The 239,248-nt window shown below is 50.8% G+C and overlaps 6 protein-coding genes across 12 annotated transcripts; 2 read left to right on the forward strand and 4 right to left on the reverse strand.

Moving 5' to 3' along the window:
- Window positions 1-2,457: 2,457 nt before the first annotated feature.
- SLC25A51 (solute carrier family 25 member 51) lies at window positions 2,458-8,773 on the reverse strand. 4 transcript variants are annotated; one of them, XM_074856289.1, is made up of 2 exons: window positions 8,674-8,773; window positions 2,458-5,115 (listed from the first exon to the last, which is right to left on the reverse strand). In XM_074856289.1, the coding sequence occupies exon 2, from the start codon at window positions 5,074-5,076 to the stop codon at window positions 4,201-4,203; it is 876 nt and encodes a 291-aa protein (XP_074712390.1). In that variant the 5' UTR covers window positions 5,077-5,115; window positions 8,674-8,773; the 3' UTR covers window positions 2,458-4,200. The 4 variants fall into 4 exon arrangements, with proteins under 4 accessions (XP_074712390.1, XP_074712389.1, XP_074712391.1 ...); XM_074856288.1 differs by lacking the exon at window positions 8,674-8,773 and adding an exon at window positions 7,270-8,118; XM_074856290.1 differs by lacking the exon at window positions 8,674-8,773 and adding an exon at window positions 5,211-7,384.
- A 211-nt stretch (window positions 8,774-8,984) lies between these two features.
- FBXO10 (F-box protein 10) lies at window positions 8,985-31,566 on the forward strand. The gene is made up of 11 exons (XM_074856286.1): window positions 8,985-9,051; window positions 10,646-11,236; window positions 15,147-15,995; window positions 18,249-18,398; window positions 19,548-19,684; window positions 23,192-23,262; window positions 23,819-23,971; window positions 26,346-26,627; window positions 26,921-27,231; window positions 29,695-29,876; window positions 31,194-31,566. Exons 2-11 carry the CDS (start codon window positions 10,652-10,654, stop codon window positions 31,357-31,359), a joined length of 2,886 nt encoding a protein of 961 aa, XP_074712387.1. The 5' UTR covers window positions 8,985-9,051; window positions 10,646-10,651; the 3' UTR covers window positions 31,360-31,566.
- A 5,569-nt stretch (window positions 31,567-37,135) lies between these two features.
- Window positions 37,136-56,725, reverse strand: POLR1E (RNA polymerase I subunit E). 2 transcript variants are annotated; one of them, XM_074855901.1, is made up of 12 exons: window positions 56,573-56,725; window positions 56,332-56,435; window positions 52,770-52,846; window positions 50,376-50,461; window positions 48,716-48,771; window positions 48,211-48,355; window positions 45,810-45,917; window positions 45,256-45,352; window positions 44,419-44,552; window positions 43,191-43,272; window positions 40,907-41,038; window positions 37,136-37,782 (listed from the first exon to the last, which is right to left on the reverse strand). In XM_074855901.1, exons 1-12 carry the CDS (start codon window positions 56,634-56,636, stop codon window positions 37,623-37,625), a joined length of 1,245 nt encoding a protein of 414 aa, XP_074712002.1. In that variant the 5' UTR covers window positions 56,637-56,725; the 3' UTR covers window positions 37,136-37,622. The 2 variants fall into 2 exon arrangements, with proteins under 2 accessions (XP_074712002.1, XP_074712003.1); XM_074855902.1 differs by having other exon boundaries at window positions 56,568-56,583.
- A 269-nt stretch (window positions 56,726-56,994) lies between these two features.
- ZBTB5 (zinc finger and BTB domain containing 5) lies at window positions 56,995-73,922 on the forward strand. Its single transcript, XM_074855972.1, has 2 exons — window positions 56,995-57,137; window positions 69,020-73,922. The coding sequence occupies exon 2, from the start codon at window positions 69,024-69,026 to the stop codon at window positions 71,046-71,048; it is 2,025 nt and encodes a 674-aa protein (XP_074712073.1). The 5' UTR covers window positions 56,995-57,137; window positions 69,020-69,023; the 3' UTR covers window positions 71,049-73,922.
- An 8,492-nt stretch (window positions 73,923-82,414) lies between these two features.
- On the reverse strand, window positions 82,415-89,846 carry GRHPR (glyoxylate and hydroxypyruvate reductase). The gene is made up of 9 exons (XM_074856450.1): window positions 89,737-89,846; window positions 89,530-89,660; window positions 89,267-89,339; window positions 88,791-88,907; window positions 88,221-88,309; window positions 86,933-87,037; window positions 85,974-86,109; window positions 85,568-85,698; window positions 82,415-82,674 (listed from the first exon to the last, which is right to left on the reverse strand). The coding sequence occupies exons 1-9, from the start codon at window positions 89,799-89,801 to the stop codon at window positions 82,553-82,555; spliced, it is 969 nt and encodes a 322-aa protein (XP_074712551.1). The 5' UTR covers window positions 89,802-89,846; the 3' UTR covers window positions 82,415-82,552.
- Window positions 89,847-116,529: 26,683 nt separating this feature from the next.
- On the reverse strand, window positions 116,530-234,018 carry ZCCHC7 (zinc finger CCHC-type containing 7). 3 transcript variants are annotated; one of them, XM_074856411.1, is made up of 11 exons: window positions 233,996-234,018; window positions 233,138-233,177; window positions 230,549-230,670; window positions 226,184-226,897; window positions 156,991-157,031; window positions 155,890-156,015; window positions 154,170-154,340; window positions 140,445-140,480; window positions 122,856-122,951; window positions 118,247-118,364; window positions 116,530-117,804 (listed from the first exon to the last, which is right to left on the reverse strand). In XM_074856411.1, the coding sequence occupies exons 4-11, from the start codon at window positions 226,872-226,874 to the stop codon at window positions 117,356-117,358; spliced, it is 1,728 nt and encodes a 575-aa protein (XP_074712512.1). In that variant the 5' UTR covers window positions 226,875-226,897; window positions 230,549-230,670; window positions 233,138-233,177; window positions 233,996-234,018; the 3' UTR covers window positions 116,530-117,355. The 3 variants fall into 3 exon arrangements, with proteins under 3 accessions (XP_074712512.1, XP_074712513.1, XP_074712514.1); XM_074856412.1 differs by having other exon boundaries at window positions 233,992-234,018; XM_074856413.1 differs by lacking the exon at window positions 233,138-233,177 and having other exon boundaries at window positions 233,996-234,013.
- Window positions 234,019-239,248: the final 5,230 nt, after the last annotated feature.

Consider the following 239,248-nt stretch of genomic DNA (forward strand, 5'->3'; position numbering starts at 1 on the left):
CCTGAGATTTCATAGTAAAGATTGTAGCCTTTTAATACCGCATAGGTAGTGTCAGAACTGCTCTGAAAATATTGTACTTACAGCCGTACAGTAACTTACTATTTGTGGACAGTTTCTCTTGCTTGCATAATAAATTAAACATTTAATAATTCAATTAATTAAAATCTATTTTAATGTATTTATCTTACACTGAGCTGTGTTCTGTAATGCTCACTGGTTCCTGTCTACTCCCTCTCAACTAACAGAAAAAAAAAAAAGCAGTTCTCGGAGCAGAACGACCGCTGTACAGGGTCTCTCCCTCCACCGTTCCCCCGCTCTCGCTCTGTCCTGTGGCCCAGCCTGCCTGGGCCAGGGAACAGCTCACCCCGGAGGCCTAGAGAGCAGGACCTTGGTTGGGGCCAGTCTGATAATTACAAACTAAGTGTAATTAACCATTCCACTGCCTGAGATGGTATCTGTGGGGTAGGAACTCCTTTTTTTCAAACGGCAAACCCTTGGAGGCAGCGCTGCTGTTCCCGCAGTGGTGTGCAGGGACCTGCCTGCCCCCAGGCCATGGCCTGAAACGGGGAAGGATCCCGCGGGCTCTGCTGGGGGCTCTGCCGTGGGCACTGGTGTCCAGGGCTGCGGGTGGATGGTGGCCAGTGCCAGGAATGACGCCACCCCCTCGGCGCTTCCCCCTGCAGAGGTTTGGGCTCCTGTGAAGCCACTGATGTCACGGTGACAACAGCATCTGTGCAAACCCCAAGTTCTGCATCTGCATCGCCCGAGGGACAGGGGGGTGTCAGGCTGGACGGGTCGGGGCGCTGCATGTGCTGTGCCTGTCCTGGGGTTGTCAGCTGTTGTTTCCTGTAAGCGAGGAACACCACACGCAGGAACAACAGACAGTGGGGCTTAAAGAGCGAGCAGAGGAATACAAGCGAAGCAGCTGAGGTAATGAGCACACTTTGTTGCCCAGGCTTTGCTGTAAGCTGCTGCTGCAGTTCCCGAGCTTGTGCGTCACAGACCCAGCTGTAATGCTTTTCTATCAAGTTTTCCTGAAAATGAGATGATGAGTCAAAATTTGATTCTGAACCTTTTACCCATACAACAGCCCTGTTAGATACAGACCACCAGTTAAACTGTGCCCTGCCCAAAAATAACGTGCTGTATATCCAGTTTACCTACCTTAACACTGCAAAAACGCTGCTTGGGCTTGTCAGCGCTCATGGCTTTCTCTTTCCCCCTCATTACACACTGTAATAAATGAGGGGAAGGCTGTCCTGCATTGTTAGAGCTGTGATGGCATTAGTTTCTATGGGAAAAGCCTGACCAGCCTGTCACAGCCCGACTGACCTGACATTTGTTTCTCACAGCTGTTGCTGGAGCCTCTTCCACCCCCACCATCTTCTCAGAGCTGCCCAGAGCTGTTGCCTTTGTGTTTGTTTTCTTACCCATGCAAAGGCCTGCGTTCTCTCCACCCCACCCCCAGCTGCAAACAGCCAAGAACTGGCCAAGCTTGATTACCTGATTAGCATAAAACAGGTATACAAGGTCTCTGCAATAGAAATACGCCTCAAACCCCACAGAGCAGTATTTCACAGCGCTGCCCTCCTTTGAGCAGTCACGACTCAAAGTCTAGCTCTATCGGTCTTTCTCTTGGCGGTACCCAGTTACTGTTGGGGGAACTCCCTGTCCCTTCAGGTTGAAATGATCCCTGCAGCCCACCAGGAAGAGCCGTCGAGGCACCAGCAAATCATTTTTAACATTCTGCCGCAGAGGTTGGTCCAACCTCACTGTCAGTCCCAGCTGCCCGTTTCTGAACACAGCAACTGCAGCGTGGCCCCTCTGGCGCTCGGGGCAAGGTCCTGGTCTGGTGGCAAAGCGGCTGTGAGACGCAGCAGCAGAGCGGGGATCCTGCTCCAGCCTGGCCCAGGGGCGGCCCAGGTCTTCTCTGAGCCCTCTCCCTGTGCGCTGCCCACAGCAGCCCTGCCTGCAGGAGATGAGACGCTGTGATGAGCTGGGGCTGGGCTGGTGGCTCAGCTCACCCGGGGATGGTGGCTGAGGTGGCGCCATGGGGCTCAGCAAGGCTGAGAACGGCCTGCGCAGAGGCGAGTCCATCGCAATGCCTGGGCTCTGTGCCGCATCACACAGTAACCTCCCCGGACAACCCCCCCCCCCCCCTCCGCGCCGCACTGGTTATCTGCCCTCTTACACACAGAAGACCCATAATTTGTACAGTTCCTCTGATGGAGCAGTAAAACTGTTGGTTAAAGGCAAAGACAATACCTGAGCATGGCTCTGCTGTGACAGAGCTGCAGCCACGAGCCCTCGAGCCGCCCCATGTAAGCAGAGACAGCACCAGGCCACCATTACAACTTTTTGCTACAGTAACACCAATCCCCGATTAGTGCCAGGCTCATGTTGCACTCTTACCCTCAACACTTCAGGTTTCCCAACATTAGAGACAGCGAGAACATCTTCCATGCGGAAACAGGATGCAAATTTTTTTATTCCATCAAGGAGTGATTACAAAAAACAGTACACTGGTAAAAATCAGATTCTGCCAGTAACAAACATTCAGTAAACATTTTATTTAAATGCAGATAATCACAACATTTGGATACAAGAATGCTCAGTTGTGCCTGGCCATTTTGACTGTGAGGCTGGGGACTATACTATGGTTGTACACACTGATCAGAATCAGTATTTGAGGACAGCTTAGCAAATGGAAGACTCAAATCAAAAAGAAAGTAATAGCCACTCCAAAACTTCTGAAAAAACCAATTCAGACCAGTTTCTGAAAGCCTCCCTGCCCCCAATCATCCAAAAGGTTTTGTTTTATATATATAGTTTCACAAAATAAAGTCCCCCAGGAGAATCAAATGCTTTTTGATAAGACCCTCACCTGCTTTATGGGCAGGCTTGCTCTGTTCTTTCTCTAAGGCCTGAAGTCTTGCACCTCTCAACTCCCAAGCCTGTAAGACACACAATACTTCATGTTTCTGTAAGTCTTTTTCAATATTCACCTACAGAAGTCCTTCAACGTGTCTCCAAATGCTGCATCTGTCCTGCCTATAGCGGCTGCTAAGGTTGTCTTTGGCTGTCGTCTCCGCTGCACTTAGGGACCGATGGCCAGAACCCCCCTGTCAGTGCAACTCACGATTCTGTCTGGCTGAACTGCTGAGAGTACACATCAAGCAGGCAAAACGCCAGGTTTCAGGCAAAAGTATCTTGTTGTGAACCGTTATTCCACAGCCCAAACGAAACAGGAGTAACTAACTTGCAAAAGACAGGACAGCTCAGCACAAAAGAGCTGTTTGTGAGCTGCTCTCAGAGCTGCAGGAAGCTGAACTATTTCATGAGCGCTACAGAAAGGGCGTCGTCTGTCTGGCCCCACAGCTGTAAGCAACAGAAAAAGCAGCAATGCAAAAAGCCAAAAAAAAAAGCAGAATCAACTCCATGTTTACAAGTAGAAGGATTTTTAACAAGGAAGGACACTTTAAAGCTTTAGTAAATTCGCTGTTTCATTCCTCCCACTTTTCCCTTTTCAGGTGAAGGCACACGCACACACACAGATCCCACCTGGAACAGCAGCAGCCAGCAGGGAAGGTGAACGCTCAGTAACCGCCCTTACGCCGCTGAACGAATGTTCATCTTAAAGCCAAGCATGGAAATGGCTGGCAGAAGAGTTTGCGTAGGCTTAGCTTAAGCTTGAAGTTCTAAACTTCATCCTCATGTGGATCTGTCCTTTTAGCTTTAAACAGTAAGGAGTACTTAGGACTCTAAAACATTGGAAAATGCAGTTCTTAAATTGAGATTTTGAAGTTCATTGGGCAAAGGAATTAATTTTCATCAGCCCCTCCTTGATTTTCATGCTCAACAATGTGGACAGTGGAGCACATTCCATCACAGAGCATTAAGAAATTTGGGGAGTGATACAGACTAAGCTGCTGGACTAATAGAAGTCGTCTTTTATTTTTTTTAACCCTTGTATTTGTCTAGTAGCTCCATTATGGGTAAACTCACCTGCCAGCAAATAAATACTTTAAAAAGTTCATTTTAATTGCACCAAGGTTTAGATGCATCACCATTCATCCCATAAATATTGAAGCCCAGGACTAATTACCTTTCAGGCTACGCAGGCACTGCTCCCTGGGACTAAGTGACATCATATGCGCCAACACCCAAACGGGCAGCAGAGCTGAAGGAAGATGGTGGTTTTCACAACAGCTTGAGCAAGAATTCATAGGTTGCATTGATTATGCCCCAGGACAGGACAGAACGGTGGTAATTCAGATGGGCTCCTCTGAAAAGGTGGATCAATTTCCTATCACGTTCCAGCCAGATCTTCACAAAAACTTTTGAGAAGGACTGGAATTCACCACCAATTTGAGCCTGCATGCGAGTTTTTACAACGTTCACTGGGAAAAACAAGAAGCCCAGCATGGCACCCAGCAGCCCTCCGCAGATGAAGTCATTGACCAGGTGAGTGCTGTAGGACGTGGCCTCAGGCAGACACTGTTTGATGGGTCCCCGCAGGCCGAAGAAGAGCGCGTTACTGGGTCCGTTCCGGAGCAGAATAGGCACCAATCCCCGATAATACTCTCTCATCCCATAGACTTTCAGTACCTTGAAAGCCTGGTAAGTGTTTGTAAATCTATCGTGGTGTTTGTAGTCCTGAAGCAGAGTCTGAACTCGCTCGAAAGGCGTAAGAACAGCCTCCGTGGTCCCCGCCAACACCGCAGCCATGCTGCGGGTGAGGAGCTCGGGAGCACTCGTGTGGCTGTGGAGCAGCGAGGAGAAATCCTCGTACAAGCCAAACATAAGAGCCAGTGTTGTCGTTTTCTGCATCAGCGGAGGAAGGATGCCGCGGTAGAGGTTTCTAATTCCGTCCTTCTGCAGCTGCAGCACCGCATCCTTTGTCTTCAGACCGTACAGCTGCTGTCGAAAGAGGACCTTCTGGATGGGAAAAGTGACTGCTATATTTGTGAAAGCTGCACAGTAGCCACAAAGATAATGTTTGCCAGAGGTAGCCGTTAGGTCATTGCTTAGATATTCCTTTGAATTCGTTGGGGCAGAACCTTCTGAATCCATCATACTGTTTGTCTTACTACAGCATGCCTCAGTTCTCCTTCCCTACATCAAAAAAGAAAAGAACGAATGTGAGCAGAGCTGCAGGTGACCCTGCAGCTTTTTTCACACTAGTGGATCACTCAAGCAGCACCTGGTACCTTACATCCGAGGGGAGACCACAAAACTTGAAAGAGAAAAGCAACAAATGCCAGGTCTGATGGAGGCTGTGCTGTGCTCTATTCAAGTCTCAGAGAGCTGAAAAAGCGGCAGTTGTTCCCTTCTGTACACATTCAAGTTAAAACAGAAATAAATCGGGAAGGAAATTGAGATATGAACTCCTCAGGTGCTACATGGCCGCTGACAAGAAGCTTACATGTTAGATTTCCCTGTTCACTGTGCCAAGGAATTCAAACAGTGAAAGGTCTGCTCTCACACTAATAAAATACACATCCCCAGGATGGTGGTGGTGGGGACAGGAGAGAATCTAAGAACAAAATAAATTAAAAAAGGAAATAAAATACATGCAGTAGCCTTACAAATTCTGATCACTCCACTCTGCTTTTCCTTGAGGCAGAAAACAACAGATAATTTAAATAACAATTTGTTGTGGTTTAACCTACCCAGGTTAAGCACCACACAGCCACTTGATCAATCTTCCCCCTGCCCCCGTGGGGAGAATCGGAAGGGTAACTGAGGCAGAAACTTGTGGACTGGCATAAAAACACTTTAATAGTTAAAAAGAATTTAGAAAAAAAAATTGTAAGGGGTAAAAAACAACAAAGAAAGGAAAACAAAAATGAAAACCACAAAAAAAAAGGAAGTGATGCAAATGAGAACAATCACTCACCACCGACTGAGCAATGCCCAGCCAGTCCGAGCAGCGGCCCCCCCACCACCGCCCTGCCACCTGCCCAGTTCCACTGTGGAGCAGAATGTCACACGGGCTGGGACACCCCTGGGTCAGCTGTGCCCCCCCAGCTCCTTGTGCCCGCCAGCCCCCTCGCTGTCAGGGCACGGCGAGGGGCAGAACTGCCCGGGGTGCAGCAGCGACCAAGGCAGCCCTGCGGTATCGACACCGTTTTCAGCATAAACCCAAAATGCCGCCCCATACCCACTACCGTGAGGAAGAGTAACTCTAGCCCAGCCAAAACCAGCACACAGTTGTAATCACAGGCTTAAGCTACAAGAACACTTCCAACACAGTTTTGGAAAGCTCTGAAAGTTCCAGCTGATGAACCTGCAGCCTCATCTGCAGAAGGAAGTGTCTGGAACCCACCTGGGATTTTCACCTTCTGTCGAGAAGTTTAAGACCTGAGCTTGGCTAGACCCGAGGTCCTGAAGGACACGTAAACAGAGGCAGCTCTACCTACCAAAGCAGAGAGTCCTGCAGTAATCTCTACCAGGCAACACCTTGTCATTTACTCAACAGTTACAAAACGGCATTTTTGCAGCTGACCCCAATCCTAACGTCCGTTACAGCACAGCTTAAGTCAGTGACCAGAAATCAAGTGAGGCTGGTGGTGGTCTGTGAACTGCAGATACGCCCCGCCAGCAACACGCATTGAGGCTCCTGTGATCTCCCCGGGGTGTCTGGGGGCATTGCCCCTGCTCGGCACAAGGAATAGCTGCTCAGGGTGCAGTCACCGCAGATTGCTGTGTGAAGGACGGATGGCAGAGGCTGCACAGAAACAAGCTGGATGGCTCAAAGCAACCTGAGAGATTGTTTTGATCAAGTACACCATTTAGTTTTAAAACAAAACACATATATAGCTGGGTTGGCTTTTGCCCTGCAGTTACATGCTATTTAATCCTTTAAGGTCTGGCAAGTGAAAATGCCACCAAAATAACTTACAAGGATTAAGTGTTTCTGTCAATACGAGAAGCAACATCAGAGCTAGGGATTCACACTAGACAGCTTATACACACCAGTTCAGAGAGTTACTCAGATTACTGTAGTTGTACTTGCATATACTAAAAAAGCCACATCTGCAGATATGCTGATCCTGGACAGGAGACAGTGGGTCACGTTAACGCAACGAACACAGTGTGGAAGATCTCACCAGAGACAGCACCATTAAGGAGATGACTCAGAAGGCCTTTGACAATTAGTCAATTTGTAAGCGTGACAGCTGCCTGCTGCCAAAACATATTTTTCCCTCAGAAGAAAATTATAATAAATAAAAATTAAAAAAAAAAGAAAAAAGAAAAAAGAGACACCTGTAGTTTAGTGCCAGAAGCCACACGCTCCTTTTGGTGTGACTGCTGGGCCTGGCCTGGAGGGAAGCGCTGATGACTGAAGCGACCCTCACCTGCGGAAGCCGTCACACTCTGAGCTGGGAACTCGCCAGAGCCCGGCACAGCAAGTCCTCCAGAAGTGTTTGTGGCAGAATCCTTGCTTTCAGACATAATTTGTAAAGCCCATGCCACCTACAAGAGCACAGCAGCCACTCTGTTACAACTGAACATGAAAGAAACAGCTCTCAAAAGAAGAGTGAAAGTTCTGGATCAGCGGCATTGCCTGAAGACGCAAACCCTGAGGCACCGCATCCCTGTCACACACAGACGTTCCTTCCTCTGCCCAGGGCCGGTCCAGGGAGCTCCGAGCGACGGGCACATGCAGCCCTTTCTGACACCCTGATCTGCACGTCAGGCGCCCGCCGCGGTCACGGAGCTGCTGTAGGCATGTCCAGCGCCTCTACAGAAGGGTTTAGCCCCCTAAACCACCACGGCCTGTGCCAGCCTGTGACCCACCGGGTCTGGAAAACACAAGGGAGGGAATAAGAAAAGGCCGTTTGCTGTCTGATGCTGCACCGCATCCCCGTAACAGCGGTGAGCGATCGCCGTGCTCGCTGTCACCCTGAGCGCTGCGGATAAAGCGCGCTCCCTAGGAGGCTCTGGCCCAACCACCGCTGGAGAACTGAGCGCTCGCCCAGCCGGTGAATCCGCCGGTAAATCCGCCGGCACCTCACGCTCACGCTCCGCCGCAGGAACGTTCCCCTGCACGGTCGGCCGGACCCCGGCAGTGCTGCCAGTTAACGCGGAGTGTCCGGGATTCCTCCGTTTGCTCCTCCCGCCCGCCCGCCTCTGTCCCGCACACCGGGTGACCGACGCGGGCCCCCGGCCCCGCCAGCCCCGCGCACCCCCCGCCGCACGCAGCCTCCGGACTCGCGGCGCCCTGGGCGCGGGGCCTCCCGCCGCCCCGCTGCCGCTGAGGAGGCCGCGGAGCTCCCCGCGACGCCGGCAGGGCCGCCCGGCCGCGGCGCTGGGCACGCTCGGCAGCGATCGCGGCCCCGCCGGGGCGCGGCGCCGGGCGACTGGGGAGCGGGGGGCCGGGCAGGAGGCGCCGGGGCGCGGCGAAGGCGCCAGCGGGGAGGCGGCGGCCGCGGCGGCGCGGCAGGAGGCGGCACCGGCCCCCCGCCGGTCCGGGGCCTGCAACGCTGCCCGGCCGCGCTGGGCCCCGCGGGCCGGGACCGCGCTCAAGGTCAGGGCGGCGGCGCGGCGGAGCGCGGGACGGCGGCTGCGGCGCGCTCCCAGGGGAACCGCCATCGCCTGCTCGCGCCGGGCCGCGCCGGGCCCCGCCGAACCGAACCGGGCCGCGCCGGGCCCCGGCTGGGGACGCACCTGCGGCCGTCGCCATGGCGACGATGATGGAGGGGGCGGGAGGGGACGGGAGCCTCCGGCGGCGGGCCGGCCCCGCGGCTCCGCCGTGCGCGCGCCGGGAGATGACGCGACCGCGCCGGGTGACGCCAGGGTGACGCGGCGAGGGACGGGGAAAGGGCGGGGACCCGCGTGCCCCTCCCCCTCACGTCACCGGGTCTCCTCCTCGGCCAATCAGACAGCGGCGCAGGCAGGGGCGCGGGCCGGGGGCGGGGCGGGGCTAGGCGTTCGCTCCGCCCCCAGACCCGCCCCCGCCCCCCCGCGAAGCTCCGCCCCCCGCGTGCGGCGCGGGTCCGGTTCGGAGCGCGGCGGGTCCCGGCAGCGGCGGAGCGGAGCGGAGCGGTGAGCGCCGGCGTCCCGGGCGGCGGCGGCGCGGGGGCTCGGCCGCGGGGCTGGAGAGGCGTCCGCACCAGGAGAAGCGGCGGCGTCTCGTTCGGCTCCGCGCCCCGTCTCGGGAGCGCAGCGCCGGTCGAGCCCCGGCGGGGCGGGGGGCGGCGGGGCCGGGGAAGCCCCGGCGGCTGCGGCGGGGTCGCCTCCGCTGCCCTGGGCAGGGCTGCCCCGCCGCTGCGGGCACCCCGGAGCTCCCGGGGAGAGACCCGGGGAGAAGCCGCCGTGCGGCGGCGGGAGCCCCGGCAGAACTTCTGCCCCAGTTTCTCCGTCCGTCTCCGTCTCCCCGGCTGCCAGCGCTGCCCCGGGTTTGCGCCGGCCTCTCGGCGCCGCTTGCAGGGACGCGAGAAGCTGCTTTAGATCTCAGTCTCGAGCAGAGCACCGCGGGCGGCTTTTCCCGGCAGAACGCCCGTGGGGGGACACCGGGCCGGCCCCGGGCTGCCCGCGGGCGGGGGCGGACCCGGGGCTCTCGGGGTCTCGGGCGCTCGGTCCTGGGGCCAGCGAGGGAAGCGGGGCTGAAGCCCCGCGGTCAGGAGGGCATCGTGCCGCCGGCGGCCGCCGTTTCTCGGGGCGGGACACGGGGGACGCCGCCGGGCAGCCGGTGGCGGAGGGGACGGTCCCGTCCGCTGGCAGCAGCAGCGGCCTCGTGCCGGGCTGGGGGGGGTCCGGGGCCCGCTCCGAGCCGGGCCCGCTTTGCCGGCGGTCACAAACACTTCTCGATCCTCCTGGGCTGGGAGGGTCCCGCCGGTGCCGCTGCCTCGTGCACCGCAGGCTCCGGCCACCCGTTCGGCTCCCCTGAGCGGTGTCACCCCGCGCCCCTGGCTCTGTGCCTCCGGCCGGGCTGGGACCCTCGGAGGAGGCCGCGTGCTGCGGAGCTCTGCCGAGGGTCACGCTCTCCTGGGAGGCTTTGGCCTCCGCTCGCCCTCCCCACCGGCCAGCCACCCTGTGTCCAGAGCTGTGCCGCAGCCCCCGTGGCACGTTCCCATCGCTGTGCGCGGACACCTGGTCCTTCTGCATGTGGAGGGGGGTCCTGCTGGGGCCGGGGGCATGGCCGTTGGCTTCCCTCCGCTGTCCCTGCCTTGCTGAGGGGTCTCAATGTGGTGCTGGAGGCCCGCTGGGGTGGCTGGTGGAGCTGGCTGAGGGCCGACGGCGTGCCAAGGAGTGGGTGCGGTGGGGGACGCAGCGATGCCACAGCTTGTTCACGCGCAGTCTTTGAACCTTAGGGTTAAGTAACAAAGTTTTAACTGTCCCGAAAGAGCAGAGACCTCAGAGCAGCTTGTTTGGGCATTTCTGGCCCATGAGTAGGCTAGCAGGAGAGGGAGGGAGGCCCCGGGGTGATGGTGGAGGGAGCACACGGTAGGGTGAGTGCTGAACCCCCCCTTGGCCAGGTCCTGCACCAGGCGTGCTTCTGTCCCCGGAGGGGTACGGCCGGCAGGGACTTACGTGTCTCCCTCGGCACCGGGTCCCTGTCCTGGCTGAGCCTCGCCCTCCCCTCTGTGCCCCGAGGCAATCCGGACTCACTGCTGACCCCGTATCCTGTCCTTTGCAGGTGCCAATGGAGGTTGGCGTTTTGCCAGTGGAGCTGTGGCAGCTCATCTTGTCCTACCTGCACCTCCCTGACCTGGGCCGCTGCAGCGCGGTCTGCAGGGCCTGGCACGACCTCGTCCTCAGCCTCGACAAAACACGCTGGCGGCAGCTGTGCCTGGGCTGCCTTGAGCACAGACACCCCAACTGGCCCAACCAGCCCGGCGTGGAGCCACGGTCCTGGAGGGAGACCTTCAAGCAGCACTACCTGGCCTCCAAAACCTGGACCAAGAACACGCAGGACCTGGAGTCCTCCAACTGCCTCTCCCTTTTCCGGAGGAGGAAGGGCCGGCGCCAGCTCAGCGTGGGTGCGGGGGGCGAGTTCAGCAGCCTCCGCGCTGCCCTGGCCGCTGCCAGCCCCTACGACCGCCTGGTGCTGCTGCCCGGCCTGCACGAGGAGCAGAGCGAGGTGTTGCTGAAGGTGCCTGTGGAGGTTGTGGGGCAGGGCAAGCTGGGGGACGTGGCACTGCTGGTGAGCATCGACCAGCACTGCCCCACCGCCCGCCTCTGCAACATCGTCTTCGTGCCATCCTGGTTCACCTCGGTGCTCTACAAGGTGAGGCTCGGCTGAGCGGGGCTGGGGCGTGGCGAGGCCGCCCAGGTGTTGTGACCGAGGTGGTTTCCCTGTCTGTGGGCATCTGGGGAGCACAACTGAGGGTCTGTGGGATTCCCTAATGTCTGGGGGGTCAGGAGCTTTCATAGAATCACAGGGGGGGTTTGCGTTGGAAAGGATCTTAAAGACCATCTAGTTCCAACCCCCTGCCATGGGCAGGGAGACCTTCCACTAGCCCAGGTTGCCCAAAGCCCCGTCCAACCTGGCCTTGAACCCTTCCAGGGAGGGGGCAGCCACAGCTTCTCTGGGCAACCTGTGCCAGGGCCTCACCACCCTCACAGGGAATGATTTCTGCCTCAGATCTCATCTAAATCTCCCTTCTCTGTTTAAAACCATTCTCCCTCGTCCTATCCTTACACCCCTGATCAAGGGTCCCCCCCACTTTCCTGTAGCCCCTTTCAGTCCTGGGAGGCTGCTCTAAGGTCTCCCCGGAGCCTTCTGTTCTCCAGCTGAACCCCCCCAACTCTCTCAGCACCTCTCCATTACAACAGCAGATATGCTTATGGTAGGTTACTTATAGGGATATATAATGTAGGTGCCAAGAGAATTAGGTTTCAGAAGGGTCCAAACCATCTGTGCAGGCAAATTATTAAGAGATGTCATCATTGTGCGGTAAACTAAACAGGCTTTATTAATGGTTAAACAATGATCAAATGATAATTGATGACTGAATAATAATTAAATGTTAATCAAATGGTGATTAAGCAATAATTGAATGGTAATGAAACACAGATATGACACTGATTTGATACTGATTTAAATGATAATTTAAATGACGATTTAGACAGTGGTCAAACACTCTACTACTTACCACACTTCTAATAATTAAGCTATAGCTGGATATGTAGGTGTCACTAGCGTGCAGTATAATTTTAAGCCTAATGTGAAATGTGACTGGGCTCGTTGTAGGTACCAGATGCCAGGTTGGGGGTGTCTCAGCATCAAGCAGTAGCCTCGAGGGGCGTCCTTGCCCAGGGGAGGTCATGGCCGTGCAGGAGAGCTCGATGGGCTCCGCAGATGTTCGCGGCATGAAGCGATGGCCTCAGGGCCTGCCCGCCCTTCGGTGTGTGTGTGAGAGCAGCTGCAGCAGTTTTAGTTTTGTCTAGTCCCAGATCAGGCTGGCGCCATTACCCCCTGATAAGATGTGGTCCAGGCTCCGAAGTCCCTGAGAAGATCTGTCCTGGCATCGCTCCGACGCTCTGCACCGCGGGGCTGCCGTCAGCCAAGGCTGCTTGTGGCAGTGCCTGAGCCAGAGCATCCTTCACTCGGTCAGAGGGGTGCGTCCATTACCCCATCCCAGAGGGGCTCCAGCCGCCCCGGGGGGGAGGGCAATCTGAACTGACTCCAGAAGTGGGGCCAAAGGGGACCAGCGGCGTAATGGCGTCTTGTGGGAGAAGCTCAGTGTCACAGTCTGGCACCAGCTGGGCATCCCCGGCCGGGGTCCAAGGTCTCGTAGCAGGTTTGTGCAGGAGTTCAGCCAGTTTAGGAAGGGAAAAGTATGTGCAGGATGGGATGGCCTCAGAGAGAGAGGCTCATTTTGGATAAAAATTTAGTCTGTTTTAAGAGGGTGTAGCACAACACCACCTTGAGCAACCAGTAGATGCTGTTAATTTCCATTTTCACCTGGAACAGCCAATAGATGATGATGTTTTTGTTATTTCAGAGCAATTTTATTTTTCTAGACTGTTTCCACTTTTCCAGATGATAAGTTGCCGTTGCAATGCCCTGATTTTTGCACTTGCCAGTGATATCTCAGGATGTCTCTGGTTTCTCAGTACCCAGCTACACCTCAGAGGTGCAGCTGTGCTTCTCAAGGATGTTTCTGGCTCCCAGTTCCCCAGCTGGCAGGCATTTTCCTCTGTTCAGTGATTGTCCCCTTCTCACCAGCCACCTTTCCGATGGCTCACGTGGCCAGACATGAGCAACCTGAGAGTCTGGGCCCACAGGAGGCACCTCTGGGGCCAGCAGTCCCGGTGCTGTGCTCCACACCAGCCCCGCCACCCCAAAAACCAGCTGCTGCTGGCATGTGCTCTGCCCTCAGCCCAGGCTGGGACCCCCCGGCCGGGGTGCCTGGGGTCTTCTCTGGGCCGAAGCCAGGACGCGGGGTCACGGGCCCAGTCCCGCCACCGCTGGATGGTCCAGGGCGGGATGTGCCCCGTGCGGGCGCTGGGCCCTGGGCCATGCCTCCAAAAATGAGACCTTCCTCGGGATGAGTCAGCCTGTCCCTAGTGATAATTTACAGTTTAATTTCCTTTTCACCATTTTATTATGTGGCAGATTTAACTTAACCAGTCTAAAAGTCCCCAGGAGAAAGACAAAGCACTGGCACGCAGTGGGAGAACCGAGTTGCAAATCTGCTGAGAAAGTCCCTGTCTGTCTGTGGCCGCTGGCAGAGTCTCTGGCTCAGCGGCGTCCTTGGCAGCATTTGGCTTCTCCAGCCGTTGCTCTGGTGTCTGTGCGCAGCCCTTCAGCTGCTGTCGGTGGGATGAGAGCGTTTCCTCCCAACTCCGTCAAACATGTTAAAAAAGCCAATTATGCCAATCCTATGGGCAGTCATTAAGACCCCATGAGTTGCAATTTTGGAAGGACTTTCACAAGCAGCCTCTCAGAAGCTGATTTGATTGTGTCCCTCTTAATTATCTTTTTTTATTTAAAAGAGGGAAGGTACGATTCAGTACGGAGCAGGCTGAATGGATTTCTCTGTGATTGACTTTGATTATGGAGAAATGCATTTCTAAACCTGCTTGCAGTACGACCACTTCTGAGAGTGCTCAAGGATGAAAACAAGTGATAGGATGGTGTGTTGGCCGCAGACTCTGGAAATCTCAGTAAAATTGCCCCAATTCACCTGTCACAAGCTATTGATCTGTCTGCTTTTAATGTGGTGCACTGGGCAATCGAGGGATAACCTGGGAAGATAAAAATAACAGTTTAGGATATTCCTAGTCACATTAGGAGCACAGTGAATTCCAAGCACGCTAGTCAGCTTTTCTGACCTGGCTCCTCTGTACCTCGTCTCATTTCTGTTGGCCTTTTCTGTAGATAAGCAGCAACTCGCTCTGCCTGTGCAGGAGAGGGATGTTTGGCCACAATCATCCTGGGGGTTTGCCAGCACCCATAAATTGCTGTGTGCATTCCCTGGCAAAGCAGCAAGGCCATGGTAGGAATGGCTTGCTCACTGTTCTGCGAGTACCCTTGAGTCAGATGGGGAGCCACAGCCAGGGAACAAGGAATTGCTGGTGTCTCTCCTGCTGAGTGTCACCACATAAGGCCTGTGCAGCACTATGGCACAAATTTTTACCTGTTTTGCTTTGCAATTGACATATCATAGGTGCAGCGTCCTTCCACCAAGTACAGCAATGGCTCCAGGGAGAGAGTTGTAGCTCTTCAGGCCAGCCAGGTGATGTTTGATGTCGTCTCGCCTGGTGCTTCACCCAGTAAACCCCCGAGTACATTAACGATGCCAGCTGGTAGACACACCTCCCTGAAGGCTGCAGACTGTTCTGTGTGGGGAGCGTTGCTAAGGTTTAGTGATCTTGGCACATCTAGGTCCTGCCTGCTCCCGCAGGTGACTGCTGGGCCTTGCTGAGGATCCCAGGCTGCGCCTTGGCAAGGAAGTTAAGGACACGTTGCCATCAGGGAAGGAGTCGTTGGGTGTCATTCGCTGGAGGATGCTGGCTGACTCAGCTGGCAGCGCTGCCACTGGGCTGTGCGGGCGTGTTGCGTTTGTGACACCTGAACGTGTGTTGTGTTTGTGAGCATGAGCCTGTGTGCTGTGGAAGGACTTCAAGGTACGCCCAGGGCTGCTTTCTGCTGCTCTGTGCAATGCTCTCACCCGGTGCTTACTCTCCAGACAACCGCAGGCTACGTCCAGTTCGACAACTGCACCTTCGAGAGCGGGCAGCTGCAGATCCATGCACCGGGGACGTGCCAGGTGAAATTCTGCACCTTCAGCCAGTCCAGCATCCACCTCCGCAGCGTGGCCCTCTGCATCCTGGAGAACTGCGAGTTCACCAGCAGCGAGAACGCCGCCGTAACCGTCGAGGGCTGCCCGAGCTTGGACCATAACTGGGCCTGCAAGCACCTGGCCACGCTGGCCAAGTCCTGTGCAGTGTCCATGGAGCCCGACGCAGCCGGCTGCCCTGTGGCCGAGCAGGATGGCTGGGGGGAGTCGCTGCTGGAGCCGGTGCGAACGTGCGAGATTGTTGTTGGGGAAGGCCAAAGCAGCTTTCTCTCTGATGCGGGTGCCCAAGCCCTGCTTGGCTCAGTCCAGGAGGACGCTGAATTTGAAGAGAACCTGCGGGCAGCAAAGGAGGAGGAGGAGTACCTGGCCCTCAACTCAAACTCCAGTGACAGTGACTTATGCAGCGATGATGAAGAGGACGCCCAGGCTGTGTTCAGGCTGCCCTGCCAAGCCCACAGCCTGAGTCAGACGCTTGCTGACCTGGTGGACAGCAGGCTGCAAAGCAACAGACTGCATGCCCTTCAGAGGGACCTTAAGCTCAAGTCTCTGCAGCAGGAGCTGCAGCAGGACAAGGAAGCCCAGTCTTTGGCCAACTCTCTGCAAGGCTGCATCATCCGACAGTGCCTTTTCAGGGATGGGAAGGGAGGAGTGTTCATTTATTCACGAGGGCAAGCAAAACTGGAAGGAAACATCTTCAGGAATCTGACCTACGCAGTGCGCTGCATACAGAACAGTAAGGTGCTGTGAAGATTGCTGTGAGCCCTCTTCCCGCTCCCTCCTGCTCCAGCAGCTCCTCTCCTGTGCATGGCTTGGGTTAACCAGTCCTAACACAAGGCAGGTCACTCGCAGCCCCCCGCTTTCTGCATGCAGTAATGGAATCACAGTTGGAGACATTAATTCAATGGCACGTTGGGGTGGTGTAGTCAGCCCCGCTCTACCCGTGAATTAAACTCTCAGCCTGTAAAAGAGCTGCTGGTTATTGTCCCCTTTGCTGCTCCCAGCACAGCCCGCACCACAGATGCAGGGACCTGGGGACAGCGGTGCCAACCCCTGGTCATGGCCCTTGCCACGGCCCATCCTGGCTGCGTTGGGAGCATCTGCAGGGGCGGGCACCCGCCATGGGCAGAGACAGGGTGTAAGGAGGGATCTTGGCCGGGGACGTGTGCTGGAGGTTGGACTGAGGTTTCCCCTTGGTGCAGCATCGTCTAGCCCCGCGCTTGCCCAGAGCTCTCCGCCTTGGTGCCCCTGCTCCTCTCCAGACACACTCCTCTCTCACACTGCCCAAATCCCCGGCGCTGGCAGCCAGGGGGCTCGGGAGGCTCCTCCAGCCACCTGCCCAGAGCAAGACCATCCCCAGGGGTTGTCGGGGCAGCCCAGGATTTGGGCCCGTTTTCAGTGTATCGCTGTAAAAGACTGAAATAGAAGTTTTGTGCAGGGGGAGGAAGGGGAATGTTTTTCTGCCCTGTTCTGGGAAAGCACGTTGCTGTGGTGGCAGCGGTGCTCTGCCTCCCCACAGGAGCGCAGAGCACCGCTGCCTGTGCAGAAACGCTTCGCTGCATGGCGATGGGGGACGGCTCCTTTCTCCCAAGGGACACCTGTACTGGGGTGCCTTCCCGACACGGGGATGCAGAGTGGTGGCAGGAGGGAGCAGAGGCCCCTCGCATGGCTCCTCTGTGCTGCTCAGCCCCTCTGAGCTGCTCGGGGGCTGTTTTCATGTGAGTTAGGCTTGTGACAAACGCAGGTCCAGCACTTGGGGCCGCCTTCTGGTTTTATTCCCTTTGTTTGCTTCCAGCTTGGTTAGAAGACTGGTTTTAACTAGTAGCAAATGAGGGGGAGATGAGGCCAGCCCAGCTGCTGCTCTTGGTAAGAATTTGCTCAGCTGGGAATTAGTCCAGAGGCTCCTGTGAGGTGGGGACAAGGGCTTGGTGCCAAGCACGGCACAAGTGCCAAGGGCTCGGTGTCCTCGCACAGGCAGGACCCTCCGGTGCACACCTGGGCCGGGGCCCGGCGGGTGGGACCCTGCGGGAGCAGGTCCCCGCACTTTTGCCTCTGGTAGCTCCCTCCATGCGCAGCCAGGCATGACGGATGAAGACAGGCACCTGTTGAGCCCTGCTGAGCTCCGTGTTTAGCGGAGAGGTTGAACTAAGCACCTTCTGGAATGAGCAAATAAAAGGAGGTGTAATTTAACTGCCTTCTGATCTGTGCTGCTCATCGAAGTGGGATATGCAAAGGCGATTTCTTAGCACTTGTAGGACATGGATTGAAGACGTGGTTTTGTTTGACTGGAAAATATTAAAGATTGATGCTGCGTGAAAGTTTAACTCCTTAGATGCCCTGAGGAAACTGGGTTGTTATGAGTGGTGTCAGTGACTTCAGTTTGCTGGCTGGGCCATTTCTGGCCCCAGGTGGCAGGATCTTTGTTCTGAAGGCGCAAGGTGATGCACAAGATGCCCGCTGAGCTGTGAGCTGTAGTGCTGGCCCAGCCAGCGTCCTGGGAGACCCCCAGGAGGCTCTGTGGCGTTTGGCCCCCGAGCAGCTCTGGGAGCAGGGCCGGGAGGCAGCGCACGGGGGCTGCCTGCGCGGGGCTGGGGCAGGTCTGCCGTAGGTGAGCGGTGTGGAGGTGGGACGGGGATGGGGCTCGCTGGCAGTGTGCCAGCGCAGTGTGGTGGAGGAAGCCGCAGGCACGCCTGGGCGCGGGCGTTGTCATGCAGAGGGATGTGTCAGGCTGAGAGGTATCTGCTGTGGCTGAGCGGCACCGAGCACGGCGGGTCCCGTCCCCAGGCAGACCCGTGCCAGAGGGTAGTGCCCAACGGGCTTAACTGTAGCCCTTGTCCACAGGCACTGATCTTCCTTTAGCACACCCGGGCTGCCGCAAGGGCGGGGGGGTTGTAGATGCATGGAGGCTGCAAACGGGAGAGCTCTACCCTTTGCTCGTGCCCTCTTCCTTGTCCTCCTGGCTACAACTGCATATGCTTCTCCCCTTCCCTGCAGGTTGTCATGCTGAGGAACGACATCCACCACTGCAAGGCATCGGGGATCTTCCTGCGCCTATCAGCCGGCGGCCTGGTCGCAGACAACAACATCCACTCCAACTGTGAGGCCGGCGTGGACATCCGTAAGGGAGCTAACCCCCTTGTTCTGGTACGTACCCCTCCAAGCCGTGGTGCAGGGTAGCACGCACTTTCTCCTGCATGCTGTTTCTCTCCAAGGGGCAGCAGGGACCCATCTCCCAGTATAGAAAACTTTTCTGGTAGCTTTGCCCTTCAGCCTGTTTCTTAGGTTTTTGTTGGTGAATTATAGCTGACCCCAAGGGCAAGGCGCAGCCAAGGGCTGCCTGATGGTACATGCATGGTCTCCTCCTCCATTTGATGGTATGTGTTTTAAAACCTCTGTGCACTGAGGGAAAGGGGATGTAAAATAAACCCCCCTGTGTAAGGAGAGAACTCATGCAAGCAAGGTAGTAAATCGTCATGGTACTTCAAATTGTTTCTCCCACTGGGAATTGTGTTTCCTACCCTGGGAGTTGATGGAGGGTCTCAGCTCTCTGCTCAGCCTCGGGCAGGAGGGAGCAGCAGCCTGCCCTCCAGCAGTGTGGCTTTTCCTCCAAATCATGAGTGTCTCCAGCTTTACAGTGGGTGATCTTGTCCCTGTTTACCGAGTGCTGTATCTGCGGTCATCCTTGAAGGAACCGGGGCCTCGCTGTGTGAGGGGAGGCCAAGAGGCAAACTTCTGCCGAGTGACCCTGTGGCTGCATCAAGCTCTCACGTGGGCTCCGCACAGAAGGTGCAGCGGGCAGAGCTGCAGCCCCACAGAGGAGGAGGAGGAGGAGGTGGCAGCTCAGCCATGGAGCTGCAGGCCATGTCTGGCCTTGGCTGCAGCTTTGAGCTGCTGTTTGCTGCTTCGCCTGCTCTGGTGGTTCATACCCCACCGCTCTGCTGGGGCTGCTGTCCTGCTGGGAGGGTTGTGGGAAACGAAGCATCCCCAGGTCCTGGGCAGCCCTGGGAGGTGGCAGCAGGAGCTGCTGGAGGAAGAAGAGGCTCCAGGCATGATGGGAAGGGAAATTTGGCATTGTGTGCTAGAATCCCAAAGAAAGGTAGAAGTTAAGTATGCCTTGACCATTTGAGAGAGATTTCTCGGCAGCTGGATTAATTACCCTCCTGCCCTTTTCCCCAGCAGGGTTGGTAGCTGTGGCTTTTCTCTGTGGTTGCTGCCTCCTCTTGCTCATTTTTATGAGTGACTTTCCTTCCTTTTGCTTTTATTCTCTCTACATATGCAAAAATAAAACCATAGTGCAATAAGATACACAGTGGCCTTCGCTCAGGCATTGTCGTCGCTGGCAACGGAAAAGGCATCATCCGTAGCAATCAGATCTATGGGAATAAAGAAGCTGGCATTTATATTCTGTATAATGGAAACCCTGCTGTGAGGTATGTTAGCTAGCGCTGACCTCTCTCTCTCCTTAAGAATTTTTCCTCCCACTGTGCACACTTTTCTTCTCCTTTTTCCTGTCCCCACCACAGAGCAGAAATAGGACTGTGGTGCACTAGTGCCTTTCTGTGACTCCCCTCTACCTGCTTGCTGCACCCAGGCCTTTGCCAACTGCCAGTCCTGGATTTTCCCCCTGTGTCTGAGGAGGACACAGGCTGTGTTCAAGATGAACAACTCGCTCATGTCATGGTGCTTTTTGCAGGGAAAGGGGAAACGGACTTGGCACTCTAATCATTGCTACTCCACCTTTCGGCTTTAAACACCTGGAGCTGTTGACTGGTGTGTGTAATACCATGCGGGTTAGGTGTTTTTGTCAGTGTCTGGGGGGCTTCCCCCAGGTTGATGCCATCAGCTTCTCCTGGTGGTATCAGCTGGTAGCGATGGGCCCAGAATCATGGCAGCAGCTGGAGCACGGTACCGGCTGCAGATGTGAGGGCATCTCATCCACACTGCCACCCCATCCCACCTCTTGCTGTGCCCGTGGGCGATAAGGAACAGCCGTGTGACAACTTTCCGCCAGCAGTGGGGCACGGAGGGCACAGCGTGTTGGCCCTGGAGCAGTCCTGTAGCTGGGATGCAAGTGTTCGTGCTGGAGGTGCTGATAACTCACGGTGCTTCAGCCTCCAGCCCTGCAGACCTAATGAGAGCGGCTGCTTGGGGGCGGGTGGTCTGTGTGCAGCGCTGGTGAGGTCAAGACTGACCCTGACAAACCTGCTGCTGCGGCACTGGGGCCTGGAGGGGTTCAGTCTGACAGCGCAGGGTCAGGGCTGGGCTTTCCGACAAGGGGCTGTGAATGTGCCCTCGGAGACGTCTTGATTTCTGAGAAAAGCGGTATTGGCAGGGCTGGGCCATGCTGAGGAAACACGCTGCAGGAGGAGGGTTCGCTGGGTGTCCTTACCACCTACTTTCTCACAAACTCGTTTGCAACCATCTTGCGCCTCGTGATGGACGTGCCACCATCCGAGATGATGAGGAGGAGGCAGGGAGAAAGCTTGCTGGGAAGACAACTTTCTCCTCCTGAGTAGCCTTGTTTTGGAGGAGCCCCTGTTCCACTCCTGCGTGCTCTCTGTGCTGCCCTTCCTCCGTGCCGGCCCGTGGCGGGCTCCAGTGCTGGCCGAGCGCCCCGGTGCCATGCCGGGATGTGCCCACGCTAAGCGTGGGGCCGGGGGCTGTTGGCACGGCGGGGCCTCGCCGACCCGGTGGCTGGTGCAGCAGCAGGCAGGCAGGGCGGGCGGCGGGGGGATGTTTGTGGTGGGAGGAATGTCCTTTGCCAGGTGCCTTTTCCACAGCTGGAAATGGAATCAGGTTGTGCCGGTTCCCAAGAGCCTCGAGCCCAGCCCTGTCCTCTGTCCCTGCCTGGCTGGGGACTGGGTTTGGTGGGGTGTCGCGAGGGGCTTCCTGCAGGAAGCAGGGAGGTGTCCTGAGAAGTCAGCCAGCGAGGTGGGTGTCGAGTACCATCTTTAAGCGTGACGCAGACCCTTGGGCACGTACATCTTCCAGCCGGAGGTGCCCTCTGCAGCCCCTCACGAGCTGTCTGAGCGTGGCTGTGTCCCCGCTGCGCCGAGGCCGAGGCTGGGAGGTACCAAGTGTGATGGAGTCTGGTGGTGCCAGGCCACTGCTTGCTCCCCTGCGCTGCCAGAGCCACGCTGGCAGGCCCTGCCCGGCGGCTGTGGGCCCTGGGCAGCCGAGACCCCCCTGCCTTCTGTTCCTGGGGGGTGGTTTCACGGCTTCCATTCCTCCTTACCCTTGCAGCTGATGGTGCAAGCGTGGATTTCAAGTACAGGCATGTGTCACACCAGGCCCTGCAGCCTGTGCCCTGGGCACCGCCGACAGCCCACTGTGCTCTGGCAGGGCCGTGGGGCTTCCCTCTGCACACGGCCAGGCAGGCAGCTGCGAGGCTGTCCCAGCCGCCCCGGCACAGCCACGCTCGCCTCGCACCCTCGTTCCTCCTGACCGGGTGTAGATGGGACCCCGGGGGACAGCAGGTGACATCTGCTCAGGTGCAGCAGGGTCTGCATGTGCTCTCCAGCCCGTTGTTCCCAGCACAGCGCTGCCTCTGACCCCGCAACCGCGTTTAATGCTTCCCAACATCAACCACCATTGCCGTCTGCCCACTGGCTTTGGGGCTCCTCTGGAAGCAGCGGTCCCTGGGCTGATAAAGCCTCTTCCCTGGGGTGGGGGGGACGGGGGAAACAGGCTAAACCCCTCACAGACTCCTCTGCAGCATCCACCGAGGAGGGTATTGTGGTTTGAACCCGGCCGGCAGCCCAACACCGCGCAGCCGCTCGCTCGCCCTCCCCTGACTGGGGATGGGGAGGGAACGGGGGGGTGAAGGGAGACTCGTAGGTTGAGATAAAAACAGTTTAGTAATTATGATGAAATAAAACAATAACCATAGTAGAAAGTACAAACAGGTAATGCACAACATGACTGCTCAGCACCCAGCCTGTTCCCAGCCAGCGATCCCAAAATACCAAGAGCCTGAAACCACAATCCTGGAAACAAGAGAGAATTTCCCATTCCCGGCCCACGCTCCTCTACGCACTGATAATGACATTGTATGATCTGGAACATTCCCTCGGCCAATCCTGGCCCACTGCTCTGGCCATGCTCCCCCCCAGCTTCGTGTGCACTCGCACACGGGCAGGACACGGGGAGTTGGAAAGTCCTGGATTTCTGAGCAACACCTGAAACCATCAGTGTGTTATCAGCATTCTTCTCATGCCAAGTCCCATGATGAATCCAAAAGACAGTGCTGATGCAGCTGCTAAGAAGAATAGTCTATCCCAGCCAAAACCAGGACAGGGGCTCTGGCTGCTCTGCTTTTCCGCAGGGACACAGGGCTCTGGAGCCCAGGGCTGCTGCTCCATGCTGCCCAGGGGGTGGGGAGGTGGTGGGGGGCTGGCCTGCCTCCCCGGGTGAGGGTCGAGCGTGCAGGGTGGTTTGCAGAGGAGTGAGTTTGATGCTGAGGAGAAGGAACGTTGATCTTGGGGTTGGGGGTAGCTGTGGGTACAGGTGTCGCGGGGGCAGGAGGCAGCACTGGGTTCTCCCTGTCCCCCTGTGCATTCCCTGCGGCTGCCTGGCTGGACGGAGAACGGCCCTGACGCAGTGGCTCTTTGGGTGGTCACAAGCACCTCCCGCTCTTCCCCTGCTCTCATCGATGTGTGACTCTGTGCCCCTTTTTGTGCTCTCTCCTCCTTGAAAGCATTCTGGCTGTCCAGCTCCGCTCTGCTTTGCCTGTACCTGCCCCGCTGTGCTCCCCTCCCGCGGCGTGGCGTGGGGTGGCTGCCCCGTGCCCAGCTCCCGCTGCTGGCGGCGAGTGACGGGCTGTCACCAGTACCTGACTGGGTAGACTGGTGCCTCTGCAGAGACCCGCTGCGCTGGCACCACTCCAAACCATGCACAGGCAACGCTGCTGGTAACTTTCTTTTCTTCTCCTACCTTAGTGGGAACCATATTTTCCAGGGACTGGCTGCTGGAATAGCAGTGAATGAGAACGGGAGAGGCCAAATCACAGGTATGGGAATGAAAATGGCATTGTCATCCCGGTTTGTTTCTGTCTTTCAGCCTCTGTCTGTTTGGTTGCTAAATTTATCACCTTGTGGTTTTTGGGTGACTTGAGGTGCAGTAATCCCCTGGTTTGCATTTTCTAGTGGCAGGAGCATGTCTTCCCTCAGTGTGTCCTCCGGATCATTGTTCCCTTTGTCCCTGGCCCAGCTGAGATGTGGAACTGTGCTCCAGAACAATCTGCCACTTTTTTTCCCTCCTGTGCCATCCAGTTTATAAGCTAAAGCTGTCAATGACCTTTTCCTACTGTCATGGCACTTCTGGTGCCTCACTCTGCCCTACACCTCAGAGGATGGGGAGGTGGTGGTTACTGGAGCTGCTAGGGTCCGGTGTCCCATGTGGGAGAGCATCGCCAGGGAATGGGGGAACGGGGAAACTGCAGGGGCTCGGGCTGTGCCGCAGGTGATGGGAGCGATTCGGTGGGGCCAGGTCTCAGCTTGCCGGTCTCCGTGCTCCCCGCGGGCAGAAGGCCGGGCGGTCACGCTGTCCTCCCCACACGGCCCCAGGGAACATCATCTGCGAGAACCAGTGGGGGGGGGTGGACATCCGCCACGGCGGGGACCCCGTCCTCAGGAACAACCTCATCTCCTGCGGCTACTCGGACGGCGTGGTGGTGGGTGAGCACGGCAGGGGCCTCGTCGAGGGAAACGTCATTTACGGTACGGAAGCAAGCGTGGGGGAGAGCAATGCTATCTCCCCTGTCCTGACGTCCTCTGGGGTTTCCAGGGCGTCCTCGACCTCTGGTGCACTGGGGTGGGTGCTCAGAGGGGCTGTGGAGGGTGCTCAGGATGGGGCTGTGGTGGGTGGTCAGAGGGGCTGTGGAGGGTGCTCATGTGGGGGCTGTGGTGGGTGCTCAGGATGGGGCTGTGGAGGGTGCTCAGGATGGGGCTGTGGTGGGTGCCCAGGGGGGGCTGTGGTGGGTGCTCAGAGGGGCTGTGGAGGGTGCTCAGGGGGGCTGTGGTGGGTGCTCAGCGAGGGGCTGTGGAGGGTGCTCAGAGGGGCTGTGGTGGGTGCTCGGGGGGGGGGCTGTTGTGGGTGCTCAGGATGGGGCTGTGGTGGGTGCTCAGGGGGGGCTGTGGTGAGTGCTCAGGATGGGGCTGTGGTGGGTGCCCAGGGGGGGCTGTGGTGGGTGCTCAGAGGGGCTGTGGTGGGTGCTCAGGGGGGCTGTGGTGGGTGCTCAGAGGGGCTGTGGTGAGTGCTCATGGGGGCTGTGGTGGGTGCTCAGGATGGGGCTGTGGTGGGTGCTCAGGGGGGCTGTGGAGGGTGCTCAGGATGGGGCTGTGGTGAGTGCTCATGGGGGCTGTGGTGGGTGCTCAGGATGGGGCTGTGGTGGGTGCCCAGGGGGGGCTGTGGTGGGTGCTCAGAGGGGCTGTGGTGGGTGCTCAGGGGGGGCTGTGGTGGGTGCTCAGAGGGGCTGTGGTGGGTGCTCAGGGGGGGCTGTGGTGGGTGCTCAGAGGGGCTGTGGAGGGTGCTCAGGATGGGGCTGTGGTGGGTGCCCAGGGGGGACTGTGGTGGGTGCTCAGAGGGGCTGTGGTGGGTGCTCAGGGGGGGCTGTGGTGGGTGCTCAGAGGGGCTGTGGAGGGTGCTCAGGGGGGATGTGGTGGGTGCTCAGGGGGGCTGTGGTGGGTGCTCAGCGAGGGGCTGTGGAGGGTGCTCAGAGGGGCTGTGGTGGGTGCTCGGGGGGGGGGCTGTGGTGGGTGCTCAGGATGGGGCTGTGGAGGGTGCTCAGAGGGGCTGTGGTGAGTGCTCAGGGGGGCTGTGGTGGGTGCTCAGCGGGGGGCCGTGGAGGGTGCTCAGAGGGGCTGTGGTGAGTGCTCAGGGGGGCTGTGGTGGGTGCTCAGCGGGGGGCTGTGGTGGGTGCTCAGGGGGGGCTGTGGTGGGTGCTCAGAGGGGCTGTGGAGGGTGCTCAGGGGACTCTGGTGGGTGCCCCCTCTCCTGGCTGTGGTGGCTCCCAGCCCAGCCCATCTCAAGCTCTGCACCATTGTTCTGCCGTTGGTGCTGGGCCCTGGCTCTGGAGGGGCCCCTCCCCCGAGGAGACCCCCGCTTTGTCTCCCCCGAGGCCTCATGCCAGGGCCCTGCCGCAGGACGGGGTCCAGGGGAGGCTGTGGGTTCCCCTCGGGATGATGGAGCATCCGCTGTGCCTCTGCACCCAGCTGACGCGGGGGCGTGGGCGTCCAGCAGGGTCTGGCGTTGAAGGATGGGGCTGATGTCTGACAGGGGTGAACTCCCCTGGTGATTTTCTTACAAACTGGAAGTAGCTGTTTTGAGGAGTTTTGAAGCAGCTGCAGAGAGCCCAGTGCTGCCGGGGCGCAGGCCGGAGCCCTGGGGGGGCTGTGCTCCTTCCTGGCCCTGTTTGGGGCGGAGACAGACGCACGGCTTTGTGGGCGTCTGTCTGTGCGTCTGTCCCGGCACTCACGCTGGAGGCCGCGTCGGCCAGTAGTGCTGGTGGCCAGTGCCAGCCCCTGGCAGCGAGGGTGACGCACACAAGGGAGGGTGTTCGCAGCCATCTCCGGTGCAGTGGTGGCCGGGCAGGAGAAGTGTGGTCGTAGGGTCCAGCCGCTGCAGTAGTCACTGGAGAATACACCAGCCCCAGGGAAGCCCAGCTTGGTGCTCCTGGAGCTCCTCCATCCCTGGCCCCGGGGACTCCCGCTCTGGGAGGAGGGACCATGGCCCCTGAGCTCCCAGCACTGCCCGTCTGCGGCGGCTGGCGGTCAGGGCTGGGCCGGGGGCCGGGGGCTTTTCCTCCTGGTCACGCGAGTTAAACCCGGGGACTTGAGCTGGGGTCAGAGCACGGACGGTGCCGAGAGAGGGTGGAGGTGGGAAATGAAGGCGCTGAGCTCATGGATTCACGTTGGCCCAGCGGGACCAAGCCAAAGGAGCCCCTGGCACGTGGGGTTTGCCTTCCCGTGTGCTCCAGGAGGAGCACGGCCTCCGGCCTGCCGGCACCGCACCTGGGATACTGGCCGCCATGGGGCCAGGCTGGGGGTCTCTGACCACCGCTGAGCTGCGAGGCCGTGCTGTCCCGCACTGCAGGCAACAAGGGCTGCGGGGTGTGGATGACGTCCTCCAGCCTCCTGCACCTCGTCAGCAACCAGATCAGCCACAACAGCATCTACGGGGTGGCCGTGTTCTGCCGCAAGGACGACAACGGCGACCAGCCCCCCGGGCAGGGTCAGGGGGGCGGCGACAGCTTCCAGGAGGAGAGGGAGGGTGCTGGCCGAGAGAGCTACACCGTCGGCGAGGAGGAGTACCCCACTGCCCGGCACCCCATCAGTGTGGCGCTGGTGGAGTTGAACAATATCAGCCACAACGGAGGTGAGCTCAGGGCCTGGGGCTCTCCCTGGGCTCTGGGAGAGGGACTGGCCTGCAGAATGGTGTGCTGTCCTGGCCCAGCAGCACAGGGCTCTGCCAGGGCCTTGGAGAAAGCACCCTGGAGAAATGGTGGGCCAAGACCTGAGCACAGATGGATTTTTGTCCTTAAGCTCCCAGTCGGAAAGTCATATTGTGGCAGGGGAAGCTGGGTAGCTTTTAGAAACAGAAATACATTTGTGGTCATCACGACTGAAGCTGCAAGCTCTTAACTGATGTCTCTTCCTTTTGGCTGGCAGCGGCTGGGCTGCACGTCAAGAGCAGCGAAGCACTCAACATCATCGCCAATGTAATTCACGCCAACCGCGACGGTGGGGTGGCCGTGCTGCAGAGCAGCCAGCTGACACGTATTGCCAACAACAGCATCTCCTGCAACAGCCACGGAGGCGTGCTGGTGGAGGCCGAGTGCCAGGTGGAGCTGCGTGGCAACGGCGTCTATGAGAACGGCAGCCACGGCATCGTCTCCAAGGGCGAGGGCGTTGTCGTGGAGAACGACATCATCGGCAACCACCGGTGTGGCCTTCAGCTGCTGCAGGTGGCCGACATGAAGGTGTGTCCTGCAGAGTGCTGAGGGGGCACTGACCTGTGGGTCCCTGCAGCTGGGGACGGGCGAGGTAGAGCCCCCTCCGGGCTTTCTGACCCCCTGGTCAGGAGGGGCTGCGCTGGCCCTGCTGGCAGCAGGAGCCAGCAGCCAGGATCACACCCTCGGCCCTGTCAGCAGAGGGGCTGTGATTTCCAGGCTATGTTAGAAGTGTGTCCAGCTGAGGGAGGGAAGTTGTCACCCACCTCCTGTGCCACTGGGAGGCTGCATCTGAAATGTTGTGTCCAGTTGGAAACCTCAAGGTCAAGAGGGAGGTGGAGGAAAGGGAGAGGGTCCGTTGCAGAGCCACCAGGATGAGCAAGTGCTGGGATGCGTGACTGATGAGATGAGGCAGAGGGAGCAGGGCTTGGTTAGTTCGGCAGAGAGGAGGCCAGGGAGGATCTAAGGGCAGCCCGCAGCTGCCAAAGGGCAGTCGGAGCCAGACCCTCCTCGGCAGTGCCGGCAAGGGCCAACAGCACAAGCTGCAGTGGTCCCTGGACCCTGGGAGGAACCTTCTTGCCTTGGAGGGTGGTGCAGCCCTGGGACAGGCCACAGAGCGGTGCGGGGTCACCATCCTTGGGGGTTTCCAGGCCTTGGCAGGACAGAGCCAGGCCTGCCCTGATCTAGTCCTATAGACAGTCCTACTCCAGAGCTCCCTTCCACCAGCACTCTGTAACTCCAGGGTTTTTGTGGGCTGTCATTTGGAACAGGCTGGAGGAAAGATGCAGGTGAGAATTAAGTAAGCATTTGTTTTTAATCAGGCCAGCAGTACAAAACAAAAGTCCACTGCTCAGGAGAATGGGACGTTTCTATCCATGGTGGATTTGAAGTGTATCACTCAAGAGAGGTTTAGAAGTGCTCTGTAGGGCCCAGAGGGGGGAAGTGAGATCTTCCCTGGCCTCAGCATTGCTGGGTCCATGCTTTTTACTGCTGACATACAGCGGGAAGGCACACGTGTCCCAGCGGAGCTGGCCATGTTGCCCCGGAGCGTCCGTGCCACCGTGACGGGAGCGTGAGAGGAGCAGCAGCACCATCTGATAGCAGCAGCACCTTTTCAGGTGCACGGAGGAATGGCTTGTGTGGGCTTGTGCCATTGCTCAGTGTCAAAGAAAAGAGAAAATTTTGGAAGTTCTATCTCAAGGCTGTATCCTCTTTGGGAGTGGTCCACAGGTGGCTTGTCGCATCTGCCTGATGTTTAAGCCTTGGTGAAGGACAGCTCAGCCGTCATTTCCCACCTGTGGACTCACAGGTGGCTTGTAGGAGAGACCTCTCTTCCCTCAGAGCAGCAAAAGGAACCCTGAGGATTTTGGTGCAGTGACATTTAGCAGAGCCTGTCCTCTCCCAGGCTTGTTCCCTCTATTTAACTGAGCGGCACAGTTACGTGTGTGATCCTGCAGGCCTCTGCTGGAGTTCTGCCTGAGCTCTGCTGAAGGACTGGGGTAGCTGGTGCCTGAACTAGATTTTCTGGAAATTAGATGCAGTGTTCCAGCATCTGGCTAGTTCCCAAGGTTAGTACCTGGCTCAAGGTTGCCTCCGTTTTGTTCTTTGTTGAGGTGAAGCCACTGGACATCAAAATGATAGATAAATGCAATTTAACTAATCGTGAAGGACCCCTAAAATGGGTGTACAGAAAGCTCTGCCAGGACTAATGCTCTGCATGAGTCCTGCAGGGGCTGCAGACTCCTTTTGAAAACCATGCCCGTGGAAAAACATCGTCATCTGGCCCAGAAGCTAAAACCTGCTGCATTTTCCATGGTCCCAACTGGCCAGTCTCCGAGAGCACACAGGCAGGGTCCATGCTGCAGGGCTCACGGGGGAGCGCAGCAGGGACACAGGGCCCTGCTGAAGTCCTGGCAATATCGTGGTGCTGCCGTTTCTCTTCTGCCCGCTGGCAGAGCCCAGGAGGTGCCCAAGGGCAGGCGAGGCCGGGGCGGGGGGGGGGGAGAAGTGCTGGGCGAAACCATCTGCGTGTCCAAGGAGCAGGAAGGACCGCACTGATTTTCCAGGTGATGGCACAGTGAGAGCTGTGGCCTTATCTTTCCTGGGGACTCCCAGGTGCTCTCTTTTCATATACAAAGAAGTGGCAGCCTGTAAGTACAGCTGCTCAAAACCTGTAGGGCAAGGAGCATCTGCAGGTTTGCATTCAGCAGCATCTGTGCACGTGTTTCACCAGGGGGTGGGTACCAGCTGCAGGGGAGCTTGTAGCATCGAGCACCGACAGCAGCTGAGCTGCCAGATGGGGCCACCAGGAAAGCCTTGGGGGAACTCGTGTGTGTGCGTGGCTACAGTGCGTCCGTCTGAGCCTGCAGTACGTTCCCAACCTGCCGGGGAATGCTGGCGAGCCTGGGGTGTGGTGTTGTGTTGTGTTGATCAAAGAGCTGTATGAACAGCGTCCTTCTGCTTGGGCCGTCCCATCTAAAGCTTATTTTGCAGGTGATCAAGAACAGGATCCAGTCCTTTCGGGACTACGGGATTGCTCTCTTTGATGAAGCCAAGGGCCTGGTGCAGGAAAACATCATTTTTCAAGGGAGATCCAAGAAATCCATTTTGCGACCACTATCAAATGCAGAGGATTGCATCATCCAAAACAACGTGCTTCTCACCTTCAAGAAAAGGTGAGGCCCCTGGCACCACGGGGTGCAGCTGTGAGCCTGGAGCCACCATCTTGCTCCCGTGTGAGGCGAACGCTGCTCTGGAGCTGCTCTGGAGCTTCCCGTGGCTGCTGGTGCGGCACCAGCCCCCTGCGCATGGTGAACCACTGCGGGTGAGGGCTGCAGAGCTGGGAGGTTCCTCGTGGTGTCCCTCTAAAGCCAACTGAGGAGCTTGGATTGTTCCTTGACAGGCCAGTGTGGGTCTTCACGATGCCTCTGAGCATGGGGACATCTGCACTCTGAGCGGGCCAGCTCCTTCTGGGTACTACGCTGCTGTCCCGGCAGCCCCGGGGCATTTGTCACCCAGGGCCGCCACAGTCAGAGGCAGGAGGAGAGGCCAGAGCCGCCCCCAGCCTGCACTGGACTTCTGTGCTGGTGAGGAGGAGGGCGGCTTCAGGCACCAGACTCCACCTGCAGGCTTTTGCCACCAGAGCAACATGAATGGAAATGGGAAAGTGGATCTTGGAGCACTTGTTTTTCCCGGGTGTGATTTAGCCACCCTGGTCTTTGTGCCTGTAGAGAGGGAATGTGTCTTCTGGTGGTCTTCAGAGGTACCGCTGTGCCTGCAGACCTCTGATGGGTATGGCAAAGCCTTCCTTAGCCGCCAGCCGTCACCCAGATCTCAGTGACTCTCACCATTATTGGCCTTGTTCAAAACAGGTCACTGTACACCAGGACTCTGCAGCAGTGAGAGTTATATACCCTGCCTGAGGAGGGAAAGCTGAAGCCCCGTACAAGGGCTGGGTATTCAGTGGATTGTTCTTTTTAGCTAGAAATTTGACCTTGACTCTTCTTTCTAGGTCACAAATCTTGGTCCAGGGTGTGGGAGAGGACAGGGCGGTTGGGATCTGTGGTGCTCTCACCTGGTCCTCTGGACTCCCAGAGCACAGAAGCCAAGAGGACCCTCAGCACCTCCTCCAGTGCCCTTAGCTGCGTGATTTGTCTGTGAGGTTTTCAAATCTGGCCCCTCTTTAAGCAATTCTTGGGAGGTCCCAGCATGGACTCTCCTTCCGCAGGCTCTTGCCCCATCCCCCAGAACTTGCAGTCACTTAGAGGTGTTGGCTGAGAAATCACAGAAAGTAGCTTTTGCAGTAAAGCAGGATGTTCTGTCTCAATTCTCTAACCCTTCCTGTCCCACTTGGGTTTTGGAACAGACATTGCATGGCAGCTGCCCTGCCCCTTCCCTCCTTGAAGGGTGAACCCCAAAGGAGCGTTTCTCAGGCTGGATGCACCATTTCGCCCCGCTCAAGGCCACGCGTGGGCTGTCTCTCCTCTCCCCAGGTTTGACACAGAGTGCATGCTGACCAACCCCCCGGCACGGCCTCACATCAGGGGATGCGCCCTGGGGCCCCGCACGACAGCTGGTGCTCAGAGGGCCTCCAGCATAACGACCAGGGTGGATGGGGGCTGCCACAACCACGGGACCGTCTTCTGCACTGTTCTTTGACCAGGGAGGGAGGTTTCTTTGCCGGCCTCTCCACCTGTCTTTTCTCTGGAGCTGATGCTGGGGAGCTCTCACAGCTCAGGAATGGGGACCTCCACTGGACTGTACTCCCTTTTCATGAAGGATTTTGCGACTTCAGTGGCACCTTGCTAAATAAAAAGTAGCTGGGAAAACATCTGTCAATGTCTCCCTCTTTGCCCACTGAGATGGCTGTGGGGTGATTTACAAGCGAGCAGTTCATGAGATAAAATGTGCCCCTGGCAGGACTGAGGTGCCTGGCCCGGCCCCCCCAGCCTGAGCTCCGGACAAACCTCTCTTCCTGTGGGGCCTGCGGCATTATGGATTTGGGAGTTGCTTGCTTTGAAGCCGTTTCATCTGCATTTGTGCCAGAAGACTCAGAGACCGATAAAAATGTCCTCTGTGGTCTGTCTCAGTTTCTGTTTGTGACCATTCCAACCTCGAAGAGGCATGCAGAGCAGCACAGACAGACCTACACAGGGACAGACGTTTCTGCAGCACGGGTCCCTCCAGCAACCGGGCTCGGACACTGCCCAGTACCTGCCCCTGGGTCCCAGTCTCCTCAGTTCCTGGCACCAGGACATACAAGCCCCCAGAGGCTGCAGGCCCCAGAACAGACAGACAGACACACAGACACACAGAGTGCCTGGGCTCCCAGACCATTTTGCCTCCTCGGTAGCAGCCCCAGGCAGGTGCAGACTGCCCCCCGCAATGCTGGCACCCACGCTGAAGGGAGAGCACCCCGAGAAGAGTCACAAACAGCTTGGCGAGGGGGCAGGACAGGCCAGCGTCTGTCCTGGGCCACCAGCCTCCTGTTTACACACAACGGGCCACTTCTTATCCCTCCGTTTTCCCACATTTGTTCTCCCAAGCCACGTTGATGCCTGTGTTTCCCCACATGTGGTTCCTCCCCAGGGCTTCCTGTAATAATCCTTGTGCAATCCCAGGATGCTCTTCCCCTGCACCCCATAGCGTGTTCTGTACCCTGGCAGTGATCCCGGGTCTGTGAGGGGCTCGGGAGGGGGTGGGTGTCCCCTAGCCCATGGGGCTGAGGTCCCCTGGACGGGGAGGAGGTGGGTGGGGGCTCATGGCTCTGGGGGTGTCACTGGGGATCCCCCCCTGGCCCCCAGCGCTCTTGCTGTGGGGAGATGCAGGCTTGCATGCCATGACCTCGTGTGAACAGCTACCGGCTTCTGCCCTGTCATTCCCCGGCCTGGGACTGGCCGCTGTTCCCAGCTGGATTTTCTGTGCCATTCACATAACAAGCTGCCTGCACAAATTTCTCCTCTGGTACAAGCTGTTGCACTGTCTGGTGTCGTCTACTACTTCTCCACAGACCGATGCTGTAAGACAAGGCAATCCACCTTTTTTTGAAAAAAAGAAGTACCATTTTCTGTAATTTCTGGCACAAATAAAATGCTGTATTTTAGAAGTTGTCTACATTTTAGTAACTGAGTTGCTAAAACAGGGTGGAAGGCCTGTGGCTCCTGGCTGAGACCGACCCTCCGGCTGGTAACAGGGTGGTCGGGTTGACAGATTGTCCTGGAGCTGGGGCAGAGTCAAGCAGTAGAAGCTGCAGTGGGAAGGTGATGTGCACGGCCGTGCTGCCAGCACGAGGGTGAGCGGCAGGAGAGCAACGGCCGTGCAGGTTGGTAGCAGGGATGGGGCTGTCGGAAGGATGCGGGAACACACATTCGGGCTGCGGGGCAGGAAGCTGAAGTCCAGGCTCCGTGCAGCTGCCCCTGCAGTATGGGCTGTCTCGCGTCCACGGGCACGGAGCCACGGCCTTGATGTGTGGGGCGAGCACGACTGTGGGGAACGTTTAGAGATGGAGACCTGGGAGAGGATGGGTGGGCTGCACACCATCAGCAGGGAGCCAGCTGCTGGCACAGACAGGGGTCACACCAGCCTGGTGCCCCACCAGAAGCACTTGGAAATGGTCAGTACTACCGTGAAAATGCCTGTAGGGACTTAAGGGTCCAACTGCAATAGATGTGGAGGCTCAGGCTGTTCCCAGCGGCAGTTACCAGCGCACGGTGGGGCTGAACGTGCACATACACATAAGCCAATGCTGAGAACTTCAAAGATGGGGCTGCCCACAGTGGCAGTACAGGTTCACCACCATTCTGAATCCCATCAGCCAGACCCCAAAAAACCAACAAAACCCACTGAGATTTAGGATCTTTAAAGTGGCTTTAATATCTTCTTCATTCTGTGCTTTTTGCACTTTGGGGCAGCAAAATGCCCCATGGAGGAGTCACATGCTGTCAAACAGATATACAGAAAACTGTTCACAAATCTGGGGAAGTAGTTCAACTCACTTCACGTTGCAGAACGTGAGCAAGGACTTAATTTCACTATATGGAGTAAGAGGTAACGTGATCAAGTATCCTGAAACTCTCCACAGGTTGAACTGGAAGTATGGAGTACAAATGTTGTCTTAAAATATTAATATTTGTACTATCAATCACTATGGAGAAATCAAATGTTCATACTAGCTTCATCTTCACAAGGAAAGCAAAAATAAAGTTTGCATTCCCAAGTAATCTTTCAACTTTATGTTAAATACACTTGAGACCCTGACTGGTCAGTACAGTTGGGACTTTCAGACACAAAGTCAGAAAACAGAATCCTCTCCTTGTGTGGGGAGAATTCAGTGAGCATTCATTAATCAATTTTCACTGATGTTCCTTAACAAAATGTTTCATGTTCTCGCATTACCGTGGATAGTTTCTAGAGCATAACGGAAGCAGCGTGGGGTGCTGCTGTACCTGTGCAAAGCCCAACTCAAGTGCTCGTTGCGGCATGGTGGGTATCAGCCTCCGGCCCCCCTGACCCAGCAGCTCCAGTGGCTTTTTCACTCCCTGGACGCTGTCCAAAGCCAGGGCATGTGTGTGCCCTGCACGGCCACCTCTTGGAACAGCACAGACCTCGCATTTTGCTTTGCTCAAAGAGAGCATTTGTCTGCCTGTAAGTTAATTAGAGCTCATCATTTCCAGAAGGGCAGCAGTGGTGAAAGTGGAGTGTCTGTCCTGCCGTCTGTGTGGGAACCAGCTGTGAGACATGCCAGCACTGCCGGCAAAAGCTGACTCCAACCCAACGCTATCCTACACAGCCCCGCGCTCTTGCGTGAGAAGGAGCCTGTGCCCAGTCTATTTCATGGAACCTTTTACTTGGTGGCCAGACACCTGATCAAGAGGACTGCAATGTCCTCGGTGTGCGAACGAAGCACTGGAGCGATCTTGGGGTGGTGGCAGAGGAGCAGCAGGCAGAGCTTCTGCTCACCATCAAACCAGGCAGCCGTGGGAGTCCCCTGCTCCCGTCGGACCCCCCCAAGGACAATGCGTGGGTCCTGCCTCGTCTCCTGCGCTGGCCCAGCCGTGACGGTGCTGCCCGGCTGTGGTTTGCGCTCGCTATGGCAGTGGCCGTGGGCAGCGTTTCCACAGCCCGGGCTGCAAGCCGTCCGGTGGCAGCCCAAGGAAAGCCACAGCCGCGGCCCCCCTGCTCCCGGCCAGCCTGCCCGGCGGCACCTGCCCCAGCCAGCGTCACCAGCCTCCACCCACCAGCCACTGTCCCCGTGCACCTCACGCAGGGCAGCCTGCTCACAGCGCAGAAACGCGGGGTCTCTCCAGCCTCGCCTGCACTCTCCTTGTCCAGGATGTGCTCTCAATGAAGGCGACCCCACAAAGCTGAGCAAAGCGTTACTAAACCTCTCCCCATTTCCAGCAAAGCATCTTTCTCCACCGCTGCTGGACTTCTCCTTTCAGCCTTTCCTGCTGTCTCCCAGGGACCGACCCCCCTCCTCACACCCCCTCCGTGGTGCAGACAGGGACGAGAGTGCTTGGCCGGGGACTCTGAGTCCCCCCGCTACCCACATCCTGCTGCCGTTCACCTCTGGCAAGAGCAGCCCTGTCCTGCTCCTGTGGGGGCTGCCCAGGGCGGGGGGCATCTCTCTGGCCCCCAGGTGGGATCCCTGGTCCCACTCCCCCACTGCCACCTCCCCGCCTTGGCACCTCTTTCCACATAGCCAAGATCTCCACCGTGTTACCAGGAAGGCAAAGAGCTGCTTTCCACGGCGCAGCAGCTAATAGTGAGGCACAGTGCGATGAGTCATTCTCCCCTTTGGATTAAATTAGCACTCATTTTCCCTGAATCGGGGGTGCTGCTCTCAGATGTGGTCAGAACAGCCTCTGCTGCACACAGTGTGATGTCAAGAGAGACAATTAACATCCTCAGCTCTGCTGCAAGTGGCTCCAAATCATGAAAAAGAGCATCACTTCTCACTTGGTTGGTTGGTCAACCACCTCTGCTTTCTACTCTGCTCGCCTCGACATACAGAATCAGCTTTATAACAGCAGTTAATTTTCTATCCAAAACCCCATGGCACTGTCAGGGCGACCCACGCCTGCCCCCTCCTTGTGCCCCATATCAACCATCTGAAGCACAGTAGCAACAAGATAGAATTAGATCAAAGTGGATAAACTAATTACGTATCTCAGAATGGAGCTTCATACCCATCTGAGTCAGAGCTGCTGGCTCTGATATGCAGAAGACCAGATCCTAATGAGAATTTAGAAAAACCACAAAAAGTGGTTTCAGGCAGATGAACTCCCTGGGCAAATTCACTCTACTGAGGACTTGAGAACAAGGCCCTGGTCAGTCAGAGGCTTCCCAAGTTCAGCGCGGCAAGGTGCCGAGTCCTGCACCTGGGAAGCAGCAACCAGGACATGCTGGGGCTGCCCTGAGGGAAAACAGCAGAAAGGACCTGAGGGTCCTGGCAGACACGGGGGTGACCGTGAGCTGCAGCGGCTGATGGTGTCCTGGGGGCAGCAGGAGGATCATCCCTCCTTCTGCTCAGCACAGGCCACTGCTCTGGGCCCCCCAGCACAAGAGGCACGGACACACCAGGCAGAGTGAGGTGCTGAAGGGGCTGGAGCTTCTGTGAGGAAAGTCTGAGCTGGGATGGCTCCGCAGGCGGCAAGGACGGCTCGGCCCAGGGATCTCATCCCTGTCTACAAACTCCTGAAGGGAAGGATGAGCCAGGCTCTTCCCAGGGGTGCCACCGCTGGCACCAGAGGCCACGGGCAGGCACAGAAACACGGGCAGGTCCCTCTGAAGATCAGGAAACACCCCGTCAGGCTGCAGGTGACCAGGTGCCGGCACAGGCTGCGAGCATTCAGAAATCATCTGGACACGGCCCTGCGCAAGGAGGGGGACTGGGCTAGGTGACTCCAGAGGTGCCTTCCAACCTCAACCACTCTGCATAAAATGATGAAAACATTCCTATTTATTATCTGCAGCCTGTAACTCCCAGAGCATTAATCATCCCCCACCCGGAAAAGCAGATGTTTGTGTCACTCCAAACGAGACCTGTGAGTAGTGGGTCACTGAGGTGAGTAAGGAGTTACCCTTAAATCCCAGAATGATGTACTAAACCCAAACTACTATCCAAAGCAAAGACACCTCAAAGAGAAGACTGCTCTTGACATCCCATGCTCCTGTTTCACATAAGCATTTTGTCTTGGAGGTGATCCTCAGCTTTTCATAAGCCCCAGATTCCTACAACCTTGCTTAACCAACACTGCAGTGAGGCTTACAGCCCAGGACTAGGGTGAAAATGCAGAGAAACTAGCCCAGAAGTCTCTCTCCCAAGGACTGGGAACCCACAGCTCTGGATTCAAACTCATCACCCTTTCTGAAGATGACACCAGCTCCCAGTCAGCAGAATTCTCCCTCCTCCAGACAAGCAGCCAGGCCAGGAGAAGTGGCAGGAAGATTTTATTCATGTTGCATCTTTATACTTTCTGAACACAGAATTACACTGAAACTGTGGAGAAACAAGCAGACACAGAGCCCAAAAGTTGTGTGTAAGTAACGCTTTGCTTAGTCTCTCTCTGCCTATGCTTTCTACCCTGCGTGTGTGAAAGAGGCAAAACAGGCCACCAGCCAGCAGGTCGCTGCCAGAACCAACCAGAGTCGCCAGTGGAGGCCCCGTAGCTTCCAACCGTCTTCTCTGGCTCTGGCACAACCTGCATGTCTCTCTCCTCACACAGACAGGGAATTTTTACACAAATAGAAAAAAGAAGCAGTTTAGTGAGGTAAACATCTGTTCCAGTTCAGCCTCGAGAGAGGGTTTCAGCAGGGTCCAGCAGCAGTGCAACAGAAAAAAGCAGCCGGACGAGGCTCTGTGTGCAGAACAGCATCTGAGACAGGAACTGTTCCGCCCCTGCTTGGGCCCCTGAGACATTTTAGTTCATTTTCTTGCGCTTCTGCTGGTTCCCTGATGCCTTCTGCACAGGCAAGGGGAGGGAGAGAGTGCCCAGCTTGTGGTTGTGATCGTTCTCAAGTCCCAGCAGCCCCTTCACCTTGGAGATCTTCAAGCGCATGGCCCTGGCGATGTCTGTCATCCTGGAAAACACCAGAGAGACTCTGTCCGTGCGGCGCACGAGCCTCCCGTACCGGGACCCTGCACCGAGGACCAGCAGCCTCTTGCCTCAGGGGAGAAGCCGGGAGGCAGCAGCGCAGAACTCTGCATCTCAGGGATACCATGGAGACAGGAGTTGGAAGGATTCAATGACTACAAGGTCATACACAGCCTTTGTGGGGAGGCCAGAATGCTGCTGAGCTGCGCGCCACCACCTCGGAGAGCATTACAAACCCATGCTGCCCTACTCCATGGCCGGCTGACTGCAGAAAAAATAATGTTGCTCTCCACTTCCCTACGAAGAGGAGAATAGGCATCATTTATGGTCAGCTGCTGCTGCTGGCAGCCCACGGCTGCTTCCCAGTGCACTCATCTCCCATGTGCAGTATGATGAATGAGACCAGAACACCCCCTCTTAGCCACCAAAATTCAGCATCCTGAGCTGTAAGAAGAGGGGCCTGGCTGAGATCTGTAGTGGGAAGAGCTTGGGCAGGATGGTGCAAGTCACAGCACGCCTGGAGGCTCATCAAACAGAGGGAACAAAGCGCATCCAAAGGGAAGCTGGCAGGGAAACAGGTGTCCCGACTTCAGGAAGGGTCCCAAGGACACACAGCTCCCAGAAATCTCCCAGCTGACTTTATTATCTTTGAAATACAAACAGATTCAGTTGGGAAGGGTTCTTTAGTCAAGCCTCCCACTCCAAGCAAGGATCACCCTGTCAGGTGGCTCAGGGCTATGTGTCCCTCCCCAGTTCTTCCAGCAGGTCCCAGCCTCCTCCACCCTTCTCTCATCCTGTGCCCCGTGTTCCCAGCTACAGTACAGCAGTTAAGAACAAAACCTCAGCGTCAGCTGTGAAAACCAACATGGATTCCTTAAAAAGCTTAGTTCGAAAAAGAAAAAAAAGAAAGAAAAAATGGCTGGAAACTAACAGCAAACACTGCTGCTAAATCCACTACCACCCATCAATGAATGAAGAGCATAATCGGAGGCAAAATCAGAAGTAATTGCATCAGGGCTAATTAGGGAACTTGCCAAACTAAGTGACTAAGGGCTCCGATAACTTCCAGTCATCACCAGACCTTCCCATGACACCCCTCAGCCAGAAATCCCGGGACAGCCATGCCGTTCCTCCTGCTGCAGCACAGGGGTTGTGTCCCTCTGCAGCTCCCACCCAGCCCCGCAACCACGGACCATTCCAGGTGGGAAGGACCGACGTGACCGAGTCAGGAAGCGCATGTCCTCGACGTCACCATCCCCCCGCACAGGACAGGGTGGGAGAGACACTAACGAGGGTATCTGACCTAAGGGGGCCCCGCGCCCTTCCAGACAGCGATCACCAGCCGCCAGCGGAGCCCGTGTCTGCGCACTGGCTGAGCAGTTCCCATCAATTCCCCATTTATCCCAGCGCGCCCGGAGCGGGGGTAAGAGCTCCCGGAGCCGGAGGACTGGCAGCAGGCTCCAGCTGACACCTTCTGGGAAAAGCAGGTCTTGCAGCTACAGCAGGGGCAGACACTCCTGTATTCCTCCCTGGAAAATTAGTCTAGGGAACAACTGCCCCCAAAGCTAACACAGCAAGGGTTCATTGCCCCGAAGCTTATTCTGTGAGCTGTTTTCTACCTGTTCCCCTTCACCAACCTTGATTTGGCACATCCTTATTTCAAATACTATCGCCAGCAGTTCTGCATACAGCCTCTCCCCTTCGCTGAGAAGTCCCCAAGTTCATCAGTATTTCAGAAACAACCTCCTCAGTGCCAAGCATGGAGCGGGTAAATTTTAGGGGCCTGGGGATTCCTCCATGTAAACACCAACTACCTGCTCACAGTGTGATTGTGAGGAAAAAAAAACCTGTTTCTGGTTTTCCTGTTGCAGTCAGCTGCAAACCTGCACTTGCAGACAGACTGGTTGTGAGAGACGAGAAACCAGGCCTGCAAGAAACTTAAGAAAAGCAGCCTGAGAAAGCAAAAGTTGAGGCTGATCGAAGAAATGCCTCAAACACTCGCAAGACAAAACTATAAGTCCCAGGGTGCATTCTGTGGAGGTCAAAGCTGATCAGGCTGCCTGAATAACACAAGATGCAGCTGGAGGAGGGAGCCCTGTGAAGACAGGACGGCTCTGCTCTGGTGCACCTGGACAAATTTCAAGGGCCATCTGTCCGGTGAATGACCTTTGCTTCATTATCCACGAAATGCATATTAAAGTTAACACCCCTCAATACGCTAACGAGGGCTAACATGACCATGCTAATTACATCATCCCATGAAACACCTCACCCCTCCCTATACGTGGGACACGTAGGTATGCGGGTCGACCTAGGGGACGGACCCAAGGAAAGTGGGTATAAATCAAGGGGGGATGGGGGAGAAAGGGGGGGCCCTGGAGAGTGCAACGAAGCGAAGACAGATGCAAGTGAAAAAGACGGCTGCCTCCTGGAACCCTCGCCAGCGGGGTCAGCGCAGAAACCCAGACCGGTGTCCTGTATTTCCTCATTCCCTCTATCTCCCTCTTTTCCCTTTCCCATTAAGAAATGTAAGGCATATTGTATTGCTTGCCACAACTTGCTATATACTTAGCCAATTATCGTGTGTTCAATTAGTACATTGTGGGTAGTTAATAAATGCTTGGACTTTTGTTGTCTGCTCCATTGGGGATTTGTGAATCTGAGTCACTTGTCTCCCTCATCTGAGCGGGACGTGTCACTGGTGCCTAACAGGGACTGGAACCCCGCAGAAAGAGGGGGCACAGAGGACAGGAAGGTGAAGAGTGATGGGATTTGTCAGCCAAGTAACAGAGCAGGAGGGCAGCGGGCAGGAATCTGCGCTGGATGGCCGCTGCGGCGCCACCTGCCCCCGCTTCCCTCCCTGCAGAGCAGCTGAAGAGCCTCTCCATGCACCCTCTTCGCGGCAAGTGCCCTTTCCAAGTCTGAGACACACATCCACCCTCCTTTCCCAGCACCAGGGCTTCGAATTGAAGCTTTAACACACTCATGAAAGAGAGTCCGATCACAGCAGAAGGGAGGGGCTGTCAGGGGTTACTGCGCCACACCAGAGTGCTCTGCTCTCTGCAGGGGGGTCACCGCAGATCTCCATAGCGTGAACAGACACCACTCACCTGCTCTCCTGGAGCTTCATGTCGTTCTGCAGGACGGTGAGGTCTGTTTGGAAGTTGTTGATGTGCAGAGCCAACGCAATGACGTAGGCTGTGATTTTAGTCTTCATCGATGCAGAGATTAAATTCTGGACACTACATGGCAAAAGGGAGAGCACATGAGACGTGGAGTGTGTGTACACCCAAAACACAACCCCCGTGAGGTGCAGACACAACTGGAGCCCAGTTCGACATGACTGATTTTTCCTAGACACCAAAAAGAGCTCAAAGCACCACAGGCCTCTGAACACAGGGGGCCAACAGGCTCCTTTGTCCTCCTCACATGCCCGTTTCTGTTCACAAGTGTAGCCCCCTGAGGTTATTTATTGCTACAAAGCCTTGACAAAACCAGGAACTCACGGCAGTTCTGTCGCTTTGGCACGCTGGTGCTTTGTGCAAGGAAAGCACAGGGAAGCTGTTTTGAGGGCATTTGGAGGTGCTAGTGGCACCTCAAATACACAACCCACAGACCTGGCAATCCTCTGGGCACATCTGACTGCTCGTCACTGGTTTGGGCCCTCAGACAGAAGCTGGCCCATTTGGATTCTGCGCTCAGGTCAGGTTCACAGCAGCAGCGCACAATCAGCATTACGCCCCTTCCAGGCTGCGGGTTCCCCCAGCGTGGGGACGGCGCTGCGGCAAGAGCGAGGACACTGTTCACTCTTGCCTGTAGTTTGGTGCCTCCGCTCAACAGCAATGTTCCTCCAGATTTGCAGTGGTTTAGTTGTAAGTGGCAACTTCCTGAAGGCTGCAGCCAAGGGCCATCTGGTCAAGGGCCTCTGCCTGTGGCCCGAGGCCATCCCCACAGCGCTGGCCACCAGGCAGCTGGCTCCGACCCTGTGGGACGCCCGGGCCCTGCCCAGCCATGGGAGCTGCCTCTCCTGGCTGGCCCTGCCTCACCTCACCACAGCCCATCACTGCGGGCAGGGCGCGGGCTAAGCCCAGGCACAGCAAGGTGCGGGCCTCAGCGCAGGGTGAGCTCACCACTGCGAACCTTTACAGACTTTTGTCTGTGTAGGTTTCAGCGGAGAATCCAAGTAAGTCACGGCCAGGTTCTTTAAGAGCCCCCGTTAGCTGATTAAAGTACGTGGGTGTAAAAAAAGCGCCTTTATTTGGCCACTGCACTACCCCTGTCCTGGCGTGCTCTGGGACGGCGGAAGAGCGGGCGCATCCCTCGGACCCCTGCCCCTGCCGGTCAGCCAGCACCCATCCTGCCCCCAGGCCCAGAAACATCAGGCAGCTGCCTGCACACCCTGCCTGGTCACACAGGATGAATCCGCAGGCGCAGGCCTGCTCTGCACAACCACCCAGCTTCTCCCACCACATGTTAGACCTGCGCTGTCTAAAATGGACCGTCACCTGAAGGGAAGCTGCTACAAGTATATTTGAAATTGCTAATGTACAGGGACCTGTAAAATAAGACATTTAGTTTTAATGTTAGACATCACTTACATTTTACTAGCTTTTATTTTTTCCTGTATTTTACTGTAATGTATATAATTTCATTTATACTTTTTCCTAACTGCCCTCTGTACTCATTACCCAGTTACCCACTTGTAAGATGTTTTGAAACCTTTAACTCCTTGCCTGGTAAAGATAAGACAGACCTTAGACAGTCTGAAAAACTCCCTGAGTACATCCCTAATAGCAGGAACCTAAAGAAACAAGGGCCTAAGGAGACGCCAGTGTCAAGAGAAGTGCTGAGAGCTGGAACAAACAGGAGCTGAAGGACGGACGAAGTAACTCTCTGACCAGAGATGGACAGTAGAGACCTAAGTTTCACTGAGGGACAGTGTGAGAAAGGCTGTGGGGACCCCTAAGGAGGGGAGAAGACCCTCACTCTATTTTTACTACGCATGCTCAGGCTATGTAAATGATTCTAAGAACCCATTAGCATAAGACTGCCTTTTCTAAGAAATCTGATGCATATGTATGCTTTCTGTGTGTATTAGTCAGAGAGTTTTGTTAGAAAGGGCGGCACTTGTGGTGGAGCGACCCCCAGTGCTGCCCAGCACTGCCAATAAAGAATCCCTGCTGAACAGTTATACTCATTCCTGACTGTTGAGTGAAGCTCTTTGTTTCAACCAGCCACCCCGCAGCAATCTACCAGGCTGGGGTGCAAAGCAAGAGAAGCTCCTGCTGCCTTCCATTTTGGCAGGAGATTTCCTGATAATGTGTCCGTGGCCCTTCAAGCTGAACTCTGCCACATCTCTGCCTCAAGAACGTCAAAGCACACACAGTTCCTTACCTGCCATTGTTGTAGGTCAGTGAAGTGAAATTCTTCATGAGTTTCCTGCTAATGATGTGTGGGCATTCAGGACCCATTGGATCTAGGACAGAGAGGGGTTTGCAGTGGAAATGAGAAACACCTTCTTCCTTGTACTGCCAACCTCCAGCCATCACAATACCACATTTATTACCACGACATTTATCGCCTCTTCCCAGGAACACAGAGAACCTAGAAGGAGCCTGGGCACTTGATTTCTGGGTCTCATAATTTTTCAGGTCTGAGAGAGGCTCCTAACAGCTTTGATTTTCTTTACAAAGGCGATCTCCCACTTCAGTACTACACAATCCATAATGCGTGCATGTGCGCCTATGCAGGTATTTAAGATTCCTGCCTTTTAATAGATGGTCCTGTCAGAAAATATTATTAAAACTGAAACCACACTACCAAATTCCTACTAGCATCAAGACTAGCCACTTCCACACCCTCCCTGACTGCGGTCTCTCCAGCAATGCAGGATATTTCCAGCCAGGCTTGCCCTTCCCTCCTCCACCACCACCTGTCATTGGAAAGGCTGACAATGGCATTTTCAGCACTGACAAGGAGACTCAGATACACAGGTTCTACGGAAGGTGGCAAGTCCTGAAAATCTCAACCAAAGTATTTTTTGCCGTGCTTTTGAGAACAGCAGTTCCCGACATTTTGAAAGCAAGAGCCTGAATACAGCAGAGGTATGATCACTGTGACCCACACCTTGAACTAATAAGCCAAGGGTGATGAAAACATTCTCAAAAGCACGAGAGGAGATACAAAGGATGTATCGTGTACTGTGTGTCTCTTGCACCTGGAATACGGAGCCTGGATGAGGGAGAGAGCCGACAGTTGCCAGCCTCTTGGCTTAGGACTAAAGTGTGAAAATACAAAACATGTTTGTAAATGAAGAGCTATCAATAAACTAGAAAGAATCTCAAGATTTCCAATCTAAGCTACCCTGTCTCCTACCAAGAGGATCTCACGGTGCCATCCTGATGCACAGCAGTTACGAAGGGATGGAAAAGGCTTGGACATACACCTCCCAGCAGACACAGATCTAACAATCCTCAACAACACATTGACCCTCAACCTTGGCACAAAACAGGCCAAAAGCAAGTGCTGCAGCTGTTTGACCACACAGCTCTTTCTGGGCAGCTTTACCCTTTTCTACTGCAGTCAGGCAGCTTAAAAGTGGAGGAGCTGAAAAGTCTCTTACACTTCTTCTTGATCACTTTCAGGTAGCTGAACTTAATAAGGGTGTCCAGGAACCAGAGGCATCGGGCTTTGTGATCTCTGCTCTTCTCATCAGTGGGCAGGAACTTCAGCTCCTCTAAAACAAAGGAGCAATGGCTGAAGGAGAGAGAGGGGAGGACGAGGAATGAGTTTCCATCACCAGGAGGACAGGACACACCTCTAAGTTCAGCACTCAGCTGTTCAGAAGAGCTCCCTGGACACTGGTGGACGACAGCCCAGGAGGCTGCTGAGCACCTCCCTGTCAGCGCCCACCCCCTTCAGCCACCCCTTTCCAGCGAGCAGCTGCTAAGAAGGTCCCTGCACTGCAGAAGCTGCGGGCCCTGGGCACAGCACACGGATGCTGCTGCTTCAGTGGAGGCAGACAGGAGGCACCCAGGGTGAGGGGTGGTTTGTGCCTTCCTGCTGACTTCAGCTCCAGCACAAGGGCTGCAGAGCTCTGAGCGTGGGTCCATGCCAGCACGCCAAGCCGCAGCACCCCCGTGCAGTCAGCGCCTAGCACGGGTCCCGCGTGCTCAGCATGGCCACGGGCCCATCCTCCAGGCACCCACCTTCAGACCCCACTCTGGGTTTCTCCACACTCCTCCTCCGCCATCAGCTCCCCGCAGGAAACCTCCTTGCCCGTATGGGGCTGCACCCGCACTCCTCAGGGCAGCTGTTGCTCATCCACGTGTGGCTTAAGCACCCTCCCTCTGCTCTGGGGACAGCGGAGCTGGCAGCAGGAGCCATCCTGCCCCACATTAAAACTACAGCTTCACAGGGCCCACCTCGACTACAACAAGGCTGTTTGCAGCAGTGTTACCTTTTATCTTCCGTTTTCTTGGCAATTTCTTCTGCAGTGATGTTAACAAAGGCTGCGGCTGGTGCCTGCAACGCTTCATACTCTGCTGGTGACAGAACTGGAAGGATTTTAAGGAAAAGAACAAGCATGTCTCTGCTCTCCCTTCTGGTCTGAAGAGTCCACAGCAAGATGAGCTCCATTCACTCTCACTTCAGGAGGTGTGGGGCAGGGAGCAAAATTATAAGTGGGCAGGACATAATGACAGGACGTGGGAGCCGGCTGGTACCACAGGTCTCTGAAGAACTGTGGCTCAACCACAAGCCACTTCCCCTGCACAGCTGACCGTGTCACTGTCCCATCGAACTGCTGCACCCTGCTCTCCACAGGAAACAGGCAGGATATGGGACTTGCAGCCACCAAATCCTCAACACAGTATGTCCCAGCTCTCAGCTTTCAGCCTGCGAGGGGAGAAGGCTCGGCTCATTCACGCGCCCGCAGTGCTTGCTCCCATGCGACAGACGACTGACATTGAGGCTTGTGGGTGTGCGAAACCACTCTGCCACAAAAAAAGATACTGTCCTCGAACTTGTAAACATCTTCTGGTTTGTCAGCATCCTCATTACACAGTGGGAGGATGGTGGAGACATTCTGTACATCATCTTGGGCCACATCCTGGATCAAAGCTTTGGAGGGAAACAGGAAAGAAGAGAGTATACGGACCATGCAAACAAAACCACAAAGAACATGACCAGAGCCCAAATCCTTCCTTTAAACACAAGTCTACTCAGTGGTGGTTCTTGGGTCAACACCAGTTTAGTCACCAGTTTTAAAGCTTTAAAACTCCGGTTCAGTTTATCTCATGTAGGACAGCAGTAAGGAAAACGCTCAGCTCTTCCCTATTTCGTTTCGTTACTGCCCCATGCGGGTGCTGACTGCACAGAAAGTGTTCCAGCAGGCACAGAAAGGCCAAGAACTTCTGATATGCCTGCTACGTGTTCAGCATACTGGGTTCTAGACTGGTGTCACCACTTCTGCTGAGAACTTTCTGCTCCTTAAAATTTAGAAAAGCCACTCCAGACTAGAGAAAAATCTAGGAAAGAAGAGCACCAAGACAAACTGGTTGCTGGTGCTCCTGCACCTCTTGCCTGCAGGGGCGCAGGAGGTGGTTCTGGGTTCCCTTGGACCTGGCACAAAGCAGCTCTGAGAGCACAGTCAATACCCAACCTGGGACAGGTCTGTAGTTGTCCTGGTGTCGGCTGGGATTGAGCTAATGTTTTCTTCTTAGTAGCTAGAACAGCGCTGTGTTTTGGATTCATCATGGGATTTGGCATGAGAAGAATGCTGATAACACACTGATGGTTTCAGTGGTTGCTCAGAAATCCAGGACTTTCCAACTCCCCGTGTCCTGCCCATGTGCGGGTGCACACGAAGCTGGGGGGGAGCACGGCCAGAGCAGCGGGCCTGGATTGGCCGAGGGAATGTTCCAGATCATACAACGTCACGATCGGTGTGTAGAGGAGGGTGATCTGGGAAGCTCGCTCTTTCCCGGGATTGTGGTTTTGGGATTTTCTCTCCTCTGGTATTGCTAACTGGGAATGGGCTGGGCATCAGTGGGCAGGTGGTGAGCAACTGCACCGTGCATCACTCTTTCTATATGCTATTATTACTATTAAGATTGTAATTATTATTTTAATTTTATTGCAATTATGAAATTGTTTTTATCTCAACCTATGAGTCTCCCTTTACCCCTCCAAATTTTCCCCCATCCCCAGGGGCAGAGGAGGCGTGGTTTGGCTGCTGGCTGGGTTTAAACCACGACAACAGTCAACAGACATCTCTCCCATTCATAGCCAATGAAACTCAGAATCCCAGAAGTGCTGATGGAAAGAAGCCCTGGAGGTCTCCTGTGCAGCCTCCTGCTCAGAGTAGGACTGTCTATAGGACTAGATCAGGGCAGGCCTGGCTCTGTCCTGCCAAGGCCTGGAAACCCCCAAGGATGGTGACCCCGCACCGCTCTGTGGCCTGTCCCAGGGCTGCACCACCCTCCAAGGCAAGAAGGTTCCTCCCAGGGTCCAGGGACCACTGCAGCTTGTGCTGTTGGCCCTTGCCGGCACTGCCGAGGAGGGTGTGGCTCCGACTGCCCTTTGGCAGCTGCGGGCTGCCCTTAGATCCTCCCTGGCCTCCTCTCTGCCGGACTAACCAAGCCCCGCTCCCTCTGCCTCTCCTTGTCAGCTGTGTGCTCCAGGCCCTGCCCATTCCTGCTGCCCTGCCATGACTCCTCTGTCATTTCTCCACCTCTCTCTTGGTCAAGGCAGGGGAGCAGGGGGGTGGCACAGGCTGGACAACAGAATACAGATGCACCCAGCAGTGGGGTTATCAACTCTCCTTAAACATCACCTCAGCGTGATGCTTTGAGAATGAAGGTTCCCCACAGCAGGGACAGCTGAGGCCAGGGCAGACTCCCTTTGCTGCGGGCTCCTCCACAGCAGAAGCCCGAGGCCATCAGCCTGGCTCACAGCAGCACTTGGGTGGCACTCGGTGGGGCTGTGACCTGCTTTGGGGCACGTTTCCCACAGACATGCCACTGTGAAGCCAGGGTGCAGTTCCTCTTAATGAACATTCAGCGCCTCAGTTCAGACCAGGTGAATGTTCTGCCTTTACCCCCTTTTACCTCCCCCTGATGTCCAGGGACTCCTGGGAGAGCTCCCAGTCACGGGCAGGGAAGGACACTGGCACCACAGGGACCTGCCCTCACTCAGGCAACCCCCACACAAAGTCCAGCAGGACCAGATGAAGCAGTTCCTCTTCCACCAGAAAGATCTGCAAGTTCCTCCTCATGTGCCCTTCTCAGCTCTCAGACCAGCTGCTGCCTCTGTCAAAGAAAACCCCTTTCTTCTTCCTACCCTACTTGGCAAGGAACAGACAGAAAAAGGCACTTCTGGTTGCCTTCATTAAACCCCGAGACAGCGTTCTTACCTGCCACTCCCTTCGCATCTATAATGTCCGCTGCTGCTTTTGTCACAGCTGTGTTCAGAGTATCGCTGCCCACGGCATTCATGCGCCGGGAGTTCAGAGCTCGCTTCTGCTTGCTGGTGCCGAAGGCCTCAATGCACAAATCCATCTGTGCAAGAGAAATTAAATTAAAGCACCATGCTGAGCCAAAGACACCCTGCACTCAGCTAACCACCGCCTGCTCCACATCCATATTCTCTGAGAAAACGTCAAACATTTCACTGGGCATGACCCAACCATGCAACAAGCATTGATCTGCCAGGGGGCAGGAAGCAAGCCTAAAATAATTATGAAAATACTGCCAAGTTAGGCACTAATAACGCGCTGTCTCCTAGACGTCCAAGGCACAGGGAGTGCCGAGCCTGCACAGGCTTACCCTGTGTAAGCCAGACACCAGTGTCAGACAAGCACCATCTGCCACTGTTAGCTGGACAATCACAGCAGAATATGATATGGGGATTAACCTTACCTTCTCCCTGAAGGATCTGTTCTGATAATCCTTCATGTCGTCAGGTATTAAGTTATCTATAAAAGAACAAAAGTTAGTATGTTTGGCTCACAGCAGCCAGGACAGCACAGGTATTTGGTATCCCTTTAGCTCTAATCAATTACTGAAGGACTTGGCACATCACTTCAAGATCTCCTCCACAGGACTTTGTCAGTTAAAGAATACACTGAATACGAGAGTGTGTACCTAGAACAAAAAAGGAAAGGCCGGCCAATTTCTGCTATAAAGCCTACGAGTACGTATAGACTGTGGCAACACCCAGATCCTGCTGCACAGGGAAAAACATTCACTCCCAAAAGACTGAATTCTTTGGGTTATCCTCCTGCATTCAGTAACAAAAAGCAGTTCCTTTGAAGAAAAGATGTTTTGGTTTTCAGTGATCCAGTCCCTTGACCTGACAATCTCTAGGCTTCCCTCAGCATAACACATCTAGGCAAGGCTGCACTCACTCTGGACAGTGACAACGTTGTTACTGACTCCGTGTTCTGGGTTGGAATGTAGTGGGTTTTGGTAGCGGGGGAGGGGGCTACCCCTGTGAGAAGCTTCTGGAAGCTCCCCCAGCTCCAAGTCAGAGCCGCCTCTGGGCACGGCCGAGCCGATCAGTGATGGTGGCTGCACCTCTGCGATAACGTATTTGAGAAGGGGAACCTGGGAAGAGGAGTGGGAGTTGTGACGGAGACACCTCTGCAAACACCAAGGTCCGTGGAAGAAGTGGGGAGAGCTGTGCTGGAGCAGAGCCCCCTCAGCCCGTGGGGCGAGGGCAGGCTGTCCCTGTGCCCATGGAGGGCACCGGGGGGGGCAGATGCCCTCCCGCAGCCTGGGGAGGGCCCCACGCTGGAGCAGTTTGGGAGGAGCTGCAGCCTGTGGGAAGGACTCGTGTCAGAAGTTCATGGAGGGCTGTCTGCTGTGGGAGGGAGCCCACGCTGGAGCAGGGGAGGAGTGTGAGGAGTCCTCCCCTAAGGAGGAAGGAGCAGTGGGACTGACCACACCCCCCATCACACCCCCCATCCCGTGCCCCCCTGCAGGGGAGGAGAGAGACAAATAGGGAGCAAAGCTGAGCCTGGGAAGAAGGAAGGTGTTTTCAAGACTTGCTAATGCTTCTTCCTGTCCTGCTCTGTCTGTTAAGTGTTGTTGTTGTTAATGTTTGAATTCAATGGATGTTCTTTTTCTTCCCCTAATGAGTCTGTCTTTTGCCCATGACCATAATGGATGAGTCATCCCTCTCTGTCCTTATCTCAACTCCCGAGCATTTTGTTGTATTTTCTCCTCTCCACTCCTGAGGGGGAAGGGGTGAGTGAATGGCTGGGTGGTGCTCAGTTTCCCTCTGGGCTCAAACCATGACACTCCAGCACTTCCACCCTCTCACCTGTAAAGCTCTCTGCTTAACCTCCACCCTAAATTTCACCTTGCTTCCTTCTCCCTCTGTTTTTCACATCACACAGTGCCTTAGAAGGAGAGTGTAATGTATCCTCCCTCCTCCAGACTGAGGGGTGAGGCAGAAAAAAGGGAGGAAAGAGCAGCCAGGGAGACAACAGAGAACACCGCTGTCAGGAACCAGGCAGTCGGCAGCTGAACACACGCGCTGAGACTGGTGCTGGCGTGACATACAGCGTCTTCCTACCTGCCAGCAGGGGCTGCATGTTGAATATTTCAGCATTATAGACTTCCATCTGCCCAGAGTCCTTGTCTAACACACCAACAAAGTACCTGAGAAGAACAGGATCATGTGATTAGTGAAAGACAGTCCAACAGAAGCGACAGTTTGGAATATATGGTGCAGAGCCACGTGTATCCCCCATCCCCTGCCTCTAAAACAGGACAATTTCTCGCAGGTAAATTCCTTTTCATCCCACATTTCAGAAAGGGAAGCCCAAATGGTTTGAGCTGCTCCTCACCATGTCTCGTGACCCACCAGGGACTGGCTGAGGCTGATGAGGGTGTCACTGCACCAGTTTCTTACCCAGCCAGATCCTTTCTGACCAGTGCCTGGCCTTGCTCTGCTCTGTTACGCATCTTCCTAAAGCTCAGGACACACCTTCTGAAGACAGAACCCACCTGTACAACAGGCTGCCGGTTGCAGCTGGGGCAACAGTCTCTATGCAGCCGCTCTCAGATTTGCTGCTTGAGTACAGGGGGAGTCACAGCACCTCCCTGGCCACACAGGATCTCTGGGCAGCTCCTGCTGTCCCAGGAAGCCCAGATTCACTGACTTTCCACTCAGAATAACCTGGGCTGTTTGCTCAGAGGTGCTTTCTGCCTTGTTTTACCCACATTAGCAGTTGCCAGTGCACAGTTTTAGGCTGACAGCTGCCAAGAGCTATGGGAACGGATCCACTGGAAGAAATCCTCATGCACGCAGCTGAAGCAGATGTGGGAGGAAAGGGAAGAAGGATCGGGTGGGAAAGCTTGAAAGAAAAGCAAGAAATGACTTAATTGATTCTTGCCTGCATATTGGAGATCTTGAGGCATGTGCACACCGAATGCAAAACCAACACCTGAAGCCAAACATTTACCAGCAGTCAGCTTGCCTGTGTTCCTGTGGCTCAGGACCTCCCAGGGTGCAGGCAAGAACCACTTAAGCCCCTAAAATCATCTCTTAATCAGTGTTCAGAGAAAGAGCGCTAAATCTGCCTAGAAAAAAATACTGCATCAACACCTGTATCATATGTATTCATTAAACTAAATTTATGTCTCCAAACGCAAACAGCAAAAGCCTCTTGGTGCCTTTTTTCAGCGACAGCATCTTAAACTGAAGACTGTTATATCTGAATGCCTAGCTCTCCTGGTTTCACTTCTCAGAGAGAAGAACAAATATTAGTATTAGCATGTTTTGACGGATTATTTGCGGAGGTGAACACAGCTCCTTTTATAGAGCTACAGAATAGAATATTTCAGTTGGAAGGGACCTACAACAATCACGTAGTCCAACAGCCTGACCAATTCAGGGCTGACCAGAAGTTCAAGCATGTTATTAAGGGCAGTGACCAAATGCCTCTTCAACACCAAGAGGCCTGGGGCACTGACCCCCTCTCCAGGAAGGCTGTTCCAGGGGCTGACCATCCCGTCTGTGAAGAAATGCTTCCTAACGTCAACGTTATCCAGAACACACCAGGGCACTGACGTCTGAAAGCACCTCCTCTCCCTGACAGTTTTACACAACTCTGCTCTTCGCTCCCTCACCCCACCTGTACTTTTAACTAGTCAGACACGACCAGGTCAGTGCAGTCCAATTAGAGATGAGCTATGTGAGCAAACCTTGCGGGGCAGCTGGAGTGGCTCTACAGAGCAGAGGGCTTGGAACCAAGAGCCCAACACGCACACCACATGCACTTCAGTGCTGTGCAGGCCAGGAGGAGCCATCTCAGACACCGAAGCAGAAAAGAAATACCTTCCGGTATAACAAGGCAGGATTACTTCACATTGGCTCTCCACCCGTTTGGTGGTTCTCCTGTTAGAGAAGGAGAAATATCTCACCTACAGAATGCTAATTAGGAGGCCAGTGATACCTGCCCCAAGGCCACAAAGGTCACGCTCTTAAAGTGGGACAGGCAAAGGCTGGTGATTCCACCAGCACTTCCTCTTCCAGCGTGTGGCACAGACAGTTCACAGGCAGCACGGTGCTGCAGCCTGGGAGTCAGACAGTGATTAATGACCCAGGGGTTTCCTCGGCAGCAGAAGATGATCTTGGTCATTCCTTAATCTTACTTTCTTACAAACAAAGCTGTTGCTCCTAGGTTTCAGCTACATCAAATCATCTCCTCACCCCTTCCTTCACAAGATCGTTTCAGATACACCCTATTTGTACGTAACATCACAACTTCCAAAGGGACGTAGCATGCACAAACGATTCAGCTGACGGGTGCTGGAGCCTCCTGCCAAAATCCTCCTGGTTCAAATCACAGCCTCCGTGGGAACTTCTGAGCCAGCTCTGAGAAAGGCTATCGGGAACTTCGTGTCTGGGCAACTCCTCTGCTGCCACGTCCACATTCCTGCCCCCATTTTGCCAGCATCATACCTGCATAAGGCGTCAGATGCCATAACTCCACTGCTGAAGTTATCCCCCACATATGAAAGTCTTTCAGTTTCTGAGACCTGAAAAACAAAGAAAAATTACTGGAATACAGGGCTGTGAATAAGCTTCTCTGCCTCCGCTTTATTTTCCCTGGTGCCACAAAGCTCTAAATTCCCAGGTATTGGAAAATAGTCATGTGTAGGAAAACTTCACTTTGCTTATTTTGGGTACCTTTTGCATCAGGTCAAAATCTTTAAAAGACAGATATTTCCTGAAGCTGAAACTACCCAGGATATATACTTCTACCTCAGCTTTCACTGGGCCAGAAGATGAGGAACCACTGCAAAGAAATCATGGGAATAGTAATTTTCATTTACAGTTTATCAGTGTGGCAAACTTGGGTGTCACCGCAGCTAAAACGCATCGCTGTGTTGACTGCCCTACTTTAATCCAGAAGCAACAATTTGTGAAAGAAACCAGGTTTACTCACAAAGCCACTAGAGATGAGAGATCAGGCCTCTCTACCAGTCAATTTAAGATACTCCTTCCAATGCTTTAAGGTCCTTAACACAGCTGCTCAAAGCTTCTCTAGGCTTCCAGCCAGGACAAACCTTACAGATTTCAGACTGGGCCAAAGGCACGCGCTGGGGAGAGCCATGTTCCCCAAGTAAGGGGAACTCAGTTTGAAAATGTAATTTTCAGTGATCCATTTAAAGCTCTAGTACTGCCAAGTGACTGCAATTCACTGACTGAAAAAAAAAAAAAGAGCTAGCACTACCAGGAATGGCTCAACCTCCTAAATGTATTTTGAAATCTTTGTGTTTCTACTATATTGTAGTATATTTCCCCTCAGGATTTTAGCTGAAAAGTCATTTATTCCTTGAGTGAATCATGCATGTAAGCAGCTGTAAAACTTAGCAATGGCAGCAGAAAGCACCTTCTGACTTTAATCTTGGTTCTCTCTTCACTAAAAGAAACAGGAATCTCCTTATAATGTAATTTAACAACAAAAAGAAAAAAAAATTTTGATAAAGAATTCACTGTGTCAACACGACACAACGGATTCTGCGATCAAATGGACTTGACTAGTGGTTAAGAAACAGATTTTAACTTTTGAACATTATTTCCCTTCAGGTTATTAAAATAAATCATGAACACACACAGCTTCAGTACATCCACCTTTGCCTGAGAACACACAGCCATGTATCCATCAAAATTTTCCAAATAAGCACGTATTCAGTTCTGACGGAAAGGCTACTAACTCTCACATGTCACTCTCAATATCATTAATCAAAATGAGCCATTATTTTGGTTCCTTTCTGCTCCAAGGGTCAACCCTCAGCGTCAAGCCCAAGGGGGCACGGTCTGATCCTGACACGCTCTGCAGAGACCACAGTGCCCCAACACACGGCGTGGCTGCAGGACCTCCGCCCACTTCTCCAGAGTCCAGGGACACCCCCAGGTCCCTGCAGAGATGCAGGCAGCCCAGGCGAGGCGCCTGGCTTCTCAGGACAGGGTGAGGAAGGGCTCTCCCCTGCCCACCGCTCCCCTGACCGCCCCGTGCTCCCCTCTTCTGCTGCCCCCCATCTCGCCCAGCCCCATGGTGGCAGCCCATGTAAGAAGCAGAACTTCCTCCGAAATCCTAGAGGTTCTGTGAAATTTGGAAGACGGTTCTCTCTCTCACACAGGCTGGGGCTAAACTCTGACTATTTTTTTTTTAATTTGTTACAGAGCAAGGCTCCATGCAGGTTTTCCAAGCCCTGCTCGGCACACGGTAACGAAGGTGGCGGAGGAGCAGGGCAGTGGGCAGGAGTTGGAGAGGAACAGCCGCCTCCCCGAGACGGGACCACAGGGACCGCATGTCTGAGTGAGGCTTCCAGCTCCTACTCACAGGGGCTGCCATGACCACAGCCATAAGGGCAAAAAAGGGTGAAAAGTTGTCACTACCTGCTGTGGTGGGAATTACTTGTGTGTCCTCAGCAAGGGTCTGGGTGCTGCCCTCGCCCTGATCGCCAACGGCCTGGAGGCCTCCCAGTGCGCTGGTCCCTGCGGTCCTGCCCAGGCTGCACCGGACCAGCCCCAGTTACGCAGCGACCCGCGGGTGGGTGGATGGTGCCGGGGCGGCTCCCGCCTTCGCGGTCTGTTTCGGGGCAGCTGCAGCTCCCGCTGCCGCAGCCGCCCTGACCAGAGCCACCAGCGCTGCCTGTGCTCCGAGAGCAGCCTGGTGCCACCGTGCAGTAACCCTCCTGAACATGCCCAGGACAGATTACTGTATTTATCCAGGCCTGGGCGCTCAGGGCCCTTTTCCACGAATCAAGCACCCCACCAGCAGGTTTTTATGCTCTTTTTATACACAAAAATCAGAGGTTAGTGCTTTTCCAGACATGCCTATTAGATACTGATTGGTCAGTGATTAACGTACAATTATAACGCAGCTTATCTAATGCTGCTACTACTGCACGTGCTCAGGGGAAGGGTCTTCACCCACGCAGGGGGCTTTTTAACCTGGCGGTGTGGTTTTTAGTATTACAATGAAAGTGAGATGAGGAGCTAGGAAATTAAAATAGGATATAGAAATTAGGCACTCAAGAAATGAAGGTATAACTTAGTTTAGAGATAAAGATGGAAGACTTAGAGATCAGACTAGGGGCTAGAGGCCCATTAGTTAAAAGATAACTAAGATTGAATAGGATAATAGATCATAGTCGATGGGCCAGAGAGCAGAACAATATGGAAACCTTGATTAATGGAAGCTGTGAGGGAACGCTTCCTGATGGAATAGGAAGACAGCCCTAAAAACTGGTCAAAACCAAGCCTATGGTCCGGCCTGAGTCCAGGAGGCTACAGAGACTGCGGAAGGAACGGAGGTAAAAAGTTCAACAGAGAGGAAGAGGAGCTACTTCATCTCTGTGACCCCAGCCCATGACCACCGGGACACACTGTGCAGACGCGACTAGGAGGAGACCGGGGCGGAACATATGGAAAAGACTTTCAGGCTCATTATAATACGAAGCAGGAATAGGTCATGCATATGTATAGGCATATTATGAATATGTGATGCTTTGTAGCATAAAGCCAAGACAAGGTGCCCCGAGAGGGACGCACATTTGTGGTGGAGCGATCCCCCGTGCGCCTCAGCGCTGAATAAACATACCTATTTTATAACCTTATAGGTTGTGGAATCTGTTTCCGCAAGTCAAAAGCGGTTCACTTTCAGGTCACTCAAAAGTCAGTTTCATTGCCAAGTTAATTAATCGAACAGTCCATTTGCCAGGTTGTCAAATAACTCATCCTCAGCACAACCCCAGACATTGTCTTTATGGCCCAGGACGTTCTGCTTATATTCTAGGGTTCAGAGATCAAAGCTTATTCTTGATAAACGTCATGGCTAATCAGGGTCATCCTGACCACGTTTCAAAGTCTCGCTCGACCAAGCCTCAAGACCTCGCGACTGTCCCCATATGAGCGGTAACTCCGGCTACGGGCAGTTACTGACCGCGGCTACCACCAAACGCCCAGCCACGAGGGGCGGCTACAGGAACGCGCCTGCCGGGCGGGCCCTTACCAGGATCCTCCGGTGCTTCCTCCGGGGATGGGCCGCGTCCCTGTTCCGGTAGACGGCGAAGCGCAGGGAGCCGGGCCGCCGCAGCCTGCCGTTGGAGAACTGCACTGCAAGGCGGCGGGGAGAGCCCGTGAGCGCGGGCGGCAGCCCCGGGCCGCGGCAGCCCCGGTCCCCACCTCCCGGACCCCGGCCCCCTGACCCCAGCCCCCGGCCCGCAGCCCCCGGACCCCGGCCCCCACCTCACCCAGCACCGCCGACTGCTCCGCCTCGGGGTCGCCGCGGTAGCACCATGTGGCTGCGGCCGCCATGACACGGGCGCGGGGGCAGAACGGTCCCTCCCAGACAGGCCCCACCTCTCCGCCCGCCTCCCCGAGCGCTCCGCGGGCGGCCCCGGAGGCAGTGGCCTCACCGGCCGGCGGGGTGCGTCCCTCAGCTCCCCCCCGCCAATCACGGCCGTGCTTGTTGCCGAGTCTCGGGGAAGGGCGGGGGGGCGACGGCGGCGTCGCTCGTCAGTAATGAGCCCGCTGATTGGTTGGCGGCCGGGTGGGCGGGCCCGCGCCACCGCCCCGCCCGCCAGCGCCGAGTGGGCCGCTGCGCGATGGCGTCACTTCCGGCCGCCGGCGCGGCCGCCGCAGCGCAGGGCCCGTGGGGGCGGAGCCGCGGGCGCGGGGGACGGGGCCGCAGGGCCGAGGACGACGGGCGCGCCCGGCCCTTCCCTCCCTGCCGCCCGCCCCGCCCGCCGCCGCCCGTCCCGCCGCCGCCCGTCCCGCCTGGGGAGCAGAGGCAGCGGGGGGGGGCGGGCACCGCAGGTGAGCGGGGCGGGGGCGCGCGGCGGGTGACGTGGACGACCGGGCCGGGCCGGGCCGGGCCGGGCCGGGCGGGGCGGGGCGGGGCGGAGCGCGCGCGCCTGCTGCTGCTGCCGGCGGCCGCCGCTTCCCACCCCCCCTCGCGGTGACCCCCCGGCACTGCCGGAGGCCCCACGGGAGGGCGGATAGCTGGGGGGGGCGGCGGGGAGCGCAGGAGAGCGGGACACCGGTGCGGCGGGGCGGGGCGGGCGGCTCCGCTGTGCTGGAGGGAAACCCGCAGGGCGGCACCGGGCCCCCGCCGCCAGTGTCCGTGGGCCGGGTCCCGGCGGCCGGTGGGACGGAGCTGACGCTGGGCCCCGGGACTCCCCGGACGGCGCTTGGCCCCGGCCTGGTCCGGGCGCACGGATCGGGGTGACATCGGCCGGGGGAGGCCGGAGGCCGCGTTGTGTGCGCGGGGGTGTCTGTCGGACACACGGTCGGATCTGGGGGTGGGATTTTGACTGTCGGTGACGCAGGGGCGAGGTGTAGACCCCGTCTTGAGAGGGACTAAAACTTGGATGTTCTGGATGGTGTAAAAAAAGAAAAGAAAAAAAGCACGCCTCTATTGTTGAGGTCAGCGCCTTTCAGTGCGTTCAGGAACGAGCACAGCGACAGCCACCCTCTTATCTGCCGGTTGATTTAACATTCCGTGATTTTCAAAAAACCCGTATCTTCAGACGACACGTTACAAATTCGGTTTTACTTTCTTGTGCTGGGTGTAACTCGCTTCGCGGCTCGCCTTGCAGCGGGCGGCACACAGGGCATAGCAGGTGGGTGCCCAGGGTCGCTGCTCTGGAAGTGTGTGTTGTGTGAGCCCCGCGGCGCTGACCGCGCTTGGCCGACGGTTTTCCTGATGGCTGCACCCATGAAGGCAGCGGTCAAGCTGACAGTCGCGCTCTGTGGTAACCCCGTATGTTATAAAGAAAAGGTAAATCTGGGGTGGTGTCTGTCCGGAAGCAGCAGGAAGTTACTATCTTTGAACTGGCAAAAGCCGCTTAATTTCTTCCTCCACCTTTCAAAAACTATGCAGAAGGACTTTAGTTAATTCAGCGTAACACATTCGAGTCATGTCAATTGTTACCCTCCTGTGTGGCTTTTAAACAGTGATTAAGACAATGTGTTCTTTTGGATTTTTCATTGGTACGTGCTCGTATTGGGCTTCGAGGCACAGTTTTGGTAGCTCCAGGGGGGGTTTCTCTGAGAAGACACCAGAAGCTGCTCCGTGTCGCGGGCAGCTCCAGGACGGACCCGCCGCTGGCCGCAGCTGAGCCGGTCGCAGCAGTGGCAGCGCCGCTGGGATAATGTATTTGAGAAAGGGTGGAAAACACTGTGCCACAGCGGCTGGGAGAGAGGAGCGAGAAAATGTGAAAGAACAGCCCTGCAGAGACCGGGTCAGCAAGGAAGGAGGGGAGGAGGTGCTGCAGGATCTCCCTGTGCCCGCGGTGAGGCCGGCTGTGCCCTGCGCCCGCCGAGGTCACCGTGGGGCAGGCGTGAGCCCGACGGAGGCCGGGACTCCGGGGAGCCGGTGCTGGAGCAGCCTGTTATTGAAGGACCGTGCTGGAGAGATTCATGGAGCACTGTCTCTGTGGGAGGTACCCCGCGCTGGAGCGGGGGAAGAGCGTGAGGAGGAAGCGGAGGGAGCAGCAGAGACGAAGCGTTTTGAACTGACTGCAACCCCCATTGCTGGCCCCCCTGTGCTGCTCGTGGGGAATAGGTGGGAGAGGTGGGACTGAGGTTGAGCCTGGGAAAAAGGGTGGGGGGAAGATGTTTTTAGTTTTGTTTTTATTTTTTTCTATCCTGCTCTGTTATTTACTGGCAACAAATTAAATTGATCTTCCCCAGGTTGAGTGTTTTGGATGGTAATTGGTGAATGATCTCTCTGTCCTTACCTCAACCCACAAGCTTTCCATTTTACTTTCTCCCCCACCTTGCTGAGGAGGGGGAGTGAGAGAGCAGCTGAGTGAGTGTCTGGTCAACCCACCACCATGCCAAAATAGACAGAATTGTGCGGTGCATCTGTGTAGATTTTTTTCCCTTCTGAGGGTAAAATGATGATGTTAGAAGGTGAGTTTTTGAAACTAGTTTGGGAAGATTGTTAGCAGATAATTCAGCAGTTCTCATTTAAAACACAGTAGTCATCAGCTGAATCAGGTACGTGGTTATAGTTATTTGTTTAGGCTGAAGATGTGCAATACTAATGAATCCATTGTGTTGCTGGCAAACTAATATTTGTTACTTTTATCTAAACCATTTCTGGGCAAAAGTAGATTTATTCATTATGTACTTAACCCTGGTTCCACTGGGGTTAAAAGCTTAGGCAAGGGAATAGCCAAGAAAGGTGGTTGAACGGGGCTGTTTAAAATTCTTGAATCTCTGGTGAATAGTGAAGTTGAAGCACTAGGTTTAGAAATGATTGCCATGTTGAGCAGGAAGACATCGTGCTGGTGCCGAGCTGTCTGTGGCTCCCCTTTCCTTGTGGGATCCTCGCCTGGACCTTTGATTCTGCGTGGTGGTGGTGGTTTGATTCATGGACTGGGGGTGATGGCAGGCGGGAGAAGCTGGTAGTTCTTGTGAGAGGACGATGGCAGTGACAGAGGCTGCCATGGAACCATGAACCTCAGGGGAGGTTTTCTGAACTGAAAATGTAACTGTGAGTTTAGATCAATCCTTGTTGATGGCGGTTTGTCTTCCCACGCCCTTAAATGGCTTTACTGCCAGTCCTGCATAGCAGTGTTCTCTGCTTTTCCCTTTATAAATAAATCAAATGGTACTGCTGCCCAAACAGCTTTCTTCAGGTGTTTCACTGTGCAGTGCCCAAAAACCTGTTGTGCTCTTAGGAGCAGCCGTTTTCTCACATGTAGATATAGTTTTTTAGCTTCCTAAGATCAAGAACAGAATCCTTGATCTTCTTTTCCTGTTTTTTATTGATGCCTAGAAAACACCATGCTTTTGTAAGTTGACCAGAAAAGCATCCGTCAACTGTTTTGAGAGAGTGATGCCTGTGAAAGCTGTGGTGCTGACCTCGAAGCCCAGATGATGAAGGGGTTAGCCAGGAATTACAAGGAAGCAGCATTTGGTCTGTTCAGAATATCCGGCAGCGCAGGTGTGTTAAAATAGTGGGATTACAACAAAGAAACAAACCCCCTGGTGACAAGCTGAGACGGCACATCAAAATGTTGCGTTTCAGTCTCTTCCTGCGTGTCTTGCTCTGAAGTACCACGCTGCGTTGCAGGATCTGGGGACTGAGAGAGGCATCGCGGGGCTCAAGGAGGTGGGGGGAAGTGTCGGGAAGCAGGAGGGTGGCCGTGTCTCAGGTAGCACCCCTTTCTCCAGATAACTAAGAGTGTCTAGGAAAAACCTAGCCTTTTTTTCGGGAAGTTTTTTGCAGCTTCTTTCAAAGGTGCTCTTTGCACCTGGCAAGCTGTGTCGTTACTGTTTGTTAATGAGTTGGTGTTGCCGTGGGTTGGACTAGATCTGCAGCACCTTTCAGATGATGAGCAAGTACTAAGCCACACGCTAATCTCTTACTCTTCTCTGGAGGCACCCAGCAGCAGCGCTGGCAGTGCAGTTCATCCTTTCTGATTCTTAGACAAGTTGTAACTCATCCTCCCGGACAATAGGGAGATAAACGTTGAGTTGAACTATATATAAAAGCTGGCTCAGGAAGCACCTGAAATGAGATGCTGTAAGCTCGGCTGTCAGTCACTAGTTGCAGGTACTTGACAGACACACACACAAAGCGCCTTCCGTGGCTGCTGCTCACTGCGTTGTGGTGTACACGAAACCCATGTAACACTGGAGTCTACTTCTGTGGGGTGAATCCAGAAATCATTTTAACTACTGCTAACTAAAATGCCTCCATATGTTCAGTTTGAAGACACTCTCAGATCAGAGAGTGTGCGCCCTCCGTGTTTCAAAGCGACAAAACTTGCTGAAGACGTCAAAGAAAGTGAAGGCTTCCATTTCTCCCTGCCCCTACCGTCCCACTGACCTGCTGACTTGTTACAAAACCGACAGAGCTGGCAGCAGAAAGTGCTGTCTAAAATAACACTTGTATCACTGACTCCTATCTAGATTTATGTTTGTATTTCAGGCTTCGGGGGAGCTTTTTATGAGATGTATTATTTCAAGCACAATGGTTAAGCACAGTACAAGCGTATTGTAATGTTTTGTAAAATGTAATTTAAGCTAAGAGGCAAACAGTTATTAATATTATATTGGTATGCTCTCAGGTTTTGGCTATATGCCAGGGATTCCTGCAGGCTTGGTACCTAGAATATCAAATGCATTTAAATACAGATTGCTGGGAATGGGGTTTGAGGTGCAAGTAATAAATTGCCCTTCGTTTATCTGATAAGGAAAAACCAAGTACTTGGTCTAAAGTCTTCAGTAGTGTGTGTATGAGATTTCTTCTGATAGTGTTCTACTCAATGGTATAGTTGAGGCAGCTTTTGTTAGTTTTAGTAATACAAAACCAGTTACTTTACAAACTTTTTAAAAGCTTCTTTACCGGGAACTTGAGGTTGCATTTGGGATTTTTGTTTGTGTATGTTTGGCTTCTTGACAGTGGCTCAGGATTGCGCTGTAATCTGAACTGTGTCCTTTAGTACTGGACATAGCAACAAAATTTGAAATAGATCATTATTCAGAGTTGGTATTTTTCACACTATTTTATAGTGAGTCAATTTTAACTTTTTTTTTAAAGAAGCGAGAGAAAAGTTTTTGATTCTGCAGTAGTTTCAGTGCAAGTGTACTTAAATACTTGCCTTGTCCCATCTTGCTGCAGTTTGAGAGCAGAGGGATTTGATGGGAAGAGGGGCTGTAAGTCTACATAGTATTATCAGTGCTGATCATTCAAGAAATAGAAAGAAGCCATATGAAGACATTACTACAAGTAGTAGAAATATGTCCTAATGAAACCTGAATTCCTGTGGAAAAATCTACAGTGTCCCTTCTGGTGCTGTGTGACTGTTACCGGCTACCCCTGGTGTTCCCCACTGCCTGGCGGGGCAGGTGACTGCACCAGCGCCGTGCTCGCGGCCGTGTCTGGGGACGGGCCCGCTGGCTGCTGCGGGGGTGTTCTGGTGGGAGAATAAGGGAATTGAGGTGACTCTCTGAGAAGTACTCCTTACAAATGCGGCTGCTTCTCTAACCAGATGCCAACTTCAATAAAAAATGTGGGAATTCAGTACCTAATCTCCTCTTTGTTAAATGGGTTGGAGTTGACAGAGGGACTCTGGAGTTAATAGCTAATGGGAAATTAATAAACAGGCTGTCTAATTGTAAATTGTAGCTCTCTTCCTAGAATTTCAAAACACTTGCACGTCACATTCCCAGTCGGGTATTTTTAATCCTGATGCTTTCTTAATATGGAAGGCTTAGTTTAAGCAATGTAAGCCTTATCTTGGTCCACATATCTGAGGGATCTTTTACTGTTGGGTGACCACGCTCCTCTGCACCGCCCTGGGGCAGCTTGGAGAGGGAATGGCGGGGGGTGGGGGGGTGGGGGGGGTGGGGGGGGGGTGGCGGTGTGGAGCCCAAAGAGTACCTCGTGGGGCTGTCACAGGCCTGTCCCCGCAGGCCCAGAGGAGCACAGGGGCACAAGTGGGAACCCAAATCAAGGACCCCGGAAAGGTGCACCCGGGCCAGGCCCCAGCCAGGGCTCCCAGCAGAGCCTCTGCCCAGCGTCCCCTCGTACCAGGGGGCTGTGCCCGCTGCTGGGCACATGGGTGCAGGGAATACCAGCTGATCCCACAGGACTTGTGAGGGATGTTTAGGGGAGGGACCAAATGTGGGGCAAAGGAGGAGTTCAGGGGACTTGGGGAGGAGCAAGTGTGGAAGTGAGGGGACGAAAAGGGCTGGTGAGGTGAGGCAGTGGGCTGGTCAGTGCTTGCCTGGCCGTGCCCTGCGCCTGATCAGCACTGTCTGTCCTGCCCTTTGCTAAAGTCCTTCCCCACCGCGTCCTGGGCGAGGGTCTCTGGTCTGTGTGAGCGCAGCAGGGCGTCCCCGTGTCCGCGGGGCACTGCCTGGGGCACGCGCGGGTGCCTGAGGGCCAGCTGAGATCAACCCGGACAAGCCACAAGCCGGTGAAGCGGGTGGGAGCAAGGGGCTCTGCGGGCCCCCGGGGGCAGCGCTGGGTGGGAGAGCACCCGTGACACGGTGGGGTCAGCTGCGGGACCGGGGGGCAGCGGGTCCCTCTCCTACCCCTGCATGTGTGTTCTCATGGTGGGCTTCACCCCGCCCGGTGGGGAGGGGAGCGGGACGAGGCCTCTGGTGCTGCCCATGCCTGTGCCTGTGCGTGCCTCTCGCAGTGTTCACGTGTGTGTGGTGCCTCGGTGCCCGCTGGGGCCTGGTGATGTGCAGCAGCAGCAGTGACGCCTCTCGGGCGGTTGGATCTGCGCTGGTGTTTGCCTCTAGCAGTGAAGAGGCAAGTTAAGTATTTAAATACCTACTGAGTGCACTTTTTATTCAATGGTTAACCATCTTTCTAAACATACCATCAAAATGCTAGGGAGAAAATACTTCCTTACTCATTTTTACCAAATCAATCTTACATTAAAAAAAATCTATAGTTCTCTCCTAAAACTCTTCTGAAAACACCAAAGAAAGCTGTAAAATTGAAAGCCAGAGAGGTAAGTGTATATAAAACAACACCTCCAGTGACTTGTGGTTTGGTGCCTTCCTTCAGGTGGAGGTGGCATCTGAATGTTTAATAGCTCTCAAGTGATTTTTCTTCAGTAATCTGTGTAATATCTGTGTATTCACATGTGATTCTCCATGGCAAGTTGTTCTGTAGTGTTACCGCGTTACGTGAAGGAGTGTTTCTTTGGTTCTGGCCCTGCTGGTTTCGTTTCATAGGCCTTATCCCAGGGACAGGCAAGAATGGTTGTTTTCCAGTCAGAATTTCATAGATGTTTTTTCATTGCTTGCCCTTAAAATTTTCCTGGGTCTATTTGTATTTATAATAAAATTACTTGTAGCTGAACAATTTGATATAGTTTCTTTTCACTCCCGGTCATTTCTTTAATTATAAAACTAAGCTGTTCCCTTCCCCGCTGCACTCAGTGTCTGCCGTTTGTACCCCCAATGCCTCCCCTGAGCCCCACTGCCTGGATCCGGTTCAGCGGAAGATTCCACGTAACCTTCCCCGGGTCCCCAGGATATGAACAGGAGCTGGCCGGAGCCTCATGAGCTGGGACTGGCTCCTGGAACCACTCACTGCTCGGGGGGAGCATCTCTGTCCCTCACCCGCACGGGTGTTCGTGTGGCTTCACTCGCGTGCTGGAGGTCTCGGGTGGTTTGGAGGGGCTGTGGTGGTGATGTGCAGGGAAGTCTTGGTGGCCAGCTGTTGCTAAAGGGCGAGGTGGGATGGGCAGAATGTGTGTACGCAGAAGTAGGCCACTCATACGTATTTTGGTATTGGCTTAGACGCACTGCAGGTATTTAGTAACCTGAAGTAGCTGATATCTCACCGAATGTGGTATGTGGATAGTACGCAGTGTATGCGACTCAAGTCCAGTTTTATAATTTTTAGATGATCTTGTATAAGATCTCAGATTCACTGTGGGGTCTGTGTTTGATTCTGGTTTGAGGACTTTAGCCTTTATGGTGTAGTAAAAGTTAAATACCAAGCCAAATTAATGTTATTTGAAGCAAAACTGGGGTTTGTCTTGTTTCAGGTGCATGAAGGATGCAATCACTTTTGGTCACTGTAAGCAAGGACTCTCTCTGGATTCTGAAATCCCAAATCATTGGGATCTTGCCTGTTTTCTCTGGTTCAAATGCATATTGCTGCCTGGGCAGAAATACCTTGGACCATCCCCATAACCCATCTCCCTTTCTGGAGTCCAGCTCAATCTTTTGACCGATGTGAAATCCTGTTCTTGTGTTGTTCGGAGTTTTCCATTTCCATTCTTCTCTGGGCATTGGTTCGCATGTGTTATTCCATAGGTGCCTGCAGCACACCACCTCCTGGGAGTGGCTTGATAAGGGCAACCTATGAGCTCTCTAGTATTTTATGTCTTCTACAGTCTGGGAGCTGCTTGGGTGCAGTTTTACTCTGGGAGCAGCTTGCTTCTGACGCCCCGTGGAGGAGGAGCAGCATCTGCTGGGCCCTGTGCTTTCCGCAGTGCAGGCATGAGGGGAACGCGTTCGCTCTTGGCTGCAGGCGGGGCGTGGCGAAGCGCTCCCACCTCGGCTGCCTGTGTAGGTGGTGGTGCAACGGGCTTTGGGAAGTCACTGTAGTTAGTACCGCGGTGTCCTCCGGTCCTGGTCCTCAGGGGAAGCAGGTCCCGTGCCCCTCTGGCTGTGACGGGTGCTTGGCACTGGGCAGGGTGCTTGCTGGCGGGCTGTAGCACCGTGCCCTGTGCAGATCAGTCCTGCACATGGCCGTACCACTGTGGAATGGTTCCTTGGGGCTGTTGCTCTTGGCTGGGGAGTGACATGGAGAGAAAGCCATCCAGCATCCAGGTCTCCCAGTGGCACAGTGATGCTGCAGTGGTGGCACTCTAAACGGAGCCCCCCGCCTTTGTCTGAATTCCCCCTGGGTCCTGTGTTTCAGTCCTGCGAAGCCAAGGACAGAGCGTTATCTGTGGCAGAGCACCTGGCCCATCTCAGGGGTGAGCAAAAGAAGAAAAATGATGAATGGTTGGGCAGTCCCCTCTCAACTTTCCAGAAACATCTGGAGGGAGGGAGGCAGGGAAAGTCGTCCCTGAGCAGTGCTTGTGGGGACAGAGCAGGGCATGGCTTTAATCATGGGTTAGGTGGCAGTGCAGCAGCGCGGCTCCAGGAGCAGCCCCTGCTGCACTCCAGGCACGGCCCGCCGGGGCTCGAGGCTCCTGGCACGGGCCTCGGTCTTCCCTTTGTCCGCTGCCTGAGGTCAGTGAGTTTCAGGGTCTGCTCTTCTGTTCACCCCTCCTTCTGCACCCACCACCTCACTTTCCTTTGTGATATACGTCTCTCAGAGAAAATGTGTAGATACAAAAACTCTGCAGTTCCAAAGTTTGTCTTGTTTAACATTTTTTGCTTTGAAAATGCCATCTTATTTTTACTGTCAAATACATATTGGTAGTGAAAGATAAATCACCTGTTGTCTGTGTTCCTATTTCTTATTGAAAAAAAGCAACAAACTCAAATTCTTCTGTTCTATTACACAACTTCATACATAGCAATAAGGGAGATTGTGACGTAGTGGTGAATAAAATCTCATTATGGTGTTTATTTCAGGCATTCAGGCATCAGAGCCTTAGTGCTGCCAAATAGGGGATTTTTGACGACACCGGTAAGCCTGGACCCTCACCACTGCTGGAAGGCATAAAGTGTGGTTTGTTTATTTCTTCTTTTTAAAATACACAAGAACCAATTGCAGTTGGAGGCAGCAGATCTTTGCCAGCAGCAGTTTCAGCTCTTCAGTGTCTGGGAAGAGCCGTGGTTCCGCGCACGCCCGTGTACCTGGGCAAGGACCGAGGTTCTCTGTCCGGGGACAAGTGGTGAGGCCTCTCCCCGCCAGGGCCTGCCGAGCCTGGGGAGCGCCTGGGCTGGGTGCCGGATACCTCTCGGACGGGGCAGGCAGCGGCTGTCTTCTGAAGTTTTTTGTGACCAAATGGTTCTAGTCTTCGTGCTGTTATGTCAGTTTGCCACCTCTTCTGGCATGAGTTCAGATCTCTTCGCCTACTGTGTTACCGATTCCCTTAATTCTATGTAGCCCAGTGCTAGTCCGAGTGCAGCGCAAGCCGCAACCTTGAGCAGGTCCCTTTGTTTGTCCAGGTTGCCCCTCAGGGATTTCATAAGCCTGGGAACCAGAAAATGGTAGCTGTTCACCACACTGTAGTGTCCGTAGCAGCCTCAAGACAGGCTAAAAACGGAAAATATCTGCATCTCAGGCCTTCCTGCATGATGGGTGGCTGTCATCTCCTGTCTCTGATGGGACAGAACTATTTCATGAGAAGAAGTGTTGCAGAGTGTGATTACTCTGCCCACCCCTTCCATAGCTGGTGGAGACATGGGCGGGTTTTGATGGAGGAGACGAGTGTTTTAATTCCAGCACAACTTACAGCTGTGGACCTAATAGAAAAGGGGGGGCCTAGCTTTGTACTCTTGCTGGGTGGAGAACCCAGCCCAGGTTCAGCTCGTGCCTGTGGACGGTATGACTGGGAAACCTCGCTCAGGACCAGCCTGGGCTTCCTCTGGGCTCTGGGAGGACTCGCTCTGGCAGGGCGCAGAGCGGGAGCTGGCGGGGTTATTATGTGGGGAGCGAGGGCGCACAGAGCCGGTGTTAACTTCGTTTCCTAATGAGAAACCTAATCTCATGCTGCGTGCAGAATAACTCCTGAACTAGTTCGAAAGATGTGCATTCTTTATAAAAGGGGATCAGGAACCCTTCCACTTCCCCTTGACCTGCTGGTGGTGATGATCCACGGCTGGGGAACGTTGCAGATGCACTGTCCTAGTCGGAGCTGAGGTGCTGCTGGAAGCCCACGTGTCTTTCTGGTTCTACAGCTGCCTGCTGGCGTGTGTGAATCCATCAGTGTCCTGCTGTTGCTTGGCTTTCTGCCTTCACCGCAGTGCCTGTCTTGAAGGTGGCCATCCCCAGGCCACCGTGCCTCGTGGCCGCAGGGGAGGTGGCCAAGCGTGTCTGGGGCGGGGGAGCCTTCCCGGCCTCCAGCTGCTGCTTCCCGCTGCTGCCCCAGGACTGACTCTTTGCCTGTCTGAGGTTCTGCTTGTTCTGCTGATCCTTCCAAGTCAATAGTTAATCTGTGTCCAGGTGAACAAAATAACAAAGAAATTAATCTGCATCACCAGCTGTACCTGTTTTCCTCTGAATGAATGAGTGTACTTGGCCCTGCCCTGAGCATACCTTCTGAGCAGCGTCAGGGGAAGAGTTTGAAATACAAACACCGTGTCTGAGCAGACTTCATTGGTCAGACATGACTTTGGGAAGCTTTGTATGCAATTTACTCATATGGCTTGTGACCGTGCACGAATGCAAATGCAGCATATGGCTTGTTCACAAAGTGTGCATTTGAGGACAGAGTTTCTAAATCATCAGACTCACATTTGATCCCTCTTCAAAAGTATAATTTTGTGTGACCTTTTATTTTAGCTGCTTTACAGTCTTGTGTCACATGATACCATAGTATTGCTATTGAAAAACAAACAGGGACACAAAACTGCGTGTATGCCCGCCCCATACACACAACCTTTCTGTTCCCCAAATCTTATACTTGGTTGATTTGTCATGAGAAAAAGCAGAGGTATCGGTGAAAGTCACCTATTTAGTCTTAAGGTGAGTCTACGAAGATTTGTCTTAAAGTTCTGTTAATAGAGAGTTAAGGAAAAAACACCCCTGAGTTTGTCTAGTGGTTTGTTGAGTAGTGCCTCATTTTGTCAAAAGCTTCCCATAAGTTCCATGGACCGAGGTTCATAAGGAATGGCAAGTACAGATGGCTCTTGGTGCTGGCAGACTTTCCTGTCTTACTACCGATTTATTTATTTTGGGGGAAAAACAGAGGACTTTCAGTGCATCCCAGCTGATGAACTACAGCGAGTAAGAAAGTTGTATTGCACTTCTGATGGCTAAAGGTGGCAGTTTGAGATAAGAGCTGACCACTTGTTCCAGTGCAAAAGTGTCTCCCTTCTTTTCCATTAGGTCTCTTTTCTGTGTTTCTTCCTTGTCCTCCTCCGCAGATGGCCAGCTTCGACGTGGTACCGATGTGGCTGTGGTAAATTCAGATCAGTTCTTGTTCATCTTGCAGCTGCCATCTTGAACTTTCCAACCCTGGTTTCGCTGTGGTCTGAATAGGACTTCAGCCATTTTTAATACTAGTTTCTTCTGTTTTGTTTCATAGGATCATGGATTTTCCAGGACACTTTGAGCAAATCTTTCAGCAGCTCAACTACCAGAGGCTTCATGGCCAGCTCTGCGACTGTGTCATCGTGGTGGGGAACAGGCATTTCAAAGCCCATCGCTCGGTTTTGGCAGCGTGTAGCACGCATTTCCGAGCTCTCTTTACTGTAGCAGAGGGAGATCAGACCATGAATATGATTCAGCTGGACAGTGAGGTGGTGACGGCGGAAGCGTTTGCTGCGCTGATAGACATGATGTATACTTCCACACTAATGCTTGGGGAGAGCAACGTTATGGATGTCTTGCTGGCTGCTTCTCACTTACATTTGAACTCTGTGGTTAAGGCATGCAAACACTACCTTACTACCAGGACGCTGCCCATGTCTCCTCCCAGTGATCGAGTTCAGGAGCAAAATGCGCGCATGCAGAGGTCTTTCATGCTCCAGCAGCTTGGCCTGAGCATCGTGAGCTCTGCCTTGAACTCCACTCAGAGTGCAGAGGAACAGCCAAATGCTATGAGCTCTTCGATGAGAACTAACATCGAGCAGCGCACTACTTTCCCTATCCGTCGCCTCCACAAACGCAAACAGTCTTCTGAAGAGCGGGCCAGGCAGCGCATCAGGCCCGCCATGGACGAGTCCGTGTCCGATGTGGCCGCAGAGAGTGGGCAGTCAGTTGTTCATTCACGGGAAGATTTCTTCTCGCCAGATTCACTGAAGATCGTGGACAACTCCAAGGCCGATGCTGTTGCTGACAACCAGGAGGATAATACTATTATGTTCGATCAGTCTTTCAGTGCTCAGGAGGATGCTCAAGTGCCCAGCCAGTCCGACAACAGCGGAGGAAACATTTCACAGATGTCCATGGCATCCCAGGCCACCCAGGTGGAAACCAGCTTTGACCAGGAGGCTGCTTCTGAGAAGAACAACTTCCCGTGTGAGAATCCCGAGGTCAGCCTGAACGAGAAGGAGCACATGAGGGTGGTGGTGAAGTCTGAGCCCCTGAGCTCCCCTGAGCCTCAGGACGAGGTGAGCGACGTCACTTCCCAGGCGGAGGGCAGTGAGTCGGTTGAAGTGGAAGGAGGAGTCGTGAGCGCAGAGAAGATAGAGCTGAGTCCTGAGAGCAGTGACCGTAGCTTTTCTGACCCACAGTCCAGTACTGACAGGGTGGGAGACATCCATATTATGGAGGTGTCAAACAACCTGGAACACAAGTCTACTTTCAGCATCTCAAATTTTCTAAATAAAAGCAGAGGTGGTGGCTTCAGTGCTAGTCAAAACAGCGATGACAACATTCCAAACACCACCAGTGACTGCAGAATGGACAGTGACACCTCTTACCTGATGGGTCCGGAGTCAGGGCCTGCTGGCGGCCATTCATCCGCCGCCGTCTCCCATGTCGAGAACCCCTTCAGCGAGCCCGCAGACTCCCATTTCGTTAGGCCGATGCAAGACGTGATGGGTCTCCCCTGCGTGCAGACTTCTGGGTACCGGGCGGCGGAACAGTTCAGCATGGATTTTCCACGCTCGGGCCTGGGCTTGCACTCCCTGTCAAGGGCAATGATGGGCTCGGTCAGAGGTGGAGCCAGCAGCTTCCCCGGCTACCGCCGCATAGCCCCCAAAATGCCTGTGGTGACCTCTGTCAGGAGCTCCCAGCTGCAGGATAACTCATCCAGCTCCCAGCTGATCATGAACGGGACCACTTCTTTTGAAAACGGGCACCCGTCGCAGCCTGGCCCACCGCAGCTGACGAGGGCATCGGCAGACGTCCTCTCCAAGTGCAAGAAGGCCTTGTCGGAGCACAACGTCTTGGTTGTGGAGGGCGCGCGCAAGTACGCCTGCAAGATCTGCTGCAAGACGTTCCTGACCTTGACGGACTGCAAGAAGCACATCCGCGTGCACACAGGGGAAAAGCCTTACGCCTGCCTGAAGTGCGGCAAGCGGTTCAGCCAGTCCAGCCACCTGTACAAACACTCCAAGACAACCTGCCTGCGGTGGCAGAGCAGCAATCTGCCCAGCACTTTGCTCTAACCTTCCCCCCCGCGCCCGAGGGAGGTGCCGGAGCAGGTGTCAAGCTCCCCGAAGCACCGCGGGAACGTGAACGCTCTTGTCTTCAAGGCTGCAGGCTCGGGGGCTGCTCTGGTCAGCGAACGCTTAGGTGTGATTGTGCCACGCACACAAAATTCTTGGTTCTGTCACTTGGGGATATTACTGTACCTACCTCACAGGGGTGTTGTGAGGCTTAAACGGCTGCAAGCGGAGAGCGTGGAGAATCTGGAAGTGGCGCTGTGGGTGTGTGAGGTGTCACTGTGCCGCATGCTCGGGCCTTGGGCTGATGGGGATATAATCCTGGGAGCTGAGCGGTTCCTTTGCAGGGCAGAGGGGTGAAGCATAGTTATCTCATGAAGTAGCACGTTTCAAGAATGAGAAACTCAAGTGCAAATTTCCTCTTTTTTTTTTTCTAAAGTATTTTGTAAAAGTGAAAGCATTTAAATAAATGACCCGTAAAACAAGTTGCTGCGTTATGTACGGACAGTCATGCAAGAGCTGCTTACCGTAACTAACGCAGGCTGCATATCTTTAAAAGAGATAAAACAACTTTGGGTGTCTGACATAATGCTTTAAAATATGCTAATTATAAAAATAGTTCTAGGGTTATGAGTGTATGTTTGGTTGTTTTGTAGTAAAGGACACTGTGTAATGAAGGTGCTTAAATTAAATCCCAGACAAGTAACTTTTGGACTGCCAGGTGTATATATACTTTGAATACAGCAAGATCTGGATGCTTGACTGATTTTTTTCTGTAGAAACTTGTATTAAGTGATAAGTGAAGTACTGTTCCTTGTTCGTGCTATTCTTAGCAGTATTTTAACCAATTTGTATCTCCTATGTTAAAATTCTGTATACACAGAAGTCAGAAAACAGCTTGTCTTTGTCTGCTTTGTTATTTTGAAGGAGAGATAATTTGTGATGGCTTTTTTTACTGTGTAAGATAGTCTCTTGCTGTTTCCAGGTGCTGATAGTCAATCTGATCCCCGTTACTGCCTAAGCATATTGTCCTTTTCTGACACTCTTATCTTCAGGCTTTAATTTCCTCCTGTCCACTTGCTTTCCTTCACAACTGTGGATTGTTCCTCAGATCAAACCAGTCAGGAATGATCCTAATTTGCTATATTTATGTCTCTCTAAAATATGTAGTTGTCAAATCCAGTCCTTCCACTGAAACTAGTGTCATAAATGTACTTTTCCACATAAATTCTAAAAATCTACATAGGTTTAATTTAAAAACATAGCCCTGAACACTTTGTATAGCAGAAATTCAGTGATCATTATTCTTCAAGTGAATCGTGTAAATCTTGTTTTAATTTCCTCTTCTTTGATACCATCATAACTAATACTGTCTGCAGTCTCTTTTTTTCCTTTGTTAAAGGTCACATGAACTAACTACTGACGTTCAGCGTATTAGGTTTCCAAATAAAATTTTGGAGCACTCCTGCTGATGAATGTTGCTCTGCCATACAGGAGCTGGGTCAGGGCTACAGCATGTCCCTTCTGCTTAGGAGAGACAGAGGATTTGTGTTTCCTGAAATCTAAGTCACAGAGCAACAGCTTTCCGTTAATATAAAAAAAAATTGCAAACCTTCCCCTCTTTATTTTATTCTGTATGTGTGATGATATTCAGCAGTTTTATGAAGTTTTTGCTAACTAATAGCGAGCCTTCTTAAACATCTTGGACTTACATTTGGATCAACTGAAAATGAAATCCTGATCCACAGCCCTGCAGGTCATTTGACAGGATGAACTGTCAAAACTGCTGAAGTCCAGAGACCACACAGCCATGGTCAGAACAGAGGAAACATGGAAATCTTCCTCTGCTGGGCTTCATGTGAAACACTAGTCTGCTGATGAAGAAATGTGTCCTCATCTCTAATTACACGGCTTCACAGTGAAAAAAAAAAGCCAAATGTCTGTCAATGTGTTGTTTGCACCTTGAGCATCCAAGGTAAACAGGAGCATGGGAACATGGTGAATGATTGGATTAATTCCTTTAAAATGTTAAGATTTTGTCATAGGCATTATTTAATGGTCGTATTTCCCGCTCTTGATTTTATAAGCATTAAGGAAATATGCTGCTTTTTTTTAACGCATTAGGATATGCCACATTTTGTTTGATAATTTTGGTATCGGGGACTAACAGCATTGAGCTATACTAAATCTCACTGAAACATCAATAAAATTCAGTATTTTGTACTTTAATATTTTCTTGTGTTGCCTTATTAGTAATGTTCTGATTGTTTCCTCTTCCTTCCATTTCCAGTGCTTTGTTTTAAAAATAAGGGTTTTTTAAATTTTCTATATGTTCCCAATAGCACATCTGAATTCCTTGAATTCTTACGATGTGTAGGAATAAAGCATCTGTGTGAGTAAGGAGATTAGAGTAATTAAGAACTAACATGAGCAGATAAACATATTTAACTGTGCTTTTGATCTGTTTTTACAAAAATTTTAATGTCAGTGTGAAATATCAGACCTTGCGCAGGAGGACTTCTGTCTTCTTTCTTTAAGAAAAAATTCAACTGGGAGCATTTTTGGAAGCGGCAACTTTAAGTTTCATTATTCATTGACACCTCATGCATCCGGAGGAGCACACGGCAAGCCCAGAAGCCTGTTGCTTTCCTCGTCTTCCAGGACGAAGCAATATCTCAGAACGGTGTCTCCGCCGAGCCATCCCCGCTCCAAGAGGAGAGTGTCTCATCTCAAAGCCTGGTGACGTTGTCAAAGAGCTTATCGCCCTGGTTTTTGTTGAAAATTTAACTTTACAAATGCTACAATGAGATCTCATGTGAAGATGTCAGTGTGTTGGTATTATGAAACATCTGAAAATAAACCCTACGTTTTTGCGCTGCTGTGTCTGACCTGATTTGCTTGTTTATGTTACCCTGGTGTCTTTGCCAGCAGCCTCTGGTGGATCGACTGAACAAGCAGCACTCGTGCGTTGGCTGGTCGGGCTCCGCGTTCCTGGGCCACGTAGTGCAAAATCCTGCCGTGGAAGTGGAGGCGTTTGTGCCTGACAGGGCACTGCCCCTGCCTGGGCTCCTGCTCCACACTGAGGCTCTGCCCATTTCCAGAGGACATGTAAGGCCCAGCCGGCAAGAAGCGGATCCATATTTGAGTCGGGACCGTGTCCCAAAGGACGGCATCGTGCTGTCAAGGCTCCCTGAGCTGGGCCGGGCCAGCAACATGGCCGGGCCTCGCCGCAGTGGCCTCCATGGGCCTGGGGTGGTTTGGTGTCTCCCGGAGCACCTTGGCGCGGGGGCTCTCGGCCTCGCTCTGCTCTAAAGATGTTCCGTGCAGGTCGCTCGAGATGCCCCGCAGCTGCTGACCCCCCAGGGATTCTCGCTGCTGCTGCAGCCATGATGGGAAGGGGCGCCGAGCCCGCCTCTCCCTCACCCAGGGAAGGCTGGGAGCATCCCCACTGCTGCATGAAAATAACAGACATTTTTTTCAGCTATGAGTTCCCTGATGAGTTCGCTTTGCTACTGCGCAGGTGCTTGTGCTGACAAGGGAGCAAGGGTAAGTGTCTGGGTAATGCCGTGATTATTTTTGGTAACAACATCTGACTGCCCACCAGTGACCTTCCAGGTCTGCAGCACAAGGCAGGTTTGGTGAGTTGCTTAATAAAATGTGTTAGTGCTGATGAGGCTAAACTGCATGACTTGATAGCACAATTCGTGTCTTTAATGGACATCAGGGCAGTTAAACAGGTCTTGAAAAGGCATAAAAGCCACACTCCGTAATTTAAATGCCATATTGCACTCTCTTAATTTTTCTTAATAATACATGAAAATAAGTCTGGAGCTTCATATAAGAAGGAAATAACTAATGTAAGGTGTTTAACTGTGTTAATGACATCTGTCTAACTACGTGTTTGTAGAAGTGCACGCTCATGCTTAGCTGAAGCCTGAAGTTAGTTCACTTACCCTGTGGAACCACTTTTGAAGGCTTGCTGTTCCTGCCGGAGGAAACAACAAGACTCGGAAACTCTTGGGAACAAGAGCCAGTGAGACCCTCGGCCCCGCAGCCGCCTGGCTGGAGGGACAGTGCTCGTGGCCTCATCCATGCCATGCTCCGCGCTCTTCCGCTGCTGGCATGCCGCGATGGGAGAAGCGGCTCTGCTGGTGCGAAAAGCTGTGGCTGCCCCCGCCACCGAGCGGGCGCCCGTCTCCGTGTCTGCATCGACCACCAGCCAAAAAACAGAAAAACACAGAACAGGCCACTCGAAGGGCCCCTGCAAAGGGATTATTACTCTTTATGCCAGCCTGTAGAGAAATAACTTGTTCTGAGCAAAAACTGAGCGTAAAATCCTGCACTTCACTCGGTAACAGTTTTGTTCCTGGTGGAATATACTCTCCATAAGAGCTTACTATTATGTTTTTTATTGAAATAATGTTAGTATCTATGTGACACCTGTAAAATCTGTAACCTGTTGTCATTGTTGCTCTCTGACTCCTTGTGAGAAGACACTGGTGCTGTGACCTGGAGGCCCAGCACAGCTCCTCTGCCCCGGGGGCTGCTGCAGCTCACCGTGCTCCGCGGGTATTCCGCTGTTGGTGGCACTAAGTTTTGAGTAGTGCCTGTGGGTGCAGAGTGTGTCCAGGACTTACTGATCAGGAAATCCCGCGAAGAGGTGTTTGCCCTGGGACCCAGACCTGGCAAGGCTTAGCTGTGCTTTCCTGTCAGTAGGTTCAGCTCAGACTTGCCTAAAAACCTGCAGGTTCTTTTAACCAGGGGCAGAGAGATAAGGCTGACTTTTTACCATTTACAGTTTTTAAGCAGTTTTAGAAAGTAGAATCTTTCAGTAAGGGCATACTGATGATTTCTGTGGCTGGCAGAGCAAAGTGCTCGACAGCTGTGGAAGGTACTTTCTTGAAGAAATTCCAAGGTGTGACACCTGAAATGTGCTTTGGTCCCTTTGGCAGCCTAATTTACAAGCTTATGTCTACTTCTTAATATGCTTGGGGAATCTAATACAAGTGCTCAGACACCAGGTCATTTACACTTAATTATTGCTCACATCATTAGGGGTCACAATAAACCTCTCAAATACTTAGTCAACATCCTTCAGCACTACAGTAACTTCACCAAGCCCAGAATCTTTAGTGTCAAAACCCCAAAGTCACACAGACCAGCAAACGAAGCTGCTGGACTTGCGCTAACGTGATACAGCCAAGGTTTTCATATCAGAGTCAATCCCTCGCATTTCTGTTACATCAATTGGAAGCTTTCCAGCTGGTTGAGATGCTCAGGAGCCCACTCGTTCCTGTCCACCACTGCAGCTACAAACCTTCCCTCGGTCAGCAGCGCTCTCATTAGAAACTTCCCGAGCGCTTCCTGCCTCTGATGGGCAGGCGTACAGTAATCAGCAAGGCTTGTGCATCAAAACATATTGATAAGCATGTCAGATACTCTCTGAGGCATGAAGCAAACGTCTTCCTTTAACTAGCCAGCATCAATAACTAATTAATGAACATCTTCCAATAGCTATCGCTATCAGAGTATGCTTCATTTAACATCACGAGAAATCCAAGCAGAGAATTCAGCATGAAGAACACTTGCCATGGGACAGAAAGAACTTTAATTCACCAGCCCAGATTTTCTCTGTGTGTTGCAGCTCCCTCCCTGCACCAGGCTTACACCACCGCCAGCTGCTGCCCTCCCCTGTCATCTCTTAGGAAACGTTCTGGTGTGTTACTCAGTGCCCTGCGCAGCTTTTGCGGGGGATGAGAGTTGGAAAAACCAGAACGCTGCTGCTCTCCACGGCGTGGACTCATGCACTTTCTTCTTCTACCCTTGCCGGAAGCCTTCCTGTGCTGTGCCATAACGAATGGTGAATTGAGCACTTCAGGCACATTGTGGCCGGTCGCTGTCCTGGGCTTTCCTCCAGAGCCTGTTCTCTGTCTGTCTGTCCGGCTGCAGCACAGCGGTTGCTGCCCCCAGGCTCAGCCGCCCTGCTCGCACCCCTCGCCCTGTGCCCCCTTGCTGGGGGGAGACTGGTGGAGCCTTCTGGGGGTGCCTGGCTGGGCTGCGGCCTCCCCACGGGAGGAAGCATGAGGCTCTTCCTCCTCCTGGCCCATGGGTGCTGACAGCCCCTCTGCAGCGCCCAGCGGAGAGGGGCTGTTGTGGGAGCACTGTCCACAAGCGCTGAGCTGGGAATGAGATGCTTTCCTCCTGCAGTCCCCTCTACCCCGGCCCTTGCACCGTCATTTCCGAAAAGCACCGGGTTTGCGTCTGTCCAGCCGATGAGGCTTCGTGTCACGTCTTTCTTTCTCAGCATGATTTCTGCCGGCGTGGGTGGCTCTCACCAAGCCCTGGAGTGTGGTGGGTGCCTTTGGGCCACTCGAGGAACTTCCCTCCTTGTGTTGTCTGGAAAGCGGGTTCATGGCCCGGTGTGCAATGGGTCAATAATCACCCACTCAGCAGAGACGTCGCTTGTCTATTTTAGGGTTGCCCAAGCCTGGGTGCTCAGTGGTCTCCCACAAATCAATGGGACTTTTTGTGCTGCATTTATGCACAAAACTTGCAGAGTTAGTAATTGTCCAAGTCCCTCCTCTCCAGGATGATTGGTTGGTAATTTACATACAATTATAATACTGCTGGCAGGACACTTCTACTACTCTGCGTGCTCAGGGGAAGGGTCTTCACCCGGGCAAGGCTCTTCTTGACCCACAGGCGTGATGTTTAGTATAATCATGAGGGCAGTTCAGCGAAGGATACACGGACCCTGAGTTTGCTTGCCCAGCTGGCGCTGTGCCCTCTTCCGGGTCCAACGGCTCCGGGAGGTCCTTGCTCAGAGAAGGCGATCTCCTTGTCCTGCTGATGGCGGATGCCTTTGGCTTTAGCACAGACAAGGAACATCTTGCTTGACCTAACCGTAATATTGCTGCGTTGCTCTCAAAGTTCAACCTTCATCACCTGGGTGCGGTGGTGCTGGCTGGGCGCAGCACGGAGGTGAGTCCCAGGCCACCCGCAGTGTCCGGCACCTTCCCCAGTCGCTGTGAGGGCGGGCGGTGAGCCGGTGGGGAGGGGAGGGCAGCTCTGGTGCCCAGACCCTGTCCCTGGTCCGTCCCTGTGGGCAGGAGGCAGAGGGGTGTCTGGGTGGGTGAGGCCGACGCTGCACCCTCAGCTGCTGGGCTGATCTCAGCCGAGGGACGCGTCCCTGGTGCCAACATGGCTCTGGGCCGGGCGGACCAGCTGCTTCTGCCAGCGATCACCCTGGGAGCTCGGGTGTCCTCCTGCGCCAGCCTGTCCACCATGGGGAGGGTCACCGGCTCAACCCCACGTGGAGCGTGAACGCCGAACAGCAAAACGAGCCTTGACGAGGGCAACAGGCCCAGGCTGGCTCCAGCTCACGTGCTCCCCCCCGGCAGCGGGGCACACCAGCGCGGTGACAGCGGAGCGTCCCACTGTGTGTCACAACTGCAGAGCTTGTCCTGAAATTCCAGCGCGTTCCTCTATCCCTCTGCTACATCAAAATCCAGTGTAACATCAAATGTCTGCAGAGAAGTAAATTTGGTATTAAGCACCGAACCCTCCTGCTGTGGAGAGTCTAAGGAACCTGCTCAGAGCGTTCCAGGCTCCAGCAGGCGCTGGGCGGGGGCAAGCGGGGGCACTGGCAGGCGGGATGTGCAGGTTATGAGGGGGGTGAATCTTTTGAACTCCCTGAGAGCCTGCTTGCGGGTGGAAGAGCCACAGGATGGGCTGAGTCACGAGGAGCAATTGTGCTGGTGACTTTATTAACTGACAACTTTAAGGAGTGAACGGAGACAATTGGGCAACAATCAGCTGATAACATCGGGGGAACGGCACTTTGGCAATGAGAGTATTCTAACAACGCATCAATGATCAACTGATCACAACTGGTACAAAACTTATATACATGACTATATGTAAGAAAGAGAGAGAGCAGAAAGAGGAAAGAGCAGAAAAGAGGAAGGGATAGGAAAAGGGGAATCACCACCCTTGAATCCCACGTTGTCACAGAGTAACCAGCTTGGTCTGTAGGTGGTGGGTTGACAAAGACACGGGTGGGGTGCTGTCTGCATATAATCTTCCTTAGGCATGCGCAGTAGGTTGTTCCAGGAAGTTCTCATTTTCTCTGGCTTGTACCTGCTCAGTGAGGCAAGTTCTGTCTCTGGGCAACAGCAGGGGGGAGGGGGAGAGAAACAGCCCACCACCCCCCTCCGCAGAGCTCGCTCTGCTTCTCCCCCACAGGGCGTCCCACTCAACTTGTTCGACATCTCTTTACCAACAGTTTATTCTTTAGGAACAGTTTGTGACACAGGGTGCCAGTGGCCGCCCACCCCCTGCACTGAGCAGGAATCCCAGCGCCTCCCCCTGGACGAGGACAGCTTTTCAACCTTGCCTCAAGCTGCCAGGCACCATCTGCCATCGCGCTTAACCCCGACTGAAGGCAGCTCCTGATGCCACCAGCTCCTGGGTTAGGTTCACGTGTTGTGCTTTGGAGCACGTGGTGGGTTTGATGCCCGCGGCCAGCGGAGCTGCTCCAGGCGACATAGGATGGAAATGAGCCGGTGGCAGCTGGTGGCTGGTGCAGATGCTCTGCTGCCGGCTGAGCTCGTTGCTGCTCAGCGACTTCACCTGCCCCGTCTGAGCGCCCCGAGCGTGTTTTGAGTTCTGTGTCTGTCGGGCAGATTCGCCCGGGCTCACCGCACTGAAATGTCCCCTCACCGCCTCCTCCTCTCTGCACCCCCCACAGCTGTGGAGACACGGATTTGCTTCCTACGCTGCTCTGAATGCCAAAACCTGGGGGGAAGAGCGAGGAGCTGGGAGGGGAGGATGGCCGATGGAGAGCCGTGGCTCATGGGGAACTGTGAGACATGAGAAACCAGGCCTGCGAGAAACTAAGAAAAGCACCCTGAGAAAGCAAAAGTTGAGGCTGATCGAAGAAATGCCTCAAACACTCGCAAGACAAAACTATAAGTCCCAGGGTGCATTCTGTGGAGGTCAAAGCTGATCAGGCTGCCTGAATAACACAAGATGCAGCTGGAGGAGGGAGCCCTGTGAAGACAGGACGGCTCTGCTCTGGTGCACCTGGACAAATTTCAAGGGCCATCTGTCCGGTGAATGACCTTTGCTTCATTATCCACGAAATGCATATTAAAGTTAACACCCCTCAATACGCTAACGAGGGCTAACATGACCATGCTAATTACATCATCCCATGAAACACCTCACCCCTCCCTATACGTGGGACACGTAGGTATGCGGGTCGACCTAGGGGACGGACCCAAGGAAAGTGGTTATAAATCAAGGGGGGATGGGGGAGAAAGGGGGGGCCCTGGAGAGTGCAACGAAGCGAAGACAGATGCAAGTGAAAAAGACGGCTGCCTCCTGGAACCCTCGCCAGCGGGGTCAGCGCAGAAACCCAGACCGGTGTCCTGTATTTCCTCATTCCCTCTATCTCCCTCTTTTCCCTTTCCCATTAAGAAATGTAAGGCATATTGTATTGCTTGCCACAACTTGCTATATACTTAGCCAATTATCATGTGTTCAATTAGTACATTGTGGGTAGTTAATAAATGCTTGGACTTTTGTTGTCTGCTCCATTGGGGATTTGTGAATCTGAGTCACTTGTCTCCCTTGTCTGAGCGGGATGTGACAGGAACCCACGTCCAGGCTGGGTTTTTGCCGCGTTCCCCCACGCCAGGGCGGTAGAACATGGAGCTGAGGGGAGGCTGGTTTTAGAGTGGTGCGAGTGATCTCCACACCGTGCGGGAGCACCCAGGGGCTGTGAACAAATGGACCCTCCATGCAGGGCTGTCCCGTCCGCCCCGTGCTCACAGGGGCCGGAAGGGCACGAGGGGACAAGGCTCCCCCCACTCTGCAGAGGCAGAACTGGAAAGAACTGAACTGGCTTCCTCCCCACACCAGTGCTCGTACTGGGAACACCAGCTCACACCTCACAGAGTGTCCAGCTGTGGCAGCGCTGCCGCTGCAGGACCCCGTGGGCACAGGACAAGACTCTGGTAGAACTTCAGTGAAGTAACGTGACTGTGCTTGTTTAACACACTTTGCTATTGATTTCAAATTGAACCATCCTCTACATCAAATCCTTCCCTTTTGTTCTGAAAATCCCAGTTATTTTCCTTTGCTGTGTAGTGACCTTTCCAGAACTGCTCCCCCAGCGCTGGCTGCACTGGAGGATGGGGAAATTGCTGGTGTAGACTGTGAAGCTGTGACCGTGGCTCCCAAGCAAAGAAGACTCCTGGGGGCCCCTGAAGGTCTCGGTTCCCATCAGAGGACGAGCAGACCCCTGACCTGGGCTTGCTTGCAGCAGACTGGAAAAGACTGCCGCAGCCGCAGGGGACTCCAAGGAAAGCTGCCCTTTTCCAGCTCCCAACAAAAGCGGGGTAACCCTGGGAAAGGGGCTCCCTCACGCCTTATTCCTGGGAAGGAAGCCAAGCCCCCTGATGAAGGCAGTGAGGAAGGAGCTGCTCCTGTCCCCATGGGTGCTGCAGCGCTGGGCAGGCTCCTGCTGCCGACAGCTTACGGGCGTTTAAACCCCCAACGGAACTAGAAAACGTCCTGGGTCACCCCTTCCCACCCCTGCAACAGGAAGGTGCTTGGGGATCACGCCCAAGACGAGCACATTCAGAGCAGGATTTCTGACAAGCTTTAAGCGTGTTGTTAAACTCCTCCCGCCACCACAGCGCAACGTCGCGGCCGCCCTTCTCTGTCCTCAAGGAAGGGCGCAGTCGGGGTGAGCAGCCCCAGGAGCAACCCCAGCTGTGCGTCTTGCCGAGTGCTTCACCGGCGGGAGCAGAATCTGCTGTGGGGGGGTGGCAGGGAGAGGTGTGTTCCAGCCCCCAGGTATAGAAGCGGGACAGTGGCTGCAGGACAGACAGAACCCCCCGAGCCCCTGAAACGCGCTGATCCCAGCATCCCGCAGCAGCTGGGGCCTTGGCACCCGCTCAACTTCTCCTGCATGTCTGGCAAAACGGTGAAGCGGGAGCGGGGCTGAGGCTGGAATGAGCGGGGGGTTGCAGAACCTCCCAGCACCAATTCCAGTTGGCTTCAGAGCCCAGCCCGGAGTCACAGGTACAGGAGGCAGCGCTGGAGGTGCCAGGGCAGCTGCGCAAGGCTGGTTTGCTTTTCTGTGGACACCTGAAGAACGGAGACATCACGCCTTGGTGCTGACTCAACAAGACCTTTTCACACAGGCTGGGCAGCGGCTCCTGTGGCAGCAGCGGATGCAGCAACTGCCTCCCCGCCCCCGTCCTGGCTGCGAGCTGGGAGCTCAAGCACGGAACTGCCCGGCCTCTGCCTGCGACCCCAGGAGCCCCGCGGGCACCCCGTTCTCAAATGACACAACATGACACATTCACCGCTTCTCTTTAATGGCTACGGAGCCGTTCCCCCACCAGGCACCGCGGTGCTGCTGCAGAGGTGAGGAGGCACCGGGGGGATGGCGCGGCGAGGCTTCTCCGGGGGGAGGCACTGCCCAGCTGTGCCCGTCACAGCAGCAGCTCGTGGGGCATGGGCTCCCCACGCAGCCCGGCCAGCAGGTTGTTGGCCGCCAGCACGGCCATGGTGGTCCTCGTGGCATACGTGGCACTCCCAATGTGTGGCAGAATCACTGCAAGGGAACAGGGAGGGTTACTTGCTCGTTTCTTACCTTCGCCGACCTCTCGCAGCCTCTTTCCAGGGTCTTCCCACGGCAGGACAACTGCGTCCGCACCAGCCATGGCTCCATCAGGAGCTGATGTCAGACACGGAGCATGAAACAAAACCATCAGCTGCTGAGGACTGGGAAAGACGTCTGACCAACGGCTAAAACTGAGCTGTTTTTCAAGTCCTCCGGGCCAAAGACAGGCGGCCAGAAGTGGAGCCTCCTTTCTGCATTCAGGCATGGTCCCCACTGTCCCGCACAACCCCAGTCGGTGACGGATGTGAAACACTATTCCTGTGGCAGGTGGAAGCACAGGGAAATCCGTGCACTGCTGCCCGATGGCCACCCAGCTTCAGGAGGTTCTGACAGGCACCAATCAACACCCACTGGGGCAAGAGCCTGAGGGCTGTTGTGGAACACTGTGTTCTAGAGACCCCTGGTTCACCCCTGAGAGGCACAAACAGCCCCTGCCAAACAGAGCTGGCACGCCGCAGGATGGTCAGGGCAGGGATTTTTATCCTCCTGTGTGAAAAGGCTCCTTCTACACCACGCAGAGGAACGAGCCAAAGCTGCTTTAGTGGTAAATTATTATCACGTTAGTGGAGCGTGCTTGCCCAAGGTACGGATAAGAGCCCGCACTGCAATCTCCGCTGGTTTTACAACAGGGAGTATCTACGGGCAGCGCAGGAGCCTCAACACCCGACATGTGCCACCCTGGGGGAAGGAGGCTCTGCCAAGGGCTGCGGGGCCACGCAGGTCCCTTCTACCCCCCATTGAGAACCAGCCCGGGCTCCTTGTTCACTGTGACAGTCGTGTCAACACTCCTTCCTGCTCTACTTAAACTGTGTTCCTCCAGCTGCTGAAACTATTTGGCAGTTTGGGGTGAAATCTGTGAATAGTTTCAGAATCAAAGCCTCATTCCTGTGAAAATAAATACATTATGTATTTATTTAATACATAATACATCATGTATTTATTTTTGTCTTGCTTGGTGTTGTTCCAGAGCTCTAAGATCTCTGAAGTCCTGCAAGTACTTCCAGAAAGTCTCTGCTTTTATCATTTCTCACACTACTATGGGAACCAAAGCAAACAAATAAAAAATAATAGTTTTTAGCAACAAGACAATCAAAGCAACAACTTGTGTTCCAGAAGTGGACACTCAGTCATGGGCAGCTCCAAATTTTCATGGATGTCTCTATGGTTTCTTTACAAGGCAGACTCTTCCTACTCCAAAAACCTCACCCTGGAGAGCACAGGCTGCTGCCACCCGCGCAGCTGCTGCGGTGCTCTGCCCCTGCCAGCGCAGACGCGTGGCAGAGCTCATGCCGGGGCGTGGACTGAGCAGCCGAGGCACTCGAGGATGCTGGAGGAAGCGGTGCTGGCCCGGCTCGTGCCTCCAGCTCTCGGCAGGGCTGGCCATGCCGGCGAAGCCGAGCGCTCAGGTGGGAACAGGCACCACCTGGCCGCGGCGCCGGCCGTGGGTCACAGGCCGTGGTGGAGGTTTATTTTCTAACCAGAAAGCAGAGCCTCCTCCGTGTCGCATTTCTTTCTCTGTTCTGCCTCGAGGGGTACAAGCGAGCCAGTTTGGCTCATGTCCCAGTAAGTCCCACTCAGGAACTGGCCTGACCCACGCGCTCCCTGTCCGGAGAGGCGAGGGAAGCTCCTGGCCAAGTTCCCCACTGAAGGGCAGACGAGGGAAGGCAGCGGACAGGCCAGGAGCTGTCCCAAACTCGTGCCAGGCCTGTGGGGATGGAGCTGCGCCGGTGCACGGCAAGGCCATGGGAACAGCAAGGATCCCAGGAAAACAGCCGGGGCTGCCAACATCGCCCAGCCGCACGGGGCAGCTCCCAGCCTTCTGGAGATCGCTGGTAAAACAGCAGCGTTCGTCTCCTGGCCGCAGGCTGCAGGCGCTCCCGTCTCTGCTCCAGCAGCCGGGCAGTGCTGAAGCGCCGCAGCAGCTGAGCGAGCCTCTCCTAACCAGCCTTCCTCTCCTGACCGAACCTCCTCTGCAGGAGACACGCACTTAGTCCCGGGACCAGCACCCTCCTACCTGTCTGACGCCCATTAATACCCAAAACCAGGCTGCCTGAGCTGGCCGGGATCCACCTTCCTCGTGGCAGTTGCCTTGGGCTGTCCAGGGGATGCAGCAAGACCATCTGCAAAGAACCCTCTGCTCATCCCGCAGGGCCAGCACTTGCTGGCCTCTTCAGCTCGGGACTGTCTGATTTCCTGACAGCTGCGGGGAACGCAGAAGCCAGGACAGGGCCGGCTCCTAAACGAGCTGTGTGACACGCTGAACCTGCGCCCGGCAGCCCAGCGCACAGGGATGGGCAAGCTGGCGAGCGCTGCCGCGGCCACAGCTCTCCCGAGGCCAAGACTCTCCAGGCAGACTCAGCGCCCAGGTTTTTACCCACACGGGAAACTTTTCTAGCAGAATATATGCCCAGGAGGTTACGCCAGACCTTGGCAGGGCACGATCAGGGATTTAGTTTCCCATCCAGGCACGTGCTGGTATCAGAATTTCACCCCATGCCTTGGCCCGTCAAGTGGAGATCCACCAGGAAGGTGTTAAGAAAGGAGCCGATCTCAACCGCCTTTGGGAGAATTAAAATACCTCCCACCCTTGTTTTACATCACCACCCTCTAGCAGCTCCTGCTTTGCATGGTGGCTACCTAGTCGTCTTAAATACACCTGACTGCGCCGTCATTCCGCGTTCCAGTGCCTGTTCGCCCCGTGGGCTCACGGGGAGTGGGACTCCTTGTCACAGCCGCCTGTGGGTCCCCGCCGCGCACACGGGAGGCCCCTGAGGCATGGGCTGCCAGAGTGGGGCGGGGGCTTGGCCGCCCCATGGACACTCACCGCAGTTCTTGAGGGAGAGCAGAGGGTGGTCAGCAGGCAGCGGCTCCGGCGTCGTGACGTCCAGGCCTGCCGCGGCAATCTGGCCATGGGCCAGCGCGTCGTACAGGTCCTCCTGGTTCACCACGGCCCCCCTGGCAAACGCAGAGGGAGAGGCCCGTGACGCTGCTGAGCGGCCCCGTGGCCTCCCAGGGGTGCGCACCCAGGCCACGGGCCACGTGGCACGGGCTGGGCGGTGGCACCCCCACATCCCTGGGGCTGCCGGAGCGGAGCTGGGACCCTCCTCCCAGCACAAGGAGCTGCCCCTGCTCCCGCTCCGGCTGCCCGGCCGTGTGGGGAGAGCCCGGGGGTCCCAGCCGGGCCAGACGGGTTCTCCCCTGCCCCGTGCAGGGGACAGGGCTGCGGTTACCTGCTCGTGTTGATGAACACAGAGGTCTTCTTCATTCTGCCGAAGAAATCCTTGTTGCACATTCCCTGGGTGGCTGGAGTCAAAGCACATGTCACCACGACGAAGTCTGACTCCTGGGCCAGCCTGGTGAGGGGGGCTGAGCGGGGGAGCACAGGTCACAGCTCTGCTCAGGGGCTCTGCTCACCAACACACCTCAGACACCCCCCCTGGTCCGCAGGGCTCGCCCTCGTCCGGCCAACCCTTTCCCGCAGAGCGGGAGGCACAAGGACCAGCAAACACCCAACGGGAACCGCGCATGTTCCTACAGACACCACTGCGGCCTTTTCTATCGCTTCTGAAATAAAATCAAGTGAAGGGGAATCCAGCGATGCTTCAGCTGTCTGTCCCAGAGGAGGCTCTGGTTCGTATTTCATGTTTAGAGAGCAAAATACAGCGGCAGCAGTCTGTACCAGCACTAAATCTCTCTATACAGTACCTACAGGTAAGGACTTGTGCCACTTTCGCTCCTGGAGGTGAGAGGAACGTGCAAGGCGCAAGACAAGTTCTGCCAGTGACTTTGTGTAAAAATGTGCTGGCTTTGGAGCAAAAAGTTAGCATTTGGTGGAAGTCTTGGGTCTGTAACAGGGTCCCAGAAAAGTCCCGTTCAGCAGGTAAGAGACATTCCCAGGCCGGGCTGGATGGTGACATCCATTTCAAAGCAGGAGGTTAAAGCTGATACTTGTTCTCAGCAGCTGAGGTTTCCCCCCAGTGAAGATCTGCACCGGCCTCAGCCCCCCCTCTCCTCCCCGCAGGACATCTCGGGGCCGCCACCACTTCCCCCTCCCTCCCTGCTGGGATCCCCTTCCTCCTGGGAGAGAAACGAGCTGGAAACCGCAGATGGACAGGGCAGATGCGGCAGGTACAGACACCTCGCCGTGCTCCGCGCCCCAATGGGCGGATGACCGCCCGCCACCACTCACCGAACTCGGCCCCGAACTCCGCAGCAGCCTCTGGTTTGGGGTGACTGCCAGCGTACAAAAACTTCCTGACCCCGAATGGCTTCAGGCGGCGGGCGACGGCCTGTCCTAGGGGCGAGAGGGAAGGCTGTCTGTCCCGCAGTGACCAGCGCCGGGCCGCGGGGTCTGTCGGGCCTCCCTGGGTGCTCTGTCCTCCCAGGGTGGGGGTCTCTGCTGCTCCTCCCGAACTCCCCGACAGGGACACTGCGGAAGGGGAGCCACAGGGCGTGGGGCCTGCAGCCAGCCTGGGCAGCAAAGCGGAAAGCGAGGAGGGAAACAGCCGCCTGTTGACAAAGTCCACAGCGGGACGATGAGCAGCGCGTCACCCTGGACTTTGTCAGGGCATTTCTTTAACTGAAGATCGGGAGGACGACGTCCAGTTTGCTGTGGTGTTCAGACACAGTGGATGCGTGTGAATGCTTTAAACTTTTACGCTCTTGTAGAAGAATTTTAAATGTAACCTCAGGTATATTTTAAATAAATAGATTTTAAGGCCTGGTGAAATGTGTTCAGGACTGAGCGATGCTGTAACGTTACCAAGGCAACCGGAACGCTGCTCAACAGGCCTGGAAAGTGTCCTTAGCCTGCTGCTTGGATAGCCTCAGCCCAAGGCTGGTTTAAATCCCAGTCAAGCTAATCCTAGAGAGACAGTTTTAACAAAGGATGATTAATTGACTAAACACAGGTGCTTTGCTAGATTAAGAGAATTCAGTATATAGAAACTGCTTGTTCTACCTAAGCTTTCAATAGAACATCTTGAGTTTTTTCTCAGAAGTCTAAAGGTGAGTTATGATGAAGATTGTTTAAGAAGATAAGTAACCGTGATGAGCAAAGACTGCATCAGTGAGCAGTGGCGTCAGAAGAAGAACTGGAACGGAACAATGAGAACTAGCTGAGGCTGTGGAATATAATGGACTTTTGAAATTGATGAAGAGTTAAGAACTGAGAGTTCCTGGGAAAACACCAAAGACTTTTTGTAAATGTTACATAGAATCATAGATATAGACGGTGCTTTTTGTCAGCCGCTGCCACTCATTGAGGTGATGGCCCAACTCTGAGCTGTTAATAAACCCAGCCTAGAGATACCCACAGTCAGGCGAAATTTAACACTCTCCCTGATCGCTGTTCAGAGAGGCTCCGCGCAGCTCTCCCTGTTGTTCTCACATTTTACAGAGGTGAGCACCGGGGACACCCCCAAACCCACCCTGCCACCGCTGGGGACACACAAACCTGGCGCCTGACCTGCACTTACCAATTCTGCCCAGGCCTATGATGCCCACCGTGCTATTGGACAGGCCGTAGCCACACATCCATAAGGGCTTCCACGTCGTCCAGCCGCCGCTACCAGAGAGAGCCAGACAGGAGCAGGGGTCAGGCAGCAGCGGGGGCGAGCTCGTAGCCCAGCCTGGCGTTTGGGCAAGCTCTCCAGAGAGCACAGCACCCGACAGACCACCTCACGGCCTCCCTCCCCTCGGTTCCGAGCCACCTCGGGGGTCTCCGGCAGGAATCCACCTGGGCCTCGTGCGCGTAGCAGCTGCTGCCCTGGGACTGGTTGAATTCAGGCACCACTCAGCGCAGCCCCAGCACTGCTGCCACCCCTGCGCCCCGGCCGGACCCTCCGCACGGGCCGTCCTCGAGGGGTCCACGGTGGCCTCGTGTGTCCCCTCCCTCGGGGGCTCCTCCTCGCGCAGCCGGGGCAGTGCTGCTGCTCCCGCAGCCCCCCAGAGCCTCGGAACCGCAGGGGACCCCACCTCGGCCTGAGAGCGCCCGGGACAAGCCGGGTGAGGCTGCGGGGGCCTGCTCTGTCCGAGCCGGTACTCACGTCTTGACCTGCTCAGCCGCCTCGGGCAGCCGCCGGCAGGCAGCCAGCAGCAGGGCCACGGAGAGCTCCGCGGTGGCGTCGGTCAGCACGTCGGGGGTGTACCCCACGCGGATCCCCCTGCAAGGCAACCACAGGCCCCTGGGGCAACGCCGCCGGCCCCGGGGTGCCACCGCCAGATTTCCGGGCGAAGTGCTGAAGCTGCACCTCGTCTGGGCGCAGGAAGACCCCCCCGCGGGTCCTCAGCCCCCCACCGCGGGCTCTGCCCGGCGCGGCCGCGGGGGGGTCACCCCAGCCGAGCCATGGGCTCCTCCGGGCCCAGTGGGGCTGGGGGTGGCCCCGGGCACACCCCAGCAGGTGGGAGGTGCGGGTCACAGACCCCATCCGGACCCCGGTCCTCCCGCCGGGCCCCTCCCGCAGCGAGCAGGACGAGCCCCGGGCCGCTCCCGCTGCTGCCGCCCCGTCCCCGGCGGCGTTACCGCTTCTTGATCTCGTCCAGGGCCAGGTGGTCGAACCCCACGGACATGGTGCTGATGACTTTCAGGCCGGGCCCTGCAAGACACCACCAGCATCTGGCTGCTCGGGGGGGGCCGGGGGGGACCGGGAATGGACGGAACGGGACCAGGAGGGACCGGGAGGGGATGAGAGGAGACGGGGAATGGACAGGAGGGGACGGGGAAGGGACCGGGAATGGACGGGAGGGGAGGGACCGTGAGGGGCCGGGGCCGCAGCCCGCACCCACCGGCGGCCTCCAGCACCTCGCGGTCGATGCGGTCGGACAGGAGGCAGAGCAGCCCGCGCGTCCCCGCCACCCCCGACAGCAGCTCGGCCCGCGGCACAGGCTCCTCCGAGTCCCACAGCTGGACGCGGCACCTGCGGCGGGAGCGCGGCCCGTCACCGCCGGCCCCGGCCCCGGGACCCGCCCGGCCCGGCCCGGCCCCGCGCTCACCCGCCGGCCTGGGACAGCACCCGCAGCCCCTCGGCCGGGATCCGCCGCGTCACGAACACCGACATGGCCGCGCCGACCCGCCGGAACCGCCCCGCTCCCCCGCCCCAGCCCCCCACCGGCCCCGCCCACGGCCCCCGCCCACCGCCCACGGCCACGCCCCCCCCCCCCGCGCGGCGGGACGGGCCCAGCGCCGCGCACACGCTTGTCGGGGGCCGCGGGGGGCCGGGGGGGGCGGTAGCTCCCGCCCATCCGAGGCGCTGCTGGGGGCCTCCCTCAGGGCGGCCCCTCACACGCAGCCGCCCCCCCGGCTGGCGCAGGGCCCACGGCCCCAAGGCCTAGGTCGGGCTCAGCGCCGGGGGACGGGTCCGGGGGTACCCGGAGTGTGCGGGGACACGAGAGGATCACGGAGTCACGGCATCATGGAATGGTTTGCGTTGGGACGGACCCAAAGCCCACCCCGTCCCACCCCCCTGCCCCGGGCAGGGACACCTTCCACTAGCCCAGGTTGCCCAAAGCCCCGTCCAACCTGGCCTTGAACCCTTCCAGGGAGGGGGCAGCCACAGCTTCTCTGGGCAACCTGTGCCAGGGCCTCACCCCCCTCACAGGGAACAATTTCTGCCTGATAGCTCATCTAAATCTATCACTCTCCACTTGGACATGGAGCCATTGACCACAACTCTTTGGGTGCAACCACCCAGCCAGTTCCTGATCCCCTGAGGGGTCCATCCATCAAACCCACCTCTCTCAATTTAGAGACGAGGATGTCATGTGGGACAGTGTCAGATGCTTTGCACAAGTCCAGACAGATGACGTCAGTGGCTCTTCCCTTACCCACCGGCGCTGTAACCCCGTTGTAGGTCACCAAATCCATCAGGCACGATTTGCCATCAGTGAAGCCACATCCCATTGCCCATCCTAAGCCCAGCCTGTGTAGGATGAGAGAGGGGAAGGGTGGGTTGGATCCTGGAGTGGGAGATGGGATCTTTCCACAGGCCTTTCGGAGATCAGTACCTCTGCTGACGTGGGGTGGGGGCTGCCGGTCCCCAGAGGTGGAGCAGTGGTGGGCGACGGAGGATCCACCCGCAGGCAGGCGTCTGCACCCCCGCCCGTCTGCCCCCTGCTCGGCTCCCGCAGGCTGCCCGGGGACCGATGTCTGCAACAGTCCCGCAGGGCTTTCAGTAGAATTTTTAAACCTGAGATGATGCTTTAATAAAATCTGGCTGGACTCTTGTAGATGTCGATGTGCTGGTGGGTCAGGGAAGCAGAGCGGGCAAAGGGATGGACAGAGGGGACAAGCTGGGTGTATCCTCTGTCAGTTGTTCACACGCGTGTGTGTGTGTGCAGGGACACACGCCAGTGCAGGGCCCAGCAGCCCTCGGTGCTGGGGACACCCCGGTCTGGACGAGGTGTACAGCCATACACACATGCACATGTATACTCGCATATGTCGATGTGGGTTTTTTCTGACTTTTTTTCAAATTCCTCACAACATCAGCGTGTTATTGTGGTGTCTTCTCCGGAACTGGAGGAGGGGCTACTACCAAATATTTCAAACTATGGCAGTGAACTCTGTCCATCATCGCGGCGGTAATTTCATACCTTGTACCAGCTGTAATGCTGTAACGTGGAACGCCATGCAATACCATCACCACTCACAGATCACAGAATCACACAGAATCATCTGGGTTAGAAAGGCCCTTGAAGATCCTCCAGTCCAACCATGAACCTCACCCTGACTGTTCCCAACTCCACCAGATCCCTCAGCGCTCCTCGGCCGAGGGCCTAGTAATCTGAGTCAGCGGGGTGGGAGTTACATCAACCGGCTTTTAGACGTGGCTTTGTGCCAGTGTCCCTAAAGTTGGGCTGGTGATGACCCATGCCACTTTTGCTGGGAGTTGGTGGGTTTCTGGACCACCATGCAAGGTGACGGGTCCTCCCAGATTTTGTTTTGGTGTGGCCACCCAACCTGGACCCTGACCAGAGCTGTTTTCTGTGCTCTGATCCTTTCACTTCTACCCCCTGGGGCACCATTTAAGCACTTTTCTTTCAGAGGAGCCGTGATGATGCACCCTGCTGCGCCCCAGCCTGTACCCCTGAGCAGCTCACACCCACTCCAGAGCAAGGTGAGAACGTGCCAGCCAGGAGGAACCAGCCGGTCAGCCGGGGCTCCAGGAACAGCATCCACCTCCTCAAGGTCCCTCTGGTCAGGACTCCACTGAGCGGCCCCATTCTGGCCCAAGGGTCGAGGCTGAGCTGGGTGCCTAGGCTTCATCGATGGAGAAGGATCACCACCTCTAGTCTGAAATTGATGCTGCAGGTGTTGGGCAGTATTTTAGGATGAGAGCGTCCACCTCGGAGCCTCAGGTGACTGCCTGGGGAGGTTTCTGAAGGCCAGAGACAGGCAGGGTAAAGCCCCTCCCAGTGCTAAACAGACTTTGCTTTTTAAATTTAAATTTAGATTTAAATTTGCTGGAGACCTGGTCTGAATCTGCTTTATGATCACAAAATGAACACCTGGGGGCAGGGGGGAAACCAGGGAAGACATGAGCTTGTCTAGGAAAGCGGGGCAAAACCAGAGTGCCTGTTAAGAAAAGAAACGGTCTGTCTGCTACAGGGCTGCTTCCTCCTCCTCGCCCCGAGATAAGAGCCTCTGTTATCTAACGGAAGCTTAGCAAGAAGGCTGGAGAGAGCCGGAGAGCACAACCCTCTGATCTTAACGGGAGTTCTAGAGTAAACTCGAAGGCCAGGGACTTACAGCGCTTTTCTCCGGCACGACTCATCGGTGCTATACGAGGAGTCAGTGTGTCTAATGGAACTGCACTCTGCTGCGGGACCCCCTCTATCACGATGCCTGCCTGCTCCCACTGTCAGTGCGTTGTCAGATTATGCCAGCACAATCCATTTTATTTTTTCATAATTGCTTGAAAGTTTATTTTATTGAGCTGGGTTATCACTAGAGCTGACATCTTATCTCCCCCCTGATTGCGTGAGGATTTGTGTCAGGAGTATCTGCTCTCCACCATGACATCTCTGTGCTAATCTCACAGTGCAGCCGCTGCAAGGGTTTTCCTTCTCCCTCCCCTGCTGCCCTCCCTGGCTTGTCCAGGTGGACGCGGTGGGGCCGCTCATTCCAGAGAACCGCGTTGGCCCCGTGTGGCTGGAGCCATCACACCACAGGCAGTGAATGCCCAGCCAGTTCCTCCAGTACGAGCGAAGTGGAGACCCCAGAGAGGATTTATTTACAAAACAAAACATACGGTGCTGGCAAAAGTGCGGCTCCATAGATACACCTCAGTGCACAGAGCACCTATAAACTGTCTCCCTGGCTGCGTGGCTTTCGATTCAAAGTCTTTACTACAAATGTGCAGAAACCCTTTCCTGGAGTGCCTGAGCTTGTCGCCACCCTCCTGGGCCACCGGCCACCGGCGCACAGTGGTCTCAGGACCAGCTCAGCGAATGCAGCCTGTGCGCGGTCTGAGACATCTCAGAAAATCAGAGGGGCAAAAGCTTGTGACAACACCATCTGGGCAAGGACGAGGGACCGTGTGCTTCCCGGCATGCGCTGGCAGCCAGCTCCAGCGGGACAAAGCCCTCCTCTCACGCTGGGCCTGAGGATGTTTTGCTGGCAGAGTCTGCCCTGTTCCTTTGGATCACGTCACTCACACAGTCTGGTGACAAAACCCTCCTGCATCACACCCGCCGCCCCACGGGCCAAGGAGAAACCCGCTGCCTCTGGGGAAGGTGGCAGCTCCTCCGTGCCCCTGGGGCAAGGTTGCCGCAGGTGCTGTGCTCTTGCGCTGCATCTCACAGGCGTCCTCTGCACAGGGTGTAGCCCAAAGCCACTGGGTCCCCGATGCTGGAGGCTTCTTGTCCAACCCTTGCTCAAAGCGGGGTCACCCAGAGCCGGTTGCCGGGGGTATGTCCAGCTGGGACTGGGGCATCTCCGCACATGGAGGCTCCACGACCTCTTCGGGCAACCGGTTACAGTGTTCAGCCACCCAGAGAGTGAAAAAGCTTTTTTTCAGTGGAATGTTCTGTGTCTCAGTGTGTGCCCATTGCCTTGTTGCTGGGCGCTGCTGAGAAGAGCTCAGTATACCCCCACCAGGTATTTATATGCAGGGATAGGACCCCCTGAGCCTTCTCCATCCTCAGCTCCTGCACTGCTCAAAGCTGTGTTGTCAGGGCAGGGTGAAATGGGATTGCACCCGAGCCTGCTCCTAAAGCCCCAGCTTCCTCCCCTGGACTGCTCCACCCCAAGCATGAGTCAGAGCCTGGCTTTGTGTGCTTGATTTGAAAAAGGCAAGGGTTTCATGAGCACGGGAACAAATGGCGCCCGATTCCCTGTGAGTAGAAACTTGTGGGCGACTGCGTTCGGTGTTGAAGGCGGTGCATGTCTGACTGGGGTGTTCCTGGGGAGGAGGACAGAAGGGTGAAGGCACTGACTGGGTGTCCCATAAGACTTGAGTGTGACGCAGTCCCTGCTCCACGGAACGCTGGCGAGGTCCCGGCATCTGCATGTCCACCTTGTACCCTGATGGCTGTAGAAATGTGTCTCACATCCCCAGGCACAGAGCGCAAATCAAAGGGGTCCAACTTTTCCAAACCCTCATGATTTTTGAGCCAGCAAGTTGGAGGTGGGAGGACGAGAGAGTGCCTGATGCCTTTTCTGGGGGGTGCAGTCTTGGTACCCCCTGGGGTGTCCAGAGTGTCTGCTGACACCCCCCTTCCCTGCAGGGATGGGGGTTGTAACGTCTGCCCACCTCTGTTGCCTCTTCCCAAATGTGCACGAAGCCTCTGTCCACTTTCGTCCCAGCCTGGCAGCGGTCCCACTCGCTCCAGCTGGGCAGAAGGAGAGAGACCAGGGTCAGGGCCCCTGCGAGGGATGGGGGCTGCCGGCCTGCGGCCGCTGCTGGTGCAGTGTGGTGTGTCTAGCCTCCCATCGCAGGAGCACCCAGAGCACCCACCGGCACTGTGGGCGTAGGAGGAATCTGGGAACACTGGAGTGATGGGGGCAGGACCGTGAAGCCAAGTCTGGGGGAAAGAGAGGGGGGTTGCATGGGGGTGGCTGCTGGGAGGTGGGGAAGCCTATAGAGGATCAGCAGGAAACCCTACGGCACCACTGCGGGGACCGGAGCAGTATGGAGCCGTGGCCGGGTGGGCAGAGCTGCCTGTCCCTCGCGGGCAGAGAGCAGCACCTCAGTGGCTGCACCACCTCCCCCTGCCCAGCCTGCTCCCAGCCCACCGCCCGCTCCCCAGGCTGGGCTGTCCCGGACCTCTCAGAGCCAGGGCATCAGTCAGCCACACGAGAAATAACCCCTGTTGATAGCACTTCACCTGCAAAACACAGGCAGTGACACTTCTAACCCTGAACGGTCTCTGTGTGAAGTTCTGTCTGTCTGTGACCCCTCATGTCCTGGCTCCAGGACATGCCACAGCCATCGGCAGAGGAGGAGCCGTTTCCTCTCCTCTCTGACACTGGATGCTGTTCAACTTAATGTTCTCTTCTGCTCGTCCCATGGGACAAACTGGACAGCGGTTTCTGGTTTCCCATTTTGGTGTTTTACAGATATTACATACACGTATGTGTGTATAAAACAATCACACACGCACACACAGAGAGAAATGCGTAAATCACATTTAATGTTTTCTGCATTTCCTCTAATTCCCTCTTGGGGTGAAATGCCAGCCTGCGCTGCCTCTCCACAGCACCCCATGGCCAGCTCCCTGCTCCTCTGCGCACACCGGGAAGGTGAGTACCTCAGGCTTAGCCCCCACAGTGTTCCCATCCCACCTTTTCCTTCTCAATCGTTTTCTGGCCGTGTCTGAGCCAACAGCACGAGTGGCTGTGGGCGACCAGCACCGCTGTCCCGCCACCGTCCTCCTCCACCCACCCCTCTTTGCCGTCTCCTTCCGAGATGCTGCTTGGTTCCCATCACACTGCCTGACCCGCGGGTGCCTCGCAGCCCTTCCTTGCTCTACCACGCTTTGCTTCACCGCAGAGTTTCAGATCATTAAAGTAATTCATCGGTCTCTCATCTGTGGTACCTGTTATCTGGACACCCTGATGAAAAGCAACCTGTAAATTCTGTTTTTACTATCTCTTTTTTTTTTTTTTTTTCAGACAGACGTGCAGACCATTTTACCCCTGGGAAACTTTGCAGAGCTCTGCCAAACCTTTCTGGAAGCTGGAAGGAGAGAGACGAGCCGGTGCTGCCCATCAGCGGCCGGGCTGCTGCGGGGGGGCAGGAATGCTGGGTATGTCCCCGCCAGGTCTGGGGCTGGATTTTCTTTCCTCCTCTGCAAACCTGCAGGGGTTTGCCTTCGCAGTTAGCACACTGATGTCTTCCCAGCTGGAGAAGCCTGCCCGTGGGAACAGCCTCCCTGAACACTGTTCTCCACTGTGCAAGGCTGTTTGATTCCCAACGCTTTTCTCTGCTTTTTTTTCCTGCCAGTGGGCTCAGCACGAAGGAGCCATCGGTCTGCTCAAGCCAGGAGGCAGCCGCAGGAGAGGTGCCTGAGCCGCATCAGCCTCTGCGAGCCACGGGCCACTGCCGGTGGGTCCACGGAGCCACCGTGAGCTGAACAGCCATCTCTGCCAGGGATGCTGGGGAGCGTCCTCCACTGCGGGAGGTGGAAATGTCACCCTGGGCTATGGCAGGAGTTGGGTGGGATTGTAGGAGTGTGTGTTGGAACAGGACAAAAACAACCCCTGGCTTTCACTATATGTTCTTAGAAATATGAGTGACCTTTGGCAAAGCTTGCAGCTCTTCAGAGGGTATGGGGGTGTGGAGGTGCAGCAGGTCCTTCCAAAAAGCCCGCAGAACAGCTGGGTGTCTGTCCATCCACCCCACTCCATCCCACCCCGTCCCATCCCATCCCACCCCGTCCCACCCCACTCCATCCCACTCCATCCCATCCCATCCCATCCCATCCCATCCCATCCCATCCCATCCCATCCCATCCCATCCCACCCCACCCCACCCCATCCCGGCCATGCATCCTGGGTTTTGAGGAGGAGCCATGGCTCCCAGGGAGTGCTGGGTGTGAGAATTGATTTCCCAGTGGTTTACGCCAGTCTGGACGAGAAAAACACTGTCCAGAGGGCTGGTGGAGGGACCAAATCCAGCCAGACTTACACCCACTCAATTATTGGTCGCTTCTCAGAGCAAAGCATCTTTGCTGGGATCCAGCTGGTTCAATAATCACTCTGCTGCGGGGTGCGGCTGTGTTGCCATTTTGGGATGCTGTGGGACAAAGCTGGGCAGCAGCCGCAGTGCTGGCTCCTGGGAGGGGCAGGGGACCCATGGGCTCAGCTGGTGGCTCTGCGTGCCTGGAGCACCCCCAGACCCCCTCGGCAGACCCTGTCCCACGCCACAGGGCACCACTCGCCTCCTCTTCGCTTCCTGGGGTGAGTGTGACCACGTCCTGCCGCAGTGCCACTGGCTGCTCTCAGGTTGGGTTCCTGGCATTCAGGAGAGCCAGCAGTGCCATGACCAGTGGAGATTTGCAGCCCTGCCTGGGTCTGTTCCTGGCAAATCTGATAATCCTCTGGGGGAGGGGGCCGTCCTGGGCCAGAGGAGCCAGCCCAGCAGCACCACAGCGTGTCCCCAGCAGAGCGGGACGTGGTCAGTCAGCCTTGGCGTGGCACACACGGTCCCTGTCCTGGAGCAAGCCGCTTTCCTCACCGAAAAAAGTCCCCACAAGGCTGGAAGCCCCCCTGCCGCTGCGGGACAGGCCCGCTGCTGTGCTGTAGGGTCTTCCATCAGCAGGGCTGGTGGCCTCTTGCCGACCTTGCCGGCCACACTGCTGCCACTGGGGCTGTGTCTCCTCCAGCTGCAGGCGCTCAGCCCTGGGACCCTGGACACTTGTGCTGGGGGTTCTGGGCAGGATCGGTGTCAGCACAGTCCTGCTGTTCTCCAGAAAGCGGGTTCGTGGTCCGGTGTGCAATGGGTCAACCATCACCCACTCTGCAGAGACGTCGCTTGTCTATTTTAGGGTTGCCCAAGCCTGGGTGCTCAGTGGTCTCCCACAAATCAATGGGACTTTTTGTGCTGCATTTATGCACAAAACTTGCAGAGTTAGTAATTGTCCAAGTCCCTCCTCTCCAGGATGATTGGTTGGTAATTTACATACAATTATAATACTGCTGGCAGGACACTTCTACTACTCTGTGTGCTCAGGGGAAGGGTCTTCACCCGGGCAAGGCTCTTCTTGACCCACAGGCGTGATGTTTAATATAATCATGAGGGCAGTTCAGCGAAGGATACACGGACCCTGAGTTTGCTTGCCCAGCTGGTGCTGTGCCCTCTTCCGGGTCCAACGGCTCCGGGAGGTCCTTGCTCAGAGAAGGCGATCTCCTTGTCCTGCTGATGGCGGATGCCTTTGGCTTTAGCACAGACAAGGAACATCTTGCTTGACCTAACCGTAATATTGCTGCATTGCTCTCAAAGTTCAACCGTCAGTGCCGTTGCTGTGGAGGTGGGACTGTGTGAAGGATCAGATACACACAAGCCTGTGGGTGAATTTGCTGACCAAGTGCCTCTGGCCCCCTTACCCCATAAATGCTGGGTTGCTGGGTAGGGTGGTGGCTGGACAAAGCTGCCTGAGGGTGTTACAGGCCAGGGCCCACAGGGATGTGGCTGGGAGAAAGGGCTTTTTTGCTCCATTGGTGATTTTTCTTGTCATTGCCAGTATCTCCGGTGACAGGGAGGTTTTAGCCCAGGGAAGGGCCTCATGCTGTGGTCCCACCGTCCATCCTGAGGCACCAGCACTCCCTGTTCCTTCTGCCCAGCCCGTGGCTCCAGGCTTGGCTCTTGCTTCCCACTTCCCTCCCATCTCCAGGACTCCCTCCTGGCACAGACAGACCTGGCGCCGCACGTGGGACCATGCTGCCCACCCAGCTGGGGCCTGGGGCCAGCTGAGCCCGGCTGTTCCCATCCTCTCCCATCCAAGCTTCCCTCTGTTGCTGCTCCCACTTGTCTAGCTGTGCCCCCGTGTCCCCTCTTGCTTTGCTGTCCCCATGTCCCCTCTTGCCCTGCAGTGGAGGTGATTCCTCCCCTTCGTGCAGTTCGCACGTCCAGGGATTTTGGCGGCAGGACAGAGCGCAGGGCGCTGCCGTTTCAGACTCCGTGATGTTCAGAAGTCTATTAGCCAGATGAAAGTCTGCCTTTACTGGAGGGTGAATGTGTACTTAGGCTGTTAGACTATTACCACAAGATTATTTTTAAAGCATTTTCAGAGGAAAAACGTATCGTCTCCATTAGGGATTTCAACCACACCAGCTTCTTTAATCCTTCTTAAGGGATAGCTGGGATTTTGTATTTAGGAGCAACCAAAACCTTTGGATGACACTGTTCTAAGGAGCAATATTTTAATTTTCCTTCCTTAAAAGAGACAACTGCCACCTTTAAAAGAGGGCTCAAAGCTCTACCTGGAGAGAATTCACCGCAGACAACTTGAACTCGGCACCAGTTGCCTTCGTGCCATGGCCTGGCTGGGGTCTCTGCTGGCTGGGGCTGCGGGAGCAGCCACGGGGCCTGGACTGGGGCAGCTCCCGGCGGCTCCTCACCAGACTCCTGCCCTTCCTCCCATCCCTTCGCGTGCCCCGTCCCCTTCCCTGGCTGGAGACCACCAGAGGAGGCCGGGTTGGTTAAGCTGGGGCTACAGCTCCCAAGGTGAGGGAAGGATCGTCAGTCCCCAGACTCCTGTGCTGCAGGCAGGGCCAAGGGCAAGCACAGCCCCATCCTGTGCTCGCCATCCCACTGGTGATACTGGGAGGGGGCCTCCACCCCATGGTCCTCTGTGAGCACTGTGGCAGGGAGCTCGGGAAGGTGGTGGAGCGCGGATGGGAGTGAAACGGGAACAGAATGGTGGCTTGTGTCTGCACGGTGATGGGGCACTGCTTGCATCGGCGCCGAGTACCAAAACAAGCCTTCCTCCATTTAATGCTCTGTCAATAAAAATATAACAGTGTGTTCAGGGTAGCTACCTGCAGCAGGGTGAGGGGGAGAGGGACTAAACTCAGCGAAAGAAAACAGGCGACGGTTAACAATGGAGCATTTAGAGAAAACAGAAAAAAGGCAGGCAGATGGCATGAATATTAGTGCATGAAAACGACTAACACTCTGAGAATTTCCCAGTGTACTTCTGACTGGTTTGGGCTTGCTTTTATAATTAATTTATGGAAAGCACCTAAATTGGGAATAAACACAATCTCGCAAATCCCTTCTAATCTCTGCCTGTATTTTTGAAACGATACCCTGAAGGTATAGTTTCTTACAATGATTAAACTGTTTTCCTTTTAAGAATTAAAAGGGACTTTTTCATGCGACTGTGCAGAGCATTAGTGGTCAGGACCAAACTCAGAACTGTTTTAGATACAATCTATTGTTGGAAATGCCCGGATGGGGGCATTTCCCCACCGGACTGCTGGTTGCTAAATCTGCCAATATTTTCATTTTGGATTCATGTATTTTAATGCAAAATATGACCCAGTGTGTTGTCAGTCACCTAATGACTCAGAAGCATTCTGACATTAGCATAAATTTGGAAATTTCCTTTAAAAGAAGAAAATGTATTTTTCATTAAGTTGCTGCTTCTCTCTGACAATAAAAGCAAAACTCCCTCCCTGGGGCAGGCTGTGCAGAATGTGCTCGGGGGAGTCATGCGGCACCGATGAGGGGGGACCAGGAGCGCGCTGGCGGCTGTTGGTCCCCAGGCACTGGGAGCTGCTGAGGCGCAGGCTGCACTCCCCGCCACTGCTGCCTGCGCTCTGGTTCCGCTGCTCTTCCCGGGGGGCTCTGACACATGTCCCCGGCGGAGGGGACCAGGGCAAGGGGAGGACAGGCACGGCAGCACCTGGGGGTGCTTCCCACTGGCTCCTGTGCCCTCGGAGTCCCCAGGATGGCCATGTGCATGCAGACGAGCTCGATCTACTGTGCCAGTGCACGGGCCGATGGCGGTTGGAGAGGCGGGTCCCTGCTGGTGTTGGGGTGGCTGCCGATGGCCCAGCTCACCGTCCCTCCCGTGCATCCGCAGGGAGGCCCCCGGCATCACCTCCCCCCCACACTGATGTGTGTCGGAGCTTTGCCGCACCTTGGGCCGCCACAATCGTGGGGGCACCCTGGTGGGTCTGGGGCGAGCTGGGAGAGCCCTGAGATCCGCTGCAGTGGGTGTGGGACAGGAGGGCAAGCCGCTGAGATGGCAGTGGTGGTCACAGTGGTGGGGCTGGGCTCAGGGACGGGGCGGATAGTGAGGATGTGAGGGTGCGGGGAGGAAACGAGGTTTTTATTACGTGGCTTATCATGTTTCAACACGGAAATCAAGGCAAGAACTGCCCGGGGCACAACCTGTCCCTTTGATCTGGCCTTCGCCGCTCAGTTGTGCACAGGAGGAGCCTTTTCCTTGTTCCCTCCAGCAGCATCTCCTTGTAACGGCTAATGGGAAAATATCATGGCACTGGAAAACTCTCTCACCCTCGTAAGCGCGGTGACAAGGCTAAGTGACCAATCTGCAGCGCAAGCAGGGCGTCTCAGCTGAACACTTCCCCTGTCCCAGGCTGTCTGCGTGTGGCTCGTGAGCTCCAGTGGAAATCCAGGGCACTGCCGGACAGAGCATGAGAGGAGGTTGGCAGAGGACGGTGCGACGCCGAGGGAGGGCACGTGGCTGGCACCCCGCACCCCCGGCAGCCTGGACGGGGCAGGGGGACCCCCAGGCTGCAGCACCTCGGTGTCCCTGCAAAGCCCCAGACCTCGTGGCACTGTTCCCTGGGGCCACAGCGTCGCCGGGCTGGAGCGGAGGACAGAATCTAGGTCGGTTTTTGCAAAGTCCACACTGGGGTATTTACTCTTCTCCTGTTGTGGCTGTTTGATCGATCGCAGCCTTCCCAGGGGTCCGCATACTCCATTTTGCTTAACGGCTCTCTGCTACACGTAGGGTTGCTGGGTTTTGACGCAGTTTTTCTATTCTTTGGGGAAAAAGAAGAGAGAGTGAGAAAGATTGAATGTGATCTTTGTTTTCAGAATATTACTGCAGTAATTAAAATGCTTTGGAAGGTGTTCTGTTCCCAGAAGTAATAAATACTTTTGACTGTTTTGCCCCATTAATTGCATATTAGTTAAATACGTATTTTTTATAACATGTGTATTCACTCACCTGCTTACCCTGACAGTTAAATGCATATTTAAATATGCATTATACCCTTTAATGCATAGTAACTATTTGGTAGAGAGCAAAGACTCTTTCTGAGCAGTCCCTTTCAAGGGAGCAGATGTTTGTGTGCTCAGTCTTATGTTGACTCGGGGAGGACAACTGTGTAGGGTCTGCTGAGGTGACGGGGCACCGCGTGCGCTGCCTTGGCCCAGGTGCCGGGCTGCAGCCCGGGCATGCGCGGGGGCTTGTTCCTGCTGCCAGCGGCCTCCTCCTGTGCACCCAGAGCCAGCACCCGGCTTTGGCAAAGGGTCTGGCTCTGGGGGCCAAAGGAAGTCAGCCCACGGCTCCACCGGATGACCAGGGTGGGCGATGGACATGGCGCCAGTGCGGCAGCGTTGGGTGCTGGATCTCCCTGGGGACCATGGGCTCTTTGTGTGACATAAGTGCCAGCTGGGAAGGGTTGGGAGATCTTGCTCGGGTTCCTTTTTCTCCTCCAGATCTCAGCAAAAGAGGCCTCGGTTTCAGACGCCCAAGGTCAGTGTGGGGTCTGGACTCGGTGGCCAACGTGCCAAAGGGGCGGCTCCTGATAAACTTGGTTTGTCACTTCGTCCCATCAGGTTCTGTAGGAAGCGTCGGTCGCACCCTTCAAAGCTGCAGCTGCCTGGCGAGCTGAGTCGGGAACTGCCTCGGCCGCGCTGGTCGATGTTCAGCAACAGCTGAGGCCTGGCCAGGGGAGGGTGTTGTCCAAAAAACGGGTTCATGGCCCGGTGTGCAATGGGTCAATAATCACCCACTCAGCAGAGACGTCGCTTGTCTATTTTAGGGTTGCCCAAGCCTGGGTGCTCAGTGGTCTCCCACAAATCAATGGGACTTTTTGTGCTGCATTTATGCACAAAACTTGCAGAGTTAGTAATTGTCCAAGTCCCTCCTCTCCAGGATGATTGGTTGGTAATTTACATACAATTATAATACTGCTGGCAGGACACTTCTACTACTCTGCGTGCTCAGGGGAAGGGTCTTCACCCGGGCAAGGCTCTTCTTGACCCACAGGCGTGATGTTTAATATAATCATGAGGGCAGTTCAGCGAAGGATACACGGACCCTGAGTTTGCTTGCCCAGCTGGCGCTGTGCCCTCTTCCGGGTCCAACGGCTCCGGGAGGTCCTTGCTCAGAGAAGGCGATCTCCTTGTCCTGCTGATGGCGGATGCCTTTGGCTTTAGCACAGACAAGGAACATCTTGCTTGACCTAACCGTAATATTGCTGCATTGCTCTCAAAGTTCAACCTTCAATGAAGGGAGTGGGATCAGCAGCGTTTGGGACAGGCCAGGACATTCCTACGGTTGCCATCACCTCCCAGGATTACCTGGTTTTGCTTTCAGACTGCAGTACGTGATGCAGGGGGTCAGCAGAGTCACCATCTGCTAGGGAGAGTGAAAACACCTTTCACTTGCCAGCTGAGGGGCTCTCTGAATGTCTGAAAGCTCACCCGCCTTTCTTAAGTACACCCAGACGTTGTCTCCTGCTACAGGACCCTCATCTCCTGCCCCTGCGTTGGGGGAGAACATCCCTCAGCCCCTGGCAGCACCGGTACTGGCCGTGCCCTTTTGCTTTTGGGACAGCAAGACCAGAAGGAACGGCACCCACATCCTCTGCCTGGTGTGCTCCTGTGTGCTCCTGTGTGTCAGGGCAGCTTGTGTGGCCCTGAATGGGAAAGGGGGTCCCAGCCCCGTGCCCAGGGTCCTTCGCACGAGGTGTCAGCTCATGCCAGCCATGTCCTGGCTGCAGCCGTTGGTCCGTGGTCAGGAGTCGTGGGTGCAGTGTGGCACCAGGCCTGCTCCTGGCCTGACACCCCTCAGCAGTACTGTGTCTGCCAGCCCCTCCCCGGGAGACGCCGCCAACCCCCACGGCATTGCCGCTCCGAGGTGGCCATGTTTCCAGCGATGGGTCAGGCTGCAGTCTGCTGAGGAACAATGCCCTCCTACTGTATGGTACCAGATTGTACATCAAAACTATTATTTCCAACATCTCTGGCTTAATTGTAAAACTATAATACAAATGACATTGGGGGTTTGCTGGAGTTAAATTTTAATAGCAAGCCAGCGCCCTTTTAATGATATTTTATACATTTAAATTGGGCATGATCCCTTTGGGAACAGTAATTTTATTCATGGAGATTATGTCTAATTTGAATATAAAAACACCACTAAAAAGATATTGGATTTGCTATTTTTCACTTGCAGGAGCTCCGGAGTCCAATCTTCCCAACTGACTGGGCTTTGGTGGATTAAAAAAAAAAAAAAAAACCAAAACCCCCCCTCAACTTCCATCCATCAAAGCGTGGTGTAGAAATCTCTGTGTGCACAACTGTCAGGGGTGCAGCTTGGCGAGCACGGCAGCCAGCCCTCCCCTGCCGTGGCCGTGGCCACCGCTGGCCCTGTGCTGGGCACGGAGGGACAGTGGGGAGGGAGCCACGGGGCAGCCCTGCTGGTCATCTGCTGGAGCTGCTGGGGAGGGCGACCACCTCTGCTGCCACCGCAGCCCTTCCCCTTCTTGTGCTGGAGGTGGCCAGAACCTCCAGATTTCAGTACCAAATTCCCGCGACTTCTGCCAAATTGGCAGGTGGTTTGGTTGGGTGGGTCCTTGCCCCGCTGAGGGCAGAACGGGCCCCGGCTGACCCTGTGCTGTGGTGGCAGCCGTCCCGCTTGTCTTTTCTGGTGACACCCGCGCTAAGGACAGACAGGCTGCGGGCAGCGCTCCTCGGGGGGATGTCACCGCACCGCGCTTGCTGTCCCTGCGCCTGGGGGACCCTGGGGGGCTTGTGCCGCTCTCGAGAGCACAGAACACCCGCACAGAGGTGTGACACCAGGAGGGCACCCAGGCGGCTGCTTCACAGGGACGGTGCTGAGCAGGAAGGTGTTGGTGTTGTTGGAAGGTTGTGTTGGCTCAGTGGGGTGGCTGGGGGTTTTGGGGCCATGCCTTGCTCTGCGTGGCGCTGCTGGAGGATGGCCTGTGGGCAGGCGAGATCTGCAGATGAAAACCTGCGCTGCTCCCATCTGCTGTGGATGTGCTGGGGCTGCAAACCCCCTCAGCTCGCCACGGGAGCGGGAAGGGGCCGTGGCGCGCTGGTGGGTCCGCGCAGGAGAAGTGGGTGCTGGCGAGGGCCCGGGGGTGCGGCGGTGGCCAGGGCGGGCAGTTTTACGCGGCTTCGTCAGCAGATGGGACTGCGCGTCCCTCCCTGGCCACCAGCCGCACACACCCCTCAGCGCGGCGCGGACGATAACAGCCCCCATGCTGATGTACGCCGGCACAAAGCTGCAGCCTCGTCTCCGAGACGGGATAAACTGTTTGGCCTTTGGACAAGATTATTTCTGTTCAGAGCAGGATTGTTATCACTTAATTGAAAATAATTATCCAATGCAAATTGGCTTCAAGTTGGCAGGCTGAGTTGAGAAGACGGCGCGTTTCCAAGCTGTCCTGGGGAGAGCCGAGCGTGGTGGCAGGGTGAGAGGCTGGGACTGTCCGCAGGGCTGCGGGAGCGCCCTAGGGGGGGGCATGCGTTCCCTCGGCAACACCCATACCCCACAAGGAAAATGGGGGGGCCCATCCTGGTGCTTTTATGCCCTGGCCCCATCCAGATTGCCTTTCCAATGGTTGGAGAAGCTCTGGATCTCCCCCAAGAGCAAGAAGCATTAACCCACCCACAGGCAGCCGCAGCCAGCATCATCCTGCTCCCCCCTCCAGCATTGGCTGCAGCCAGTGGACAACACGGGTGCGAACAAGATGAGGTGCAAAACTCTGACCCAGGTCTGACTCAGAGTCACACACCACTGGATTCTGATTCACCGTCTGGTGAAGGAGTGCTGGAGAAAGCCGTGGTCCCCACACCGCCCCTGTGAAGGTGGTGGGAGTGTTGGCACTGGAACCAGCAGCCTGAGACACCTCTCCCTGCGCCAGTGCGATGGGGATGGTGTTAATGAGCCCATACCCCGTCCTGGGGGGTCCGCACCTGGGATTCCTTCACATGGAGGATGCAGCTCTCCTGTTGTGGTTGATCAGGATAGCTGCAGTCGCGACCAAGGGATGGAGACAAATGGTGCCACAAAGGGCTGGGCCATGGCTGGGCCATGGAAAGCTTTGCAGAACTGGGCAGAAACAGACCCTCTGGTGCTCTGACCCAAGGAGGCACCTGTGCCTCGGCTGGGCTTGTGCCTCGTCTGATGAACCTGCTCCTGCCACGCACAAGCACCATTCAAAATGTCACCTGCGCCAGCATGTTCTCACTGGCAAACTACCTCCGAGGAGAACCAGAGATCCCCACGTGTCTCTGTGAGATTTCCCTCACCCCAACCCCCTTAATACCCACTGAACCTTCCATTTTTGGGGTCCCTGTGGCCACCCTTGTCTGCAGTTTCCGTGGGCCATGGTCAGCCCGAGGAGGGGGATCTGCCAAGGAAGACCCTGCCCGGTGGAGATCACCCGGGGACGTGTCCTGCCCTGGGACTTGTCCTGCCCTTGCTCCTGCCAGCAAGGACCTGCACCCACGGTCCAGAGGCCCTCCCTGGCCACACTGCCCTTGCTGTTTTCTCCTATCCCTTTTCTTTTTTTCTGCCTGAACGGGTTTGGATGAGACAAGACCTTCCTGAATGTACACAACGCCTCTGCCAGTGCACAAATACACGAGAGAATACTGAGTTTCCACAACAGTTTTTATATGATTTGACCAGGCTGGTACAAGGTTAATTAAAAAGCCCCAATGTTTAAATGCAGTTTCATCAGAAGAAGTGTAAAATGCTTCTGCAAGAATTTCTGTCAGGACTTTTCAAAGATAGTGTACTTTACCCGGCAAAGCACAATTAGACACAATCAAATATTGTCCTGGTTAAAGACTATTAATTTTCCTTACATTGTCATGAATTAATTTTTTCTGGCTATATCAACAGTGTTTCCTTTATAAATACAACTGGCTCCTTTACATTGAAAAATTAAATTTGCTTTGATAATGAACCGAGGTGCTAATAATCGTTTTGCAATGCAAAAAAGTGCAATTACTGGCTGTCGTGCCATGCAGTGCCACCGTCAGTTGTAACTGTCTGAAAATCCCCATCGGTGTCAATGGACACAGGGAAGACAGCCAGGAGTTACTTGGGGTCGCAGAGACAGAACCTGCGCTGGGGGAGGGGAGCAGTGCGAGGGGCTGCAGGCGGGTCCCCCCCTCCGCTGCTGGCACTGCTGTGCTGGGCGTCCTGTCAGCTGGACCCCGCTTGGCCACGGGCACCCGTCCCGGTGTGGGCCCTGTGCCATGGCTGCTCCAGGCTCAGCTCTGTCACAAACTGTTCCTAAAGAATAAACTGTTGGTAAAGAGGATGCCTCGAACAAGTTGAGTGGGACGCCCTGTGGGGGAGAAGCAGAGCAAGCTCTGCGGAGGGGGGTGGTGGGCTGTTTCTCTCCCCCTCCCCCCTGCTGTTGCCCAGAGACAGAACTTGCCTCACTGAGCAGGTACAAGCCAGAGAAAATGAGAACCTTCTGGAACAACCTACTGCACATGCCTAAGGAAGATTATATGCAGACAGCACCCCACCCGTGTCTTTGTCAACCCACCACCTACAGACCAAGCTGGTTACTGTGTGACAATTTGGGATCCAAGGGTGGTGATTCCCCTTTTCCTATCCCCTTCTCCTCTCTTTTTCTCTTTCCTCTCTCTGCTCTCTCTCTCTTACGTATATTCAGGTATATAAGTTTTGTACTAACTTTGATCAGTATTGACAGGTTGTTAGGAAAATAGTCTCATTGCCAAAGTGCTTTTACTCGCTCCCCAAAGGTTAGCAGTTCCAAAGGGACTTTATTCCCTTGTGGAAGGTTTTCAGCTGATGGTTGCCAAGTTGTCTCTGTTCACTCCCTGAAGTGGTCAGTTAGTAAAGTCACCAGCACAATTGTTCCTCTGAGTCACTGTGGTGACTCGACGCGCCCTGCGACTCTTCCACCGCACGCAGGCTTGCGGGGAATCCAAATGATTCACCCCCCTCGTAACGCACTGCGTGGGATGAGGCAGCTTCAGCTCCATCTCCGCCCTCGCCGCGGTGCTCCCGGTGCTGCCGTGGTGCTGGTGGCTCGTCCCCGCCGCCGTCCTGCCGCCGCCGTGACACCTGCCCCGCTCCCCTCCGGCCCTGTCCCGCCGCTCCATCATGGCCCGGCAGCACAGCCAGCGCCCGATCATGCTGCTGGTGTGAGATCCTGCTCCCAAAAAGGCTCAGAGAAACAACGCCGCGGCGATGCGGCTTTCTTTCGCTCTCCGGGGTGTCCTCATCCACGCCGGCAGATGGGAGCGAAGGGACATGCAGCCGCTGGCTTACGCCTCTCGCCTCAAACTTCTGCCCGGACTGAGGACAGAAGCGGGACTGCAGCAGTCGCTGCTCAGGCCCCCGCACCCCTCTGAGACAGTTCTGCCTGTCAGGGCATTAGTCTAAACTCATTTGCCTTTCTCTCACCCTGTAGAAGACAGAAAATAGCGTAATTTAGGTACCAAATTGGCGCACTAGAGATGATGATGAGGGGTCAATCTGCACACAACACCCACTTTACGTAGTGCTTCCTACCTTTAACTGAGGCAGTTCTGCTAACGTATTTTAAAAGTTTAAAAAAAGCTCAGAATGAGTGTGTGTATTTTAAAAAGTGTATTATTTTATAGCTTGGTGTTGACTTTGTTCTTTTGTTGAAAGTAAATCATTAGAGGAAAAATTGTAAGACAAAATGAAAAACCATTGTGCATAGAAAATCCACCAGGAATTCAATAGAAAGCTCTTAACACACAAACTAAGAGGAGGAGGAGGAGGAGGAGGTTAACACTTTGCTTTGTCTGCTTCAGCGTGTGCTGGATTTCCCGTACCACGGGGTTCTTAAAGCTTATGTTCTGCCTAAGTCCTGAAGAACAGGATGACAGTGAACTTTTGCAGGAAGTAGTGATTAGGAAGTCACAGGGCTGGAGACAGACTTTCCTGGTGTCTGTTAGTCCTGCTCCAGTGCTGCTCCAGCCAGCGCAGCCCTGACCTCCCGGCGGCAGCCAGCGCAGAGCGCTTGGTCCGTGTGGGCAGCATCCCTCGCTCACGCATTGTCAGCCTGATGTACTTTTTACCTTGTTAATAACTTGCAGAGCAAGAGGTGTGCCACTGGAGAACACCTGAGAAGGCTTGTGCCATGACGCTGAGAAAGGGGACAGGGTTTAATCCAGACTTAGCAGTTTAATTCACGGCTCAAACCCTCTTCCAAACCGACGCACACGCTGTGAGCTGAATTCAATCCCATTTCCACCAGCAGAAGTGTTTTTGCGGAGGCTGGATCGTGCCCTGTGCACCCCCGCCAGTGAGTGGGGGTATTTGGGGGAGCACCTGCGAGGAGTGGGTGAGGAAGGAGAAATGTCTTCACACAAAAAGCAAACCCAGGTCTGGGAAGGGGCCAGTCCCTGGTGGGGGTTGGTGACTTGCCAGCAGAGCACTGTCCTGTCTCAAAGGGGCTTGTGAACCAGGATGGCGTGAGAAAGTCTGGTGTGCTGAGACCTCCCCGTCCACCCAGTCCCACAAACTGAGCCTTGGGTGGGCTTCTGCAGTGGCTCGGTCCCCGGGCAACACCTCAGAACTCTGGAAGAGCCACTCAGGGACAGTAACACAGTTGCTGGTAGCCACGGTTAATGACTACGTTAGGAGCTACGGTTACTGCACATATGGAGAGCGATAAGAAATTTATAAAGAATGGGCTTTGATCTCTAAACCCTAGAAAATAAGTAGAATGTCCTGGATCACAGAGAGAATGTTTGGGATTGTGCTGAGAATGAGTTACTTGACAATTTGGCAATGAAACTAACTTTCAAGTGTCCTGACAGTGAACTGCCTTCGTTAGAACACTGAGAAACACACCCCCAGGTCAAGAAGCCCCCTGCTTGGATGAAGATCCTTCCCCTGAGCACGCACAGTAGTAGAAGCGTTATGTAAGCTGTAGGTTAGTCACTAACCAATCAGTATCTAACAGGCATGTTTGGAAAAGCACTAACCTCTGATTTTTGTTTATAAAAGGATCACAAAAACCTGTTGTTGGGGTGCTTGATTCATGGAAAAGTTCACCGAGTGCCCAGGCCTGGATAAATACAGTATCTGTCCTGGGCGTGTTCAGATGGGTTATTGCACGGCGGGCATGAATCTGCTTTTAGGAGAAAAACAGGGGGTGAAACCAGATCTGTGGGTGAAAGCGAGCCCGTCCCAAGGGTTGTGGGTCTGCTGGGTCACCATGGACAGGACCTGGCTCAGCACGGCTGGGTCTGGTCCGGAGCCACTGGGGAAGCAAAATGACAGGGGGTGAAGATGGTTCATGTCGTCCCATGGCTGTGATGACACTCACTGCTCGCTGGGACCAGCTCAACAGCTCGTCCGGGGGGTCCTGACCCCGACTCTGCTGCCTCTGGAGAAGGAGCAGGGTCTGTGCCCTCACAGGACAAACCCATCAGAGCAAATCCGCTTCTTGCCCAATAGTGAGATAACGCTCCCAAAACCAGGGTGGCTTCCCCTGCTTCTGCTGTGCTGCATTGGGAAGCAACCACAGCTGAGGGGACCGGGCCTCTGGCTGCTCCCACAGACCAGCACCCTCCACGCTCCCACTGGCTCCCGGGCGGATGCCGTTGTTCTCCAGAAAGCGGGTTCGTGGTCCGGTGTGCAATGGGTCAACCATCACCCACTCTGCAGAGACGTCGCTTGTCTATTTTAGGGTTGCCCAAGCCTGGGTGCTCAGTGGTCTCCCACAAATCAATGGGACTTTTTGTGCTGCATTTATGCACAAAACTTGCAGAGTTAGTAATTGTCCAAGTCCCTCCTCTCCAGGATGATTGGTTGGTAATTTACATACAATTATAATACTGCTGGCAGGACACTTCTACTACTCTGTGTGCTCAGGGGAAGGGTCTTCACCCGGGCAAGGCTCTTCTTGACCCACAGGCGTGATGTTTAGTATAATCATGAGGGCAGTTCAGGGAAGGATACACGGACCCTGAGTTTGCTTGCCCAGCTGGCGCTGTGCCCTCTTCCGGGTCCAACGGCTCCGGGAGGTCCTTGCTCAGAGAAGGCGATCTCCTTGTCCTGCTGATGGCGGATGCCTTTGGCTTTAGCACAGACAAGGAACATCTTGCTTGACCTAACCGTAATATTGCTGCGTTGCTCTCAAAGTTCAACCTTCAGCAGTGTGGCCGGGTACGTGCCCTCCTGCAGCCCGGCTCGGCAGCACAATGTCACCCCACGGGTCCTGCCCATCCTCCCGCCACAGCCCCGTCCCTGCCAGTAGCTCTCCGGGGAGGGGCAACCTCCACCTGTGGCAGTGAACACGGGTGCTGGGGCTTGAGCCCGTGCTGCCACACTCGCAGTGTGTGGGGTGGGGGTGCATGGGCCTCCCACTGTGGGGGGGTGGCTCAGGGAACCCATGGCCATGGGAGGATGCGAGGTCCCATGTGTCTGGGAGAGACCAGAGGTGATATTCCTCTTCCCAATGGAGACCAGGGCTGCTGCCTGGAAACAAAATCAGTTGTTCGTCAGACAAATCGGCCTTAGGGTTTCCAGAGTGGGGAGGTAACGGTGTCCTCTGAGCTGCAGTTAAGGAAGAATGCCAAAGCCAGCGAGTTCTGCTGCGAAGCAGAGCAAAGCAAATCCCAGCCACACTCCGCAAATGACTCGCAGCGAGAGACCACTTCTTGGCACCGATCAGGGACTGAAAGATCTGCCAAGCCGGCCGTGCGGCCATGGCTCCTTGCCCGAGAGGGAAGGAGGGTGGTTTTAGGGGTGACGCTGCTGGCGGTGCTGCAGGCCTCAGGCACAACTGCCTGGGCTTTGGCTCCACACCAACAAAACGGGGCGATAACCGCTCCCTCCCGAGCCCAGCACCAGCACCCTCCAATCCCACTGCGGCCTCTGCCTGGGCAGGACTGGGACGCGGCTCTGTACTGGGGTGTCCTGGGGAGTTCAGGAACCAACATTTTGCTGGAGGGATCCCCTGGGGCAAACATCTTCACCGTCTGCTGACAAAGTAGGTGTCAGCGCGGAGAGCCGGGGGGCCCAAGGCAGAGCCAGCGCCGGTGCCAGCCAGGATGCGGCAGCGCACCCTGGTCAGACCCCGCCGGATGGGGGAAGCCCCGACTTAGTCCCCCATCCCATCAGCAGGATGCTGCTCATGCCTGGTGCTGCCCTGATGACCTGGTGCTGATGACACAGGAGCAGATCACCCTTTGCCCCTCCTCGGGGGCTGCGGGCGAGGGCTCTGGGCCGGGAGGCAGCCGCAGGTACGCTTGGTTAAATGACTTTCCCAGCAGATCCTGCAACAGCTCTTGCCTCGAGAAAGAGAGGTATAAATTAGTATTTTTAGGCAGACGAGGGAAAAGAAAGCTTCAGGGAGGAGCCAACCCTCTGTTCCACTGTGTTTAATCCCCTTCCAGTGCATGCTGGTGTGCTGTGGAGATGTGCACCTCAACTCACAGCATTCCTGCCTCAACCTTGCTGTGTAGTGGGTGCAACAAATGATGGACCAAATACTCTCTTCTCCCCTCTTCACTCCTGGGACAACTGCCCCCATTACCAAACAAGACTCTGACCTTTTGATCCACCCATCCTGTCTCCTCCAGAGCCTGGGCTGAGCTACGGCCCTTTATTTATTCACGCAATGTAGGTTTCCTCATGCTGCTTCACCAGTGCACATCAACTGTGACCTCGAGACACCATCCTCTCCTGGGATAAAGCATGTTTTTCAGTCCCAGGCATCTCTGGAGTAAAGACTGACAGTTTTTTGAAGGAGGGGGAAAAACGCAGGTGGGAGGAATGACAGTCTGAAGCACATTTTGGTTTAACAGGATGAAATGGAGCTTGATGAAAGTAACTCAGTCATCTGGTCCAGGACGTTAATGCAGCAATTCCCTTTAACTAGTGCCTAATGTGGTGATATTCTTGCTGGTGGAAAATGCATCACCCTTTTTTGCCCTTTTCCTTATTCTGTCCTTCTCAGCTAATGCAAAAACATCTTCAACTCTATGACTTTTGCATGAAGCTCTGTAAAATTCTAGGCAGAAGCGTTACTGGTGTTGCTGAGAAGCACCGATTACTAGTGGCCGTCTGCTGGTGCTGGACACAACCTGTTTTGTTTCAAGTGGCCCAAGACAGAGACCCATGAGTGGAGCCCACCGCCTGGGCACACAGACCAGACACTTGGTTTCGCTTCTCCAGCCCGTAAGTGGAGATGATCTCCTGACCATGTGGAGTTTAACGATGTGGGGGGAGAAGGTTCACTGACTGGATGTACGCTGTGGGACTCCATCGCCGGGGCTGGAAACTTCTGCAAACGAGGGTCCTGCTGCAGCTCTGCTGGCTGCAAGAGACAAATCCTCGTTGTCGTGCTGCACCTCACTGCTCCCGTGTGCAGGAAGGCTCCAGCACCTGCTCTGAGGGAGGGTTTTGAAGCTGAACTGGAGTACGCTGGTCGTGAGATGTGGGTCACTGAATTCCAGGCACTCGAGCACTACCTCGGCCTGGGGAGCAATTGCTGAAGGCAGGGCAGTCCCAGGCAGGTGGTGGGATGTAGAGTCCTGGTTCTCCTGCTCTCCAGTCCAGCAGTGCCTGGCCATGGGCACCCTTGACCTCGCTCTGCCCCATCGCAGGTTGGTCCCCGTCAGTTTTACCATTTTCAGGTCTCTATTTTTAGTTCCTCAGCTACACCTTTCTTTCTGATCTTCAAGCATGTGCTCATATCAAGAACAGCCATTTTCCTTCACACCTTATCTACCCAGTTGCTTTTCTCTAAGAAAACCATCCTCATTCCTGTCAGCCTTCCCCTGCTAGCTGCATTACCTGAACCCTCTGATTCTTCTCTGAATTCTCTGGTGGGCCCTCTACAGTAGATTCGCTCTGTCTTGCTGTGCAAAGCCTGACATAAGTCAGTGCTTGAGCTGATGTCTTAACCTGCCATGACCTAAGTGGACTCGTGGTTAATGTCCCAGTTTGTGTTGCTGCAGCATCTTGTTTCTTTCACTGCGTCTTTGCTGCCTCATGTTCAGCACTGCAGCCCTGCTCCCCAGCCAGGTCCTGGCCTTCACCTGCAAGGTTTCTAGAGGAATTTCCTTCATCCAGCTCCCAGCTGCTTCCAAGTGTTGGTGTTTTATCCTCTTCTCTTCCCATGGTCCCAAACACTCTGCTTTCTCTGTGATTTTACTTATCTTGCAACCACAAGCAACAGACAACTATCGGAGCAAACCCCAGTTGAGTATCTGCAGGGCTGGGCAGCTGCGGTACTCGGAGGGAAAGCTGGAGATGTTTCACCACAAACGATCACCTGGTGACGGCAGCTGTCACTGCCAGGGACAGCCAGCAGCCACAAACCACAGCCAGGCTTCTGCGGGTTTCACCCGAGCACTTGTGTAGGCTACATGGCCTTGACTTCCCACCGTCAGCTCCCAGAGACAAGGCTGGCTTTTGCTCACCAGCACATAACTGGTTTTGAAAAATTCTGTGAAAGACTCCAAGGTGAAATATTGCTGACTGAAGCCACTGAGCATCTGAGAAACAGCTCGGGACGCCCGGCTGGCTTAACCCTTGCCACAGTAGCCTGGCCTTATCTTTAGAGGAGTTGTCAGGAAAAGCTCCGACTCGCTCCACATCTGACCACTGCTTGACATCGCACATGGGCACCGTGAGGGCATTGGCACCTCTCACGCTCAGGGGCCATCAGACGTCCCTGTGTTGAGCGATGCCAGCTGGTATCGTTTTTCCACTCCTGACATGGCCTCTCACCTTGGCTAGGCTGCTAAAGAACGCATCATCACATAAAGCCATTGCATAGCGCCCAGAGGGGGAGTGCACTGCACGTTTTATCTCCTTGCAGGTTCCTTTGAAAATGAGGAAGAGAATGGTGGAAGGAAGGAGGGCAGCCAGAGGCAGGGACTCAGAGCAGGTCTCCATGGGGAACCTCTCCAGAGCATCCTGCCGTGGTTGCTGTCAGAATGATGCTCTTCTGGCCTTCACTGTCCTGCTTCTTACATGACACACCACCGTGCACCCACAACGCCCCTCACAAACAGACCGATGGCTCGCAGCGATCTCGCCGTAGATGCTGCTGCAGATCAGTTTTCTCCTTGGCCTCATGGACATTGTTGAAAACACAGATGCTTCCGTCTCAGGGGAGTGAAGCAGAAAACCACCTGCTCTTGACGTTGTTCAGTAAGCGAGAGGCATGGAGGATCTGAAAACACCCCAGAGTGTGGACCAGTCCTTACCACACCACCGCACAGTGAAGAGAATAGGGAGGCCACAATCTCACTGAGTCATTTTTACCTTAAAAAAAACCCCAAACTTACTGAATACTAGCTTGAAAAGCAGTGGAGAAAACAGATCTGGGAGGTGAGATTCCCTAAATTCTGCCTAACCAGAGGTTAGGGGTGCGTCCGTTCCCTGTTTTTGTACTTGGGTGGTTTCCCGTTACCCCGGAGGTAGGACAGCCACGGGGTGCAACGCTGAGAGCAGCCATGGTCACCCTCCCCGCGGGCAGGGACCTTCCCCCCTGCGCGCTGTCCACGTGGGCAGGTACAGGGCTGCCACACACCCCAGACAGTGGAACTCCAAGATGGAGAATCTGGTCTCTTTGGCGATCCCTGTCATCGTGACGCTTCTCCCCAGGGAAGGTTTAGGAGACACGAGAGCAAGAACGGAGTCTGGTCAACTTTTACAAGAAGGGTGCAGCTCCCGGAGAAGAGATTTACTCACCTCGTGACAACTCAGCTGGCCAGATGACCAAACCGATGCATCAGAAAAGCCAGGGTTGATCTCAGTACTTAATCTAAACCAACCCTCCTTCCCTATCTACCAGTCTATGTGCTGGTTCAGCTAAGGGCTACTGGAGACTTTTGTTCAAATAGAACCAGGTATTGATAAACAAAAAGGGATGTAAAACACAGCATACAGGACAAGAAGAGTTTCAATGTTAGGGGCAAGTCTTTTCAGGAGTGGAATTAATTTATTATTTTTTTTTAATTGGGGCTAAAAGTGATTTCCTTTTTCAGTATCATGAGGAAATTTTCAATCAAGTAATCAATGAAGCTAAGCAAAAATAGATTTCAGTTGCCAACAAGGATGCACTTAAGCAAGACTGGGCCAAGTATTATGTAGGCAAACCTCTACTCTGAACACCTCTGAGATGAGGTGATACGGTCACTAAAACACCAGTGTTCTCACTGGTGACCTCACCGAACAAACAGCTGATGAATTTAAGGAATAGCAGCATGCAATACTACTGGCAGAATGATAGTGCTGAATTTTTTCTAGTTTACCCATTTCCCCTTCTCAGACACCTTGCATTAGCACAGGTTACAAATACTGTCCAATTTGAAAATACTACTGTAGCCAAATGCCCATTTCTTAGCAAGAATTAAGAGAGGACACGCAACTTCATGAAACTGCCTGTTAGTTACTATCAATTGCTCAGCAAAAGGAGTGGTACAGTATAGAGCAGGTCGTGAAAAACTAGAGTACAGATAATTTCCCTTTCAAAACCAGAAAATCTCTTGCCAGAGGTGTTGTAGTTTCAGCTCAGGAAAGAGAAGACGACACTTGGTAATGCAAGAAAACGTAGAACAAACATTGTTTTATATCCCTCATGTAAAGGTTTATTTGGGTTTTTCCTTTGACGAAGCATTTATTCTTACAAAGCTTTTAATAACACACTCATTTAATTCCAGTGTACAAAAATAACTGTCTTTAAAAAAATGACTAAACTTTAGAACAGCACGTCTGGAACCAAATACGTTGATCATACTCTCCTTTCTTTCCTCCAGAAACAACTTCCACATCAAGAGGAACAAAGGACGTGTGTAATTCAAGATGTGAACTCTGTTCCCCTGCCCCACTGCCCGTTGGCAAAGACAGGGAAGGGGCCAGTGCAGAGCTCGCTGCTGGCACCGGGCGATGGACCCGTGGAGCACGGCGCGGAAGACGTCACGTCCCAAAGTGCAAGGCAACAACTTTGCAGCAGCTTCCAGGAGGGAAAGAAGTGGGAAAGTGCCCAGCTGCACCCTGGAGAGGATTGAGCGGCCGCGGGGAATGTCCCTGGCCTCTGCCCCCGCTCCCCCCAGCGTGAGCCTCTCCAGTGTCAGCCCCAAACTGTGCTCCCCAGCAGCAGATCCTGCTCCAACGGGCAGAGCCACCTCTCACCGGTGAAGAAACAAAACCTATCAACCCCAACGGGGCCCCCGTCCCCCCCACACCCCCCCAAACAAAGAAGATAATCTTACAGCCAATTCCGGGGCCGCACAGCGCAGCCCTGGCGTCAGGTGCGCTGTGTCCCGCTGTGGCTGCCAACACCCCGCGCGCTCCGCTCCGGGACGGACGCGGGTCCACGCGCTACGAGAGGGACCCAAACAGACAGAGGACAGAGCCGGAGCCAGTACAGACAGTATCCACAGCTGCATCACCAGGATTTCTGCCTGGCCTTCCTCCCCCTCTGTTTTATAAGGAATAAATTCTCGTTGATATCAGGACTATCGTCTTTCTGCTTTTTCCATTTCTTCTTCCTTTTCGCACCTTCCAGAGGCTCCTGCACATACGCAGTCTTGCTGCCCGAGAACGCCTTGAAAACGGACCTGTGATGGGTTCTGCTGCCCTTACACGCCTGCCTTTTGGACCCTCTAGGGAAGTTCTCCTCCAAATTGCGGCCAATTTCAACATCCCTTCTGTGTTTCTTTTCTCTGCGTGTCTCTGCCTGGGACATCTTCATCTTTTTGTGACACTCCCCACCTTTGCTGTGTTTCCCATACTCTTTCCCATGCTTGCTCTTTTTCTTGTGGCTGTGCCCCTCATGTGTTTCTTCCTGCCACGGTGTCTCCGGCTGCTGTGGCAGCAGGCCAGCCTCCTGCAGTTCTGTAAAACAGAGCAGTTTATTTCAATACCCATGCAGAAAACCCCAAACCATCACAGATTTCATTATGTATGTATGAAGTTAGAAAAAAATCTGATAGATTTTTTTCATAGTGTTTTTCTTCCTGTCAACAGACTAGAATCTTAACAAATTACAGTTTAACCCTCTTCCTGCTAGTTTACAGCATTTTTAATGTCAGTGGATTTTTTAGAATTAAAACATCTGACAACGCCCACCTAGTGGCTTTGACACAGTAAATTACCATGATAGACATGGTTGAATAAAGTCACGAATCTTTTACTACTCTTAGACTACCTGTTCAAATCCCTATAGCTTTTCCCGACACATGAAAATAATCCCACAATATTTCTAAAAGCAGCAAGCACAGAAGAAAGTATTTCAAAGAACTGAAAGGCAGGAGGGATCTCCCAAAATATACTCTACCTGCAACCTTTCTTTTTAATCTGTTCTCTCTTCTCTTGATTTCATATTCATTGTCGTAGCAGTAGATGAACGGAGAAGTAGGGAACATGGTCCCGTGCATCCTCTTTTCTGAGCACTCCTGCAAAACACATTTCAAGTCACTACATGTGGCTGAGTTGGGATCTTCCTGGAAGGGAAACAGGTCGGATTCTGCTGGTGCTGGCCTGTACCTCTGAAGGATGTGGCCAGCAGTTCTTTAACACTGATAATTTTATTACCAACCAATAAACCTTCCTGTGCACACGAGCCAAGCTGCAGTCCTCCTGCAGCACATGGCAGGAATCCCACCCCTTCCCGCACCTCCTGCACACCTGCAGCAGCAGCAGCAGAGGACTGGAAGCAGGTGAGCACCAGGCGAACGGGAGGCGAATGGCCCGTGGAGCCGCTGGGCCCGGGAACGGGGCGTTCTGCTGCAGCTGGGCCAGCTCCCCGCTCCCCAACGCTGCTTCTCGCTGCCACACGATCATGTGCCCGGTCTCCTCGGAAGACAAATACTTCCGATCTTTTAACCTGGATCCTCCGGGGTGAAAGGATGTGCAGAAACATGGCAGGCTCCAGGGGCGGGGTGGGCTGAGGGAGGGAGTGAGCAGCGGTGGGGGCCAGGGGGTGTCCGGCTGCCTGTGGTTTCGGCACAGGTACAAACCAAACACAAATCCTGCAGGAGCTGGACATTGAGGGGAGAGGAGGAGAGCCCCAACCAGCTGGCTGAGGTGAGCAAGGGGCTGGCTCTGCGTCACGCACATGTCAGCCCATTTCCCAAACACTTGATTCAGAAATACGGATTTTTTCGCTGCTGTACACAAAGTGTTAGCAATGTTTCGTGAGCCAGGCTAAATGGGATGCTTCCTACGGTTCTGTCTTTTTTTCAGGGCACCATGTGATATTAACTGATGCCTTCATCTCCCTGTAAACTGCTTGTTACCTTTCTACTTCTTGGGTACTGCCCAAATCTAGTGAACTCTGGACCTTGCCATTCTCAAGAAACGGTCAGGAGCTTTCACCCACCCTGACATCTCCACCAAAAGCTAAGCAGCTTTCCTCTTGCTATTTCTACCACTTTTCTTGCTATTTCTACCACTTTTGTTGCTATTTCTACCATGCAGTGCCACCTTTAGCACCTCCCTTCCCCGTCTGTCCTCCTGTCTGCCTCCCTCTCTTTTTCAGAGACAGAGTGCAGAAAAGATGCATTTCAGATGTATTTCATGTTTCTCAGCTTTTATTTGGCCTTTGCTTGGCTGAAATTAAATGAAGAATGGGGTTATTCTCTGTGGTGTCCTCCAGAAGGGTATCGTTAAGTTGTGTAACTACTGGCTTATCTCCATGTGCATGGAGAGTGTGGAGGAGCGACGGCAGCCCATAGTCAGAGCCCGCCCAGGTCGGAGGGCTCGGCCTTACCCCACTGCAAAATCAGGCTGAAAGGGACTTAGGAGGGGACACGCGAGTCCCTGTGTTGCCTGAGGCTGTTCTCGGCAGCTATTCATCTGAGGTACACGTGTCCTGGAAGGCGACCAGATTTCACATGCACACCTCGAACAGCCAGCTATCACCATGAAGAACCTCCTCTCCCACCGTTCCTGGGTCCTCTATCTACCTCCCTCAGAGTTATGTCGAGAGAAAAGCCAAACGGACAAATGACACTTCAAATACCTGTGTTTCACGTGAGTGAAACCTAAGAGTGGCCGCTAGGCAGGGCACAGAGCTGCCTGCCTATCTGGATGGAAATGAAAGAAAATACTGAACACTGCTGAAGAGGTCACTGAAAACGACACAGACCGGCTTTACGCAGGAGCACGCAGACACATCATCCTTCTGTGAGACCTGCGAAAGTGCTGCTTGAGATCCCACACCAAATCTGGGGCTTGCCCTGCAGGTTCGTTATTTTTGGTTTGTTAACGCACTGACAGAGAAGCCTTCATGGATGAAACGCATGTGCCACCCCCATGGGGGCTCCTCTTCCTCTCCATCACCACCGTCTTGGTCCCTCGGCCCAGCGGTGCCCAACAGGCTCTGGGCTGCTCCTGTCCCCCCCTGGCGCGCTGGCGCTGCTGCCACCCACTCCCGGAACAGTCCTCGGTGCTGGAGGCAGAGGCAGAAGCAGGGCCTGCTGCCACCCCGCACCAGGCATTTCCTGTCTGACTGGCATACTGGGCAGACTGGGATGTGAAGGCGAGGCACGTCTGCAGGGACCGTACCGCCCCTCACCCCTGCTGCCTTCAGAACTGGCTGCAGCCCCAGTAATGCAGCGGGACTCCTCATTAACTTACCCTCCCTCTTAACTGGCCCCTCAAGATGCCCACATCCTTGTTATGGACCACAAGAGACGACGTTTGGGATGTCTGATTGCTATGAAATGAACTATGATGCCAAGTCTACTACAGAAAATAAGATTTCTTGTCCTTATTAAATCTTCAGTTTACATAAAAACATGACTGTCTATTGAACAATAGTGCAAATTCAGGAAACATAACTTGCAGGTGTTGGAACCTCTGACACTTTATGTCTAAACTATTTCAATTTCTGCAAACAAGAAGTAATCCTCAATGACCGCCTTACTGGAACTGCACGGCTAACTCTGGGATTTAGCAAGTTTTTTGCTCTTGCCTCTGCTTTTGGGAAGGGCCTCCCTAGACCTCTGGGAAAGAAAAGGAATTTCAGCTAAACTAGATTAAATGGTAACAGGAAAGGAAAGGACTGCAGTGGGAAGCACAGATTATGGTGCATCTATACAAAACTAACCCCAGCCTCTTCTTCTCGGTCAGTTTGCTATTCCTCTACTTTAACTGCTCAAAAAAAAGCAATAGAGCAGGGTTCCTGAGGTATAGAAATGGGAAAAGTGTTAAGAGATGCTTGTCATCACAAGTAACTTTTGCCTGCTTAAAAATATTGACATTTTAAAAACGAACCAAACAAAAAGACTTATTTCCCCCTTAAATTACAGGCAGATCTTTCAAGCTTTGACGGAGCTGCTCACCGCCTGAACTCAGGCACTGATTACAACCTCAGTTTTCTGAGCCCATGACAGCTGCAAATCTCAGAGGCGTTGCCTGTCCGCTGGGTCGCTGTGAAGACACACGTGCCAGTCCAATTTCCTCAGCCCTTCTCGGACAGAAAGTTTAGTGATTTGTGGGCAAATACTCAGTTATCACCATATAATCTGATGTGTGTCCTGGATGTTTATTCTGTGCTCATAGAGGAAGATCTGGTATCTCTGCCTTTTTGTGTTGCTGTTGACTTCTCCTTCTCATTCAGTCACGGCTCAGGCTGTTCCTGCTCCTCGTACGCTGGTGAAAATACTATCTGACCTTTGATGGCCATAAAATGTCCTTGAGTCACTTTACTACCAGACTGATTTTATACAGTGTCTACGGTTTTCTATCCAAGTAATTACTATCAGCTCCTCCCACATATTTACTAATTATTTTTACAGCAGCCTTATTTGTATCCAGGTATGGCTACTTTCCGTGAATGCCGTTTTTTGACAGATTAGTAAAATACTCCTTATCCATTGATGGCAATCAGTCTTGCTTCTTCTTCTGACATTTGTCAGTGTTAGGCATTAAAAATCTTCCAGCTTATCTTCCAGTTCACCTTTCAGCTTTGCCATGAGAAGATTCCAGAAAACCTGCCCTGCCTGTCCCACTGTTCCCCACAGGGATTAACTATTCACCAAAAAGAGCAGGAAGTGTTTAACAACACGTCTTCAGTAGCTGTAGAGTCAACACAGAGCATGCAGGAGAGAAGGGAGGAATTTCCCATCGTTAAGCTGTAGGAAACCATAAACTTATCCCAACCAACACATGACTAACATTGATTTTCTAGAATACTTGTGGCTTCTGGACTTACTCCATAAAAGAAAAGAATGAACATTTGTTTGGTGTTGATATTTGCAGGAAGAGCTGCACTTGTCACAACAGGGGCTGAAAAAGGTGATAAACGTCATCAAGCAATCCTAGAAGATGCAGCCGACCTCCTGTTTTCACTGAAGCCACTTCAGGCTCACAACACCCTCCTTTGCCAGGCTGTGTGCCTTACAAAAAGATGATGTCAAACTTAAATCAGGTGTTGGATTAAACTAAGAAACTACAAATAAGGATCATCAAAAGCAGGCAGAAACAGAAAATTCCTAAAACAGGCATTCAAATTGTTGGGGTGATTGTGGTGCAAAATTTTACATGATGTTGAACGTGGTGGTAAGGCACTAGTATTTCATCCCATGAGCCACAGGAAAAAAAAAAGAAAGAAAAAAATCTTAAAAAGCCATGTTCAGCATTTTCCAATGAATATTCTGTCTCATAGGCAGTCCTCTTTTGATTTAGGATTTAAAAAACAAATCAATAAACCCGCCAAGGAGAGACAGTAACTTTTCTTTTCCTCCGTGTGTTTAGATTAGATGGGTGAGACCAGGTTACACACTGGCCTCCGCTGACAGCAGCAGAGCCCCAAAGCCACGAGCGCTGGATTAGAGCAGCCCTTGGTACAGCACCAGCTTGGCTCTTCCAGCTCTTTTCTCCAGCCATGCACCGTGGTGGAGATGAACCCCCCTCCCGAGGCAGAGACTGCTGGGACTTACATATCCAAAATGTCCTTTCCGGGAACAGTTGTAGCAGTACACTGAAGCAGAGCGCTCCACGCGAGAACCCGCCGCCTTGATGGGCCCCGGCTTCGTCTGGAAGATGGAGACAGGCAAGAATTAGGTCTGGCGGTATTCTGAGCGATGAATTAAAAATAAATTAAAATTACATAAATATAATTTTATTATGCTTAAATCAATACATTCCTGCTGGCTGTTGGCATATTAAGTTCGAAAAAGAAGCAAGTGGCTCATATGACTGTAATTCTGCAGAGCAAGGTTCAGCCTGAGCATCACAAACGAGGTGGGAAGAGGCATCCCCGGCATCTATTCCACCTGGCTGCGTTATTTCAGCTCTGAATACAAGAAAATAGGCTGCTGATTTATCTCGCCCCCTCCTCCTCCTCTCCCAGCCCCCGCCTCGCGCAGATGCCCCACCATCCCCCGGGACGGGCGGGCCCATCAGCTGCTGCATCCACCGGCTGCAGAGGCACATTTGTGCTGACAGCCAGACGGCCGAGATCCGGCGGCGATACGGGGCCCCGGCCGCCGCGCCCCCAGCCCACCCCTGCGGCCGGCGCCGTGCCCAGCGGCGGGGGAAACCGCCCGCCCCCCCGGAGAAGCGGGGACCCGTTCTGCTTCCCGCAGAGCAGCTGCTCGGGTGGCGCACGGGGGGCGAGGGAGGGCTTAGCACACCCCGGCCAATTCAGGGGAACAGGCAGATCTTTTTCTTTTCCCCATTTAGCACCGCTAAGTTGGACACGGGGACATATCATCTATTCCTTCACTTTTCACAGGCGCAAGCACGTTCATTCCCCGCCGCGCAGCCCGTGCCCAGCTGGAGCAGGCACAGGTACCAACTGGGGGTGTGTGAATTCTGGCTAAAAAGCAGCGGGATGAAAGAACAACCTCACTACTTTCAGCATTTCCTTCTCTCTGGTGCTAAAGGAGCACAGAAGAACGGCCTAGATTTCAAAGAAATTAGCAGCACTTGGCAAAGCTCATTACAGGAATTGCTTTTTTAAAAAAATCTGCATCACCACACTCTTCTGCTGTTGGAGCCGCTGCGTCCTCCTGCACAGCCTCCAGAAGAATGACAGCAGTACTTGTAAAATAGGCAGAAACAACAGAAATCTTCCAACGCCATTTTTTTATGAATCTGATCACACTTGCAGGGTCACCTTATTTTGAACCTCTTCAGCCTTGGGTTTAAATGCGTGTTTCAGATTCGTGTTCCTCAGTTCACGTTCACTCACCAGGAGGAGGCTAAAGGAAGACTAGGAAGAGTGACACATCCAACAGTGATTTGTGACAAAAGGCGGGGAAACAGGGAAAGGAAAAAACCCACCACCTATAAAGTAATCTGTGTATTTCTCATCCATGTCTTACAGCGAGAGCTCTCCAGCTAATAGTGGTGTATAAGTGACTTACTAAGCCAGCTTAATTTTTCAGGTATTCTTTTATCATAAATACATAGAACAGGCAAGGAAAAAAACCCACCAAAATGCAAACATTTGCATAATCCCCTTGAGGAAAGATCTGTGGGTTTAATTTACTGGATCAATCACCTGCATTCTAGTTAAGTTTTCAGCATGAGGAGTGGCCCCAGAAATCAGCTCCACTTTGGACAGGGCTCCTAAAAAGCAGAAATAAACCCTACGAGTGGTACCTTCCTCTGCCTTCGCGCCAGGCAGAACTTTACCCACATTACACCTGTTTCCAAAGCTGACATCCACTGAAGCCCACGCTGGGATGTTGCCACAAAACCCCGCCAGGTTCCCTCAGCCAGTCCCTGTCTGCCAGACAGCTCTGCGACCAGAATACCGGTGTGACACAGCTATCGAAAATAAAATCAAGGCCCTTATGCTACCGTTCTGCTTTCTGCCAGGCAGGCCTTAAAACGAACCGTAACGTCAGTCTGAAAATGACCTGATTATACTATTTGGTCTTTGCAAGGTGCAGTGCAACAATAAGACGTGGTTAGAAAAACCGTGTATTATTCCAGAGACACGATCCTTTACATTCCAAGATGTTGCCTGCCACAACGCCAGAGTCTGGCACTCTCACCTGCTGCACGGTCGTCCTCCAATGTAAATAATTATGATTTGGGCCATCGTTAGTGTTCTTGTATTGAAACTCTAGTAAAATTTGCACTGGGTTCAAAACACTGTTACTTTTTTACAGAAAAGATAAGTAAGATCTTCCTCTGTTCTGAACTGGGCTTTTGAAAATAGGTGCCAGGCGTATGGATGTTGACAAGGAAGGGAGCACGCCCACCACAGCGCTGCAGTGATTTATATGGCTAAATTAGTAAGTAAAGAGCCTTTACGCGCTCCTGCAGCAGGTGCCTCGGTGTAATCCGAAAGTTAAACAGGCTGCAGAGACGCCAACAGCTCACCTGACTGGTGCGTCGGCCCGGCGTTGGCTGGCGGGTCTGCCCCTGCACCGGACACGTGCCGTCCCCGGGGGGTCACCGTGAGCCCCCGGAGCCCGAGGCTGCGCCTCCACCCCCACACCACACCCTGAGCTGAAAAACCGGGCACCGACAGATTGGCCGGGGCTTCCCTCCAGCGCCAGAGCCCTTCGGCGTCTCCCCTTTATTGGGAACACACAGCCTGTGACCCCAACCTCCCCCTGCCACACCCTGCCCAGAGCCAGCTCCCCCCGACCTGTTTCCTTTTGTTTAGTTAATAGAAAAGGTCACATTTAAGGCAAGAAATTAAACTGAATACTTGCAGGTCAGATTACAACTCTACATAACTTTACTCCTTTCCAAAGCCAAACAAAAAGGAAACCCGCATGTTATAAACCCTCTGTTTTCTTATTATTTAAGGCTTAAAAAAGCATCTAAAGACTCCAGCCATATGGGTACAAAATAAACTATTCATGAATGTAGCTTCTTTATGTTATAGGTTTTTTTTGTTACAAACATTTAAATAATCTATATTTGTAGGGTGATATCTTGGAGATTACTTCACTATCAATATATAGAAGTAATAACCTGGTAGATAGCATTACCTATGAAAGGTCCAGCCCATCTGCTATTCTTGCTGAAAGCTTTTCATGCACCAGTAAACTCAGTAAATATCAGAAGATAAAGCATAAGCCTACCACGCCATGGATTTACTCCTAATGTCTCCTCAAAGTGCAGCCTGATGCAACGATTACAAATGATTTTTCTTCTAATGTCATTTTACATAACCTTTTTTCTGCATGAGTAGTTAGTGAGGAATGAATGAATGAATGCCATTAAAACAGTTAATCATTATCTGGGACACTGGCCTTCCTCCCTTCTCAACTAGGAATCTCCATGACAAAGGCCAAGAGATCAAAATGCCAGGGCTGCCTCTCTGGCCTATTTCTGACAGTAATTTTTTATGCAAATGGACCTGCTGGGCAGCTCCCTCTGTGACCTTGAGCTCCCCTTATCTGCACTGACTTTGATCCAATGAGGGCTCGCTTTTATGAAGCTCATTACTACTTAGGATCTGCAATCTGGCTAAATCTCACTAATTAAGGAAAATCTTCCGACCTCTTTTTTTGCGTCTTTCTCTGCCCCTCCACATCACGCGACGCAAGGACTCCGGCGGCGCGGCAGACCAGAGCTGAGTCCCTTTTCGTGCCACTCCAAGTGCCTGCGCTGGACAAAGGCATCTCGCTGCCGGCCGTGCCAACCGGCTTCCCCTGAGCGGCACCGTGCCTCACGGCATCACACCTCGTGACATCACACCTCGCGGCATCACAGCTCGCGGCATCACACCTCACGGCATCACACCTCGTGACATCACACCTCGTGACATCACACCTCGTGGCATCACACCTCGCAGCATCGCACCTCACGGCATCGCACCCTGGAGACCAGGCTGGAGTGGCGTCTCGCACCGGCTTCACTGGCAACCAGGGCTGGCTCGAGCCCGAGCTGCGCAGAGTGGCCTCTGGTCACTCTCAGAGACACATCAGGCCCAGACTGATGAAGTCCCTGCCGGAGGGAAAGCCCCCGCCCTGCTCACGCACTGGTGGAACCACTCTGACAACTACACGAGACCCAGAGGAGTACCCCGCCCTGTCCAGAGTCTCGTCATGAGACGAAACAGAGGTCGTACCTCCATCAGTCCGTCAGTGCTCATCAGCTATCGGCGCTGCCTCTGCCTAAACCCTGCACCGCAGGGGATGTTTTTATTACATCCAGCACCAGTTTGGGCAACTCCTTTTAGCGCGCGAGGGAATAATTCTGTAAGCCCGGCTGGCTAGCCATGGCTCCTTACACCGACTCCAAATCACCCAGCGCCATTCTCATGTGCCAAGACCCGACAGTTGTTTCTTCTGATCCATCATATCCATTGCTAGGCTCATACTTAATCTATTAGGTAATTTTTGGTGTTATTTCTTGCTGCACTCTCAAGGTAAGTAATTAAATGGTGGATTAAAGAAAAGCATGGAGGGAGGACACCTACACAACCCGAGCAGCAGACCTGGGCACTCCTCCCAACACCATGCCCACCAAGACCAAGGGGTGAGCTCCGCACACCACACAGTCTGTTTTCCTGCAACTCACTGAGACAAACAAGACATAAGGCTGGGAGTAAAACTCATTAGCAGTGATGTTTCACCAATTTCTTGAGCCACTGAAAGATCATCATCAAGTGAATCATTACACACTGTGGGTTGTAGACTGGAGCTGGGCAGGGAAACGGTCAGAACAGCTCTATCACTGAAAGATATACATTTATTTTCCCCTTCCAAATTATCATAATCTACTTGTATACCAGCTGAAACAATGGCAGGTTTGCATCATTCCCTTATATTCAAAATTGCCAATATAAGATATCATGTAATATCGTAATTATACCAAGGGGTTTTGTTGTTGTTATTTTCTTTAACCATGTCATGCACCCAGTAGACTTGCATTCCATTGGGTAATTCCTTAATTAGGCAGATTTTTGAAACAAGTATTATGTACACAACAGACCGGAACGTCTCCTTTGGAGTCTTCCTAGTCTATCAGGTGATTGCATCATTAAGCCACACATGCTACGTAGTAAAAATCCTTATGAAAATTCATGACAGAAACATACTGAGCTTGATGCATGCTAATAAATGAGAGACATACAAATTTAGTATTTTGACTTGTAACCCTCCCAAACTCCAAACAATTATAAACAGAATAATTTCTTTACCAAATTTTATTTCTCCATTTTGTCAGCCATCTGAAAAAACTTCTCTTCCAACTCTTCCAACAGGAGTTGTGGAGGTTGCACCTGAGTATCTCTCCATAAATTATGCCCCGTAATTGAGTTTACTAAATGTGCTTGTAGCATCACTTCCACCCTTTTGGGTATCAACAAAACACAGCAAAGTAACCAAGAAAACAGCGATCTGACTGAACTTGTAGTTGTGGGGTTTTTTTTGTAAGTACATGATACACATTAAATTACAAATTAGTGGACAAAATTTTATTTTTTGATTGCACAGTCTGGAAAACCAAAGCCTTTCCCAAAAGAAGGAATTTAACTTGTTCAGTCCGCAGTACAAGCACGGTGAAGTGGTCGTTTCTACAGAAATAAGACATTTCTATAATGCATTTTAAATAGATGCAAATAGCATCTACAATCGACTGTGTGAAAATGTTAAAGGAAGAGACAAAAAGTACAATATTATATATTTGAAAGAAATGAATGTAATCTTTTGATACTCTTACAAGCAGAGAAAAAAATACTGAAGTATTAATTCAAAAAGTCTTTTCTGAAAAATGGACAAAAAAATCTCAAGTTCATAGAGAAAATGAATATATGCAAGATAGTAAGGATAACAACAATACAATCCCTGAATGCCTCAAAATCTTCATGGTTTAAAAGGCATCCCAATTTTCTCCAAAGGTGGTGGCATCTCTCCAGTCGCCCATGGCTAATTTTACATGGAATGCAAAACGTTATTTAAATAGGACGGTGCATTAAACTTCAACTATTTCTGATGTAGCTCTCAAACTACAAACCTATCTTTCTTCTATTTTAATTTTAAAGTAAGTTAGCAAACACTTCCTTCTTAATCCCCAGAGACTATCTATACAGTGACACAAATTCACAAATTTATGACAGTAACATAAATGCTCCTCCGAAGTAATGTGCAACATTAAGTGAAATCGTTTCCTGGAAAGATATTATAGGTATCTATATTTTATTTGCCATCTTAAACATATCTGGGTCTTTATGACCTTATTTTTAAAATGTATTTCCTTTTTACATTTCCTGGTGCAAATGGACTGCATAAATAAGCAATGTGCTATGAGGCTTCAGACTAGCCGATAAACCCTTTCAATTTTCATGCCAGCTTCTTCTTTTGTAATTCAAATCTGGCTGAAAACTGGCAGCTCTGAAAACTGAAACAAGCACTGCCACAAATACCTTGTAATGCTATCGACCTTGTCTGCCCATGCAGTGAGAAAGGGGGATGCATATGTGTCTGCAGTCATCCAGATAACACAACTCATTTTTTTGGGGGGATAACAGAAGCCAGCCCCGGACTGTGCACCAAAAGCAGTCATTACCAGGCAAGCTGGAGAATAAGTCTCTTCAAAATACACAGCGCATTTAAAAACCATATACAGGGCTCAGCCACTGCTTTCATTACCAATTTTAATTTAGCTCCTTCAGTTTGCCAGCCAGATAAACTCTTTAGTGCTGTTTTTTAATCTATTTGCCACATTTTATGTTTAAGATTATAGTAATATGGGACAGGAGAAGGAATCACTTTTAGAGGAAATAAAGAAATAGATCCGCTTATCAGCGCCCATCAGAAAGTTCATTAATCAGCCAGGCTTTGTGCCCCCTAAATTGAAAGGTTAAATAATCCTCTCAGGAATATTTCTCGGCACCACCGCCAATTGTCCGGAGAGAAGCTGCCATTCACAGCACTCTGGATCGGTGACAGGGTATTTTACCACTGTTTGGACCCCAAACAATGATGGACAAATGGCCTGGCTTACAAAGAAACCTTTTAGTACAAGGATGGAAAAAGGACCACAAGCTTTGAAGTGGGGTGGGGGGAGGTGGGCGTGGGGAAGAGGCAGGAGAGGAGGAGGAGGAGGAGACTCGTGCATGGGGACACGTATATTTTATGTGAATGTTTATGAGGAGGCTTGCCGAGCTGCTCTATGGGCACCCGGAGAGCGTGCGGGCAGGCACTACACGCGTGCAGGCTCGCTGCGCTAAGCGTATGCATACTTACACATACATTTATACATTAATCTGAACACAAACATTTGCAAAGCCTGTAAAATCAGAAGATGAACAGAACCACAGCATGGCTATATTTATTAGCTAATACACCGGGGAGCCCAACAAACCCCAAGGTTTTAATTTTTACTGTCATTCCAGATGATTTACAGCTTCCTTTCTCTCCCTCTTTAACCTTTATGTCATCTGCTAATCACCTTTCACCATCAGATGCAAAAGGAGGAAGTACCACACTTAAAATAACTTTCCTGGGGGAGCGTTCTTATAGCAGATATTTACTTTGAGGTGATTTCTGAGCATAGCTAAAATTGAAGTAAACAGAAAAAATACAGTGCTGCTGGAGGACAGGAGATGCCAAGCATGGTGCATCGGCTTGTTAGAAGTGAGGTTTTGTGGAAAAGCAGCAAGGTTTTGCTGGGGTACATTCGAAGTAAACAATAATTCAAGCTTTTTTCTTTAAAATTCCTAGCAGCTAGGCTTCAATCTATAGCACCCTTTACTGATAGAAGCATTTTCCTTACATTACCAACATGCATGTTAATCTTTATCAATTTCCTCATATTTTTTTCATGTGTCCTGCATTTAAGCGCATCATATATATTCAGTAATACCATAATTATTTTCACCTAGCTTTATAACGAGTGACATTCATCCAGAATATGTCCTTGAAGAAATGTCTGACAGCCTACATACAACCTTAACACACAAAAGCTTCTCCATGTCCTTCTTGCACATCTATTTTTTTAAATCGGTCTCAATTCCATAAAGTTTTTACTTTAATATGACTTGGGACGTTCTGAATAGTCTACAGCATCTAAAAACGGATCAAAAGATTCAGATTTCTGCTCTCATATCACATAAATATGCCATTGATCAAAACGGTTTTCTCCAAACCAACTTTTGAGTGTCTCATGCTATTATTTTCCCTCTCTTTCCATCCTCACACCAACATCAGAAAAGCAGAATTAATTTCACCAGGGTCTCATCTGCCACCAAAGTAAGTCAGATAGAAAAAGGATAGCACGTGCAAATCTGGTGCAATTAATTTTAAAGCAGAAGATATTTCAGGGTTATCACAGAGTCCGCAGAAATCCCTCAGTGTTTGTGTATGCCTGGGCACAGGCACTCACCACACCATATTTTAAGTGCCAAAGGAAGTTACAAATATACTTTAGAAACAGTTAAATGCATAGTCAAGAAACAACATGAAATTACTTGCCGGTAACTACAAGATGAGTAGTTACTACAGGCAGAGAAACTGTAAGGTTGAGGGGAGGGAAAAAAAAAGGAAAAAAGCAGCTTTCGGACTCGATGCTGACTCTGAGAAACCCTGAACTCGGGCATTGACCATCCATTTTTTGCAGATATATCACCTGGTCTGCTGTAAAAATAGTACGTGTTCCTGCCAGCGATGCCCCCCTCCCACCTCTGGAGAGTCAGAGCTTCTGCCGCGTGCCACGCCAGGTGGGATGGCCACGGGCCACGCTGGGTGTCATCGCCCTGTGGCACCTGCATCGCCATGTGTGTGCCACCCCCGGCGGTGGAACTGCCACAGGCCACGCACAGCAGCTGCCCCGCGCAGGCACCGAGCAGTGGCCAGCGGAAGGAGCCTCGTCAGGCCAGACACGGACTGGGCTGGCGAGTCAAACGCCCGGTGAAGCAGCAAGGGGAAGTTCGTCAACTTCTGGCAGAGGCGAGCAGAGCAGCTGCGCAGCGGCCCCGCGGCCTGTCCCGATGGGCACGGGGACGGCCGTTTGTGCCCATTTCACAGCGCACTCATGGCCGCTGGGGGATGTTAGTCAAATCTTAATTTAACCCACATTTAACATTCAAAAATAAGTCAAACCTGAAGGCCTAACTTCACCCCTCTGAAGCCAAAACTCTGAGGGATGCCTTCAGCTTTTGCCCTCGGTGGGGCCTGAAGCCCTTATGCCAATCGCCCCCTGCTTGGAGACTCCTCCAGTGCTGCACTAAAATAGCACCTACTTATGGCGCACGGCTCTTCACTAGTCATCACTTTATACAGGTCTCTGGTTCCTTTTGATTCCCTTTATGCTTGATTTTTCAAAATTTGAAATCAAAATCAGGGTAGTTCTGTCATGGGGGCAGTAACTTTTCTATTCACCTGACAGGACCTAACAAGATGTATTACTATTATAGACATGATAGAACCTCTCAGAATTAAATCAGTGAATACTTTTAGGGAATCCTAATCTGTAGATTATTAACATGATCAAGCATAACTTGAGAAAGTTACTGCCCAGCCAGGGCAGCTCCTGGCTGCTGCAAGCACAGGGATCGGCGACACGAGGCACCAGCGGGTCTGGATGATCACACCCGGTGCCGCCAGTGCCGAGGGAAATACCTGGGGCCTTGTGACATGTGAAGCGTTTGTATGATAAAACGCAGCAGTTTCAGTACTGCTAAAGCAGATAATTTACAAGCAGGTACCGAGTGGACCTTTGACAAGCAAAATGCCGCTCCTAGTTAGGATTTATGTGCAAACAGTTCCTGGAGGTTTACGCTCTACTGACATTTTACAATTTTTCCACTTTGCAATACAAAAATGTACCAAAATACATTCTACGTTACCTACACGAAAGTGTAATTTTAATATCTTTTAAAATGTCTGGTAGATGACAGACAATTTTGGTTTCCAATGGAATTTTGAAACTGACTCCAAGTTCTAAAACTGAGAAAAAACACCTTCATACCAAGTCCAAAGGAATAATCTTCAGGAATATAAGAACTTTAAGATGAATATTCATACACAGAATCTAATGCAGAAAAAGTGCACAGAAATACTTAATTTCTTTTTTTCTCAAATAAAAGTCTGTTTTTAAAAGGCATTGGAAATATCATTCTAGCTTTAAAATTCTATTTTCCTTATTTAGTTGATTAATACTTGAAATAATAAAAATTATTTAAATTATTGTATAGGTTCACCTTTTCAAACTAAAGGAAAGAGAGGTGAAAACTTTTACCAAATCCATAAGCATTAAAGAAATGATCATCTCAATTCTTTCCCTTAAAAGAACTGCACCTATGTGTACGATGGGGAGACATTTCAGCAGTGAATCTTACCACAATTAACCTTTTCTGTTTAATTAACCACTTATCCAACAGTTTTGGTGTATCACAAAAATACCAATCACCACAGTTTTGGTGTGTGTTGGGAAAGGAGGAACGTTCATGGCAGTTTCTGTGTTGAGAACAGAGAAATTCCTGCCCAAAGTTTGTGCGGGAGGGAGCAGCTCTCTCCACTCTTTACCCAGTCATGAGCGCATCTTGCCACCAGGATTGCTGGCACAGCATTTAAAAATGTCACATACCGCACACATCGCTTCCTGGGCATTCATGGGTTAGCTAACCACAGATTTAAACATTCAAAATAATAAAATATATTAATTTCCATCCCCTGCTCTTCTCCTTTTCCCATTTAAAGGCAGGCCCAAAAGGTAATGCCTTTGTAGAAAACACAGAGTTCCTTAAATAACAATAATGTGCATACTGAAGTGAGGGGTTCTCTGAAGGACGCCGCTTCTCAAAGACAAACACTCTGAGAAGGTTATTTCAAACCCCAAAATTGGAGAAATGGAAATGACTTGGCTCAGCCAGCCAAGCTTTCTGTTTCCTCCCAGTCCCAGACTGCTTCCAGAATGCAATTTCTGGTCAAGACGCAATCAGCCTTTAATCCCCAATTTAAGAGCACCTTTTGTTTTATTTTCTGGGGAGACAGGTGGGGAAGAGCGTGAGACGGATAAACGCTGGAGGAAGCAGGCTGACGTGATCACGGTCAGCGCTGCTGGAAGGTGGCAGATCCCACCCAAAACGGCCCCTTGGGTCCCTGCAGGCGCCGGCGGCTTCTCTGGTCCGGGCAGGCGAGAGCCCGATGCAGAGCTGGGGCGATGACACATGTGTCAGCGGGGACCCGTCCTCCGCAGAGGAGAGGTACCACGGCACCATCACTCCTTCCCAGGAGAGAACGTGCAGGCGCAGAGACACGTTGGTGTTTTACAATAACCAGCTTGGACCTTCTATTTCAACCTAACCTACACACAAAACCCCTCATTATTCAGTAGTGAGAACTGGCCAGGGGTATTAGTTAAAACCCAACATTTTCATGAAAAGGCAAACAGTATTTTTTGTAGATGTTACATATTTTTATAAAGTTATTGAAGCTACTTCTTGTTCCTGTAACATTTTAAATAGAGTTTTCAAGTAAGAATTGGGAAAGAGGACTATCTAGCACATTTTTGTACTGAAAGCTATAGCGCATGCTTTGTATTTGCAAACTTACACTTCTTTCGGGACCTGGAATTCTCTTTGTTTTCTCTAAAAAGAAACTATCAGAAAGAATACCGCCTTTTGTGAAATACAGTTTCCTGGCAATAAAAAAAGATTTTGCGTTTAGGTTTCTGATAGCCTCAAAAATGTCTGAAACTTGAAACAGAACGGTAACACAGGACAAATAATAATTAGTAGGGAAAAATAAACACCATGTAAAATAAAATCCAAGAGACACTCTAGACTCTAGACAGCACACCAAAACACCTCTAACGTACTTATTTTCCCCAGAACATTTCTGCAGGCCAGGAAGACGGTTTCAGAAGAATCTCTGTCACAGAACGGCACTTGCAAAAGCGATTGGGCTCGGGCTTGAACAATGCAAGTAGGTAATTTAAAAACAAACTATCTGTCAATTGTTGTCTGGGTCTGCCCTACCTCCTCCCCTGGCTAGAGTGGCCAGCACGCACTTCCAGAGGATGGGAAATCCTCACGAGCCCAAGCACCAAAAAGGCCCCTTTCCCTCAAGGGCAAGCGTGGGGACAGTATCACGCTCCTGCTTCCCCACGACCCACGGGAGGCAGGGCCATCCTCACCCCAAACCCACACCCTGCCAATTCTGGGTCACCTTCCCTGCGAAACACCCCGCAGAATGGCTGCCGCCCCACTGACACACAAGGGCCTGCTCTGTGATTCCAAAACATGAAAATAATGCAGTGTCTATCGCGTAAACAAAGTCATATTTTTACTAGAGTTTACAGAAATAACCTTAAAACACCTGGAGAGAAACTGGCAGGTGCTGCAACACTTAACAGGAAGGTGACGATGTCGCGGCCCGCGGCCTGGCGAGAGCAGCTGACCCGGCAGCCACGGCAGCAGCCGCATCCCCGTGCATGGGGACGTCAGGCTTCATCTCCTCCTGAAAATACTTCTAAACCCATCCTTTCCCTCACCGCACAAAAACCTACAAAGCTTCTCTGGAAACCAAACGCTCTCTCTCTCAAGGTAATATATTTTTTTTGACAGTCATATTTTAAATTTTCTCTTTCCAAAAGTCACATTTTAAAGGACACGAATTGACTGCTTACATTTTCATTTTGGAAAAAAAGTGGCAGGCCATGAGGAATTTTAATAATGCACACAAAGAAATCCCAGCGCAAAATTTAAACACAAAAGATGCATTGTCCCTTCATGTCTTTTACGCACAGAGGCCAAAACAGCCAATTCCTGGTTCACCTTCTTTTATGTAAGTGGATTAAAAGTAAGATTAACAAACTGTCAAAAAGCATGTTAAATGATAGCTTCTGCTAGTTAAAAATTCTGATGGTTCTAAAACTCTGTAGGTGGCCATCTTGGCCTAGGAGCTTTAATATAAATGAGACTGGTGAAGGCAGGGGATGGGGGAAGGAGTCCTCACGGCCAGAGCAGTACAGGGGGAGGAAGAGGTTATTAAAAATGAGCAATCCCTACAGAAAGAAAATACCTAATCTGAGCAGGATTTGTGTGTTAACTTACACATCTACACCAAGAAAGACGTTAGAAAAATAAAAATTGTGCTCTGTGCCATTTAGGGACGGAATTTCATTACTCCGTAGATATTTACTGAAGAAGATGCTAATACGCTAATTCCTATTTGATTATTGTATCCACATCTTGTGCCTGAGCCACATTCCTGTTCCTGGCTGCATTCGTTTTTGTGTACCACGAGTCCCTCTGAACAATGAAGCAGTGCAGCATGCATGGGGAGATCCACGCAGCCAGCGTGTACCCCCCTTCAGATCGAAATACCGGGGTGGCCACCGGCACGTCTTGGGGGCACTCCCAGTGCCGCCGCGCAGAGGGGTCTGAGCTGCACGTAAGGGGACCGACACAGAAGAAGCGCCACTTCGCACCCGGAGCCAAACATGGGCCGCTCCGCGCCGAAAATAAATTTCCTCTTTATTCTGCAGTGATGTCACCCGTTGGGTGGAAACGCGGCTGCTCGCAGCAGCGCGGCACCCACCCTCGGCCTCGTCGCGTGGCTCCAGCAGTGAAGCCACGGGGCGACCCCCGGGACGGGAGCGGGTCTGGCCCCGCGCGCCCTTCGCCGGCTGCCTCGTGCCGAGGGGCCAGCGCCAGCCCCGCCGCGGCCCCCACGCTGGCCCCCGGCCCCGCAGCCGGGCGGGGAGCCTGGGCCGCGGGGGACGGTTCCTCCCCTCTAGCCACAGACCCACCGAGCGTGGGAGCTGCCGCTGGGCAGCGGATCGAACTCGGAGGGTCGCAATCGTGGCTTTTTTAAGCATAAACTGCAAAACTGAACCAAATGGGTGAAAATCGCAGGGTGCCCCAATCCTACAAGTTTTTCCACTGACTTTTTTTTTTTTTTGCAATTAGAGGGCTATAAACTGGACTCTGCTTGAGTACAAAATACTTCAGAAAGTCTCTACCTTTATAGCTGAAATCCAAAACGAGAGAAAGGGAATGAAAAAGAGGCAAGCATTCTGAGGATGAAAAAGCGCTGCTAGGAGCACCCCTGATATTCTCAAGATGAAAAGGGGATGTGATGGCCCGTCCTTTGGAGCACAAACCATATTTCTCTGGGTTTGTGGAGCATCTGGCATTTAGAAAGACAAAGTTGTAAGCTAAGCTTCCTAATAATCTAGAACAAAGAGCTTTACAAGACCTTCAAATGCCTCATCTGTGAAAAAATCACATGTATTATTGTTTACACTGCAGTAAGCTACAATCAAAACTGTTTATCCTGGATCTGCCAACGAAGTCCTTGTGTTATTATTTGAATTGATAATGACCCCTCTGATAAATGTATGCGGGTATCAGAACCGACCTATTTATTGCAAATAGATACCTATATGAAGAAAAACTTAAAATATGTTTTGACAAACGTAATTTCCCTTTTCTGATAGAGGAGAAATACACAGAGAGCAGGCACAATGAAAATGATTTGTAAAAGTTTTAAATCACCATCTTAAAGAGGTTATTAAATATTATTTTAAACCACAGTGGGAATTGGATTGTTCTGCTGACTTTGATTGGTTTTCTGCAGAATAATTTTAGTTAACAGAGTTGAAAGAACAAGTTTAAAGAAACTAACTTCATCCACTTATAAAGCTTTGATTATCATAGAGCCTTTAAATTTAAGCTTCATTGAATACAATATGATAATCTTTTTTCTATCAAAAGGCAAATTAAAATATTCTGCTTATAATCCTTTTTGCCATTTCAACTGCTCATAAGATTTCTTGCACTGGCAGTCTATTTTGGTTGGAATAAGACATTTCTGCCCACACAACAAATTATTTGTAATGTGCCAAAATTTGTCACCGCAGCTAATGTAAACAAAAACCCACCACCATCCATAACAGCAGAATGGATTTATTATTTAGTCATTGTTCTAGTCAATCCACGTTTCTGTGCAGGGCCTTCAAGAAGTCAATAGATGGCAGTCCATCTCTTAGGAAAGAGCCAGATAATGAATAAAATCACCAAAAGCTTCACAAAAGAGAAAGGTGGAAGGCTGTGTGGTTTTTCACAAGCATTCACAGTAATTAACTAAGAATACTTTATATAATGCAAGACATTTAGACAAACTTTGTAATGGCTGTCTGTAAGCAATACTACAAAAACGGTCTTTTATGACAAACCTGAATGCCTGGTTTTATTTGTGCCTATGTGTACCTGCATGTGTGACACTCATGATCAATTTACCAAAATCAATTTAAATCTAGCGGTTGTATCCATGGCTAACGCACAGGAAAAACTCACTGCAGCCTTAGTCTTTTTGCTAATAATCAGGCAGCCTCTGCAGCGCAGCAACAAGAGTACTTCTAAAAAAACTTCTAATATTTTTCTTGAAACAGTTATCCTGTTTGTACAGAAATATTTATTCTAAACTAGGAAAATGATAAACTAATTTCTATAGTGAAATACTGCTGCGCTAGTATGAGAGCAATAGATCTCGACTTTTTAGTTAAAATTCTATAAATATATGTACAACATACATTATTCTAACAGAGAAGTTTTGATTCTTGCAAGAACACTATTTACCTCTGTTCTGCTTTGGGTGAAAAAGAGAATATTTAAATGGAACAATAAAAGCTGGCACTCACACACTTAAACAACTCAGATAATGCAGTTTCTTGAGTTATAACTTATTTTAAACACCACGCATGTCTTCTGCTACACAAATTTTTAAATTCCAGGCTTAATCTGACTATTAATGTAACTTTGGAGTCAAAGTGAGTCTCCCCATGCAAAGAATGGAGACAGCAAAGCATTTCCCACATATCAGAAACGTGGATTATCTGCAGATAATCTGCAGTTCACTGCAAAATAAAAAATTATTTACCAGTAGCTAGGGTCTGACTCAATGTCAGTTTACCTTTGTGTGCCCATATCTGATCACATTTCAAAATGTCCCTAAAACGCACTAAGAATTTCCAAACGGGTACTGTGAATAATATACTTGCATTCGTAACCACCACATTTCCTAACAAGAGCTTGTTTTGACAAATGTTGTTAGCTTTATACTAAGTAAAGTGTAAACTCCAAACACTTTCTACAAAATTCACAGATAGAATTTTCTACCTCAGATACTTCAAATTCTGCCCTAGTAACCACTTGGTCAGGTTTAAGCTCCCACACAATTTTTTACAAAAATAAATCTTTTCTAAGTGTTGATTGCAACGCCCTTTTTGAAGAATTTTCAATGGCAAGCAAGACTAAAATTAAATTAAATCTTATACCTCAGTAAAAAAAAAGAACCCAACATATTACTGTATCTAATATACCTATCTGATTATTAGATTCCAAATATCATAAATGTTTCAGAAATAATTTTTACATGCAACCTTAGGCTTCATAATGAAAGACAGTATTTACCTTTTTCCTTCTTGCAATTTTAAAAAAGCAAACAAAAATACTCAGTGAATGCACCTTTTGCCCATAATGTTTTTTTTAAAAAAAAAGTCTATGCCAATTCTGTTTAAAATAAAAGTAAATGCTCAGAAAGGGTGGAGGATTTCCAAAGCAGATCTTTGTTTTAAAATCATTATGCAGAAAACACACGCAAGAGGTTTTAAGCACAGATTTCTCCTATTCATTGAATTTAGAAGCAAAAACAGAAAAAAGAACATTCCACTACCATGGAGAGGTGGAGGCAACAAATTATAAAGCACATCCCATTTAGTGCTCACAAGAAAAAGCCTGCTCCAAAGACCCATAAAGAAAAGTAGTGGACAAACTTTTCTACTCTGTTTTGAACGGACAGCAGTAATTAATTTTCTATAACAGCCAAGTACATAAGAGGTTGATCTGGATAGCAATGACAGCAACGATTCAGAGGAACAGCAAAAATCCTAGTCTTTAAAGGTGTTCTTGTGTATAATAATTTTAGAAAGGAACATATTCGAGATTTGTGATATCAATCCATTGAATATTGTCTTAACCAGTTCAACATTGTGCCAGGTTTCAATATTAGCCAGATTTATACGCACTTTGTTTTATTTTTATCTGTATTTTACATATGAGGAAAAACCTTAAGTAACACAGTGGTAAGTTCACAAAGTTTTATTTTCTTGTTTCAATGACTAAAGATCAACTAACGCAGGCCAAAGAAGTTATAGCCAAAAATTATCTGCAAAAGTTCATAAAGTGTATCTGCTCAAATTAACATCTCCACTCTAGCTGAGATTTATTTTATTCATTTAAAAAGAAAGCTTTGTCACACACAGTGATTAATTACCAGCATCTGGGATATCTGAGATGGGATTATTGCTTCTGCTATGCATCTCCACTTAAAATTTAACCCTCTTTATATGTGTAAATGTAGTCACTGAGAGGAGAGAGTGCTACAAGGCACTCATTTAATGATTACAGTATTAAAATGAAACCATAAGTTCTAAAGATGTTTAAAAAATAGTGACAGTGTTTCATTGCATTCTTCAGTTCAAAAACTCTTCAGATGTTTATTATCTTCCCGCAGAAGATGCTTGTCTATATTTTATGGTCAGCAGTTCACAGAAGAGTAAATAGGTTGGGTGTAGAAGAAAATAAAAAAGGTGTTTCTACTTACTGTTAGGTGATACTGCCTCCATATTTCTGGGCAAGCCTGGAAAATAAAAATATTGATCAGCTAGGAGCATGAAACAAGGTGCTTTACAGCCTGTTGGTTTTGGCATAACACAGTATCCACCGGTGTCGGTCACAGGAAAATAAGAAGCTTAACTGAAAGGGTCTGCATTTCAGCTTCAAAAACCTGGCTAGACAGTTTAATTGAATTTTACACTGGTTTAACACACTCCCTGCCATTGTCAGAAAGCCAGTAACAGTTTTCTCTCTCCCCTTCTTCTCTGAAGGTTAGAAGTTTGGGAGAGTAAAGTGCTCTTAACTGCAATAAGTATTAATACTGCAAAACAAACAGAAATGAATTTAAATTCTACATTTTCTGACATTTCAGATTTACATAATGTTTTGGAAATTAAATCACAAGGTACCTTCCTTTCACGTAGGAATAGAAATATTTTAGTATTTTTGTACATATCTCTATCCTAATCAAAATATAATTGTTACATGTAATAATCCTCAGTAGCCTAATGTCAGATGAGTTGTAAACAAGAAGCATAACAGATTGCTTTAATGTTTCTATTTTTACAATGGCTTGCTTGATTTTTTTTTTAAATTACTTTTTTTAAAAAAACTTGCCAGACTCTCACACAAACTTCTAAGTGCAGCCCTTTGTAAAAAATTTTGCAGAGCAGACTTTTGAATCACAGCAATAACACAATAGACCTGGGGAATACGTAAGAGAGAGGAAAGAGGAAAATGTGGATCTTCTTCTTCGTACAAAATCAGAATGTGTTAACGATCAATGAGACAGAGGTCACTTTCTCAAGGGTTCTCAACATTTTTACAAAATGTACAATATTTCTGTCTTCTCCTATGACCCCCAAGCCATAAACAGACACAGAAATAGTGGTACTTTTGTCTGTGAGCCATTTTCATGTTTAAGAGTGTGCACACAGTTACTTCAATGGAGGTCTTTCACTTTTGTTTAAAACATTTACCCTTTTATTAAAATAGCTCCTTAATCATTTTGAACAATTAGCAATTTGTTTTGCCAATCTCGATTTTCAGTATTTTAAGAAGAAATATTAGATATTCTGTGGCTTCTACATAATATGCTGTAGCTCCAATTTCAAACATTGAAGCCTCATGACTACTTGCAAATGAGTACTATTAACATTTCTTTAGATTTTGAATAAATTTTTCGCTCATGCCTAAATTCTTGCCTTCTTTTATTCTGACAGAGCATGTTAATTAAAAAAAAACCCCACCCAACAACCAATATTAACAACTGAATCTCTCAAAAAATATTCCAAGTTTTTGACAGTCACCCTATGGCATATACAGTATGTTTTTCCTGGATGTGATGGAAATGATATTATTTATTATTCATTCTGTCAGTAACACAATTTTCTGGAGAAAAATCTACAATCTGTTTGGTGTAATGGTTCGACATTTCTCCTCTTACTCAAATACTGCATGTAAATATTTGAGTTTTATATTAATATTTCTATAAAGAAAATGTGTGAAGTACCCATTTCTAACAGAGGAACAGGCTCCAACATTTGACAGTTTGAACACACTCGAGCTGTCTTTGAGTGCAAACAAAAGGATTTTCCTCCTTTGCTAACTTACGCAGGATTCGGAGGTGCGATACATAAACACTCTCTAGCGTGTACAAATATTGCACCAAAGACCTTGCCTTCTCTCTCAAACCTGTAAAAGGCTTCATCTGTACATGAGACTTTTGCTGGTTTAGCACAGGGGTAGCAGGCAGTTATTTATACATTAGTTCTGGATAGTTTTCGATTACCACAGTGTCCCCAGACTAATATGGTTGAAAAATCGCAATCAATGAGTTGTCATATACTGGCAAAATGCCACTCTGTGACATGACCTTTACTCGCACAGCAGCTATTTAATAATAATAGTAATAATAAAAAAATTACTTTATTTTTGAATAATACTTTGGTGGTTGGGTTTTTTTTTTTTTGGCTCTGGACACAAAGACATCAGTTACAGTGAGAATCCGTAACTCAGAGTAGGAAAGTGCAGTTGGAACACTCTTAGCAAACCCTGGAGGAGCACAGCCCCAGCCCTCGCAGTGCGAGCACGGGGTAGGCTTTAGCGTCACTGTCTTTAAGGATGTTTTAAGGCTGTGGGAGAACTTAAGGGAGGTAGGAAGAAGGTGGTGAGGGAAGACTGGCCAAGCCTATTTCTTCATTCAGATGGTGATTCGGTGTAATACTTTCCACTGTCACAATGATCACTTGCGAACTTCAGAAGTTGAATACAATAGTTGAAAACGGATGCCTGGCTAAACAACAGCTTTTTAGAAACCATGCTTTTAACTTGGAGTCTTATTACCTTGCATCAGCTCAGAGTTATTGTCTGTATCTTCTATCACGGAATGACAAAAAAGTGTAATTAACTATTACTACTGAATGCTGGCTTCTCAAATGAAGCAAAGAGGTTTGCTATGGAAGAGAGCATAACCAAATACAACAACCACCGATCCTACGATTTTTCTTATTTATTTCAAAGTACTTAACCATGAATGGCCCTCATTTAAAGAAAAGCCCTTGTGGTATACAAGTACGATGGCAGTGTGATGAACTACATTAAAATAAAATTGCATTTATTTCCTGCCCCAGTGGTCTGACCTTACTAGCATTTAGATGTACGGGCACAGGAGGTGCCTACTCCTCAGAGCAGAGCCACAGCGGCTCGGCTGCAGCAGGCGCGGGCGGGGTGCGCATCCCCACACCTTCCGCCGCGTCCGCACAAGCGCCGGGCAATTAATTTTCCCAGATCCGTGCCGGTGTTGCTGTGGCCCACATTCGGTTAATTTGGAAGGGTGATTATTCATATCCGAGCCTGATCCGGCTGAGGTTGCCACACCAGATGAATCAAGGCTGGATACTGCGCGTTTTGACCCGTATTGAATTTTATCAGGTGCTAATTATTGTTTTACCAGAACAACGGCTTAATGCATCTGTTGTTTAATTCCCACTTCCCTATTCTCAAACGTGAACATCAAAGAAAATAAAACACTCAATCTCAAACAGCCCCTGACAGCAGACCAGGACTCGAGTGCTCAATAGACAAGGCCCTTGCCACCAGTTCTCATATTTCCACAACAATGAGCAAACACAAAAACAGCACTAAGCGGCCTTTCCTCCTTTCCGCTCCCCTTGGCCGGTCGTCTGCCTTGCGCCGAGAGGGCCCTCGACGGCAGCCCTGCTGGGAGCGCGGCGCGGGGGAGAGGATTAGCCTCGCTAACATGCGAGCATTTGCAAAAGGGAAGGAAAAACCCCGCTACTGTATTTGGCGTATGAATAACCAAAATGCACGCGCTGACAGGAGACCGGGACGGGCCTGCGGCTCCCCGGGAGAAAATGTAGCTGTGATGAGTGACAGGGCTTTCAGGAAATATGTTCACAATCACAGACAGTGAAGGCCATGACCTAGATCGTTTAAGAGCTTGTCTTGTCAAATTATCAAAAGCTTCTTCCTCTCTGAATAAAGAGTGACATAAGTGAGTGTCAGAAAGCTGCAGGCTGACAAGCCAAGCATACAATAACAGCATGCACGTCACATACTTGCCGAACACCGCCACGGCTAGCGGCAAATCTTAATGAGAGCGCGGCTGGCCCAGGAGACTTGGGTCCCTGCTGGCACAGCTACTCATCTCGCAAAAATCCTTCAGCTCCAAGTCAGTTATGGTCTGACACGACGACTACAATTACTAAACACAACTTTTTAACAGAATCCTCTGGTGCTTTGTCAAAGCGGCGGCTGCTAGGAGCTGCCCCGCTGCAAGCCACCACAATGAAACAAAAGATTTGCCAAAACACACACTTTTCATCACCTCCGCATGGGAACTGCCGTGGAAAACACACAATGCTTCCCTTCAAAACCGCTCCCGCACGAGCAGATGTCGAGACCTCTCCCCGCGCAGACACAGCCGCCGCTGCTGGCGCCGGCATGGAGCGGGCCCAGGCGGGTGACCCCCGCGGCCGGCCAGGCCCCGGTAACGGCCACTCACGCTCACCCCGTGGGCACCGACTGAAGAGCGGGGGACACCGCCAGGGGAGAGGGAAGAAGGGCAAACCCCTTGCTTTATGCCCAGGGGAGGGTCCGCCAGCAGGAACGGGCCCCGTTGGCCATGAGGCCACCAGCCAGACCCCGCGGGCTCACCCCCGTGCCTCCAGCCGCACCCCAGCCCGCGGAGGCGGCCACGTTCCCAGAACGACAGAGGCGGCAGGAAATCTTCTGGGAAAGAAGAGCCTAACGGTGGTTTACAGGGCCAGAAAAAGTGTCAGGACACAGGGCGAGGACGCCGGTGGCAGCACCCGGGTGCTCCGTTGCTCACAGGGTGCTCGGCATGCAGACAGGCTTGGCACGATGAAGAGCGCCAGGGACCTGGGCGCTGTCGGCTGACGGGCAGCTCGCTGAGCACCCGCTCGCTGTTTTTTTCCTACGTATAGAAGGAGACACTGCCCTGCCTGCCACGTTTGCCTCCTCCCTGTCACACTGCCCTGTTTTGGAAGTTCTTCTCCCACCCTGGCAGCTGAGACTGCAGACCTCACGACACCCACCTAACTGCCACTGAGCCCACGAGACATAGGACGGTCACAGCGTGGGTTTTTCAGCGTATACATCCGTAAGCGTGTCTACATATGTACACACAGAGGCACATACAGATACACATGTGTACGTGTACACAATGCCTGACGTGCTCCTTCCCCGCGGGAGCAGCACATGGTCAAACAGAGCCGCGCATGAAACTTCTGAACAACTCTGCTACCTGCTCCTGTGACGATCCTCCCGAGGAAAGCACACGGGGTTGAGCTGCCACCAACACGACTCCATCTAAGGTGACTTCATGCTGTCTCAGGGAAATAGACTGACCTAACAGATAATAAATGTATTACCCTGAAAATGTTTTAAATAACTTTGGACATTTTCAAATCAAACTAGGCGAAGTACTGCGAGCTGCCTCATGTTCACTTCTGGACAAAAGTGTGACTGTGGAGAGTCAGTCCGAAACAGACTGTGCACAGGAGCTTGTTCTGCATGCTTTATGTCACAGGAAAAGAGAGCGAACTTTCTGGGAAAGACAAATTAGAAGTTTTTTTTGAGCATCCAAGACATTTGATAGCATCTCAGAAAAAATTAGGGAACATATAAATCTTTTTCCCAACCCTATTAAGGTCTGCTCTATGAAGGCTGCAGTAGCATTTTCAGAGTATTTTGGAGAACTTTGGGGAATGTTGGACTCATTCAGCCCCAGGCTCAGAGCAAAATCTGTGGTCTGCTCCAGCTCTGATGGAGAGCAGAAACATCCCAACAGGCAGACTGATACCGAACAGCCACAGTAACCTGGTGAAACAACTTCAAGGTTTTTGATAAAGTGCCCTGTGGAGGACTCGTAACTCTTTAGAGAAAGTAACTGGCAGGGGCACAGACGTAAGGCCAGTTGATATGATCAGTTCACACAGCCTGAAAACCATAACGCTGTGTCAGACCACATGCCATGGCCTCAAAGCGCGGCCATCAGCCGATGCCAGCACGCGCCCTGCCCCCAACACTCCTCCACACCCAACTGTTGGCTCAATGACTGCGCAAGATGGGTGAAGTTTCTATGTGTCCAATGACCTTCTGTGGATTTATCCTCCACCAACTGCTCCCGTCTCCTCCAGAACCTGAGCAGACCTTCTGCATCTGCTGCATCCCTCGGTCTGCTGCTGATTGCACCAAGGGTCACCTCCTCCTGTCTCTTCTGAACCAAGCTCCTACTGCCTTCCTCACTCTCCTGGTGTCAGCTGGGATAGGGCTAATTTTCCTTCCTCGTAGCTAGAACAGCGCTGTGTTTTGGATTCATCGTGGGATTTGGCATGAGAAGAATGCTGATAACACACTGATGGTTTTAGTTGTTGCTCAGAAATCCAGGACTTTCCAACTCCCCGTGTCCTGCCCGTGTGTGGGTGCACACGAAGCTGGGGGGGAGCACGGCCAGAGCAGTGGGCCTGGATTGGCCAAGGGAATGTTCCAGATCATACAGTGTCACGATCGGTGTGTAGAGGAGGGTGATCTGGGAAGCTCGCTCTCTCTGGGACTTCCTCTTCTCTGGGATCACTAGTCAGGAGCAGGCTGGGCATTGGTTGACAGGTGGTGAGCAATCACATCGTGCATCACTTGTTTGTATTTTCTATTATTTATTAGTAATATTATTATAATTGCTCCTACTACCACCACCATTATTTCAATTATTAAATTGTTTCTATCTCAACTTATAAGTGTCCCTTTACCCTTCTAATATTTTCCCCCATCCCAGGGGCAGGGGGAGGGCGAGCGAGTGGCTGCGTGGTGTTGGGCTGCCGGACAGGTTTAAACCACGACAGTCAGATGTTTCCTAATTCTTGTACTTGAAGAAACGATGAACAATTGATCCCTAACCACTGTCTCCCATCATGGATGATTTTGAAGCTCTTTACAGATCCTCCCCTCTGTCATCTCTCTTCCAGGCTGAAGAGTCGTAGCTGTGCTGAGGGATGCAGAAGAAGGGACCAACGTGGCACCGAGGTGTCCACTGCTTTCCTGGTGATTCCTGATGTTTCATCAGCTTTTTTTTCACAGTTGTGAACTGATTTTTTTGGGAATTGTATCTCGTAACTCTAAAATTTGAGTCCTGAACCGTAATGCTCAGAGCCCATCCCTCCATATGCAGAGATGGGATTATTTTTCCCTGGGCATTTTATTTTACATTTATTGCCACTCAAGTTCCTCCGCCATTTTATTGTGCTCTCCCTCTGTTTCTTATAGTCCCTGGGCAGTTCTTCACAGTTGGCTCACAGCACTGACACTCTAAATAATTCAGTCTTCTCAGCAAATCTCGTCACCCTATTGTTCACCCTTTTCCCTGTCACACTAGCATATCCTACCTTTATCCTCTTATTCCATGCCTGTTTAGTTTCCTTAAAAGCTTTTGGTCAGGAACTTTGTCAAATGCCTTTTGGAAATTGCAGACTATGTCAACTGGATCCTGTTTACACACATGCTTGTCGACCTTCTCCTTTGAAGAACTCCAGAGATTTCTGAGAAGTGGGATTTCCTTTACAAAAGTGGTCTGGAATCCTCCCACGTACATCACACTTACACACCCATTCCCACATGCCCTGCTAGTGCAGTTCCTGGCAGCTGGCTCGGTCTGCACATCAGGCTGGCAGGCCTGTGCCCAGATCCCCCTCGGACACGCTTTAAAAACTGTCACTGTATTTGCCGCTCAGTTACCAACCTGGCACAAAGCAGAAGGTTACCCACTGCTGTCACTAGTCTGGCTGTTTCACCTCCTACAGCTGCTGGGTAACTGTCACCCAGTTCTGGTAACGGGTTAGTCGTCATAGGTTAGTAGTAACGCTAACATTCTCTTCAGTTTCAGACATTTTCTGATCATTCCCTCCACAAAGTAAGATTTTGGTGTGGGAATGTCCTGGTTTCTTCCATCATGAATGCCAGATGCCAAAACCATATTTTTAGGTTGTTAGCAACAGCCATACCCTGGCTGAGCGTTCCTTTCACGTCTTGATCGTGTTGGCCTTACGGGCTTCTTGCTCTGATGTGAAGAAAGATTTACAGTTGGTTTTGACTCCTTTGCGAAGTGCCCCTTCAACACTTTTTTAGTCTCAATTCTGCACTTTAATGTTTAATCTGCCAGTTTACAATCCTTTCCATTTTCTTCATTTGCATACAGACATCGGGTTTTCAGAGGATACCTTTTGCTTTCTGTAACCTCTCCGACGCTGCTGCGTAGCCTCACAACCTCCCTTTCGCGCTCTGCAGCTCTGCCGTGCCGTCCTCTGCTCCAGGGAGGGGGCAGAGGACACCCTGTTCTTACACCCCCGTGCTCACTGCACAGGTAGCCTCTGCCTGTCGTGCAGAAGTGCAAAGAAATGCCTGGAAGTTTCAAAGAAAAACCTGTCTGATTTAAGGTGGACCTAAACGGGCAGCAAAAATACATGCTGTGATGTTCCTGATAATCTATACAACTTAGGTAGCACTTAAATTTTGGGATGATAGAGGACTCATAATTCTTTACTGAAAAGTGCTTTATCAGAACTTTTTACACACAGAATGTGTAAAATAGAAAAGGTGGCAAGAGATGCGATGAAAAGCGACTTAAGATTACAGCTCTGACTAACTGTTCAGCAGAAAGGGGGTGCAGAAATACGCCGTTCACTTCTTTCAAGTAATGGTACTGTGTACATGTTAGCTATAGGCAAAAGCACAGCTAGAAAAGGAAGAGCAAATTTAAACTTCTAACATTCAAATACCGAAAGAAATAGTAAACTCCCCAATGTGCTGGGCATCGTCGGCCTATCCCACGTACCACGGGCTGTGGTGAGCCTGCAACAAGCTCCTGGCTGTCCCTTCCTCACTCCTGCCCCCGGGCAGCAGCAGGACGGACGGACACGCACGGCCCCCACACCCTGCCTGGAAATGACACCAGAAAGCGCACGAAGGCGTCTCTCCTGTCTGACCGCGAAGCTCCAGGGCCAAACCTCCCCCTGAAACTCAATTATTGCATGATTTTGCCATAGGGGGAATATAATGACAGAGGTTACGGAGCATAAGCTTTACCAGGTAGAAGAGTTATTCGGATAAACTTCTATATTCAGTGAAAGGGAGGAGAAGGCCTTCTCAGGATCTCTTTCATTCTTTGACCAAATAGAAGAAATAAAGGTAGGGAGAAGACATTTAGAAAGAGATTCAAATATTTCCAAATTTCAAAAAACCTAATGTTTGGGGGAATCAAACAGGTGTTTTTGGAAGACAAACATTTAAGCTGTATCTTTAGACAGAAAATGAAGTAGGAATGTATGCTGATGTTATCGCAGCTTGCCTTTATCCTCATCTTTTTGTGTTTAATTCAAGGGAAAAAAAAAAGCATAAAAGGTTAATTGCTATGTACAGGACTGAATTTCTGGGACATGTAAAACCATAATAATACCATACAAGATTGAAAAAAGATAAAAATATGTTTAATCAGGCTTTAATTTTCATCTATGTTTTATTTTAGTAGATCATATCAAACTCCAAGGCCTTCAAACTACTTCTACCCTTCTCTTCAGTCCCTACCGCACAACTACCGCTGCTACTGAGAAGCCGCAGGGAAATTAAAGGAAGGACACAGCAGGTCTCCTACTGGGATCTCTGGAACAGCAGGACAAATCTTCATGCTGCAGTCATACCTCAGCCTCCTACTACACTGAATCGAGTGTCCTACTGCAAACCTGAATCTAACTGATATTTTTCATACTCAGTTCAGCACTATCTATGTATCTCCATGAGAAGTACACACATTTAAAGTCTCTCTGGGAAGGGGTTTGTACACACACACAAAAGCACACGAATACAAGACCTTCCCAAGTGAAGTTTTCTAGTATCACTTAATCTCACAAAGCAGTAACATGACTGCAATATACTTCTGCCTGGTTGTAATCCCACAGATCTTTAATGTTAAATAGAGTTATTAACCTCAAAAATTTTGCTTGTTTTGCCAATCTCTTTTATTCTTCTCCCACACTTCCAACTGCTATGGCATTCAACATTCTTAAGAATATTAAAGAATGCCTTTGTATAAAAGTCTCCTTCAGGTCTGGAACATTTTTGCCGAAATAGTTCATCTTGCACTGAAACTTGACATGAAATTATTCATCCGGGAAGCAAAAATTTGAAGACCAGTGGTGTCTAGCTTGAGGTACACCATACTTTAAAACAGAAGTTGCTGGTTTGTGAATTCTCTGAGCTGTTACAAAAAAGATTCTGTTAATACATATATATCTATATACCTGTATTTTGAAATACTGATAGAAGCTTCTACTTAGGCCACATGATGATAGCAATAATTTTAAATCTTTCTCTTCAAATTCTTTAGATTTCTTCCAGAGTCTGCAGTGGTGGTGCATGACATTACATTCCTCACATCCAGGATTCCTGGTAAGTAGTATAGAACTGACCTAACTACTGTGTGGTATCGTACAATCCCAGACTGGTTTGGGTTGGGAGGGACCTGAAAGCCCACCCAGTCCCACCCCCCTGCCATGGGCAGGGCCACCTTCCACTAGCCCAGGTTGCCCAAAGCCCCGTCCAACCTGGCCTTGAACCCTTCCAGGGAGGGGGCAGCCACAGCTTCTCTGGGCAACCTGTGCCAGGGCCTCACCACCCTCACAGGGAAAAATTTCTGCCTCAGATCTCATCTAATTGTACTCTCTTTCAGTTTAAACCCATTCCCCCTCATCCTGTCACTACTATCTCTGGTATAAAGCCTCTCTCCGTCTTTCTTCTATCGACTAACTTCCACAGGCAGCAGTAACAGCTTTGGGCAGACTGTCAAGAGCAAAACAGTTTCTACTTCACAGAATCACAGAATCACAGAATTGTCTAGGTTGGAAAAGACCTTGAAGATCATCCAGTCCAACCATTGACCTAACACTGACAGTTCCCAACTACAGCATATATCTAAGTGCTAAGTCAACTTTACTCTTAAACACCTCCAGGGATGGGGACTCCACCACCTTCCTGGGCAATCCATTCCAACCCCTAACAACCCATTCTGTAAAGAAATGCTTCCTAATATCCAGTCTAAACCTTCCCTGGCGCAATTTGAGGCCATTACCTCTTGTCCTATCACTTGTTACTTGGTTAAAGAGACTCATCCCCAGCTCTCTGCAACCTCCTTTCAGGTAGTTGTAGAGGGCCATGAGGTCTCCCCTCAGCCTCCTCTTCTCCAGACTAAACAACCCCAGTTCCCTCAGCCGCTCCTTGTACGACATGTGCTCCAGACCCTTCACCAGCTCCGTTGCCCTTCTTTGGACACGCTCAAGTGATTCAATGTCCTTTTTGTAGTGAGGGGCCCAAAACTGAACCCAGTCATCGAGGGGTGGCCTCACCAGTGCTGAGTACAGGGGCAAGATCACTTCCCTGAACCTGCTGGCCACACTATTTCTGATGCAAGCCAGGATGCCATTGGCCTTCTTGGCCACCTGGGCACACTGCTGGCTCATGTTCAGCCGGCTGTCAATCCACACCCCCAGGTCCCTCTCTGACTGGCAGCTCTCCAGCCACTCCTCCCCAAGCCTGTAGCGCTGCTGGGGGTTGTTGTGGCCCAAGTGCCGCACCCGGCATTTGGCCTTATTGAACCTCATACAGTTGGCCTTAGCCCATCGCTCCAGCCTGTCCAGATCTCTCTGCAGAGCCTCCCTACCCTCGAGCAGATCAACACTCCCACCCAACTTGGTGTCGTCTGCAAACTTACTGAGGGTGCACTCGATCCCCTCATCCAGATCATCAATAAAGATGTTAAAATAGGAGTGGCCCCAAAACCGAGCCCTGGGACACCACTCGTGACCGGCCGCCAACCAGATTTAACTCCGTTCACCACAACTCTTTGGGCCCGGCCATCCAGCCAGTTTCTTACCCCACAAAGCATGTGCCCATCCAAGCTGCGAATAGTCAGTTTTGCCAGGAGAATGCTGTGGAAAACGGTGTCAAAGGCCTTACTGAAGTCAAGGTAGACAACATCCACAGCCTTTCCCTCATCCAATAAGCAGGTCGCCCTGTCGTAGAAGGAGATCAGGTTTGTCAGGCAGGACCTGCCTTTCATAAACCCATGCTGACTAGGCCTGATCCCCTGGTTGTCCATTATATGACTTTTAATGGCACCCGAGATGACCTACTCCATGACCTTCCCTGGCACCGAGGTCAGACTGACAGGTCTATAGTTTCCTGGATCCTCCTTCCTGCCCTTCTTGTAGATGGGTGTCACATTTGCCACCCTCCAGTCCAGTGGGACCTCCCCAGTTAGCCATGACTTCAGGTAAATCATGGAGACCGGCTTGGCGAGCACATCTGCCAACTCCCTCAGCACCCTTGGGTATAACCCATCCGGTCCCACAGACTTGTGTGCATCCAAGTGGTGTAGCAGGTCTCTGACCACCTCCTCTTCAACTGTGCTGACCTCAATCTGCTTCCCCTCCGCATCTCCCAGCTCACGAGGCTGGGTGTCCAGGGAACAGCCAGTTCCACTGCTAAAGACTGAGGCAAAGTAGGCGTTGAGCACCTCAGCCTTTTCCTCATCCTTAGTTACCATGTTTCCCTCTGCATCCAGTAGGGGAGGGAGATTTTCTCTAATCCTCCTCTTGCTGTTTCAAAATGCATTCAGAAGAATTGAAGAAATATTTTTAAGATATTGTCTATCTAGTGCTTGGTCATGCACTGAAGAGAGTATTTCCATAATGATACAGTTTAAATGATAGAAGTTTTGAGGAAAAAAGTCTCAGCCAAATGAAGTCTCACACCTTCCTCCCACCTAGTCTTCAGTGCAGAGGATACACCATACCTGGATGACCTTTAACATCCGTCAGTATTGTTACAGTACTTGACATTTTTAGTATTTCCATACCTGGTTTTGTGCCAAAGTTACTCATTCATTCATCCAAGACAACTCTGAATGCTCCGTAAAATCTCACAGCAGAACGCGAGTGTTTCATGGGCCTCCCCCTCCCCGGGAAGCGCGTGAAACCCCTTCCCCCTCTGTGCTGTCAGCCTGGGACACGCAGCCCAGTGCCGGGCGGGGAGTGCGCCCCCACCCCAGCTCCTGCCGAGGCGCTGCGCCGTGAGGCACGGTACGGAGAGCATCATTTGCACCAAGTACTTTTTTCTCTCCAGTGCCTGTGGTGGAGAGGCAGCGTAACACGGTACGAACCAGGGGCTACAGTCACTGCCAACAGGACCCCAGTGTCCACCCAAGCGCTATGAGCTGGTCTTGGTACAAAAAGTTGGGTTTTGAACAACAGGAGTGAAGACAGAAAATGCCAGTGTGGTTCCCATGGGATTAAGACAGCACATCAGTAGGTTCCAGACATTAAATATCAATATTTTCCTCTTAATAGTAGAGTACACAATTTTGCAACTGTTCCACTACTTTACAAATTCTCTTACGCTGCATATGTGGTGGGCCTGTCTATAGGGATACAGAAGCAGAGAGATAATTAATTTCATCATTATCTTTCTTCTTGCATGTTCATAAATAATAGAGGACTTCACTGAAAAGCAGGCAGAAACTAAGCGAAGGCACATGAATACGGTTGTAGACCTGCTTCCTGATAAGCTAATGTCAGGTAAAATTTTTATTCACCTGTACTTGCGTAAAAAATAAAGTCCCCCATTTCCATTTTGCTCATAAAGTCCGTTTGCAATGTAAAATACACCACGGTTACAAATGTCTCCCAAACCCATTTAGACATTAGTTTGAACTTCTAATAATATTTTCATTGATGAATATGTGATCATAGTGAAAAAAACACAGATCTGGAACTCTTGGAGAATCAGAGTTATTCTTTGCTTCTTGCTGGCATGCTTGCAGCATACCATGTCTCCTAATTTCAATCTCTCTACACCTTCCGATCAACAGAAATGGAACAGAAAAACTAAACTGGACAAAACTAAAGACTGAGTGTTTACAACGCTCTAGTTTGTTTTCTTTGAACCACGCTTCATGAAAACTGTGCTGCTGTTAGGTGATGACTAACTACAATATTTTCATGAGCTTAAACAAATATGCACTATATAAAAGTAAAGAAAATAAGAAAAGACTGTGGTCATTTTAAACTCAATTTTTGACGGATACAAACTGATAATGACTGAGCTCTTTGCCAGAGACTATACTCACATCAGCATAATGCCCCTTCATACCACAGCGGTTGCACTGTTTATTCCAATAGGCTCTCTCCAGACATTCCCTGAAGTAGTGGCCAGGCAAGCAGCAGTTCAGACAAAAACGTGCCGGGCAGCTGTTTTGTAGATGACCTCTTTCTGCACACAGGCAACAAGGGGGAACTTTCTATGGAGAAACAAAAGAAAGAATTACGTTAGGTGAGAATGTGTGAAAAAATCAAGATGAAAAAACCAGAAGAAGAAATGAAGAAGAATCCACCCCAAATAAATGTCTACTGCTGAGGAACTGCAGAGATGTTATGTTTCATCAAGGAATTAAGTGAAGAAAGACTATGAATAGAGTAAAACTCGATGTTGTAACTTTACAGACTCCCTGGACCTTCTTGATTCGGACCTTGTGTCAGGAGCGCTCGTTACACGACCAGTGCCCGTGTTATTTGCTCAGTGAATACAGCAAAAATAATCATTAAACCAAAAAGTACATTTCAGTCAGAGCAGAAGTGTCGGGCACTCTGTATGAACACTTATTTTTTTATTAAATTTTGTAAAAGCAGAAAACCCGAGCTGTGTGGTGGGAACACGATGCACAGTTGCACTGCAGCATTCTGTGGGACAGACCCCGGCGCTGTGAGCAGGGCCCAGCCGGGGGGAGCGGGAAGGGCCAGCCGAGCCCCGCGGACCCTGGCACGTCCCAGCGCCGTGATCAGCAGCAGAACTGGGGCAGGGAGGTTTTCCAAGGCGGCTGCTGCTCAGGGACGGGTGGGCACCAGCCCGCTGTGCTGAGCCACTGCGTTTGCACCCTGGGGTTTCTGTCTTCGCTCACTGCACTGCCTTTATCTCGACCCAGGAGCTTCTCTTGGTTTTGCCCTCCCAGCTCCCCCCCACCCCTTGGGGGTGCGTAAGCGAGCAGCTGGCCGGGGCTCGGCTGGCCCCGGGGTCAGGCTGACACAAGCCCTTGGCTACATGCCCCGGCACCCAGACAGTCAGGACAGGGAGCGACAAGGATAAAACACTGAGCACCATTCCCCAGGCACACCTGTATCTCTCTAAAGCACCTCCCCAGCGAGCGCCTCTGCACGCCAAGGGCTTACACTGTGGCTGGGTGGGATGTCGTCACGCGGAGCCTCCGCGACCGCAGCTCCTGCCGACCCTTGTGGTGACGGCAAAATCCCGACGCTCATGCAACTGCCCCCAGTTCTTCACAGCAGAGTGACCGACTTTAAACCTCTAACCCATGCACAAACTTTCTGAATATTTGGCATCTATCTGAGCTGCTTAAAGCTATTTCCAGTCTCACCCTGTCTATAGTTTTTAACATTATTCATACCCGGTTCATTATACGATATCTGCTTTCAATCACTTGCTAGGGGTGGTTTTTGGATCCCTTAGGTTCTCCTTGCTGAAAATACATTTGAAAAACATTTTACATCTTGAAACTGGTTTTACAATACAAAAAAATATTTCTACATTATAGTTGACTCTCTTTTTGCTCAGTTTATACTTACAGATCTTTTCTTTTACAAAAACAACAAAAGCAATGACCTCCACGAAACAGCTAATTTCCTATAGTAAACTGATCTTGTGCAAGCTGTCCTTCAACTTGAGCAACCTTTCAATGAAAGAATAAACCCCTGAAGCAATGCTTCTAACAGCAAGTACAAAAGAGTATTAGAAAAAACAGCTGCATCTCCAAGTCATTTAGGTGCTGCATTTACCTTTGGAGTAGGACAGTTCTTGGACAAATGACCTGGTCTGCTGCAATTCTTGCAGGTGACGTTTTTATCAGCTGTGTAGTATCGCATACTGGTGTGTCTCACACTCGCATAGTTGGAGATCTGCGCCTGGCGAGACAACACGAGCAAAATCATTTGAGATTCGGTGGTTTAGTGTTTGTTAGGACTGGAAGTCTGTGAAGCTCCCTGCTGGTAGTGTTCAGTTAGAAATCTAACTTTTTACACCTACAATTCACACATACAGGCTGGAACTGGGTAGTTCTGTTCTAGAGAAACCTGCATTGTCTACAAGGGAAGTATAAGGGAAACTTCTTGGACAAAGTACAATGCTATACAAGTCTAGACCAAATCTGCAATTTGCAATTGTAAAGAAAGATTTAAAAAGGAAAAAGAAGAAAAAAAGAGAAGCTGGAAACAACTCTCTCCCAGTGACCTCACACATACTTTCTGTGTAGGCAGACAGAATTGAAAATCCTATCTTCAACCTTTATTGCTTTTAAATACAGAAATAAGATTTTGGAGAAGCGAAGGGGAGAGGTACAAAAATACCATTTCTTGTAAGGGAAAGAATTTGTTAATGTCACCTGATTATGTAAGCTTTGCCAAACCTCAGGAAGAGCAACGGAGGGAGCCGACCCTACGGCTGAAGCCCCCTCCTCCCGAGGAGTGCTCCGGGCTGTGGCCCGACTGCTGCCGGCCCCCAGCCCAGTGGCACCCCGGGAGCGCCGGACGGCTCAGCGGGCACAGACGGCTCACGGCGCTGCTGTGGGAACGGGACCGAGCTGCCCCAAAACAACCACCAGCCTCCGAGGAGGATGAGAGGGGAGCAACTGCCCTCCTCCTCGCAGAGTCTGTGGAGGCACGACGGCTCCTGGCGTCCTCTTCCCCCCGACTCGTGGGCCTGCCCCGACGAGTGAACCTCCTCCTGTGGAACGGGAGCTCGGGCTTCCTCTGCCCTGGGCAGGACGCTGCTCAGGATCCCACACGAAAGCTACAGACGGATTTTTCAATCCTGTTTATCTCACTCTGTACATTAATAAACATAAAAATAAAGAATTTTGGCACAACTGGGTTGTCTGTTACCTCTAAGTCCTTATTACAGATGGACCAGTCCACGTCTTCTCCTGAAAAACAGAAATAAATTTAATTATATTTAATTTATATGAATGTTTTTCTATAATATATTCAACATTATGATTACTGCACGTATTGAATCTGGTAATAGACTCTGAATGTACCAAAGTGGAGGAACTAATTCTGTCTTCACGAAAGGAAAGCGCCCCCTTGGCGCCAAATCTGATTCACCTTAAAATCAGCACATGTCCAACTACTGGGTGGACTTTATTTGACACCACCCTCTTGTCCTGCCATCCCCCCCCGGGTATAAATTCAGGCAATGATTTAATTTCTTCAGAGGCTGGGACTCCAAAGCTTCCGCTTCCAGCCACCTGCACGAACTCTGCCTGCACTCATGGGGAGGCCCAGCTCAACTCCAGAGGTAGCCAGAGCGGGAGCACGTGAAACAAGAAGTTAACCCACAGCATCAAACACACTTTTCCTCCTTGCGAATTCGCAAAACCTGTGTCTTCATCGTGGCTTTCTGACTCTGCACGCCGAAATGACTTTATGCATAACCACAGCAACTAAGACTGTAAGCTGAGTAACTCTATTTCAAAACAGGGTTTGGTAATGTGCAATAAATCAGGACGACACACTGAATTATCAACTGTCACACCATAACCTTCTCACACACAGCCTCTGGACTGGCAGAAGTAAAAAGAAAAAAAACAAAGAGGAAATAAAAGGCAATAAGCTAAAAGAATCGGGATGCAGTTACAGCTGTTTAAAAATTCTGCACGTCGACGCCGTTTACTTCTCTCACCGTGCAGACAGCTGTGCCACCACAGCATCTTCATCATTAAGGGAGGATTCATGTCGGCGGAGGTGCTCACCTCACCTATACTTTTACAGTAACCATTACAAATTGCACGCAAATTAATCCCATGTGTCTGCAGACTTTTTAATGCAAATTGTCCCACCCTGTTCCCATAATCCAGATCCGAAGCATCTACGTCTGTTATTAACACAAACCACAACAACGTCATGATTTACAAACAGTAAAAATTTATCCAGCTGGTTTTGACTGTACTATTCATTTCCAATGAAAGGCGGATGACTAGAAATTAAACTTACACTGTCTATAGCATCATGTGTAAGCCTTCATTTACTGAAAAAGCCAGTAATTTCAGCTGAAGGGTGTCATGCAGTATCTGGACACAAGGTACGTCACTCAAACATGCAACGGGAGCTTTAGAGCCCGCTGGCTGCTGTTCTTCATCCCGAAGCCAGGGCTGACACTACCTGCTCTAATCTGAACAGCACGCTGAAATATTTTTATTTTCAATGCTCACTAACCTCAACAATGCTAACGCCCGTCACGGAGACATTAACGATGAATTGAAGGCGATTTGAACAATGTGTGGTACCTAAGCCACGGCACGCACAGCAACGGCCACCACAAGGACTCCAGCACCACCCGGGGCAAGCAGCCGTCACCAGAAGGAGAGGTGGCACCACGGCCACCACCCCCAGGACTGCTTCTCCCGGACCCTCGGGTTCCAGCGGAGAGGACAGACAGGACAGCACCGCGTCAGGTCTCTTCAGTGTAAGGGGGTCATGGCTACGCCCAAGGGAATATCAGGCCTTTTGGTGTCTAGTTGTTAAAAGTGAGGAAACGTGCTGACATATTTGAGTGCATTATTTATTACTTGGAAGCCTGTTAAGGAAATTCATTCATAAAGAAAAAGATATTTGTAATTCAAAACTCTGCCCTGGCAATCAGTACTGTGAGTGCCATGTTTCACAGAAATGCACATGCGGAATGGTTGGGTTGGTGGTTGGACTGGATGATCTTCAAGGTCTTTTCCAACCTAGACAATTCTGTGACAGGTTACAGATCAAAATTACCAGCGAATTAACTCCTGTTAATCATCAGGCACGTCCTTCCTGAGGACAAACCAACTAAGTTTCTCTTCTTCACTGCCAAAATCCCCCGCTTCACAGGGGAAAACCATGATACAATGATTTAAATATTCCTAATGCTAGAAACTAAAACTGCTCAAATCAGAAAATAAATACAAAGTTTTAGGCTGAATGAAATATTTCAACAAAATATCTTTTTACTAAACCTGCTGGTGACCTAAAAGCTAAGTCTAACTCAGAACAGATTGCATAAGGCTTTGTTTTCACTCACACTAAATTCTTCAGATGAAATACGTAGGGAGAGTTACGCCTCTGCAACCAACCTGAAATCTTGCTTTAAGAGACACATAGAAAAATCCGCCACGATTTTTCTTGTTGACCACAGCGCTGGGTCTGGCACTACATCACGCAACAAATGACAAAACTCTGCTCCAGTTGACAAATACCTCCCCTGCCCCTGACTTAGTTTGCTCGTTTGGATGAAGGAACGTGTCCGGTGGGCACTGCCAGTCTCTGGGTGCTGGAGGTTCCTCTGAGCTGGCCCCCTGGCCATCCCCCCTCCTGCAGCTGCCCGTCCTGCGCCGCGACACCCATGGGCTGCCCTGGACCACGCTCTCCCTGCCCTGCAGCACCCACCACCTTTGTTTTCACTCCGTAACGCTCAGAGTCTCGCCAGGGCAGGTCTGGGACCACGGATTTGGAGCGTCTCGTCCCCGAGGAGGTGGCGGAGGGTGCCCAAGGATGATGCTCTCCCACCCACAACCCCAACCTGCAGCCTCAAGCCCCTCTGGGGACTGAGAGGGAGATTTTGGTCAAAGCACAGCTGTAAAACACATATGATAATTACTGAAAGTTTCTGTATTTAGCAAAGGCTGGTATGGTGACACCTGCCACCTGATGTTTTCCAAGGCCAAGCAGCACAACGTTACAGCATTTCATCCTTTTCTCAGACGGAGCCATGCACAGGGGGTGGGTTTCTGCCTCAAGGAATGGGGCTATGAGTACTTTATTTTAAGAAAGCAGCAACTTGAAGACTATTCAGATAATCTCTGTCAAGACTTTCCTCTTTTTCTGTGGAGTTGCACGTGCAAAACTTAAGATTACTTAAAGGGTCTTGTGAGTTTTCACAGTGTATTAATAAAATGTTCCCGGAACGTCTTCAACAAATTTGTTCTTTTATTTGCATCTTCATTTGTTAAAAGCAATCTCCTTTTTAAGATTATATTAATTTCTATACTTCAGCTAAAGAAAATACCGCTGACTTTGTCACATAAACTTCTTGTATTTATACTCTGAAAAAATGGTTTTGTCAAATTGCAGAACAGGAAAGAAGAGAAGGGAAAGAAGAGGATGCAAAACATAAACCGTTTAGATGAAAACAGAAGCTCTGTGCAAGGTTTTGCCTTTATAAAATAGTGTGCCTTGGCTGTCCTGTGCCCCCATACAATAGGATGAATGGTAAGCAACAGCTTTGCCTTTATTTAAAGAAAAATTTTGAAAGATCATTGAGATTCACATGTATCCCTCCACCAGCATGAAAATGTAAATTTCTGAGCAGCGCTCATGGTGAAGCCAGATTTAGGACCACTGTTCAATGTGCATTCAAGCCTTGCCTCTTTCATTCCAGAAAGGGAGAGGAGGGGAGGAGGGAGAACGAGGACCAGCAGTCAAAACCTGAAATTGCCCGGAGGAACAATCCATTTCCACAGAACAAAAACTGACTCAGAACAAACAATAAACTGTTCAGAAGATTTCCTTATCTGCTGTACCACCGACGATCCCAGCGGCCGAGCAGTCTACCCCAGCAAGGCGGGACACAGCCGGGCACAGATTCTGACCCCACCAAAACTCACATTTTTATTTTGCTCATCGGAGCCGGGAGGAAACACGTCCCTGTTCTCCATGCGAGTTCAGCCTGTCCCGCAAAGGTTTATTTCATTACTGCACCTAACAGCACAGGGAAACTGTACAGCACGCACGTGCAACTTTGAAAATAAACCACTAATTCTTCTAAAAGGGGAAGGCAAGTGGTGTCCCCACCTTCCTTCTAATCGGAAAATACATGCAGACATGCATTTTATTTAGTTTATTTTACGACCGGTTCAGTGAAACAGGCCGCTTCAAGCTGTGACAGTACGATATGTGGCCTGAAGGGCAAATATGTTTCAAAGCTGGGCTTTAAAAATTGGATTTTGACTGCTAATTAATATAGCACATTACAGAATAGAGAACCCTAATTACATTCTACTGTAAGACTTCTGTGGCAAGGACTGTTTCAGACCTATCTCTGAACAATATTGAGCATGTCAGGGCACAGCTGCTGCTGCTACTGGAGTAACAAATAACATCTTAAAATGATAAACCTTAAACCCCTAAAAATTATCTACATCTGTAAGAATGTCGCATTGTGACATTTTACACAGATCTGAAAATTCCTGTTTATGTTCGAACCAGAGTGATTCAAGTAACATAATTTGCTGTAATGAGTTTCACATTTTTTGTGCTCCAGCAGCCCTTCTTCCAAAACACAAGGAATGGAGCTGTGAAGTGGTAACAACCCAGCAGTGTCCCAAACCAGAAATTGAGATTGCCTCCCTACGTCAGACTGTGCAAAGCACAGGAATTCAGGTTTCTGTGTGCTAGGACGCACGGAACACCCTTCTCTTCTAGAAGGTGGGTTCCAAGTACCCGTATACACATGGGGGTGTCACTGGAGGGTTGTGAGGTGAAGGACGTCTGCTCTGCAGCCACCCAAGACTAACTGGGAACTGGAAGGGAGCTGCTCCCCTCCTGCTGCCTCAAGTTCCTCTGCAAGCCGCGTCCCGGCACCACGCTGCTCGGGCCCGCGGGCTCCAGAACATCGTTGTTTGGAGGGAGGGAACCGCGGGTCTGAAGGACACCCGGCACGGGGCTCAGAGCTCCGCCTGGAGACACCCCGCACGGACCCGTGTCAGGGTCTCCGGCTCCGCGCTGCTCCGGCTCCACCCCAGGGTGCCCGGGTGCAGCAGATGAAGCCCCTTCTGCATCACACAGTCACTCAAATTCACCCCTGGGCAGGAGGGATGGAATCCAATGTGGTGTTTTTCTTAGACACTTCTAGGGATTTCTCAACTTTGGTTTGATGAGAAAAAGGTGATTTACTTAAAAACAAGACATCTGCTGTTATAATGGATTACACATCAATATCTCTTTAACGCAACTTTAAAAGAAATCCATAAACTCCCACAGAGAAATCAGTCGGTGTAATCATTGACAAAAGTTCAATCTGAGAACTATTCTCATGGCAAGGGCTCTCCTGCCTCTCCCCTTGGTATCTAATACATATATACATGCGCAGTAATATACACAGTTTTGTCAGTGAGAAAATACTGGCAATACTTTATTTTTAGCAACCTTTATCTGATCCAGCATGGTGTTTTTGAAAAGCATCACAAAATCAGAAAGACAACAGTGAACAAACCACAAAACTCAACCCATTCTGAAATGAATTAAAATGTAAGAAGATGACTGAAGCAAAGGTGGCACTGGCCAAAAGCCTATCAGAGTTTAAAAAGAAAAAAACCCCAAACCTCTGAACGGTCCTGCATAAGTGGAAAAAACAATCCCAAGACCTATTAAAGTAACTTTAAGCAAACTTAAGCAGCCATTACCCATGGGAGAAGACTGAACTGTTACTGCCAGAGAAGAAAAGTCTGATGGTTGGGGGGTACGACACGGTACTTATAACCCCCTGGCAGCGTGTTCGGCGGGGGCTGCGGCAGGGCTGGAGCTGCAGTTTTCAGGAAGGTCACAAAGTTTAACATGGGTGAATTAAGAGTACTTAACCAAGGAGAGATGCGCATTTTGATGTTTAAAGCAGACATTAAGAAATTCAAAAATCAGCCAGGTGTTAGCACATTCTGCCTGCTTCTACCGAACGCCAGGCATCCAGCCCTGCGTCTCAGCCGAGTGTCTCTGCTCTGTGTCGCTGAGCTGTTAGACAACATCTCTGGTGACAAATCCTGCACCTTCTTCCACGCGTTTGCCCTCCTGCACCCACCTCGACTCTGTACGTGCTTACGGCCCTCGACTCTGTACGTGCTTACGGCCATCGATGGGCAGGATGCTTCACACGCTAAGTGGGAATACAAACATGCGGTGAAAAAAGCAAAAGATAATGTAACTCTGTAAATCACATTCTTGAGGAATATGCATACCACCGAACTGCTAAAGTGCACAGACACATGTTAAAACACAAATACATAGTGTGCCTTTTCTATTATGTAAGTACGCATAATTTTCTGTTTTCTGTCTCATGCTATAAACACTGCTTCCTTTAGTCTTGACCACTGCTAGTAATGTTAATTCACAAAACTCAGTGGCTCATGATTTTCAAAGCTTAGCGCAACATTTGCAGAACAAAGTAGGTTTTTCTCTCTTTTTGGTGGGTACAAGTATGGGGACCACAGGAACAGTTAAATTCATGGCATGGTTGGTCTACCACACAGTCGGGGGAATTCTTTAAATAGAGCCTGTCACTCTCTTTGCCCATCAATGGGATTTCCTTCTCAAACTGCTGATTCGTTCAGGTACACAACAGAGGAAATTTCAGTTAACCTTTGTTTCACCCCGGGGAAAAATCTGTCTGAAAAGTATAAAATGAATAGATTAAAAAAAAAAAAAAAAAAGAAAGAAAAGCTGCAGGGTTATTCTTCCTAGTGTTCACAGCAGTCAAAGTTAAACAGAGAAAAGGAGGCAAACATGAACATTTTATTCCCACCAGAGAATAAGGTATAATATATGATTTAGAAATTCCATTGTCTATACTGTGATTTCTAATTTAGCGAAGGAAAGACTGAACACAAATCTATTGTTCTCATTGAGTGCATCAAGAATTCACTTTTTGACTATTTCCTATATGACTGGAAAAGGAATAATAGGTTACTTTGAAGAGAAAGCCTTTTTAGCTATTTGATTAAGTTGTCTTAAATACCTTTTAGATTCCAGCAATCCTTGCTGAAGAGAAAAATAACAAACGCTAACTCAGAATTACATGTGAAAAGATGCATATAGAGATAAAATCAAAAGTACAGTCATAAAAAAAAGGGAAGTTTCGGGATAGATTACAGCCAAAAATGGCCTTACACTGTTCTAAGTTATTCATTAAAAAACCTGTTTTGAGATACAATTATAATTTCAAAATAGGAATAATAATGCTCATGTTCCAGCACCATTGATCTGGCAGCGCGCCTGCAGCCCTCACAGGCGGAGTGTTGCTGCACCCCCAGCCCGTCCCCGCAGCACTGGCTGCCGGCAGCGCTCGGCCAGCGCGGTCGAGGCCCCGGCACGGAGCACGGGGAGCTCTGCCTGGGTTTAGCGCCCGTGGGAGCTATAGTCTGGAATTTCTGGCGGGATCAATAGGATGCCGAGAATTGGTTCTGTAGTACCGACTTCAACATCACGGGGATTATTTCTGTATTTTAGTGATGGTTATTGCGCAGCAGATTTTGTCAGTGGCAACACAACACTTCATTGAGGAAGGTCATGAGGGCAGCCGGAGGCTCTGGCAGCTGTATAACCATGCTGAATCCTCATCTCTTCATCACCCCTTGCAGCGTGGTATCTACTGCAGTTACCAGTGTTAACTATGACAGTCCCGACACTAACCAGTGCATACACACCGTTGTGATGGTTTGTACAGATCCCTTCGCACTGTTAATGGCCAAGACCGGAGCCCGAAGAGTACCACTGCTTCAGCTCTCAAGTATCGTGTAATAGAAAATCTACAGTTGCACCTCAGCGATCTATTTTGGCAACGTACTACATCTTTTTCCACCAACACATAATGAAGGAGATATAAATATAAAAGAGGGAACAAAGTCCATGGAGCCTTGTTCTACTGAGGCTTGCGGTGTCTGATCTGGCAAAGTCACTGTGCCTAAAAGAAGTCGAGTCAGAGATGTGCCAGCAATGTTATGCTTCTCCCCACAATGGAGAGGAACCCAGATTTAAGGCTCCTTGGAAATGATTTGTTAATGCTTCAACTCAATCACAAACCTAGAACCATCAGCCATCAACCGTACCCTCAAAGAACAGCATGGCTCTCTTGGTGCTGCCATTAGGATGAAACGTGGAACTAAATTCCTGAGTTTGAAGAATACTGATGTAGATGAATATCTGAAACTTGTAAGGTTTACTTGGGGCTCTTAAATGCCTGTAATTTTTCCCTGAAATTTCAAAAATCTTTAACTCAGAAAAAAAAACCCACAATCAGATTTCAACACAGGCTAACTGCTGGTCTTTGGGTACGGGGCAGAACTTCAGTTCAGCTTCCTCTCATGCTGGTAACCTGGCCCGCTGGGCAAAAGCGAGCTAAATGATCCTGGTTCAGACAATTCCTTCCCACCCTCCAGGTCAGACCAGGCTGCCACACGGTGCCATGGGGGAGGAACAGCTCTCGGAGCAGGGGAAGAACCACCATGCGGTGTCCGGGATGCAGCAGACCCGGGTAGTCACGCTAGAACAGCTCCGAAGGTGGCAGTTTCAGTGCTTTCACGTCCTTTTCCTGGGAGCATTCAAAGGAACGCTGCCGTGACTAACCTGTCTCTAGAGAACAAACTATAGGAACAACTAGACATCGTGTCTCGATTCTGGTTTTTCTTAAAAGAAGCAATTTATAAATCACTAACACAACCAGACTTAGACTGTGGCGATAGCTTTTCAAGGTTTCAAAACATTGCACATAGTGTGGTAGCTTCACAGAGATGAAGGAGGAAAACCCTCAACACTTCCGGAGATACAGCTGGAAACGTGAGCGCCCTTCTACTAAGGTAATGCTACCAACAAGGCTTACAGGTTTCAAAGTTAGTACAGAGCTCTAACGTGATGAGGAGTAGCCTAAATGACACTAGAACAGAACACAAGGGAGGTGTTTACAGTCTTTACCTCCAGATGAAAGGAGTCCCGAAAAGCCTGACCAAACCAGGATGCAGGGGTTTGCGTTACCCCGAGAGCAGAACTGAAGTCTGAGCTAATGCTAATAAGGAGACCTGGAACAGATGAAATCCTGTTGGATATCCCTAGTTCCTCTTTTTGATCCTCCTGAGGATTACAGCAAAGATGGAATAGGGAACACGTGAAGGAGGCTCCTGAAAAATACTCATACAGAAGAGAATTCTTCTACAATTCAGGAACAGAAATTAACGTCACTTCATGGATTTCCTGTAGGTCTATTTGAGGAAACCTCCCCATTTGCCACGCGTGGGGAATACAAACAACGCCCTGGGCACTACAGTGCCCTTCCACGTTAAACCTTCTTCAAATTCAGACTTTCCAGGAAAATGAAGACATGAGAAGTGACCCACTAACACAGCTCCTAACAGTAAGTGGTGACAAAGCACTGGTGCAGCTGAGGATGGGTAACAGCATGTAGTTACTTTATGAGAAGAAAACTCCAGTGTTAACACTCTGCTCTAATTTTGGTCTTCCCGAGCTTCTATGACCTTCCTATCACACAGGCAGATTCTTCAGTCCGTATCTGAAGGCACATGCCACAAACACCTCTGACAGCAGGAGGAGGCCCAGAGATCTTCTCAACACCTTCCGCAGGGTTCGTAGCTCTTCTGAGCGTCACTGCCATGGAGGATGGTGGCTCGTCCTGGCAGGGCTCTCAACCCACCCTGAAGCTCTGCAGACGCTTGACACGTAAAAGCACCAACAGCACTGACAGGCTGTGGAGGCCCCAGCGCCACACGTGAGAGCGACCTCACGCTGGGTCCTGAGGGGCAGAAGCATCCTTTTCCATTCCAGTCCTCATTTTTTGATGTAGTTCGTTCCACATCACAAAGACATCCTTTTCTTGGGAACAAAAGCAGCTAGGATGGACTTACTCTCAACATCAGTCTTCTGCTTGCAACAGAAAACACAGGTTTCCAGAAACACCTGATTTCCATACTAAAAGGCACAATTGTAAGATGATGAAAAATGAAGTGGCCTTGATAAAGAGCTACTAATTCTGACTGGCTACAACAGTTTTGTCCCTGCAACAAGGACCGCAGCAGAAAGGATGTCGCTCTCTTTCCTCCTCTTTCCAAAGAAAAGAGACAGTGGGTAAAAGGAAATGTGGTCTCTATTCATAATCAGCAAATAGCAGCTCTCAATGCGAGAATTCTATTTTGCTTATTTAAAAATGTTTCAGTGGAGCAAGAAAAAAAACCCAATTTGGGACCCCTGATTTCATCCCTGTTTCCTGTGTACACCAGTGCAGTGGTCTCGACAGCGGGGTGCACGCACCCCACGGGGTGTGGAAGACATTCCACTGCAGCACAGGAAGAAAATATTTTTTTACCATTAATAAATAACATAAAATATATTTTTAAAATAGGGTTTACTTAATCTTTTTCTCATTCTTTTTTACTTTCTACTTTGGATATGTTTTATATATACTATATATGTAGTTTACATGTACTATACATGTTTTATATATGTCCTATACATTAGGACAGTACCATATGTATATAATGTATAAATAAATAAATACACATATGTGGGGGGGTGTGCTCAGAAATGTTCTTCCCGATAGGTGTGTGTGCTCAGAAATGTTTGGAGACCACCGCACTAGAGCACGGCTTTCACTAGTGGCCAAAGGGTTACCAATGAAACAAAGTCAGTTTTCTCTACAAAGGCCTGCGATGGATCAAAAAATTGGAAGTCCTCACATTGCGTTTCTTCCACACCCTCAGAGCCCACATTTAAACGATCATGTCTGTTTAGTGCGCACACAATTTTTCATTCTTCAGAAGAAAAGCTGAAGTCCTTTGGCTCTGGAGGAGGATATGCAGTGTAACCACAACTGACACTGAAACAGCTGGGTCAGAAGCGCCTCATACAACACTGAAGAGGTATTTATTTACACTTTGAGAACTTGTCTCTGTGGTTTTGGTTTCTTTCTTGTTTGTTTGTTTGTTTTCTTTTTTCTTTTTTTTTTTTTTGCTTTCTCCTTAAACAGATACCACAGCAACAGGAAAATCCTCCTCGCTTCTACCAAAACCAACGCGTGCCTTAACTGCACTATCGTAACGAGTGACAGCTTTCTTCCAGATCTACTGAATTTAAGTTCTTTAACAAGATGAGTTTTTCAGACACTTGAGGCTGTTGATAACTGCGCCCCTTCCCAAAGTGCTGCCCCTGAGCATGGAGGGGCAGTGTGTTAGGAGCGATGCGATCACACCCTCGAGCCCACAGTGCGAGGGATGCATGGAACGATGCTGCTCTGAGCGCGCCCTGGGCCCACGTTTCATCAGGGCTTCTGAGAGCTGCCGGCACCGGACACTCACCCAGGCAATTTGCTGCTTCTTCACGCTCTCAGTACACACGGCGGGGCTGCTCTGCATTTTTCAGTCAGGAAGGTAAAACGCCGTGCGTTCGACTAGCCCGGGATCACTGAGTCTGGATGCAGATGCTGAATTAGTTTAAGATGCCAAGGACGGGTTAAAGCATTTTATTGGGATTTACTCCACAAGCCTGACACCAAAAATGAAGGCATCTGATGCTGAGCTCATGCATCGCTGGTAACAGCGTGGATGTGTAAAAGGAGCCGGAGGAAAAGTCAGCCCTGTTTGGCTGAGCTGCAGTGAGACAATAGCAATACTTACACTCTGAATGCACTACTAACCAAGTTTCAACAACCAACAAGCATTAAACTAGAACCATAGTGCTTTTAGGCATAGATAATGTATCCTGTGCTCTACTTTCTGCTTAGAGAGAAATTAAGCATAAATATAGTTTGTGCTGGATGTGGTTACTGCCCTAATAGCTGTGCTGCAACCGCTCTGCGCTCAAATTCAGAAGTCCTGTTCTGTAAAAATCATCGAAGGAAATGCAAGTTGTCCACTCGGATAAATAACCGCAGGTGAGCAAACGTCAGGTCACGGAAGAGGCGCCCGAATGGTTGAGCACCACATTAGCCCTGGCGGACGCTGCTCAAGGGCTTTCACAGCCCCTGCCCATGTCCTCCAGAGAGAAGGTGGTGACACGGGACGAGGGGAGCTCCCAAGCCTGTATTTGATTTTAAGCATTTAAATTCCGAGAGTTTAACAAGCCTTTGCTGTAAGTGAATCAGACAACAGAAGTACTGAAATAGAAGAACTATTCAGAAGTACTGAATAGTTAAGGTGCATATAATTACTTTTTAAACAGCACTTTAAGACATTTAATAGCACTTTTTCCTGACATTAATAGAACTAGAAGGCGTACTGCACACAAACTCTTCCTACCTGAATTTAAGTACTGCAACTCTCAACTTTTTGCTGTTCCTCTAGGAAACTCTTATGCACTTCATATTTACAGTTTTTTTAAATGTAATTTATAATGTTTTGTTTGATTAAAGCCTTTCTTTGTTTCAATGTTGATTTTTAAACAGTAATATTCTTTAAAATGTGCAGTTATTTAATTCAGATCAATAACTTCATGTGTGGAACTGAAACATTTGTATTAATCTGAGAAAGCTGAAACATATTTGAAGTTGTGATTTAAGTCATTCTTTTCTGATAAAGACTGAATATCTAATCAGTTTAGCCTACGTAGCTCAGGTGAAAGTCCCTTACACTGGTCACTGCGGTAGAGTTATGATTCTGCTGGGCAAACTTACTGAATATACTTTCCATATTGCAATTCAGGGCAATAATTTCTGAAATATTTGATTCAGGTTTTCCCCCTTTGTCTGGACAAGAGGAAGGGATGTCTGAATCGATGATTAAAGGGCTGGTTGCAAACCGGATTCTGCTTCTACCTAGCAACACTCAGAAAAAACTAACTAGTCCTATTGCTGAAAAAAATTATCAATGCCTCATTTAAAATGTGCAACCAACCAAATTTCCTGAGCAGTGTGGTAGCTCGTTGCTCCTTTAAAACCAAATAATACAGACACTCTCTCTAACTCCCAGTGTCTTTCACTAGGCTGTAAGCAGAGAGGAAGGAGACAAGAAAAGCAGTAAAACGTGATGTCAGATGTTCTGAACCCTTCACTGGGGCACAGGCTGTGCACCGGGAAGTGGAGCCACCCCAGATCTCACCAAGATCAACCCCACTTGTAATAGTCTAGAGGAGCAGCCGGGGAGTGGAAACACATGGCAAACACTGCGAGAGATGCTCGTCAACGGAGACGGCAGCATTGAACACGCAACTTCAGGGAAGACCAACGAGACTTCAGAGGGGAAGACAGAAGACAACTCATGTCTTCGGCTGGTCGTGAGCCTGCCAGGACCAGCGCCCGCGCTGGGGCTTGCTGAGGCTTTCCAAGGACAAGTCCTCTCTTCTTTGCCTTATTTTCACAGTGGAGTAACACCCACGCCGGGCAGGTTTCGTCTGGCGTGGGTTTATCAGACACGACCCTCCCAAAAGCCCTTAGCACAGAAGGGCTCTGGTTCTGGATGAAGCCCTCAATGTCTTCACCCGAGCCTCAAGAAGCCACGGCTGCAGAACGTGCTTTTGCTGGAACCACTGCCCACAGCAGGGACCGTGGTCAGCGCTGGTGAGGAACTGCACTCGAGCGCACCACCAGTGAGTGCCACGCAGCCCAACGCACCATGGGCACATGACCCCGCGCCACGCCACGCCACACACGCCCCGTTCTGGCAGCCGTGAACTCTCACAGGGCTCGGCCTCGAGACCGAGCACGCGTGGTTTAGAAAAAATGATCCGAATCTGTACCACCCATTAAAAACAGACTTAGAATATTCCTTATACTCACCTCCTAAAACGAGGGAAAGACCAGAGGCAGGAAACTGCTAAAACGTTACCACTTCTGGGTGGCAGTTAGGACCTCTGCTAAGAACAACCTCAGATAATCTTATTGCAACTCCTCGACAAATCAGCAATAAAGAAATGCCAGGATGATAGAGTTTGCCCCTCCTTTTACTGTAAGTCAGTGATTCAGAAGATCCAGTATGACTGAATTCAGACATATTTTGCATCTACTGAACTAGTTTGAAAATGATATATTCATTTTCAAGAAAATGTGAAGACAGTATATTTGAAATTCATTATTCGTGTATTTGCTTTAGTTTAGTCCTGTGTTCATATAAGACCAATAGCTCGATGATGCAGTAGGAAAAATGTGATCACATTATTACTATTTTTTTAACAGAAGTGCGGAGGAAAGTATAAGGGAAAGATAATCTGCATTTTGTTACCCAGTAAGGCTCTTCGTATTTTAAAAAATGAAAATGCAGTATGAAAGCAGAAAGCCACCTACTCAACGTAAATGCATCCAAGTAAACAAACTACTTAAATGAAACAGATTACATCACTCACCAGCAACATTCAAGATATAAGAAAATGAGTGGGCCAACTACTTACTGTTAACCTGAGGAGGGAATGCACAACCAGCCTCCCTCTCTTGGAAACAAAGAATGATAAATTAACTGGTCGCTTGAAATGAACATATCTATGGAGTTGTAGAAACACTCGTTTCCTTTTTCTGCCATTGTCTCTGATGACATGCTCTTTGAATTACATACCTGCCTCCAGCCTTCATTATTTCTATGTTTCATTATAATGAAGATTATACTTTGACTTTCAAGGCTGCTTGCCATTATAAAATCCTGCACAAGCTTCCTTCCCCTTGCAATCCTACAGTGCCGTAACGGAAACGACACACAATTCTTCCGTGTATTTTTTTTACCCACAACGCCACCCCCTGCCACCACACAAAACCCCCACGGGTGTCAAGAACCCATCAAGCCCACAACAGATGCCACCACTGTTACCAGTTCCAAAGGGAATGCTTAAACTGGAGCATCGTGGTGACCTGCAGCAGTGGACAAACAAGTGAAAATGGGAGCTGCTTAAGCATGGGCAATATTTGCACTGTTAAAAATGTACAGAAGTGCTGAAAAATCCAAAATGGCTAATTTTTCAGCCAAATCTCCAATTATTTTATGAAGTGCACATGCAACTTTCCTTTAAATTCCCCCTAACGTTGAGCTGTACAGTAACCCCGAGAGGACTCCCCGCATAACCGACACTGCATGAACGCCCTGGTACGTTGTCAGGGCCGTGCTCTCACGGTGACGGTCACACACCCTGAGTGAAAACCACGGGCTGGACTGTGACCTCCTGCTGCTGCTCCTCTGCCTCCTCTGGCAGAACGGACGAGCCCTGGCGCCGGCACCACCCGACAGCAGAGGATGCTCTGGGCGTGTGGGCGCTGCTGGGCGGCACATCTGGGTCCACACCCAACACGGGGCGGCACCTCTGGCTCTGTGCCCAACACCAGGTGGCACATCTGGGTCCACACCCAACGTGGGTGGCACATCTGGGTCCATACCCAACACTGGGAGGCACAGCTAGCCCCACACCCAATGCTGTGTGGCACATCTGGCTCCGCACCCAACCCTGGGCAGCACACCTGGCTCTGCACCCCACCCTGGGCAGCATATCAGCTCTGTGCCCAACGCCAGGTGACACATCTGGTTCTGTGCCCAAGACTAGGTGGGACATCTGGCCCCACACCCAACGCTGTGTCGGCCCCACACCCAATGTGGGGCAGCACATCTGGCCCCACACCCAACACTGTGTGGCAATCTGGCTCTGCGTTCCACCCCGGGCAGCACATCTGGCTGTGGGCCTGCCCCTTCCAGAGCTAACCCCGGACCACGTCCTGCCCGGGGCTGAACCCGGATGGGGGGAGTGCCTTTGCCCCCCCGGCCACGGCGGCTGTGCCCGCGGGCAGGGCCCGGCACCCCTCGGCACGGGCACCCAGGGATGCTTCCACAGGTCCACGGCCTGCTGTGGGCGGAAGTGGACGGGGGGCCGCGTGGTCACCAGTTTATCTCCTGTGCTGACCTCCTCGTGCTTTTGCTCAAGGTTCACGCTTTGAAACAGTGTTTCGTGCAAGACTTAAGGTACAGTTATCATCTTGAGCATCTACGGCTTTGACAAAGAAATCAGTAGGGTTCCTGTTTAAAAAGAAAAGCAGCACTCAACTATTTTGTCAGGAACACATTTTACCTGCTGCGATATACTATCTGTTTAGAGCAACGAAGGTACTGTAGCAATCCCCCTGGGTGACTTTGGGCACAGTTTCCAAAGCTTTCGCACGTGCCTGCAGGCTTTATTCGTGTTGAATAATATAGCCTCCCTTTTTTCCTTCTTTTTTTTCAATTCAGCTATTCTTGCACTCAGACAAATTTTTAAAAATTAAGTTTCTGTAAACACAGTGTTATCTTAATAAGTTCAAATATTATTAGACTATTCCCCAGGGGAAGAAAACCAATATGTTCTAAAGCAAGTGGCTGTACATTTTGCAGAAGGTGGCTATTCTGAAATTAAGAAATGCAAATGATTCTACAGTTTATGTGCCTCAAAGTAAAAATAATGATATTAAATTTTAAAAAGGTAGCATAAGATATTGCTGCTTACGCAGGAGCATCAGGATGCCAAGGGACCCAGAGCGATCCTCGGTCTAAGGTTTTCAATGGCACAGACTAGTGATCACAGGATGCTGGTGATACTCTCCAGTTACCCCTGGCAACCCTTCTCAACTGTAACGATGCTGCCCTACAATAGCTTTCACTGGGCAGCTTTCTCTTCACTTAGCTGAATGCTTTGGGACCATCTGCGTCGGAAAGCATAAAAGGCCAGCCTGCCTGTGGGCCCGTCACTCTGAACACCACCTCTCTGACCCCGATTAAATACAACTTTCAATCCCTTTTGTCCTCCCTGTTGACTTCTCCTATTAAGGGAGCCCTTTGACAAAGAAAGCGGAAGAGTGGACTAAGTGCCCCCAAGAAAGGTGATGTCTGATACTGCTCAACACAAGGATTAGCAAGCCAATACATAACAAAAGCAAGTTTGGGGGAGGGGTAAAGAGGAAAAGAAAAAAATGGTTTTAGCCAGGTCTTTGACTAATTCAGTAGGTACACAGTTCAACAAATAGCTATACAAGAGGCCTGCTCCGAAAGAAACAACTACTGGAGAACAATAATTTGAGGAGATACCTTTCAGCATTATGACACAAGGCCATGACATTGACAAGAATGGTGGAGATATCATTTGCTACCTACGGTTTTTTAAATGGAATTTTGTGGAGAGGAAAGGCACCAAGAATACCCAAGAAGTTGCTTTAAAGACAAACTGGTCCCTACAGAAGGGTCTTGTAAAATATCTTAACTTCAGTCATTCAAGCTAACTTTAAAGGCAGTAGGCTACAAAAACATGAGTGACAAGAACAACACTGGCTAGAGAAAACCTAAATTATCTGCCACGCGAGAGGTGATTGTCTCCAAAGGCATACACCAAAATACTATCTGCTTTTTGGAATGTGCGAAGCAGCTTTGTCAAAAAGAATAAACAGTTCTAATCTGCCATATTTTCAGCTCAAAAAGACGTGCAGTAGCAGTGGGGTATCCTAACGTAACACATCCTCTGACTGGAAACGGATGGTCAGTCTGGGCAACGTGCGAGAGGCTCCAAGAGCGCGGAGGTGCTGGGAGCAGAAGCAGGGGGAAGAGCAGAGGGCCAACGGCGCCCGCCGCTTGCGCCTGGCCCTGGCAGGAGAGACCGGCCTCCCGGCCAGCATGACCAGCAGCCCAGAGGAACAGCCGGGAGAGCGGGAGCCTTGCTGTGCCCCGCCGCCACACAGACAAGGACGTGGCTCCAGGAGCGTTTACCGAAAGTACGGGGCAGAAACGGTTACAAGATTATCCCACGGGAAAGGTCAGGAAGGGCCTCAGTGCAGAAGGGGTCTCCACTGAAGAACCTGAAGCCAAACTGAAGGGACTTCTGTAGAGTGAAGTAGCAGAAGGGATGATCAGGGATTTTATTTCCAGAAAAAAAGATACTGAAACAGTAGAAGCAACCAGAAGAAACAAACAGTAGTTGGAAACCCATACACAAAACAAACCTTAAAAGAATTCTGGGAGCAGACCTTATTTCTAACCCCCAAATCGGCAGTGATTAGGCTAGGGAAGCAAGCAGATCAGACTGGCCCACGAAAATGTCAAAATACAGCAAATCTACCTGCTAGCATATTATGAAGGATTACAGCACAACTGCTTGCCAGTGCAGGTTTTTTTCACACGACAGCTTAACAACATCTCTCCTTTCTTCGCAACAGCTTTGTCTCCCAAAGCCCTGAAGTTATATCCATGACCCTTCCAGCTGAGGACCAGAAAAGACGTTCTCCAGACCATGTCAGGAACGCTTAATCTTGTGGTGTTTGTACAACGCATCACGGTGGAAACCCTCTTCTTCTCAATCCTCTTGGTGGGGCAAATCATTGCAAGGAGCAAATCTTTTCAGGGATTAAAAAGCAAATTGGACACATCATCAAAGTTGCGTTCAATTCCCAGCCATCAGGAGAGTCTGATTTTGTTATTTAGAACAACATAAACTATTGGCAGAGGTCTTATCTAGGTAAGTTCTCCAAATGTCCTCACTGAAGCCTGATCTGCAGAGGCATCAGCGCTGCTGCCCCTCCCTGATCCCCCTTATCCAGCCCACTCCTACCAATTCCAACCAGGTTGTTGTCCCTTATCTTGTTAAATAAGCAGCTGATCTCCAGGCTGAGCGTTCTCATACTGCCTTTAACACTGCCTACCTGTATGGCATTTTAGTGCACAAACGACCGTTACAGACATAAGGCAGTTGGTGGTCCTGACCCCGAGAACTGCTTCCGTGTTACAACAGGCAGAAATGGGATGAAAGCACGAGGAATGGGCAAAAAGTCTCTAGCTGCCACAGAACAGCTACAGAAGGAGATACAAAATCTGCAGTTTTTAAGATGAAATTACAAGAGGAGACGTGCCACGGGGATTGGCCCAGGCCACAGAACAGGAAGCTCCCATCAGAGGAGGCTTCTTGCCTCTCTGGCAATGAGCAGCGTATTCACAGATTGCACCAGGGAGCAGCGGTGTGGAACTTCTCCTCCACTGGAGTGGGGAGGGAAGAAATGGGGACACATCAGCCATGGCAGGTACCAAAATGGGTAGCGTTAGCCAAAACCTGTGTGTTCCCCCCCAGCTCAGCGGCACAGGGCCTGCAGTGGGATCTCACGCGCAGATGGATGGAGAGGACAAGGCACACTGTGGCAGTTGTGGACAGAAAAACTGATTTATTCATTCAGAATATGGTAACTGTACCATTATAGCACGCCTTCTTTTAAATAAAAGGTTAAAATTGTGCTTGCGTCAGGGAAAAACCTCCCTGTCTGCAGCAGGGCCAGAGTTTCACCAACTGCTGGCTCACATGGGCAAGACCAGCACTGCACCATTCTCCAGGGAAGCTTTCCTCTCCCAAAACACGTGCCCAGCTATGCCCACCCCCTTAAAAATACTGCCTGCAGCACCTCGTTTTGACTCCCAAACCGTACAGCAAACCACCAAGCAAAGTGCGGCGGGCGCTGCCTGCAGGCACCACCCCACAGGGCTCTGCACGGGTCCAGCGACCGCTTGGGCACAGGCCTTGCACCCACTGGGTTTTTACTGACAGCTTTATTAACATCAACCACGCGCCTTTTAAATTTCCTATTGAAATTTAATGTTATATTTGGCACAGTCAATTTAGACTACAGATGTATTTCCTTCTTCCTCTTTTTGTCTTTTTTGAAAGGGGGGCAAAAAACATCAGTAAAGTCCCCAAATGGGCGCTACTGAAAATTAGTATTTCTCTATGCACTCAAGAAAGTAATAGATGGGAACCTGTTTCTAATAGTTTTACTTTCTGTGTTATCTGGAGAAAAACAGATTCATACATACAAAGTGGACTGTTTCAGAAGATAGTGCTGTGAAAAATGAAAGACTGTTCCAAAGTAAAAAGTGATTATTTCAGATGAAATGAGAAGCTCCAATGTCAACCCTACTGCCTGAATCAGCAAAAAATCAAAGCTTTGCATAGAATAGGAAATTGGAGATTTTCCTTAAATTTACATTTCTTTTTGCTGAGCACATTTTTGCTTAAACGTGAAAGAACTTCTTAGAGACACTCCTAGTTTCAGACATTGCTTTTTGCTACGGTGCTGTAAAATGCTGCTGCCTGGGACTGGAATTCCATTAGTACAATTGGAAGAATTTATGTATTAATGCTAGATATGAGCCACAACAGCCATGGAAGCCAGCTATTTTTAAGATGTGTCTATGGATAACATCATCCAAATGAATTTTATTTTTTTTAAAAAAAACAAGATCTCCTCAGCCATATGGACAATTGTCCAGCAGAAAACCTGAAGTCACATAACCTAAAAATATAAATTGTAGTTTCTGGAGGCAGAATGCGTCGGAAATGAGGGCAAAATATCAATATATACATCTCTGATATTCTGTGCACTACTACAATAAAATCAGGGAAAACTAAGTCTAGGAATTTAATCATAAAGCACTGTACAATTTATTAAACCTACGTGATACATACCATTTCTATTCCATTTATGTATTATCATAATTACATAATTAAAAACCATATAGTTTTGATGTTACAATCTACCTATAAGAGGCTCCTGCTCAAGACTACCCTTGTGATTCTAAGCCTCAAAAAACTTACATTGAAAAAAGGTGATAAAAATTTCCCTGATCAGTTAGAAAATAGCTTTGCTGTATTCCTTAAATGCCGTATCTTCCCCACCACAAATATTACTGAAGAAACGCCGGGTATCCTCCCTCAGACCAGAGTGGTCGTACCGTCTCTGCTCTAACAACGCACAGACTTATCAAGAGAAACTTTCGGTGAAAATCAGAAACTCTGGGCAACACAAGAAGCAGCAATATGATTATTATCTGCAGGGTATGATGATAAAATGATGTGTTTGTACTACACGACCAGTGACAATTCCCTAAGACAGACCAGACGCTGTAAGCTGTCTGGTTTCCAAAAAATTTCAAAAAATGAAGGATCCTCAGCCAGCACTATGACCCTAAACTTTTGAAAACAAGCCCTTTTCCTACAGCAACTGTTTTTTCCAGTGACCATTCCTGAAGCAGCTGCTGAACTTCTGGAGGAAAACCAAAGTCGGGGAGAAGTTACCATTTGAGCTGCACCTAAAAACACCGGCATTACACAGAGCATCACAGTCTCCTCTCGCGAAGAAACCCCACGGTTGGCCAGGGGAAGCCAAACCTGGGTCACCACCCTGTGCTGATGGCACCTGCTGACGATGGCTCTGGCCATACCCGCAGCCCGCAGAGCATTGTGGGCGAGGACGCAGAGCGCTCTGGCTGTGGGTCCACGCTCTCCTGAAAAGGTCCTGCAGAGGAACCAGCCTGGCAGAGGCTGAGATCAGACTCTTCCAGCACTGGACTCGCCGGGCACTAGCTGATTGCCAAAGCATTTAAGATTGCTTTGGCATGTGAGTCGCTACTCCCTTGCATAAGCAAACTCCAGTAATCCTTCAGGACAGAGAATATGCTCGCATTACACTTCCTTGAATAGATTAATAATTTACAGAAAATACTGTTGTATGAACTGCTGATTCATCCACAGCAACAAATATCCACAGTGGAATCTTAAACTATGGGCACGAAACCTACATTAATCCAGATCTCTTAAAAATTCAATGAATAATTGTATTAAAACTCAATAGAAATAAATCTGCTCTATATTTGCATCTCTACTTTGGCACTGTGTGTTAATTTGTGTATGATGATCTCTCTCTTGCTGGTAACCAACTATTTTAATTTTGTTCTGGCTAACAGAAATGCAAATGACTAGACTGTGGGGCACCAACGTCTGCAAAGTAGATGGACGATCCAAAAGAAAGGAAAGTCACAAGCAAAGAGCAAAGATGTCACTGTGAAAGATGAGCAAGAAGAACAGGCACAAAGCAGTCAGAACTATGAAAAATACAGTAAAAATACTAGAGGTGCTAAAAGTGTTTTTTCTGATTGTTGCCATCAAAAGTGCCGCACTCTATTAGTAAGTGACCTGGCTGGGGCTTAAACTCTAATTATTCTGTGCTTAACCCCACATGCGAGACAGTTCTTTCCATCACGCATGAGATTCAAACAAATAATGTTAAGCACAATGAACACATATAAGTTGCCATCAAGACATTTTTTCTTAAGACTGTATATCCATCTTCTTTTTAGAATTTGCATACAGGTATTTGTGGCAATAATTTGTATCTAAAACCAAATAATAATATATTACTATTTTTAAAGTATTTAATGAAACAGAGTGGTTGGACAGCAATCTTACATGTGGAGAGGTCACTTCCATGCAGATTTCATATGGCAACAAACGAGAAGAGCAGACAAGCGAAGTACAAGCCTGAGGGTGTTCTCTCAGTTTCCTCTTTTTCTTTAGAGAAACTCTGGCCTGTCCTCTGCTGGTGCTGAAGTTATCAGGGAGATAACACCGTCCGCTGTGTCCTGGGGCAGCCTGGACCTCCGAGGCCTCGACACGCAGGGGCTCCGCGGGACCGGCGGTGGGGCAGCGAGGCCGTGGGACGGGGACGGGGATGGGGACAGGGCACGGTGACCCAGCTGCGGGATGGGGACAGGGAGAGGGATGGGGATGGGGACGGGGCACGGCAACCCGGCTGAGGGCTCATCGGGGCAGGCAGCGTCCGGGCAGGCAGCCGCGGCCCGTGGGTCTGGCAGGCACAGGCAGGGCTCCGCAGGCTTGAAGGCGTGAGGCCAAGGAGGGCGGCTGGAGCCCCGCGGAAGGTTCTGCGGGAGGTTTGGGCAAGAGGGAGGCAAAGGCAGGTGGTAAAAGTGAAGCCGGTGAGAGGCAGATGGAGCGCAGCCTGCCAGCGTTGCCGAACGTGCCGGGTCTCCTCAGACACAACCCAACGCTGACCCTCACCTGCGACGTGCGGCCTGGGGAGGGCTCCGGCTGGGGGTGGCGGGATGCTGGTCCCCAGAGGTGCAGCGAGCGCGGTGGCTCCTGCCTGACCTGCCACCGCGGAGCCAAGGGATGCCCGGCCGAGGGCAGGAGATGATGGAGCTCATGAGGGACCCACCGCTCCAACCGCTCCCGCCACACAGACACCGGTGCTCCAGAAACGCCTTTGGGGCCGTGGGACAGGGAGCAGGCGGCTGTGCACCCCAGGAGGGTCACTGGGGTAGAGGGGACTGGGCGGGCAGCCCAGGAATGATTCCCTCCTTTCACGTGACATAACGACTTCGTGGGACGGGGCAGGCGCCGGAGGAGAAGCGACGTGATGCCTCTGGAAGCAGCTGCCCCGCGGCCCGGCTCTGGCTGCGGAGGACGCGGAGAGGAAGGCGCGTAGTGGGACCACCAGCCCCTCCTGCAGCCTCTGGCGCTGTGAAACTGAAGTGCCACACTGGGACGGCAGGACCGAGCAGGGAGCAGAGCTGGGTGCTTGGAGGGACAGCAGATGTTAAAATTACTGCGAAGGAAGGGAGCTCTCTGAAGCCCAGGCTGTATTAAAATACTGAACCATTTTGCCTGTCCAGAGGAAGAGGAGGACGAGAAGCTTCAACCCTTTCGTCACTGAGCTGCAGTAAACCACTGAGGGGAACGTCCAACCCCCTCACCTCCCGCAGCGCCGGCGGCAGGAGCAGACCCACGCGCCTCTGCGGAGCTGTGACAAAGCCTCTCCAGCGCCCAGCTGAGCTTTGTAGAGAGAAAACAACAGCGTGCTCTCCCCCACAAACAGAGAAAAAAACCAACCCACCCAGAATCAACCCCAAAACCCAGTTATGACTTCAGCCCACAATATCTAGACCTAGTGAACGGGATGTCCTTTTACCTTTTTGTCTTCCAGCCTTGGAAACTCCACGAACTCTCCTACCTGATGCAGCCAGCGGAAGACACCGCTGTCATCGTCCCACTCGACATAAACTGCCAGGGCCAAGACACAAACCTCCCCCTGCAGAGCCCGTGGAGCCGCACAGGGACGGGCGAGGAGGAGCACTACGCCATGCACGAGGCTTCTGCGTGGCTGTGCCCGACAGCGCACAAGCAGGAGTCTGGCTTTTCAGGAGGGCGTAACAACTCCACAGGAAAGATATTTTCGTGGATGAAAATTTCCTTTTTTCAATCACATTTTTACACTCCCAAAATGTAGTTCTCTGCAGGAGAATGGTGTCTGACAGGAACTCATGGCACAGTTGTAATTTCGGTACAGAGAGGGGCAGACGAGGTGTTGCCAGTGGCCTATCTGGGAACAATGATAAACATGGCAAGACGGCCCAAATCGTGCTCAAAAAGGAATATTTTTCTACCCATGCTTCTTAAAGATGAAACTGCACTAATAGAATTCTCTCAGCAAGCACTAAGAGCATGCCATCTGCGCAGTCAGTTACCAAATCTCCAACTCTGACATTTCGCAGCCGATGCTGTTTGCTGCCACATTCCCCCAGCAAATTTACCTCTGTGCTCTTTATTCCCATTCACTCTTCTAATGACACAGGCAGAAAAGAAAAGACACCAGTGTAACATAATTCAGACATTTTAAACTTTTCTCTCAACTATTTCTGAAACATATCTGTTCCATTCAGGCTTAGAAAAAGGAGATACAGAATGGGGTTAAGTGCATCTTTTGTCAGTAACCTATCTGCTCCCTGTGGTCTCGTAAACAAGCTGCTTTCTTTAGAAATACAGCAGACCTTCAATTTAAATTTATGGAAAGGCTGAACCAGAGGAGCCCGCACTCAAATAATTTTAATAACCTATTAAGTTGCGACTTCAGATTCATTTTATAACCATGATCCTCAGGGAACAGCACTATCAGGATAAAGATAGAATTTTTTTTCTTTTAAAGATAAATAGCATCATTAATCTGCAACATTTCTTTTCTATTATCTTTCAAAATGAGGAGTTATTTTGTTCTGATCTTGAGGTAATTAGCCTTCATTCACTAGCCAGAAAATGTCTGTGTTCTGAAAATTAAAAATGTGTCATTAAGTGGAATTTACCATAATGTCATTTATCTTTATATAGTTCATCAGTGACAGCAATGGGCCTGGGAATCCATCAGCTTTTACCAAGGAAGCATTAAAACAAATTGAAAAACAGAATAATCCCAGGCACTCTTTAACACAGTCAAAGCCATTTGGGTAATTAAATAGTGGTATTTAAAGTTTTAATTTAGATTTTCCCCTCTGTTCATCAGCAGTCAAATGAGATGTTCATATTCATAACTGTTTGTAATAAAGGGTTTCATAAAGCAAACGGAATATCAATGCTGTTAAAATTAAAGAGAACACAGAGAAATCTTTCAAGTGCAAACAGGGAAGTTCATTCCTACTGCACCCTATTTTCTAAGATTACATCGGGAATAAACCCTTGCTGTACCTGGCTCGCTTTCCATACTAATAATGTACAAATTCTATGATGTTTGTGCTCCCAGTAGTTACAGCAACCTTCATTTACATTTCTTGTCTTGGAGTGTTTTGTTACACAGAAAAGCCAACTTCAAGAAGTGGTATAGTTTGCCTTCTGTTTCCATTGTTTTTCGATTGTTTGCATATTAATCTCAAACATCTTTTATCTTGTATGTTCAGCTCTTGAGAGGTTATCGTTCTGTTGTGCTCCTACAGCTTTTGCAATGCAACAACGTGCACCCAGGAAACTAGTATGTACTATAAATAATGCTAACAATAATTATTTAGGGATGCCAACAGAATCACTAATGAGCAAACCGTACGACTGCAATCAACTTCAGGGAATTTCTTTTTTTTAATGTATACAGGCAAAATATTAAGAAAATGTTTATTACAGGCTAAGAGCATCCCGGTTCAAGCCGGAGCAGCTTGGGCGAGCACGCCCCAGCACCGAGAGGCTGGTCACTCGGCCCGGACTGGCGGGGACGGCGCCCGCTGACGTCGGCAAGGGGTGGCTGAGCAGAGGGGGACGACGGCTCTCCCAGGAAGGCCATCAGCACCGCCCTACAGTCAGATAAGCCCAATTAAATCTTAACTGCAGGACACAGCTCTAGATTTGCTAATTATGGTTTAATTATGTTTAATTACAACTTCCATGGCAGGAAAACTGATGTACAAAAGCTTGCTAGTACCGCTCTTACTAGGTACTATTAAAGCCTGCTGCCAGTTTTTGCCAAAATTAAACTAGAGAGATAAAATGAAGTAGTTCCTCATGAAACAGTTTCAACCGAAATAAGTCTGACAAGTGAAACTTGCAGCACATGTACGTTCTCACCAACGTGCTACTGGCCAGGACACAGCTATTTAAAACATGGAAAAAAAGCAGATATACTGCCTTCCGAGTGCAGCTGGACCTAAATTAGACCAAAACTGTCAATAGTTTAGTGCATGATTTTTGTTCTCCTCTTTCACATGGTAAAAAAATGTTAAAAGATTTTAGCTTGTTTTTGAATGAAAAGTCTAATAACTTTTGTTCACTCTCTTCTAAGTAAAGCAGAAAACCCCCAGAATTATGACTCCACTTGCAAGGTTACAGAGACTTAGATGTGCATTTTTGCAGAGCCGCCTGAGATGTTCTGTTTTTCAGTTCTAGAGCAGCGGGCAATATATTAGGCAAGAAAAGATACTTTTATACAGCACTGCAAAGAAACATTAGAAATCTGAGTGCCCCTGGAGTTTTTCATGTATGGAAGGGAACAATATAGCACAGCATAAATTAGATACAACGTGAAATCAGCACAAGCTTAACAACTCGATAAATACCAAGACACTGATGATAAATCAGGCTGTAGTACTTTCTGCTATATTCCTGTTCCTCCTTTGCTGAAAAATATTGTGATTTTTGTCACACTTATAGTACAGAAAAGTTCAGTAACCACGCATCTTTCGAGGAAGGCTGGTCTCTAAAGAAGCAACCATGCTAGGTTTTTAGTGGTGTAAATTTTCTGACAATAATGAAATACTCCTTTTAGTTATCCTTCTAAAATATCTTCCCAAACTTACTTTCCCTGGTGACCTGCCCTGATAAATGTTTCTGTGAACACCATTCTGGCAACTTTTGTTTTTCTTTGTTTTTAAATTTAACTAGATGCTGTGGAGTCAGCACTATGCCCCAGCTACCTCCGAGGCAGGGTCATCCTGGCATTCTTGGACTTCAAGCTCTACAGCTCTGCTAGATTTCACTCCTTTTTAGCAGCTCCTTTTGTTCACCAGCCACATTGCCATTGTAGGAGATGAGGAGCAACTTTCAACTTGTGAAATTACTCCATTTCTAATTAGTCCTACCCAGGCAGTGAATTAATGCACCACTGCAACTGATATGGAGACCAAAACAAACCCTGGAGTTGACAGAATAAAGTCAAGTCATACACAAACACCACAGAAATACCTGCAGTACCTGCTAGAACTAACCGATTAACTCGCTTTTTAAAAATAAGTTGGGTCACCTAAAGCCTGGCACGGACTGCTTTTAAAGGCACACAGGGAAGGAAATAGCCAAGGAGGCGCAAAATTATCCCTGGTACACAGCAGCAAAGTAACTTAATGAAGAAGTGACAGGAGGTATTTCAGGTCAGCAGGCAGAAGCCCCTCTGCCTGCCGGGAGGAGCCGCAGCATCCCCCGCGGTGCCGACAGGCGCCGGGAAGGAGCAGAGCCTCTCCATCCCACACCTTCTCCGGCAGCCCAACAGTGTGTGGGCATTGGAGAACTAAGATAAAGGACAAAACCGAGATATGCTTCTACTGGGAAAACTGAAGGATCGGAACATTTCCGTCTCCTCCTGCGCAGCTGTGGCGAGAGCGGAAAGTGGCATCTTTAAAGTTGCCCGGGTGAGCTAAGGGCGACTAGCAGCAAAGACAAAACAAATGCCAACATGTTCTTTAAAACAATCTCTATACCGCAATTCTGAGCGGCAAAACACAATCAATACGATGTTTGGAGTGTGCACCTTATCCCCCAAACGACCGGCTACCTATTAGGGTAACAAAAATAGCTAGACTTTCGGTAATGTGAACTCTATTCTTGTAACATTTAACTTAACTTCCTGTGTCTTTGTGTTATTCAAGGAAGTGAAACTCATGCATAGCATGTTTATATTATTCCCCCTTATAGTAGACTTGCAGACAATGTCAGGTCTGGAGAGATAAGAGCTGCCTCTAGGACATGAATTCTCATGAGGATTAGACAGCCACCATCTGGGGCCTCGCGTTTATCTGCAGCAGCTGCAGCCTAAATATCGGCGCTGGATAAAAACGGGTGCTGGTCCTGAAGTGTTTAACAAGTTGCTGCAACTTGGTTTCAATTACAGTTTGCTGTCTTTTGAAAAAATGAATGAATAAATAACAGAATGACCTCCCTTCTCAGAAAAAAAGCACCAAGGGATGCTCACCGCAGCTCTGTGACCTTCTGTACCGCTCTCTGCCCTAAAGAAAACCCCGAATCGCTAGAGCTAAGGTGAACCTGTTTGGTATAAAGGCTTAAGAAAAACCAGGACACGGCTAAAAGAATCAGTGTTTTCAGTACACTCGCCTACCCGCATTCGCTGAGAAGTAAAACTTCCAAATGTCTAAAACAGCAGGAGGGGCTGCAAGTTGAGGCATCCTAAATGTGAGGAGTTTTCCCTGCAAGTAAGGAAGCAAAGATAACTGCCAGAGGTGTCTAACTTTAAGGATATCACAGTCCTGTCCAGCATGTTCTTGTGGGCACCAGGAAGAAACGGGGAAGCTGGCACATCACTTGCACTTGTTCCAAGTTCAAGCCTGAAGACAAATAAACCGAGCATGTAATTGCCCTCTGCTGCGCTGGCTGGGCAGCAGAAAGAGCCCTTGCCTAGACATTCCTGGCACTTTCTCCTCTAGTCACTCTTTTCTTCCTTACTTCACTTATTTTCTGCTGCAGCTGCATCTTGTTTTATAATTCTGTTAAGCAAATCACGGGGCACTACCTCAAACCAATCAATAAACCTCACTAAAATAATTAAATTAATTTTTAAAAGGCAATATTGCTGATGAAAAAGCTATCAAAAAGGTATGGAACAAAACAACTAGCAGCAGGAAGGAAAAATTTTGGTGTGATCTCAGGGCATGACTTTCAAGCTGGTGCTTCAAAATGCAGAAGTTTCACTGGCTTCTTAGTTAAGCCTTTAAAAAATTGACATTTAAAAGAATGTTTTGGTTTTGTGACCAATTCTGCCTCACTGCACGGCTACAACAGTGAAAAGGGCGGGTTCTTACTTCATTCTTGGCTTAGCTCTGCTTTGATACACGTGTGCACAGCCTGCGTTCCAGCGCCACCACCTCAAACAAGAATGAGGTTAAAGATGCCTGTTTTGGGCAGCTGGAGGAAGGAAAGTGCCTCTCACTCCCACTCTGCAGCTCAGACTGGACGTATGAGGGCCCCTGGCTGATTGAACCCGGGAGTGGACAACAAACCCCGGAGAGAGCCTCCAGCCATCCTCTGCGATTCTGAGGCAGCTTTGAGTTTGGGCCAAAACATTCCGTTATTGAAGCTGCCGCTGTTTTCCTGAAGTTGGCTGGAAACGTCCACCATGTCCTGTACCAAGGACCAGTCCATGGGATGGGGAAGCCACCGAGACAAGGACATGCCAGATCAGCAGTCAAGGATGAAACACGCAGTCTGACGCCTGGACAAAGCCTCCGGCCGCCCCGCGCACTTCTCAAGCAGCAGCCAGACGTTTCCTGAGGAGATCTTTGAGCGGGTGGCACTGAGCGACCCCCCACTGCAGCAGAGGAGCTGCTTCACAGCCAGGTGTGATGACGAGGTATTTCAAAAACAGGGGCTGGGAACTACATTTCTAAATCCATATTAAACCTTTAAATAAAGCCAAGTCTAATCAAGAAACCAGTTTTAGACTTTTTTTTTTTTTTTAAATTAGAACAAGCTACAGATTTTGGACATTACAGCTGCACATCAGGGCACCCCATCTACCTTTTTCCTACCCAAAGCACCACTACCACGGGTTGTCCAGGAAACGTGACTGACCAGGAGCGTCTGACCAGGTTGTGCGGTCACCCCGACTGACCACAGCCCATCCTCTGCTCAGCCGGGATTTGTTAGATCGCCGCAACGAACTGTCGGGCCGTTACTGCTGTGCAAATCTCATACCCACTAACCAACAGATGATGTTTTAGGAGAGCGGGGGAGAAAGAAAACCTGTCATGGCCAAGAGACAGCCGGGATCTCAACGGGGCAACCGGACGCCCTTCGTCTGCTCAGGGCCCAGACGCAGCAGCTCTTCATGGCCGTGGCTACAGCACCGCCAGCAGGACCAGGGCCTCCTGCCCGTCCGCTCAGGCGCAAACATCATGAGCAATTTCCATGTGGAGAAAGTAACCAACCTCTTGCCCTCTGGACTAAGACGCAGAGGGATCTTTCAGGAAGAACGGCAAACCTTACGCTTCGACATGGCCATCGGGCACGGGAAACCTCCCAGAAGCGAGAGACGTGTCCAGGGCGGTGATGAAGCTCATGGGACAAACTGGTTTGGGAAGAGCCTCAACCTCTCCAGCAGAGACAGTTTGGGACAGGAGAGCCCAAAGGCCAATTTCTGCTCTTCCAGGCAGGCCACGGAGCCGTCATCAGCCGTAACGCGTGCGGGGGACAGCGGCAGGACAGGCCCTGCTCTCGCCCATCTCTGGGGACCATCCTTCCCCACCACCAGCTCACTCCTTGACCAGCGCGGTCCCCCAACGGCCGCACCGGAGCGGGGCCAGGACGAGCAGCCGTGACGCGGGAGATGGACACAACCCTGCGAGGAGCTTGGGTGCCTGCAGCGGTACGGACCACGGCCCCAGGAACGCCCGTGTCCAGATGCGCCCATCTCCCTTCACCACGCAAAGGAGCCAGATCACCAAATAACAGTAAAACGCGTCAAACCACGGTGACATCTGTACAGTTAACAGCCCCTCCTGTTTCACCTCTGAAGGGCCAGGGCTACCTGCTGCCTGCAAGACATCTCGCATGTTACTTGGACTGCCTCTTCATCACCCTCCCTCTGTCCCTATCTGAGGCCTCATTTAACAACAGCAGTTAACAAGAATTTGAGATCACCATGAAGTATCGCCTACCCCCTCTCCGAACGCATCTGCAAATGTTAGTTTTGTAAATGGTAACATTTAAAAGCATAAAGACACACACAATTTTAAATACCAGAAATTCAGATTCCAACTCCAGGAAATACTGATGTGTGCAATAATCTTTGCTGGTGATAAACCAAAAATAATGGTATTTCTGTAACAAATAACCCTGTATGTCTTACCTTTCTACCTGTTCTGTTCTTGCCAGACAGTCTGTGCATATGTCAAGTTTAACAGGCTTTAAATGTACAAGTATGGCTAAAAAAGATGTATGAGTTTTGCATAGCTATAATGAAGATACAGTATTTGACAAGAAGGTACTAAAAACTGAGTTGAAATTCTCTTGTGCCAGCCACACACGTGGTACAGGAGAACAAGCAACACACCCAGCTGCAGCTCCCAGTCCTCCCATCGCTCTGGTCCAGCCCTACCAGACTCATTTTAAAAGCATTTCTGAGGGACTGGGATGTTGTCTGCAAACTGCTGACACCATCAGCTTTATACCAGCTGATAAACACATTCACTGGTCTATTTTCAACAATTTCCTCCTACTTGTGTGGCGTTTTAGAAGCAGAAAGGGAAAACAGGCAGACTGAAAAGCTGGCCATCAGGTTTCAGCATCAAGCACTTCAGCATTCAAAAACCGCTGCAATTTGATCACCTCTAAGCACTTCAGATGCTGCAATTCCTAATGTATTTTCTGTTACTTTAAACATTTTCCTAAAACCATGAAATAGAAAGGTGTAAGCGAAAGGGCACAAGGACAAAAGGTAGATCCCACTGTGTGTCAGTTTTATGCAAAGCAAATATGGTTGATTACAACCTCCCACTCTCATTTCACAACCTGCACTAAATGATGCCATTAAAGGCCTTTTCAGTTGCCGAGAATGAACCGACGCAGGGAGTATGTGAGCAAAAAGCATGGAGTTTGCTGGTGGATGTTTAGCACAGCACGCACGGCCCATTCTGCCAGGAGACACTGCTGAGACCCCCCGGCCTCCTCCTGCAGAGCTGCCAAGGGCGGCCCACGGAGGGTGGGCGTTTCCGTGGGGGACAGAAGGAGTCAGGCCGAGTCAGGTCCCCCGGACGCGCTGGTCTCCGCCGGTGCCCACGGGCAGGCACAGAAATCCTCCGCTGACCATGCGCCAGGCACGCTTCTTCCTAAAACCCCACGTTTAGTCTTCCCGGAACCGACCGTGGATGCGTTTGGGAACGGCTTCTGCCTCGGCCCCTTGGTCCCCACGGGGACCGGTGGCTTTGCCCTTGGCTGCGGACGGTGTTCCCCCGCGAACCCCGACACCGGTGCCGCGGGTCCCCCCTGCGCCCCGGCCCACCCACGGGGGTTTGCGGGGCCCTGGGGGGACCAGCTGCGACGGGGACGAGCTTCGGCCACCCAGACCAGAGCTCCCGCGCTCGCCCTTGGACGCTCCCCAGGCCGATGAAGACGCAATTGAAATTTCGCTGGAAGGGGTTTTAACAGCCAGTAAACAAATGGCTCCCTGCTGTGTTTCTAACAGAGACAGCAGCACCGTACAGCGAGACCCAGAACATGTTCAGGGAGGTTAGGGGGGGAAAAAAAAACCCACAACAAAAAAACCCCAAGCATGACTGCTTTAACGTGAGTGAAAGGCAACGTACAATAGATACAGCAAGCTATGTACATTATTTTACCAGTCCGGGGCTCTAAGCAGACAATTATATGCTTAAATGTTAAGATTCCCTAAGCTGGCTTAGAAGTCGCCATAAAATAGTTTGAAGCGCCTGTTTTACAAGAAGATTGTCTGTTTAGAAGTTGAAGAATAAAAGGAACAGGAGCACAAAAATATGGTTTCACAGAAAGCAACGACTCCTCTGAAAATAAGCAAATAGTGGTATAGAAGGGGTTTGCTTTCTTCCCCAAATGAAAGCAAGTTTATCAACATCATTAAAATTAAATTTCTAAATTTAAGTTGTAATTCCTCAAAATTGCCTGTTACACTGAAAAAAGAAAAAAAAAAAGGCTAAGTAGTGTCTCCCATGACTAAATGGATTAATTCTTTAGTACAACACAATTACTGCTCTCCACACAGTTTCAGTGAACATCTAAATAAACATCCAAAGCTTACTTGACACAAATAAAAAGATCCATTCTAAGGAACAACCCCAACGCTAAAACGTTGATGTTTTGTATCAAAAATAAAGAAAAGCTGTACGGGGAAATGGGAGAAGGAAAAGGACATTTTGGACAGGTTTGGGGGGTGATGTCTACTGACAAACGGATATCTTTGTTGAAGCCGCCCTGTTCACATGCCAGTTTTATTTCTGGATGTCTTTCTCCAAGTCATTTTTTCCTGACGCGGGGAGCTTAGCCTCGGCCCATCTGACCTTCCCGAGCGATGAAAGGATCTGGCTGGGAAGCGTTCGGTGAGGAGGAGGAGGAGGAGAAGTCATTGTGCACGTCAGCGCGAAGCCGGCACCTGCCGCGGGGGCCGGGGGCTGCCCTATGCAGCCGCGCCAGGGGTCCAGCCACCCCGACAAAGGCTGCGTGGGGACACAGCGGCGGCTCCGCTCCTGGAGGTGCCACGGGCCCCGGGGCGGGAGGGAGGGGAGGCAGCGCCGAGGGCTGGCAGCAGGCGCGCTCCCACCAGCGCCCATACCAACACTCTCCATCGCATGTTTCAGAGCACACGGGGGTTGACTTGGATTTTCGCAAGGTGGGTGCCCGCACCTCTAGGGGTGCTTTTGACAGACGCATGACAGAGCGCTTTCTTTCAAAAAGCAAAAGGTCATGAGCTGCAAACCATTCCGGGTGGAAGAACAGGAAAAGTTATCCCCAGCTTCTGAATTTCCCTAATTTCTGCCACTTCACAAAAGGGCCTGAGAGCTGAACACGCAAGGCTTGTTCTGCTTCTCTCCTCCATGCGAAGGGCAGCAACCTGCCCTTGGCATAGGCTAAGCTCTTAAGGTCCGGTTTATAATAAGCTACAGGGCATTCATGTCAAAACTGTGTTTTACATTTAACAAGACACACCTTGTCACCTACACAGAAGTTCTTATCTCTCGTCCCTCTCTCAAAAATACGCTGCATTTCAGCAGGCCAGCAGCACCTCCATGACCGTTCAGTGTAGACTTAAACAGGGGAAAAAACAGCACTGTGCCTCAAAATCAGTGTAAAATTACAGCCTTTGAGGGTGTAATGCTTGATTAACTCTTGTGAAAATACAGCGATGAAAGAACGTGAAGACAAGTTGTATTTCTATATTACCACTATATTTCTAACCGTTTAATAACGAGCTGGCACACAAATACGATTTGGCCCAGCGCACAACTGTCCTCAGGTAAAGGCGTGTTAATAAGAGGCCGTGCGTTACACTGAACTCAGTGCAGTTTCTTAAACCCCTCCCCTCTAACGCATTTATCAAAATTTCTAACAGCAGAACAACCCCTGGAAGAGTTTGGAAGGTTTTTCCACTTCCCAAAGAAGATGGTTCAGACTCCAACACGGCAACCACAGATGAAGCATCACCATGTCTCTGTGAATGACAATCAGTGGCTGCAACTCATCACAAAGTAAAACATAATCAGCATTTTATTGAGGACAAGGAATACCTGGCGAGAGCATCTGTCTGTGCTGGCCATCTCTGACCAGCTGCTCAGGACAGGAGCACAGGAAAGCAGTGCACAGCTCTCTGCATCCACCCAGAAACAAGGCAGATGGGGTACCCCAAAATCAGGTCTACTGGAAAGTGCCTTTTATTTTTCCACAAGAAAGGGGCAGACAAGGTTCTGAATCCTCGGTAATATGAAACCCTGCAGAGGCTTATCTTTGTGTGACATTTTAACGGTTAAAAAGCAAACTAAAAAGCTGTATTTTAGAAAGCACAGAAGCACAAAGGAATGCCTAGAACTATATTGTACTGAGGAGGGATGGCTTGACTTGGACCATCGTTTTGATACTCATTAAAAACTGCTGTACTACAGCTCCTGTCACAGCACCCTCTGCTTTCACTGCCCTTCCTCAAATTTCTGTTCTTTCACTTTGCTTACACCTCTAGACTGCAAATGAGGAATCACTTCTTCCCAAACCATTTAGTTTAGAGCTTCATGTACTGCCAGACGGTAAAGAACTTTTATTCCTCTCGTTCCAGAGAAACACTGTCTTTTCCCTAGCTAATGGGGTACTTTCTAAGTCATTTTTAAAACACACCCTCAAGCACAGCAGCTTGCTGACATGAAGGTGCAAACACCCTCCCTCTCTAATACAAATTGCCCTCAAACCAGCACCACCTTATCCTTGAAAGTAAGATGCTGAGCTCATCAGGTTTGTATCCTACACTGCTTACAGATTTCTTTAATTCCATTAACGACCATAAAAGAAACAAAAGTTCTGTAGATAAGCACATGTTGCTTGTTTTCTTATGTTGGGGCACCCTTACACTGAAGGCAAGTGGTAGGTTCTGCCAACTGTACTGAACGTGTTTGTAAAACCATAAAGATTAAACAGTATAATGTTATAAATCCTATTACAGTATATAATCTCTAAATTACATTCAAGTGGATAAAAAAATACACAGCTTGCTAATGAACTTTACATTTTCATAACACCATTTACACTGCATAGAAGAATTCCGTTACTGTGGATAAAAAGTTTATGAAAATCCATTTCTCACAGCTATTACACGCAGCTATTCAGGTTGTCCTGGGAATCCACCCCCCCAAACATCGCCCTCGGAACAGCGCGATTTCCTCACCCGCGCCCCTTCTTCCTCCCCCGGCTTTTGCACAGCACCCTGCACAGCAGCAAGGAGAAAGGAGGAGGTGGCCGTTCAGATGGACACAGAACAAAGGCCCGGACCCCCCTGCCCCTCCTGGGCCGTGGGGAGGGGGCTCTGATGGGACAGAGGCACGGGGGTGCCCAAACGGCTGGGTCCCGGCCACCCGCTGCCTTCCCTTCCCGCCGGGACGTCAGGGGACAGCCGGGGCCAGAGCTCTGCAAAGCACCATTGTGTGGAAAGGAAAAAAGTATCTTTGTCTGTTCTGGTGGCTCAAAACGGAGGAAGCTGGAGTTTCAGAAACAGCTTTTTTGCAACGGATGAATGAGTTTTCCCGAACCCCTATAAATAACATGGAAACTAATGTAAATCTGTGAAGCCACAAAGCCCCACCGGTGCCTCCTGGGCGGGTTTTTAAGGCATCAGGTTGTAAAGCTGCAACTTTCCGACCAGCAGCAGAAGTAACGTCATTTCATCTGAAGAATTGTCTTTACCAAAACCCATGAAGTTTTAGAATAGTTTCACACCAACTGAGGAGACAAACCTTAAACAGGAAAAATCAGGAATTCTGAATATAGCATAGACAGGAGACGGCACACTGCTTTATGAGCAATGGGTTGTAAAATCTGAGTAACGTTATTTTTACCAGTAAAAGTTCGAGAAAAAATAAATGAAATTTCTTTCAAACAAATGCCAAGCCTGCAATCGCTTTTCCAATCTTTAGAACGTGCTAGCATCGGTAAAAACAGGAGTGTGTGAGGAAAACTGCAGGAGGAAAACATCCCCGTGCCACGTTCAAAGTGCCAAAGGGTATGAACAACAACCTACAGCTATATGCTGTTACAGGACAGCCCTACAGCCCTCGGAAAAGTATGTTCAGCTAAAGAAATTGAAACTACACAAACATTTACTGTAACACTACTCATGTAGACTAAAAAAAAAGTATCACAAAAACAAACAAATGGAAAAAACAGTTTACCGGTGGCATTTTAACAAGGCCTACCATAACTGAGTTACGCAGCCATGGATCTTGTGGAGAGGGTTCACCTCGCCCTCCACCCTGTGACTCGGATTATAAAATAAGGCACGTCTGTTGTCATGACCCCGAGAACAAGATCTGACAGATCTGTCACCCCTGAGCATGCAACAAGACGATTTGAGCGTGGGAGTTAACACGTTCATCTCGAATTCCTTAACTCCACAGGTGTGAAGCTTTTTAATTTTCCTCCAAGAGGCCACGGAACTCGGCATTTCTCAACAGAAAGTGCAATTCTGCCGCAGCCAGACATCCGTCATGTCTTGTCCCCAGGCACCTGCCTCTCACTCTCCATCCTCCCGTCGCGGACACACAGCGAGTACCCCTTGCAGTGACACCGGAGCGAGGCACTGGGAGGTGTGCGAGACCGCAGCCACGAACCCCGGCCACACCCTCCGGTGAGCAGAAGGCGGCACTCCCCAACGGGAACGCGGTGCCCGGGCTCCGGGAACGGGAAGAGACGCCAGCGGCAAACCCCGCCGTCCTCTCTGCCCGACGAGCCCTGGAGCCGGGGCCAGGGGCGCCACGGGGGAGCCGGGCCCAGGCTGCCCGCTGCCGTGTCCCGACAGACTGCCAGCCCCTGCCGCCGCCTCCCGCAACCTCCCTGCCGGAGGACAGGCAGTTGGAGTCCTGGGAGCTCTGGGCCACCCAGGATTTTAAGGCATCGCCTTCACCTGCCCGCCCGCTCCGCGCGACACTGCAAAACCATCCCATTGGCAGGCTCAGTCTGATCCCCTGGCTGAAATCAGAGGAGGGGTGAGAAGGGGATGAAAAAGGCCGGGGAAGGAGACGCTGGTGAGGGAGGGGGGTGCCAGCAGGAACGCCGGTCTGGGGTTTTGTAAGAGGTTCAGGATGGCGCCAAGGTGGGTGCGAGGCACAGCCAGACGCACACCTCCCTGCTGAGGGGCACCCATCAGAACCAAAATACTGATTGTCATGGTCTGACTGCCAACCCACTGGCTACAGAGGTTCGTGCCAAGGCTGACAGATAAAGGGATCAACGTTTGACTCTAATGGTTTATTTGGTGCTGCTTACTTCAGCTTTTTAACCTCCAAGTCCTAGTTTATGGCTCTGTGACTGGTCAAGTAGCTGCACATGCCACACACCTCTTGCCTATCAGCTAGGCTGACAATATTCTGGGGTAGGACCATAAAGATACTTTTGCTGGCCTGATTTGCCTTTTTTCTCTTTTATAATTAACTCTTACTGGCAGCTTCATGTAGCTAGATTCCTGTTCCTTGAAAAAATTAAAAGCAAGGACCTCTACAGAGCATTCTCTCTTCTCTGCGCCATGAACAGGCTGAAGCTTTCAATTAAAAGGGGTGGTAAAACGATAATTCCTGCAGTCACCACTAGAGAAGGATGGCATTTCCCAGCACCCACCGACAATGTGAGCTGGGCTTGCAGGAGCGTCACCGTGCCTCGCGGCTCAGAGTGCCGGCTGAAGGGGTGTCTCAGGTCCACTCGTCTCCTCCGCCGGGTGGTAATGACACAGCCTGGCCAGTAAACCCCAAGGACACTCTCTGCTGAGGAGGTTTCTGGCGCTCCCTAACGCTGGCACCAGGCCCACGTGTCGGGGGAGCGGGGCAGGCGCTCGCCGGGGAGACCTTCCCCCTGGGAGGAGGACTTGGTCCTCCACCGCCACCCACGTGGCAAGGCCGGTGCCTTCACGGACAACCGAGGCAGTGGTGGTGAGCTGCCGGGTGAAGGGCAGTAACAGGACCCACACCAGGAGAGGGACTCGTCCCCGCCTGGCCGCGGGGCAGGGTCGGGAGGGCTCTGATGGGATCAGCAGACCCAGGGGTGGCCAAGGGCTCCCCATGCTGCCGCAGAGAGCTGACACTGGGGCGGCTCGTCCCGCACGCGGTGTAACCTGAACGCAACCACGGGGACACAGGGGCACCACGTCACAGCGGGCGTTTTCACCCCTCTTGCCAGAGAAGGTCCGTGGGACAGCAGAGAGGCCCGAAGGAAACCAGCACGGACGTTACCTTCTCCCCCTGGGCTCTGCTTGCCTCCCTGTGTCCTGGTTTGCTGCGATAGAGTTGATTTTCTTCCCAGTAGCAGGTACAGTGCTGTGTTTTGGATTTAGTCTGAGACTAGTGTGGTTAACACACAGAAGTTTTAGTTGTTAGGTAGTGGCTATCCTAAGCTAAGGATTTTTCAGTTTCCCATGCTCTGCCAGCAAGGAGGTGCACAAGAAGCTGGGGGGAGCACGGCCAGGACAGCTGACCCCAACTAGCCAAAGGGCTGTTCCATACCACAGAACATCATGCCCAGCCTAGAAACTGGGGGGACGTGACCGGGAGGAGCTGATCGCTGCTCAGGCATCGTGTGGTGAGCAACTGCATTGTGCATCACTTGGTTCTTCTTGGGTTTTATCTCTTTTTGTTATATTCTTTTCATTGCTGCTATTATTACTACTATTACTACTACCATTATTACTACTATTATTATTACTATTATTGTTGTCATTACTATTATTTTACTTTAGGTATTAAACTGTTCTTATCTCAACCCACGAGTTTGTTTTTTTTCCGGTTCTCCTCCCCAAGCCCCTGGGAGCGGGGAGGACTGAGCGAGCAGCTGTGTGGTGCTTGGCTGCTGGCTGGGGTTAAACCACAGCACCCAGCAACGTAAATTTTCATGGAAGTAAGAGAATGAGCCCGAGGCCCTTTAGATTTCTCTGGACTGCTCTCCTCTGGCCGGCAGACATTGTCGGAGCGGCGCATCAGGCCGGGCCGGCCGCGAGGTGCTGCGGGAGCTGCCCCAGCACCCACCACCCCGTCCATGGCCGGCGCTTCCCGCAGGTTCCAAGCAGAAGAGTAAGCACACAAGGAATAAGATTCCCCCCAAAAGACAGTTTCATGGGTTTTTCCGAGCATTGACTGGAAAAGGCGCTTTTCAGAAAACGGTAGCTGAACCACAAATACTAAATTGAAGTACTAATAATGGATTGTAAGAGGCTGCTTTACCTTTTAACAGCACTGCATAAAATTAAAACATTATTATAAAAATTTAGTCAAACAGCAAATTCTGTAATTTTTTTCTTCAGTGTTAAGTATACACAGTACAACATAGATGTACTTGTTTAACTTTGACTTTATGACTTATGCAAAGCATCACCTATTATTCCAGTGCAAGTCTCCTTAAATAAACTTTTCTAAGACATTGTGAAAATGGAGGTTGTGGATTAGCGAGCACCGAAAGATGAGGTCATCTAGGCCTATTGAAACAGGGTTTTGAGACCTCGCGGACCAACAATAGCGGAACTTCAGCAAATCCTCTGAAGTACACCCCCTTGTTTTCCACGCAGCCTGGATTAGTCTTGAGCTTCTAGATCTAAAAATACAATAACCCTTTCACTCATATATAATAAAGAGAAATAGACTATACTATAAAAAAAAACCCTAATAAGTTTATTTACATGCCCAGCACATAGAACTCTTCTGTATTTACAATACAGAGGGCAAAACAATACAAAACAAATGGCAATTCAAAAAAATAGTTTTTTTTCCAAGCTGTTTGGACGTGGTTTGCCATTTTCACAGTGCTGTAAAATAAGAGGTATTCATGTCTCAAACTGACAAACGCACAGGCCTCTAGCAGTGTCAAGGCTGTACTTTAACAAACCGTGTTTTCAGGAGAACGTAATAGTATCAGAATAAACAAATTCACATGTGCAGTTAGGTGCACCAAAAATTCCTGAAAGCATGCAGAAGAAAAAGTTGAACACCAGGGGCTGCTCCCCTAATTTAGGGTCACTTTTGCCAGAAAGTGAGATGTGTCTGGGGGCAGATCCCACATCTGGGAAGAAAGAATTTTGCTGCCAATCTCAGCACAGGGTCAAGCTTGTAATAGGAATGTGATTTTTATATAAACGCATACTTGACATTTCAAAGCTGCTGAAAAAGAACTGAACTTATGACTCTACTTAGAGTTTCCCAAGGTGTTCTGTCAACAGGAAAAAAGGACAATAACTCCACACGTAAGCTACAAATAACGCCTGGTTTGTGCTGTTGAAGAGGGAGGACAAGGGGCTCCCTTCGGCACAAGACAATGTGAGGGTAGGGCAGTTCCGCACCACACACGGACTTTTACATTAGAATTTCAGTGTTCGATCCCTTTGCAGAGCTGTCATCACTTTATGCTGTGGGAACAATGTCAGAGTGGTTCCAAAGAATGTTTATCAATATGGTGATAGGTGCTATATATAAAAATATATATATATTTATATATTTGTTGAAATGCTGGGAATGCCCTGGCTTGCTAAAAGTAAGTGGGAAAAAAATGCACTACTGCTTTCTAAGGCAGCTACCCTGAACCTTGAACAAAAAAGAGGGGGGAACATGGAGAAAAAGAGTAGATGTCCACTGTATTTACTTCCTCCAGCGGTAGACAGACCACTCTAGGCTGACCACAGTTTTGAATCCCACCATGGCAAAGTGGCTGAAAACCAGGAGCTGCAAGCACCATCCCGTGGTGGTAACGGCGGACCGGCCCGCCGGGGGCGTACTGTTCGGTTTCAGTTAAAGACAAGGCAAAAATTTTTCAGTATTTTCCTCAGCTACCTTAATATGAAGTGGATTTAAATACATCCTGATCTCTCGTAGAAATAATTATTTTTTCATAGTTTGAGGACAGGAGCAAGATGGAATGACTGTAGATCTTCACATAATATCTAATTTCTTCAGTTAAAAAAAAACAAACCTAGAAAAACTGTCTTTTTACTGGTAGAAAACGGAACCGCTCAATGCCCATAAGGCCCCCGCGCTTTGCCAAGCTGGGCAGCTACTTCCAATCGTAACAGAGATGGGAATGCTGGGGAAAGCGGAGACAAACGAAGCCTTCTGCCCAGGCTCACCGTGAAACCAGCCTCGCCAGCCAGCCCAAACCCAGCTCCACGACTCTCCCTGCTGCGCCCAGGTGCCATCCTGGGGGTGGGACCTGCGCGAAGCTGCTTCACCGGGACAGAACAGGCGCCGGTTACAGAACAACCGCCCCAGCCCCAAGGCAGCTGCATGGCCCCGACCCCCCTTTCAGTCCCAATCTATCGCATTTATGGGGGTAAACTGCTCCCAGCCTCCAGCCTTCAGCTTCCAGCGTCCCTCCGGGAGAAGCGAGGGCACACAGAGGTCTTGGGGCGCCAGGATGGAGCCGAGCTTGGGTGGCGGGTGCTGGTGGCAGCCCCTGGGCACCCCCACGAGCCGGGGGCTCGCCCCAGCCCCGGCACGTCCCCAGCACCCAGCACCCGCAGACCTGGCCGCTCGCGTCGAACACTGCCAGAAGGTTCCCTGGTTTTGCTCTGCAGCTTGAACATCGTCGGGACGGCCCTGTTGTTTGTCCGACACCCACCTCCCGCCACGTCCCGCCGGGCTTGCGGCAACCTCCAGCCTGCCCTCGGCACAATTAGAATAAATGCTGGGAGTGAAAAATCTCGGAAATCTGTTCTCTTCTGCAAGGCACTTATCACTTAGGACTAAATTTCTCTTGCGTGTGCGAAGAAGGAAAAACCTTTTTCTATGTTGCTGGCAAAACTGTCAATCATCTTGATGAGCAGCAAATAAATGAATGCCCAATGATGGGATTCTATATTATCCTTAAAAAAGAAATCCATCAAATAAACATCAACAGGTAAATGTTTATACCCGACAGCCATCAATTTCAGCTATCCATGCAAAGAGACAGGTGAGCTGGACTGGTAAACCTCGAAATTAGAGAGGTATTAATCATCTGCTCCCAGCCAATATAAACAGATGTTATTTTTAAACAGGCAAAATCATCTCTTCCTCTGAAATTTATTTGCAACAGATAATGTTCTGTTACATTTTTAATCAAGCAGATGAAGTTACATTTAAATTGAAAATCTGCTGCACTCAACTAATCAGGCAAGTAGAATTCTGAGATGATTGAACGGCAGTACAGAGCACACTATTACAGCAGGTAAATTGGGAAATTTACCTGTCACACCACACGGCTTATTGTTCAGCCACTGCGCCTGCAAGTGAGGAGCAAAGAACTAAGACAAAAAAGGGAAAGGCATGTTAAACATATTTATAAATCCATCATATTTTAGGAAAACACCATTAACACTGACAGGGAAAAAAAAAATAGCTCCACCTCTTTCCTACAAAAAAGCCAATAAAGATTTACATAGGTTACTCCTATCTGCTTCATGCTAGTCTAAGTTGCATGTCGGGATATGCTGACATCAAGGCACAACATGAAAAACCTCTCATAGTTCTCCCAAAATAAAATAAAGAGCAAGATCAAAAAAAACCCCCAAAATATCCTACTGAAGAGACTGTGATTTTTCTGCTAATCCATTTCCTGGCTCTCCTGCAGACAGGTCAGCAAGCTCTGTCCCACCACCTGGCCTCTGCGTGCCTTAGCTCACCCCTTCCAAAAACTGGTATTAATGCCCTGACCCAGAGGTTCGCAGACGATACACTTATTTATGTAAATGCTGCTGTGGTAGAAGCAGCATTCACCTAAACAGAGGAAATACGGTGTCCAGCTACCTACTGCCTACAGAAACACCCCAAAATACTTGTTACAAGGAAGTGTCAGAAACTAGTATCTTTCATCTTAATTTTAAAATGAGATCCATATATTCCTATGCATGGCATTTATAAATTATGCGTAGCTACGATTTTTTTTTATGTCGGGATGAATAGAAACTGACAGCAGACATCTGGAAGACTGTCAGTTATTGCAGTTTTAAAGCACCCACCCCTCTCGTAGGGCGGCAGCGGCGGAGGCAGAGACAGGGAGGAGCAGCGCTGCAAACCCCGCGCTGCCTCCCGCCCCGGCACTCCAACCCTGCGCCGGACCCTTCTGCAGGCCAGTGCTGCTCGTGAAGCACAGAACAGACCCGGCAGAAAATCTAATAATCATGTTAATTTGTCCTTGTGAGCATCTGTAACTATTGTGTAGTACCAGAGCTGCATCTGCACCTCTGCAGCTCGGCAGCACGCTGCCACGACCCCGGCCACACGATGCCAGTACTGCCCCAGACTGCAGCCAGAACGTGCCACTCTCTTAGATAACACGTTGGTTTTTAAACCTGAAAATAGCACAGAGACCCCAATGGGGCGGGGTAAACACAGCCTATATGGGAAAGACTGTAGGAAAGTCAGGTTTAAAAGCAGAATGCTGGTGCAGTTGTTGTACTTCTGTTTCTATTCACAAAATAGTAATTAAGACTCATTTCTCTGTTTTTTCCTCTAGGAATTTAATAAACTGTGCTGTTTTCATGTTATTTGTGAAACAATTGTTCTTACAACCACAAAAAGTTTAATGGTTAGTTTAGCATGGGATATTTGGGCACGGGTTATACCTGCAGCTTAGAGTCGAGATTAGGAAAGCAAATGTTCTTTTTAAAAAAATCAATACAGTCATTTTACATTGGCATATTTTAAGCACTGTAATAGTTTAGACACTGCAGCAGCTTTAAAACTAAAACCCCACGTTGAGGCCTTTAAGTTCAAGTGAAAATCTATCACCATAAACTCTGGACATCCCGTGGTTAACACCGGGCTCTCCAGGGCCCCGCAGCCAATGGACCATCATCGCTGCACTCACCCAGAGGGGAGAGCTCAGCCCCTCTTTGGATGGGGCTCGGCACAGCCCCAGCTACAAGGACCTGCTGGGACTGGCCGGGGCTCCTGACAAACTCCTGGCACGTTTCTGACAAACCTCAGCGGGCAAGCGCCCGTCTCCTGCACCAGCCCCGTGCCTTCGCAGGGGCGTGCGGAGGGAAGGTGCTGCCTGCACCAGCGCTGCCGGCGGCGTTTGCAGGGTACATGTGTGTGAGTTCACACCCTCCCTCCCCAGCCCCAAGACCTTCCAGGAGGCATAGCTTCGCTCTAGAGCCCCAGAATCCCCCACTGATTTCTCTACCTGCCTCCCAGTGAACTGGCTTACTGATGTCAGAGGAGACAGCCTGGCAAAGGCTGCAGAGGATGTTCACAATCTCCTGTGCCATCTTCTCCAGGGCAGCGAGGAAGTAGAGACTCACCTCACACGATGGTCAGGCAGCAGTCTAATACAGTCAAAGGAGCAGAGTATCTAGATTTCCCTCAACTGCTGCTGAAAAGTTGATAAAAATATGATTATTTCTTAAGGGAGGAAAGAATCACTCACTGACCAGGTGAAGAAGTTCTGTCCAAATTTTGAAAAGAACTCTGCTTATGTGTCTGAAAGAGATAAACCAGTATACATCCACCTGAGACAGGAATGGTTTGGGAAAAAGGAGAAACATCACAATACAGTTTCTGATTTCACTAATACCACTCTGTATCAAATGTACCAAGCAGGGAAAAGAAAACAAACATTATCTAGAGTGTATTATGTTCTGGATTTTATTAATACAATTAACATATAGCAAATATAAGAAAGGAAGTGCAGCACCTTAATGCTGACTGAGCTGCTCCCCGGACTGTGGTCCTGCGCTGTTTTTGACAGCTGGTGCTTACAAAACCGGAGTGTCTCACCTTTACCTTTGCAGGCCTTTTGTTTTAGAATATTTTACTAGACCCCCCCCCCCCAAGAGCTTTAAATGAATGTTTTGTGAGAATTGGAAACAGGACATCAAACCCCAAGTCCTCTGCAGACGCCAGCCGGCCCACGTGGCCGTCGTGCTGCCTTGTGGGGAGCACAAGGAAATGCCATTTCCCGTTACGTGGTGCCCAGGGCAGCATCTGGGCACTGGCGCAGGGCCGCGGCGGGTGTGACAAATGGAGCACGGATTCTCTTTCTCACAAATTACTGCCCCATGACCGCGCCGCTCTCTCGCTCCTGCACCCTCACTACGAACCAAAACGTTTCTGCGACAACCCGAGGCCGGGCCGCGGCAGCGCCAGCGAGGCTGAAACGCCCCAGCCAACGCCCGTGGAATGAATGGAATAAAACCAGAATAATCCTAAATCTAGAGGACATAAGCATGCATTTGAAGTTAAGCACATGTTTGAGTGTTTTGCTGAACCAAAGCCTTTCTGCGTATTTCCGTCTCATTCACTGCACACTGTTCAAATTATTAATTAAATGCCTGGGCAATTTTAACATTGGGCTTTATTGTTCTAAGTACTTCAATTTTTTTCTTTAGTGCTAGTTATTTCTGTGATTTTTCCCAGCATTAAAAAAATTCCTATCGTGTTGAAATTGTAGAGCAACTATAGAAAGCTATACACAGAGATGGATCATGCAAAAAAAAAAAAAATCCCTTTTCCTAACTGCCCTTTGATACATCTGGTCTTTAAATCAGATTTCATGTCGAGTTATTATGTCAGAAATAAACAACAGACCAAAACAAAGTAGTGTTTGAATTTTAAACATACACCGTAGAGACCAAATATTTGGACAGCACTGTCATGTTGTGTTGCAAATTAATATAAAAGTCCGCAATTGTCCAGATTTGGAATTTCATCCAACAAACATTTAAATTTCATCAGCCTTATTCAGGAAACCAAAATTCTTCCTCCACGGTGTGAAGCCAGAGCTGTCTGTTCACTAAGGGTCCCTGCAGACCTCGCCGCAGCCAGCAAGTAGCACCAGGCACCGAGACCTTTGCAGCGTTCAGCCCTTCTGAGTTCAGACTCATTTCTAGTCCCTGACTCCACATTCCAGCATCTGTGTTAACCTGCACAGTATCACAGGCCTCAGTCATTAAAAATCTTACACCAGCAGGTTAGTTTCCTTCCCACCCATCTAAGCGTTTAGAACAGAGACTCGGAAAATATCCAAGTTTGACACAAGATATACTATGCAGTAACTGTTATTTTAAAGTTTTTTAGGAGTAACTTGCAACAAAATATTGTGATAAATCATTTAAAACAAATGTAACATATTATCAAAGCTGAGCATTTAATGTTAAAACTGCATTGCTTAACTTCCAAATAAAGTTAGACAGAAATATTGACAGAGCCTTTAAATATTATGAAGTTAAAAATTCAGATGACATAAGCCCCCATATTCAAGAAAATGAAAAATTCCATTCAAATGAGAAGTGATTGATTTCTAATCTTTCATACATCTGTGAGTGCTGCAATATTGCACAAATTGAATTTTGCACATATTCTAATTTCTTTGGTACTTAATGTTTCTTAAAGTTGGGTTTTTCCCAAAATCAGGAAATAAATTTTGAAAATAACAGTAAAGCATTACAGTGACACATTAATGATGAAACAGAACTTTGATTAACATCAAAGTGAAACAGGAGCAGCTACTAGCAAATGTTAAGATCCGTTTATTTAAAAGAAGAACTCTTCACAGTGATTCTTCCTCCAGTCGGACGTTTCACTGACAGAGTCCGCTGTGCCAGAGTGGCTCCGACTGGTTTGGTTTGTATTTCCAAGCAGTGAACAAGAACTTTGTGCTTATTTTCAAACTGGGGAGGAGTGGGGAAATGTGCCTTTGAGATGCTCAAGCTCAGAAACCCTGTCCGAGCTGCAAAAAGCCATAGGAGGGGTGAGGTTTCAGTTACCTCAGTTACAGTTGGAAAATCTTTGCCTGCTCAGACCCGCAGAGCGGATTTGGTGTGTTTCTGGAGAACTGGGAGACGTACGGTGCCCTCACGGCTTTCACTCTTACACCTCGTCCTCAGAAATGCAGCACTTGTTCTGAAAGCTGTTCTGGACGCAAAACATGCTCTTGTCCTGTGCCTCCTTCTATCAGTCTGAATTACTCAAAGAAGAAGAATGCCACACAGAAGGAGTAAGGTGAGGGGCAGGGCTTTGCCTCTGCCCTGGCGTCAGCCCGGAACGGGACGCAGGGAGCGACACCCAGAGCCAGCGCCAGGCGCTTCCGCGCACAGTCGCCCTCACACCCCCCTGCCAACAACGGTGTCACTCCAGCAGACCATGCAAGACTGATCCATGATACATCGCTGCTTTTTTTTTTAATTCCTTTTTTAATTAAAGGAAAGCTGCCATGCTAAAGACAGGAAACTTACTGTAATTAAGACTTTCAGCTTCTAGAATCAGTGCTTGATTATCATAATACAGCGGAAAATTATTTTCTAAGATTTTGGAGGACAGTTTTGTGTAGTGTGTGACTGCTTTGACTTCACGGTTACGGCTGGGGCTGAAAGAACATCGCTTCACACAAGCAGCGTGTAAAACCCCTACACCGCCTGCTGCGGAGGCCTCTCCTGAGCTCCTCCCACCCCTTCCCTCGCTCCACCGTTATTTCCATAGGTGTTTTCTTTCTGTAAAGAGCAGCATAATACTTTTACTTCTTAAATCCAACAGCATTTACTGGCTTTAAGGGGATCTCTGCAATATAGAATGAAATAGTAAGAACTTCACTCAATTCACTGCTTTAATAGTCCATGCCATCATTAGTCCCTGCTGTGCCCAGAAGAGACTATTATATTCTAAAATTGCGCATTTGTCACTTACCTACACTGTCACACTTCAGGCATGGTAGTCAGGATTTCAGAAATAATAGCAAATACAAGAGAAAAAAGACATGCACTAAAGTTTCTCTCCTGCACTAGATTTTTCTCTTGCAAAGAAGAGGCTTCAAATAAACATTACAATGAAAACCCGCTCTGCTCCTCAGATTACTACCTTTACCACTTCAAGGGCAAATCTGTTTTCAGCATTTTTAGTAATGCACTTAAGATTATAAAGTCAAACTGTGCCTTGAGCAAACAATGTAGGTAGAGGAACACACAATTCACCAAGTACTGTAAGTGAGCAATAAAAAAATTACACTTGCCATTTATGCTAATAAAAATGGTGCACTTCATAATTTACATTCTGCAACTTTTCCCCCACTTCCACCAGCAGCTGGTGATTGTTTTCTTTTCGCCTCTGGCTGTGGAAACGTGGCTGCCCCACCTGGGGTGCGCTCAGAGGAGGGAGGTTTAGGGGGCGCAGTGACCCCGGCCTCCAGAGCACCCTGGCTCCACCTTCGGCCTTCACAAACGACCGACGGGATCGAGACAACACGATGGGTCACACAACAAACGAGTATTACCAGGACTGCACCGCGAGCGGGGCTTAGGATTGCGTGGACGTTGTGTGAACTCAGTGTAAAGGACAAATGAAGCGCCAGAAATAAGTTTGGGCCTTTGCAATTTCTGTCATTAAAGTTAGTTTATCACAGAGGACCTACTCGCTGTTAGAAGATTTTGAAAGTTTAGTGTCGGGGGAGGTAGCTACTGCGACAGTTTAGAACTGTGTTTCTAACCAAAATAGAACCAGTGTATCATCTGTCTTTGTGTGTTAGTCATGTGTTATCGATCTTTGCTAGAAGTAAAGAAGCCTTATTATTAAATAAGCAAATTAACTTTTTTAAGCATCAGACGATCATCAGAGGAATCACTGAAACTCACTCCAGGCAGACAACGACCTTACACCCACGGACGACAAAGCTGAGCCGCACAGGCCAGCTCCGGCTGGGCCCGGCCGGGACTCCCCATGTGCCACAGCTCGAGGCAGGGGCACAGCACGGTCGGGCAAACCTGGGCTCCCGCAGCACCGGCACCCGGCCCACACCCCCGGGGCTCTGTGCCGTGACCCCCAGGGCTGGCCTGTGCCCAAGAGAAAGTCTGTAATTTACTGCACCTCCCATCACCTCAGGAGCAGCCGGGCTGGCGGGGAGAGCCTCGGGCTGGAGATGAAACCTCACAGCCAGGCGTGCTGCTGGTTCCTCTGCCAGAGCAAGTGGTCACGCTCAAACCCCTCCTCGTGGCCAACCGGCCACCAGCTCGTGGCTGCAACACGGGCCTTCCTACCCACCCCCCCTCGCCGCTATGCACAGTGCTGCTCCCCGCGCAGCAGGGGCTCCAGGCACCCCCTCATCTCCCCAGACACCCCATCATCTCCCCAGACATCCCATCATCTCCTCAGACACCCCATCTCATGGTCCCAGGCACCCCACCATCCCCCCAGGCACCCCATCCCCAGGCTGTGCCCAAGGTCCTCCCCGTGCACCCCTCAGGCAGCACACTCCTCCCTCCCTCCCTCTCCAGAAGCAGAGATACTGTCCGGAAACCCAGCACCCCGCTCGCACAGACACCTCCCTTTCCGACCTGGGCTCTCTCCACCTCCTGTGCCCCGAGCCATGCCTCTGCGCCAGGCAGGCCTGTGTTCCCAGAGGAGCTGCCCTGCTCGTCTCCCTACAGCCCTAACAGTTCACTCCCGGCAGAGAACCGGGGCAGAGTCGCATGGAGGATGGATGAAGCGTGCACGTGTCCTGCCGGCCGTTTTGGGCGACGGTGAGGACCCCCCGTGCCGTGGGGAGGGAGGGCGGGAGGGCTGGGCGCCGCCACGAACCGCCGCAGCACCAAGGGGTGCAAACCAGACTCATCACGGTCACAAATTAGAAGTTGCCCAACTTCACCTGCTGCTCTCACTCTGCTGCTCTGCCACATGATTTGCTGCACCACACACTGCCTTGGCTGCACTCAAGGCAGGATTCCTGCAGTATTTCTTACCAGAAAGAGATGTAAAAGGGCGCAAGCCAGAAAGGCTGAGGCACCATCTTAAATAAAATGATTGCTTACAGAGAAGAGAGCTAGAGGATGAGGCTGTGGACTGTGGTTTCCTAAAAATTACAAAATGGTGACGTGGATTTTACTAATATCCATGGCACGGGATGTTGTGAACACGCTGACCTCACCACGCTCCCTGCACAGGTTAGGCTGCTCCGTAAAGGAGAACAAAAATTAGCATCTATGCTACCAAAATTCCCCTGAGAATACCCCAAACTCCTATTTCAATGTAAGATTTGTTGACAAAATGCCGTGTCTCAATGTGTACTCAAAGTCCATCCTGTAGAAAAACAGGAGTAAAATAACACATTCCATTTCCTTCTGAGTTTACTATAAAAGTCGCCTTCTGGGTAGTGCATGTCTTCTTTCCACAAGCCTTCAATGCCACCACAGCTTCTGCAGGAGTCCCCACACTGCCCACAAGACACTGCTCACCACAAACACACTGAGAAGTTTTGCACTGTGGGATTTTAAATTACTGAGGTAATATAATCCCCAAATTTCCTTGAATTACAATCCTGGAGCCTTAAAATCCCAGCTGCCCTCAGGGGTTTCCCACACTGCAGGCCCATCTCCATTTAATAACAAGAGGTCCCAGCCAAATGCTCTTCCTTCTTAAGACGTGTGAGATGACCGATTGGGATTTCTGCTTTTCCAAACATAAATGAATGCAAGAAACTCGATACATTGAAGGCCCCTTGTGTTCAAAATCTGAGCCTTCTCGAGCTGCCTTCATTTACTTGACCAAACGGTGGCACGGCTGTTGGCAGGGTCTGAACGATGGCATGGTTGTTGTCAGCAAACTCTCCTACTTACAATTTTACAAAGGTATGAAATTTAGATGTCTTCATATTCATCCCACTTTGGTTCTTAAGCATGACACGTTACCAACCCACATACACAACGCACCCTAAACACCAAAAAACCCCAGGCTAGATTTGCTAACACTGAAGATCCTCAAGATTCAACTTCAAGCCACAGTGGCTCGTATCCGCCAGCGTCCGCCAGCCCACGGACACCGACCGTCTGCTCAGCGGGACCGACCACACTGGCCCGCGGAAGGTGCGGAGAGACACAGGCAGCCCCGAGGCCAGCTGGGTTGGCACCTCTGGCAGACGTCGGCCAGAGCTCGTCAGTCTTGCAGGGACTGAGCGATGTTTCACAGGCAGCTGGACGGCACTTGACTTCCAAAAAATCTTGCAGTGTGTGACCATCAGGCTCTTCGACTGGTTTGGCCACCTCATCTTTTACCTAATGCAAAACAGACGAGCGTCATCACAGACGGCGATCCTGTGCTCGGATGGGTCAGAAAAGGTACCGCTGGTGAAAAACGTTCACGCTCTGGACTGGCCTGGAGCACCGCACTGGCCTCGCCCTGCAGCAGGACCTTCTCCCTCCCGCCTGGGCCTGTTTCTGCTGCAGCCAGCACAGCTCTCCAGGAAGATGAAGAAGAGCCTTGCTCATGGTGCTGCGCAGCTGCCTCCGTCCTTCCACCTCCCTCCTCGCCTTCTCCAGTCTCCCGTTGACACGGCGGGTTGGAAGAGGCAGAGCAGCAAAGCAAACCTGACTCGGTGCCCAGAAGACCTTCGCCTGAGCTTCTGCCTCCTACCCCAACACCACCCGCTCCCACCTTGTCCTCCAGAAGGAGGGTGTCAAAAAAATCTGTAGATAAGGTGACCAGAAATCAGAATTACGTGAACAGCATGTTCTTGACTTGGGGTCTCCTTAGATCTGTGTAATAAAGAAGCTACCGGCACCGACTGAGGTGACGGGATGGACAGAAACACCACTCAGCAAACATCAAGAACCACGACCAAACGCAGTGCTAGTGTCAGCATTAAGACATTCAATACCACCTCATAAATTCACACAATTCAGAAAATTCCCTTTCCTAAGCCACGGAAAATAACCTATGTCTGCAAAATGGCATTTAACAGTTGTTTTCCTTTCTTCTTTTTTTGGCGTGACAGCTAACATACAATTTAAGGCCAGTATACAGCTGGTCGCTTTCTAGCCCTCATAGTTTTCAAAATGTATGAATAATTTTAAAAAATTACATTGACAGTATTCCAATTAAATAACAATTTGCCTGTGTCTTTCAAACTATCACATGTGCCATCAAAAATGTTATCTGCATAATTCCAAAGATGAGTTCCTCCTTATTTGAAATTATGTCAAGGGATTACTCTGGGGTCAGGGAGGTATAGGGCAAAAAGGCCAAAAAGAGTGATATGAACTCCCAAAGATGGAAATGAACAGCTTTCGGCAAGACAACAGAGGCCATTTTCTGTACTTTGGATGACATTGTAACTCGCTGGTAAAACTTAGAAGAGGTGAATAAATTTTTAATCAGAGAAAGTAGAGGGAAAAAAGGAGAACACTAGAGAAACTGGCAGTAATGTTTTGACTCTTTTAGGATCAAAAATAAGCACTCCACATTTGGGATGGGGCAAGAAGACTGCCCGTGTCCTGGTACGTCTGCCAGCCAGCAATCCCTACGCCCGCACTGCTGTTTCTGTTTGGCCAAGCTCTAGCACACGATGAAAGAGGCACATCTTGTTACAATCAGACAATTCAATCTAAGACTCATGTCTAGAGAAATATAATTAAAATAGGACAGCTGTACCAAGTCTTTGCTGGAAAGCAGTATTCAGGAAGAATTTACCCAATGAGCTTTGGCAACCGCAGGGCACGCTGTTCAGAGGACCTGATCCTGGCAGAGGAGCACCCTGAGAAAAGACACTGTTTGGACAAGGTTCAGCACAGCGTGCCCGTCCTCCCTGGCCCGCAGAATCAGTGAGAACAACGGCACTGAGCAAGCCTGTCATCCACACATTTACATCTACTGTATGAGGACGCGCACGTCAGACCTTCAGGGAGGTCAGTGACCTCGATCACCATTTTGCACCTTTTGCCAGACATGACAAAATTCACCCTGAGTTCCATCTGAAGCAGCCTGGGCTTCTGGCAGGGAAGATGATGATCAGTGACTGACGCAGTAAGAATCCAACCAACAAACTGCTTAAAATGCCACCCTTCTGAAACGCATTAAAGCAACAGTAATCTCGCTTTAAAGGAAGTCACAGGGAGGACTGAGCACTTTGCAAGTGTTCAGTAAATTGCAAATGAGAAGGTGAAATGTGGCAGGGATTCAGTCCAGCGGGACGGCACGCTGACAAACCCCCTGTGTCCCAGGGACGGGAGCGAACTTGTACAGGGCTGCCCCCAAAAGCCAGCCCTTGTTTGTCTGGTTCCTCCAGCAGATCCCTCTCCATCCCTTAAACACGCCCCTGCCCTACATCCTCTCGTCTCGCAGTGACACTGGGCCTTAAACATTCGGATTTGGTGCATCCCGCTACTGTTAAATGCAAGGCACAGAAACCGTCAAGAAAAAGTAAGCTGCTTACAGAGCCCAGCAACAACTTTCATTATTCTCCCCTTCCCTCGGATTGTTGATTTATCTTCAAACCCAAGGATAAAGCACTGTAGTATCAAAATTAAGAAAACAGTTATCCTGATACCACACGTTAACACTAAAACATCTTTGCAAAGGTAAATCTTGTTACTGCACTAAAGACTGAAAAATTAAATTTCTCCAATACAGAGTAGATACATTAAAAATTCAGTCATTTTTCAGCTTTCAGAATAACTTGTGCCAAAATCGGTGTGAATTATTCATTAATTTATTACTTGTTACCAAAAAAAAATAAACAGGGAAAGAAAGAGTTTTCTGTTAAAGACAGAAGTCACCATTACTCTGTTTTTTACAACTTGCAGTCAAACAAGGATTTTTTTCTGTTTCCTTCTGACTTATTTACAGTTTTTAAAAGATCATCATATATTTTAAGGAATCTCTCGCTCACTCTCTCTCAAAAAGAGTTAAGGCAAAAAAGAAATATCAAATGTTCCTTTAAAAGTTACGCTTTAGCAGTTGCCATGCAGTCACGTTGTGATTTCTGTAAAGCCTTCACAAGGTAACTCTCTCGTACAGTGTCAAAACCAGCTCTGAAGGAGCAGCTTTGGACAGACAAGTGTAAGGGTGAAAACGTCCAAAACAGGGCTATTCCTGCTATGAATCACCCCCTAACCACAGCTGTATTCCCAGACACATCCTGTAACGATGCTTCCTACGTAAACCCGTATTTCTGCCTCAGAAAATGAGAATGAAATAAAATTGGAAATCTTATTTCTCCATTTTTGCTGGTTTAAGAAGATTATTTAAATGCAAGAAGCTTATTATTTTGCAAATTCATTTCATCTGGTTTTATGGCGCCTTTCAGCCACTGACATTGGGGTCCAGGACAGAACGCAGCTGAACTTACTAGTGCTAATATTTTATTGGCAGTCTCTGGCATCAACAACTTAGGACAACTGCAGGTTTTGCAGCTTACTGTGGTTGTTATTAGCTGCTGTACATTTAAATTTCAGAAATAACTAATATGTATCTCTTCACAGATACTCCACCCAAAAATGTTTTATTTAACATTTTTGTAGAGATAATACATACATACATTTAAGGATTTTGCTGTAAATAAAAATACAGGGATGAGTTTTGTTAAATAAAATTTGTGTGTACACAGCTGAAATGCATACAGGTAGTATAACTGTTTCTGGAAAGATACAAGTTTATTTTGAAGCTCTATGCTTATACCATATTTTTTATAAAAATTACAGAACTTGCTCTATTAACTATGTGGTTGGGGGGGGGAAAATCTTTAGAAAACTCAGTGTTAAAATGTAAATGAGCAAGTACCACGCTTTTCTGGTGGGATGTAAAGTGAGCCATTCCCCCCTTTTTCCTGATGTCTCTTTCAGACCACTCCCCTCTCAGTTTTGGAAGGGGAAAATAACCTTAACTTCTGAATTAAAAACACTTCTTAAATCACTGATGGTTTCACACTTACTGCCCCAGATCACCTCGCCCCGCTCTTCCCCCCCTCGGTGATGTGCGGTGCCTGGACACAATGGTTTCTGCATGAATCACTGGCAGAAGAGCACTCGCAGTGATTTTAATTACTGTGATAACACACAAAATACCGGTGAAAACATTGTACTATATTGCTGTACTTGTTCCACTACTTATAAACTACACTAGAAAACAGGGGACTAAACGTAGTTTTATCACAAAAAACTATATTCCACTGCTTCGAGCAGAAGGCTGAAAAATCATGTTTTTTTAACCCAGAAGCGCATGTGGAGTTAGGGTGCCTGTACTATAGCTGGCTATGGAGGTTCAGCACTGTCACTATTGTATACTAATTTGATTAACCAAGTCATTAGTCAACTGTTTTTAACCTTAAGCCATGGTAATATTTACGCTCAGATCACTTGCCCTAATTTTTGCTCATTTAACCACACTGACATGGATCAATAATTAAAACTTAGAATTTTAAGTGTGGGGGCAGGTGAAGCGAGTCTGATGCTGATTCCTTGATGCCCTTCTGATTTTTCTTCCTTTCTGCTCCTGGTGGTTTTTCTTTTCCTTGATGAGGACTGTTTGAACAGGCTCTGATTTTTCACTCATTCCATACAGAACTGTGTCCTAGATGGAATTTAATTTTATTAATAGGCTTCAAAACTACAAGAATAACGTTAAATTTTGGAAAACAAACTGAACAGAACTTGTTGACTGTCTACATTTCCCATTCAGACTGGAGGAGCATTTTTTATTTTTCTCTTCATCCCTGAATCAGTTGACATTAACAGTAATTTTCTTGTTTTCCTCATTGATGGTAAGTATACCATTTAAAAATAAAATGACTAACTAGATGTATTAAACAGCTATCCGTTTCCTCTACAACAGGACAGCCACTTAGGTCTCAGTTATTTGGCAGTGTGATTTATCCTGGAAACAAGCCCAGGGTGGTCAGTCCCACCTGAAGGAGATGGCGGGAGGCAGATGCACATCAGGGTGACTGCAGCCTTTAACGCGACCACCGCTGACCCCAGGAGCCAGCGACCCTTTTCTGCTTCCCCCTTTAATCTCCAGTGGCACACCCAAAGTTAAAACCGACAGAATTACCTACGAGAAGATGAACTACAAATAACGGCTTGCTTGACATTGGTTAACCTTAAAAAACACAACCCCCCCAATTCTGTTGCAGCAAGTTTCCCGCTGTTGGCCGTGGGGAAGCGCTGAGGCTCTGGGACCCCGCGCTGTGCTCACGCTGCGGCGCGGTGACGTTCTGCGGGGCCATACCCACAGTTTCCGTAGAAGGACACCGAGGGTTTTGTGTGGGGTGGCAGGGCAGCGGAGCAGCCGCGCTGCCTGGCCAGGGCACAGCTGACATTCTAATCCACCTGCGTGCGGAAGCTGCTCTGATGCCTTCCTGTATTTGCAATCTCAGAGAAACTACAGACAAAGAGAGCTACATCAGAATTAAAAGTTGTTTTGGCAGCTGTACCATTTCTGAACTACTGACAAGGATTTTTTGGTGTGTTTTTCATTTATGTCTATTTTGTGAGCAGATGCTCTTCCTGCAAGATACAAACTGGAATGGCAACATAGGAACATCCACTGAGAAATGATCTCAGTTTCACTGATTAAAAAAAAATCAGGTATTTGCCAAATTAAAAAGAAAGATAAGTTTCTTTTACAACACTATAAAGTAAGAGTACAAAAATTGTATTTTGAGAAGAATTCAGTTCGCAAAACGCCTGTTTCCTCCTTCAAAGTCCTATAGATTTTTAGCTTCACAAAGCAACTCAAGGTTAGTCAAGCTTTGAAATTAAAAAAGAAAATAAATAAAAAGGAGGGGGGAGGATGACTTTCAGGGTGCATCCTCTGTGATGATGAATGTGGGACACTAAACAACTGAGTAGGCTTTAAATTAATTAAACACATGACACATAAGTAATTTGCAGGCTTAAAAATAGTTACCAGTGCAGTCCCAGCACCCCACTGATCAAGGAGTCAGTCCAACCCCGTCCCTCTGGCTGCAGGAACAGCCTCAGGTCCGAGCAGCTGTCGCGGGATGCTGACTGCTGTCCACCCTGCGGCAAAGCGCTCGCTGGTGAGCAGAGAGCGCCCAGGCTTTTCCCTGTCCAGTGCTAAGACAGCACGGGCCGAGTACAGCTGCTTTTTTCCCTTCTGATGCGCCTGTGTTTCACCCCCTCACCGAGTACCTGGAACATGTTCCTGTGCTCCTGCTCATTATTGAGTCCATCAGAGAATGACTTTCAATGCTATTTCCATAGGAGGGAAAATATTTTTCAGCTTTTGTCCTTCAGAGATTGCACACGTGTGTGCCATAAAAAAATTACATCACTGACATACGTCATAAAAGTGTCATTTGTATTTAGAAACATCCTGCACTTTGAACGCGGAGGTGAGGTACACAACTAACTGCAAACTTCCCACTTAGGACCTCAGGGAAAGAGAGGCTAAATACAGCTTGCCAAAAAGGATTTTTACAATTTTACTGTTTTCTGAAGTTGGTAACTTTATAACCGTTTTTTAAAGAAAAGGTAATTTTCGTAGTAAATCACAACTACTTGGGTTCAGCACGGCCCATTAGCCACATGGCTTCCACCCCTGACACAAAACCACAAGCGGCTGGCAGACAAAGCAGGCTGGGTCCCAGGACGGTCTCCCTTGACTCCCCCACAGCTGCACCCAAACCAGTGAAAAAACACCACAAGGAGAGAAAAACTCCCCGCCAGCCTCTCCGGCCGGGAGCCAACCGGCCCCGCGCTGCGGCTCGCCCCGACCCGCCCGCGGTGGGGCCCGGCCGGCGGCCAACGACTCGCTGCGGCGGCCGCTCGGGCCGGGGGACGCCGACCCCCGGAGCCCGTCCAGCGGCGGCGGCCCCGGGCGGGCAGCGGCCGGGCCGGGGCCCGAGCGGGGCCGGGCAGCGGCGGCGGGAGCCTCCCGGCGGGAGAGGCCCAGCGGGCCCGGCCGCCGCCCCGGGAAACCGGAGGAAACCACCTCGAGCCGAGACCAAAACACTCCGTTTTCAGAGAAACGACAAGTAAAACGGCGGCGTTCCACCTGCGCGAGACTACTGCTGAAAAAGAGGAAAAAAAAACGAAACAGAAGCGAAGGCTTGATGCCTGGGTTTTAGGGTTTGTTCCTGACAAAAGGAGGTTGTAAGAGAACATTTTAAATATTTATTTATTCTCTCTAGAAATCTAAAATTTTCCAAACGTTTTTTTAAAAAGAAGGGTACATCAAAAATTAGATAAAAAGCTACAAGCAAACTAAATCACTACCACCATAAAAACAAAAGGTCGCCGTGAACATGTCTCAGAACCCGGGGAATCCCCCCGCAGCAGGCGAACACACACCAGCCGAACTGTCCCCCTGCTCTGATTGCTGACACTGGTTTCTTAAGGGGATCCTCTTCTTTGCTGTTTTTATGCCAAAACAAAATCACAATCATTCAAACTCCGAGGAGAAAATCCCCCCAGCACACACCCACTCAGCTTCAGTTCTAGAGGTATCAAAAGTACAGTTAAACGACACAGAAATCGCGTAGGTCCCACGGAGCCTCGGGGAATAGTTTTGTTTTGTGCTGGGCTACCAGACAGACTTCAGCCATCTGCGTAACGGATACAGGCTGGAAATGCTGCTGCCCCTCTCCCAGATGTATTTCGGAACAGCAGAGAAACCTCTGCTCAAAGTTGGCAACTTTTTTCACGCTTCTTCGCCAAGCTGCGTGCCAGAACCCCGCATGAACACGGCGCCCGTGAAACGCTCGCCCTTCCCACGCAGGTCTGTGAAGATACACACAAACACATACGTGTGCGTATGCTTACACGTGTGTGCACGCACGTTCCGACGTGCACTTACAGGCACTCCTGAACCGGCGTTCGCGCGGAGGGAGCCCCCACACAGCCGGAGCCCCCCACGGCTCCGGGGGGGGATTTCCCCAGATCTCTGCAGCTAAAGTTTTAAACGTACACGACAGAGGGATCGGCTCGGCGGCTTACCTTCAGGCAGTGTCTAGACTGGGCAGTACGTACAGAGGCTGTAAAACACCAAGTGTTTCGCTGCCTCCGCTTTACAAAGGGCAGAAAAAACTCTGGTGTTTCACCATGCACAGAGAGTTTCAAAAAGAGACCGAAAAAAGCATCTGGCAGCCTCCCCCCCACCCCCCCCACCCCCTTTCCCCCCCCGCCCCTCTCACTCTCTGGTTGTTGGGGTTTTAAAGGAGTTGATGGAGGAAGATTTATCAAGGACTGAGGATGCCTGGCCGGGACTTTGCTGTTTCTGGCTCTTCAGGACTCTGAGGAAGCACAAGCACGCCACAACAGCCCGCGCAACACAATGCAACAACAACAAAGAGGAGATAAATCTACCCACTTTGGGCAAAGAATCACTTTGTGACTGTTACCAAAACCTCCTATATCCAACAGGCCTCCCCAGTGTCTGCGAGTATATTCCCCTCACCTACTCTTCAAAAGGGGTCAAATGGAAGAAAAACAACCACCACGTATCACAGAGAGCAAAGGAACTCACAGAATTAGCACCAAACTAGTGACAAAATACATCTTGGCAGCCAGTTCTGTGCATTTCTACAGCGTGTGGGTGATGGCTTTACCAGCCTGTAACGTAAGCCATACTTCACCATACCCACCACAAGAACTCCAGCTGAATAGACAGCTTTGATTTTCTTATTTTCTCAGTGCTAACGATGTCATTATCTCCCAAAACATACTCAATACTTGGCACTGCTGCATAGAATGTAAAATCAGAGACACTGGCTAGAGTATTAGAGGGAAACCCAACAAACATAACTACGACCACCATCATAGAACGTGAGCAGAGGTTGAGACTGGCAGATGGGAAACCTTCCTGCTGCTAAAAATTTTCACATAAAAAGGAACAGCTAAAGCTAAATTCCACAAAAACCTGCCACGTTAGGGGGAAATGCCACTGTTAACCAGAAACCCCTCGGCAGAGGAGCCGGGCGATGGGCTGCTCTCACAACCTCCCGCGAGGTCCTCGGCATTGTCCTCGCCTCTCCCGCCTCCCGAGGGCGACCGGCCGCTGGCGGTGAGACCGAGACCTTCCTGGGGGGGCCGAGACTGAGACCTTCCTGGGGGAGCTGCGGTCAGCACCGGGCCACGGGACAGGTGCTGGTGACAAAAACCTCCCCAGCCCGGGGCTTCTCTGGAGATTCGAGGAGCTGTTTTGATTTACAGGTGGAGACTGGAAACTGTCTCAGCACCAGGGGGTACAGGCAGGTAAGGGTACAGGCAGGTAAGGGTACAGGCAGGTAAGGAAGTGAAAAGAAGCGCAGGGCTGTGCTCAGGCTCGAACACAGCGGAGAGCGGCTCTGGGCTGGGGCACGACCCACACGCACCCACTTCTTGCCTGCGCACCCCGCGATCCTCACCTGGCAAAAGCCGCTGGAGGAGGGTGGTTACGTGTGACGTACAGTCACCAAAGGCATACAATACTTACCAGCAAAAATACTAGAAATATCAATTATATACGTTAACAGGGTATAAAGACAACCAGGACATTCATCCCAGGACTCGTTAGCTCGTGTTATAGATGTTGTGTGTCTATACCTGTGTACGCACAGATACTGCAATCATCCAGGGATCTGCTTCTGTATCCCCTCTGGATTAAAACAGAGGAGAGCCACCGAACACCAGCTGTCACAACATTAACAGTCACTGCGATGGTGTCACAGCACAAGTTTTCCACACTCTTCAGTAACAAACCCACGGATTTCCTACCGTGCTGCACGCGCGCCCACTTTGACAACACAGCGGTTCAACTCGCAGTCCAAACCTCCACAGCAAATCCTGTCCGTGCCAGAAGGCAACGGAGCAAGCTCTCCACAGCGAAAAGGCCCCAATTTCTCTAGAAGTGTGCCAGTTATAGCCCAAGGCCTCACAAAATGAAGTACGTGCCCTCCCTCTGCATTCCCCTGAATATCAATGTTGCCCTGAGCTTCGAAGCACAAAATCACTTCCACTAGGTGCTACTATAAACAGGAGGACACATACTAAAGCATTAACAACAAGCCATTTTACTCCTCTTATCAGTCCTTCTCTAGACTTTTATGCTGGTTTAAAATTCATTAATATAAACTCTCTTTTTCCTGTGCTTATTCAGCGCATGTATCTGCGCAATTTACGTCCCTTTGTAGCCCTACTCAAACCTTAATTTTTTCCCTTTTTAAACCCTTAAGTCCTTTGTCTTCAGTATATTCTCTCCTGCGTTTTTTAATGACTTAAAAAACTTGAACTTCTCTTTCAGAGTGATTAAATCAGTTTCCTGTCACTGTTCAAAAACTCAGTTGCAAGATGAGAGTTTTTCCCCACCTGTAAGAAACCCAAAGAAACAGGGACAAGGAAGAAAGATCAAACTGATGGCAGAAGTGGAAAAAAAATTCCCCTTGTAACAATCAAGAAAACAGCGAAAAAATAGAGAAAAAAGCTAAAAAGTCACCCAGAATATAGGACCATGTAAGCATGGGCACTCTTGCAGAAAACCTAGTCAGCAATCCAAAGCCATGGGAAATTTAAATTAGAGCGAAGGTCCACAATAGCAGAGAAATCTGTACAGATAAAAGGGCCTGCTCAGGTTGCAGGTATACTTAGTCTAGATCTCTTCAGATTTGCAAAGGAACTTTATTAGTTTTATTAATTTTTTTCTTAAATAATCAAGAGATTCGAGTGTATCCACATTACACGGTAAAGAAGATTAAGTTTTTTTCTTTAATCAAAATATCCATATGCATGTGCTGTATCTTCCAAATGGTAGGTGGATTCCCACTGCTTATTACCGCTCCGGGGTGCATTCTGCTGTAGTAACTCATGCACAAAACACTCCTACTACGTTTAAGTAACGTGAAGGTTCTAGCAGACACAAGCAAGACGCAAAACCCCCCAAATGAGAGGAAGAGCCCGAGCGTTCAGGCGGGCGCGGTTCTGAGGAACCAGCTGACGGAGGGTTTCAGCAACGCGCACGCAAACGCCCCAGAACGGCGCCCGGTGACAGCCACCTCTGCGTCAGGGGCGGCTGGCCCGACCTGGCACCGCACCCTCGACCCGTCCTCGCCAGGGGGAAGGAGCCCCCAGTGCAGCCCCCGGCCCCGCGCTGCGGGGGTGGAGGGACGGGACCCGGCGCCACGGGCAGGGCGCGGCATGGCCGCGGGCACAGCAGGGCGGCAGCACCAAGGACGCGGGCTCCCACCCCTCGGGACGCCCCGTGCTTTGCAGCAGGCGACGGACAGCCCGCGGCCACGTGCCCAGGGGAAGGCGACTCCCAGCGCTGGCTCCTTCCAAATCTTAATTTTACACCGCGAAGCCTCTCCCGCCTGCTTTCCTGTCCGCCAGCCCCTCCAGCTGCCCGGTGCCTGCGCTCGGCCTCCCCGGGCCACGGCTTGGCGGGGGCTGCCATGACCCCTCAAAAGGGGAGGCTGGGCTGCCACGACGAGGTGACGTGGCCACAGTCACCGGCCGGCAGCGTCCCAGCGGCCTCCCCGGCCTCGGCCAGAGGCGGCAGCGAGCAGAGACACAAACCCTGCCTTTGGGGGCTTTTTGTTGTGGCACTGAAATTCCCACATGGACCACACCAGGAAGGCTGGCTGCTTTTAAGAAAGGCAGTTAGGTCCTAATAATACAAACACTTTAATTGCTAAACTGATCTTCACCAAGAAATATTTTTGTCACTTTTGGAAGCGCCTTCTGCTGAAATCGAGTTCAGCAATTCCACAATTTAGGCAACCAAAAAGCACAGGGAAGTACGGATCTTTAAGTAGTTTTTCTGTGGCCTAACTAAATGAAAAAATTATTGTAGATGTTTTTGTGAAAAAAGTCAGTTGTTGCTACAAGCACCAAGACTCTAGAACAAAACATACTGTATCTTGTAAAGGCCGTGTTCAAAACTAGCTGTCAAGGGGAAGGGTAAATTAAAGAAGAAAAGCACAACTTACTGTACTTTTTTGTCATTTTAGAAATAAGCTCACACCTTTCCACTGTTTAAAAATACCCTGAGGGATTTGAATAACAGCACAGAGAGAAAAAAAAATACAGATGTGGTCAGATTTTTGAACAGTTTCTGTAGTACCACAGAGTTAAGAGAAAATTAAGTCATACATCTAGAAGCAGCCATTTAAAACACTGATAGTTACTAAAGGGTATTTCCTTTCTGAGCATGGCTGACAGAGATAAAACAATAAGGTAAATTTATCAGAGACTGCTATTTCTATTTTGATTCCATAAGCTGCAGTTACTGCTGCTGAATAGAAATCACCTTGCCGCATTATTTTGTAGGGAAGATGCAAAAATCAAATGCTTTCAGATTCCTTTTCTTCATTTTAGGCATGTATTTTTTATGGTTTCATTACTCAATGTCCAAATCCCCCCTTTTTAGAATTTATTTTACTGATCTATTTTTATTACAGTTTCTTTGACTAAATGAGCAACTTGATTACCAAGGATAAAAATCAGTGCATAGCAAGACCTCTAAACCTGGAAGACAAGATGGAACAGATGCCAGAATGGAAAGGTGAAAAAACTACTTTGGAAATACTAGCTTGCACTTTTTTATGTTCACTATGTCTTTTCATAAAGGGCAGTTTCACAGGACAGTAAGAGCAGAAGTTGACATAAACCCCCATGCCTCAGGTGGATTGATTTGCCCCTTGGATGCTGGCTTCCTTTTGTAACTACCTTCAGCAGAGGAGATTAAAAATACTTGTCATTTTACCAAATTCCAGAAGTGACTCTATTAGGAAACGCAGCGATTACTTCATCTATTTGGACAGCTAGAAGGTCATGTGATAAACAGATTTTAAAACATCTCCTAACACCCCAGAAGCCTCCGCTGAGTTTTGTGCTTTCTGCTCTGAGCCTTCTGCTCTCCGTTTGTCCGAGGTTACACCAGAGCCAAAGCTGCACTGAACACGGCTTCTCGGAACAAGGTCATTCAATGAAACACAGTGTCGTCCTCGTTCGTGCCCAGGGCACTGCGCCCCAAGAGACGCTGAGCCGGTCCCTGCACCAGGGGCTGTGGAGGAGGAAGAGGAGGAGGAAGGGACCCCGGCGCAGCAGCTGCGCGGAGCAGCACATGTGGGAATTGCTGACGTTCCCACTCACTGTCTCTGCCTGCAAATGCCACGGAAAGGTGGCCAGAGCCGCCAAGGAGGCGGCCCCGGGGCTGGCGATGGGGCTCGCCACGGCGGAGCGGGGCCACCACGGGCGCCTGAACGCGACGCTCTGACTCGGGCAGAGCCGCACCCGGCGGCTGGTACTGTTAAGAGCAACTTCTTGTGCCAGAAGCACTGTCTCTAGCGATTCTCCTGTAACAGCCTGGCTACTGCGTTAATAAGAAAAAAAAATCAGAGCAAAGGAAACCACCGTTGCCCCTCTGGGAGCCCAGCAGAGTACGTATGTGCCGCTGTACAGAAACTCTGGATTCCAAACCAACCGTACGCACCACGCTCTGCAAACCTGCCGAGCCCAGAGTGCGACCACGTTACCCCGTTGTCTCCGAGGAAAGTAGTGGGTGGGCAAAGGATGAAACAGGGGGAAGATAAATTGTTTTTTGTACCCCTTAGTGGCTGGACATCAATGCTGCAGCTTTGAAAGATGTCTTTCCGAAAGCCGTGAAGAAAAAAAGAAAAAAAAAATGCAGAGATTAGGATTGCAGCTATACATGGGAGAAAAAATATGTTAAAAGGAAGCTTTTAATGAAGGAATGGATGAAAGACTTCCAACTACAGGAGATGAACGTTCTTATCATATATACTCTTATTGCAAAGTGAAGGGAAGGGGTGGGAGGGGAGAACCCTCCTTCAAAGGCCTGGAAACTCTCCGACACTAAAAATTAATTCACCACATTTAGTACATGGTACAGTTTGTAACAATTCTCTTTGCACACTTTCTTCTGGACTCTAAACGTTTTAAAAAATCAGGTAAATCATACCAGAGACCTACATTTGCTGAATTACCCATTTTTTAAACAGCATGTGAAGGCAGTAGGACCCTTTTTGCAAGAAATCAGCAGACGCATGATGAAAAGCTGTGTTTTACAGAAATACGGGCACAAATATGTGTTGCAAACACAGTGGTATTAAGACAAGTGAAAATAAAAAGTGAAAGGCATCTAAAGCCATTCAGAAAGAGTGCAGAAAAGGGAGGAAAGGTTTTCAGCTGTGTACTGAACAGGAGCGTTTGTGGACGCTGAAGACAGAGGGTACAGGTGAATCTGGATTTGCTGTCCGGAACCAGAGCTCACTGCCCAAGGCAAAGGGACATCTCTGTCTGTCACAGCGGACGGTGGTGACCGAAGCTAGAGGCTGTATGGGCAGCAGACTCTGTGCTGGAGGCGTCAAGAAAGCGTTATTTGTTTATACGGAATATTAAAAATAATAAGGCTGTTAGACAAGAGCAGGGCAGGCAAGCAAGACGTAGAGGCATTAACAGAATAGGGAGATACCCCTAATTCCTTTCCTCAAGGAGTCAGATATGACTCCAGTGGAACCTCAGAATCTCTATTTCAGGGACTCAGATATGAAAACAGACTCATCCAATGGCCAACACCACCGGCTACGCTCGTAGTCATCGAATTGTTGACGTTTCTGTTCCCTTTTTCAAGTGAAGCAAACTGGACACTAGGCACACCGTGACGCTGTCAGGGGCGTTCATCCCATTTACAGCTGCAGGCAGTTTTGGGGGAGAAAGGCAAAAGGCAAGGCTTCAGCAGCCACTACACTCTACGTCCATCCCTACTGATCTACAAGCCCTAAAACTGTAATTTCCATACTTAGTTGCCACACATTTGCATTTACCATACCATTTACATACTTAGCAATTTACATAGTTACCTGAATACTTGATCTTGTTCTTTAGAAACCCTGAAAACAGAACTGTGCCTGTCTCAAAATAATTTAAATGAATTAGCAGAGAGTATCTTTGGGAGGATAATTAGTTTAAAACTGTATTGTTTTAAATGCATTTCTTCCTTTGCATTTAAAATTGTTATGTTTTGGTCAGCAAAGGAGTCCTTGATAGAACTGGAAATACAACGACGTGGAAGCTCAATAAACAAATCATGGTTACTTCACATTAGGAAGATTTATGGCTTTTGTTCCCTAAAACTATTTTGATGTGGTTTCGGCTTCTCATTACGTACAGACATACAACACCAATTTATTTTAGGCCTGTGTCCTTCCATCCCCATCCCCATCCGTACTAGAAACAGAGCAGCTGAACCAAACCGTTGCACGCGGAGCTGCCCGAATTTAACATTTCCCAGAATTTGGGACGCGGCTGAGAACCAGGGGTTGGACGGGCGCCCACCCCCCGTCAGGCGCGTGCCCACACTGGGGCCAGCACCGGGACAGGGGGTCTGCTCTGCCCCTCGCTGCAGCAGGGCCATGCAGATCGCCGTTAACCTGGTCACAGTCAGGGGGAGCGCCCAGAGGTTCGGGCTTTCTGCAGGGTCGTACCCACGGAGAAGGGGAACAGCCACAAGGACGAGGGTGATGCACCCACACACAAGCGCGTACAACCCGACGGCCGCGTGTGCCCACTGCGCAGCCCCTGCGTCCCGCCGCGCCCGGCACGAGGCTGCTGCTGGCACAGCCACTGCTGCGGTCAGGCAGGTTGGAGAAGGGGGGTTGAGGGGCTTCTGACCGAGCTTTGAGAATAAAAACTAGAGCAGGAGAAGGACAGTTCTATTTATGAGCCCCTGGTGTGGCTGTCTTCGGCTTCCCATTCCAGCACCTCAAAAAACGTTTGCAGCGCCCACATTAAATGAAATGATTTTCGTTCTGAACAGCATGACGAGTTTATACAGCGCACAAAAATTCTGCTCCCGTTACCTGCCCTGGACGTGGCTTGCTTATTGCCAACTTCGTGGAATATATAGATGGACAAGAAACACTACCACACTTGTTACAAAATCATACCATAAGTTAGCAAAACTGCCTCCTGACGTTAACCTCTGGTACGGACATTTACAAGCCGTTCCCGGTTCGCACTGGCACACCTCTGCTAGAACAGCCCAAAGACATGAACTGTCATCCCCATGTTACACCCAGTCAGCATAATCACGCCAATAAACTAATTACAGACTGTTTACCAAAATGTGTATATGTAATTTTGAACTATGCTTAAAGTCTCAAGCACTGTTTAAACATTTTTCCATCTTCTGGTTTTTTTGGGTAATCTTTAGAGCTACTACCAGCAATTTTGGTACATAAATCCAAGGGGATACACAGAGTAAACTGAACAAAAGGAACCTAATTCCAGGTCATTTGCCTGCCCAGCAGTCATGAGAAAAATAGATACTACCCAGAAATTGTATTAACTGTGCTATGCACCAACTGCATCGCTGTTACAGCAGTCATCACACAGCACCAAGCTTTTGCTCCCCAAGAGGCAGAGTAATTTAATAAGACTACCTAATTAGCTCTAGTTTCAAAGAAGAGGACAGGATATGAAAATACAAAAATAAATATCTTAATGAAATTTATCAACTTCAAGTTAATTCTTAGAAACTGCACTTTAAAGGATTTATAGGGAGAAAAAATATATAAATTCCAGGTATAATGTGGCTGGCTGGGGTGCTGACATGGCCAGTGAATGCGCTGCCACTCTTCTGGCATTGCACTGGGAGAAGAAAGCCCTTCCTAACTCTCCGAGGCTTGGGAAAACACGCTGGCATCTCTGGTCACCCATCAGAGACTGAGCGCACGCCATGGTCTGCGTAGCAATGGACCGTGGATCGCTGGGCGAAAACACACACAGGAACAACTCTGTGCAAAAAGTTAGTGAGCGCTTACGGGCAAGAAATGAGTGTTTTACTAGAAAAGATGGCAAAGACAATTTCTCAGCTTTCCCTCTCAAAGAGCTCAGTAGCAGCGTGTCAACAGCAGCACTGTTTACACAGTACCCTGAGGAAGGACCCGAGTGGTGTCAGCCTGCAGAGCAGCGCTGCAGAAGGTTTCATTTCCCTGCACCCAAACCCACCTCATCCACATCTGCACCAAGTCAAATTACGGTATACTTTTTTTTTTAAATGAAAAAAAAAAAATTTTGCAAAGGTCGCCAGTGCTGCAGCTGCTCCTTTCCGCAGGTAGCGTTTTCTCAGTCTGGCAGGGGACGCTGTTTCTGGAAATGATCTTTGTGGTTCGGGAAACCGGCGGGCAAGAAGAAAGCACAGCTGCCTGTCTAACAGCGTTCTGAGTCGCTGGTGACAAGGTATGTACTACGTGTGTACATGGTCATTACAAACACGTATCTAAAATCTGTTGCACTAACTATCCCACCTACTAACTTTCTGCACGGTAACGTGGAAGAGTATTTTGTAAAATAACCAAAATGTTGGATGTTAGCCTCAGCGGCTGGGAATCTCTCTGGATTATTCACTGCAGAAGCCGTACAAGAAGTTACAGTCAATTTTACATCAGCAGCCCAAGGTGTCAGACTCCCGACGGAGCGGCTACAGCACCCACTGCAGGAGGGGGACCCGGCTCAGGTCTCCCCTCCCTCGCCCTCTCTGCTGCAGTTCATCCCTCTCCCGAGCTGTGCCCGGCCCTGGCAGCGGCACCGCGGAGGGGCAGAGAGGGCAGGGGGGCAGGGGTCAGGCACCTCACCAGCCCAAAGAGGAGTGACACCGCTCCCTGCCTTCAAGGCACCGATAACTCTCCTACCCTGCACCACTCTTCGGCAAAATTTTACTGTTACGCAGTTCCCACCTCTGATTTTTATGTCTTCAGTCCTCAAAATTTCTTTTTTCTACTTTGTTTACAATAAGAAACCACTGTATTCCCTCTTTATTTCACCTCCTTTCCCCTGCCCCCCTGCAACTTCTTATACGCTCTTAGGAATACAGAATATACGGAAGAGTTGGCGAGTTCACAGTATGAATCACTCTGACATCACTTCTGAACGTCTACCAGCAAAAATGCTGTCTTTTCATACATGGCACTCCTGAAATAATGGTATTTAAATGGTATAAATAAATGGCTATTTCCTTCGTCATAGTTTTGCACCCATCATTACGCACTCCAATTTGCTTTCTGCTTATCTTTCTTTTCAAGCATTGACATCAGTATCGTTGCAGACAAATCCTCCCACGTGCGGATGAATAAACAAGCAATTAAAAAAAGTACTAACCTTCACTGACAGGAGTTGCACAGCCTTCAAGGTTCAACATTATATCTTCATCTCTGTCATCAGCACCGGCTCCCAAAATCATCCAGCTCTCGACATTATCACTTTCAGATACCAAGCTGTCCTCCTCCGAGCTGTCGTCTATCACCAACACGTCTTGGATGCCCTGAGCTCTGGCAGAACTCACCGGGTTCACCTTCCCAGCAGTGCTCTTCCTCTGCCTTGAGATGTCCGTGCCTGGCCCAGCAGGGTACAGGGTGTTACCTCCAGCAGCTCTGGCGTAATTTGGTGTGGAAGATCCTGGAGAGCTGCGTGTGTCCCCTTGCGCTAAGGAGCTTGCTGACTTCTTGGCTTTGCTTTTGTAAACACTGTCTTCATCCGGTGTATCGGACAGGACGATGACCTCAGGGTCATCATCGGAGAGCTGAGCATCACAGTCAATGATTTCAGTGATTGTCTTGTCTTCAGACCGTTTCTTAGTTAGAACTGAACGATGGCCCGTGACTCCTGCAACATCAGCTTCTTCACCCATTTCCAGCGTGCTCATTTCTCCAAGGTTTTGGGAATAGTGGATCTGGCTGTAGAGATGAAACTCCACCTCACTGTCAACACTCTGCTCACTGGATGACTCCTCACGATAAAGTTCATCTTCATACATTTCAGAATCCTCCGTGTCTTCATACCCAACAAACATTCTGGAAACCAAATAGTCTGTATCTACAAAAAAACACAAGGTTGTCTCAGAGCGGTCGTGTATGTATGTCCCAAACCATCTTTCAAATGATACCTTTGGCCTTTCTGAAATTGCTGAGGTTAGTCATAGAGCTCTGTGTACGGAAGCTAAAACTGAGCAGACTTAACAGTGACAACAATCGGTGCTCAGATCTATAACAGCAGAAGCGACTTAAGGGTGCATCTGGTTTAATCCTAACTACTACTTTAACCTCAACTACTCCAGCTTCTGAAAGTTGCACTTAATGTGCTCTCAGCTTCCACAGCTCCTCTCCACCTGGGTTCAAGACCAGGGTACCTGCACCAGTCGCAGCCAAACAAGTGTCTGAATCCGAGTTTGATGGTTCTGCCAACTAGTATTAGTTCTGGGTACTTTGCAACTTGTCTTGCTAAATAACATCTTATGTATGTACCTGGAAGAGCAGGGAAGGAACATTCAGCAATATTTGAGGGAAGTAACTTGGAGCCTGTCTACACCTGGGCTGCAGTCACCTGAACTGGCACTTCAGAATTAACCCTAAGAGCAGAAGTGCTAGGGCTGCGATACCCAGCTCTGCACAAGCTCAGGTCTGGAAGTGCATAAAAAAAAGAACAGTAAAGGTAGTATACAAATCTGCAGCCTTCATACAAACCAGCGTGTCACACTGTCCCACCAGGGCTTACAAACTGAGTCTCAATGCCATGGAAATGCAACCAGAGTGCTCCCAGACACGACGAGGATACTCCTGCAAGCAGTGTCTGCCCAGCTCAACCTCAGCCCTGTGCTGCCACCACTTCAGCCATCATCACTGACAACCTTTAGCAGCCTTGTTGGTGGATCTAGGACTAATGTCCCCATTTCCCTTCTCACAGACTTGGCCATAGTGGTTTTTAAACAAAGACGCTGTGAGAGCTGGCCGATGGGACAAAGCGCACCCTCGGCACGTCTGCAGAGGACGCAGGGCCGGGAGCAGCGGTTGGCGGGTAGAGCAGAGGGCTGTGGTGCCGTCCAGGGGGGCCCCTGGGCTGGGGGAGTGGGCAGAGAGGACCCTCAGGAAGGGCAACAAAGGTAACTGCCAAGTCCTGCACCAGGGAAGGAGACGGGCTGAGGGCCCGCTGCCTGGAGAGCAGGTTTGCAAAAAAGGGCCTGGGGGTGGGACAGGTTGAGCAAAGCAGGTCGAGTTGACCATTTCTGGGACAAAAAACACCCCGGGCTCCTGAGGAACATCGCCAGCAGTGAGGGAGGAGGTCATCCTTCCACCCCAGCCAGTGCCCACGGGACCACATCTGGAGTGGTGCCTACAGCTCTGGGCTCCCCAGCACCAGAAACGATGGACAAACAGGAGTGATGGTGGCAAAGGGCCACTAAAACCATCCAGGGATTGGCCCCGTCTGTCCTGTGGGGCCAGGCTGAGGCAGCTGGGACGGCTCTTACTCGAGAAGAGGAGGCTGTGGGGATCTTATCAGTGTGCATAAACACCTGATGGGGGCAGTGAGCCAGACGGAGACAAGCGCTTTGGAGTCCTGTCCAGCAACATGCCGAGGGGCAACAGACACAAAAAATAAAATACAGGAAATTTCACTTCAGCATAAGAAAAAACCCCTTTTTGCTCTGTTGCCCAGAAACGACGTGGAGCCTCCATCCTTGGAGATGTTCAGAACCCAGCTGGACATGGCCCTGAGCAAACTGCTCCAGGTCACCCTGCTCTGAGCCAAGGGTGCTGGATGAGATGATTGCCAGAGGCTCCTTCCCACCTCAGCTGTCCCGAGAGCCCAGCCCCGTGGCCAGTGTCTCTGGCATTCACTAGCCACCCTCTGGTCAGACAGGAAATCCAGAAAGTTACTTTGCCTAATCCACAGGACACCTTATTTCATTTACATGACCACATCATGCGTGGAGGAGGGGAAAGAGAATACTTCCTCTGAAAAGTCTCTCTTTATTTCTGTGTTACTCTGAGGGAAGACAACAAGCTTTTTTAGACATGAGAACTGTCAGATGGAGCTCGGCTTGTTAGCTGTGGAAGGAAGTTGAGTGGTATTGTTTAAATTCACATGCTGATGCACAAGGACAAAAATTTAGATTTGGGAGCTTTGTACAGAAGAAATTTGTGCCGTGATGGTATTTAAAGAACCCAAAGACTCTTATTATGACAGCTCTCTGTGCACAGCCCTCACGAGTCCTTCCTCGATTACAACTGATTTGACCTCATTTCTATTCCTGTTATACCAGAAGTCAAACTAAAGAGGAAAACACTTTTCCCACGAAAAACAAACAAAGCAAAACCACATGAAACATGAATGCACAAACAGGAAAATACAACGCTTCCTGACAATCCATACCCTGTACTCCTCAGGCTCTCCGTAGCACAGCACCCACCGTTCAATCCACCTGCACAGCTACAGAACTCGCTGCGGGCAGCACCAGCTGAGATCACATCCGGGGCCCCACTCACCCATACCCGCACGCAGCTCCGCCGCCTCCTGACACACCCAGCTCGGGTTCTAACCCACAAAGACAGACCCACGTCGTGGTTTGAACCCGGCCGGCAGCCCAACACCGTGCAGCCGCTCGCTCACCCTCCCCCGACTGGGGATGGGGAGGGACCGGGGGGGTGAAGGGAGACTCGTAGGTTGAGATAAAAACAGTTTAGTAATTGTGATGAAATAAAACAATAACCATAGTAGAAAGTACAAACGGGTAATGCACAACATGACTGCTCAGCACCCAGCCTGTTCCCAGCCAGCAATCCTGAAATACCAAGAGCCTGAAACCACAATCCTGGAAACAAGAGAGAATTTCCCGTTCCCGGCCCACGCTCCTCTACGCACTGATAATGACATTGTATGATCTGGAACATTCCCTCAGCCAATCCAGGCCCGCTGCTCTGGCCATGCTCCCCCCCAGCTTCGTGTGCACTCGCACACGGGCAGGACACGGGGAGTTGGAAAGTCCTGGATTTCTGAGCAACACCTGAAACCATCAGTGTGTTATCAGAATTCTTCTCATGCCAAGTCCCATGATGAATCCAAAACCCAGCGCTGTTCTAGCTACGAGGAAGGAAAATTCACTCCATCCCCGCTGAAACCAGGACAAAGTAAAATGCTGGTCACTGAACAGTTGTAGGTAGTAAAAAGTAAGACAAGAAAGCATCCAGACTTCAACATTTCTCTCAACTTTACATGGGGTCACCCCTTCAGACAGGTCTTAGCCTGTTCTCATCCATGGGGTGAGGCATTAACCTTTTCCTCTCTTCCTCTTGCCATCTGAAATCCACATTCGGCTTAACTTCAAATATCAAGATTTCTTAAAAGAAAAAACTCAAACAAAAAGCAGCACTGGCTCTGATTAAGCACATTTACAGTATTAACCTGTGGTTGGGGGATGTGAGAAAACAGACCTTCAGTACTGTAGGAAATGAAAGAATCCCCTGGAAGCACGCCACAATTTTAGTGACACTCGAAAAGCCAACTTAATTCAAGCACTCTTTCCTGCCCGTTCTGTCGGCCACTGGGTAAAGTTACACAAAGTAAGGACGTGACGACGGCTGAAAACATGCAGCTAAACAAGAGCGATGGCTCATGGGTGTCAGAGAGCCCCAGGAGCTGACTCACGGACATGGCATCACGAGGACAGGAGTAGGAAGAGGCAACACTTACCTTGATCTACCCTCCCCAGAAGCTCAGGTCTAACAGCGGCTCCTCCTCCTCCTCCTCCCAGGTGCACGAAGGACTGGGATGACAAAGGGCTCTTCCCCTCGCTCAGCACGTCTGACAGGCCACTGGGAAACAAGAAACATCCAACATCAGCATCGCAGCGCAGTCTGAAGGTACCTGGTTCCAGTGTTCACCATCCTCACGGGCAGGCAATAGCTCTGCCCCGCCTCTTCGTCAGAGTGAGAAAGAGCTGTTGGAGGGCTTGGCATGGGGCAGACAAAAGCACTGCCTGCAGGAAAGGGAAGAGGAGCTCAACAGACAAAGTTTGGCTGGTTTTCAGACCGCCAAAGTGAAGGTGTCTCTCGCTGTATTCCTACTGACACTCAAACAGAGAAAGACCTGTCTGAGTGCCAGCCTTCTGCAATTTAATTTCCTTAACTGTGGGCCACTGTCCTGTTTGCCACCAGCTAGAGTACAACAAAGACATCCCTCATGTCTGAGTGTGAGAGCCACAGTCAAAACAACAGCCGTGCACAGACTAGCTGATTTGATAGGTAATACAGGCTGCAGAGAGCACAACACACGGACACATCCTTTGGAACTGGACTGCCTTACTTTTAAAAAAACCGCAGAACTTCAAACTCTAGGCCACAGGAGAACTCCATCCCTACCAGGAGGAATGCCATGCCCATCTCAACCCCGAGCACCTGGCTGCCTCTCTGGTAGGCCCCACGTACGAACAGTTCAGGTAAAGGGCTCCTGATGTTAAAACAACATCTAAAAAATCACAGCTATCTGAATTTCTTTTAACCATTTCCGAACAAAACTCCAGATGGCTGTAGTTAGAAATGGCAGGTGATCCTCCCAGGTCATTTACAAAGACTGCCTGCCAGCACTTTTCATCTGGTCTGTTAAAAAAACAACGTCCCCCACTTGATAAAGTAACAAAAGTTGGCAGCAGCACAGCCAAAGTTGCTTCTTGGCCAAAATTCTAAAGTGGTTTGGGACTCTCAGCTGTGAGGTAAGTCCAGGAGGGGCTTTGCCTAAGGGCCACCAAGGTGCCCAGGCCAGTCCTTCCCGTGCCATTCCTGCTTCACACACCCTGCTTCTCCCTGCCGACTCCTCTCCTCTGCCTCACTGCGTTACTTCTGCTGCTCTTACTTTCTCAACTCCCAAAACCTTTCAGAGCTCACACATTAACCTTCTCCTCTCTTCCTCTTGCCATTTGAAATACGCATTCGGCTTAACTTCAAATATTAAGATTTCTTAAAAGAAAAAACTCTCAAACAAAAATCAAAGTGCAAAAAACATTACTTTTTCATTTTTTGCCAATATGACTTTTGAGACAAGTGTACTGTTTGCACCATAAATCATCAGTGAATTCAAAGATTTCCTTACTCTCCTTGACGTCTGCTTGCTCTTTGCAGTAATGTCAAATCTAACACTTTATGACAAAGGCTGCACTGAAAATACAACAAAGATATTTTTTGCTGTCTTAGGAGGTGAAGACAAGACATAACCTACAGTCAGACTCTCTGTCACAGGTAGGAACAGCAATGAAATGGAAAAGAAAGGTCTTTCGAGGAAATTACCAGAAACTTCCTATCAAAACAGAGGTTCAGACATCAGAGTAGTAGGAGACATCAACAGCGTTACAGTCGTGTGCAGAACAGACCTTTTCTCAGTTTTCTGTTCACTCATATTTGTGATACATGAACTGTCTAGTCTTTTAGACTGTTAAGGTACTGCAAAGGTACAACCAACATGAAATTGATAAAGAACTTAAATGGTCAAACGCAGTTAAGTGAAATCTTTCACGTCAGCAGCTGTACCTGCCTTTCTACCCTTCATCAGAAGTTTCTGGGAGAGATAAGCAATAAAAATTATTGTTATGAAGCAGAGCTCCAAAATGAAAAATCACGTATTTGTTCTTCTTGCTACTCTACAAAGGTATGCAGATGTCAAACCTGAACGTATTTTTTTAAAAAACCCTGCAATACACGTTTATGATCAGAGGTGAATGTCAGGGACAGTTCTTCCCTTCACCTGCACTGCGTTTCTGTACCCAACCTAGCACAGATCGCGTTCTGCTGTCGGGATAACCGAGCTGCACTCAGAGCAGGTGAGAAGGAAACAGCTTTCATTTGCCACCAAGGTGAGAGGCGCAGCGTCAGACACCCCGCGGCACTCCCCAGCCCCACGTGCTCACAGAGTAGAAATGTCCTCACAGAGAAACGTTTAAAAATGTCCTGAAGTAGGTCCCAGGGCAGCCAACCCCGGATTTCACAGAGCAAACCCTGACGAGGACGTACTGCACCATCGCCTCAGTTTCAAGAAGCCAAGAAAAAGGCAGACAGCACCTCGAAGCTGATCTAATGGTGGCATTTCCTGCCATTTTTGGCTAAACTGTGTCACTCGCTTCATGCAAGGATAACTTGTGCTGCTCAGTGCCGAGATGTAAAACTCGTGTCGATTTGCTGTGTGTTTGAGAAAATGTTTCTCTTCTGTACTTTAGATAAGTGCAAGTAAGTGTAGAGGAGAGAAGAGGAGCTCTGGGGAAGAGGGGAATGTTTTTCTAGTGACAAGCTATACCTTCAGGAGATCACAGGAAAATATCTTCCACACCCAAACCCTGAAAAATAACAAAATATTCGAAGTTTACTTCAAGCCTTTTGGAAGGTTTCTTTCCCCTTAGCAGTTCTCAGAATGGTGTTTAACCGTCACTGCGCAAACATCCCCACGTTAATAATTTGCTTTTCCGTAGATCGGGGCTGGATGGGGCCCGGTGACCCGACCGCGGCCGTGCCGGCCTGAAAGAAGCACAAACCCCGCGTGTCCGGAGCAGCAAACGGGGGACAACGAGCCGCGGGTCGGCGGGCAGGCGCTGGCGGCCCGGCAGCTCTGAGGGACCCCTCGGGGTGTCCCCTGCGGCGGCCCCGCCCCGTCCCGAGCCGGGAGCCCCCGGGGCTGGAGGCTCGTTGCTGGAGTCGGTGTGAGGGCCGGGACCCGCCGCGGCCGGAGACAGACACGGACACGACTACGGTGACTCGCACATCTGTTTAATGGCAACCAGCGTTCGCGCCCGCGGACCGGGCCAGAGCCCCGCCACCGCCCCGCGCCGGCCCGGCGGGAACCGGGCACCCGGCGGGGCCCTGGGGGCACCCGGTCGGCGCTGCCCGGCCGCAGAGGGCGGGCCCGCGGCGGCGGAGGCAGTCCGGGCCGCCGGGACAGGCCGCACCGGCACGGGCACCCCGGGCAGGGCCCGCCGCGGGCAGGGCGGGCGCCAGGCGCGGCCTCCGCGGGGAGGCGGGGGGTCGGCGGGGGGCGGGGGCCGCGGGGCCGGTGCCCGGCGGGGCGAGGGGCGGCAGGAGCCGTGCGGGGGGGAAGGGGCCGGGGCGAGGGGCGGGGGGGGCGGGGGGCGGGCGGTGCCGGCGCCGCTCCCGTACTCACTGCCGGCCGCGGCGGGACACGACGAGCCGGAAGTGGCGGCACAGTCGCCCCGCCCCCGGCCGCGTGGTTCCGGCCACGCCCCGCGCCGCGCCGGGCCTGCGCAGCCCCGCCCCCACCGCGGGATCGCTCCGCCCCCGCCCCGCCCGGACCACGCCCCCGGGGCAGGAACAGGGAGGGGAGGGGCTGAGGGGAGGGGCTGAGGGGAAGGGGAAGGGGAAGGGGAAGGGGAAGGGGAAGGGGAAGGGGAAGGGGAAGGGGAAGGGAAGGGAAGGGAAGGGAAGGGAAGGGAAGGGAAGGGAAGGGAAGGGAAGGGAAGGGAAGGGAAGGGAAGGGAAGGGAAGGGAAGGGAAGGGAAGGGAAGGGAAGGGAAGGGAAGGGAAGGGAAGGGAAGGGAAGGGAAGGGAAGGGCCGCCACAGCAGATGCTCCAGGAAGAGCTGTGCAGGCCCAGGAGGGAGGGCCGTTGTGCTCAGGCTGCTGGGGGCGAACAGAGAGCAGCCGGGGGAGGAGTGGTCGTTTGGGTGCCAAGAGCCTTGGCAATCAGCTCCGAGGGTGACTGTGCTGGAGGGCTGGACCTGGAGCAGTGACCCACCAGGAGAACCCACGGAGGGTCCCTGAGGACAGGGCTGAGATGGGAGCAGCCAGGCTGTGGGGTCTGGTGGATGCCCTGGAAAATCTGGGCCTCTTGCCTAAACCTCCTGCCAGATTTAAACAGTTTAACCCGATTTTTCAATCTCGAGCGGGGGCTGCTTTGGGGAAGGCCGAAGATGTGGCACATCGTGTTTCGGGGTGGTTTGGGGGAGAAGGGACGCTCCGGGCCGGCGTTGAACTTGGCAGAGGTGCCGCATCCCCACGGCAGAGGTGCCGCATCCCCACGGCGTTTGGCCCTGGCACCTGCACCCCCCACCTGGCCCGGCCTGTGTCCGAGAGCAGCAAGGAGCCCTCATGCAGAACTCCTTTCTGACAGCACAAGGATGAACAGGGACCTTTTTTTCTAGGAAAATCCTGTCACAGCGCAAACGGCCGAAGCGGGGTTCCCTGCCCACGACGGGGCCCACAGGCACGCGGCGCGCTGGCCGGGAGCCTGTGCGGGGCTGCTCGGCCAGCGGGCCCCGGCGTCTGCAGGGACCGAGATCACCTGTGCCACCCTCTCCTTATGGTGTTGATTGCTCTAATCATGAGCATTTCCGGTGATGCTTTAAGGAGTCGGTGCCCTTCTCACTGGGATGGTCATGAACCAGCACCTCCCAGTGCAAAGCAGCTGCCCCTCCCTGACCTGGTGCTACAGGAGGTTTCCTCATCTCCCTCTGGTCTGGGAAGGTCAATCAGTGCTCACGTGTCTTTATTTTGCTGTCCTTTAATTTTAGAACAGACTTCTTCCACCCTGGAGGGGCACAACAAGCACTGCAGATCTCCAAGCATACGGAATTGCATGAGGATTTGCCTGAAACTGGAATGCCCCGTTGAACGCCACTCCATGTTTTTCATCTATAAATGGCTTTGGATATCAGAGTTTCATAAAAATAAACATTCTGTAAGCTGAATTTCTGCACTGGGCTGCTTTACCTGCTGCTCTGGTGATGGCAGTTGAAATATTTTCCTATGCAGCTTACTAAAGAGGAATAAAAATGAATGTAAATAAAAGCTTTTAAGGGAGCTAAAGTCAACATCTGAGGTAAAAGCTCTCTCCTGGTTTGCTGATTACAGATACCAATTAAACTCGGACACCAGAGTGAAAAGAGCAGGTGTATTTTACTGGGGATAACTAAATGATGTAACAGAGTAATACAGAAAACATGCAGTAAGAAAAGGCAGAATAGTGCACTTAAATAGGAAAATACAGGGTAATGCATCAAATCATTACTACCTGAGAGAGAGAATAGTGGCTAAGAAAGATACATCCCCATTTTCATACGTTACCATCATCCAGACCCGCAGTCGCTGGGCAGCCCCGGTTACAGCGAGGATTTGTTGAGCCTGTCCCAGCAAGAGGGAAATGCTACGTGGTGCGTCCACCGGTAGCTGAGGCATCCAAAGTCACTGTGAGTGGGTCCAGCCTTATATACCCAAAAATCAGCAAGCCAGAATAGCTGGCACCTTTGATTTGAGCAGAAATATCTGGTTTCATTCTCCCGTTGGATTCCACCCAGAGCCTGGCCAGGGCTCGGGGGGGGAAACAAGGGAGTTTCTAACAAGGCCAAACACTTGGGTTCTCGGCCTTGAACAAGGCTGAGCAAGGGAAGCTGGGTACATTCTCAGCATTTCGTCCTCACTGCTGATGATATTTGGGGCCACATCTTTCACCAGCGAGCTGACATACTTTGTTAATGATTACAGACTAAGTTAGCAGCTTCGACTCGGGGCCTGTTGTTCAGGCTTCAGTATTTCAATGCTTTAGCACTTTTAACATCAGAATAGGTGGTTTGCTATAACTTAGTATAATACCCATTAGCACAATGGTTATCAGTTATAAAATATAAGGATTCATCTATAGTCAGCTCTGGCTTGGGCCGGTTGTCCAAGCCTCAGCACTTCATCTCCATGTAAAAGCATGTTTCAGAAACAAAATCTAAACGATTGGTAGAAATTCTCAGTGACGCCCTGGCACTCACCTGGAGTGTGCTGGAAAGTTTAACATGCTTTCTTTTTATTGTGTTCTGATTTCTTGTTCAAATATAATGGATAGGAAGAACAAGCAGTTTCCTCTTAACAGCTAATTCTTTAATGCACCACAGACTTTCAAATAACTATCTTTCCCGCTTTTTCTCTTGAAAGCAAACCTCTGTAGAAAAGCGCAAATTTAGTTTTCAAATATTCTGTCACGATGATGAGCAATTCTCTGCTTACAGCTTTTGGTTGAATTACTTCCGTGGAATTCTCAGCGGGTTTAGCAAGAACGGCTCCTCTTCACTCGCCGTGATGCTGGAGGGGGTTGGTTGTTGCTCAGTGGCCCAGCAGCAGCAGCATCGCCATCGTGGCTGTGGCCAGCAGGGACAGGGAAGGGATCTTACCCCTGTGCACGGCACTGGTGAGGCCACCCCTCGATGACCGGGTTCAGTTTTGGGCCCCTCACTACAAAAAGGCCATTGAATGACTCGAACATGTCCAGAGAAGGGCAACGGAGCTGGTGCAGGGTCTGGAGCACAGGTGTGATGGGGAGCGGCTGAGGGAACTGGGGGGGTTTAGTCTGGAGAAGAGGAGGCTGAGGGGAGACCTCATGGCCCTCTACAACTCCCTGAAAGGAGGGTGCAGAGAGGGGGAATGAGTCTCTTGAGCCAAGGAACCAGCGGCAGGCCAAGAGGGAATGGCCTCAAGCTGCGCCAGGGCAGGGTCAGACTGGCTCTTAGGAAGGATTTCTTTGCAGAAGGGGTTGCTGGGTGTTGGAATGGGCTGCCCAGGGCAGGGGGGGAGTCCCCATCCCTGGAGGGGTTGAAGAGTCAGGTTGACCCAGCGCTGAGGAATCTGGTGGAGTTGAGAACAGTCAGTGTGAGGTTCATGGTTGGACTGGAGGAGCTTCAAGGGCTTTTCCAACCCAGATGATTCTGGGATTCTGTGACATGGTCCCACGCTGCTGGGAGGGGGAAGACACCTAGCTTGGCTCCAGGCAGGGCTCCGGGAAGAGCCCGCTCCCATCTGCCTCTGCGAGCAGGGCCAGTGAGCACCGCGGCTGGCAGCGCCGAGCGCCAGAACCATCCCCGCTGCCTCCTGCGCTCGCAGCAGAGACGGGACGAGGCTGCGGGGCTCTGCCTGCCTTCAACACGCAGGCAGCTGCAGGAGTCGAGGCCAGTGTTAACGAGCGTGTGCTGCTAACGAACATCAGCCTTGGTTTGAGGTTCAGATGGGCCCGGTTTATCATTTTTCTGAATGTGTGGTGTCCCCGGGGCTGGCTGGGAGCGGGGCTGTGCGCGATGTCCCCAGCTGCCGCACGCAGACACGAGCACCGAGCAGGTCCGGCCTCGCCGCCTCTCGCTAGCGAGCACTTGGACGCTCCAGTCTCCCCAGTACCCTCCTCGCTGACACTGGCCAGCACAGCTTGACGTCGGGTGGCGACAGCCCTCGCTGGCGTGTGCCCAGGCACCAGGTCACGCAGCCCCCCCGACCCCAGGTCTGGCTCTAAGACCTCTGCACAGGCGGAGAGAGCCCCTCACCCAGGAAAACCGTTGGACGCCGCATTTCACATCACCGTTTAATATCAGGAGCTCCCGTTAGAGCCTGCAGAGCGTGACTCTGATTTCATGAGTGTCACGGGCCCACGGCCGGCAGCACCGGGAGTCACCCCAGGCACCCGAGCGGCGGGAGAGGCAAGCAGGAGCGGGTGGGTGCAGGGAGCCGGGGGAGATTTCATCCAGGTCTGGTGCTGTGGGAGCGCTGGCCGAGCAGCTCCTCTGTGTCCTGCCCCGGGACGGGCTCCCACGGGGCGCCTGCTGAGCCCAGAGCTTTTGTTTTTCATTTCATTTTTTTGCAGGCTTTTCCGACTTCGGGGGCTTCCTTAATGCACTGCTAGCGCTCTATTTCCAACATTCCTGGCGTGTAATTACAACCTGCGTTTTGCCTCTGGGAACGTCAGCGCAGGCACGTACGTGGTGGCTGAAAAAGTGCCTCTCGAAGGGCAAAATGATCTGATTCTCTGGTCTTCAAGGCTTTGGGTCAAGACAGAAGTGAACAAAATTGACCCACGTGTATGAAAGTTTTATCTTCTAGCAGAGGGCGAGCAGACCTTGGCAAGAGTCAGAAACACAGCCCTGGCACACGATACTTGTAACTGGTACCTTTCTCTGACCTCGCGGTAACAGCTTTCAAAACAAAAATGTTTTTGCTGCTGCTGGATGCTACAAAACCTTCACAAATGTATCAGATAATTAACTGTTGCAAAACGTGCTGTTAATATGATTAAAGGATGAGCTCGAATTGAAAAATGTTTCACGTTTTTCCCCAAGGACACCAATGGACTGTACTGACCCCGGGCTGTGTCTGACCCCATCTCCCCTCACCGGGCCCAATCCTGACCGCTACCTGCAGGCCGACATCCCGGCTGGGCCTTGGCCTGTCCCCGTCCCCATGGAGGTGTCTGGTGCCCTGGGCTGGGGCTGTCCCAGTGCCCCTCAGTTGTCCCACTCCCGGCTGGGTGGTGGGGTGGGCACTGGGCACCAGGGCAGCTACTCGAATGGTGTAAAATACATGTTTGGAGAAAGGTCTCAGGTCAGGTACCTTTCCTCAGAGTGTTTCCAGTAAACAAAATTCTGTATTTCTAGAAT

This window comes from Strix uralensis, chromosome Z (genome assembly GCF_047716275.1).
Source record: "Strix uralensis isolate ZFMK-TIS-50842 chromosome Z, bStrUra1, whole genome shotgun sequence".
In the NCBI taxonomy this organism is placed as follows: domain Eukaryota; kingdom Metazoa; phylum Chordata; class Aves; order Strigiformes; family Strigidae; genus Strix; species Strix uralensis.

Coding starts and splice junctions, on each gene's coding strand:
- SLC25A51 (XM_074856288.1), bottom strand. CDS start 7,458: ATGTCTGAAAGCAAGGATTCTGCCACAAACACTTCTGGAGGACTTGCT. Junction 5,116..7,269: donor CTTCTGGCACTAAACTACAG/GTGTCTCTTTTT, acceptor TTTTTGATGTAG/GGAAGGAGAACTGAGGCATG.
- POLR1E (XM_074855901.1), bottom strand. CDS start 56,636: ATGGCGGCCGCAGCCACATGGTGCTACCGCGGCGACCCCGAGGCGGAG. Junction 56,436..56,572: donor GGAGCAGTCGGCGGTGCTGG/GTGAGGTGGGGG, acceptor GCCGCCTTGCAG/TGCAGTTCTCCAACGGCAGG. Junction 41,039..43,190: donor CTGACCTACAACAATGGCAG/GTAAGGAACTGT, acceptor TTTGCCATGTAG/TGTCCAGAATTTAATCTCTG.
- ZBTB5 (XM_074855972.1), top strand. CDS start 69,024: ATGGATTTTCCAGGACACTTTGAGCAAATCTTTCAGCAGCTCAACTAC.
- GRHPR (XM_074856450.1), bottom strand. CDS start 89,801: ATGTCGGTGTTCGTGACGCGGCGGATCCCGGCCGAGGGGCTGCGGGTG. Junction 89,340..89,529: donor CGAGGTGCTGGAGGCCGCCG/GTGGGTGCGGGC, acceptor GGTGTCTTGCAG/GGCCCGGCCTGAAAGTCATC. Junction 82,675..85,567: donor GCTCTCCCTCAAGAACTGCG/GTGAGTGTCCAT, acceptor GTTCCCTTGCAG/TGATTCTGCCACACATTGGG.
- FBXO10 (XM_074856286.1), top strand. CDS start 10,652: ATGGAGGTTGGCGTTTTGCCAGTGGAGCTGTGGCAGCTCATCTTGTCC. Junction 11,237..15,146: donor TCACCTCGGTGCTCTACAAG/GTGAGGCTCGGC, acceptor CTTACTCTCCAG/ACAACCGCAGGCTACGTCCA. Junction 29,877..31,193: donor CTTCTCACCTTCAAGAAAAG/GTGAGGCCCCTG, acceptor TCCTCTCCCCAG/GTTTGACACAGAGTGCATGC.
- ZCCHC7 (XM_074856411.1), bottom strand. CDS start 226,874: ATGTTTGTTGGGTATGAAGACACGGAGGATTCTGAAATGTATGAAGAT. Junction 156,016..156,990: donor TCTGTAATAAGGACTTAGAG/GTAACAGACAAC, acceptor TTGTCTCGCCAG/GCGCAGATCTCCAACTATGC. Junction 154,341..155,889: donor AGAACTGTCCTACTCCAAAG/GTAAATGCAGCA, acceptor GTTTCTCCATAG/AAAGTTCCCCCTTGTTGCCT.